This window comes from Miniopterus schreibersii (genome assembly GCF_964146895.1).
Source record: "Miniopterus schreibersii genome assembly, chromosome: 9".
In the NCBI taxonomy this organism is placed as follows: Eukaryota; Metazoa; Chordata; class Mammalia; order Chiroptera; family Miniopteridae; genus Miniopterus; species Miniopterus schreibersii.
In genome coordinates, this window is record NC_138118.1 from 26,792,694 (window position 1) to 27,081,051 (window position 288,358).

The 288,358-nt window shown below is 38.0% G+C and overlaps 1 protein-coding gene across 4 annotated transcripts; it reads right to left on the reverse strand.

The window, feature by feature from the left end:
- Positions 1-19,198: 19,198 nt before the first annotated feature.
- MET (MET proto-oncogene, receptor tyrosine kinase) lies at positions 19,199-168,214 on the reverse strand. Of its 4 annotated transcripts, none has more exons than XM_081148012.1 (21): positions 167,965-168,214; positions 124,697-125,913; positions 95,264-95,455; positions 70,675-70,809; positions 69,750-69,923; positions 64,222-64,367; positions 62,572-62,674; positions 62,322-62,458; positions 61,455-61,616; positions 57,779-57,878; positions 50,805-51,023; positions 44,085-44,231; positions 41,979-42,135; positions 41,642-41,782; positions 37,688-37,918; positions 35,582-35,662; positions 33,559-33,740; positions 29,692-29,801; positions 28,325-28,490; positions 21,486-21,622; positions 19,199-21,378 (listed from the first exon to the last, which is right to left on the reverse strand). In XM_081148012.1, the coding sequence occupies exons 2-21, from the start codon at positions 125,897-125,899 to the stop codon at positions 21,168-21,170; spliced, it is 4,134 nt and encodes a 1,377-aa protein (XP_081004138.1). In that variant the 5' UTR covers positions 125,900-125,913; positions 167,965-168,214; the 3' UTR covers positions 19,199-21,167. The 4 variants fall into 4 exon arrangements, 3 of the variants coding, with proteins under 3 accessions (XP_081004138.1, XP_081004139.1, XP_081004140.1); XM_081148013.1 differs by lacking the exon at positions 167,965-168,214 and adding an exon at positions 166,834-166,945; XM_081148014.1 differs by lacking the exon at positions 124,697-125,913 and having other exon boundaries at positions 167,965-168,048.
- Between the last annotated feature and the right edge of the window lie 120,144 nt (positions 168,215-288,358).

Genomic DNA, 288,358 nt, shown 5'->3' on the forward strand with positions numbered 1-288,358 from the left:
TCCTGCAATGCTGGTTTGGTAGTGATAAACTCCTTTAGCCTTTTTTTTTTGGTCTGGAAAGTTCTTTATTTCACCATCTATTTTCAATGACAGCCTTGCTGGATAAAGTAGTCTTGGTTTCAGATCCTTGTTTTGCATTACCTTGACTACTTCACTTCATTCCCTTCTGGCCTGTAGAGTTTCTGATGAGAAGTTACCTGACAGCCTTATGGGAGCTCCTTTGTAGGTAATAGATTGCTATTCTCTTGCTGCCTTTAAGATTCTCTCTGTCTTAAATTTTTGGCATTTTAATTATGATGTGGCTGGGCATAGGCCTCTATGGGTTCTTCTGGCTTGGGAGTCTCTGTGCCTCCTGAACTTTTGTGATTTTTTTCCTTCACCAAGTTAGGGAAGTTTTCTGCCATTATTTCTTTAAACAGGTTCTCTATCCCTTTCTCACTTTCTTCACCTAACAATATGTGAATATTATTATGTTTCATGTTGTCCCACAGCTCTCTTAAACTGTCCTTCTTTAAAATTGTTTTTTCTTTTTGGATCTCTGATTGAGTGATTTTTTTTCTACCCTGTTTTTTAATTCACTGATCTGATCCTTAGCTTCCTCTAATCTGCTGTTTATTGCTTCTAGTGTTTTTTAAAAAAATTTTAAATTTCTACTATGTCATTCTTAATTTCCTTCATAGTTTACATATCTGATAAATTGCTTATGTCCATTTCATTTAGTTCTTCTTCTGGAGACTTCTTTTGTTCTTTCATTTGGGGCTTGTTTTTTTTGGTCTCCCCATTTTGGCTGTCTGATTGGATTTGTTTCTGTGTATCAGGTAGATCTTCTAAAACTCTGTCTTTTGGATAGTCTCTGGTCCAGGCCAATGTCAGACACTACTTGATAATGTGGACTTGAGTACCCTGTTTGAAACTTTTCACACTCCACAGCTTGTGGTTCCCCCTGCTGGGGCTGGGTGCTTTTGGAATGGTCCAAGATGCCCACCAAGGTTTGCTTTTCCAAGCCTGGGTCTAGAAGGAAATCAAACAAAGACTCAGATCACCCAGAGGCTGATTGTTATTCAGTCTCTTAAGGAGCTTCAGGCTATAGAAACTCCACAGAGTGGAGCAAAAGCTCCTTGGGCAGTAAATGTCTGCCTAAGAAAGATGTCCTCTACCCTATGGGGGAATTACTCAGGACAGGAATCCAGATATCTGACCTCAGAGCTCTACCCCTTCAAGCCAACATCTTTGGATTCTCCTCACACAGCTGTAGTCCACTCTGCCCTCCCTCTGCCTGAACCCAAGGTGAGTGGTTGCACACAAAACGGTGTGTTGGCCCTTTAAGAGGGTGCCTTCATTTCCATCCATTTCTCATTGGCAGAGAGAAACCCTGTTGCTTTTCACAGCCATTTGTTATGTGGGCACCTTTCTTAGTTCTGGTGCTCTGAGATGGGGAGTCCAGCTTGGGGTTTAGGCCCCAGAGTTGTCAGTGGGAAACCCCCACAGCTGAGATATCCCTCCTGACCTTCAGCTGCTGCTTGTGGGAGCCCAGCCAGCCCTCTTGTGCTTTCACACTCCCTAACAGTCTCTACGTGGTCTTTGTTTTACATCCTTCATTATGAGGGTGCTCTCCAGCTAGTCTTCAGTTGGTTATTCAGGATGGTTTTTCCATATTTTAGTTGTATTTCAGTTTGGTCCTAGGAGAGCGTCAGTGTAGATTCCACTCAATCCACAGCTATCTTGAAATCACCCAGAAATCTTCTTTTTCAACTTCAGGCATTTAGCATGGCCTTAGAGTCTGCATCAATTATTTACTACTTTTTCTGTCTCTTTGGAACTCTATCTTAGAAGAATATATGACTAGTATATTTGATAATATGTATAAGGTGTTTTATTTTTTTGCAGCATTGTTTGTAATGCTAAACAAAACAAAAAATAAAAACCTGGAAACCACCCAAATGCTCATGAAGAAGGGAACAATTAAGGGACCTTTGAAACACCCATTCTACAGAATATTGAGCAATGAAGACTAAGTTGCAAAACTGGAGGAATGCCTGTGATATAGTGCCAAGTCAAAATAAATCCTTCTGCAGATCATGTACATAGAACTATTCCATTTTTGTTATAAAACCATAAAATTAACATATAGGTTTATCTTTTTATAATCACAGAAGGCATAAAATTATGGAGATGAGAAACTCTATTGGAATGGGGTAGTACTGGAAGGAATTATTAGAATCTGCAAGAAAGCTAGCTTTTAAAAAATTACATCTTGACATTATTTTACCCACAAGAAAGCATACATTATTTATGCAATAAAAGTCTATAAGAGCAGACAAAAATGGTTTTCTTTAGCAGTGGCTAATTTACACATTCACTGTCCTAAAGCCTATTGACTTGTTTTAAAAATTAAATTTATTGGGGTGACATTGTATACAATTCTACAATACATCATCTGTATATTGTATTGTGTGTTTACCACCCGAAGTCGACACTTTCCATCACCATTTACGACCCTCCTTTACCCTCTTCTACCGCCCCCGCCCCCCTTCAAAGCCCATGATATTGAGGGAATATATTGATAAGATGTTTTGGGGCACTAGACAATGAAGCTGTCTGTTTTCTTCAGGAATCAAACTTCTGACCTTGGTCTCAATAGTACAAACTCCAACTGAACTAGTATCTCCTGTTTACACAAATGCAGAATCAGATTGCAAATACAGAAATATACTATACAAGGTCATATACTTCTTGAATCAACAATAATTTATTTAATTATGTTAGCCTTTTTATTCATAAAAATTATAATACTTGAATTTCAGTGTAATGTGAAGCTAGAAAACCTCAACTTCACATACAATAAATGTAATTGCTTTTTTCCCCCACTGATTTACTGGTGTGCTTTAAAATGTGTGTTTAAGATCATTTAAGCCATATTTGCTATTGTCACAACCACCAATAGGTTTCAGATTAGTAAACTCTTTGAAATATGACTCTACTCCACAGAAAGGAATTTGCAGCACTTTGGTATAAAGATTATAATCTTTGGCCTTCCTGTGGCAAGATTTACAACTGTGACCTTAGACTCTATTTCATTTGGAGTGTAGTCACTTTAAGTTACCCGTGATGATTGCTTTGAGTTACTAGGTCAGTGTGAATTGCCTAATATAATGTCAGATTCGTGCTTCCCAAGGGCTGGGCAGTATTAGGGACACGAAACAAAGTGAATTTTAATGTTTGCAGAAGGCGGTGCTCTGATATATGAACCACCCCAGTAACAATGAATTTCCATGGCAGGAGATTTTAACACCAGTTCCTAACCTATTCCAAACTATCCATCCTTTAATTCATAAAATATTATCAGTTCATTTTTAATGAGGTGAAATAGTCTGAAACTACCTTAGGAACAACTTTTTCTTAGAATGATAAAAATGGTGAATTAATTGTATGAAGGATGATACAAAGTTGCAAACAATGCCCTTCAATTGTTAACTCCGCACTATCTAGAAGCTGAAAGCATCCTCCTGCTGCAATTCCAACTGAATGCTTTGTTTAAAATTTAGATTTATATCTGGATGATTAACAACAAAGGTAGTTTAAGAGTTAGTTTAACATTGCCTAGTTTTTTTGTTTTGTTTGTTTGTGTTTTTTTTTTCCATTGCCAAGTTTTTAAAAGGAGGAAGTGGCATACAGCAGCGTGTGAAACCCGACCTTTCTCTTACACATTGTATTTAAATGTTATCAACACTAGATGGCACTCTAGGGTTGCTTTTCTAGTATATTCCTCCAATTCCAAGGTCCTTCAACATTAATTCCCTCCTTTAAAAAGAGCAAACATTGTATTTAAACAAAGGTCCCTGTAGTTGCTCTGTAGTTCTGTTTTTATATTTCTAGTCATGTAATCAATATGTTGGAAGAGTAATTAATTTTTAACCTCAGTCCATGGGGAGATCAAATGTTAGTGGAGTTAATGGATGGAATAGGCTTCGTTATTCTAAAGTAACACTAATGATAAGAGAGTGAAGGGTTGTAAACAATTGTGCCATCAAACACACTCGTAAAGCAACAGTGCAATGTGATCATGGGATGCTGACCTATTGCCACTCTCCTGTACAGCCACAGTTTCTGCTTTAGTCAAGTAGAATAAATTGAAATACAGTTGACCCTTGAACAACGCAGGGGTTAGGACCACCCCCACCAGTAGAAAGTCTGCATATAACCTTTGATTCCCCCAAAACTTAACTATTAATAGCCTGCTATTGACTGGAAACATTACTAATAATATAAACAGTTAATTAACACATTTTTATGCTATATGTATTATATACAATGTTCTTAAAGTAAGCTAGAGAAAATATTAAGAAAATTATTAAGGAAGAGAAAATAGATTTAGAGTACTGTGTGTATTTACTGAAAAAAATCCACACGTAAGTGGACCTGTGCCATTCAAATCTGTGTTGTTCAAGGGTCAACTGTAATCTAAATGATTTTTAAAATACTTCCTCTTTCAATCAGTGCTGTCAGAGTTATTATTCCAAATGAAACTTCTCATATTGTTGACTCTCTGTTTTGAAAGCCTTGTGCCATTCCTCATTTCCTAACACCTTAGGGTGATATTAAAGGCCCTTCATGATTTGAGTCCTCTACTCCTGGGGCATATATGTATCCAAGCTTCAGGACTGCCATGCAATTCTTTATCCAGAACATTTTGGCAGTGCTGTATTTCTGAACGTGTGCTATGTTCTTCCAAGAAAGGTAACAACCCAGTGCAGCTCTGTATTGTATCGTATCCATTGCATCATACCTGGATGGGCTCATTCCCAGGACAAGAGTGGGGCGGCATGGCCAGAGCTGAGGGGCTGGCAGCCAAAAAGGACAAAGGACTCACCCTCTTTTATTCTATCGTCTCATCACCCAAAGCCATCCTTGAATTTCCAAACCTACTTTCCAACATCATGAGAAAATAAGAAAGATCATTATATTGTAGTCAGGGGAGGCTCACAGTCAATTGTACAGGAAGGTTCATTATCAATACACATATTACTCCCTCTTTCCCAAACATTATTATATCCAAATTAACTTCTCTTGTTTCTTAGCCATTCTTGCACTTTTCTGACTTCTTTGCTGAAGTAATTCTATGTGGAAGGTTCTTTTTCTATCTATTCATCTTGGCCCAACCGTTGTGCATCATTTTTTACAAAATCTTCAACTCTTTCTAACAGAATGAATTTCTTTATATGCTGAGCTTTCAGATTTCTTAATTTATATGCTTATTACAATAACCTGTCATTGAGAATTCTGTTCTTATTTTTCTTTTCTAATACAAGTGTAAATTATGTGAGGATTTGTAAATCTGTGTATCCCTTACATTGTCTAACCAAATGCCTTATGTAACACAGATGATCCATAAACATTGAATTTACTGAAAAGAGACAGGATAAAACTTGGTCAAAGTACCTAAGATGGATGGCTGTATCAGAAATAGCTAATTTTTTTGAATAATCATTAAGAGACAAAGATTCTTGGTTTTAAATAAATTTTTAAAAAATTACAGTTGACATACAATATTATGTTAATTTCAGGTGTAGAACATAGTGAATGGATTTAGGCCCCAGAGTTGTCAGTGGGAACCCCCCACAGCTGAGATATCCCTCCAGACATTTATATAACTTATAAAGTGATCACCTATCTGGTACTATACTGTTATTACATTATTATCAACTATTTCCCTATGCTATAATTTACATCCCTGTGACTATTATTATAGAGGGCAATTTGCACATTTTAATCCCTTCCCCTTTTCACCCATCCCCCAACCCACCTCCCTGCTGGCAACCATCAAAGTGTTCTCTGTATCTATGAGTTTGTTTCGGTTTTGTTTGTTCATTTATATTGTTTTTTTGTTGTTTTTTTAAAAATATATCTTTATTGATTTCAGAGAGAGGAAAGGAAAGGGAGAGAGAGAGATAGAAACATCAATGATGAGACAGTCACTGATTGAGCCCACAACCCGGGCATGTGCCCTGACCGGGAATAGAACTCCGATCACCTGGATCCTAGGCCGATGCTCAACCGCTGAGCCACGCCTGGCCGGGCTATCTTGTTTTTTAGATTCCACATGTAAGTGAAATCATATGTTATTAATCTTTCTCTATCTGACTTATTTTACTTAGACCATTTAGGTCCATCCCTGTTGCAGATGGCAATATTCCATTCTTTTTTTATGGCTGAGTATTATTCCATTTATATATATAGTATTTTTTTCTTTATCCATTCATCTTTCAATGGATACTTAGATCGCTTCTTTATCTTGGCTATTGTAAATAATGCAGCAATGAACACATATAACAAGAGACAAAGAAGGACCCTGAGGTTCCACTTCTGGGTATTTATCTGAAGAAACCCAAAACACTAATTCAAAAAGATTTGTGCAGGAGGTAACCAATCAATGTGTCTCTCTCGAATCAATGTTTTTCTCTCTCTCTTTCCCTTTCTCTCTTTCCTTTCTCCTCTCTCCCTTCCTTCTCCTCTCTCTAAAACGCAATGGAAAAAATATCCTCAGGGGAGAATTAACAGTAACAACAACAAAAGGACCCCTGGGCCCTGGCAGAGTGGCTTAGTTGGTTGGAGTGTTTTTCTAGTGTGCCATGGTTGCAGGTTCTATCTCCAGTTGTAGCACACACAGGAGTCAACCAGTGAATGCATGGATGTGTTAAGCAGTAGATGGATGTTTCAGCAGATTGATGTTTTTTTTTTTTCTCTCTCTCTCCCTCTCTCTCTCTCCCTCCCTCCCTTCTTCTTTCTCTGAGATCAAGAAATACTTTTCTTTTTTTAAAAAAAGAAACACCTGCTGGCATGGCTCAGAGGTTGAGCATTGACCTATGATCCAGGAGACTGCAGTTTGATTCCCGGTCAGGGAACATGCCTGGGTTGTGGACTCAATCCCTAATAGGGGGCATCCAGGAGGCAGCCGATCAATGACTCATCATTGATGTTTCTATCTCTGCCTCCCTCTTCCTTCCTCTCTGTGAAATAAATTAAAAAAAAATATATATAAAAAGGAACACCTGGGACTCCAGCAGCCCTATGTTTCACCCTGCCACAATCTCTGATGATTTTCACAGTCAGAAGTTATGAGAACTTCTCTTCCAGGCACTGGAACCCTGTTCCCCTCACTCCTTGGGGGACCTCTACAGCCAAAACATTTCTCCCAAGTCTTAACTGCTACATGTGAGTGTGGGACCAGCTGATTAGCCTCTGTGCCCCTCCTGCCTGTCTCAATGTGGCTTCTTCTTTATATTCTTAGTGATAAGAGGTCTGTTCAGCTAAACTTTAGGCTGTTCTCAATCATGGTTGTTCTATAGTTTAGTTGTAATTTTTATGTGGTAATCGGAGAAGGCAAGCGCAGCGTTTAACTACTACACCATTTTGACTGAAAGTTAAAAGTGGAAGATTCTTAAATGGTTTATTCCATAAAAAACACTGGTTGATATTGGTCTTGTATACACACTGTAAAAGAGACTATTAGTTGCCTATTGCCATCTATTTCTCTTTCTTTCTTAACAGAAGCCTGGCTTTTAGCTGGATATGTTGGGGCTAAAAATGAAGGACAATATATCCCAGTCACCCCTTGCATCTAGGTGTAGCTCTAAGATGACATTCTGGTCAAATATGGCACTGGAAGAGTTTTGCAGGCCTTTTAGGGAGCTGCTTACAAGGATGCGGACTTAGACTTGCCTCCTTTTTCCTGAAACTCAGGAAGCCATCTGGACCACAAAGGTGACCTTGAGGATAGAAGCCATGCACTAGAATGATGGAGCAGAAAATATGGGACCTGTGTCCCTGATGTCACCTTGCACCCTCTATACCAGCCTTTAACTATCTGTCTCCCTACTTCTTTTGTGTAAAAGAAGGGAACTTACCTCATTTAAGTCACAGTTGTTTTGGGGTTTTCTGAAAATCCTGATACACACACTCTAGATTAATTGTGGATCACTACTTTTTTGTTTTGATTTCAGGAACTTTCTCTAAGTATGATAATGATCATATAAATTTATCACCTAATTATAAGCAGGAGTTGAGGTGTTCAAAGTGAACAGGTCAATGCAGGATACAAAATTTTCCATTTTAAAGTGAAAGAAGACAAGCTTGGATATAATTTTGTGTTAATTTAGTAATGTAAACTTTAGAATAATTAAAATGAAACAGAATTCTTTAGGAGAGAGGAGACCTATCACTTGAGATTACTGGTTGTGATGTATTATGACTTGTTAGTGTATGGTCTTTGCTTGCTTATTACATTCAGGTGTGGCCTATATAAACTGAGCTAAAAGGTGTGGTGATTTTTTTATTCCTGAGTATATACAGTGGCTCACTTCTCTTTTTTAGAACAAGAGATTAATTATTTTGGATGGCAGGACTGGGTGAGCAGGGAGTTAAAAAAGATGGAAGATATTAGCTAACAATTGTTGAGTATCTTTAGTCAGCTAGTAGCAAACCATACATAATTTTATTTAATCTTTCCAGATGATAACCTTGCATTTTATGATGAGGTAAGTAACTCCTTCTCAATCTCACCTCCCTGACCTCTAAACAATGTAGTGCCCTGAGGTTTCATCCTTGGCCCTCTCTAGCTTCTGTCCCTAGGTGATCTCATCAGGTTCCATGGCTTTTACCACCAAATGCTGATGGTTTTGCTCTTCTAAGCTACAGAGTTACATATTCAAATGGCTACTTGGCATTTTCACTTTCGGGGTGAAAGGCATCTCAGGTTGACATGTCCAAAGTAGAGCTCTTAATCTGACCAATCCATCCAGTTGCTTAAGCCAAAAACCTAGGAGTCGTTTTTGATCATTCCCTTCTCCTCCTCACCCACAAACAAGTTGTGAGCACATTCCACTCATTTTATCTTCAAAATGCATCTCAAATCTGTCCACTTATCTCTACTTCCACTACCTCCATCTCACCTCAGGTCCACGCGGACCTCATGCCTGGAGTTATTCAACAGCCTCCCTTCTTCTTCTCTTACATTGCTACAATCTATTTTCACTCAGCAGCCAGACTGATCTATTAAAAATAAATCATGTCCTCTTGTTTAACACCCTTCAGTTGCTTCTCACTGCTGTTAGAATAGAAATCTAATTGCTTGTTGCTTGCATTTTTTTTTTTTAAATCTCATTTTTAAAAATCTATCTTTATTGGTTTCAGAGAAAGGATAGGAGAGGGAGATAGAGAGAGATAGAAACATCAATGATGAGAGTCATTGATCGGCTGCTTCCTGCACGCCTCCAACTGGGGATTGAGCCCGCAACCCGGGCATGTGCTCTGACCGGGAATCGAACCTCAATCACCTGGATCCTAGGTTGACGCTCAACCACTGAGCCACGCCTGGCCGGGCTACATTTCTAACTTTGCCTCATTCCACTCTTCCCCAGCTCAAAATGTTGCTGCCCTGCAGGTGTGATTCCTGGGCCTCCAACAGGCAAAGCCCTTTCTTGCCTCCAGCAGAAGTTTTTATACTTGGTGTTTTCCCTGCCTTGATTGCTCCACACTTCACACTCCTGGCTTATTCGCATCTTCAGGTTTTATTTTTCTTTCTTAGAGAGGCCTTTCCTGATCAACATTTAAATCTTTATCTTTTTTTTTTTTTTTTTTTTAATATATCTTTATTGATTTCAGAGAGAGGGAAGGAGAGGGAGAAAGAGAAACATCAATGATGAGAGAGTCATTGATTGGCTGCCTCCTGCACGCCCCTGACTGGGGATTGAGCCCGCAACCTGGGCATGTGCCCTGACCAGGAATCGAACCCCGATTGCCTGGATCCTAGGTCGACGCTCAACTGCTGAGCCACACCTGGCTGGGCTAAATCTTTATCTTATTACCTTTTTCATTCCTTTCATAGCACTTTTAACAATTTGAAAATAGCTTTTGTGTATTTATCACTTCTGTGTGTCTGTCTACACACCCATCCATTGTCCTCTATCATCTATCTATCACCTATCATCTAATCTATCATCTATTATCTAATCTATCTATCATCTATCACCTACCTCTATCATCTATCATCATCTATCATCTAATCTATCACCTACCATCTACCTATGTCATCTATCTATATCTATCATCTATCTATCATCTATCTATCATTATCTATCTAATATCATCATCATCTATCTATCATCAGCTATCGATTGTCTTTCTCTCAACTTTGGAATAAGTGCCCTGTGAGACAACAGTCTTGGCTAGTATATTGCCTGCTGTATCTTCCTTCCTTAGAACAGTGCTTGTCATGTAGAATACTCTCAATAACATTTTAAAATTGACAACCATATTTATCTACAGTCAAATGGTGAGTAGATGGCAGAGCTGGATGAAAACCTGGTCCTTTCTTATTTCCCACCCTTATTTTTACAAGAGCTTTCTATTGCCCTGGCCAGTTTGGCTCAGTGCTTAGAGCATCTGTCCGCAGACCAAAGGGTTATGGGTTTGATTCCTGGTCAAGGGCACAAACCTCAGTGGCAGGTTCAATTTCTGGCCCCAGTCAGGGTGCGTTCCGGAGGCAACCAATTGATGTTGTATCTCTCACATCAATGTTTCTCTCTCTCTCTCTCTCTCTCTCTCTCTCTCTCCTTCCTTCCACCCTCCCTTCCGCTGTATCTAAAAATCAATGGAAAAAATATCCTCTGGTGAGGATTAACACACACAAAAAAAATCCACACAAAAAACACACAAGGGCTTCCTCTCAGTCAACCAGGACTCAAGAGTTCTCTGCTATTAAAGCAAGGACTATTTTAGCTAAATATATTAAAGGATTGCAGTAATAATTTGGTTCATTTGTGTTTCCTCTAAATTATTTTACCTAAGCTCCACAGATGCTTCAGTTAGTCATACATTTTAAAATTTGAATTATTTAAATGATTATATCTCAACTCTCACTTTTTCTTTGCTATCATGTATTACTCTTTTTATGTATGAAGAACCATTTCCTTTTAAAAATAATGTTGTCCATACCCTTATGAACTAGTTAATTTTCTTTCCAACATTTTCTTTTGGCTGTGTAGATATGACCTAACAGTCACCATAAGAGTGCTGTTATTGAAAGGGTAGAGGCTTTTTTCTTATAAAAAATTGAATGTAAAAAAAACACCCCTCCTCATACAATGTGAGAATGCCTGTTTTTCTTGGTCATATTTCATTTCCTTAGCAAGAGTATTTTCTTCTGCTTTCCATTGTGAGCAGACAAAAAAAGATACAATTAAATCAAGGAAACCTGGCAGAGCTGATTTTGGAAAATAAAGTGAACTCAGTTTCTGATTTGAACAAAGAGCAATTTATTTTGTTGGAAAAACACTGCCCTGATGAGATTCAAACTCAACAAGTTTCAGGACACCACTTCAGATTTGCATTTGTGTTTATCTCTGAGAAAGGGCAGTAATTTCATCCCCAAACTTTGAACACCAAAGAGGACGTGGAGCTATTTAAGGGTCAGCCAGCAATGAGCACCCTATGGCTTTGAGGCTTTCTGTCCTGAGCTCATTGATTCTAAGTACAGATTTCTGTAAACAACTCCAGCAATTATGTTAGAGCAAATGGAGTGTTGGGGTTGGTTAGAGGGAATTTTATGAATCAGATCAGTTCTTAATATCAGGCTGAAGGATGAAGAAAACTAGAGTCTGCTTTCATGACTTACTTTCACATATTTCTGGATTGTGCCAAACTTTGGATCTTTTTTGGTGATAATTTTATTTTAGAGTCTTCCACATTGAATCTTTTTGGGGAGCAAGACAAGCTATAAATAATAGTAATAATAAAGAAAAAATCAATATCTCCAGAAATAATTACTGCCTCTTGTTGAGATTTTTGCATACATTATTTTATTAAATCCTTGCACAATCTCATGAGACAGCCACCATTTGTATTTCCATTTTACAGATGTGGAAACTGAGGCTAGATGAGGTAAAAACCAGTCCAAAATCACACTACTGAAAAGTGGTGGAAATGAGTCTAACTTAGAGTGTCTGATTCCAAAGTGTGTACTTAACCTCAATGTTATAGTACTTCCATCCAGAATGAGAGTAAGGGGTGGGCCTGCCAGATCACTGGGCACTGAATTATGACTGGGTTAAGTAAGTAATATGATGTCAGTGATTCAGGTTTCCACATGTGGCTCTTTATGTAATGAACAAAATTAGGTTGGGTGTGCTCCTGCCAAAAGGACAGCTGAAGGAAAGTAATTTGCTAAATAACCAACCCATCTCTGTGGTGCATGTTTGCCACACACAGGTACAGTTCATCAGTTAAAAGCCCTTAGCTGAAATTCTGAAATCATCCCTCATACAATGCTGCTTATCAGAAATTGGTAATTTATTTTTATTACCTAAGTTTGAAACCTTTATAACTTCTAAGCAGTCTGGTTTGGAATATTGCAAAGAGAGCTAGAATTTTAGAAAAGTATTATATTTTACTGATTTAGTTTTTAGTATATTGATTCTGCTTTGTTAAATGGAACTAAATAAGTAAATCTATTCTTTAATTTTTTTATTAAGAGAAAATTATATCAACTTCCTCTCTATTTAAACAGAAGTTACAAAAGTTGAGAAAATATTTAAAGATTATCAGTTTGAAAGGACACCAAGTTATAAGCCAACTTGGGTGGTGTGGTGGTAGTCCAAATAGCTTGGTCTAGCCTTATTTATACAGGTGTATGTGTGTGTGTGTGTGTGTGTGTGTGTGTAAAACCCTGTATGTACAAAAGGGGCTTATTTTTGGTGGAAGTTTAAAGAGTTAGAGAAGTGGCCACTTGATTGGAAAGATTATGTTGAGTAATAGTTTGGCCAATATGATGGAGGCTTTTGAAGGATGTCTTAAAGTGTCTGGTTTAGTTTAGAACTGATGCAAAGTGGAAGTTTCTGGAAGAATATACAAGAAAGTGTTAACATTGGTTATCCTTAGGAGGTGAGGATGGAGACCATGGATCCGAGGATATTTCCTATTCAGTTTAAATCTTTTTGTCTAATTAAAACTTTTTCCATCAGGATATATTTTATAATACAAATAAATAAAATAAAATAAGACATAATATAAAAAAACTTATTCAGGGAACATCCAGAAATGGGCATAGGTTTTCAAGCAGGAAAATGACATAATCAGATATATTATATAATTTTGCAGCTAGTTTTAGATTATAAGGAAAAGTCAATATGGAGAGAGCAGAATCAGGAGGTCAGTTGTTAGAATAAAGATGCTGTGTAATGACTTCTAAGCCAAGTATAATTTGGAGAATATATATATATATATATATATATATATATATATATATACTTTAATATGTCTTTATTGGTTTCAGAGAGAGGAAGGGAGAGGGAGAGAGAGATAGAAACATCAGTGATGAGAGTCATTGATTGGCTGCCTCCACTGATCCTCTGCTGGGGATCAAGCCTGCAACCCAGGCATGTGCCCTGACCGGGAATCGAACTGTGATCTCCTGGATCATAGGTTGATCCTCAAACACTGAGCCACACCAGCCGGGCTGTAGATAATATTCTAAAGCCCATGTGGAGGAGTCACATTTTCTTCACATCAGAGTATTTAAAATAATTCAAAGCAATCATAATTTAAATTTGATATGTCTGCACTAAAAGGAGGTACATTTTTATTAACAGCTTAAATCTGTCGATAAAACAATCCATAAGTAAACACTGTCAGAGTAAAAGTAGGAGACAGATGTACAAAAGAAAAAAATGAAGAATATATATTTTTTCTAAATTACTAATGAATAAAAAATGAGTAAGAGCAGCACATGACACATTTTTGCATTGGCCTTTTTTTCTCCCCTGTGAGTCAACCAGGTTTGGTGGCAGCCCTGATTTTTTGCTGTGATTTTAAGCATTTGTATACTAACAGCATTTCTGTAAGCAAAACTAATTCCTGAGAGCCCATTAGCTTCCAGACAGTCATTAATTCCTGTGACATGTCTTGGGATGAGATAATTATTATTATCACTATTATTTTTATCAATTAAGTTCATTTTCAGAAAAAAAATACCTATGTAGTTTTAACACTGCATATTTTCTTTCTGAAACATGTTTTTTAGTATCTTCATGATAGTGCTTTCTTGCTTTGCCCATATGTTTCTACAGACCCTTTGGCTACCACTGAAGCTAATTTAAATTCTCTAGGTTTAATTACTATTTTTAACAAAATAATAGAAACATCTTTGCAAAAGCATCCTGATAGGATAGTTTGGTTTCTCTGTAACTTATCTTTATTGGGACTTCTGAAATAATCTCTGAATATCATGGGACTGACTTCAGAAGTGTGGGGCAGGATTTCACAAAGGCTCAGAATTTGTGATTTCTTGTTTATGAGGATTGTTGCCACTGATGAATATGGTGGTTGGTTAGTCACAGTGCTACAGAAGGGAAGGGCCAGCTTGACTGTAATGGAAAGAGCAGATGTCAGCACAAAAATGTCAAAGTGAAGGCTTCGGCTGGCAGGGAGTGGTCGGATCTGTCCATTACCACTTTTCAACACTTTCAGAATTAGAGACAGAAAGAAAACTCACAAAATAACTGTGAAAGTTATAAACAAACAAGAAAGGTAAATGAAATATGGTGCTTAAAATTTCCAGGCTGCCAATTAGGAAAGGAACTGATATTACAGATCCCGTGGTCCATAAGGGGGAGCACAAATGATTTGGGAAGTCAGTGAAAACAGTTCAGACATGTTTAGATGCCAAAGATTTTAAAAGTTGATCTCTTTTGGCCTTGTAAGATTTTATGCATTTTTGTTGTTCCAGCCCAGAGGTCTAAGGATTAGTGGATGTTTCTGCCAGCTTGGAACTCATGTGGTGAAAAGAATGTACGCATGTGACAGTGAAAAAGTGAATGCACAAAGATCAAGGGCTTCTTCTTAACATTACCATTGTAATCTGGGTCCAGTGCTTCAAAATAATGCTAAATTAGTAGTTTCCTTAAACATTTCTGTTTATGCACTCTAAATATGGCCATTTTCATCTCAGGGTTGCTTTTTAAATGCTATGTGGTTTTCAGAATGCTTAACCAGGTAGGGTTTAACTGCCCAGGAGAATAGGACCTGACCCCTATTCTAAATTGATCTATATGGGGATCTAGCTGTTCGTTAAATAATAAAGAATTAGGAGCAATTTGGATGTTTGGATTTTAATTTTATATGGGACTAATTAACTAATTAATTCATATTGTTTTTTTTTAACCTACACATTTTATTGATGAGAGGGAAAACATTCATCTGAATAGCTCAGAAGCATGCAAAGGAGAAAAGGGAGAAGACAAAAGTTCCTTCTGTCTCCAGTATTTGTTAAGTATTTGCCTTGAAGCTAACACAGTCCTATTAATGATGGGTTTTTCATTACTACAGACATGCTTTTGCAATTTTCCTAGATATCTGCTCCAGGGTCACATGGTAAGTCAATAGTAGTTATAAACCTCTCAGCATTGTGATCAATACCTTTGGCTGACGTAATCCAGATCTCTGGTGTAATTTACAACAAAGGACAGTTTGGGCAAGCCTCTGTTTTATTACCTTCAATTCACCTACTGAAATATTTCACTGGTTTATGACTGAAGTTATTTCCAATTTTTGATAGATAGGGAATTGAAATAGTCCTGAAGAAAAATGTTAAGTATAAAAAGGAAAAACACTTTATGGAATTAAAAGCAATAAGCGTTTCTTCTTTTGGGGTATAATGTCAGCATACCTATCTTATGAAATTGTCTAAAGCACCACAAGAGTGAATTGTGCGCATGTCTAGTCATCCAGATGGCTTACAATACTAATGAAGTATTCCTTATCTTCCAAACACTAAACAATATAACTAAAACAATATTGTACTTAGTCTACTTTTTCCTGAATCTGAATAATTATTAACCATCCATTTGAGCAAAACAAGGAACAGTAATAATTGCAAGACATGAAGAGTGAGGATTGTGTCTCTTATCCTTGTGCCTTCATGCAACTTTCCAGAATTTAGACAGATTTTCCCCCATGTCTGTTGTATATTCTAGATCTGGAGGCTAAACAAGAAAAAAAAAGAAACAAGTTATTGGAGAGGCGATTAAAGAAATAGTATGGAATTTGAAAAAAGAAGGAGGCATTCTTCAGATATCTTGCACTAAGAGGAGTGCTGGCACGGTCCTGTCATTGTCTTGCCACTATTCTCATCCCCAACCTGCACTGCACATCAATACACAAGGATGAGGTAAAATCACAGCTCTTTCCATTTGTATAAAGCAGTTACGAGGTGAGGGATGGGGTAAAAATTTGGATTTAAACATCTATAAGGTCTCTTTCAGACTTAATTTCCCTTTCAATCAACTACCCGTTACCTTTACGTGGGTTTTTACTGCCTAAGACTGAAGATAAAAATAATATCTCAATTATTGAGCAACTATGGTGTTCCTTTACACACTAATTTTTAGCCCTCAAATAACCCTGTGAAGTAAATAGGATTAACCTATTTAACAGATGAAGAAACTTAGATTGAGAGAGGTTCAGTATTTTGCCCAAGGTAAGTCAGAGCTTGATCTATTTGCCTAAGAGGCTTCACTTTGGTGTGTTAAATTGTGATGCCCTCCCTGATTTTAAACTGTATTACAAAGCTTTAGTAATCAAAACAGTATGGTGTTGGTATAAAAACAGGCACTCAGATCAGTGGAACAGAATATAGAGCCCAGAAATAAACCCATACATATATGGTCAATCAATTTACAACGGAGCAAAAATATACAACAGGGAAAGGACAGTCTTTTCAATAAACTGGAAAACTGGACAGTTACATGCAAAAGAATGAAACTTGATCACTATCTTATGCCACACACAAAAATGAACTCAAAAGAGACTAAACACTTGAATGTAAGACCTGAAACCACAGAACTCCAAGAACAAAACATAAGCAGTAAGCTCCTTGATATAGGTCTTGGTAATGGTATTTTTTTGAGTCTGACTCCAAAAGCAAAGGCAATACAAGCAAAAATAAACAAGTAGGACTATATCAAACTAAAAAGATTCTGCAAAGCAAAGGAAACCATCAACAAAATGAAAAAGCAACCTACTGAATGGGAGAAAATATTTGCAAATCATATAATATCCAAAATATGTTTAAAAACCTAATAAAAAATAGCAAGAATTTTTAAAAAATCTGATTTTAAAATAGGCTTAAGACTGAACATTTTTTTTTTTTAAAAAGAAGATAAACAAATGGCCAATAGGTACCTGAAAAAAAACTCAGCATCACTAATCATCAGAGAAATGCAAATCAAAACCACAATGAGATATCACCTCACACCTGTTAGAATGTCTATTATCAAAAAGACAAGAGATAACAAATGTTGGTGAGAATGTGAGTAGGGAACCCTTGTGCACTCTTGGTGGGAATGTAAATTGGCGAAGCCACTATAGGAAACAGTAGGGAGGTTCCTCAAAAAATTAAAAATAGAACTTCCATATGATTCAGCAATTTCACTTCTGGGTATTTATCCAAGGAAAATAAAAACACTAATTCAAAAAGATATATGCATGTTCATTGCACTATTATATACAATAGTCAAGATATAGAAAGAACCTAAGTCCATTGATGTATGAATGGAACGAAAATGTGGTATGTATATACAATGGAATATTATTTGGCCATAAAAAGGAAATCTTGCCATTTGTGATAACATGGATGGACTAGGAGAATATTATGCTAAGTGAAATAAGTCAGGCAGAGAAACACAAATACTGTCATTTCACTTACATGTAAAACAAACAAACCCAAAACCAAGCTCATAGATACAGAGAGCAGATTGGTGGTAGCCAGAGACAGGGAATTGGGGTGGTGGTGGAAGAAAAGGGAGAAGGGGTCAAAGGTACAAACTTCCAGTTATAAATTGTGATGCTTCTTTAAGGTGTTTTACAGATCTAACAAATGTATAATTTTAATATTCACTAGTTGTGTAACTTTGTCTCTTCCATTAAATTCCTTGGGGTGGGAGGGATTGTTTATTCTTAAATCCTCATTACCCAGCATAGTACCTAACGTATGTAGATGCTCAATAAATATTAGTTGAATTAAATGAAATATTAATCAATTTCTTTTATATAATACTAACTTATTTCCTGAACTAAATTGGGTAGATTAATAATGGGAGATGTCAGCATTCAAACATTTGATGTGCTTGATGTTTTATCACTTCATATTTCTTTAGGAGTGCCTTCTGTTGTGTAGGTCAGAGAGAGCAAAAATATAATTGATGCCTACATTGTGAAGTAAAAAATCCTGTGGTAATTAATAATTTAGAGCATCAAATAAATTTTGCAAAGAGTTATCTTTTTATCCCTCTCTCTCTAGAAATGTACACCCCTCCCATGTCAGTGTTCACCAAACATCATGGAAGCTACATAGGTAATAACTGTATCTGTGGTGGTTTATTGATTGAGGATAAAAAAATCCTGTTTCAGTTCAGCAATTATTTGAGAATCTATTAAGTTCCAGATAGTAGGAATATAAATAAAGATGACAGATTCTTGTCCTCCAGGAGCATGGAGTCAGATTGACCTTCCTATGAAAACACATCTCTTTGCTGGGAGGGAGAGTGGCTGTGTTCAAGGGTTGACTTCTCTCTCAGTAAAGAATCAGCCTCCACTGTATTTTGCAGGCACAGGTTTAAACTTGGGCCTTTAAAGATTTTTTAAAAATCATATTGCTCCAAAGTGCTACATGATTCTTAGATGAGTGAAACATCACCTTTGACTTCCCTTACCATTACAAGAATATTCGCAGAGGTAGTTTTCTAGTAACCAGGGGCTCCTGAACGGTGGGTTCCCATGTAGTGGATAAGAAGGCCCTTCTCTCCCAACTAGCCAACTAGGTGTCTCTGTGTCAACTATGGGTTTGCAGCTCCATTGTCATATCTTCTGGTCCAAAAATGCACCCTGCTGGAGAAGAGCATCATGTTAAAGTGGGGCCAGGTGCTCTAGCAGTTCAAAACTTGTCAGAGAAATGTAGGTAATTTGGCAAAGCACCCTTAGAAAGAGACTTCCTGAGATTCAGAGATGCAAATTCTTTTTAGCTGTCCACACATTAACTTAAGGATCTCATATATGGAGGATCTTGATGCAGGCAGGTGAAATCACTTGTAGGCTTCCTGCCATAATGTAAATGATGGGTAATCAAGCATGACTAGCAATAACCAACTCTCAGTTTACAAGATGATACATCACTTTATTTTTAATTGTATGATTTATCAGAACAATAACTGTTAACATAAGAAGTACCATTCAGCTCAACTGCAGGTATAGGCAGTGACAAGTATTTAATTCTTAGAAGAATCACTTACTCTCACAATCTGTCCAGACACATTAACCTAAGGACACGTTTATAAATAGCAAACACGATTTTCACATTACATCTTTCTCAAGCATATAAGGTGTGCAGACTTGTTTGATGGGTTGTTTCCACAAGTTCTTTCTGTTTTTGATGCATTCATTCTCTTGACATTGGTAGAGATATTTCTTTCTACAAAGCAGATTCACAATACCCTGTGAATTAATATTACTCTTTACACTTCTAAAATAGTAATATTTGAAATGAAGTATCTTTGCACTACAATTCCTTGTGTTTTGTGGTAAGTTCCACAATTGTCAAAGAGCTTTTGGTTGTAATCACTCTCTTGCAACAACAGCCCAACTCTACTATTGGATTTCAGTGTAACACACCCTCTTTATAGCTTGCTGTAATGATGTAATGAGGGTGGGGTGTACTGGCAATCAGCACATTTCCTTATCATTGTTTACAGCCATTTTAAACCAAGCCATTATTAATCCAAGCCTGACATACCTTTTCTGAAATGTTCACAGTGCAGTATTTTTGTGGCCTAACGAAAGTTTTCTTATATCATTAAAAATAAACATTTTTATAAAAATAGAATATTTTAAATGTTTATACAGAGAAGTCCAGTTAAAGTATCCTGTGCCATATGCACTATACAGTAGTAAGCACAAAAATCTCACAAAACAAAAACATCACAAAAGTCCTACCAAGAGTAACTGTTCATCCAGGTGAAATATACAGAACTTTCAATTGCCTTTTTTTTTCCTAAAACATTTTTTGCTTAACACAGAACATGTCCTAATGCAAAAACTGGACTTCCCAAAAGTTTTATTTTCTCTATGTGTTTGTGAGATAGGAAGCTGCCACTTGAAAATGAGGCTAATATTTCCAGTCCATCGATCATTTCTTTGACCTACATATGAGCCAGATTGGAACCAATAAGTTTTTAGTCAGATGTATTTTGCTTTAAAAACATGCTAAGTTACCTTGAAAAACACTTATCATCACAAAGTACTTGTTTTATTTTCAGTCAGCATTTAAAAAAAATAGAGACAAAACATCTAAATGTCCACATTCATTAGATCAGAGCAGTATTATTTTCAAACAGTTGATTTTTAAATGACAAATATTTCATTATGACTAAACTATTTTATGAAAATTCTTAATGTCATCTATGTACAATATGTTTAAACACATTTTGTGTCCTATTAAACACATTTTGTGTCCTGCTGATTTGAAACGTTAACTGCATTGCCTATGGATATTTCTCCAATAAAAGGAATGTGTATGCAAAAATTTAGAAAGGAATGTTTGCCTAGTAGGCAAATGACAACATCAGTAATAAAATATGTTAATGACTATATAACACATGAAAGCTCTTTGAGACACTTCAATTCTAAATGAGTGGTCTGGTCCCAGGGCTGCCTGGACATTACCACTTCTGAATTTTCTGTGATCAAGGAGGCCTCAAAACTCATTGCCTTAGTTCCCCATATGAAATTGGGTAGGATGCTGATTTTTAAAATTTCAACCCAGAATTCAGGTTCTGGACCGAATGTGACAGGAGCGTCATCAAAGCTGCAGGGTTGCCACTGGTCATTGGCCTATGGGACCAAGTTTCTGGCTCTGATGCTTTGTCAGATGACAAATTCCTTAGAATCCAGTCATTTAAAATAACAATATAAGGTCCTATAATAGTGCAATTTTGGCAAAAGCAGGATATATCTGGTGGCCTTTCAATTGGCCAGGCAGTGAAAAAATATTGGTCATGATGTGGACTGTTGTTTGGATAGTTCTAAGATGTTTATCAGAAGGCGGCTGATGGCGTATCCATCCATCATGTGTCCCCCTCGCCATCAACTTTGTCTTGTGATGACAACAGAGAAGGGTATGGAGAAACACATTTGATATTCACATAAGTAGCATTCACATGGACATAGTGTTCCCCAATGAAAGTAGAGAATATTGCTGATATCTTGGAGACCAGTTCAGAAAAGGATGGGCGCAGTTCGGCTTTGGGATGCCAGCATTTTAGCATCACTTCATACCTGTTTCAGAAAGGAAGAAATGCTGTTGAGACACTTTGAAGACAAGCTTTTCTGTAAAGGTAAATATTATAAGAGCTGCAGAAGATTCTTTTGGAATTCCTACTTACAAGGGATCTGGGCAGTATTCAGGCTGTAAGAGCCTTCTGCCTTGCAACAAATAAACTGTTATATCAAAGGTGTTGACGTCAGGATAAGGTGGTGCTCCTCTTGTCATCAGTTCCCAGAGGAGCACGCCAAAGGACCACTAGTCAAACAATGGAAGGGAGAATCCAGGTGAGAAGTATGACTGCACAAATATAAGAGCGATCAGTAGGTCTTAATAACTAAACTTGGCTTAGCATATTTAATACACTTGCTGTTTGGGGCAAAAATTTCCTTAAAGGCAATTAGTAAGCTATATATTTTATGATTTGTTTAAACCAGAATTGGATAAAGTTTAGATTACAAGTAAACGTAAAGTTTTCAAAAAGAACATCTGAAGTCCACATGATTAAAATTTCATCTGTAGTTCACAGAGTAGGGTTTCTAATTCTCTCCTGCAGAGGCAAAGCATTAACAGGTTTCTATCCTTCTCTTTCAATAGCTTCACTACAATTTTAGATTATTAGTAAAAGAAGACAAGCCTTCCAAAATTTAAATTTGTGGGGTTTCCAAATGAATGTAAATAATCAAGATTGTAACCATATCTAAAAGTTAATGTTAAAAGAGAAGATCTAAGTCAGTATAAGTAAAAGTCCACATTAAAAGTCAGAATAAAACTGCTAGGCAACAAGGCTCTCTACTGAAAACTAATTTTAATAAAATATCTGTAACTTGAAATGTTAAAAGAGGAGGTTAATATAAAATAGCTGTATCAGTACTTTATAGGAAGATTGCAGGGACACGCATGGAGAGGTTAAGTGACTTGCTAAAATTCTCCAACAAGTCTTAATTCATGGTGGGATGAACATCTAAAAGTTCTTGGCTCTTGGATCTTGCTTGGTCTGCTGAATTTGACCAAATATACAATTTCTTCATTTAAAGCACTATACTTGGAATAATACGTCAGGTCATACATACATTTACCTTCTCCTGGACATGTGCCAAGGTGAGAATGACACAATGAGAGTAAGTCAGCATGTGCAGGTCACCTCTGAGCAGAAGACCTAGGAAATCAGTTGCTGCTTAGCAACACTTCCTGTGCACTCACAGACTAAGAGGCATATGTGGAGAGATGAGAAAAAAGGAATCTTGGAGGAGAAGGAGGATATAGACTGGACAGGTGGAGTAGGAGAACATAACACTGAGAAGCAAGTGTTCATAATATTCAGCAGGAAGGAGAATAGAGCATGTCTTTGAACACTGTGGCAAAAGGAAGAAACTAGGCAGATACTGTAACTGCTGACACAAATCTCCATTAATGGCTCTTTCCTTTTGCCCAAGAGCAAGAGCCCTTAAAGGCCACTGACAGCCTTGATCCAAACAGAGAAAATAAACTCCTTCTCAGGTGGGAACTAGATAACTTTGCTGTCTTCTGCAGCCTTTTAAAATCAAAGTTTTCAATGCCTGCAAATCTTATGAGTCATTTCTGACAACTTCATTGTTTTAACCTTCAAGTTCCAAAATTTGCATTAAAATCTGAATCAATTTAACACATATCTACTGACTCTTGATGGCGTACAAGTTACCGGATAAGCTCCAAAGCTGATTAAACAGGGTTAAGAATATTATGCAATTTAACTGTCATGTAGAACAATAAAATATAACAAAAGAGCAATAACAGAAAAGAGTTACAAATGTGGAAAGTTAGAGAGATAATAGTGGGTACTGAGAGACGCTTCAAGAAGAAAGTGACAGTAAAGTGGGTCTTAAAAACAAGGGAGAATTTGTTTTACAGGTACATGTAATGTGAGGGCAGAGATAGAAGGAGTGGGCCAAGAGGTGAGAGTACAGGTGTTTTTATTGAACTATAAGTACAATAGTCACTGCTCGGTGTGTGGACTAGGTGAAGGGATGAGGGACAGATAAGGTTGAAAGGGGACCATGCTGTGGGGTTTTTGAATGGTAAAAGTGAAATTGATGGTACATGACTGAAGTTGAGCTCCAGGAGATTTCATCTTCTAAACACTATGCTTTAGGCCCAGCCGGGCGTTGCTCAGCGGTTGAGCGTCGACCTGGGATCCAGGCGATCGGGGTTTGATTCCCGGTCAGGGCACATGCCTGGGTTGTGGGCTTGATCAATGACTCTCTCATCATTGATGTTTCTATCTCTTTCTCTCCCCCTCTCCTTTCCTCTCTCTGAAATCAATAAAGATATATTTAAAAAACAAATAACAAAAACAAAACAAAAACAAAAACACTATGCTTTAGACAAATAGGAGGAGCCGATTTATAAGTTCGAAACCAGTTAGGTGTTTTCTGAACAAGAAGAGGTGAGGGATTCTACTGCATACTGGAACATGGAAGCCTATGAACTTCCAAATTAGGGTAGTGAGAGATGGTATGTGTTATATAATAAGCTGGGCATGGGTATCATGTCCTTTAAAAAATGATTATCTTATCCTTGTAATAACCCTGTTATAAACCTGTAATGTAATGTTTTATAAATGCTTTTTTTTAGAAAAATGTTTTTATTATTGATTTTAGAGAGAGAGGAAAGAAGGAGAGGGAGAAACATCAATGTGACAGTAAAGCATTGATCTGTGGCCTCCTGCACATCCCCTACTGAGAATCGATCCCACAACTTGGGCATGTGCCCTGACTGGAAACCCACCCTGAGACCTCTTGGTTCATGGGATGACACTTAGCCACTGAGCCACACTGGCCAGGGTTATAGATGTTTAAGAAGGAGGAAACCAAAGTTCTGAGAGGCTTACTACTTGTCTGTGATAAAGTCTCCTTAATCAATAGCCTAAGCTATAGGTTTGTCTGGAGGCAAAATCATATAAAAGGAGGCAGAGCTGGGTAAATTTCTGAGCAATACTTTGGATTCAGAGGAAAGTTGGAGGACTTATGGGACGGGAGAAGTGAGAGGGCAGCAGTTTCCAGGAAAAGCCTTTCCCTTTAACAGCTTTGGACTGGCAGGACAATGGGGGGAGGGGCAGTGAAGAAGGAGCAGGATGCTGACCATGAGAGAAGAAGGGGGAGAGGGGAGACAGAGAGAGAGGGAGGTGAGAATGTGTGTGTATTAGGAATGATGGAAACAAGTCAGTTTCAGTTTCAAGACAGGAAAGCTCTACCATTCACACTTACTGTGTGAACAGTCAAGCCATTCCGAACATCTGAGCACCAGAAGTGAACTCATCTGAAGAATCTTTGCCCAACTTTATTAAAACGGTAAAAAAGCAGTTGTTAGATGTGAGATATTGTTCTAAACTACAAAAAATGATAGAAAGGGTCACTGCTGAGGTAAGCAAGGAATGATGACAGCCAAATTTGACCATTCAAGAGCAGGTAAATTGAGATGCAACACAATTTATTAAAAACCATGATTTAAAAAATGGGTAAATTGATAAATTTTCAATAAAATTATAAACTTCCATTCCAGTAAAATAATGAAAAGGAAAGCCACATGCGAGAAAAATACATACAGACCTCAATAATTCAACAATAAAAAATAACCCAGAAAATAAATTCTAAAACTTTAAAAAATGGGCAAAAGCTTTGAGTAGGCACTTCACTAATGGCGTTATAAAAATGGCAAACAAGCACAACATCATTAGTCATTAGGCAAACACAGTGAAAAAGAAAATGAGACACTACTACAACCTATTCGAATGGCTGAAACCCCCAAAACTGACAATGACAAGTGCTGGTAAGAATGTTGAACTGAAACTTATACATTACTGGTAGGAACATAAATGATACAGCCTGTATGGAAAAACAGGTGGCAGTTTCTCATAAAGCTAAATATAACACTTATCTTACAACCCAGTAAGATAAGTGTTACAATCCTACTTCTAGATATTTACCCAAAAGAAATAAAAATTATGTTCACACAAAAACCTTTAACAAATGTTAAGGCAGTTATAATTGTATATAATTGCCTAAAACTGGAAAGAACCCAACTGTCCTTCAGATGGTAAATATATAAACAAAATGTGGTACTTCTGTACAATGCAATACTACTCAGAAATAAAAAGGAGTGAATTACTCTATGAAAAACAGTACGAAGGGCCCTTAAAACATTAAAAATAGATCTACTATATGATCGAGCAATCCCATTTCTCGGTATATAACCAAAATAATTGAAAAGAATCTTGAAGAGATATTTGCACCCCCATATTCATAGCAACATTATTCCAATAGCCAACACTGACAGATGGACACATAAAATGTGGTACATTCATACACTGGAATATTATTTAGCCTTAAAAAGAAGAAAATCCTGTCATACGCTACAACATGGATGAACATTAAGGTAATACTAAGTGAAATAAGCCAATCACAAAAAGATAAATAATATATGATTCTACTTACATATGGTACCTAAAGTAGTCAAACTCAGAAACAGAAAGTAGAATGGTGGTTGCCAAGAGGCTGGGGGTAGGGGAAAATGGGAAGTTGTTCAGAGGATATAAAATTTCAGTTTTACAAGATGAAGTTCTAGAGATCTGTTGCACAACAATGTGCATATAGTTAACATTACTGTACCCTACACTTAAAGGTGGTCAATTTTATGTTGAGTTTTTTACTACAATAAAAAAATAAATGAACTACTGATACATTGATACTACTGACAAAATATGGATGACTCTTAAGTGCATTATGCGAAGTGAAAGGAGACAGACTCAAAGTTTTTTACTGTATGATTCCATTTAGATGACATACCTAGAAAAGGTAAAACTATAGAGACAGAAAACAGACCAATGGTTTCCAGGTACTAGGGGCTGACCACGAAGGGGCACACAGAATTTTTCTGGAATGACAAAACTTCTCTATATCTTGGTTGTGGTGCTGGTGGTAGCCATACAGTTGTATGGTCCAGACTCCCTAGCTTGCTTTCCAAGATAGTTTTCTTAATTTATTCTCATAATTCTACTTTGTGCCCTCCATTTTTTCCGGTCTTCCAATGCTTACTGTTTCCATAGAACTTTAAAGATGTGTATACTTTCCTGCCTCTTTGCCTCACCTGTATTGGCATTGCTTATTTCTTTGCCCATTACATAGCCTTTAAGGCCCATTTTGAAACCGAGGGTCCTTTATTTGATTAAATTTAGCTTTAAATCTTAGCTCTAGAAATATTTCTCTCTTTCTTTCCATACCCCTCATATACCTAGCCTTTCGCCTGGATAATCAGCAACCTCTGAGGCAGCAGAAGACAATAGCATGGACCTAACTAATGATCATAAGGTCTGGACCTCTGGCAGGCTGAAGATAACATCTTGACCTAAGTTATATTTCAGTTCCTAAGCCCTAAGATAGAATAATCCCCTGGCTACTTTCCCATGAAACCAGACAGAGGGACACTGGAACAGACTTCAGAACTGTCCTCAAGAGCTTAAAAAAATGATTTATTACTGTTACCTCACCTTTAACCAATCAGCTTCCAGCATGACTCTCAACACCTAACCCTCAGTGTCTTGTGATTTTTCCCTATGTAATCTGTAACCTACATGCCATCAGGGAATTCAGACTTTTGAGCATTAGCTTCCCATTCTCCTGGATGGCACCATTCATAATAAAGTTGCCAAGTATTTCTCCACTGCAATTCTCAGGGTTTAGTGTTTGGCTCTGGTAGTGCCAGGTGGATGAACTCTTTCTGTTCTGTAACAATTTCAAGCACTGTCCTTTCCTCCAGGTGGAAGGGCAGTGTGGCTCTCCAGGTGAGTGTCAGTACTCAGGTGCATGCCTTTTGAAGCTTGTTCTGTGACAGGAGGATGACCTTTGCAGATAAAAGAGAACATGTTTCTAGCTAGGTGCAGGGATAATGACTTCACTGCTAGACCTGCCTCAGTTATTGCTTCCAGATCTCTCAAGGTAGAATCTTGCTGCCATGAATTCTTGAGATATGAGTGGCCGGGCTAATCCGACTCTACTTTGTGTGAGTTTTTTATAGACATCCTTCTCTTTCCTGCTGAGCTTAAGCTCCCAGAGGACATGGTTCACACCTGGTTCAGCTCTGGGCTTCCTAAGGATCTAGCATGGTGCCCTTCCAATCAAAATGTTTTTGAATAAATGAATTTTTAAAAAACATACTGTTGATACCATTGTAATGAACCTGTTTATTAATTAACTGGAAAGGAACAAAGGGAAGCCCAAAGAGACGCATGCCCAATACAGTCTGGGTGACATAGGGAAGGTAATTTGCCTGTTAGTCATACCTGGGAACAGGCCTTTGGCCAAGTAGGCATGGCCACTGCAAGCATGGGAAGATCTGAGATACTTAAATTCCTAAACAAAGGAGTTCTCTCTCTTGTGTCTTGGTGTGTTGTGCTTGACTCCTCGCTTTCAGGGCTCTCACGCTCCTGCATCTGTCCACATGGCCATATGGACACCACACACAATGGACTAATGGACTACAACTAACCTGATGCTAAACTGGACCCAGTTCCACCACAGAAGGGAAACTCTGGGCACTGGCTTTGCTTTGAGTTCTCCTGAATTCCCAGTTGTACCTTTTCCAGGACTGGATTAAGGGAAATGGGAATTTGGAAACTGAGAGATATAATTCCACACAAATAAAAATCACTCAGACTCACATGTGAGTCTCAGAAAATTATTTTTCTTGAGATATCTTAAGTACCGATTGGGAGCACCCAGTGGGGAAGGGGATCTCCCACTTCCACCGATAACACTATGAGTACCTGTCAGATAATCAAGCACTTTTACTTATGAAAAAAACTGAAATTAATGATGTTGAAAACATCATTAATTTTTTAAAACTTAAGTAGCCATAAAACTACTAAAAAAATTTGAGTATGAAAGTAAAAGAGGAGAAGGTCAGGGGTGATCAATAATACGTTACCACATCTGACTTGGTGGTAAACTTCTGCGTCTGTAGACTTTCTAAAGCCATCCACTTCACTGGCAGTTTTGCACCTGTTTTGTTGTGTACACTGTAGTATTCTTTATCATACATGTCTCTGGCAAGACCAAAATCAGCAACCTTGACAGTGTATTTTTCATCCAGCCTACAGAAAGGGCAAATATTATTCATGGCTAAAACAGAAAAATTTACAGTGATGCTGAATATCTACAGAACAAGTGACTTCTGTATTTGAAATCCATAAATCCATAACTCTGCAGGAAGGCTTCTTCTATCCTCAATTGACTAACACTATATTACAATGGAATTCTTGAATAAAAATGCTTGACATTTACATTGCAAATTCAATAGACCAAGGAAAGAGATCATGAGTGATGTGACATAAGAAAATTCATTTTGTTTTGGATCTAAAGAAGTAGTAAAATTGAGCCCCCTTCCAGATTTCCTTGGTTGCTAAATCAAGTATGCCAACTGAGTAACCAAAGTAATCGCCAATAATCACTTGTCAACTTATTACCAATACTTAGTCTTATAGGAGAGACATGACAGGGCACTGTTATCTCACTTTTTCATTCTCAAATGGGCTAGGATAGTACATAAAATTTATATATTAAACCACTGAGGTAATAGAGGAACAGGACACATAGTATAGCATCTAAGAAAAACAGCAAGTTTCAACAAAATCAATTTCCGTTCTCTGAGGCTGTGTATCCCTTTGTTTAAGTGAGCTTTTATATTGTTACACTGACCAAAACCAAGGTAGGAAATTAATAGCACAGCTCTCTTATTCACTCATACTGTAAGTCATGAATCAGCGCTATGCAAGGCAAAGCACTGAATCAATTACAAACTGTTGACTGTTGTATTATACAGCCCAGGCAGTCAGACACAAATAAAGTTCTTTGTATATTCATTCCCAAATACCATTTTTGGTAGGGCTTCTGCAGGCTGACTTCAAATCCACTCTTGGGAAGTGACAATATGTTGATATTTGTGTTATCAGCCCTGTTCTTTTCACTGTAAAAGGCTGAAAATCAAATTCTACCTCCCAACACTAATGCAGTGTGAAACCACAACACTGAGGTCTACTTTTGGGAAGGAAAAAAAAGGCAAAAGCATAGAACAGCTGTTAAGACCCTCCAGAGCATCCCTATTAAATTCTCCATTTGATATAGACAGAAAGCCCCACCTACATCTCAAGTGCTTACATATGGATTTAAAACTGTAATGAAAATAAAAGACTTTTGCATAAGAAGATAAAGTTTCCTCACTATTCTTAAACAGTGGAAGTAGATACCTCCATATCACTTAATTTGGACTGTGGACACAGAGATTCTTATACTTACATACAGTTTCTTGCAGCCAAGTCTCTGTGGACAAACTTTTTGCTTGCAAGATACTTCATGCCTTTGGCTACTTGAAGACCAAAGCCAATAAGATCTTTTACAGTTGGGTTCTGCAACCAAAGAGAAATGGAAACTCATAAACTAAGCATCTACTGTTCTAGCTATGATCTCAGAATTCTGAAATGTTTATAAAAATCTTTTTTCAAATGATAACTTATGCCCTGTGTGTGTTTTTTTAATTTTTAAAATATGTTTTTATTGATTTTAGAGAGAGGGAGGGAGAGAGAAGAGACATCAATGAGAAAGAAACATTGATTGGCTGCCTCCTGCACATCTCCTACTGGAGATCAAGTCTGCCACCTGGGCATGTGGTCTGACCCCGAATCGAACTGGTGACCTCTTGGTTCATGGGTTGAAGATCAGCCACTGAGCAACACTGGCTGAGCATGCCCTCTTGATAACAGCAATCATTAATTAAGTATCTACTGTTTGCAAAGCACCAGGCTAGATGGTTTATAAATTTTGACTAATCCTCATACACTTCTGTAAGGCAGGTTGGTTATAGGAGCTCCATTTTTCAGATGTGGAACTGGAGGTGTTTTTTTTGTTTCTTTTTTTTAAAACAACCACCACCAATACAATTTTTATTTAAATTTTTTAAAAACTATATCTTTATTGATTTCAGAGAGAGGAAGGGAGAGGGAGAGAGACAGAAACATCAATGATGAGAGTAGTCATTGATCGGCTTCCTCCTGCAGGCCCCTGACTGGGGATAGAGCCCACAACCCCTGCATGTGCCCTGACTGGGAATCCAACTGCGATCTCCTGGATCCTAGGTCGACGCTCAACCACTGAGCCACACCCAGCTGGGCTGGAGATGTTTTAAAATGTAGGTTTTTATTATTATTCAGGTATGGTGAAGCCAACGGATGGGAGACAATCACCACTGAAAAGATAGTTTGTTATAATCCCCAAGAGGAGGGGGCATGCCCTGCCATGCAAATCCACACAGGAAAGCACTGGGATTGGTCAGGAGACAGTGAGGCTTTATTGTGGTTTCTGTGGGAAGAAATGGGCAAGGCAGGGTAGGGAGGTTTAGAATTGACTAGCTTGAATAATTTCTGCAGGCGGGTTTTTGTGTATAAATGCTGTCCCCAGTTGTGTGGTACCTGGCCTTTAGTTGATTAGGGCAGAGAGATAGTGACCTAGAGCAGTGAGAGCCCTTTAAAGGAGGTGGTTGGGGTTTGGGCTCTCTCTGAATTGGCTGGTTTGCATGCTCTTTGAAGGTGAATTGTTCACCATCTTTGGGAATTTGCTAGTCCTGAGTCCCTGCAGGGTCATCAAGGCCCCAGAAGTTAGAGCACCAGAAATACATGAAATAAATAAATCACCCCAAACCACTCAGATGGTAAGTGGTGGAATTAGGATTTTAAATTAAATCTTTTAGGCTCCAAAGCCCACATGTAGCAAAATCAATCACATCAGAACCCCTCCTACATGTGCTGAAGCACCAGCTCACAACTCCAGTGGCCTGGACCCACACAGAGAACATGAAATCTCATTCTCTTGGAACTCCATCCAGAAAACTGGATGGACAGTGGGAATCTCTTTATTAACTTTAGGAACTATAACTGAAATCACATAGATGTCACTGTGGCTTGCAGCCCTACTGGTGCCTGGCCATCAAGAACAGGGTATCTCTTTCTTAGCAGCTGCTGGGGAGTTTGGGAACCCAAGAGGCAGATGGTGGGGGCCTTGCAAGAAGGGTTGCAGCCCTACTTAATACACACAGCATGTAGAGAGGCCAGTTCCTTGAGTTTCTCTTTAAGACAAACCTTTGTTAGTAGTTGTCATTGGTATGGACTCCTTAGGTTATAAAAGGACATAGTACTATATAATAAGAAATCTCTATCATGCTTTAACCCTGGGGCATAATATGCTAGAGAAGATAGCATATCCAGCCAGATGACTTATCAGGATAATGACAAGAGTTAAAGTGGAAACGTGGGATCTGTCAGGGTAGCTTTGTGCTTTATAACGTAAAGTTACCCTATCTGCATACATTCATTGCCAGGAAGTATTTTATTCTTTTTGCAGAAAATAAAAAAATTACTTTATCATCCAACCTAGAGCATATTTCCTCTGAGAAACAGACCCCTATGTTTATGAAGTTAAAAAAAATTTTTTTTTATCAAGAGTAAAGCTACTCAATTAACTCCCAAAGGACCTTGGACACAGGAGCTAAGGAGGCAGATGCCATCTGTGTTTTCAGTTCTGGGGACTCCTTCCTCTCTCCTCTCTGGTTCTGATCTGGCCATTACTTGCTCACCCTTTAGGTTCTCTGTTTCTGATCTGGCCATCACTTGTTTACTCGTTAGTTTCTATCATAAATGTCACTAAGAGCCCTGGCTGGTGTGCCTCAGTGGTTAGAGTGTTGGTTGCGTACTGAAGGGTTGTGGGTTTGATTCCTGGCCAAGGGCACATACCTGGGTTGTGGGTTCACTCCCTGCCCCAGGTCAGGGAGTGTGTGGGAAGCAAGCAGTTGATGTGTCTCTATCACATTGATATTTCTCCCCCCACCCTACCTTCCACTGTCTCTGAAAAGCAATAGAAAAAAATAGCCTCAGGTGAGGATTAACAACAACAACAACAAAAAATGTCACTAAGGAGCCTAAGAACCTCTTTTGTAACTCTGAGCTCATTCATTCAACAAATGTTTACTGAGAGTCTACGGGCCAAACACCACTTTAGGTGTCAGAGCTACAGCAGAGAACATATACACAAAAATCCCCACCCTCATGAGTCTGCATTTTAATGGGATATGTGTATTTCTGTGTGTGTTTACACACATCCATATATATATACATATATAGCTGTTTATTAATTTATTGTCTAGCATAGCACAACAGAAATCTAATGCAAGTCAAAAATATAATTTAAAGTTTTCTAAAAGTCACATTAAAAAAGTAAAAAGAAACAGCTGAAATTAATTTTCACAATATATTTTTCAACCAACATATCCAAAATATTATTTCTACATGTAATTAACATAAATAATTATTAATATTTTACCTTTTTTATACTAAATATTTAAAACCTGGAATGTATTTATACCTGTAGCAAATCTCAATTCAGACTAGCCATATTTCACATGTGGCTCACGGTCACAGTATTAGACCACTCAGGCCTAGTGTGTAAGAAGACGATAAACATGATGGAGAAAAATAAAACAGGGGGGAGAGGAGATAGATTGACGGTGGGGGGAGGGGGTTGGGTGGGTCACTTGCAATTTTAGACAGGTCAGGAAAGCCTCATTTTGAAGGTGATATCAGGGCAAAAGGCTGAAGTTGAGATATGTGGATATTTTGGGGAAGGGGGTTCAGGCAGAGGAAACAGCAAGTGCTAAGGTCTAGAGGTAGGAGAGTAGTTGGCAAGTTTGAAGAATAACAAGGGACTCATTTGTAATTAATTCTTCAATGGCCTTCCTTCTAGAGCTAACACTCCATGTAGACTGAGGCTAATTATTTCTCTATGTCTCCTGTGCTGTGCTGTTTCTGGCTCATAGTAGGCCCTCAAAGATGACAAAATGTACCTATCAGGGGGATGGTAGAGCAAGGCTGTTTGCAGGGAAGTTAAGAATCATTGCACCAGGGGAAACCCTTCTAGGTATCACTATGTTCCCACCAGGATAGAGAATTTTCAGGTACCAGTGGATTGAAGCAGCTTTTGTACATTTGAATGGTGCTAACATTTTACATGTGCTTCTTTTGCTAAAAAGCTTCTTAAAAGGTTCAAAACAGGCACATTTTGGAAGGTTGGCTGGCTTACAGCTAGTTTACAGGTTAGTATGCTTGGTAATATACTTACATGAGTCTCATTTCTAATGAAATTTCGAAGATCTCCATGTTTCATGTATGGTAGGACCACCAGTGGAGACCCCTCACTTCGAAGGCAGATTCCCAAGAGTGAGAGAACATTGGGATGACTAAAGTCTTTCATGATGATCCCCTCAGTCAGAAATTGGGAAACTTCTCCTATGTCAGTGATTCCTGAGAAATCCAGTGGTGAAGACATTGATTTCATTACAGAACAATGAATACTTTGTCATGTTCAGATAAGAAGAGCAATGGCAAATAAAACCATAGGATTCCATCTTGTCCTGGTGCCTCATCCTCGGAGTCTTTTTTTACAATACATCTGAGTGAATGATGTCGCTTGCCCTGCACTGTGCCTTCAAGTCATCACCTACACTCATTTTTGTAAGTTAGAGTCTAGCTAGCAATCAGTTTGTCTCATACAGGAAAAGGAGAGGAAAGTAGGCCAGTTCATTTCTAAAGTGATTGTTTAGGGCTATGGTTGACAACTTTTTTGTAGAACCAGATAGTAAATATTTTTTGGCTTCGTGGGTCATATGGTTTAAAATATTCAACTCTGCCATTGTAGTGCAAAAGCAGCCATAGACAATAAGTATCTGAGTCTCAATAAACTTTATTTTGGAAAACAGGCGGCTAGCCATAGTTTTCTAATCCCTGGACTGAGAGGATTTGAAGACCAATCATTGCCATATATCTAAATAGACTTTTTTTGATTTTTAATCATTTCCAGATAGAGATCCTGAGGGCTTGACACTAGTCAGCATAATGAAGTTAACAACCTTTAACTTATTAATTTGACTAATATCAGTGAGAGTGATGATATTCTTTTACAAATGCAATGCATTCTGAAACCAGGAAGTCCAAGAGATCAGTGCACAACAGGAACAGGGAAAGATTTCTTGGTGTTAGGATTGTTCTTTGTACAATGGGCAGTAGTGCTGTTCTGTGAGGCAACAATGAAAATCATACTTAATCCATTACAGTGTATAGTTAGGTTTTACATAAAACCTTTAATTACCTTGTGATCAGACTTCCAACAAAATCAACCATATAGAACACTACTTAGCATGAAGATTTATGTGTAAAAAAGGCTGAAATAGTTCTGACAATAACGTATCTTGCAGAAAAACCTTTAACCTTGTGCATTTAAAACTTATTATTCCAACATAAATTTGTAATATAGCTGGTTAACATTTTTCAGGATGCTGAAAATTATGAGCACAAATTTGGAAATTTAGAAAAGGCAAGCACACGGACTTGACATTTGAGATCTGTCCGCAAAGATGGAGCCAGGCAAACACTAGTATGAGGAGTACACTGGGTTGTACAAGACAGTAATTTATGCCATAATTATGGTCATCAGTAAAGTCTTAGTTTATGTTTGAAAGCAGTGCTTGTTTTTCAAACACAGTCTGCATTCCATTTAAAAAAGAGTTTCTCCATAACTGCTAACATTTTAAAAAATGTTCTAGCATTAAAAGAGGGATAAATTTCACTTGTTTAGGAAATTCATTTATGTGGAATACCTCATTCCCCCAAAATGCGGATAAATGAGGTATTACCACATTTACATTTTTCAAATTTCTGCCAACATATTTTTCTCCTGTTTGTCTCATTTAATTTTTTAACTTTTTAATGGAAGTTGTGGTTAAAAAAATAATTATAGGAATGCTTCTGGGTAAAATGAATCATTACTCTTGTATGTGCCAACATGCTTCCAATAGTTTCCATGAATGTCACTTACAAAACAAATACTGTAAGTCAAACATAGTTAAATGATACTCAGCTCATCTAAGAACCTCATTTCTCCTACACTTTAACTTATGAGGGCCTTCAGGGATAATTTCTGAGGAAATATATCAATAAGAATTTAGACCAAATTTTCAGGAATAGATCCATAATTCCAGAAGTAGCTGACTTTTCCACAAGGGAAAGTGCAAATCAACATTTCATTATGAACTATTAATTTGCAAACCACAAAAGTGTACTCCACTGTTAAATAAAATGTAACTTACTATTCAAGGATTTCACAGCACAATGAATTTTCTTGTCATCATTGCCCAACAAAGTCCCATGATATACACACCCAAAATGACCTACATGAAAGAGGGTACTTAGTTAGTGCTGCATTACTTTTAATTATGTAACAATTACTTACTAGGCACTTCACAATCTTCATTTCCTTTTTCGTACATGACAAAAAAGTACATTGTTTCATCTACTTTTGATTAACAATATCACTTGTGTGTGTGTGTGTGTGTGTGTGCTTGTGAGTGTAAGCTGGGATAAAAGTAGATTTACAGTTGTTTGTATGGAAAATAATACAATAATTAATAATGTAAGAATAAACTCTGTGTTTTATGTTCTCACAACTGTAAACCTACTTTTGCCTCACTCCGTATATGTAGATGTAACACATTTTACCCAAAGATATAAGCAATGATTATTTACTACATGGTAAAAATTTAGATAATATAACTATTATTAAAAGGCTAATATAATATTCAATCATAGCGAAACTAGTGAAAACAGGAGTAACATGTATCTCATAAAAATTTTTATTATTTTTAAGGATCAAATAATACCTTTTAAATATAAAAATAAAGTTTTGCCTACATGAAAAAATAAAGTAAAATAAGCTCCCTATATTCCAATAAACTGGAATGAAATAAAAATGTTACCATTAGAAATAAGATTAGCATTATAGAATAAGGATTTCCCCCATTAGTCACCAGTTAATATGTAATCCAGGTTGGCTGAAACTGAATGAAAATTACCCAAATGAAACAAATTCACTCTGAGTCATTTCATCCAGTTCTCTCTGATTTTAGCCACGTCACCTTCCCAATAGTAGCCTTTTATCCAGTGTCAGTAATTTTCCTCAGAGGTGCCAAACGTCTGATAGCTGTGTAAGTCATTCAATTCCTTAATTCATCTAGCCAGCCAAGACTCCCTGAATACCTAGTATGTGAGTGTCAGGCATTAGTCTACCCTCTTAAAATGCAAAGATGAAAAAGATAAACCTTATGATCTCAAGGGTTCACATTCTACTGGGGAAAAACATATAAATAATAGTTAATATTTATAGAATCATTAATGATTATTACTATACAAAAGAAATAACTGCCACTTTGCACCTTTTATGATAAAAATAAAAAAATTCTAATTTTATAATGCATACAATTAGAACATAATGAGGCTACATACTCAAACTGGTGCAATTACTGGAATTTATAGGTTGGTAACAGCACTATAAATTACTCTGACGTAAAACATGTTTATTAACAGAAAAGCTGCTACTAGGAAGGGGGAGCAGGAAAAAATCTGGAGTATGTGATAGAGGAATGTGTGGGTGCTATCACAGGAAAATGGGAAGGCTCCGTGTTCATATAAGGCAAATGGTCCTGTCAGCTTCTTTTGCATCATGCTGGCAGATGCCTGTGCTACCTCTTGCAGCACATACAGAATAAAAGGGATCAGAGACCATTCAGTATTACAGGTAAAAGCTTTTTAGAAAAAAAAGGTAAGAGTCAGAGTTCATTTCCTAGCTTCTGCTTGCTTTCTTTTCCTGATAAATATTTCCTTCAATATCTTGTGCTAGCTATTATTGCTGCTCTCTCTGGCTTATTACAAATATTCATTCCTTTCTGTATAAAGAAGTTTCGGATCAGGAGAATGCTATAAATTCCCCGTCTTCTGATGCTGCCCAGCAGCATACAAACTGTTATAAATGAGGACTTCATAAGGTTAGCCACTGTTCTCAGAGTAAAGAAAGACTGGAAGGAGATATGAGTAAAAATATTGGAACATAAAAGAATGATGTTTTAGATGAAAGTGGCATCTTTCAAGAAATTATAGTTAAATTATGAAAAAGGTGGGGAAGGAATATGATTTATTTCTAGTATATTTGGGAGATTATTAATTGCCTCCAGGGATAGGGGCAAGTCCTCATGGATATTATTTGCAGACCTGTTTTTCTGCATAACAGAAATCAAGCGCACTTGTTATCACTGCCCTGTCAGTTGCTTTCACCATTGTCTAAATTCCTAATCTACAAAGGCAGAAGATAAAATGCTTATTGGAAAATCGCATTTAACAAAAAGCTGAGTGGAAATACTTACCTCTTCCTATGACTTCATTGAAGTGCACAATCAGGCTACTAGGCCCAATCACTACATGCTGGACTGCCTGAACCAGCTCTGGATTTAGAGCACTGAGGTCAATGTGGACTGTATTTTGCAGTAATGGACTGGATATATCAGAGTCCCCACCAGTTAGGATGGGGGATAGATCCATCAGAGGATACTGCACTTGTCTGCATGATCCGTTCTGAGATGAGTTAGGAAACTGGTCTGCAAGATAAAGTAAAATTATTAGAAAACAACAGCAAAACCTCACTTAGTGGGGACTGCAACAGGGGTAACAAGTTGAATTAATAATGAAGCCTGAATTTTGAAATTAAAGAAATGATACTTTTATCATTGAATGAGGCTGGGAATAGTCTTTACAAAGGAACTGGTTTAATACAAATGGTAAACTGGGAAAAGATGCTGGCTTGCACACACACAGGGGTGGGCAAAAGTAGGTTGACAGTGCCATTGTGACATTCTGAGTTAAAAAGCTATTGTAATAATCATAACCTGCATGCATGTTCTTTTATATATGAACAGCTGTAAACTTACTTTTGTCCACCTGTGTGTGTTTTAAAATTTTTAAATAAATTTTCTTTTAAGTAGACTAACCATTAACTTTGACATCTTGTTTATTCTCTTCATTTCCTTAGACATTTCTCTTTTTATATATAACAAAAAGCCCTGTTTGACGTTTATTTTTAATATACTATATTCTTAAAAATGGGGAGCTGCACAAATAGTATGCCTTTTGAGAGACTAGTGTTTATTGACAGAAATAATTAGAATTGTTTAAAACCTACATGGATTCTAGGCCAAGGAAAAAAAAATATAGTGAAATATTTTGCATATATATGTTTAAAAGTATATAATGGATATATTTTCAGAACTGAAGCTTTTTAATTAGTGGTAAATTCTCCATTTGTGATGATGGCAGCAGATTTAGTATCATCGCTATTTAGAGAAGGTTGATTAGAACTGGATTAGTGTGTCATTCCCATAGCTTAGCTGAGGGCACTTGGAATGGAATCAACATTCCTTATAATTTGATCTTTACAACCAAAGCCCTTAGAGACTCAGGCAAGGTATTCTATTTCAAGGTGAAGTTTTCCATTTCAGCAGTAAGGAATTGTGAGGTTGAGAATAAATTTCTTAAGCCAAATAGGGCAGAGAAGCCACCAGTTGCCTTCCCTTTTCCACTGGGAATTCATACATGTCAGGGAGAGGGCACTGCATCCACAGCAACATATCTGAAGATAACCTAAGCAGGGTATTGAACTGTATTAGTATATAACATAAGGAAAAAGAGAGGGTATTGTAAGGGGGGTTTCCATTGGTAACAAAAATATCATTTGTTTGCAAATGAGCAGGAAAATCAGAACTTGAGAGTAGGACATAAAAAGAAAGTACCCTGACAATTCCTAACCCCACTTAAGCATTTTTTAGTATTTTCCACATTGAACAGTTTGGTTAATAACAAAGCAATTTGACCAGAGCAGTAAATCTCAACAGTGGTTCCAGGAAAGCTTCGGAGCCACCTATAGTTTCAATAATCACTGTCTGGAAATGAGACAGATAATGATTACCTAAAGGACAAATTTAGAACATCAGGGGAGTACTGAAATGCTGGATGGGTGAGAGAAAAAGAGGGCCTAGCTGGCTGCCTGTTCCTTTGATCCCAGAGTCAAGTTCCCGAAACCCTCTATAAGAGAGAAGAATGCAAAGGAGCCTCTCCAAGCTCTCAGTTCCTTCACCTTCACTTCCCAAACCTTTGCACCTAGAGATCAGGGTTCTAAATTCTCAGGGTTGTGGAGATTGAGGGAAATCCTTGGTGAAACACAAGAAAAAAGTCCCCTAGCATGGAAACTCTATTGACCCTCCAGTTAAGTTCAAACATGTGAACAAACCATTTAAACCATTAATGTGTGATTCTGGTGTAACACCGCAGAGAATTCTAGCTCTGCATGAAAGACTGATGAAGAGGCTGTCCCTCTTCATATATATAGAGAAAAGCTTGAGAGCTGCCTCTTCATTAGTTGCCGGCTATGTATTTTCTTTTTCTCTCTACATGACCTTCTTTTGTCTATTTTACTTTTCCATGTTTCCAAGGAGTAGGTTCAATATAGGAAAGAAGATGGAACTCAAGCTTCTAAGCAATGATAATAGAGGTTTGGTGAGTAATGAAGTTGAAAGAAGATTAAGCAAGCTTTTTTTTTTTTTTAAAGTTACTTGTGAATTTTAATGATCTTAGATTAAAGCTATAAAAGCTCTAAATTTCAAAACTGTAAACTGGATTTGATTTGTCCATGTTGTTAAGTGCATGGATTAAAAAAATATTTTTTTTAATTTATTTTTACAGAGAGAGGGAGGGAGAGAGAGAGAAACACTGATGTGAGCGTGTAACATTGATCAGCTGCCTCCTGCATGTGCCCTGACTGGGAATTGAACTGGCAACAGCCAAGTGCATGGGAAGATGCCCAACCGAGCCACATTGGCCAGGGCAGGGCATGAATTTTTTAAAGGCAAATGGAGTCAGATGGGCAAAGACAATACTTCTGTGTATCTCTATAGAACTAATATAAACTTCAAAATAGACAGTGTTAAAAAAGTTAAAATGTTAACTGCCTCACTGCTCTTATACTTTGTTTGGAGGAGCAACTAGTAAGTTTTCCTGTATCCTCAGCTGTCTGTGACTCATTTTATTTGTCCAATGGTAAATATTCAACGAGGGAAATCCTTGTATTTTACTCACGACCTGTAACTTGTAAAGATAATGAAGCAGATACAATACAGACATTTTGCTTTTACCAGGAGATTTTAAATAAAACAATGTGAAATGTGCTGGTTAACCTAACCATTATTAAGCTCAATGTTTTGCAAAGCAAATGATGCTAACCCCTCCTTTTTAAACAGCATAAATGAAGGATTTTATTGGATAAGACTAAAAATATACTGAAGTCCTGGAATGCTGTGGGTAAAAGGCTGTGTACTAACAGTTCATTAAGAATCTTCAAAGGAGTACTAAAGGTGTAATTTAAATGTTTGAGGAGCAACATTTTGAGGTAAAAAAAGGTAGCAATGCCAACTTATATTTAAATAAATATAAAAAACAAATAAATATGAAATTTGTATCTTATCTTTTTCTGGGTTGTTAAAGAGCACTTCACAATTTCTTAACATTGCCCTGAGATGATAAGTAGCTTACCTTTGCTCAAATGATTTTAAAATTAATCTTTTTGTGGTAAAGGGATTAAGAAGTACAAATTGGAAGTTATAAAAACAGTCCCGGGATGCAGACTACAGCATAGGCGATATAGTCAATAATATTGTAGCCCGGCTGGGCATGGCTCAGCGGTTGAGCATCAACCTAGGATCCAGAAGATCGTGGTTCGATTCCCAGTCAGTGCACATGGCTGGGTTGCGGGCTCGATCCCCAGTTGGGGGCGTGCAGGAGGCAGCCGATCAATGACTCTCTCTCATCATTGATGTTTCTGTCTCACTCTCTCCCTCTCCCTTCCTCTCTCTGAAATCAATAAAGACATATTAAAAAAAAAATAATATTGTAATAACTATATGGAGTCAGGTGAGTATAAGATTTATTGGGAGGATCACTTCATAAATTATATAAATATCTAACCACTATGCTGTACACCTAAAACTAATAATAATACTGAATGTCAACTGTAATTGAAATATAAAGATTAACCTTTTTGTGAGAAAAGAACTTAAATACTCTAAAAATCTAATATAACGTATAAATGAGTTGATTTAAAAATAAGAGCCCAGTAATTCTGTGTCAAATTAAATACTTCCTTGGTGAAAGAAGAGGTGAATACTTCTTTTATATTTTTATAAAAATATAAAGGCAAAACAAAAAATAAACAACAATGCCACAAACCACTGAGGTATATGTATAGGTATTTCTCAATATAAACTGAAATATACCTTCTGGAAAAGTAGCTCGGTAGTCTACAGATTCATTTGAAACCATTTCTGTAGTTGGGCTTACACTTCGGGCACTTACAAGCCTATCCAAATGAGGAGTGTGTACTCTTGCGTCATAGCGAACTAATTCACTGCCCAGATCTTAAAACAGAGAGAGAGAGAGAAAGAGATTGTTAAAGACTTGACTATCATGCGTCCCAGCAGACCTTGATTGAGTGACAAGAATTCATGGGTTTTATAGATTGCATGTATAACAGTGCACATGAATTTACAATTTTAAACTGTAATGACTTCATTCTTAAGGTAACTCCTTAAAATAAATAATTAAAAAATGTACCTTTAATTTGCTTTCTCCTTTTCAGCCACAGATAAAGCCCGAGTAATAATAAGAGTATTATTGATATTGTAACAACACCAACAATCAATCCTGTGAAATTCTGATCTGGTTGAACTATCACTTTTCCAAGGACAGTTGAAGAAACTGCTTGCTTCCACTAAAAATGACAAAGGAAAGCCAGAATTTAGCTGGCTATTTTAGATAGGTATAAAATATACTACACAGGTTGAATCACAGTCTCTATGGGCCTGAGATACCACCTGGTTATTACTCTTCTATAAATGATATGATTGCCTATAGAGTAATAAGACATTTCTCAATTCTGCTTCAGTGTTTTAATAAGTAGGGGCTAATGATCTCTGAAGCACTTACATGATATTTAGCTGTTTGTACTTGTAACTATGTATTAGGGATAACAAATAAATAAAAAGAGTCTTTGATCTCGAGGAACTGAGGTATAAAAGGGAGATAAACACATAAATAGATGATTATAATACAATGTAATATGTCCCACATATGTATAAATAAACAGTAAGAAAAAGAGACAATAGGATATTAATTCTGTCCTACAGGATGGGGTAGAGGGCAAAGGAGACTTACCATAAGAAGTAAATAATCATTATTATGGCATAATAAAGTCATGTTTGATTAATCCTCAAGTGAGGATATTTTTTCCATTGCTTTATCAGAGAGAGTAAAAGGGAAGGCGGGAGGTGGGGAGAGAGAGAGAGATAAACATAGATGTGAGAGAGACACATCAACTGGTTGCCTCCCACGCCCGCCTGGACTAGGGGCAGGGAGAAGACCCACAACTGAGGTATGTGCCCTTGACCGGGAATTGAACCCTTGACCCTTTGGTGCCCAAGACAACGCTCTAACCACTGAGCTACATCAGCCAGGGCAGCCTTAAAATATTTTAATATCAGTTTTGATACATAGAGGAAATATTTGAGGTCCCTTCCATGGTATAATTTTCAGGATTTATGGTCCTTCTAAATTCTAAACTCTGATCTCATAATTCAGCCTTAATTTTCTAATTTATTTTGATTTCCATTTCATAACTTTTTAGAAGATTTCAGGAATCCTTTAAAAAGCACTCATTCTTGGATAAACAAAATATGATATATCTATACAATGGAATATTCAGCCTGGTATATCTATACCATGGAATATTCAGCCTTAAAAAGTAATGAAGTTCTGACACATACTATAATATGAATAAACCTTAAAAACATGCTAATAAAATAAGCCAGACACAAAAGGGCAAATATTGTATGATTTCACTTATATGAACTATGTAGAATAGGCAAATTCATACTAGGGGCTGCGGAAGAGGAGGGAATGTGATGGTACTGCTTATTGGTTCCAGAGTTCTGTTTGGGGTGATAAAAGAAGTTTTAGAATTAGATAGTGGTAATGGTTGCATGCACAATATTGTGCATGTAATTAATGCCACTAAATTGCACACTAAAAATGGTTAAAATGGCAAAAATTGTTATATATATTTTACCACAAGTTAAAAATATTAATAATGTAATATACCCCAAACCACTTTAAATGTGTGAACTGTATGGTATGTGAAGTTTCTTGGTGAGTTAACCTCAATAAAGCTCACCAAGAAAAAAAGGAATGCAAAAAAAAAATCACTCACTCTGGATCCAGGTTATTAATTTAGCTGTCTATATGAAGAAGTTACTGTAAAATAGTTTAATTTCTATTTTATTTTGTCCAGTGCATACATACATATTTTTTTGCTTATGAGGTCCATGCATTTGAGATCACTGTGGAAGGCTCCTAGGGTGGCCAGAGGTAGGAGAAGGGGCAATCTTGGATATGTCCTTATTTCTAGAGCAGATTTTGGCAAGAGTATGGCAATGCAGAGGTAGTGTGGCTGGGAAGGACTTTTGAGATCTACCCTCTCAAGCCTGGGAAGGTGACAGTGCAACAAAAACCTCACTATTTCTAAAATAACAACCAAGAATCAAGGCTGAGCTGATGAGCCAAAGCCAACACACAAACGAGTTTAATGATTTACTTTAAGCCTGCAAGTGACATAATTACACTAGCATCTTTATTTACATCATGAGAGGAATGCAAGAATCCCACCTCTATATTTAGCTCGCTGTTCAATTTCAGCAGGTCACTGGGGACCTTACATAAAACAGTTTCAGAATGTGAGTATATATTCTCACAGCTCTTATTTCCAACTTTTAACACTTCACCTTTAATTGCTTCAGGGTCAATGTCATTTCCCTGGAAGAAAAAAAAAAGGTTGTTAACACTTCACAGTTTTGCAGGAATACTAGCAATTGTAAAGGAATATAAATATACTGCAAACACAGGCCCTGTTGTTTGCCAAGGCACATGATACTCAGTTTATGATATTCATTTTCATGGGAATTTGGATGGCTGAAAGAAAGCATGACCATTTCAGGCACTAATTAGTCTGGAATCACAGCATATAGCTTTCTGTCAAATTGGATTTTAGAGAAAAAGGAAGAGAATTTTGGTTCACATCCTTACATTGAATGACCTCTTAGCCATAATCACCTTATTAATGCTTTCAGATGGTATTGATGGCTGGCAAAAAAAGAAGCAATTTAGAGATTTAATTGTGCTGCCTAACGCTGCCTAATGTAGTGAAACTCTGCTTTGGCTTCACTTTTAGAATCACAGTGATTGTTTTATAAAATACTGATGCATCTAGGGATTCTGATTTAATCATCTATGTTAATATATTCCTTTTGTACTTGATTTGGGCAGTTTCTTTTCATCCTTGAACAGTTAAATCCTATACATAAATGAATTTATTTTTAAAGAAATTCCTGTAAGATGTTATGTGATCCTCATTATGATTTGAGAGCATGGTTACATTATTTTGAACAATTATATGAGGATTTAAAAAATTACTCAATTTGATATAGTTAACTGAAGTTACCATTATGAAATATTAATGTTTTGTTGAAGAAACCAATCATTAGCATGCAAAAGAAGTGAAAACAGGGACAATCTCTCATATGACAATTAATGAGTACAGTTATTTATTAAAAAGCCATTATTTGGAGAAAAGATACATCAAAACATATTGAGATTTTTCTTATGGACAAAGAGCAGCCAGTCATAACTGCAGCACTGCTATTCTGTTTTGTATGATCTTTAATACTTAGCATACTGCTTTTACATACATTGTCTCATACGGATCTTAATAGATTGGTAGGTCAGATATTATTTTGGGAAAATAAGTTTGAAGAAAATACTTCTTTCTAACATGAATCTGGAGTTTCAGAAAAAAATAGAGATAAACAAACTATATCTTTATAATATTTCTAGGGGCAGTATGTGTACCCCATTGAACCAGGTCAGCCACACAGGGCAATTGAATATAAAAGCACATAAATGTAATAAGTCACTGTGGGGCTTCAAATGACAACTTGTTGGTTAGGCCTGAGGAGGGCGAAGGCACTCACATATTGGAGGGACTTCATGGAATGATAAAGAAAAAAGATTAAAGAGCTGGAGGCCTTGATTTTGAGAGAATGACTAAAATGTGTCTTGCTTGCTTAGATAATAACAAAAGCTGGGGGAAGGGAAACATACTGCATTTACATTTCTAATACTCCTTTTAGGCTCAGGATCTCCTTGGATGTTGCATAAAAGGCTTCTCTAAAACAAAAACAGATCACAAGTCATACAACTGAATCCCTTTTCATTTGTGCCTACTAAGGAACACATGATAAGCAGTGACTTACATTAAGAAATTACCCTTAGCTTTATATGTTCAGTAATTACCTTAAAAGTCTACAACCTAATATATCACAAAAGTGATACTGGCAGCCCACTACTATACAACAGAGGGGCCTGAGTCAGAAAAAATAGAAATAGATATAAACTACTTTTTTGTTATTGATTCTTACAGGAGGGTATTTTTCCATTGAAATTTTGAGAGAGAGGGAGGAAAAGAGGGAGAGAGAGAGAGAAACATCGACATGAGAGAGACATATTGATTGGTTGCCTCCCGCACGAGACTGGGGCTGGGAATGCAACCAAGGTATGAGGTACGTGCACTTGACTGGGAATCAAGCCTGAGATCCCTCAGTCTGTGGGTCAACGCTCTAACCACTGAACAAAACCATCAGGGCTAGGCTACTTTTTATCATTTAAAATAAACATAGCTTTATGGAGCTGTGGGGAAAAGGTATATGTTTAGAACTTTTATTATTTACTTTTTCATTATTTAATATTAAGTATTATTAAATAGAAGAACATATTTACAAAATTGGTTCAGTTTTTCAGTCACTGAAATGGCAATATATGAGTTTTTAAATAAAGCAATATAGAAGAAACTTTCTGGTCTTTAATCCCCTACACATATAGCAATTTAGAAGTATAATTATCTCATTTTATCCTGTAAAGACATCTTCCTGAGGTAGCTATTATTGTTATTCCTACTTTATACATTGAGAAATAAAGTTCAATAAAGGACTTGGTCATGAAGCAAATAAAATTCCATTTGATACAATATCTTCTTACCATCCATTGTGTGTTAGACACATTCTTTTTACTGAGACTATAAAGATGAGTAAGAGTTTCTTCCTCTTACTGTAATGTTAAAATGAATACCTTTCTAAAGTGAAAACCAATTACTCCCAATATGTAATATCAGGATGTTCCTTGTTCTCTTTCCTCTCCAACTCTGGTCAGGTGTGACATGTTTCTATCTAGAATTCAAGCCCGGGGACCCATGCCTGAACTGGTTACAGAATAGAACAGATGGGAGTGGAATTGGGTAGGATTTGAAAAATAGCATTATAACAGAAGGGGTCTTACAAGTTTTCATACATCATGGTAGCCACAAGATTGAGACTGGGAAAGTAAGCTAAGGCAGTGAGGTGCAGGTTGGTAGCCAGACTCAGCCAGGCAACAGTCCAGGGAAGTTGGCAGCAGAAAACTATTGAATTGGTGGTAGTGGTTGGAGGGGAGATTTATACTTTATCCAGAGGATATGCATCCCTCAGCTTAGGAATCAGGTCGAAGAACCCTCACAGAAAGCTTCAAAACTGAGTTCAAAGAATGTTAATAGGTATATGGGCAGAAAGTGCCCAGGTCATTTGAGAAAAGCTTGGTGAGCCAAAATTAAACTGGTTTCTTCACAGGTGCTGTGAGAGTGTATATGTGTGTGTATACAGAATGAATATTAATGTGTACAGTACAGAAAATACTAGTTTATGAGTACCATCAGTAAGAATAGTTCTTGATACTGGGACAGATGACCCCTAAGAAAAGAGCCCTTCATCACCATCCTGCCTGGAGCTAGAACTGGCATCACAGTGGTCATGGTTGGGATTGGGCCTATAGTTGCAGGTCAAATCATCAGGAGGAGAAAGAAGACAATCTTTGGCTGGCTCTGTAGGGCTGGTAGACTAGATTAGCTCAGACCTATGCCCCCTTCTAGATTCTTCTGATGCCCAGACACAAAGGCTTCTTCTTGACCCCCTAACCTTTGTTCTTGTGCTTGCAATATAGCCCAAGTTCCTGCTCCCTGACTTAGCTCATCTTCCTGCCTTCTTTTTCCTATTTTAGCTGACTTCAGATTGGACTTCTGAAGCATCTCTATAACCATATATACAATATACTCCCAAACAAGATAAACTCCCAGGACAGAGTCAGAAGTAATTACTGTACTTCTCTAGTTCCATAAAATATGCTCATACACAAAATGTGATATAATAAGATTTTATTTTTAGGTATTTGTAAGGAGTTTGGAGCTATTTCACTTAGAGAACTGTATAGATATCTACATATCATATGACAGAAAAGTCTATTATAAAAGGTATTTTGCTTTAAACCAAATAAAAGTTAATATGAAAAGCATTGTTATATAGTGGAAAGAAGACCAATTTTGGAGTATAAGCCCTAGTTCTGCTGTTTGCCCCTATAGGTGACCCAAGACAAATCACTGAATCTTTTAAAACCTCTCTTTACTTATCTGTAAATGGGGATAATCATCGCTGACTTCCCAGATGAAATAATATATGTTAAAGTACTGTGTTAATTAAAATGACATACAGAGGTGAGTTGCCTTTGACATAAACACTGTGCCCTAATGTGTCCTCCCAAAGAGACGTCTACTTGTAATGACCACTGTCCAGCATTGGTGCTGGTTGACTGAAGCCTTGCTCATAGACCTCCCATATTGAGGGGGTTTCTGATTTGTTTTACGGAATGACTGACCCTTGGCCTCTATTACATTCTCTGGATCCAAACTTGGTTGACCCTCTTCACCATGGTGTAGTCATTGGGCCAACTGCTGACTGAGGCAGTTCTCATAACTGGGCTGGAAAGTATCATAATCTCTTTTAGCCAAGGAATTCTTATATGCATGGCTGCTTAAGGACCATGAACACTTCCTGGCTATAAAAAGGAGTAAATCTCACTCTAAACACATGATTCTCCCCATAGTGCTTTCACTGATGGAATACAAACACACTTTACACTTATGTTTTGAATGGTAATTGAACAAGCACAACATTCAATAAAATGGTATCCTTTCTTTTGATAAAAACAATCCACTGCTTGTCCAGAAGAGGCCTTAAGAGAGGCAGAGATTTTAATATGATCAACTTTAGAGATTGATAAAGGGTTAAATTGCCATCACACAAATATTCTCTTATACCTTAGATTTCCTCTTATACGTAAGGAAAATGAAGTATGGGAAATACTCAATTATGATACCAAAACAGTCCCCCTAAACTGGTCCCTTTCCCCCCAGATTGCCACTTTGTGACATGACAGGGGCTATACACTTGTTAGAGAAAATAATCATTCTATATAGAAACAAAAGAAGGAAGTGGTCTGTGCCTGTTTCCAGAGACTGTTTGGGGCCATGTTAGGAATAACACTGAAAGGCTGAAAATGATGTCAAGTCATATTTTTCTTGGTCCAACAATTTTGTAGGACATTGAAAAATGGGTATTTAATTTACAGAAAAAGAAGTTTTCTCCATATAAGACTGTGCTTGGAAGGTAGATAAAGAACCATTTATTTCTAATCCTTCCATCATAGATACAGGAGTAGAAAAATAGAGTTTATCTGGGAATAAAAATATTTGCAAATAAACTTTTGTCTTCATCAAGAAAAACCAAATGGAATCTTTCAAATGACAAACACAGTAATTTTTGAAAGCAAAAGGCCACACTAGATTAGTTTTATTGAAAAAGAAAGAAGAGATAAAAGCTTTTTCTCCCTTTATAAAACTAATTAAAGAAGCAGGTGAAAGAACTTTGCTGTGGTAGACATGTCATTCATTGAAGCAGGCCTCCATTTAATTCCATTCTGGGCTTGCTTAATTATTGTACAAAACACAATGGCAAGGTTAGTAAACTTGTATGAGTATGTACATGTGCATGGGTTTGGCTGGAGAAAAAATCTTGTCAAAAAAGAAGAAAAATTTCAGTAGAAATGTATATTTACTTAGATGAAGATGATCTATGAGAACTTATATTACACCTAAACAGAGACTATCCTATTCTATTACTTTGTGTTTGTTCATATTTGCATCCAGGCTATCTTTTAGGGAAAATATTATGATTTGTCTAAAAACAACATGTTGAGCCTGGCTGATGTGGCTCAGTTGGGTGAGAGTCATCCTATGCACCAGGTCGCCAGTTCAATTCCCTGTCAGGGCACATGCCCGGCTTGTGGGCTTGTTCCCCAGTGGGGGACATGCAGGAGGCGGCCGATTGATGTTTCTCTCTCATAGATGTTTCTATCTCTCTCTCTCTCTCCCTCTCCTTTCCTCTCTCTGAAATCAATAAAAACATATTGAAATACATATATATATTGAAAAAACATGTTCAAAACAACATGTTGAAGGATAAATATTTTGTTGTTTCTAGTGAAAGGCTATAGGTAATTAAAGTATTGATCATTTTGCCTGTTTTATTACTATTTGAAGTAAAAACAAATGAAGTGACACAAGAGAGCTGTATTCTGGTCACTATTTCATCACTTGTCAAATCACTTGCCCTCTCTGGGCTTTAGTATTCTTTGTTTGCAACATGCTGGTTAGAAAAGATGATATGTTTTCTCCAATTAAATTATAGTTAGATCCCTGTCCAATTTGGCTCAGAGTCAGCTGGTGGACTGAAGGGTCTTGGGTCTGATTCTGGTCAAGGGCACATACCTCAGTTGCAGGTTCAATCCCCAGCCCTGGTTGGGGTGTGTGCGGGAGGCAACCAATCAATGTGTCTCTTTCTCTCTCTCCCTTCTACTCTCTCTGAAAAGCAATGGAAAAAATATCCTTGGGTGAGGATAAAAAACAAATAACAAAAAAAATTATAGTTAGAGGCTAGTATATTCCTAAGGTAGAGAAAACCCAGCTCCATTTATAATTCAGCTTAGAGATGGCTCTATCCAGACACAAATTTCCAAGTATTTCAAGGAAGTACAGAACTACAATTGATGCATTTACTTTCATGGCTCTTACCTTTTATCTTATAATGAGCTCATTTCGGTATCCAGGAAAATACATACATAACACTGACAGGATAATGCATCATAGGCAGCCTATTTAATGGATTTGTGTCCCACATTTGCTACTTTTAAATATATATACAAAAAAGAGTTGTTAAATGCTTCATTAAACAGCAGTCCAGGATTATACTTACCTTTTAGTCCTATGCCAAAAAAATGTGTTTTTCAGAGCTTAGATATTTGCTGATAATGATAAGATAATGTCCAAACAAATATAACAATTCTACTCATATAGCTATGAAGTCAATTAAGTGTTAATTGATGATTTAAGAGGGCATTTTAAGCATTTCTTACCTTAATTTCTAGTACATTTTCATCACCTATTGATATCATCACTGGCTTTTCAAAAGGCTTAAAGACAGGATTATGTACATAAACGAGATAGAAGTATTTGGAATGAATCCCATCTAACATGAAAAAGGCTTTAGTTTTCAGGGGGAGTTGCAGATTCAGGTGTTGTAGTGACGGAGTTGTACAGCAGATTATCTCTGAATTAGAACGATGTTGACATGCCTATAAGAAGACACAATTACCCACTGTGAGCAGACTATGGCTTGACAACATCAATAGCAACTTTCACATTTCACTGTTTCAGACAATCAATTGAAAGATATAATTTTTGGAGTGTCTGGTCAAGGTGGTGGTGTAGGTAAACGCAGCACTTGTCTCCTCCCACAAACACATCAAAACTACAACTAAACTATAGAATCATTATTCAGAATTGCCTGAAATATGGCTGAATGGAAGTTTTACAACTAGGGAATTAAGCCACATCAAGACTAGTAGGAGGGGTGGCGATGCAGAACAGGCTGGTCCTACACCTATGTGTGGCAGATAAAATTGGGAGGGATACCTCGGCTGCGGAGGACCCCCTGAGGAATGAGGGGTCCCATTCCAACACCAGCCCCCCCATCCCAGGGTTCCAGTGGCAGGAAGAGAAGTCCCATAAATTCTGGCTGTGAAAACCAGAAGAGTTGGTGGCTGAGGCAGACAGAAGGCTGCTGGAGTCCAGGCAGTTCTTCTTAAAGGGCCTGCATGGGGACTTACTCAGACTTACTTGTTTTGAGCTCCAATGCTGGGGCAGTAGTTCAAAAGGCATCAGGAACATATGGGGAGGAACTGAATTGTCAGGTATCAGGGTGAGAGCTGGGGGTGGGCAAGGGGTGCAGTTTTCTCCCAGACAGAAGTGCTGGCATAGGCCATTATTCTTTTGATGAGCCCTCCCTCAGAGAGCTGGCAGGGGGCACCATATCTAAGATTCCATCAACATGGCTCACACAGCTTGCCCTGCCCTGGTGATTCCATGAGGCCCTGCCCCACCCAATGTTCAGGCCCATGGAATCAGTTTCTAGTGGCTTTTCCATATGAATGGCCTGTCTTAGCTCATACTTCAGTTTTTCCTGAAATCTCTCAAACAAGCAACATTTGGCCTCAGCGTGCCCCATACCTCTCAATAAGTGGTCTTAGGCCTGGCACTAGCAGCAGTTGGCCTCGATTCACAGCTTAGACTTACCTGGGCACCTCCAAGCCCAGTACAAGTAGCAGCTGTTTGCAGATAGCTTTGTTGTTCATGCGGGGTGGCCCCTGGCAGATCACAGGTGGCAGCTGATTTTTGGCGGGTACCTCCAAGGAGTCCCCAGAGCAAGTGCACCTGGCGGACAGCTTCAGACCAGGTTGAAGCCTCACTACCCAACCACCTCCACAAGCAACACACTCAAGGAGCAGACTCAGTAGGCACCAGAGCCCTGCTGAAGTAAGTCCTACTCTGTGGGGTCAGCCCCTGCACAGCTGATCCTCCACCATGGTTGGAGGTCAGTGGTTGCAGCCTGTGGGTAAATCACTCCCATTGACATGCCAACAGCCATCAAGGCTCAACTACAAAAGGAGTGTGTACACAGACCACATGGGGGGTGCACCTTGAGTGCCCAGCTTGGGGGATTGGGGAAGCTGTACCACAGGACCCCATAGAACACCTGCTACATTAGGCCACTCTACCGAGCCTAGGAGATGTAGCAGCTCTACCTAATACATAGAAACAAAGACAGGAGGCTGCCAAAATAAGGAGACAAAGAAATACATCCCAAATGAAAGAACAGAACAAGAAGCCAGGAAAAGAAAAAACCTAAACAAAATGGAGACAAGCAATCTACTAGATGCAGAGTTCAAAACACTGGTTATAAGGATGCTCAATGAACTTAGTGAGAACCTCAACAGCATAAAAGAAGACCACTGAGAAGTGAAGCATATAATAACTGAAATGAAGAATGATTTACAGGGAATCAACAGTAGAGTATATGAAACTGAGAATCAAATCAGAGATTTAGAATATAAGGAAGCAAAAAACACCCAGTCAGAACAGCAAAAAGAAAAAAAGAATCCAAAATAATGAGGACAGTGTAAGGAGTCTCTGGGACAACTTTAAGCGTACCAACATCCGCATCATGGGGATGCCAGAAGAAGAGAGAGGGCAAGAAATTGAAAACCTATTTGAAAAAATAATGACAGAAAACATCCCTAACCTGGTGAGGGAAATATACACAAGCCCAGGAAGCACAGAGAGTCCCAAACAAGATAAACCCAAAGAGGCTCACACCAAAACACATCATAATTAAAATGCCAAAGGTTAAAGACAAAGATAGAATCTTTTTAAAAAAAATAAAAAAATATATTTTTATTGATTTCAGAGAGAGATGAAGGGAGAGGGAGAGAGAGATAGAAACATCAATGATGAGTCACTGATCAGCTGCCTGCTCTACACCCTCGCTGGGGATAGAGCCCAAAACCCAGGCATGTGTCCTGACCAGGAATCAAACCTGGATTTCCTGGATCATTGGCTCAACTGCTGAGCCATGTCAGCCAGGCCAAAGAGAGAATCTTAAAAGCAGTAATAGAAAAGAAGTTAGTAAACTACAAGGGAGCTCCCATAAGACTGTCAGCTGATTTCTTAAGAGAAACTTTGCAGGCCAGGAATTGGCAAGAAATATTCAAAGTGATTAAAAGCAAGGACCTACAACCACGATTGCTCTATCCAGCAAAGTTATCATTTAGACTCAAAGCATAGATAAAGAGCTTCCCAGACAAAAAAAGCTAAAGGAGTTCATTACCACCAAACCAGTATTATAGGAAATGTTAAAAGGTCTTTTTAAGAAGAAGGAAAAAAGATAAAAAATATGAACAATACATATATATCTATCAACAATTGAATCTAAAAACAAAATAAACAAACAAGCATAACAGAAACAGACTCAGATACAGAGAACATTTTGATGGTTGCCAGATGGGTGGGGGGTTGGAGGATGGGTAAAAAAGGTGAAGGGATTAGAAGAACAAATTGGTTGTTACAGAATAGTAATGGGGATGTAAAATACAGCATAGGGAAGATAGTCAATAATCTACTACTAAGTATGTATGGTGTCACATGGGTTTGAGATTATCAGATATTCACTTAGTAAGTTAGTAATCACTGGGATAGTACATCTTAAACTAATATACAGTAATAATGTATGTCAACTCTAATTGAAAAATAAAACAGTAATTAAAAAAAGAAAGATGTAATTTTTGAAAAAATCAGCATTTAACTTTGTAATGTTGAAGAACACATTTCTGGAAACACAATAGATGCAAAGTTATGTAAACAATGTAGTGTTCAAAGAAACAGAGCTTTACTTCCTCAGAATAAACCATGTTGATCTACCTGAAGCTGGCTCACCCTCCATCACTTTATTTTTCTTAAGAAGATAGTCTCCTGGAAGGACTGCTTTCTTGTTTATAAAACAGCTATGACAGAGTGGGAGTTGAACTTTGTGCAAATAGAAGTCCTTATTCATATCCTAGCTTTAAATCAAGCTGTGAGAATCAGGGCAAAATTCTTACTTGGAAACTCAGTTTCCTCAGTTAGGAAGTAAGATTAAAATGTCACTAACAATGTGCAGTACTACATGGTCAAGCACTTTGTCAACTGCCAAGCACCATATGGTTCACATTATAATTAACTATGGTAGTTAGATCATTTTACTAGTGTGTTAAAAGATATCAATTACTGAGTGCCAGGTTCTGCGTAATTCAAGGTTGGTCTCATTTAATTCTCACAATAATCCTATGAGGTAGGTGCTCTGATCACCCTCATTTTACTGATGAAGAAACAACTTTTTAAGCTTACATCATTAGACCAGGTCATGCAGTTTTGAGTGGCAGAGTAGGAATATAAATCCTAGGCCACTGGGCTCAAAAATTCACTGTCTTAACTTCCATGCTATCATACTGCTTCTTGCTCACTCTACAGTCTATGTTGGTAAATCTTTTCCTATGCTCTCTATTTCACACATGCTTTGCTAATATTATTCCATGCCCTTTCATCTCTCATTTCAAATTTTCTCCTTTGGAATTCTGATTTATAAAGGTTTGGAAAATGTAGTTTCCTCTTGATTGTGCTTAGACTAAATCAGTAACACAAAGTGGCACATTTAAGGTTAAATGGTTGTGGTCCTGGCCAGGTGGCTCACTTGGTTAGAGCACTGTCCAGATATGCCAGGGTTGTGGGTTCAGTCCTGGTCAGTGCACATACAGGAAGCAAGTGGTGAATGCGTAAATAAGTGGAACAACAAATCAATGTTTCTCTCTCTCTCTCTCCCCTCCCTTCTTCTCTCTCTCTCTAAAATCAATAAATAAATATTTTAAAAAGGTAAAATGGTTGTGTTTTCCCTCTGCCCTCAAGGAAAAGACAAACAAGCAATAACATCCCTTAGATTTCCTTTTCTTTGACAAGTAGAGTTGGAGATAAAACACTTACTTACACCTGCAATAGAAAAGGGACTCAGGATATACATAAAAAGCACAAACAAAATTGGGTTTTGATATTTTCTTTTAAAAATAATTTTAAAAAATTATCCTACACTTAAAGTGCATACTATAAGTAGATAAAGAAAACTGATACATAAATATAAATAAAACCATTTACTTTTATATCAAATTTGTATTATAATGCTGAAAGCAATTTATTCTTATCATCCTGAAAACAGAAATGAACAATTTTACTGCTATCACAATAATTCTCTATATAATGAGAAATTTGAAAACTATACAATAAACTGCTGGCTTTTGAGACATAATGTACATAAACAAATTCATACGCATTTTGTTGAGAAGGTGATTAGTATTTTTATTTTTAAAGATTTGAGTTTATTGAACTTAAAATTATTGTGGCTGGATCAATATATCTAAATCAGACCTAACCAAACATTTTTATTTGTTAAATAATGAGTGGGTTCAATCAATCACGGTCAGCTTCAAATTCTACAAGCAGCAGGGAACATGGAAGGAATATGTCTCTTTATGAAGTAGTTTTCATAAACAATAGTCAAATAGACTCACTGAATTTTTAATTCTTGTCCAATTCTAATGTATAGTTCTACTGTACTAGCAATATGTTTGTGGCTAAAACAATTGAAGTTCATATATCCAGAGATGTAAACAGATAGAATTTTTATCTTCTACCATTGTTTGAATCTTCATTAGGACATGTCACTCTTACATTGTACACCTAGGAGGTTTTTAATAAATATTTGGTTACAAATGAATGAAGAAAGCTAAGAGGAGTTTTACCTGTTATTATAATGCTGGTGAGAGAGAAGGAAGAAAATTTAGCCGTATTTTAATAATAGGCTCGGCATAAGTTAGATAAACTAATAATTTCTCAGATTTCTACTTTAAAAAGTCACATGCCAACACCAAAGAAGGTTACTGTTATTCTTATTTGGGTAATAATGTTATACTCGGTTGTGAAGAATTGGTGTCCTTTAAATTAATAGCAGCAGTATTTTAACTTTGTGGCTATGTGTGAGGATTGGTTTCAAAGCTCTCTACTTCATACGGTGACTCCCTGGAGCATAATCTCTCAGGAATATGATAAGAATCTAATAACACTCTTTAGAGGTGATGCCATGTGGCTGATTGAGAAGGTCAAGAAAATCTCATTTGAGGTGACCTTATTGTTTGGTGATTTGGCTTGACATTTTTAGTCCCAAATTGGATTTTGTAATTAAAGAACTGTGGCCTTAGTTTTCAAGAAATATTGGATGGGCAATCTAAAAGAACATGATATAATTCAATCTATCACCTGCCCAATCAAGATCCTGCTTGACAGGGGGCACTGAGAACTTTCATTCTAAGTGAGTACACAAATCCAACTACATTATGGTATTTTGTATTAGAGGGAAACAACAAAAATATGAAATCTCTGTAAATAACTCGAACTTCCCTAAGGCCTAAACTAAAATTACCATTTTAACATGACCTATATAAATTGTTAGAGCACAAAATAGGTCAATCACTTTTAAGGAGGCATTCAGTTAAATCTTGACTGACCTTACAAATAAAGAAGGAAAGGTGGAGAAATACCAAAGAACATACATACTCTAGGACATAATTACTCTAATGCTTTTTCTCATTACTTGATAACGTTCTAACAAAGGGACAAATATAATGGTAAGAAGTAAATGTAAGAAAACATTGTGTATCTGTCACTTAGAAAGAAATGGATGATACTGCAAGACTGAAGACTTTACTCATGGGTTTTATTAGAGCAAAAGGGCTGATGTTCTACGGTACATTAAAAAAAGGGGGACTTAGGGGAGTGCTGAATCTTTGTGTCCCCCTCCCCACAATTCATATGTTGAAACCCTAATTCCCAATGTGATAGTATTTGCAGCACCCTGGGTAGGTAATTGAGTCATGAGGGTGAAGTTCTCACTAGTGCCCTTATAAGAAAAGACACAAGGGAGCTTCCTTTCTCTTTGTCTCATGTGAGGTTACAACAAGAAGATGGCCTTCTGCAAATGAGGAAGAGTGTACTCAAAGACACGCAGATCTGCTGGCGCCTTGATCTTAAACTTCCCAGCCTCCAGAACTGTGAAATAAATGGTTGCTGTTTAGTCCACCCAGTCTATGGTAGTTTTGTTGTAGCACCCCAACTCACTAAGACAGGAAATGATGTAGTCTGTATTTGTACCGACTGTCTTTAACAACACTGCCTCAAGTTGGTAATTATAACTTGTGTCTAAACATTATGTCTGTGTGTGTGTATTTTTTTACAATATTAACCCAAAACAAGATAATCTGAGTTGCTAAATAAAAACTACTATTTGACCCACACTGCAAGGAAGGTACTTGCAAACACTGAAGGCAAATTGAAATGTCCTACGAACCATGAAAGCCAGTGGTAGAGGCAGAGATGAAGAACTTTAAGCACAGCTATCACTCAAAAGACTTACCACTGTAAAGTTCCTTCCTGATTCACGCACATTTATTACCATCCTCAGGACACTGACTGAATTCAGATTTTTCCCAACACCTGTTATTGTGCTCCCACCACTGGCAAAATAAAACAAAATAGCAATATTTAGAGTTTTGTTCCCTACCAAGTATTTAAAGAGAGAAGTTCAATTAAATCACATGTAGTGATTGCAAGTTGCAGCCACAGCCATAGTCAAATGGAAGTTCAGTGGTAATGGTTCTTTGGAAACAACTTATCTAACTTGAAAATATTTTTTAAATTCACATTTCACAAAATGAAGAAATGTATTTGTCTTTTTATTCACCAAATATGCAAAACAATTTTTTCTTTCTGGAAAAAAAAAAGAACAAACTTAACTATTTTTTTAAAATATATTTTTATTGATTTCAGAGAGAGGAAAGGAGAGGGAGAGAAAGAGACAGAAATATCAGTGATGAGAGAGTCATTGATTGGCTGTCTCCTCCAAGCCTCCGACTTGAGATCGAGTCAGCAACCCGGGCATGTGCCCTGACTGGGAATCGAGCCCCAATTGCCTGGATCCTGGGTCGACGCTCAACCGCTGAGCCACGCCCGGCTGGGCTAACTATTGTTGCTAGACTGACAAAATTAATGGAAACAAGGCAGACTGAAGTGGGTCCAATGAGATACTGACTTAAAGTGACTCTAGTATAGGGAAAAGCCCTATGTAAAGTAGGGAGGAGAAAAATATACTGAAGAATGAGGGAAATAAAGATGATTCTACTTTTGAGCACTAAGTTTAGTATAGAAGTGACATGTACATAATATAAGTGCACAAGTACTATGATGCTAATTAAATTTTTTTATTGAAATCCATTCAAAATGTAAGAGAATAGGATAAAATGTTTCTTGGCATGAACTAGCATTAATAAAGTCAAACTGCATTCTGGACAAGAACGTAGTTTTTACTCCTGAATTGGAAAGGCAGCCTTCAGACTAGCATCATCCTAAATCCAAAACCAGATAAAAACACTACAAAGAAAGAAAATTACAGGCCAATATTCCTGATGAACATGGATACTAAAATCCTCAACAAAATATAAGCAGCCAGATCCAGCAATACATTAAAAATATCATACACCACGACCAAGTGGGATTTAGTCCAGGGATTCAAGGCTGGTACAACATCCGCAAATCAATAAATGTGATATATCACATAAACAAAATGAAGGCCAAAAATTGTATGATCATATGAATAGACGCAGAAAAAGTATTCAACAAACTCCAGCACCCATTTCTGATAAAAACTCTCAGCAAAGTGGGAACAGAGGGATCATACCTCAACAGAATAAAGGCCATATATGGCAGACCTAGAGCCAACACCGTACTCTGGGCAAAAACTAAAATCATTTCCCTTAAAAACAGGAACAAGACAAGGATGTCCACTTTCACCACTCCTATTCAACATAGTACTAGAAGTCCTAGCCACAGCGATCAGACAGGAAGAAAACATCAAAGGCATCCAAATTGGAAAGGAGGAAGTAAAACTGTCATTATTTGCAGATGACATGATATTGTACATAGAAAATCCTAAAGAATCCATCAAAGTACTACTAGATATGATAAACAAATTTGGCAAGGTAGCTGGATACAAAATCAACATCCAGAAATCAATGGCATTCTTAGACACCAACAATGAACTTTCAGAGAGAGAAACTAAAAAAAAATACCATTTACCATTGCAACTAAAAAAAATAAGATACCTAGGAATAAACTTAACCAAGGATGTAAAAGACCTGTACTTGGAAAACGACAGGACACTGAAAAAAGAAACAGAGGAAGATATAAACAGGTGGAAGAATATACCATGCTCATGGATTGGAAGAATTAGTATCATTAAAATGTCCATACTATCCAAAGCAATTTATAAATTCTATGCAATTCCTATTAAAATACCAAGCATATTTCACAGACCTAGAACAAACATTTCAAATATTTATATGGAACCAAAAAAGACCCCGAATAGCTGCAGCCATCTTGAGAAAAATGAACAGAGTGGGAGGGATTACTGGACTTCAAACTGTACTACAGAGCCATTGTAATCAAAACGACCTAGTATTGGTACAACAACAGACATATAGATCAATGGAACAGAACAGAGACCCCAGAAAGAGGCCCATGCCATTATGGTCAGTTAATATTTGACAAAGGAGGCAAGAGCATCCAATGGAGTAAAGACAGTCTCTTCAATAAGTGGTGCTGGGAAAATTGGACAGATACATGCAAAAAAATGAAACTAGACCACCAACTTTCACCATACACAAAAATAAACCCAAAATGGATAAAAGACTTAAATGTAAGTCATGAAACAATAAAAATCCTGGAAGAAAACATAGGCAGTAAAGTCACAGACATCCCACATAGTGGAATTTTCACTGATACATCTCCTAGGGCAAAAGAAACAAAAGAAAATATAAACATATGGGACTACATCAAACTAAAAAGTTTCTGCACAGCAAAAGAAAATAGCCTCAAAATACAAAGGAACCCCATGGTCTGGGAAAACATATTTGCCAAGGATGTATCTGATAAGGGCATAATTTCCAAAGTGTACAAAGAACTCATACTACTCAGCAAGAGGAAGACAAATAACCCAATTAAGAAATGGGCAAAGGACCTGAATAGACACTTCTCCAAACAGGACATGCAGATGGCCAAGAGACACATGAGAAAATGCTCAATGTTGCTAATCATGAGAGACATGCAAATTAAAAACACAATGAGGTGTCACTTCACACCTGTAAGAATGGCTACCATCAACAAATCAACAAATGCCTTGTGCTGGTGAGGATGTGGAGAAAGGGGAACCCTGGTACACTGCTGGTGGGAATGCAGACTGGTACAGCCACTATGGAAAACAGTATGGAGGTTCCTCAAAAAATTAAAAATGAAGCTGCCTTTTGACCTAGTGATCCCACTCCTAGGAATGTATCCTAAGAATCCTGAAACACTAATCAGAAAGAATATATGCACCCCTATGTTCATAGCAGTGCGGTCTACAATAGCTAAGATCTGGGAACAGCCCAAGTGCCCATCAGTAGATGAATGGATAAAAAAGCTGTGGGATATTTACACCATGGAATATTACGTAGCTGTAAAAAAGAAGGATGGTGTACCCTTTGGGAAGTATGGATGGACCTGGAGAATATTATGCTAAGTGAAATAAGTCAGGCAGAGAAAGACAAACATCACATGATTTCCCTTATATGTGGAATCTAAAGAACTTAATAAAGTGATGAACAGAATAGATTCAATGACATGGAAGCATAGATGAGACTGATGAATGTCAGGGGGATGAAGGAGGGTGGGTGGGTGGAGGGGGAGAGAGTAACCAAAGAATTTATATGCATATATGCACAATGGATAATGGACACGGATAATGGTGGGGAGAGGGACTGGGGAGGGAGATGGGACAGGGTGGAATGGGTCATTGGGGAGAAAAAGGGACATCTGTAATATTTTAAACAAACAAACAAAAATAAATAAATGAATAAATAAATAAATAAAAGGCAGCCTTTAAAAGAAATGCAGCAGCATCAAAGCTAAAGATAAAACCACAATTCCTCTTGAGTATTCGACAGCCAAATCATCCTTATGTTCCTTACTTTTTACACTCATCAGAAATTTTTACTTACCTAATAAAAGATTTGGTTGGACGAATTTCATAGACAATGGGGTCTTCCTGGTAACTGAAGCTGTCAGTCTCTCTGTTGGCTAAGTCAATTTTCAATTTAATAGGAAACTCAGTTGGAGAGGTTTGGGCTGGAGTATAACATTCAAGAATACTATCTGATACACTGTATCAAAAAAACAAAAAAATTTTGAAGAAATTGGACTTTAGCTATTAAAGACACATATATTTGAAAATTATATCCATAAGTCAAAACGGTATCACTCAATGACTCCTAAATAGGAATTTCCTGATGTGGTCTAGATAAAAGATCTTTCTAATGTAGGCTGTTTACACTTGACTAGATCCCAAGTTTAGTCTTGTTTCAGCAAGCCATCCTTGACTTCAAAACATTTAGGATTTTAAGCAATTATTAAGATATCCTTTTGGTATTTGATTAAACTGAGCTGTTCCAATTCTAAGAAGTAAAAATATAACTTCTCTTCAATCCCAATCTCCCCCATGTTTCTCACCTCTGCAAAGTGATTTAGTCTAATCGTAAATCTTGATGGAAATGTTTATTTCATTTTATTGTCATTATTAGAATTTCACAACTCATAGTATAGTTAGGATACTAAGATAAAACAGGAGAGAAGATGAATGGAAAGATAAAACTTAAAGGTGGAATTAATAAACAACAAGGGAAAGGTAGACAAATGAGCAAAAGGGAGTAGATGGATTTGGGAAAGAAGAGGTTACATCAGCAGAAGAGTAAATGATAAATAACTTGGATTTTTTTTCCATTAAAAAAAAGGAATAATTTTTTCTTAATTTGTTAGATGTAGATATTAATTCTACATGACTGATGCAACAAAAAACAAATTTACAACACCTTTTTAAAGTACAGGTTTTTCCACCAATTGAGATGTGTCTAGAATTCCCACTGTTAAGGTACTTTCCAGTCAAAGTAAGTAAAGTGCCACCAGTCTTAGGACCATAACTAGGAGAAATACTTGTTATTATAGGATCCTGATGAGAGATAAAAACAAAAAAGCAAAGTAGCTTGTTAATTTTATAACTCTAAATAAATTAAGTAACAATTAAATATCCTACTTCATGAGAAAAGTAATGCTTAGACTTACCACATAAGAAAATGTACTGTTTTGCGCTGTCCCTTGACCACTTGAAATAATTATGGACAAATTGAAATGCTCATTCATTGCAGGACCAACTGTGCATTTTAACCTGAAAAACCCCCCCACAAAGTTTAATATGTTACAAATCCAAAGGAGGCATTTTTTAGTTTGGCTGTTTTACATGAAGGGACATTAACTCTAATGTGTGAGCTGACTACTTTGACTAGCAAGCAGAGATTTGCAGTAAACATTATGGCTGAAAAGTGTATAATTCTATTTCTATACTATTACACTATCTTTATATTGACTGTATTATATTATTTATACTGACAAAACAGGAAATGTTAAACCTCATCAATGCAGAATTCACCAATTGAAAAGTTCATAATAATCTAAGTCTAATCATATAAAATTGTAGGCATAATGTTTGGCATATTTAACAAATAGTATCTCAATAGCATAACAATGGCTAATGATAAATAAGCCAAATCCTTTTATTAAAGTATGTCCACAGGTGCAGTTCTGTGATTACACTTGTCACGTGTTTACTTAAATTACTTAAAAAATAATGAGATTGTGACAGGTTTTCCATAGAATTGTTTTTGAATAATCTTATAGTCCTAGAGATTATAAATATAATTTATTTTATTAAATAACTTTTAAAGAAGAGAATTAATTGTTCCACTTCTAAAGACTCTAATTTATAATGCAATCAGTAAGAATTTACAAGGTATATTTCAGAAATAATTTGTTAGACCATTAAGCTAAAAAAGTATGACATTAATGGATGTTTTGTTCTTAATAAAATGAATAGATTTAGACCTCTGTGTAATTCTGAAAGAAATTCTACTAGGTATAAAATAATCACTTGATAGACTAGCATGAACCATAAAATTTTAAATGTTTGGTTCTTGTTACTACATGATAACTAAATATTTTTGGATTCTTGTTCTTTATGGGATTCAGATCTTATAGAAGGTACACGCAGAATATAGTAGAACAAGCACAGGTCTTGGATCAGGAAAACTGAGCTTGAAGGTCTATTCACCTCACTCTCTGAATTACCTTTCTGATCTTCAGGAACCACTTTTAAAAAATAGGAATAATATTGCTATCTTCCAGGATTTGGGAATGGCTAACTGAGATACACTACTTATATTACAATGCCAATAAATATCAGCTGAATGTAAATTTAAACTCATCAAAAAATGAGTCTCAAAAATGTGATTCAGCTACTCTACTACATTTCTGAGGTTTAGAAAGTAAATTTAGGAGACAGGGTACATACTAAGCTATTTACTGACTTTTATAGAAAAAAACCATTGGATACTATATCTGAAGACTTTAAAGACAGAGTGACTCCAACCAACTAGTGCTTTCAAATCTACCCAGACAATTTCTGAAGAGTTGTTACAAAAATGACTGAAAACTCCCAAATGCGGGATTCTTTTTTTCATCTAGGTAATGTCAACTTTCTCCCTCTTTAATCCTGGGATTAAAGAAGACTAAAAAAACCAAAACAAAAAAAATCCAAAAGGGATGTGATAGACCATGACTTGTAAGGGATAAACTTTTAGGGCAATTTTTACAAGTATTCATTCAAACATAAAACTTGTTTTCCAATCACATCCCAGCAAAGTATTTTAAGATCCTTACATATTTGTTGTACTCTCACTGAAGGTCAAGGTGCAGCTCTCATTTCCAAGGAGAATTCTGGTTTTCTTTATATCACTGAATCCAAAGTCCCAGCCACATATGGTCAGCGTTGTCCCTCCTTCCAGAGGGGCACTAGTTGGGAACACCTACAAGGACAACATAGAACTTATAACCCCCAATATATTTTCTTTCATATGTGTGGAAAACAAAATACGTATGCTCAAATAGTCTGAAATTCTTTCATTCTCCCACTACCTAAAAAAAAATTAATTTTCACTAAAGAAATAATGGTGGCAAATTTCAGAGTATCTGGAACAAACATTAAAACTATATGACATGTTGCCCTGGCTGGTATGGCTCAGTTGGTTGAGTGTCATCCCATATACCAAAAAGATGGTGCTTTTGATTCCCTGTCAGGGCACATACCTGGGAGGCAACTGATCAATGTCTCTCCCTCACATGGATGTTTCTCTCTCTCTCTTTCTCAAATCAATGGAAACATGTCCTCAGGTGAGGATTTACCCCCCTCTCTCCCCAAACAAAAAAACTATCTGATGTGCTGATGAAACAAGTTGTTTTCAGGAGATCCAGAGAAAGGACAGAGAGCAGATTCAGCCTGGGTGGGAATGAAGGGCCTTCTTGGGCTACTCTGAAATGATTTCATCTTCTAGGAAACTCCCAGGCTAGAGAAGACATGCTTTGGACCCAGACTTTTATGCTTAGAACTCTGATTATAACTCCTTCATGGGCCTCTAGATGAAACTGCTCAAAACATCTTCATGAGCCCTAGAAACCAAGCTCCAACATATGCTTGTTCTGTGTGCTACACTCTTGTTGCTATGATAATCCCCATCCAGAGAAGAAAGTCACAATAAAAATACCTCTTTTGATATTCAACATTTTCAGTTGCATTTAGCAGCTTTCACAATATCAAACACATGGGTGGTATTCAAAACATATCTGCCATTTACTTATAAATCATCTACTATGTGCCAGGTAGCAACACATGAATAAGTGAATCTATTTCTTTTACTTGTTAATTCACATTTATTATTGATTTGCAATTTTTCTTTAAATATGGTCACTATTTGACATATACCAATTGGTCAGTTGATACATTCAGCCTTTAGAAAATGATGTAATATTTAATACATTCAGTATATTATTTATATTAGTAAGAGATAAAAACAAAACTGGAGAGAGCCCAAATATGATCTATGATACATAGAGCTATTATAGTAATGTTTCTAATAATCTCCCTTGGCATTATTTTACATCTCATTTCTAGGATTTTTCTTGCCCCATATTAAATAAATAATATGTTCATTTTATTCTTGCAGGTATGTGAAAAGTAAATTTTAAATTAATTAATAAATAAATTTACCATATGACCCAGAAACCCCTCTTCTGGGTAACTGCCCCCAAAACTCTAAAACATGTATTCACCCCTATGTTCACTGCAGCATTATTCACAGTGGCCAAGACATGGAGACAACCAAAGTATCCTTCAGTAGATGATTGGAAAAAGAAAATGTGGTACATATACAATGGAATACTACTCAGCCATAAGAAAAGATGAAATACTGCCATTTGTGACAACATGGATGGACCCTGAGAATACTATACTCAGTCAGAAATAAGTCAGTCAGAAAAAGCTAAGAACCATATGATTCCACTCATAGGTGGGATATAAAACTGAATCTCATAGACACACACACCAGTATGGTAGTTACCAGAGAGAAGGGGATAGGAGGTTATTAAAGGGTAAAGGGGGCCAAATATATGGTGACCGAAAATGATTTGACTTTGGGTGGTGGGAACACAACACAATATACAGATCATGTATCATAGAAATGTACACTTGAAACCTATATGATCTTATTAACTAATGTCACCCCAATAAATTTAATAATAAAAAAGAACCAGTAGTATAAATGACTAAGAGATTTTTTGATTTGTGTACCACCCCAAAAAAACAAACAAAAAAAAAACAAACTTTGATGACCGTAATATAAGATAGCATTAGGCCCTTAGGAAGTCTATAAGACATGGGTTCTTAGACTAAAACTAGTAAAACAAAACACATTTTTAAGTTAAAAATAAGCTTCTCCTCAGCAGTTTTGTGACAATTGAGAAAGGAAATGCTCTTTTGGGGGGACATATTGTAAATTGTGCTGTAAAGTACAATGGTGGGAAAACATAGCACCACTCAAAAAGGTATTTGTTTAAGGCCAGTTAGTGAAAATCTAAAAGTGATATTTTTCACAATTTACAAGGGTAGCAAAATTAAAATTTGCAAAGATTCCCATCCTTCCCAAATAATAATTGCAAACCAAAGTCTTAACTTACCCTTGTTTAACAAGCCCCTTTAAAGTTTTGGCTTAATGCTTTTATGATAGCTATTTTACCCATTAAATCCATTACACAGTTGTGCCTTTCTTGAAAACTTACTTGCCCATGTCTAGCCAAATGAGAACTGCTAGGAAAAAAATATTTGTTTATTATTATGCTAGAAATCTAGTAGGAGAGAATAAGACACCTAACCCTCCTGGACTTTCTTCAGCCTGAGATGGCCACACAGCTGCTGTTCCCTCTTAACAAAGCTTCCTCATAAAAAACAGCTGCCAAGGCCTGATCCCACTGCTAGGTCCCCCCTGTCTATGTAAAAACTGAAGTCTGTCACTCTACATACATCATGAATTTCTATATAAGGCAAAGGGGTTGTGTGATGATTTGAAAAAAGACACTGAGAGGTGTTCAAATGGTGCAATAGAAATGGTTATTATAAAAACTTGGCTAGACAATCAGGTTTTGAAAGACCAGCTCTACTTAGTTTTTCTCTCCAGGCTGAAATACTAGAGGTGGGCATCTAAGGATTTTCCCTAGCTTATGGGGTAATGTTCACTTTTCCAGGGGAAAGGAAGGAAGCAGTATTGACCACACACCCTTGGACAGAACCAACAATGGGCTGGCAAACTCTGAGTTATCCTGAAGGGCAGAGAAACTCTGTGGGAAGGAAATGAGTGTCCAGAGGCTGGGTCTCCCACCTGTCTACACAGGGGAAAAATAGCTAAAAAAGGAGCTAGTGTCCTTTCACAGGTGAAAATGATTCAAATGATCATGTTTTCAAAATCCACCAAGATAATACATGAGAAAGCTAGAAACAACAATAAAAAACCTTGGAAAATTAAAATTTGCAATGTACCAGTAATGTAAGATATTAACAATAAGGGAAACCAGGTGAAGAGTCTATAGAAAAACAACAAAGTTAAACTTTGTTCAGTAGGAAAAAAGTCACAAATATATTGCTGGCAGTGCATTGATTGCACAATCCTTGCCCCCATAAGATATTGCTATTGCTTCTTATCTGAGTCTTCTGATCAATTAATAAACTGTTTTATTGTCTCACTGGGATTGAATTCAATCCTACAAGATATTACAATTTTATCCTGATAAATTCAGAATACATTGGAAAGTGCTCTTCCTTTTCTAAAGCACTTCTCATTGCTCTTTGAGTACAAGATCAGATAATATGTTAGAAACAAAATAATGGGCTTGCAATTCTGAAATCTCTCATATGTGGAGCTGCAAAGAATTTCAGCCACTGAACATCATTTACCTTGAAAAGCAAGTTAATTTACATTTATCAGAAAGTGAAATCCTATACATTAGCTGGGTTTTGTGCCTACAGAATTTAAGACAGATAAGAAAAAGATGAATAATCTGTCTTATTTTTTGCAGTAAGAATGCTGAATGTCACGCTCTAGTGCAGCATGAAATCTTCCTAACAACTATGAATCGAAAGGGATTTATGGACTCAGCTGCACTACTTTCCTTCTAACCATACAGCTCAAGCCTCACTGACTCGTGCATGATATAAAATTGCCAACTAGAGTGTTGGAGTTAGGAAAGGTGAGAGAGGAGGTAAACTCGAACATTAGAAGAGATTTTCTGGTTTCAGAAAATTCTAAAATATTTACTCTGTTTTTAACTATTTTAACATGGCTTTCATGATGAATAAAAGAAAGCACAATGGTCAAAATTAAATGTTTCATTTGTATAGGTTCTCAACTGGCTTTTTATTTAAAACAGCAGCTTGGTTATTTCTGAAATAAAACTGTTGTGATTTAACTGCATGTGTGCACACACACACAGACACACACAGCCACAAACACACCACACTCCTTATATCTCTTTTATGGAATAGTTGAGTTCAGTTTTCTAGTGTCTCAAATTGCCAAGGCTGTGTGTTTAAAAAAAAGTATAAAATTGCATGTGGTTTTAAAAGTATATTAAAGAACAACAAAAAAGTGTACATAAACACTACAGTATAGATAGTTTCCTTACTATCTTCTTGTTTATTCCTTGGCCAATCAAGCTAGGTCTTAATAATTGTGCCACACCCAACAGAAAATAATTTGGTTTAAAACCTAGTCACCCCATACAAGTCTTGTCCCAAACCATAACTAACTGAAAATAGCCATGCACTTGGGGGCAGTTCCTGTTCTGACTTGTACACTTTGCTTACTTGGGCTTGAACCAGGCAACTAAGACCTTTAACTTGAATCTTTCACAAGGACCATTTACTAAAGTCCAACTGTTCTACATGCAGGCAGAGAAAATACACACTGAGTCCTCACCAGGGAAGTATTTTCAAGCAAAATGTGTTTGGATCAAGATATTTTTAAAAAATGCCAGGGAGATTTTCAAAGTGCCAAATATATACTTAAGAAACTAAGGCAACAGAGAGAGATGGTGGCTACAATGTCTGGGCTGAAGTCCACTGCTGGAAGCTAAGTTCTCTAATAGCAGGAGGCACTTTTGTCTTGTCTGAGACTGTATCTCCCCAGTGTCTAAAAGACTACCTACTGTGTAGTTTGCATTCAAATATTTTTGGAGTAAATTAAAGAATAAAATGACTCACACAGTATAGATTTTAGTATAGTCACACCGGCTGCACATTTATGGCTCTTCCAGGAACTTGGAGAGAAGGTGCACAGCCACTCATGGGTGTTGACCATTTACTTGGGAAGTAACCTCTAATCTCATCTGTGATGATACAAGGCCACCATCTCTGGAGTCAGACAGGAAGAAACCTGTCCTGTCTGCCTCAGAGTGACTATAATCTCTAGCTTGCACCATTTGGTATAGGATTGTGGTTATGCCATGAGCAGATCTGTATGTGTGGTAGAGGTTCACATCTAGGCACCTGGCAGATAAAGTAGGTGGTGAGGATTCAGAGAATGGGGGAGCCAGGAGGGAACAGGTCCTGATGTGAGGAAATAGGGAGCTTATTTACATAGTACTAAGGGAAAGCAATTGGCCAAGGAGAAAATCCACTCAGTGAGTGTGAAGCAGGTACAGGACTCTGGGGATTTGACCAAATGCCACCCTAAAAAAAACTTGGAGGGAGATAGTATTTTGGCTGATTTCTCATAGCTAAATGAGTAAACTGAATTTTAGATTTTTTTCAGTAGTGGGATTTGTGTTTACCAAAAAACATACTGATAGCTGCCAGAGATTCCTACCTTATAGATTGTAGGATGACAGATCTCTTGAGTCCATGTTCCGTTGGGGCATTCCTCCAATCGCACACATTTGTTGTGGCACCAGCCACACTGCACAAAGGGAGGGGCAGAGAGGCACTGACTGCAGGAGTGGAAATGGTCACAGCCCAAGCCATTCAATGGGATCTTGGTGATCTGTAAAGCAAAGTGATAGAAAGAGCTCCCAGAAATTTTGTTTGTTAAATGAAAACTAAATATACCAAGTATACATGTAAATATAATTTTACAGAGTCTATCAGAGATAACACCTACATGTGCAAATCATGTAATAATGATTAGGTGATTAAAGTAAAAAAATCAAATTCCTTTCTTCCCTCTACCGTAGTCATGTACATGATAGAAGTTACCATTACTGTCCAGTGAACACAAGTACTGTCATGCAATGCTAGAGGTCCTATTTAGTAGAGAAATTTTGCTTGAGACAATTGTAAAATAACAAGAGTATAATTTGAGCATCTGGAAAACATAAACCCTCAGGAAATTCTAAGTAAGTTTACATATCATTCTGGCATCAAGATGCACCTCCTTCTCTCAGAGAAAAGGGGTTATTGTGTGGTATCAAATTCCAATATGCATTTTAGGATCAATCTGCCTGTACTAGAGTTCTTACCTTAGGACTGTAATACTAATTCAGTATGCTTGTTTTTCTCATTGAGAAATACAGGAGAAAAGGAAAAGCACAGTACATATTATGAAGGGGACCTCCCTTAGCTCCTATCTTCCCTGAATAAAAATTTAACTTGATTTCAAAAGATCTCTGAAATACTCAAGAAAGAAAAGAACTTGATAGAGGAGAGGTGAATCCAAGACAAAGAAAGAAGTTAAAAAAGACCACATGACACTGGCAATAAATACCCACTCACCCCCTTGTGGGAACAGGGCTTACCTTCTTCCCTGTGACAACCAATGTGTAGCCACTTTGGTTTAATGGGTGCTCCACAATTGCTTCAGGAGACACGGGGTGGGAATCCAGGCGAAAATTCACATGTGGGGTTGATGATCCTGATCGAGAAACTACAACCTGAGAAACAAAAGCGAAAACACCTTTATTCCAACAAGCTCAGTTTAAATACAAGTGGAAAGTGTGGATGATAATGGTAATAATAGATTAGGAAAGTTCGTGGGTGTTTAAACTAAAGGGTCAATGGTTTATCTCATTGTAAATCAATATGACATCTTCTAATTTTCTGCCTTGAAGACAATTCATCTGAACCCCCAAGACAATCTTTTCCTATGATCTTTTAATGGTTTTTAGGGAAGTAGATCTCCCAGTCAATCAGCCAGGACATGCAGACAAATCTTCATGATTACGTCGGGAACTAGAGGAGCCAAAACTCTCCCCAGAACAGAAGACTTCACTTATGCTATGGGGATTCTGGATTATTTTTAAATCTATCCTTCTGATCCTCCTGATCAGTCAGCTTCCCCTGAGGTAATGGAAAGCATACTGGATGGGGATTCTGGAGACCTGGATCTAGTTCCACGCTCTGCTACTCTTAAGCCATATTTATAGACCTTTTGAGGTCAAAATAGGCCCTTAGCTACTTTGAAATGATGTGCTGTCATTTTTATTAACCATTGTTCCACCATATGTTATTACTTGGATTATAATAAAGTTCTGCTTCTCAGACTGGTTTAAAAAGGCCTGATGGTTTTAACAATGCCTTGGAAATGAGGTTTGATAACCGGTATCATTCCTGCTTTCAGGTACTTCTAATTTGGAATGCTTCGCAGCTATATACTTTCCATCTTCCCTGTTGCTAAAACCCAGTAATAATGAAGTCCAGGAGTAAAATCAGGGTGACTATCTGAGATGAACATTCAGACTTTAGGAGAGTTTAGTGGTGTTCAGAGAGACTTTCATTCTTAAATGAGGGTGCAAGCACAGCTCTGAGCTTGAAAGTGTGAAATTTCCCAACATTTCAAATACCCTTTTAGGTTGCATTGAAAGTGTATTTACTTGCTATAGGACTGAAATCACTGAACAAGTATGAATATTTGTGAGACTGGGATTAGTTAAATGACCACTCCTTCTACCTCTGCTTTCTTATCTTTAAAATGGGAATAAAAATTGCAGGAGTAAATAACTGCTTAGTACCTAACAAACATATACAACATATAAATATTTTGGGGAACTAGTAGTAAATTTTTCTCTTAAACACAATGAGGGAGTCAAGCAGCCTGAAACAATCTGGGAAGATCCCCAAAGTATCCAATTTGCTCCTAGAGAGTAAACTGTTGATAGAGAAACTAACCAAGCTCTCAGAGAGCCATAAAAGTTAAACATCATGACATTTTTCCCCCTAACATAAGTTCTATCCCAAACACTCAACACTTTTAAAACATCTCCATTAAGGAGGGTGGTGATATTTGTACAGAAGTTAAATGATGGATCAAAGGTCATTTGGTTAGGATGGGAGAGGATGGAAACTATTGTTATTTATTACTAAATTTAGAGCCAAGTAGGTATTTGTGACTTTTGCAGTTAAAGTAAAAAGAAGTTTAATTACCAATCCAACCTCCCTCTGGGTGCTGGTTATAAGCAGAGTATCTGGACATCAGACTTAGAAAGCTTCTATCCCAAATTATCCAGATTTCAGTTATCCAATTTTCCAAACCTAACTCACCACCTCGTATTTTTCCTACCCCTAATCCCCCTTTTAATAATTTCCTGATTGTTGCCAATTACTTCAAACTGAAAAGATTAAAAACAAACAAAAATCTCTCACATACAAGTCAAAAACAAAACAAAACACCAGCCTGTCTTAATACCCTGACTCTGTTTTCTGCCTCATTCTGTGCTTTCCACTTCACTGAAGATTAATCATCTCTATGAACCTTCCTATGAATATTTGCATTCTGTGTCTGTCTCTCTTGTATCTTCCATTCTATTCAGACCTGCCAAATAATCACCACCTCCTAGTACCCGTTTTTCTACTATCTTCTTGCTCTTTTAAAAATCACTTCCTGAATTTATAATAAGCAATCTCTTCTTAATTACTAGGCCATCATCTTTGACTTTATCAAATATCCAAAGCCCATTCAAATATTCATTCCTCAGAAAGGATTAACCTCTCCCTCTCTTTTCCTAAAGAAGCTCTTTGCACCTCTGGAACTTGTATAGATTGATTCAGTTAAGACTTTTTGTCTGGTGAGCACCATATATGTAGTACTCTTCTAACAGGTAACAGTCAGGCATTGGGTTAAGTGCCTTAAATGGCTATTTTGTTTACTCCTCACAATAATTTTACAAGGTAGGTATTATTACTTCCCTTAAAGAAAATACAACAGAGAATTTTAGCAGGGAAGTATGAGTCAGGTTTCCAAGGAGCTTTATTGAATGCTTGAATCTGTGTGCTCTGCTTCTCCTTAAACACTTAACTGCTACACTCTTGGAGCACCAGAGTAAATACCAATAAAAGGCTTCAACTCTGAGCTCCTAAAAGCCACTCATGAGTCAAAGCATTAAAACAAATTTCACAATATATGTGCCTTGCCAAATACTCCTTGTTTCAGTAACATTGGCTGCACAAGTAAGTGTGCCTAAGGAGAAAGATTCCACATCTAAAAAGCTTCTGATGGCACAGAGGAAACTGTACTAGCACAGCTGGCAAGCTCTACTTTTGATCATTAGCTAGGATAAGTGCGGCTTGATACAGAAAATGAGATGAACCTCAGAAGACAGGAAGGCTGTGTGGAAAAGTGAGACGACTGTTTGGAATTTTGAGCAGAGGTCACCTCACAGATGCAAATACCTTTTGAGTTGATCATTAGCCCTTTCTCTGCAGGGATACCTAAAGCGCCAAGAATGCTTTTCTATCATTCATTCCTCACTTTCATTCATTGCCCAAATTCTAAATAATTAACCACCTTAACTCTCAAAATACCCCTGAAGCTATGTTTGCAAATTAGGAGTTCCTTTTGGTTGTCACAGAGATATTTCTAGGGGCAAAACTAAATCTAGCATCTAGATTTAATCCTTATGATAAATCACTGGCAATCCTAGGACAATTAGTATGAAATAGAAGACTGGCAATTATCTTTTGAGTTTCTACAGTGTTGACAACTAATCTTTAGTGTTTAGGTCTCAAAATATTTTTCTCTAATGCTTTTGAAAATGTAAGACATACATTTGGGGTGGAGGAGTAGGGAGGAATATGAATTTGCTTAATTGTTGTGGGTGTGATCTCAAATTATCTGGGACAGGACATGGGAAAGAAATATATGTACAAGTTAAATAAATAAATCCTTTGTGGCAAGGTCCGAAAATTAATAAGCCTGAAGAAAATAATTTTATGTGATATATCTACAAATACATAAAGGCTGGATACTCTCATCCCACACAAAAACTTTTGTTTTTAATTAAACTGTTTTAGAATTTAATTTTCTTTAAGAATGATGAATAAAATTTAACATAAGACATTTATAAGTGGCTTTCTCTCTACTTTTCATTTTTTAAAAAAAGTGGACAATTAATTGCGTTTAGTATATTCATAGATTTGTGCAACCATTACCAAAACAGTTGTGCAACACTGTCATTACCTCAACCCACACCCCTTACCCATCATCCCATCTCCTCATATTCTCCAGTCTCTGATAACCACTAATCTGCTTTATATTTCTATAGATTTTCCTGTTCTGGATATTTCATACAGATGGAATTCTATAACATGTGGTTGTTATGCAAAGTGCAGAGGTCCCAGAAAACCTCGGTATATTGTTCTTGGGTTCCCAAAGAAATAACCTGGAGGACTGGCTGTGAAAAACATGGGCTTATTAGGCTTTACGTGCGCACCAGTGGTGGCTGACTGGTGAAGTTTACCACCACATTGGCTGCCACTGGTGAAGTTGAACTGCTAGGTCCCATCCAGCCTATGGACAAGCCACACTGAGGGCGGCCAGCCAGTGCTATTATTTCACTGCCACCCAGACTTTCCCAACACAAGGTTTTAGAGTACAGAAAACAGAGAAAAACAAGGCATGCAGGGGGAAGGGGGACTTGCAAAAGCTGTGTGAGATAAAAATGCTGTTTTCTTGACTGAGGAGCTGGCCAAGCTCCCAAGGTCTCATAGTCCACTTACTGATGGCCTTCACTATATTGCCCACAGAGTAGGAGGGGGAAGTGAAGCATGGAAAGGGGGCCATGTTCCTATTTACCATACAGTGGTCTTTTATTTTCTTTTGGATTAAAACAGTCATTTTTCCCCATAGATTTAATTAACTAATTAATTAATTTTTTGATCAGTAACGGCTTTCTTACTTCATCATGTCCTAACAGAGACTGGCAATATGGTTCCAAAAGAAAGTCACTACCTAGCCTTTAAAGAACTTCCCTGCTCCCGCAGATCTCTCAAGATTTGAAAGCATGCTTTCTAACTCTAAAGACCAAAATTTGGTGAACAAGTTCATACTCATCCTACCTGTTTGTTTCAGCAATTTTGCACCTCAATCCTGTATCTTATTTTGACTTTCTAGATAATAGTGTCCTGATTCTCTCAGTCCAGTCTCTTAAGATACTCAGCGATGGATGACTTTGATCATTTGTTGCCTTTTTCCAGATTTCAGTCTTCCTTTCATTGTTTTTGGAGCAATACTCAACATCCAGGCATAGATTTACTATAATTTTGTCAAAGTATAAGTTCTATTTTCTGTCTTGTTTCAGTAATTTGTGAGTATCACCCAGGGTGGGTAGATTTCAGGCTTTTTGGAGCTGCATTTCAGGCTGTTGTTTAATGCACTATATATAATAACTTTTCAATCTCTTTCCAGAATAGTGGTTATCGGCTCAGAGTAGAGTCCCTCATTGGACAAATTCTTATTGGTTAAAGAGAAAAATCATTAAAGCAATCACTCATGTGAAGGTGCTATTTTCTTATTTTACTTTTATTAAATTTATTGGGGTCTCATTGGTTAATAGGGTCATATAGGTTTCAAGTGTACATTACTATGATATATGACCTGTATGTTGCATTGTGAGCCCACCATCTAAAGTCAAATAATTCTTCTGTTACCATATATTTGGCCCCCTTTACCCTCTACCACCTCCCTACTACCTTCCCTCTGGTAACCACCAACTGTTGTCTGTCTGTGTCTCTGAGTTTCAGTTTTATATTCCACATGAGTGAAATCATATGGTTCTTAGTTTTTTCTGACTGACTTATTTCACTTAGCATAATATTCTCAAGGTCCATCCATGTTGTTACAGATGGCAGTATTTCATCTTTTCTTATGGCTGAGTAGTATTCCATAGTATATATGTACCACATATTCTTTATCCAATCATCTATTGAAGGACGCTTTGGTTTTTTCCATGTCTTGGCCACTGCAGTGAACATAGGGGTACAAATATCTTTGGGAATAAATGTTTTAGAGTTTTCAGACAGATGCCCAGGAAAGGGGTTGCTGGGGCATGTGGTAATTCTACTTTTAGTTTTTTGAGGAACTGCCCATATTGTTTTACACAGTGGCTCTACCAGTCTACATTCCCACCAGCAATGAATGAGGGTTCCTTTTCCTCCACAACCTTCCAACACTTGTTATTACCTGTCTTGTTGATAATAGCCACTCTAACAGATGTGAGGGGGTATCTCATTGTAGTTTTGATTTGCATTTCCCTAGAAGCTAGTGAAGTTGAACATCTTTTCATATATCTGATGGACATTTGTATGTCTTCTGGGGAGAGGTATCAGTCAGTTCAGGTCCTCTACCCAGTTTTTAATTGGATTGTGTGTTTGGTGTTGCGTTGTATAAGTTCTTTAAATATTTTGGATATTAACCCGTCTGAGCTGTTGTTTGCAAATAACATCTCCCATTTGGTCAGTTGCCTTTTTGTTTGGTTGTTGGTTTCTTTTGCTGTACAGAAGTTTTTTAGTTTGATATACCCATTCATTTATTTTTGCCTTTACTTCACTTGCCTTTGGGGTAAAATTCATAAAATATTCTCTACAATCAAGGTCCAGAACTTTAGTACCTATGTTTTCTTCTATGTACTATATTGTTTCAGATCTTATATTTAGGTCTTTGATTCATTTTGAATTAATTCTTATATGAGGGGCAAAACTATAATCTAGTTTCATTCTCTCTCATGTGGCTTTCCAATTTTCCATGCACCATTTATTTAAGAGGCATTCTTTTCTCCATAATGTGTTTTTGGCTCCTTTGTTAAAAGTTATTTGCCCATATACCTGTGGTTTTACTTCTGGGATCTCAATTCTGTTCCACTGGTCTGTTTGCCTGTTCTGCCAATACCATGCTGTATTAATTATCATAGCTCTGTAGTATAATTTGAAGTCAGATAATGTGATACTTCTGGCTTCATTCTTTTTTTCTCAGGATTGCTTTGGCTATTCAGGGTCTTTTGTGGTTCCATACAAATCTGGTGATTTTTGTTCTACTGCTTTGGAAAAAAAAACCACGGGATTTTGATGGGGATTGCATTAAATCTGTATATTGCTTTGGGTAACATGGCCATTTTAACTATGTTGATTCTTCCAATCCATGAACATGGAATATTTTTCCATTTTTTTGTGTCTTTTTCCATCTCTTTTAATAATGCTTTGTAGTTTTCAGTATATAGGTTTTCACATCCTTTGTTTTTTCCTAGGTATTTTATTTTCTCTGCAAAAAAGGGATTTTTAAAATTTCTTTTTCTGAAGTTTTGTTGTTAGAATATAAGAAAGTAGTGGATTTTTGTACACTGATATTGTATCCTGCAGTTGCTGTATTTTTTTATTGTTTCTAATAGTTTTTTGGTGGAGACTTTAGGGTTTCCTATAGACAAGAATCATGTCATCTGCAAAAAGTGATACTTTTACTTCTTCCTTCCCAATCTAGATACCTTTTATTCCTTCCTTTTGACTTATTTCTCTGGCTAGGACTTCCAGAACCATGTTGAATATGAGTGGTGAGAGTGGACATTCTTGTCTTGTTCCTGATTTTAGATGAAAAGATTTCAGTTTTTCACTATTGAGTATGATATTGGCTTAGGGTTTATCATATATGGCCTTTATTATGTTGAGGTACTTTCCTTCTAGATCCATTTTATTGAGTGTTTTGATCATAAATAGATGTTGTATTTATCACATGCTTTTTCTGCACCTATTGATAAGATCAAATGATTTTTATTCTTATTGTTTGTTTTGTTAATGTGGTGTATTACACTGATCATTGATCAACTGCATATGTTGAACCATCCTTGTCCCCTGGAATGAACCCCACTTGATCATGATTCATTATTTTTTTAATATATTGTATCCAATTTACTAGTATTTTGTTTAGGATTTTTTTCATCCATATTCATCAGAGATATTGGTCTGTAGTTTTCTTTTTTAGTATTATCGTTGCCAGGTTTTGGTATCAGAGATATGTTGGCCTCATAAATGTATTATGAAGTATTGCCTCTTCTTCAATATTTTGGAAGAGTTTGAGTAGTCTATTTAGGTTTTCCATTTCTTCATGATTCAGTCTAGGAAGGTTACATATTTCTAGGAACTTATCTATTTCTTCTAGGTTACTGAATTTGGTGGCATATAGTCTTTCATAATATGTCCATGGTAACTTCTTCTCCTTCATTTCTAATTTCATTTATATGAGTCTTTTCTCTTTTTTCTTCTTTTTTTAAAATATATTTTTATTGAGAGAGGAAAGTAGAGGGAGAGAGAGAGATAGAAACATCAATGATGAGAGAGTCATTTATCGGCCGCCTCCTGCATGCCCCCTACTGGGGATTGAGCCCGCAACCAGGTCATGTGCCCTGACCAGGAATCGAACCCCAATCACCTGGATCCTAGGTCGATGCTCAACCACTGAGCCACGCCTGGCTGGGCTCTTTTTTCTTTAGTGAGTCTAGCCAGGGGTTTGTCAATTTTATTAATCTTTTCAAAGAATCAGCTCTTTGTTGTATTAATTTTTTGTATAGTCTTTTTGTTCTCTATTTCATTCAATTCTGCTCTAATTTTTATTATTTCCTTTTTTTCTGCTGACTTTGGGTTACTTATATTCTTTTTCCAGTTCTTTAAAATAGCAGTGCTATTTACAATAGCTAAGATCTGGAAACAGCCCAAGTGTCCATAGTAGATGAGTGGATAAAAAATATGTGGTTCATTTACACAACGGAATACTATGTGGCTGTAAAAAAGAAGGATCTCTTACTCTTTGAGACAGCATGAAGGGCCCTGGAGAGTATTATGCTAAGCAAAATAAGCCAGTCAGAGAAAGACAAGTATCATATCTCACTTATATGTGCAATCTAATGAACAAAAGAAACTGACAAACAAAATAGGTCCAAAAGCATGGAAGCATGGCACAGACTGATTGATTTCAGAGGAAAGGTGGGAGGGAGGATGGGAAGAGATTAACCAAAGAACTTGTATGAATATGTGCATAGCCCTTGGACAGAGACAATAGTTTGGTGAATGCCTGGGGTGGGGCAGGAACCAGGTGGATGGGAGCAATGGGGGGAAAATGGGGGACATCTGCAATACTCTCAACAATAAAGATAAATTTAAGAAAGATGTAACTTAGGTTGTTAACGTGGAATTTCTCTTGTTTCTTGAGATAGGCCTACAATAATATAAACTTTCCTCTTATTGCTTTCCCTGAATCCCAGAAGTTTTGATATGTCGTTCTGATATTCTCATTAGTCTCTATGTATCTCATGATCTCATTTTTTATTTCTTCTATGACCCAGTCATTTTTTAGTAGTATGTTGTTTAATCTCCACATATTTGTGGGTTTCTTAACATCCTTTTTTAGTTGATTTCTAATTTCAAAGCATTGTGGTCAGAAAATATGCTTGGTATAATTTCAACCTTCTTGAATTTGTTGAGGTTAGTTTTGTGACCCAACATATGGTCTATCCTAGAGAATGTTCCATGTGCATCGTAGAAGAATGTATAATCTGATGTTCTGGGATGAAAAGCTCTGTAGATGTTAATTACTTCCATTTGGTCTAATGTATCATTTAATGCCAACATTTCTTTATTGATTTTATTGGTTCAAATGATCTGTCTAGAGATGTCAATGGAGTATTAAGGTCCCCAACTATGATAGTGTGTTGTTCTTTTTCTCCCTATAATTCTGTTAGTAGTTGCTTTATATATTTTGGTGCTCCCTGGTTGGGTACATATATATTAAGAAGTGTTATATCTTCTTGATATAGTGTTCCTTTTATCAAAATAAAATATCCATTTTTGTCTCTTGTTACCTTTATTGTCTTGAAATCTATTTTGTCAGATATAAGTAATGGCTACACCTGCTTTTCTTTGGATGTTATTTGCTTGGAGAATCATTTTTCACCCTTTCACTTTGAATCTACCTTTGTCTTTGCAGCTTAGATGTGTCTTCTGAAGGCAGCATATGATTGGGTTTTGTTTTTTGATGCAATCTGCTACTCTGTGCCTCTTTATTGGTGAATTCATTCCATTTACATTTAGGGTAATTATTGATGTATGAAGATATCCTATAGCCATTTTATCTTTTGTTTTCCTGTAGTTTTTGCCTACATTAGTTCTTTTCCTTTGTGTTTCTGTCTTTTGTTTTGGTTTGGTGGTATTCCATACTTCTTTTTTCTGTTTTCTCTTTTTCTATGCTATGTGCCTCAGTTTTCTTTTTTTTCTTTTTTTTTTCTGTGTGTGGTTACTACTAGATTTATGAAAAAGAAAGTTTCATATATGCAGTAGTCCTTTTTCATTTGAATGAATCTGGCCTCCATCCTCCTTTGCAAATTTAGACCTTTCCCTCCTTCCCCTTTTATGTTTTTGTTGTCACAGGTTATGCCTATTAATGCCATTTGTTGACGATCTTGTTCATAGATTTGTGACCTTTAGTTTGTTGGTTTTTTTTAGAGAGAAGAGGCGGGGGGGGGGAGAGAGAGAGAGACAGAGAGAGAGAGAGAGGCATCCATGTGAAAGAGATGCATCAACTGGTTGCCTCCTGCACGTGCCGTGACTGGGGTGGGGATCAAACATGCAAACTAGGTACATACCCTGATTGGGAATCAAAGCCATGATCCTTCAGTGCATGGGGTGACACTCTAAGCAGTGAGCCACATCAGCCAGGGCTGATCTTTTGTTCTTTGTTTCAGGTAAAGTCCTTGAGTATTTCCTGCAATGGAGGTCTTCTGGTGATGAGTGCCCTCAGTTTCTGTGTTTGTAAAAGTCTTTTTTGTTCTTCATATTTAAAGCATAACTTTGCTGGATATATTATTCTTCACTGGTAATTTCTTTCTTTCAGTAGTTTGAATATTTGGTACCGATCTCTTCTGGCTTGTAGAGTTTCTGCTGAGAAGTCTGATGATAATCTAACAGCTTTCCTTTATAAGTACTTTTTTCTTTTCCCTGGTTTCCTTGAGAATTCTTTCTTTCTCATTAATTTTTGACAGTTTTAATACAATATGCCTTGGAGAAGACCTCGTTGGATTGAGGTAACTAGGTGTTCTGTTTGCTTCTTATATTCAAGGATCTAGTTCTTTCCATAGGTTTGGGAAGTTCTCATCAACTGTTTGTTTGAATAGGCTCTCTGCTCCCTTATCCCTCTCTTTTTCTTTTGGTATGCCTATTATTCTCATATTACTCTTTATGATAGAATCAGATAGCTCTCATAGAGTTCTTTCATTTTTTTCTCTCTCAAGTCTCTTCTTCCCTCTGCATCATTTCTAGATTTCTATCTTTGATATTACTGATTTTTTCCTTCATTTGGTTTGCTTTATTTTCTATGCTCACTCTTTCATCCTTCATCTCTTAAATTGAATTTTTTATCTCTAGGATTTTTTTTTTAAGTTTCAATTTCTTTGGTGAAGTACTCATTTTGTTCATTTAGTTGTTTTCTGAGCTTGCTAAATTTCCTCTCTGTGCTTTCTCACACCTTGTTGAGTATTTTCAGAACTGCACTCTTGAATTCTCTGTCATTTATGTCACATACTTCCATGTCTAAGTTTGTTTTCTGGAGGTATTTCATTTTCTTCCTGAGCTGCCTCACTATCTTGTATATTCATAGTATTTGATAGATTCCTTTTCTGTCTAGGCATCAATATGTGAATAGGATTTCTCTGGCAGATTAACATGAAGAGGTCTTTCTATTCTTTCCCAGTATGTAGCACTGAACCACAAGTTGTTTTTTTTTTAGGTCTGTGAGATCCCAGTGCTCTCTCCATGGCCTCTGAGGTCCATGTAGCCACAATGCATCAGGGTGGGGGTGGGCTGGGGGACCCCTCCATGTTCCCTGTTGTTTTTCCCTCCTGGCAGTGGTGATCTCAGTCCTCTGTCTGGGTCCCCTTTGTATCCCAACCCTGGGGCTGGTCACAGAGTGTACCCTTTGTTCAGGGAGAAATGCGATTCTCTAGTATTAGTTCTTGGGCTCACAATTAATGTGCTCCACAACCCAACAGCAAAGGCAAAGAGAAGTAATCTCTGGAAGGTTAAGCGGAGGCAGCCAGGTTTTGTGGCTTTGTTTCTGTCTCAGTTGCTGACTGCTGACCACTGCAGCCACTCTCCTGTGCTATGTTCTTTTGCCCAGTTTTCTCAGTTCAGCTGCAGCTAGTGCTGTTCAATCCTGCAGGAGTGCCCACTGAGGCTCTCTCTCACTCCTGGCTGAAGGGAAGTGTCAACAACAACTGGATTCCTCCCCTCTCTAGGCTGAGCCCTGCTGTGAGTTCTCTGCTGTCAGGCTGCATCCCTGGCTTATAACAGCCCCGCTCCAAGTTTGCTTCCCCATTTTGTTCTACTTGCCCACCTTTAGATGTTTCAGTAAGTGGATATCTCAGGCAGATTTGTGCGTTGGGCACGGAATCTTTTGTTGAGATATGACTGTTCAAGTTGTTGAAACTTTAAGGGGAAAGACCAAGGGGATCTCTCATGCTGCCATTCCTCTGACATCACTCTATAAAATGTGGTCTCTTGTGTCTCACTTCTTTCAGTTAGTATAATGTTTTCAAGGCTCATCTGTGTTGGAGCATGTACCAGTTCTTCCTTTCTTTTCATTGCGAAATAATATTCCACTATGTAGATATACCATTTTTATTTATCCATTCACAAATTGATGGATAGTTGGGTTGTTTCCACTCTTTGGTTCTTGTAAACAATGCTCCTATGAACATTCACATACAAAATTTTGTGTGATTATATATTTTCATTTCTCTTTGGTATATTCCGAGGAGTGGAATTTTGGGGTCTTATGGTAACTCTATGTTTAAGTTATGAAGAACTGCTAGACCAATTTCCATATGGGCTGCATAATTCTAAATTTCCACCAGCAATGTATGAAGGTTCCAATTTCTCAACATCTTCACTGACAAATTTGTTATTTTCCATTTTCTAAATTATAGACATCATGGTGGGTATGAAGTGGTACTTCACTGTGGTTTTGGTTACTATTTCTATGACAAATGTTTTATTAAATTAAGTAAAGGTAAGTTTACTTCTGGAGGTTCTACAACCTTCCATCCATTCCTCCTCCAAGTCTGAGTACTTGGTTGGGCATCACCTGCTCATTCTTCCAGTGTTCAGAAGAGCATTCCTTCATGGTCAGATTGGACTTTTGTAAAACAGGGTTCTAAATAGGCTAGAGATGAGGGAAGGATAGAAAGAACAAAAACATGTTCTTACTAGGAAAATCAGTCAGAGTGGGAGATGCAGCACACTCCCCAAGTGTTACTGTTTTCTGAAAATTGAAGTGAATGTTCCTTTTGTAAGAAGAGAAAAAATACAATTCTATTTCTAGGCAAGTAGAACTGAATGGGCTCTTTGATATTATCTAAATTAATTTTAAATTTAAAAGAAAAACAGAGGATGTCAGTTAAGGAATAAGATATTAATAAAAAATAATGCAAATTATTATAGTTTGAGACCCAATTAGAAAAAAAAATGTGAGTTAAGAGGAAAAAAAGGTGAGTGAAGGTGATGACACCATTAAGAAACAGGCAAGGTTATACCAGTTTGTGAAATTAGAGACCCAGGAGTAGGTCTGCTTTCCCAGTTCCCAGTAAAGTCTGGCACGTAGCAGATCTCAAAGGCACACCTATTGCCTAAATACAGGGGGAGGCAAAAGAAGGTTTACAGTTGTGAGTACATGAAACACAGTTTACTCTTGTGTTATTATTTATTAATTCTTGTATTGCTTTCCATACAAACAACTGTAAACCTACTTTTGCCCCACCCTGTATATGAATAAGCAGCTCACTTAAACATTTAAAAACTTTTTAATTGAATTTATTGAGGTGACATTGGTTAATAAAATTTATAGGTTTCAGGTGCACAATTGTATAATATATCAGCTGTATATTGATTGTATTGTGTGTTTACCACTCCAAGTCAAGTCTCCTTCAATCACCATTTGTCCCCCTATACGCTCTTATACCTCCCCCAACCCCATTCCCCACCCCCTTTCCCTCTGGAAATCACTATACTGTTTTCTGTGTCTATGAGGTTTTTTTTTTGGCTTAATCCCTTCAATTTTTCACCCAGCCTCACAACTGCCCTCCCCTCTGACAGCTGTTAGACAGTTCTCTATGAGTCTGTTTCACTTTTGTTTGTTAATTTTGTTCCTTAGATTCCACATATGAATGAAATCATGTGGTATTTGTCTTTCTCCGATTGGCTTATTTCACTAAGAAAAATGCTTTCCGGGTCCATCAATGTTGTTGGAAAGGGTAAGACTTCCTTCTTGTTTTTTTTTTAAATGTTACCTAGGATATGCTCATTGATTTTAGAGAGACTGGAAGGGGGTGGGGGAGAGAAAGAGAGTAAAAGAGAGAGAGAAACATGTATGTGAGAGAGAACATCAATCAGTAGCTTTCCATACATGGCCCCATTGGGGATGAAACCTGACTCCAGGTATGTGCCCTGACCAGGAAGCAAACCAGAAACCATTCCATATACGGGGTGACACTCCAACAAACTGAGCTACACTGGCCAGGGCAGATTTCCTTCTTTTTTATGATCATGTAGTATTCCATTGTGTAAATGTATCACTCCTTTTTTATCCACTCATCTACTAATGGGCACTTTAGCAGCTTCCAAATCTTGGCTATTGTAAATAATGCTGCAATGAACATAGGGATGGATATATTCTTCTGAAATAGTGTTTGGGACTCTGTGCTTCCTGGACTTGTATATCTATTTCTTTCACCAGGTAGGAGAAGATTTCTGTCATTATTTTTTCAAATAGGTTTTCAATTTCTTGCTCCCTTTCTTTTCCTTCTGGTACCCCCATTATTTGAATGTTGGTACACTTGAAATTGTCCCAGAGGCTCCTTACGCTATCTTCATATTTTTGGATTATTTTTTCTTTTTGTTCTTCTGATAGGGTGTTTTTTGCTTTCACACATTCCAAAATTCTAATTTCATTCTCTGTGTCCTCTACTCTATTGTTAATTACCAGTAATTATTCATTTCAGTTAGTGTATTCTTCATTTCTAACTGGTTCTTTTTTATGTTGTTGATGGTTTCACTAATTTCCTTAAAATTCTCAAGTTCCTTGAGCATCCTTATAACTATTGTTTCTAATTCTCTGTCTAGTAGTTTGCTTGCTTCCATTTCATTTGGTTCTTTTTCTGAAGACTTTTTTCTGTTCTTGATTTTGTCACATGTTTCTTTGTCTCTGCATTTTGGCTGCTTCCCTGTGTTTGTTTCTATGTATTACATAGAACTTCTATGTCTCCTGGAAGGTAGGGTGGCCTTGTGTAGTAGGTGTCTTGTAAGGCCCAAAGGCTCAGCCTCCCCAGTCACCTGAGCTGGGCACTTTAATTGCTCTTCTGTGTGAGTTGTGTGCACTGTCCTATTGCAATTGAGCCTTGATTGCTGTTGGAATCACAGGGAGGAACTGACCCTCAGGCCAATCGGCTGTGAGGACTGGCTGCGACTACAGGAGGAGAGCTGCTCTGCAGGAGACACTGCTATGGAGCAGGATTTGCTTCAGTGGGGCTTTGGTGCTCACCGAGTGCGCCCCTTGAGTGTGTGACTCATGGATGTGGTAGGGTTGTAATCTAGCGTAGTCAAAACTGACCACTGGGTGCACTGTCTCTGGGGCCTCCTGGGAGATGCAAAGTTAGCCTCTGCCTGTGCACTGTGCAGGGTCATCAAGCATGAGCTACACAGCAGGGTCACCAAGCATGAGCTACTTGTGTTGGCTTGGAGGTGTCCAGGAGAGGCCAAGCTATGAACCAAGGTGGGCTGCTGCTAATGCTGGGCCTTGGGCCACATATTGAGAGGCATGGAGCATGCTGAGTCTAGCTTCTGCTTATTTGAGAGATTTAGGAAAGTCTGAAGCATGAGGCAAGAGAGGCCAGTTGTATGGAAAGCCCCTGGAATTGGCTTGGATGAGCCTGCAAGTAGCCAGGGGCGGGGTCTCATGGTATCACCAGGGGGAGGCAAAAAGTGTGAGCCAGGTTGATGGAAATATAGATCTGGTGCCTGTCTGCCAGCTCTGTTGGGGCAGGGCTCATCAAAGGAGCAATGGCCTCTGCCAGCTCTTCTGTCTGGGGGAAAGCTGCCCTTTCAGCTCTCCCGCAGATTCCAGGCAAGTCAGTTCCTCCCTGAATGTCCCAGGTTCATTTCAAGCTGCTGCTTCAGCGCTGGAGCTCAGAGGGAGTATACTGGAACCCTGGACTGGGGAGCCTGACGTGGGTCTGGTACCCTTCGATCCTCTGGGAAACCTCCACAGCTGAGTTATCCCTCCCTATTTTATTTTACTTTATTTATTATTATTTATTTATTTATTTATTTATTATTTATTTATTTATTTATTTATTATTATTTTAAAAATATATCTTTATTGATTTCAGAGAGAGGAAAGGAGAGGGAGAGAGAGAGAAGCATCAATGATGAGAGAGTCATTGATCGAGCCCGCAACCCGGGCATGTGCCCTGACCAGGAATCGAACCCCGATTGCCTGGATCCTAGGTCGACGCTCAACCCCTGAGCCACATCTGGCCGGGCATCCCTCCCAATTTTAAACTACAACATACGAGTGTGGGACCAGCTGGTTCCACAATTCTGCCTGGCGTCTCCATTATTCTGCCTGCTTCTCTGCTCCTCCTACTGGTCTCAATGTGCTTCTTCTCTAATTCCCTAGTTGTAGGACATCCATTCAGCTAGAGTTCAGGTGGTTCTGAATGATGGTTGTTCTGTATTTTAGTTGTAATTTTGATGTGGTTGTGGGAGGCAGCAAGTACCACGTTTACCCATGCCACCATCTTCTTCTCCCCTTGGGTCTTGTTTTTCTATCCATTCATCTACCCTATTAAACCCATTTACTTTTAAAGTGATTACTGATAGGTATGTATTTATTGCCATTTTATTCTTTAACTATGTTCCTCTTCCTTCTCCTCCTCATCCTCCAAGAGAGTGTTGTGACATTTCTTGTAATACTGGTTTGGTGGTAACAAACTCCTTTAGCTTTTTCTTCTCTGGAAAGCTCTTTATTTCTCCTTCAATTTTAAATGACACCCTTGCTGCGTAAAGTAGTCTTGGTTGTAGGTTCTTGCTTTTCATCACTTTGAATATTTCATGCCAATCTCTTCTGACCTGAAATGTTTCTGTTGAGAAATCAGCTCACTGTCTTATGAGAGCTTCCTTGTAGGTAACTGCAAGGAGGTGAGGTCTTTGGGAGGTGAAAAAGATTAGGGCATGAATATGATTAGGGACCTTATAAAGGGACCTGAGAGATTTCTCTGCCCTCAGCAAGAAGATGGCTATCTATGGACCAGGAAATAGGTCTTCACCAGATACCAGATCTACTGGTACTTTGATCTTGTGCTTTCCAGACTCTAGAACTAGAAAAATGTTTCCTTTCTCTTGCTGCTTTTAAGATTCTGTGTTTGTCTTTAACCTTTACCATTTTAATTATGATATGTCTTGGTGTGGGCCTCTTTGGGTTCACCTTGTTTGGGACTCTGTGCTTCCTGGACTGATGAGTCTTTTTTCACTTAAATTTTGATGAAGGGATGGGGTTTTAAAATACTTCTGATATTTAAATAGTCTTCATGAGATTAATCTGGATTTTCAAGGCATGGATTGTGATGCCTTTTGCTTCTGGCCTGCTGCTATGGACTAAATGTTTGTGTCCCTCCAAAATTTGTATGTTGAAATCCTAACCCCAATATGATGCTTTTTGGAGGTGAGGCCTTTGGGAGGTGAATAAGATTAGGGCATGAATATGATTAGGGACCTTATAAAGGGACCTGAGAGAGTTCTCTGCCTTCAGCAAGAAGATGGCTATCTATGGACCAGGAAATAGGTCTTCACCAGATACCAGATCTACTGGTACTTTGATCTTGTGCTTTCCAGGCTCTAGAACTAGAAAAATGTTTCCTGTTAAAGCCATCCAGTCTATCGTTGCTTGTTATTGTGGCCTGAATTGATCAAGATGCCTGCTTTAGGTTTACTATTTTCTTCAGTATGTGAGAGAAATTGGTATTTAGAAAAAAATTACTTATGAAGAACAGATTTGTTTCAATACAAAAAATGAAACAAGAAAAAGTAGAAATTGCTGATTGGTACTGATAGCTCCAAATTAAAAGCATAAGACAAAGTACCAAGTGGCAAAAGTTGAATGAAGTGAAGCTTCTTTATTCTGATCTTTCCTTCACTCTTTTTGGAACATGGGCTCAAGTATTCCCATACCAAGTTGATACTACAAAGGAAAGGTATATACAAAAAGCAAAACAATTTTCCGTAATATTAAAATACTGATGTGTGTGCATTTCAAAGTGAATTGAAATGAGTCAAAACCAGACTAAGCCCTTAGTAAAAAAACACAAACATCTAAAAACCAAATAAGCCAGTAAATTTGTAACAATTTTAAAGTACTTTCAAATCAATATTTGGAAAATATGATGATTGTGGAATTATCCAATCTATGCAGAGTATATTTGTTTCTGAATTTTAGAAGTGATAAAAAGTTCAAAACCTTACTGATATATATATTTCATGTCTTAAAATATCTCTCCACTCCTCTAAAAAGCATCCAAACAAGAAATCCAAGTTATTCAATGCTACCCAAAACAAACTCTGGCATTTTCCCATGGTTTCAAATATTTATGATGTTTTAAAAAGATGTATGTACTTTAAGAGTATGTATTCATTTTAGGAGACTATAGATGAATTGTACTTAATTTTTAGATATGGACATAATTCTGAAATTATTATTTATAATAGGTTCTTTTTTCACAAAAGAAATTTTAGAACTCATAAGTATATTTTCTTCTACAGAAATACATAAAAACTACTAGTCTTTAGGTATATAACAAAATCAATAATGTACACATGAAAAAAGATATTTTTATCTGAACATTTTATAAAGGAAATGCAAAAGTCAGCAATCCCTAGAGAAATGTTATTTAACTTCAGGCTTTATTTGGCTGTGTCTCTTGTCAGATGCTTACAGTGCTGACGAGTTGATGATCTGTGTCTATATACTCTAAAATAGCAGTAATACCAAACATAAAATATGCCACAGGCTTCCAACACAAAACATTGACATACCATGATGGTGGCACAGGAAATGAAGGAATTTGAAGACAGGAGGTCAATAGCTGAATTGATTCTTCTTATTGGAAATGAGTATTTATTCTCAAGTTCACTGATTACTAACATAATCATCTAAGTAATGGTCATATGTAATGATCACAAGCTAAGGGTGTCTCTTTTCTCCTTAAATTTATCCTTATTGTTCTAAGTATTACAAATGTCCCCTTTTCCCCCCACTGATCCCCTTTACTCTGTACCCCACCCCCCAGGCCTTCAGCACACTACTGTCTGTGTCCATGAGTTATGCATACACACATAAAAGTTCTTAGGTTAATCTCTGCCCACCCACCCAGTCCCCCACTCCCACCTTCCCTCTGAAATTCGTCGGTCTGTTCCATGCTTCTATGTCTCTGGATCTATTTTGCTCATTGGTTTATTTTGTTCATTAGATTCCACATATGAGTAAGACACTTGTCTTTCTTTGAGTGGCTTATATTGCTTAGCATACTACTCTCCAGGTCCCACCATGCTGTCTCATAGGGTAAGGGATCCTTCTTTTTTACAGTTATGTAGTATTCCATGGTGTAAATGTCCGAGAAGATGCTTGATATGATTTCAGTCTACTTGAACTTGCAGAGATTTGTTTTGTGTCCTAACATGTGATCTATTTTTGAGAATGTCCTATGTGCATTTGAGGAGAATGCATATTCTGCAGGTTTGGAGTGGAATGTTCCATAAATGTCCATTAAATCCATCTGATCTAGTGTGTCATTTAGAGTCACTGTTTCCTTGTTGAATTTCTGTCTGGAAGATCTATCCTGCAAAGTCAGTGGGGTGTTAAAGTTCCCTACTATGACTGAATTGCTGTTGATCTCTCCTTTAGAGTCTTCCAGAAATTTTTGTTTTTGTATTTTTTCCAGCCTGTGTGAGTATTTTGTTTGGAGGTGGGTCTTTTGTAGACAGCATATATTTGGGTCTTGTTTTCTTATCCATTCAGCTACCCTGTGTCTTTTGATTGGAACATTTAATCCATTTATATTTAAGGTTATTATTGATAGGTACTTATCTATTGCCATTTTATTTCTTTATGTCTATGTTTCTCATTCTCTCTATTTCAACTTCTTATTACAGCAGTCTCTTTAACATTTCTTGCAATGCTGCTTTGGTGGTGATAAATTCCTTTAGCACTATCTATTGTGAATGATAGCTTTGTTGGATAGAGTAGTGCTGGTTTCAGATCCTTGTTTTGCATTACCTTGAATACTTTTTGCCATTCCCTTCTGGACTATAGAGTTTCTGATGAGAAATCAGCTGTCAGCCTTATGGGAGCTCCTTTGTAGGTAACAGATTGCTTTTCTTTTGCTGCCTTTAAGGTTCTCCCTTTGTCTTCAGTTTATGGCATTTTAATTATGATGTGTCTGGTAGTGGGCCTCTTTGGGTTCTCCTTGCTTGGGACTCTCTGTGCCTCCTGAACTTGTGTGACTTTTTCCTTGACCAGGTCAGGGAAGTTTTCTGCCATTATTTCTTCAAACAGATTCTCTAATCCTTGCTTACTTTTGACCTCTTCTGGCACTCCTATGATGTAAATATTGTTACATTTCATATTGTCCCACAGCTCCCTTAAACTGTCCTCCTGTTTTTTAATTATTTTTTTCTTTTTGGTTCCCTGAGTTATTTTTTCTACCATCTTCTAATTCACTAATCTGATCCTCAGCTTCTTCTAATCTGCTGTTTATTGTTTCCAATGTGTGTGTGTTTTTAATTTCTACTATGTCATTCTTAATTTCCCTCATAGTTTCCATTTCTTTTCTAATGCTGTTGAGCATCCTTATGATCAGTATTCTGAACTCTATATCTGATAGATTGCTCATCTCCATTTCGTTTAGCTCTTCTTCTGGAGAACTCTTTTGTTCTTTCATCAAAAAAATGTTTTTTTTTGTCTCCCCATTTTGGTTGCCTGCTTGGATTTGTTTCCGTGTATCAGGTAGATTTGGTAGGACTCCCAGTCTTTTGTATGGTCTCTGGTGCAGGACAATGTCAGACACTGCTTGTGACTGGCCTTGAGTACCCTGTTTGAAGTTTTCCACACTCCATGGCTTGTGGTTCCCTCTGTTGGGGCTGGGTGTGTTTGGAACAGGACCAAGATGTGTACCATGGTTTGCTTTTCCAAGGCCTGGGTCCCAAAGCCAAACAGGCAAAGACTCAAAGTACCCAGAGGCTGTTATTCAGTCTCTTACGGAGCCTCATGGTGCAGAAACTCCATAGGGTGGGGTAAGAGGTTTTCCAATGGGTGGGGCAATGGCTACCTTCCCAGGCAAAAGCTGCAGTCTCTATGCTGTCTCTGCTTTTAGTCCTTGGTTATGTGGGTGCTCTCCAGCTAGTCTTCAGCTGGAGTTAATTATTCAGGATGGTTTTTTCTATATTTTAGTTGTGATTCCAGTTTGGTCCTGGAGAGTGTCAGTGCAGCTTCCACTCAATTTGCCTCCAATTTTGAAAATCACTAAGCATGTCTTTTTAGGTGATCCCTACCTCCAAGTTTCCTGCTTAAGATCCAACTAGTCCAGTTAAGAAGCATAAGAGAAAAGGGGTGATGTGTGCTAAGAGCATTAAAGAATTGGGGAGAGGAAAAAAGGGGATTGGAGATGAGCAAGAAGAAAGCCAAAGGGCCTCTTGACAGCTGTGATAGTGCTCAGGCAGTGGCAACTGTGTGGAGAAAAGGTAGCTGCCCTGTGATTGTTGGTGGAGTTGAACTTGAACCAAGTCTTGAAAGTGAATCCCTACCCACAACCCATTCCTGAGCCACTTACTCTCCCTGGCCTGAAAGTCATGCACAAATATTTTAATAGCAATGCCTTGCATCTAGAGATTAAAGGCCTTATACAAGTGCTGTAAAAAAAAAAAAGCAAAAAAAAAAAAAGCAAGCATTGTTTTGGGATGTGGATTAGATGAGGAGCTCAGAAGGGAGACGTGAGCAATCCCTGTGATTAGTCCTGTGATTTTCATGAGTATCCCTCTTTCCTCTCCCACAAAGTAGTGCACACTGTGCTAATGTTCCTGAGTCTTGTTCTTTTCTAAATCTCTTCCTCCTCCAAATTTTGTAGGAAGGCATGTACTCATTGTTTATTTTATACTATCTTGAATATTGCTTATATTATTTTACTTCATAGCATCCCAAGAGGGTAATTACACAAATAAAAACTGTTTTTGAAATCTATATCTATACTGACATGTAGATAGACTCAAATATATGTACACATCAGTATATTTAGACTTAGTTGCACCTGTATGAAATAAATTACATGTTTAAATGTTAGAAACATGTCAAAAATGTCTTCTCAATATTATATGCCAGACATATAATATTGTTAGCCAAACAGTATAATTCTTTCTAATTAAATAACCACTGTGAAATACCTGATTCACTTTGCACTCAACAGCTGGGGCTGTAGCTTGTATTCCCAGCCAGGGCTGAACATAAGCACAATAGGAAAGGCAGAAACAGCTGCAAACTCTTGGAAGAAAACATTTGTAAAGCAAGTTTGCCGTTAAGCTTTAGGGTAGGAAGGAAGTAAAATCATTTTTCTGTTCCTTTTTATGCATGGCAGCTGCTTTTGGAAAAAAAGTATGTCCATTCTGTTTTTTAACAGAGACTCCATAGATTATTAAAACACAAGCTATAGAAACTTAGGCCTGGCCACAGTTAGTATATTAGTGCAGTCAAAACATTTACAGAACTTGGTAGATAGTTACTGTTCAGCTAGATTAAGTTAGAGTGTTCTCTTGTCTTTGTTGCAGTACTGACTCCTATCCTAACATTTTGTTTATTTTCTGTAAACAAACTGGATTTCAGTGATACTGATTGATCCTTCTAACGTTTTAGGTTTATTTACATAAAATTTAATGAAATGAAATCCTCTTAGGCGAATGTTAGAGAAATAGATCCTCTGTGGGTGTCAATAGTTCTTTGTCTTACGGCTTTGTCTGTAGTCTTGGTATCAGGTACATGTTTTTAACTCCCCTATCAAAATTTTAGCTAGGGTTCAGTGCCACTGCTTTCTTTGCTTTGCTTATTTGGCTAGTAAAGCAAAATTAGTAAGTTCCTGATACATATTTATGTATTAAGAGCCATCTGTGTGTTTTTTAAATCAGTGATATCAGTACTTTTCATAAATAAGTTTTTACTTGTTTGCTTATTTTTATCTTCAATGTGTTTTGGTATGCATAGGTAATGGGCATAATATAGCCTCTTTTGTGAAAATGCTGGGAGATAAGAATAAAACATTTGCCACAGCATTTCTGTTATAATGATCCTGATGATGCATGACATATCACTTGGGTGGTGAAATCTGTCACACAGCAGAATTTACTCAGTTATTAAAGCAACCTATCTAAAAATGGGATTTTATTAGATCTTAAGAATCTGGAATTAGTCCAGGAACCTTTTGAGGTAAAAATGTGTCAGATCTAAAGTGTCTGTGGAAAGCTTGTTAATATGAAACTGGATTGGTGAGGAAATAGACAATTTAGAAAAACAGAAAGGAAAAATAAAAAGGGAAGCAAATGAACATAGTGAACACATTAGGAGTTCAGTAAATGTTAGCTTCTTTCACCCCCTTCCAAATGTCTTGGAATTCTATAGAATAACATCAATGTAAACTAAAAACAGACAAACAAACAACATAATACCACACATTTTACAAGGATAATCGATACGGCCATATTTCAAGTACCTTAGGGTGCTTATCTGTGTGGGATAGGACTGGGCATTCCTCCTTCAGATTTTGAGGAATTGAGGACAGAATTAAACGGTTTGAGGTGGGTAAATAAAAACACTAGGCAGGGAGAGAGGGAGGAGGGAAGGAACAGTGTAGTTAATTATGAAGCAATGGGAGGAGGGGAGACTAAGTGTGGGAATATTTAGATAACAGGATCTATATGATTCGCTTTGAGCTAGGAAGGGTTTATTTACATATTTTACGACTTTTAAAAATTCAATTGTGCCCACTAGTACAAGAAAAACATGATTTAAGATATGGCAATGACCAATATCCAGACTGTTATAAAGACAGTGGTAATTTCTAAAAATATGTTTTGTAAAAGAATACAGGATAGAGGATGTACAGATGGGCAAGTCATAGGAAACTCAATTGGTTTACTATACATCATTATCTGAGTAGGATCTTAATTATATCAGATGATTATGAAATAAGCATCTCTCTTTAAGAGAAACAGAAATTCAGCATTGCCATAGATGCCATAGATGCATTCATTAAGAATCTAATAAAGAACTCATATTGAAAGCACTATGCAAAAACTATTAAAGCAGTAAAACAGCACACACAAGAGCATTTTAATTTCTGCAAAGCACTATGATTCTTGTATCTAGGAAACACAACTTCTGAAATGTGTACTTTTATTGTATGGAAATACTGTTGCTATCCATTAAAAGTATTTCTTAAAAAAACCCAGGTTTTCCCCCCAGTATTTAAACTTCTTTGTGTTTGACCCCATCATTTTTCAGAAATTAGGAGAGTCAAAGTTACAATGGGATTTTGATGATAACATCCCTTCCTAACTGCTGCCAATATTTCTCAATGATGTGAATGTTTCTTCTCATGGAGACGCAGGGTACACATAATAGCTCTTCTTTGATCCATAGCTTCCTTTGAAAGAGGAAAACATAGCCTGGAAGTACTTTAATTGTTTCATTTTATTTTCCAATCATGTGACAGAAATCATGAATGGAAAATAAAAAAATATCCAAACCATTCTGGGCAAAGAAATTCAAAGCAACCACATTTAAACCGGAAGCGTCAACAATTTAACAAAAATAGGCCATACACTTCATAAAAAGTGGACTAGCCTTTATTGTTTTGTTGTCAGTCTGTGTCTCTAGTTTCCATTATGATATTCATTTAACAATATTTGCAACTATCTTACTTCAAAAACAAAAACAAATTAATTGCCTAATACCAGATAAAACAGACACAGTTACTCTCAGAAAGCATTTACCTGCATAAAGCGACCCTCTGAGGTCCCCAGGTTAGCAATGGTGAGGTCTCCTTTAATGAAGGTGGATATAGATGTTAAGAGGACTTGGTTGAATTGGCCCATGAATAAGTCAATGCGTTGTAAAGCTGTGGTAAACTCCGTTCGATATTCATCACTGTGCCCTTTACAGCCTGGTGAATTTCTCAGAAGTGTCTGGAATAAAATATGGTGATAGAATTAATGTGGGTCCAGATGCAAGTAAGCTGTTAAGAAACTTTTTAGTGTATCATTTCAGAGCTTGGAGGGTAATGGCAAAGAGAACTGTGCAAATAGGCCCAGAACAGGCAGAGATACTTCTAGTTACCTGAATGGCTCCAGTATGGTGAGGTGCTATGGTATATGTATAGACTCTGACCTGGGGGCAAACTTTACTATCATAGTTTGTACCATGGTTCAGTATGTGCATAAAGATGAAACTTGGCTGGTGTATTTAAAGAAAAATAAAACTGTAAATGGCTCAGTCCTTGACATAAAGGTAATGCTTCTAGCAGGCAATTCCAATGAGATGATTTCAACTGAAATAGTAATAAATGTTAGTCATACTTAGACATTATATTGAATTTAATTAATTTTTTTCTTTTAATTCTTACCTGAGGATATGTTTATTGATTTTAGAAAGAGAAAGACAGGGGTAGGGAAAGGTGGGACGGAGGGAAAGAGAAAAGAAGGGAGAGAAACTTTTATGTGAGAAACATTGATTGGTGGCCTCCTGTACAGAACAGGAATTGAACCTGCAGCCTTTTTGGTGTACAGGATGATGCCCTAACCAACTGAACCATCAGGCCAGAGCTGGACATTGTATTTTAAAATGGGTGTCTTTGTGCATCTGTGTGCAGCAAGGTGGCACAAAGTGGTGGTTGAAAGATAATTCATGGGGAAGCAGCACAGCATAGAACCAGACCCAAGTGCCTGCATCAAACCTGGTCCTTAATGCTTACTTACTTTATGTAGTCCCTATAATCTCTGATTCTGAAATTCATGTTATCTGTTTCAGTTCCCCCCAACTGTAAAACTGAGAGAATTATAGAAATGTGCCAACGTTAGAGAACTGTTGTAAAGATTAAATGAGCTAGTTTGTAAAAATCTTTTTCAGTAGAACCTAGCATGCAGAAAACACCACTTACATATTTGTCATCATTACAGTGAAAGGCTCAAAAAATGTAAATGTTGTACATCAAATGCCTCAGTAACCAGCTTACTAAAAGGCAATTACCACTCAATCAGGTATTTATCCTTTAGCTTAAACCTCAAATGGAGGATTTTAAAAAATATTGTTCAGTAATATAGGACAAATAAGCTCCCTTCTCTTTAACATTTCACTCTCTCAGTTTTCCTCCTACTTTTCAGGCTGCAATATTTATGCCTCCTTTGCAGGGTCCATGCCTGGCTATCAATGTTAGGGTTTCTCAAGGCTCCATCCTAGGGCTGCTTCTCCACTCACTTTTCATACTTTCCCCCAGGCAGTCTCAGCCTCTCCTGTGATATTACTATTTAGTTGATACCTGTGTACCTCCAGGTTACCCCTCTACTCTGAGCTGACTGTGCATATATCACACAGACTGAAATCTGCACTCAGATATCTCAAAGACATAAGCTAAACATGGCTAGTATAGAAAACACAATTTTTCCCATGCTTAATCTTATGATGCAATGCACCCCAGTGAATGGCTCCACCATTCCTCCAGGTACACAAGTCAGGAACCTAAGTGTCATTCCCAATTCTTCCCCATATACAGTTCATTACCAATTCCCATCATCTGCACTTTCTAAATATCTCCTGGATCCATCCAGTTTTCTCTATCTCCACCACAACCACCTTCATCCAAGCCATCCCTCCCTCACTTTCCTAGACTACTGCAATGGCTTCCTAACCAGACCCACAAGACCCAGCCTTATCCAATCTCTTTCCAGATCCAGTCTCTACACTGTAGCCAGATTTTCTTCTTAAAACATAAGTCTTATCATATAACTCTGTTTAAAACACTTAATATGTCTCCCCATTCCTCTTAAGATAAAGGACAAAATTTTTAACATGAACTTTTGGGCCCTGCATCATCTGAATCCTACTGAACTTCTCCAGATTTACCCTACAACGTGCTATCCTTTGCTCTCTCTGCTCCAGTGAGCTGGCCTTTCAGTTTTCCAAATATGCTATGTGTCCTCCTATTACAGGGTCTTTGCACATGCTGTTCCCTCTGCCAAAAGTGCTCCTTCCATCTCTATTCACTTTGTTAACTGCTATGCCTCCTTCAGATCTCAGCTTGTCATCATTTACTCAGGAGGCCTTCCCTGACCCCAATATAGGTCAAATTCTTCTATTTTGGTTATATGATTGATGTGAGACTTCTCTAGGTGGCTCTCTGGGATCACAGACCCTGTTTGTTTACCATTATAATTGCTTATAGTAGATGAACTATTACACATAGTAAATCTTTAGTAAATATTAATTGAGTGAACAAGTAACTGAGTCATTTATGGGTAGATGGGGAATGAGTATGGAGCTATGAACCAATATTATTAAAGCTATTTATTTTTTAGGAAAAAAAGGCAGTTAAGAGTTTATAAGGGACAAATAGAGTGTCTGGCTCCTAACCATCCTGACAAGATAATTTTGAATTGGTAAATCTGGGACAGATAACAGGGAGCAAGAGGCTGTATTAAGAAAAATGAAGGTTAACTTGGAAGAAAAAGAGAAAAAAAATTCATTCTTACACATCTTTGAATATAGTTACAAATCCTGGAAAATTCTATTATTATCCTGTTATATTTATAATAATCAGAAAATTGTCATAGTATATTTCAAACCAACTTAGTGTTTAAGAACAAATTGAAATAAAAAAATTTAGTTGTTTTTATATAAAATAACCTTACTCCTTAACTTGTCACATGGAATGTGGAATTCTTACATCCTGACTTTACTGTTTAAAAATCACCTACAATGCTGTTTTATATAAGCAACAACTATGTCTTCATCTTAAATGGTGATAAATTAGCAAACATAGAGTCTCTGAGATGCTAAACCTACTGACTCATAATTAATGAAGTGTTTTAGTTCTAGACATTTATTTTGATACATTAATGAATGCTATTTCACTATTTAATTAGAAGCTTTTCTTCACTAAAGTACTATAGATTACTCTAAGGAGCAGCAGACAACTGAGATGTACCAGCAATTCAATAGTAACCAATTAATTGGTAATTAAGTTTCCATTAGTGATCAATCATCCATTTTGCAGAGATAGCTAGAATTAAGGGAAACTGCTTTAAAGGAGCAAATACAAGTTTTAAACTAAAGGTCATTTCAAGTATTCCATTATAGAGGTGAGTTTTCTTCAGGGTCAGCTTCTGTGGTTATTTTGTTACTTCTCTTGCTTGATCTTACCCCTTTTTCCTATATATTTTTTCTATACCTGGAAACTTTAAAGCCTCAAAGTTCAGTGCTGGTAGAGTTATGGTGAATTCATTGGGATATAAACCAGTTCGCTGTGTATGGAGTAGAGTCTTTGACTATAAACTAGTAGCAGCCTTCTATCAACAAGAGGCCAGAAATTGTATTATTCATCTTTTATTCCCACTGTGTTTTGTGCCCAGCACACACTATGTATTAATAACAGTTTGTTGAAAAATTAATATATCTGTTAAGTAACCAGACATATAGCACATCTGCCTCCCCAGCTTGCTTTGTGGCCTGCCTTGCTGAACAGGGTGAGCAGGATGACAGACGTGAGCTGGATCTCAGAGTGTCTGTAAACCTGCAGGAACTTGCTAATCTTTTTTAAATGAAGGAAGAGTAATATGACCAGAACTTTAGCCTCTTGCTTCCTCATGTGTAAGGCATAAATGTACAACTCTGAATCAGAGTTGAGGTAACAATTACATTGTACAACTTCAAGGCTTCTCCTTCAGGAAGTAGTAAGGTCTCTCAATGTGCCTCCTCAAGGACTGATAAGATTAAGTTAGGTCTCTATTTCCCCCCAAAACAAATTCCTAAGTATAGAAACATTGCATAATTTTGGAATAGGGTTTATAGAACTCCTTGATTTTGAAAAACTGTGCAATTTGGAACCAAAAAACTAACATCATGTCAGGTTCAGGTGGCATTCAAATTCATAAGCCAGGAAAACCTGACCGTTTTTATTTTCATTTTCTCCATAATTGAGATCTGCAGGAGAGGGGTAGGGGTATTAGCTCCCAGGAAAAGGTAACATTCTAAGGTTAACTGTAGGAGAGGAGACTATTTCTTGACTCTTCCAACTGAGAATCCCGATAAACTCAATGACTGGGGTCAGGGTGGCAGGAACTGGCTTAGAGTTGCACGATGTCTTTGAGCTTGAATATAACTTTTTTTTAAAAAATATGTCTTTATTGATTTCAGAGAGAGGAAGGGAAAGGCAGAGAAAGAGAAAGAAACATCAATGATGAGAGTCACTGATTGGCTGCCTCTTGCACACCATCTGCTGGGGATCGAATCCACAACCCCTGCATGTGCCCTGACCGGGAATCGGACTGAGATCTCCTGGATCATAGGTTGATGCTCAACCATTGAGCCATGCTGGCCAGACTTGAACAGAACTTTAACTACTATAGAGCCTTGGTTTCAGCTCTCAGCATTGCAAAGATAAAGCACTGTGCAAATATGACTAAATCTCAGTCTGATTCATTATGCCCCTTAAAGATAATGAGTGGATGTGTTTGTTGCTTCTTTGTACAGGGAAGCTGGGGTGGCTTCTTACCACATTATACACAGTTAGCTCTTAGCTGTGGCATTTGGAGTGGCATTTGGATTGGGTCCAGCTGGAAAAGCAACTACAGACCTGCTACTAGAGGTCTCCTTGCCACTCATACTTCCCTCAAAGCCAGGAGGTCTTGAGCTTTGGGATTAAAACTAAGAAAGACTGGTAGAAAACAGTTCTCTGTTTAACAGCTGTTTTGGGTACCACAGAAAAGTTCATAGAAAAGGTTTCAATGCAGCACCAGTTGGGGAGTCAGACTAACATTCTCCCATTAATAACAAAGGGAGGAAGAAGGAAGGAAGGAAGGGAGGGAGGAAGTCTATCTTTTTCCTGCACCAACACTGTGCCAGGCACTGAATTGGGCATTTTCACATACAATCAGACTCACAGCAGCCCTGTGAGCTTTTACCACACTCAGTTTTCAGGAGGAGACTCAGGGAAAACCAAGGGTGTGGCCACAGTGCCCAGTTCACACTGGAATTGGCGTTAGAATTTAGTTCTCTCTGATTTTCAAGCTCATGAATTTCTTTTCCTACTGTGTACTATTCTGGGCAAAGTTCTAAGAACTGCATAATTACAAAAAAGGAAAGGGACTCAGGGACCATCTCACTCTAGCCCCTAATTTTATGTATGTGAAACAAAAAGACAGGGAATTTGTAACTGTCAAAGAGTTAGAATCATTGAACAAAAGTTTATCATTTTGTTTGTAGGTAAAAACCTACAAACTCTTGAAAGTAGGAAATGTAGATTCGCCCACCTCTGATTCCTTTTCTCAGATAAAGGCTGGAATTAGTCATTACTTTCTGGATAATGGCACAGGTGACCATTAGCATTTTGGGCTGTTCTAGTCAGCTTGGCTTTCAAATTTACCTCTCTTATTTTGGTTAATTTCTATGTTTCCATCCAGGTAACTTTGAAATTTCAGTCATCACCAATTCCTCTTTCTCTAGCATTTCCCACATTCAACCAGTTGTGAAATCCCATTAAATTCTGTTGGCAGGTCACACCAGCACCCCTAGGTGTTTTGTCACTGGCCTTCTGGTCTCCTATCTCATCTGTCTTGAAGCAGTTATGCATTGTCATTATCTTCTTCAAAGGCCTGCAGGAAAAGTCTAAGCTCCTTAATAGGGCATCCAAACTAGCCTTGATTTACATTTTTAGTGTTTTTTTTCCCCCATTAGGGTGAAAGGTCAGATGACCAAATGAATCTCAGAGGATACAAGACCCTTCCCATTCTTGGATTTCTGCATTTACTCTGACAGCCGATGTCCTACCTCCTGCTAGGTCATGGACACCAACCCTTTGCTCAGGTAAACCTAAAGTTTACTATCTTCCAAGTTCTCTTTACAAGGTCTTTTGAATAACAAAAGTAATGTATTTTAATAGGCGGAGAGGCGATATAGTGACAAAGAATGAGTGGATAGTATAAAGCTACAGGAAGATAATCATATCTGAGAGATATAAATCAAGGGGGGAAAGAAGAAAAAAAAAAATTTCATCCAATACAATATGTTGTTTAGGAAGAGACACATGTATAGTGCAACTAAAGGCAAGGGAAAGATGTACAACTGTTTATCCACTTTTCTGGGAGGGAGAGGGGTATGACTGGGGTGGGACACACAGGGGTCTTCAAAGGCCTTGGTAAATAGTCTCTTTTTTAAGCCCAGTGGCAGAGAAGTCAGTATTTGTTTTATTTTTCATACACACATAGCACACATACACATATATAGTAATGATTCCTTTGTATATATATATTATAATAAAAATAAAATTTAAAAGAAAACAATGAACAAATGGAAAGTGAGAAAGTAGAGAGTACCTATTAAGAACTCCCTCCAATTTCTTGACATCCTAAGCAGGTTTGCAGCATCCCTGGCTTATCTCAGTTCACAGGAGCTCACAATAATACAGTAAAATCTTGATAAAACAGACTAATTCGGGCAAGGGGGTGTCCATTAAAACCAAAAGTCCTTATATAATAAAGTCGGTTTTCTGAATGAATGTTAAAAAACTGACACATTAGTTAGTTTACCTGTTTTAACTTACATAGACTTGTTTGTGTAATTAAAATTAAGTATGTATGAAAAGTTTAATTTCACAGGAAAGTTTTCTATATGTATTATAGTAATTTTAAATTTATACTGAATGAGTGCATTCACCAGTCATCTTGAGTAAACAAATACACATGGCTGTGGTGCGGTTTAGTGCACATGACAACAGAACCAATTACTGCATGGTGGGGTGTGATAAAGTACTAATCAATCTCAAACACTGTTTACAAGCAGTGGCTCTTGGATTTAAATATGTAGTCTATATTTGTAGATATGTAGTATTTATTTATGTTGGCAAAATTATTACAGTGTTTTTTCCAACATATGGCCTAGTTGCTAATATTTGTTAAAAATGAGTTAATAATAAAAAAATAACCTGTTAATTTAATTATAAGCAAATCTTGGTTAAAAGCATTTTAAAATTAATAGGGTATTAACTTTTACATATGACATATGGACTGGAAATTTTGTCCATTAAATCCAAAATCCGTTAAATCTGGTCCGCAAAACTGAGGGTTTACCGTAATGCTAAATAACAACTGCATAGTGGATTATGGTTTTCAAAGTACATTATTTAATCTGATCCTCTGAAGTCTGAGCTGGGTTTGTTATGATCATCGTATTTCTACCGACAAAGAAACTGAGGTTCAAGGAGTTGTCAGTAGATATCACAAATTAAATCCTAGTTGTTGATTTCAAATCATAAATTCCTTATCATGCTACTTAGTTATAGGCTCCTACAGTATTTCTGAGACAAACCTACACTCTATGGCTGATATAAGGGCCTGGTAGAAAAGAATGAGCATATCTACAGGACAGGATTAGTTTTACCCCAGCTAGGATTTGATGAGTTGCATGATCTCAGGCAAATTACTTGATCTCTCTGGGTCTGAGTTTTATTTTATTATTATTTAACAAACATGTTCATAGTGTTTACAATATATCAGACACTCTTCTAAGTACTTTCCAAATATTAATTCCCTGAATTTCCATAATCATTGTAGGAGAAACCTGAAACACAGGGTGGTCACATGACCAGCAGTTGCAGGACAGGGAGTAAATAGGCCATCTGGCCCCAGGGTCTTCACCCCAGTACCAGATACAAGCTCCTTGTGAGTGAGCTGATCTCAAAGTTCTCTTTGGTTCTACTATGACAGTTTTCCAAAGCTTCCCTTGAGCTTGGAATCACCAAACTACCATTAGCCTGCTATCAGGACAAATGATCACTCAGATGTTCAGGATGCCGTAAACAAATAACCACTGCCCCGCCCGGCTGGGCGTGGCTCAGCGGTTGAGCGTTGACCTAGGATCCAGGCGATCAGGGTTCGATTCCCGGTCAGCGCACATGCCCGGGTTGCGGGTTCAATCAATGACTCTCTCATCATTGGTGTTTCTATCTCTCTCTCTCCCTCTCCTGTCCTCTCTCTGAAATCGATAAAGATATATTTTAAAAAACAACAACAAAAAAACACACAAAAAAAACAACCACTGCCCCTCACCACCAGGGGCTACTCCAAAACATAGATTCGGATACATATTCCTATTCTACAGGAAGTGCTGAAAGCATTTAATTTTTCAAGGTTTATCCTCTTCTAAAATAATTATATGATGTCAAGTCTGAGAACTAGTGGTTAAACACCCTTTTTAAAAAATTTAAAACTTGCTACAAATTGCTTCCTTAACTCAAGGCCTAAATATTGTTATAGGACCAAATAATAGGAATTACTTTAAAATTGAGCAGCTTTGAAATAATACTTTTAGTATTTCTTTACCTTTTATAAGTACTTGCCAGGTTTTTTTACATGACTCAGACATATACCTTTATTTTCTAAAAAGAAAACCGAAGTGCTATATACCTCAGTGTATTTGATTCAAAATGTTTCCCCTAATTAACATTATGATACATGCAGTGAATATGCAATTACATTTAAATTCAGTATAATTAAGAATGTGATATGTTTAAAATATTGATTCTTTTAATTAATCTATAGGACATATTTAGCACATCTACAGATGATTTAAATCAGTCTTACAGATAGATTTTTAAAGAAATGTACTGTCTTGTAAAATCTTGCTAGTTCACTCATATCAGCTCTCTTCCCTCCTTGCCCATGATTAAATTAAGAGAAGCAATTTAATCTAAACTTTATTCATAATTATACTTTGTATAGATTCTATGAACATGCAGTAACAGTTCTCAGGGGGATACCTATTTCAAAATAGAAAGTCCCTCTTTGCCCAGGGCTTTTCTATAGTTGGCTAAAAATTTAACTGCTTTAATTTCAGGAATTCCACTTAACATATTTTCCTAAATTTCATTCTTGTGCTCTTTTCTCTTTACTAAATGGGACTGGGAAAGGGGTGGCTTGGAATTGACCACAGGTAGAGGTATAGAGCTTTGAACTTCAATATCAGGTTGTTTCTTTCAGATGTATTTAAACTTCTCTCAGTCTATACTCAAATGTCTAAGATGTTAACACTGAAGCCTGATTCTTTGTCAAATGCAGGAGAGTCAGTACTCTTGGCCAGGCTCTTAGGGTGGTGTGGTCAAACCCTAAAAATCTGATTACATTGTTTGTGTTATGAAGAGGACTCAGCCTGATGATGTACTCAGTGCACAGTTTAAAAGATGCTTCCTCAATACTTCTGCTAACACAAACCCCCCTTGATGACAGACATAAGCCCACCTCACAGCTTCAAGCCATAGGGGTTCATGACAACCTGAGACCTCAACTGCAGTTCTAGCAGGGGAGCAAAGCTGGGGGACAATTAAAGAAGGGTTGCCCGGCTGGGCATGGCTCAGTGGTTAAGCGTCAACCTAGGATCCAGGCGATCAGGGTTCAATTCCCGGTCAGGGCACATGCCCGGGTTGTGGGCTGCAGCTGATCAATGACTCTCTCATCACTGATGTTTCTATCTCTCTCTCTCCCTCTCCCTTCTTCTCTCTGAAATCAATAAAGATATATTAAAAAAAAAGAAAAAAAAAAAAAGAAGGGTTGATTAGTCTCTAGGAAGGAAAAAAAGTCATCCTCTCTGGCTGTGTTCATACTCAGATGGCCATAAATGTAGCACAACTGAGCATCTGGCCAGCCAGCTGCTGACTCAACACTGCTGACTCATGAGATGGTAAATGCTGCCTCTCTGTGATGACCTAACATTACACATGCTGAGGCATTCTCTCTTCTGAGGACCAGTCCTGTCTCTGCAAATGCCTTCAGGCCAAATTTAAATATGCTATTGATGACATTCAAATTTTCATTCTTCTTTCTAAATTGACTCCCTCTTCTAGCTTTATATTTCTATATGGCATCAATAGCCACCCTCTTGCTAAGTGTGAGATCTTGGCCATCTTTGACACCTCCTTTTCTTTTATTGGTTATGTCCACCTATCAAGACTTAAAATTTTTTATAGAATTAAAGAAATCTCATCCTTGTCCTCCTACAATCTGACTTCCTTGATTCCAGATCCTCCTCTCTCAATTCCACTTCTATAAATATTTAGGGTAATGCTTCAAAACACCTTTTTAGTCAAGTCAGGTGGTAATTATCCTGGCCTAGTGGAGAAGAACATGGGCTCAGGGTGGCCCTGCCCTTATCTCTGTGCAAGCTTAGAGGACAGACACTTAAAATGGAAAAACACATACCTATCTAATAGAATTGTTTTGAGGTTAAAATGAAATGAATACAGTGCCAACAATATATTACAGGGTCACTTCCTTCATTCAGTCATTTAAAAATATTTGAGTACAGCTGAAACTAATACAAAATAGTATTGAATGTAAACTATAACTGAAAAACAAATTTATTGAGACCTGTAGTAGGTTAAATAGTGTTCTCCCCCAAAATTGATGTTCCCTTGGAACCTCAAAATATGATCTTATTTGGAACTAGGATCTTTGATATGTAATTCATTAAGGATCTTGAGATAAAATCATTCTGGACTTAGTGTGAGCCCTAAGTTCAATAACTGTTGTCTTTACAAGAAGTGAGGATGCATAGGCACACACAGGGAAGATGGCCAAGTGAAGGTGTACACAGAGAAAGGAGTTATGTTGCTGCAACCTAAGGAAAACCTGGGAGCACCAGAACTATAAGAAGTAAGGCAGGCTTCTTCTCTAGAGCCTTCAAAGGGAACATGAACTTGGCCACCACCTTGATTTCAAACTCTAGCCTCCAGACTGTGTGAGAATAAATTTCTGTAGTTGTACGCCACAGAGTTTGTGGTAATTTATTATGGCATCCAGAAGAAACTAATAAAAACCAAACCACGTGACAGATATTGTTCTGGGCGTTGGAAGGTTACAGCAGCAAACAAAAAGACCTAAGTCTCTGTCTCTGTGCTACTTAAATAGTTACTGTTATTGTTGTTGGTCTAGTGATTCCTCCTAATGTCTATAAAGTCAAAATTCTAATTATTTAGATTAACAAGCCTTGGGTTCTTCATCTGTAAAATGGAAACACTCATACCTAATAGAATTACTTACAGCTTAGTAAGGTTGAACCTGTAATCTGTCCAATATTGATTTTCATTATTCTCTAAAGCAGGGGTTGGAACCTTTCTTTTGTAAAGAGCTAGATAGCAAATGTTAGGCTTTGAGTACTGCAGGGTCTCTGTAATGTATATACACATATACATATATTTTTGTGTTATTTTCTAATCCTTTAAAAATTTAAAAACAATTTTTAATTTGCTGGACATACAAACACAGGCCAGTTTGTCCATCCTAGCAAATGCTTCTACCTATAGTGCAGCCTGGTCCCTCAGTGTCACTTGATGGCACCATGCACACAGGGAGACAAGAGACAGACACACAAAACAGGTAATTAGTAATGCAAAGTACAAAGAACACAGCTGACAGATATGTTCTGAAAACACTGGTACAGGTAGTAAATGCTGTAAGATGAGAAAAAGGGTAAGATCAGTGTGAGCTTCAACAGCTGGAGAAGGATCATGGCAGAGGCCAAAGTTGAGCCAGATCTTGACAGAAGTTGAATTACTGAAAAGGGAAAAGAGAAATATTTGGAGAATAATATATTTCATGTGTATATGTGTATGGGTTTATACACACATGTGTACAACTGCATTTTATATGTAAATGAAATATATCGTATATCATATATTTCCTCTCCAGGTATCCTTTAGATTTCAAAAATTCAGAATTCTACTACAAAGACAGGGCCTTTGGAAATCTAAGTGTTAAAACTTTTGCCTCTTTATCATCATTTCCTAAGGTGAATCAGATTGAAAACAGACCAAGTTCACATGGTTTTGGTTTGCAGCCTTCATCTTGCACTTCAATCAAAGCCAGGAGTGACAGAGTGATTCATCAAGAATGCTGTTCCAAGTGAAGTCAATTTTAATGCTTAATATGAGAGGTTTTCTGATTTTCTCTATTTAGTTAACAGAAAACAAATTTTAATGTACATACTCAAAGGGGTATAATAGATACTCAGAAGACAGGACACCAATTACCATGCACTAACCAATAACACAGAGCAGTTCTTTCTGTAGGAGATAAGAGCCATGTCTGTTTTTGTGTTTAACAGTGTCACACCCAATAGAAACAGGCCGATGAATGTCTTACTAGAGGGCCAGGAGAGGTGAAAGATGGATGAAACCTGAGTCCTTCAACTGTGTCCCAACATACTGTTTAAACCTGGGATTGTATTCTAGCCTGCCATCACTGTCATCACCTCTTATCCCTATTTTCCATGTTACCTTTGGGCAGTGAGACTCGACTCATCTTCTCCCCTTATTCCTGACCAGAACTGTTTATCAAAAACTTCAATCTGTGGGCCACCCTTCTCACTGGCTTCATTACTTAGTTGATAAACATGTATGTTATTGAAGCTATTGTGTTAGGTACTGGGAATATAGAGATAAAACTATAGTCCATATCTTCAGGGTGATAATGAAGGAACTAGTGAACATATTACCACAGTGTGGTAAGAGAATGGTAGAAATAATAAAAGGGTACTACTGAAGTACACACCCATGTGTAGCAGTTAAAAATCGGGAGGGATATCTCCACTGTGATCCCCTTAGGAGTGAGGGGTCTCAGCCCTATACCCGCCCACCCAGCCCAGGGTTCCAGCGCCAGGAAGAGAAGTCCCCATAACTTCTGGCTGTGAAAGCCAGAGGAAATTGTGGCTGGGTGAGACAGGAGCACTGCAGAAGTCCCAGGCATTTCTCTTAAAGCACCAATGCAGGGGCTTATTCAAACTTACTTGCTTTGAGCTCCAGCACGGGGGTAGCAGCTCAGAAGGCACCTTGGACATACAGGGAGGAACTGAATTGTCTGGCAACAGGTTGAAGGTTGGAGGGGCAGCTTTCTCCCACATGAAAATGCTGGCAGAAGCCATTTTTCTTTGGCTGCACCCTCCACGACAGATACCATATCTGAGTTTCCATTAACATGGCTAACTACTGATTTCCTGAGATTCCACCTATTCCACCCAACTTTTGGGCCCACCCAAAGCCCTTTCCAGTGACTTTTCCATACAAATGGCCTATCTTGGCTCATGCTGCCAACTTTCCTAAAATCTCTCAAACAAGCATCTGGCTTTGGCATGCCCTATACCCGTTGCTAAGTGGCCCCTAGCTCAGCACTAGTGGCAGCTGGCCTTGATTTGCAGCTTGGCCTCTTCTGGGCACATCCAAGTCTAACACTAGCAGCTGCCATTAGCAGACCACTTTGTAGCTCATGCCAGGTGTTCCTGTGCAGGGCACCGGTGGTGACTGACCTTGGCCTGCATTGCCGGGGAAGCCCCAGAGCCAGTGCACTCAGTGGACAGTTTCAGGCCACGCTGAAGCACCATCCAACCACCTCAAGACACACTCAAGGGGTGGACTTCGTGCATCCTGAGCCCCACGGAAGTGAGTTCTGCTCCGTGGAGTTGGCCCCTGCACAGCAGATCCTCAAGGGTTGTCTTGGCCAGTCCTTGAAGCCCATCAGCCTGGGGTTAAATGTCTCCATTGATGTGCTAACAGCATTCAAGGATCAGCTACAATAGAAGGAGACTGCACCTGGAGCATTCAGCTCAGGTGACTCAGGGAGTCTGTGCACTGGGTCCTATAGGACACATACTAAATAAGGCCACCCTACCAACACTGGGAGACATAGCAGCTTTACCTAATACATAGAAACAAACACAAGGAAGCTGCCAAAATGAGGAGAACAATGAAACATGTCTCGAATAAAAAAACAGAACTAAACTCCAGAAAAAGAACGGAACAAAATGGAGACAAGCAACCTACCAGATGCAGAGTTCAAAACACTGGTTATAAGGGTGCTCAGGAAATTTCGAAGAGTAGAAAAACTTAAGTGAGAACTTCAACAAAGAGATCGGAAATGTAAAAACAGAGATAGAAAACATAAAAAAGAACCAGTCAGAAATAAAGAATACACTAACAGGACTTTCAAGATGCTGGCGAAGTTGGACCAAGTTAGAATTACAACTAAATTAAAGAACAATCATCCTTAATAACCAAGTGAAGACTAGCTGAAGAGGAGTCTTATAACCAAGGATTTACAGAAGCTACATCAAGACTGGTAAGAAAGGTGAAGACACTAAAAGGGCTGGCTCTGCTCCCACGGCCAGAGGCTGAGGTTCTGGAGAAACATCTCAGCTTCGGGGGGGTGGGGGGGGCTCCCCTGAGAAGTGTGGGGCCTAAACCTCAGGCCAGGCTCCCTAGTCAAGAGCATCAGAGCTATGAAGAGGTGCCCACATGATATCTGGCTGTGAAAAGCAGAGGGGTTTCTGTCTGCCACGGAGAGACAGAATCTGCTAGAGATACAGGCACCCTTTAAAAGGGCCAAGGCACAAAATTTCATTTGCAGCCACTTACCCTGGGCTCTAGGTGAGGGAGGGTGGTCTAGAGTTGCCTGAGTAGAGTGGGGTTTGAGGCTCTGGGGGGACAGCCACCAGGATGCTTGTACTGAGTCATTCTCTTATACCACAATCATCTTTCTTGGGTGGAGCACTCTCCTCCAAGTGGTATCAGCCTAGGGGAAAGCCATCACTCCAGCCTCTGGGAATCCCTCTTGCCCCACCTTCACAGTTTAAGCACTGCTGAGGAGTCGCTGCATAGGCTGGGTGTAGAAGTCTGGGCAGACTCAGAGGGTACCAGTGACTGACTTTGGAGCAGGGCCATTCCCCTCACTTTCTCATGAACCTGAATGGTGTTTCCCCCTCATGGGAGAGCCTACAGAATCACCCTCCCAGCTGGCAACCTCTTGGCTCTGGAGGCACCACCCACATGGCAACTAGGGTTCATGGCAAAATCCAGGTCACACTCAGTCCTGTGGCTCTGGAGTAGGGACAATAGCCACCACTATCCCTGAAGCCTGAACTACATCTCCCCCTCATAGGAGATCTACTAGCCCCATCCTCCTGATTCCACTGAGGCTCTTTCAGTGAATGAGCCTAACAGGCAGTCGCAGGAAGAAGCAGGTGGAGGTGGATCCTAGGGTGCCTCAGGATTTTTGCTGACCTGCCCCAGGCATGGTGCTGGTAAAAGCCGGTCTTGGAGCACAGCTTGGTCCTTCCCATGCACAACAAGCCCAGCAAAGGCAGCTAAAAACTGTGGATTGTTTGTAGCTTCAAATAGGTTTCCAAGGGTCAGGGACAGATAGTGTCTGACATTGACCTGCACCAGAGTCCCTCCCAAGAGGCCCAGAACCAACACACCAAGTGCCCAGCTTAGACAACAACAGAACAGGATCCAATAAACTTCACATGTCCAAAGGGAGATCACAGCAGGCACTAAACTGTGTTGAGGTGAATTCCACTTTTTATTTTTAATGTCCTTTTTCTTGGTCAGCACCTGCAAAGGAGCTCACATGCTGTGGTTGGGTTTGAGTCTCAAAGTTAGGCAGCCTGAGGGTAGATCCCACGCAAAAAGAGGCCAATAGCAATCAAGACTCAATTATAACAGAAGGGTCCACATAATACACACAAAAGACATTACTAGAGCACCCAGCTCAGGAGATCAAGGAGACTACACCACTGAGTCCCATTGGACACCTACTACATAACATGCAGACTGGCATCATAGCAAATCTAATACATAGGAACAAACACAAAGAGACAGCCAAAATGGGGAGACAAACAGGACCCAAATAAAAGAACAGGAGAACTCTCCAGAAAAAGAACTAAATGGAATGAAGGCAAATGAAATGAAGAACTAAATGAAATGAAGGGTGTTTATCAGATATAGAAACGGGAACATTCCTTCCTAATTCTTATTCAGTGACTTTACCTTGGTATCTTGAATTTGGCTTGTTGGGGTATTTCTACCATGGAAATTTGCAAACACTACAAATCAGGGGCTTGTGCTCCCTCTTCCCCTGAGTTAAACACTGACCAGCATACCACTGGGTGTGAGGACCAGGGAGCAGCCAGGCCCAGGGTGAGAAACTCCTGGAATATCACACTGAAGAGTAAGGACTTTACTGTGAAACCATTGGGGTGTCCTCAAATTATGTTAAGGACTACAGTTCCACAAATTGGTTTGTTTCTGGAAAAGAGTACTTGCTCCAGCAGCAGTCTGGAAACAAGCAGACTGGCCGAGGATGAGGATGGAGCCAGGAAGGTCTGGTTGCATCTTATTAGCATCATTTCCAATACGCTGATAACACAACATCTGCCTGGAATGATAACATATGACTTTCTGTTTCTGCTTTGTGTATATATAGGAGAGAAGTAAAGATTTTTAAACTTTGTATTTACAATGAATAAGACCAGGTTTTATCCTGAAGAAGAAATAGAAGAAGCAGACTGAATTAGAAGGTTGAGACAGGCTGAAGGATTCTTTGGAAACATTAAGTCTCTTGATCAAATAGATGGTGTTAGTTAGTTGCACCGAAACCAGCAGCTGGATAAGGTGCTTAAGAAAGCCTGGAATAAGGCTGGTACACAGAATGTCAACATGGGTTAATGAATGAGAGAGGTTATGTAAACTATTACTTAATCCCAACTGAGGGTTTCCTGAGCCACTGGGGAACTGGGTTGAGATTGATAGACAAGAATAAAGTTAGGAGGAAACAAAGCATTAAACAAACAATAATTCAGTTTAACTTGTGATTTACCCAAAGTTTAGAGTATAAAATGAAACAGTGGCTAGTAGCAAAAAAGGTAAAATAAAGCTATGCCAATATTGTTGTTAAAATAATTGCCTAGTCATTCACTGGAATGAAAATTTTATTATATATTAGCAGAGAAAATAGAAAATTTGACAGTTTCTTAACTAGTTTTAGAATCCTCAGCATACAAAGTATTAAGTAAGACACTGGGAGTTTGTTATAATAGCTGGTTCGGAGGGCTCAGATAAATACAGTAAAGCTCACACAAGTACTGAATTACTATATACTTATAAAAATTTAGGTGTTTAATTTCCAAATATTTCATAATCCTTTTTTTCATGAGTTCGTGTGCATTCAATTGGATTGTTATCACCAGGCTCATACTGTTTACACCACGGCTACCCTAGATTCTGTAATAATTTGGAGGTTTTTTTGTTTGTTTTTAAATAAAGACCCTTCTTCTGTCAGATGCAGTCAAGTCCTGGTGTATATTTTTCTATGATTTAAACAGTGCCACAAATGGTGAACTTCCAATTTTCAATACTGAGGTAAAAATGTTTTCCTGTGCAGAATCTAGTAAAAGCCAATGGAGACAGGAAAGGAGGCATGGGGGTAATTAGTATGCCACCATACCACATACCCAGGATCATAAAAAGCACTGCTTGCCTAAAAATCTGAAATTATTGCTTATGTTTTCATAAGCATTTGATTCTAAAAAAGTATCTAGATAAAAAATATCAACCATTTTCACTATTTACCATAATGTGAACATTTTAAAAGGCAGGAACATATTTTAGCCCTCTGTACATATAGAAAACCTATATTTTGACCTTTCAATGCTAATTACAAGTCATACCTACCATGGCTAAACTACCATATATACACGTTACTCATCATTCTGCAAATACTGAATAATGTCCTAAGTACTGGGCCAGTAACAGAAGTGATCTTGTGCTTTGTCTGCCAATTCTATGTGAAATCAATACTTCTCTATAACTCTCCTGAAATGAGAGTGAGTTTAGTTGAGAATAAAAAACACTGCCCATTTCTTTCCATATCAGGTCTAAATAAGCCCAATGTAACTGGTGTTTTTCAAATTAGAAATATTTCTCTACTACTCTTACTAACACATTTACTGATTCCTGTTTACCATGATGTTGGAGCCACCAGTAAGTTTACATTTAGTGAATCATCAGAGATATTGTATTATAAATTCCTCTTCTTTACTCCATTTAACTCAGTTCCTTAAGAACCAGAATCACATAATTTGACTTCATATTCACCTTTATTATTGCACTTTAGACTATTTCCAGAGTCTTACACATTCTCATGATAGCAAATATATGAAAAAAAACCCTCACCTCCTTATTGTCTTTCTTAAAAGTTTTGTATAACTTTTACACACACTGTATTCCTATAAACAATCTCTTACCTTCAAGATTTTGGTCACATTACTGGAAAATAAGTAGTCCTCTGCCTGTAATTATAGCCTTCAGGAAGGGGCAAGCCAGTGACCTCTCTGACTTACAGGCATGGGAATAAGCCCTGAAGATTAAAAGCCTCCTTTTCCCTCCTCTTTTCCCTTGGCAAACTCCATTTCTTTCTTGGCCAAACAAAAATAAACAAAGTGAATACAGAAGTTAAATATTTCCTTTGATTCCTCATACATAGTTTTGTACCTACATTTTCAATCTCTGGTTTGTGACGATGACAAAAACAATGCCTTTTATGATCATCATAAAAATACATTTGTAGAGTTTATCAAGAACTTTTATTCAAACACTTTAGCAATTCAGATGGTCTCCGTTTACTGTGTAAATATATAGATTTCTTTTGGAAGACAAAATTTTTTGTCAAGTAAAATAAACACTATTGTCTATGGTCTTGCAAAGAATATGCATAGACTTAGGTACAAAGAAACATGACAAACTGCCTGCCCTCTAAGACTTTAAATTTAAATATTTGCATGATTAGATATATATATACACACACACATACACACACACACACACACATGATTAAATATATATACATAATTAAAATGAGAAAGGCAAAATGTGTCTGCAGCTAGAGATTTATTAGAACAACATAACCATCGCACCTGTAGATTCAGCAGGTGCTCAGAACATCCTCATGAGTCCCTGGAACACTCATCTCTCACTTGACCCTCTAGGCTACATGATTCACATGAGAAGGAAATCCTCTAAAATGGATTCAGTTGTGCAGAGGACAGTACACAGATGAAGAAAGAGAATATGACTGGGGCCCACCTCAGCATTACATTCCCTTGAATTCTATCAACTTTTACAATTTTGATAGTTTCAAAAGAGCTTATGTTGTGTGCTCTCAGGATTATATAATTCACTTTGTCATAGGACTTACTGACAGGTAACAGGATAATCCCTTCCACCCCCAAGAAACACAGGTTCTTCTGACAAATAGGGTCCCAAGTGTTAGCCACAGAAGAAAAGAAAGGGGGATAAGAAAGAAACAACTTGAACTGATACAGAAATATCTATTTTCAAAGAAGCTAATAAGGTGATAGGCTTTGAGAGGCAGTGAGAGCGAGCACTACCAAATTATTTCCTTAGCTTCAGAATCTACACATTATTTTCTTCATACTAAAAATCACTTAATTTAAAATAACTTCATTTAGAAATCAAAGAAAAGATAAACTTTGTACACAGTAAAACAGAAACTGTTAAAAAAGTTAAATTCTCCAGCATAGTTCTACTTGTGATATGTTTTTGCAAGTGTAAAGTAATATGCACTCATGGCTAGAACCCACTTTAAAAAGCTGGTTAAATGCAGCAGCATGTAGTTAAGATCTACAGCTTGTGAAATAGGTAAGAATTATTAGTTTATTAAACACTGGCTATGTACTTGCCCATATATTAAAGATACATTGTTTTTTCCTAAAATTTTGAGGTTCATATAAAAGTTATCTTTTAGCCGTATGTAAACTTAACTTTTACCTCTTCAGGGTTGCCTTTTGGGACTACCAAATTAACATATTCTTCCTCATTTGTATTTACAGGTGTTTATTTCCCTCACACTGTATTTCATAAATCATGATGTATTTGTTTATTGGTGTGACTGATCATTTATGGTCATCTCCTCCCCTAGTCTGTTTGCTTCATAAAGACAAGAACCATGCCTATCTTATTCACCACTGTAATACCAACAGGGTCAGGCACTCAAGAAATATTTGCTGAATTTCTTGTTGAATCTTGGGTACATGACTAAATCCTTTTCTCTGTCTCTTACTGAAAACAATGATTATACATTTTTGGTCATTTTATGCACTAAATAAAATTGTCAGGCTTCTAGCATTTGGTTTAAACTAACAAGATGAAAGAACAAGAATACAATGTAATTAGCTTAAAATAAATGGAACATATTGCACATTTTATTGTCAAGATAATTTTTAGAATTACTCGTTTATGCTATTGACTGCCACTGCATTAGTGCTTTTAATCTGCTTAGTGCATTAGCGCTAAATACTATTGATTCATTTGGCTAAATGACCAATTTATCTTTGCATTTTTTCCCATTTCCTGAACACCAATTCACCTATAGTTTACTTAGTAGACTGAATGCTAGATGCAAGTGTTAATAGGATTTAAAAAATCTGAGCAAGAATTATTTTATTTTTTATCATTATTGTTGAGAGTATTACAGATATTCCTCCTTTCTTCCCCCATTACTCCCTTCTACCTGGTTCCCACTCCACCCCAGGCTTTCACTTCACTATTGGCTGTGACCATGGGCAAGTGTAAATAGAATTTTAAATTTAAAATGTCATTAGAAAATTTAGTATTATACAGATTTATATTTTTCTGATACATGGACATAAATTCTAGCAAATTATAAATAATCCATGTATTTTGAAATAACTCAGCAAACTTAATTTTCATAAAATCAGTTCTAGAAAAGAATGCTTACAAATCAAAACTGGCCTTAATTCACCCCTTTTATCTAGAGCACAATTTGAAATATCACCTACCATTTTACTGTCCTCTGATTAATAAACATTTTGGTGATTTACCCAAATAATACAACTAAAGTCATACTTAAGTTTGAATTCACAATTTAAAATTTTTTTATATTTATACTATTCATAAACCGTTTCCCTCTATATATGAACATCACGAATGGTTAAAATAGCCTTTATTCTATGATAGCATGCATTTGTAATTCATTTTTATGTCCTCTTGTTGAAAAACTAGAGAATATTTTTGAAGTAGAGAAGGTGGACAAACTTTATCTGCTCCAATGTTAGCCATGGTCTACGGTGAAGTGTACTATGCTTCTTCCTCAAGCTTTTAGAATAGGAAGTCAACACTAGTATGTAACTCATATGCAAATGAACCTGCCTGGAATATTTTAGCTAGAAAAAATACATAATTAGCAGACTGGAATGTATCTAGCTGGGATCCTAGAATTACCATATTCACTATTAAAAAAAAAATCAGGGGAGTTTTACTTCAAGAATAGCTGAAACATTGGCTTTACTTCCCTGATAAATGACCCTTACAGCCCTCCCTGGCTGCTGGAGATGTATGTGAGTTGTAGAACATATCTGGGCACTGAGTCATTCTGAACTCCGGGTGCCCACTGATTCTGTATCTGTGCCGATCCATAAGTAAGCAATGGCAGAAATTCCTTTGGGTCTTCTATCCAAATTCTGACAGATCTTCATTTTTTAAATTAGAATGAAGAGATAAGAATGCAGAGTAGGATGGCCACTGATAGAGAATTCTGAAATATTCTGAGCCAAAAAATCCATTATTACTCAAGGAGGTTAATATTCTTATCAAAATGCAGGATCTCACATGCTTTCAGAAGACTTTAATCATGTGGTGGCAGGGCAATGAAAATATCATGTATAGAGCTGTGTCTTCAAAGTTTTATTAACACTTCAGTATTTCAAACATCAACTTTAAGATTTTTTTGCTTGAACTCATTGTTTACTACATTAATTTTAATAAATGAATCTCCATGTAGAAACCAACTACTTAAATAAAACACAGATCATACCTCCTACTTCAAATGACATTAAGAAGAATGAAGAATTAATTTTAGTATATGGCATAGTTAACTTTTAATTACCCGTACATGGGAAATGCTATCAATCATATCATGAGTCAATATAATACACAGGTAATATAAAGCCTACCTACATTTTTAGTGAGTTTCAGAATTAACTGCTTTTCCTTGCTGTTAGCTTACAAAAACATCACACCTTTGCTTTTTCATTCTTTCCTGGGGTAGACCTGTGAATAAGCTATGAAATGACTTAAAGACTGCTTAGGAGAAGAGGAAAAAATAAAAGACATTAATGGTTCACCCTGTAATGCACTGTCTAATACCCAGGGTGTGCCCAGTGACCTCAGAGAGTTACAAAATTCTGGAAAGAAAATAATTTTAAATTCCTTTTAATAAAATAATGCAATATGCCACTTTTCATGGGATGGGTAGCATGGAAAGCTCAAATAAGTAAGTTAGGGAGCAGTGACTCCTTAAGCTTGTCAGAGAATAAAGAAGAGTTTACAGAAGGAGAATATTCAAGTGTACAATTAATGAATTTCTACTTAGATTTTTTAAAAAGTATATTGAATCCTTATACCTCACAGATTTTCTTTCTTGCAAGATTTTGCTTTGGTAGCTACTGCATTTGGCATATGGCCAAGAGACTTAGTGTTTAGAATAAAGAATTCTGAATAACATTTTTCATATAGCATAACATTCTCTCATTTCAAAGCACAGGAAGTAAAAAAACACTGAAATTTGATTTCACATTTTTCATCCCTAATCAAAAAGCGTTCTTTTAAGAGGATAGATTGCCTACATAAGACATGCCAAACCAGTTTAATTACATGGGTATTATTTGCAACACTGACTCCACATTCCCTGTTCAAATGTTGGGGTGTGGGAGATTATAGACATACAGCCTATAAAGAGCTATACATCTTTGTTTATTTTATTAAATATTATGAGATATGTCCTGAGGATGACAGATCAATAATGGTCCTTGTGGTTTCCTGATGGAAGGCTGCAATTATTTTCTTCCATTACAATTTAAATGTAACCCAATTTTACTCATCTATCTTTTTATAACAGTAATAAAGAAATATCACTGTATGCTTATTTTTTTGCCTATTCGTATTATTCCTTGTTTGCATCTTGTTTTGATTTTGTTTTCATTCAAAATTGTCCTAATCACTTTGCTTTCTTCCTTTGATGGTTCTGAGTGGTTACCCTTTAGCCTTGGCACTCTTTGAGATGGAGGTGGAAAATTATTACTTTAAGTTTCCTTTATTTTGGGAAGCAGTTGGCTACTTTTTGCATTTGAGTATAAATGATAATTACAAACAAGAAAGCTTGATAAAAACAACCTGTGAGGTTAAGCTTTTCTAAAACTTCATTACCTGCAAGTTCTTTAATGCATAGTATAACTTAAATTACGTAAGCCATGGATAGTTGGAATTGAAAGCTGGGAAGCAAACAGCATACTTTATACCTTCTAGCTCGACTATAGTACATTTCTGACTCAACTGTCTTTGTCTCCACCCCCAAAACACTACCATTTCCTCTCCCTTTTTTCTTTTTTTTTGTTATAAGGACTTGCACAAATTAAGCATTATGGAGGCCACACTCATAACAGGTTGGGAGGGAAGAGAAAGACCCTCATGATCAATTAAACCAGAATGTGCCTCTTCTAGAAAACAATTCAATAATTTGAAATTGCCTTTATATAAGTATTTTTTACAATTATGGCTGTTATTTATTATGTGCCATGAACTAAGTTTAGGTCTTTTACAAACATTATTGCACTTGTCCACACAATAGTCCTGAATGGAAGAAAGCAGGTTCAGAGATTTTAAATAATACTCTTATGGCCAAACAGACATAAAATGGTGGGGTACAGATTTGAACTCAGATCCCTTTGACTTCAGTCTTGTTCCATTAGGCCATGCTGCCTCCAAAGAGCTAAATTATGGTCATCTTATTGTGCTAGGTACTTTATATACATTATCCCAGATTTTTACAAAACCCTATGAAGAATGTGTTGGATTTCTGTTATCTGTCTCCCTGAGTAGGGTGATTTGCAGAATCTTTCTTAACCTTGTCCATGGAGCACACAACAGTCCTTCAATAAAGATCTGATTGATAAGATAAGTTAATAACAAAACTACAATATATCTGTCTATTCACTAAACTTTATGCCAAAATAAAAACTCAGTTCCAGGAAATTGTTAGAAGGGTCACCTGATATCTTGCCAAGTAAATTTGCCAAGACAAAAATGGAGTCATTTTACTGCTTAGAGTCTCTCCAAACAGGTTTGACCTTGTAAGTCATTTTGGTTTTTTGTGTTAATAATGGCTTTAGGTGCCATCACTCTATGCTGATTGTATGCTGATTATTGGAACAATCTGAGTTTTTTTGTGGAATGAATGCATATATAAAACTGAGAATGTGAGTAGTCTCATTCTTGAAAGAATTTTGATCTTTAGAAACCAGAGAAGATAAACAGGCAAGTAAATAGAGGAAGTTTGAAGGTATTTGTCTTTATGAAATTTGGCCAGTGTAAGAGTTGGCTTCCCTTGTAAGAAGATTATGTTGGCAAGTTTTATCTCGTTTCCCACAAGAATTTCTGTGATGGGAATGATAATGGTTTCAGGTGTGGCTGGTGTATTTTGGCCACTTTTCCATGGCAATAAAACTGACCTGAATTTAATTCAATATTCCTGCCTTTTTGTTCCCTTTGGAACACTACAAAAATCAAAGGGATAGGACAAAGTTCAGATGTGTTTTGAGAAATTCTAGGATTGATAAATACTTTTACATCTAGGAGCTGATATGAACAAAATAAATAATAGGGTATCAATACACCCTCATAAGTTGTCTCTTTAATTTTTAAGAGAACAAGATTTAAATAGCTCATGTGCTCTAGAGACCCTGGAAGAATTCCTAATATACTCTTTCTAAACTTGAATCAATTTATTGGATGCAGGAAAAGTGTTTTCTCTGGAATGCTATTAATATTACACTTTTATTTCCTAATTCCAGGTTTCTGAAAGTCCTTTCGTTTCCTTTTGTTGTTGTTTTTATTTTCTAGTGAAGGAAAGGGGCAGCCTCATGAGGAATCCCATTGCTTCTTACGGAGTCTGCAGCATATATTAAACATATGCCTGAAGAAATGAGTCTTAGTTGGGAGATATATATATATATATATATATATACATTATGTATATTCATAGACAGTGGAAGGGGAAAGAGGACCGTTATGTCTGTAGTTCACCAAAAGATGAATTCCTTGTTTCAGAAGTTTCTAGCTTTATAAAAAAAATTACTTGGAGTTCCTATCTGGGAAAGTATCCCAGACATTTCAGCAAAAGTGAGCCAAATGTTTCTGAATTCATATGCAGTTGGTACTCCTCAGCAAATTACATACTTTCTTCCACGAAGGACATGTTTAATGTTCTTCCTGCTTGAAATTATAACCTTTATTACTTAGTCTGAAAACTGTTAGAGTAAAATGTACTTTTCTAACGTCAAATTGTCTTGAGAAAATCTTACTATTTGTTTTTCAATTATGATAACCAGTGGTTATTATGTTATGAGGCATAGCCAGGTCCACATATTCAAATCTGGGTACAAACCAAAAAAGCCTAAGGTCCTAATGGACTCCCAATCTGATGCTCTTTTTATGGCACCAAATGATCTGATGACTAGCAGGATAAATTCCCTGATATATCTGAATCAAAGTAACAATTTCCCTAACACTTCCTGTGAAAATATGATTTCATATAAGTACAAGCAATCATCTGTCAAAAATATTTATATTTATAAATATCAAATACCAACCAGATAAAACTAGAACCAGAACTTGGTAAACCAGTGTCTATTCAAGTAGGAATTCTATGACGGATGTCAAGATCTAAAGGAGGGACTTCCAGTCAAGATGATGGCATAGGTAAACGTGGTACTTGCCTCCTTCCACAACCACATCAAAATTACAACTAAACTACTTAACAGTCATCATTCAGAACTGCCTGAAACCCGACTGAATGAAAATGCTATAACTAGGGGATTAAGCCACATGGAGACTGGGAGGAGGGGCAGAGACGTAGAACAAGCTGGTCCCACACTCACATGTGGTGGACAAAAATCAGGAAGGATATCTCAGCTGCAGAGGTCCCCTTCTGAGGAGAGAGGGGTCACAGCTCCACACCAGGCCTCCCATCCCAGGGTACAGTGCCAGGAAGAGAAGCCCCCGTAACTTCTGGCTGTAAAATACCAGTGGGGATTGAGGCTGAGGGAGACAGAGGGCTGTAGGCAGTTCCTCTTAAAGGGCCTGTGCACAGGCTTACTAGGACTAACTCCCTCTGAGCTCCAGTGCTGGGGAAGAAGCTTGAAAGGCACTAGAGACAAATAGGGAGTCCAGCATCAGGGCAAGGGCTGGGGGGTGGGGGGGCAGTTTTTCCCAGACAGTAGTGCTGGCAGAGGCCACTGTTCCTTTGATGAGCCCTCCTCCTGCAGAGCCAGCAGACAGCCTCCATATCTGAGACTCCATCAACCTGGCTCATACTGTTTCTCCTGCCCTGGTGATTCCCTGAGACCCAGCCCCATCTAACTTTGGGGCCCACCTAAGCAGTTTCCCATGGCTTTTCCATATGATTGGCCTGTCTTGGCTCATGCTTCAGATTTTCCTAAAATCTCTCAAAGCAGCAGCATCTGGCCTCAGTGTGTCCTGTACCTCTCTCACTAAGTAGCCCCAGGCCTGGCACTAGCAGCAGCTGGACATGATTTTGAAGCTTGGCCTCACCTGGGCACCTCCAAGTCCAGCACAATTAGCAGCCACCTGCAGATCACATTGTAGCTCATGTCAGGTGGCCCCAGAAAGAAGACAGGTGTGACTGACCTTGGCCTGCACCTCCCTGGAGGCCCCAGGGAAAGTATACCCAGTGGACAGTTTCAGACCACATTAAAGCATCACCCAACCACCCCCACAAGTGATACACTCAAGGGATGGACCCAAATGGAACCAGAGCCCTGTTCTGTGGGGAAGGTTCCTGCACAGCTGATTCTCCATGGTAGTCATAAGTTGGTCATTGGCTACTGCAGCCAGTCCTTGCCGCTGACCGGCTTGGGGGTAAATCCCTCCCACTGACATGCCAATAGCAATCAAAGCTCAACTACAAGAGGGTATTCATAGCCCACACAGGGGGCACACCTTGAGTACCCAGCTTGGATGACAATGGAGGCTGTGCCACAGGGCCCTACCAACACCTACTACATTAGGCCACTCTAAAAGACTGTGGAGATGTGGCAGTTCCACTTAATACATAGAAACAAACATAGGGGGCCTGCCAAAATGAGAGACAAAGGAACATGTACCAAATGAAAGAACAAAACAAAACTACAGAAAAAGAATTAAACAAAATGGAGACAAACAATCTACTAAACGCAGAGTTCAAAACACTGGTTGTAAGGATGCTCAATGAACTTAGTGAGAACTTCAACAGCATAAAAGAGAACCAATCAGAAATGAAGGATATACTAACTGAAATGAAGAATAATTTACAGGGAATCAATAGTAGAGTAGATAAAGCCAAGACTCAAATCAGTGATTTGGAATATAAGGAAGCAAAAAACATCCAATCAGAACAGCCAAAAGAAAAAAGAATCCAAAAAAATGAGGATAGAATAAGAAGCCTCTGGGACAACTTCAAGCATACCAACATTTGCATAATGGGGATGCCAGAAGAGAGAGAGTGCAAGAAATTGAAAACCTATTTGAAAAAAAATGACAGAAAACTTCCCTAACTTGGTGAAGTCCACGAAATGCAGAGAGTCCCAAACAAAATGAACCCAAAGAGGCCCACACCAAGACACATCATAATCAAAATACCAAAAGTTAAAGACAAAGAGAGGATCTTAAAAGCAGAAAAAGAAAAGCAGTTCTCTAAAAGGGAGCTCCCCTACCATCAGCTGATTTCTCAACAGAAACTTTATAGGCCAGAAGGGAGTGGCAAGAAATATTCAAAGTGAGAAAAACGACCTACAACCAAGATTACTCTACCCACAAAGCTATCATTTAGAATCAAAGGACAAATAAAGAGCTTCCCAGATAAGAAAAAGCTGAAGGACTTCATCACCACCAAATCAGTACTACATGAAATGTTAAAGGGTCTTCTTTAAGAAGAAGAAGAAAAAAGATAAAAATATGGACAACAAAATGACAATAAATACATATGTATCAACAATTGAATCTGAAAAAAACAAAATAAATGAACAAGCAGAACAGAAACAGACTCATAGATACAGAGAAAATTTTGACGGTTGCCAGATGGGAGAGGGGTTAGGAGGATGGGTGAAAAAGGTAAAGGGATTAAGAAGTACAAATTGGTTGTTACAGAATAGTCATAGGGATGTAAAGTACAGCACTGGGAATATAGTCAATAATATTCTTAATAAGTATGTATGGGGTCCAATGGGTGTGAGATTTATTGGGATGATCACTTAGTAGGTTACGTAAAGTCTAATTACTGGGGTGTACACCAGAAAGCAATATAATAATATGTCAACTCTAATTGAAAAATAAATTAAAAAATTAAAGAAAAAAGAATGGAAATGGAAATTATCTATTCCAGGAGACCTAATCATGAACATTCTCAGGGCACTTTTGTGGGGGTAATATGATTCAATACTGATCCTAAACTCTTTTCTCAGAAGGACACATGCAAAAATGGCATCTCAGAAGCTTGTTTAAAAACATTAACAATAAAGGAAACTTACATTCATACTAGTGAAAGTAATGTTTAAAACAAATAAATGTGTTTGTTTATGTGTATTTAAAAAAACAAAGGAAGGATTCTGGGAGCAAAAATTTCCTCTCTAGCTTTCTAAGTTATTTAGAGAAGTCTATTAGCTCATTTAAAGATGTCTTATTTACCAGCATTTTGGAAGATATTTTTTTGTTGTTTTGTTTTTAGTTGTTTCTTTAAGTAATGCCAAAAATATAGACCATTCATTTGCATATTAGTGGGCAAATGGTGCATCATAAGGAAAAAGCCTTTAAAACCCACAAATTAACTTGAGTGTGGAATTTTCAATGTTGAGTGTGGAATTTTCAATGTTGTAAAGACTCTATTGGGATATTAATAATTGTGTTTTACAGAAATTGCTGTTGTGGTAAACTTTGTGTGAATCTGACCAGAACTACTAAAGCTTATGGGAGAAATAAGTTTAATAATCTGAAGTGTTGGCAAATGTGCAAATCCAAATTGTAAAAATATATTATTATTTTTTTAAGTTATCATATTAAGTTTTTCTCAAGCTGTGATTTTACTTTTAAGTGAAGATTCAATTTCTAAATTTTCTTGGGAAGAATATGCAAATATTTTAGATTAAGACCATTTACAAAGCACCAAAAAGCTGTTGGTGTTCTTTTCTCGACTGATACCTATTCTGATTTATACCTCATAATTTGTAAGTGGGGAATCTGTGTGACTTACCCTATTAAAACAGTGTTCATGATTGGGTCCATAAAAATGCTGGAGACATCTCACATTGTTTTTGTTGACGATCTTGTTGAAGAATTCATTGACATACTTGATAGGGAATGCACAGACGGCAGAGCGATTCATTGGTTCCGCAGAATCTGGCTTACTTTGTGCAAACACTCCAAAGAGAACGTCGTCATTCAGGTTGGCACCTATCTGCCTAGCGAGATGGGCCCCAGGCTTACTGACATAGGCAGCCTGGAGAATATTAAACACTTCCTCCCTTGGGGATCTCTTTCTTCTCTTTTCCGTTAGAATACACTCCAGGGGCATTTCCATGTAGGAATGCAATCCAGAGTCTTCGGAACAGAACCTGATTATTCTTGTGTGAAAAGACTGAGCACTGAGAGTCTCCCGCTGGACTGTCAAGAAGTAAATAAAATGGTTGCTTTCAAAGGCGTGGACATACTTAATGGGATAAGAATCTCGGAATTCAGGTAAAACATCAATATAGGACTGGTCTGTCAAAAACTTAAAACCATCTAGTGTTTCCTTTAACCTTCTCACAGATATTGAATGCAATGAATAATCTGGAAGGTAAGAAGAATTTATGGTATTGCCCACGAAGAAGTTGATGAACCGGTACTTTTCAGAAATCAGGACCTTGGTTCCCAGGGCACTCACCACACAGTCAGGACACTGACTGGGTTTTTCATCTGCCTGTGGGGAGTACATGCAATGTACCTCGGACTGTATGTCAGCAGTATTGTAGGGAGGGAGGACATGTCGCTGGCAGGTCCCTCTGCGAATACTGCCACAGCTAATGAGTTGATCATCATAGTACGTGTCAACAAGCAGAGCCATGTTGATGTTATCTTTCCAAATGCCACCAGAAAGATTGGCTTTTTGGCTGCAGTCTTGACATGGGAAACAATCTGGGTGTTCCAGCATGGGCCCAGTCTTGTACTCAGCAACCTTTTGAAGGTCTTTGTCATTTAAAACGTAAATGTAGTTAATGGCACCGACGTAAATATGATGCTTGTGTAGAACGACATTCTGGATGGGCGTTTCTGCAGTGAAGTTGGGAAGCTGATACTCCATGTTCACATTCATCTCAGACTTTACTTGTGCCTCCTTGCACTCCCCATCACTCTTCTGCACCAAGATAAACAGAAGCACAAGGATGCCAAGTGTAAGTACAGCAGGGGCCTTCATGGTGAGAAGTTTATCTGCCAAAACACGTTTCAGGCGAGAGCAATTTAGTTGTCATTAGAAAGAAAAAAGAAATGGAAATAACTATTAACAGTTAAACTATTAGAAACAAAGTTTCCTTGCTGAAAACTTTATATAGAGTGAAAACAAAAACTCTAGCTGGTTTCACATAAAGATGCATTGTGCTGTTGGACATGACTCCACATAGTTTAATTTTAGAACTCAAGCCAGAATGAGTAATTTTAGAGAACCATTACGAGATGCAAACAATGTTCTGTATTAAGGATGATAAAGGGACTAAGTTAGACTCATTCAGCAATGAAGTCAGAAACATAGCAAATTTCTTTCTTAACCCCTTGCTGGTTGTTTAATATGGTTTAATATCTGTGGTTAATGACTAGGTTGATATTCAAAATTTCTCAGTCAAGTAAAGGATTGTGGTTCAGATTCATTTATTCTAGAAATCACAGCAGGCATTGTTCTCTTGGGAGCATGTAGAATTACCAGGCTAAATTTAGCTTCCTTTTGGAAGAAAACAATAAAAATTCTAAAAGCAAATGATCACATGCTGTTTATAATAGGATTTTGTGTGCAGATGAAAGGTATGGTTATAATTTAGCTATAGTTGACCTATTGTTTTGGATAGACAAATGCTTAACTTAATGTAAGATCATGGGAACATAAAAACAGTAAGCTAAAAATGTGTAAAATAAAATTAATCTTTAGGACTAAAGTCCTAGAATTATTTCACATGGAAAAATAGCATACTGTATATTACCAAGTCAAAAGCTATTCAGTAAAAAGAACATTACTTTAACATTCAGTTTTATGCACATGAACAATATTTTCTAGAAAGCAGAGTGGATTTGTAATTCAGTTTTTAAAAACTTAATGTACACAAGTTATAAACATTGCAAATTCTACTTACAATAATTATCAGCAGGTAGTAGGCTGGAAGAATAGGCTTTAGAATGAGTAGAAACTAAAAAGCCATTATTTATTTCCTTTTTGAATGTATAATCTGACAGGACAATGGGAGCACCTAAAAACATACTAGGCATTAAAAGTATTCTGAAGTCTAACCCTGGGTCTACAAAACTCACAAGAGAATTCATTGAACAACTAGTATGTGCATAGCTCTGTGCTTGCACTATGGGAAATGGGAAATGGTTCCTATCCTTCAGTGAATCTACAGTGTGGTTGAGAGATAACACACATGTGCAAATAACTATAATACATGACATTATAATACCTTGCATAGCACAAATCAAATGCTAAAAGCATCAAGAGAGGGAGGCATGGCCTGTACTTAGGACTACTATGATTATAAGAAATAGGGACAAGTCTACAGTGTTGTAAGGTTCAGAAGAGTAAGGACAAGGTCTGTTTGGCTCATCACTATATCCCAAATACCTGGCAAAGAGTCTAGAACACAGTAGGTGTTAAATAAATACATGGTGAATAAATGAGTGAATAAAAATTAAGCAATAAGTTCAAAGTCACAGAATAACATTTACAAATATAATAGCCAGAACCTGAATCCAAATACTTTTGACTCAAAAACCAAAGATAATTATACTCAACTAAATCTGATAGAAATTGGGGCTTTATTTAAGAGGTAAAAGAAAGTCATTAAAGGGATTTGGGCTGGAGAGCCATATAAACCAAATTTTACTCTAGGAGGACTGATCTGGAGGCATGGTCGCTTACAGCAGGGAGAACCTGGCAATGGGAAGACCAGATGACACACTATGATTATAGCCCATAACCAGGTAACAAGGGCCAACCAAGATGGTGGCATTAAGAATAGAAAGGGATGAATGAGAGACATACTTGAATAAATAAGATTGACACCTAAATTGGTGGAATACAAAGGAGAAGGCAAAGATGATTAGTGGTCATCTTAGAAAAAGTGGAACAAGTTACAAAACTAGTGCAATCAGTACAAGGAAGTTGGGCTGAAGACCGAGGAATACAATAAGTTGGTTTTAAACATGCTGAGTTTGATGTGATTTTGAGATGAGTGAAAATATTCTACTATAGGGATGACTAATAGGTTTTACATTGTTCACCAGGAAGTAGGTGTCTAGAATAAGTGAAGAATGAAGATTCCAAGCAGACAGAGCATTTGTGTCAAACAACAGAGGGGATAAGGAAAGGATTCTGAGGAGAAGCCTGCCCTCACCGGAAAATAGGCACAATTCGTCTTGGGTGAGACAGTATCCATCTTGGGTGAGATGGTGCAAAGTGGAAGCATGAGTGCCAAGTATTTGCTATCTATGCACTAGAAAAAATGAATACTCAGGACTCGGTCTTGAGGGACTAACTGGAATTCAAGTTTGACTAGAAACAAACTTTGCATGTTATCTGCATAGAAGTGATAGTTAAAACCAAGCGTATGTTCACGGAGAGACAAGGTGAAAGAAGAGAAGACAAATGAACCAAATCTTGGGGAATACCTGCATTAGAAAAACTAGTGAAGAAGTTAATATAGGTAAGTTTAGTGAGGCATCAAGCAAACCTATTATTTCATAGTCACAGGAGCCAGGCCAGGTGAGGAGCTCAAGAACGAGGATGTGATCCACATGGAAACTTTGTTGACCTTCACGAGTAGTTTTCAGTAGATTCAATAGTGGTACTGGAGGCTAAATTGCAAGTGAATGTGTGGTGAGGAAGTAGAATATTTGTTAAAGGAAGGACAAGAGGAAGGAAATATCAGGGTAAAGAGGAGTTTATTCTTAAATTGTAGAAAAGACATATGCTTATTTGTAGATCTCCCCTTCTTCCACTAACATTTATTGGTGTCTACTAAGGGTCAAGCAGTGTGGTAGTGCTGTGAATACAGAGACATGGTGCCTCTCCCTAGGAAGCTCACAGTCACTTGGAGGTATGTGTTTATAGACAGTTATGGGGATATATAGGAAGGGCAGCAAGCTGGAAGTGATGCTAGAGCTGAGTCTTGGAAGGAGGCTGGACAATAGAATTCCTAGATGGCAGAGCGGTTTGTGCAAAGATATAGAGGCAGGAGAGCAGATGGCCTGGTCAGGAGAACTGAAAGTAGTTGAGCCTAGAGAGGTGGGGAAATCAAAGAGGGCAAATGAGGGAGACAAAACTGGTGGGGCAATATTCCAAAGGAACAAAAAGAGGCATTTCCAAGAGCCCTGGAACATAAGACAAGTCACTCTATCTGAGACAGAGGAGAGGATGAGAAATCATATGAAGTACAAGGACACTAAAGTGTTCAGGGCACATGATCTCAGTATTTTAAAAATAAATTACAGTATATGGCCATCTGCTGAAAGTGATGAATAAAGAGAGGGCTTAGGGACTTCAGGGTGAAAGAGGAGGAGGTTTAGATTACACTAGGACATGCAAACTCAGGTCAGAAAGAAAAGAAAGAAAATATTGCTTACTAGCTCTGAGTGCTCTTTTGAGATAAAATACAATGTATCATGACTTCCTGTTAACATTTATGGAAGATGTGGAAGAAACCCAAGGCAGAAGGTCAAGGACACAATGACTCCAGTGTCCAAATGAAGGCACTTGATTAGGGATATAGGCTTTGAAGGCTAGAAAACTATTTGGTCCAGAGGACAAAGCAAAACTTCATTAAGCTAAAAAAGCGGAAAGAAATCATATAATAATGAAAATAACATGTTGAGTGCTTACCATATGCCAGGCATTCTGCCTAAACCTTCTGAATTACTCTTTATAAACACCCGGTGAAGCAGGAAATATTATTCTCCTCTTCTAGATGAACAAACTTGCCAAAAGTTGCACAGTTAGAACCAGATTTAATCCCATGTCTGGCTGACAGGAATCTGTCCAGACTTAAATGCTTTACTAACACTGAAGTGGCTTCCCATGCTAAGGGGGACAGTGCACAGGAGCAGAGGATGGACAATCAAAGCTCTGGTTCTGGCCCTTTCTCTCTCTAGCTGTGTGCTTTCAGGCAATTCATCTACCTCTTAAATTCCAGGGTCTGATACTCTCACATGATTATTTTAAATAACAAAAAGAGATCTCATCTTTGAAAGTACTTTGTTATAGAGTGTATATGAATATACATATAAATAACATAAATAATATAAATAACAATATAAATCATATAAGTAACAATATAAATAACAATATAAATCATATAAATATAAATAATATAAATGTAAATGTAAATGTAAATAAATAAGTATAGAGGATGTTGTACTTGCTATTTTTATATATAATTCTCCCTGTTTTGAAATGAACTAGAAAATTTTTGGCTCTAATGGGAGGAATGACAAGGAGTAGAAGAAAAGGATTTGAGGCAAGCTGTCCTATTAGAAGACAAATACAAACTATAAACAAACTGAAAATATGTATCTAAACCTTCTAGACTATATTAGGCATAAAAATTAAATGCATTTCTCAATATGGTACTGGTATATCTTTAAAATTGGGAACATTAGACAAATACATTATCACCATATTTTCTCTAGGAAAGAATAATAAAGAAGGAAAATAAATGAACCATTACTGTCAAAAGAAAAAAAAAGCATAACAACTGATATGCATTTTAGTTGATGTCCATTAATGCAGTGCAGAGGGTAAATGACATTTTTTTCCTTCCAGGTTAGTTGAAGGAGCCTTCAAAATGATCTTTTTAAAAAAATCTGAGGTATTATATTGTTACATTTTAAAAATAAGGTGCATATCTTAAGATTGGTACATAAGTCATTCATGGTACTAAACCTCAATTAACTAGAATCCAAGAAAATGTACGAATGTAATAATGGGATTCACTTGAGGGCATGTTTATTGATATTTAGAGAAAACAGGAAGGAGGGAGGGAGGGAGGGAATTAGAGAGGGAAAGAGGGGGGAAAGAGAGAGAAACATCGATTGGTTGTTTTCCTGTAACACCCTGACTGGGGACTGAACACGCAACCTAGGTATGTGCCCTGACCAGGAATTGAAACTGCAACCTTTCCATTTACAGGACAACGCTCCAATCAACTGAGCCACACTAGCCCGGGGAGTAATAGGCTTTTTGTTATCTCACTTGATGACAAATCATAAGAAAACCAGTAGGGAAGGAGGATATTTTTTCTATTTAAAGAAAAATCCTTGCAGAATACCCCTGGAGTTAGTAACCCAGCGTCCTACACCTTCTTTACATTCTCTTGATAGCAAATGGTGATGCCATTTTCAGACTGAGAAATTAAAGAAAAGGTTAATTTTTTAATTGAAGCAAAAAAAATGAGACTCAGGACTATTGTCCACAACAGGACTTTCAATTAGAATATAGGTTTCTGTTTAATCTTCAGACAATGAGAAAACTGAACACCCCATTTCCTTGATCATTTCAACTTAGCAAAGGGGTGTGTTGGTCAGACTACATCTTCCCTGGGAAATGTTTGTGTCATTCATAAGGAATAAAGGGAGAACTTTCGAAAGTATTTGTTGCTGAACTGTGTACCTCAATGACACTGCCAGTAAGCTGAGTGACACCTGAATAGTCAAGTGCACAGGCTCTGGAGATAGACTGCAGGGGAATCTATTCACTATATGACCTTGGGCAAGTAACTTCTCTGAGCCTCTATTTTCTCATCTGAAATATGCAAGTGATTATAGTACCTATCTCACTTGTGATCACTACTCTGAGGATTCCATGAGTTAATGCGTTCAAGCACATGGTAGGCCAATAAATGTTCTCTGTTATTGTTGTTTGTTCATGGCCTCAATAAACACTTTCTGAGCATCTACTATGTTCTGGATATTGTGCAGAGTACAGATACACAAAAATGGGGGAAAAAAGTGTCAGTGAAATCTCAGACTAGTGGAGGCGGAAGGCAAACAGACCCCAGTTTAAACTCAATGTCAAAAAATCTATGGGGAACCCTAAAGGGGAATGCTTAACCAGGTTAGGGGAGGCATGTGGGCTTTACCAATCAATCAGTCATGATCCTGTCCTCATAATGCATTCACAATACTGAGGCGCGGCATGAGGAAGAACTTGAGTTTTAGTAGTGACAGTGCAACCAAACACTTGTATGAAACAACTCTTTTGGCCTCAGTTGCTTTCTTATTTGTAAAATTATAGTTAGTGTTGAACTAGTGTGCTGGAGCCCTCTGGCACTGGCACATGACAACCTATCCTGTGCATCTCTTCCCAACTCACATTCAGTGACCTCATCTTAGCAGCTTGAGATTGGGCATGGTGAGAGTCTTTACACCATAGAAATAGGTGAGCACTACAAATCAGGGCTTTTTTTTTTTCCCTCCTGGAGGGACGGTTATTAAATAATTTAAAAGCATACTCCTGAGTTGAACTTTTGAACTCCAAAGTATTTTTCAGCTCTAATAATTTTCAACTCTGAGATCGTTTTCTACAATTACATTTTACTCCATTGCCACTGAGTTGGCATATCTTGCTTTCTTTTCTCCATTTATATAATCTGTCAAATCAAGCTGTGTGAGCAGTTTTAGTATTTATATTGGTAGTGACTCCAGAAATACTTTTGCTTTTCATACACTATTATCTTGATACATTTATTCCTATGATGTGCTGGATAAGGCTTTCAATATAGAATGTCTTTTTACTGTTTGTTTTTTTCTTCTTTCTTTTTGAAATAGTGCTGGCCATTTAACCAATTATGAGTTCTTTACTACAAGGAACATGTAAAGATGAGTCAAACAGACTGACTAATTATTCTCTCAAAATGTGCACACAGCAGATGAAACAGAATCATATATAAATCATTTCTTTATTTCTTTTCAGTTGGTAGTTAAGACAATTTCATGGGCAAAACATTTCCTAGGAGTGATCATCTCGATGGCATCTGGTTATTAATCTACTGGTATTTAGGAGTATTTCAGCTCAACATAAACTGAAGATCAGCTACTCAACTCTGCCCGCCATCTATCTGCTTCTAGTTTTCTCATTAAACTAGCTTACTTTGGTCTTTTCATCCATTAGGAATCTAGCAATACATTTAATTTTTTAAGAATTTATTGAGTAGCTCTCTGTGCCTATCTTCACTACTACTGTCATCATCATTGTTCTCACCATTACCAACAAAAACCTATCACAAAGCATGTATGTGTGTTGTATCCAACTACTGATTCCTTAGGAAAAACCACAACAGGTGTCATGAAATACATTTTGTAAGAGATCTTCCAAACTTTCACATAGGTGACTTTGCTTTCTTTAGAAACTGATTTTCTTAGAAATCATATTTTATAAATACACAGATAGTACTTTCTAGTTTATAAAATACTGTCAATTACATCATCTCTTCTAATCTGCATGATTTCTTTGAAGGTAAGTATTATTCCCATGTTTTCAGAGAGCAAAGAAAACAGAATATTATCTAAAATGTGATAAACATGTAGTTTAGTTCTTCTGAATGTATTTCTAATTTTTTAAAAGTATGATGCTTATTTAAGTTGTTTTAAATTATTTGCATTTCTTGGAAAATATTTTTTTTTCAAAAGGCACATTTTAGTAAACATTTGTTTTTACCTACCTAGCTGCCACTGTCTCCACTATTGGCAACTCTTTTGAAAACTCTCCCTTCACTATCTAATAGGGCTATCAATTACATGGCCTACCTCCCTCACCACAAGGAGAACTTGCAAACCAGGCTGGCCTTTCAATGAATTCTATTCCTTTGACCAATAGCTTTGTCAGGGGTGAGCACATGACCAAAGCAAGGCCAATCAGAATCTTTTTTGGGATTCAGTACAGATACTGTGAGAGGACCTCTCTCCTTCAAAGATCATACACACTAAGGATGATGTTAACTTGGAGTGTCTTATAACCATCTTTGCCACTGTATGGAAAAAGCCTGCCTGTGCATGACAATAACTCAAGGAGCAGAAGATCCCAGATACGGAAAAAGCTCCTGATGTTATCCCTTGAGAATCTGTATCCCCCATGTCCTAAGCTAATGGGAAACAGTAACATTTTTTTCTTTCCTCTTTTATTTCTCTTTCTTTTTTCATCAATAGTTTCATTATGATTCTTTTATTCTATGCTCCTAAAAAAGTTATGACTAAACAAGGTCCACTCAAAGATACTACCAATCTGTGAATACAAATACAAAGTGCATAAGCACTTTAGGTAAAGTATTCTAGTAATTAGAAAACGATGGTTTCTTGATTTACTTTAAAAGATTACTTTAAGTATTTCACTTTGCATTTGGTAACATCTATTAGTTAAAATTTCTGAGGTGGTATACTAGTTTTTTCTGCTATGTAATTTCAAATTCTTCTACAATATTTACTTAACATAATCTCAAGGTAGAAATAATGTATCAAAGTGAAGTCAAGATATAAAAATTTGAAAACATTTCAATCCTGCTTTTAAGTGTATAAAAGGGATTTATGATGATGGAATAATGGCTGAGACCTCATATTAAGGAAATTATAGCCATAAAAACAGTCATGGCTAAATCTGCAGGACAATGTGCCAGAGTTAAATCCTAAGGCAAATTCTTAGCCCACTCTCTCTCTATATTATGTCCATTAACTTTAAAAGTAGGCCCATAAAAACAAAGCAAAGGAAAGAAGATTACAGTAGGATATTTCTGATGTAATTTAAAATACTGTATTTATAAATAATGCTTATGAAATAATATATCACACAATATTAATAAAATATTGTGAGGATCCATTGCATACTATGCCCTTGTCTGGATACTGAAAGTTTCTACCCTCAAAAAGTGTACAGTCTGTGGATTTGAGGATAGCCACGTAAATACTTAAGTCAAAATGTGTAACCTAAGTTGAAGAGTGCATGGATCTATTGATCTGTTGAAAAGGCAAATTTTAAAACCTGCTACGTAGAACATTTTATTCTTATACCTAAAGATTTAACAGTATTATGATAATCAAAATAGCCTAAACTGACTTTAGAAAGATAAAAAATATATACCATGTCAAAAATCTCTTCTAATATAGCTAGACATTACCATGAAAATAATTTTTAACAGTAGGGATGAAGAAATATTCAGGACTTTTTAGCCCATCCAACTGCTCTTTTACATGACTACATTTAAATGATCCAAAATACCCATGAGCCAATCTTATGTCTAATATGTACAGACTAGTTAGCTTGAACATATTCTTCCTAATAGCTCATAAATCCTTCTTGAACAAAGGTGGGGTGTAGCAGAGAATATATGGGCTCTGGTGTCAGATAGACATTGATGTGAACTGGGGATTTACCATTTACATCACTTCTAACTCTGTCAATTTCTTCATTTAAACACAGGCATAATGGTACATATCTTGTGGGTTGGTCATGAGGGTAAGGTACATTATGAGAAGTCCTGGCATTCAATTATGCTACATACACTGGCATTCAATAAATACAGCTACTATACTTATTATCCTAAGTTGTGTTTTAGCCAGTTTTTGCCTACCCTCATCAAAAATGAGGAACTTGGCACAGTCCGCTGGGTGAACCCACTCAAAATACTTGGTGATTGTTTCATCACCTTAGTCCTCTCATCTACAGATTAGTGTTATTTCTTATTTTTCCACCGTTTGACTATCTTGTGGTTTTCCTGAAACCCATTTCAAGTTCTTGAAGTCCCTCTTAAGTTGTCCTCCAAGAAAAACACCGTGGCAAGGGCCTTCTATACTTAGAAAGAACAAATAAGTGACCAATTACTTTGCTTCTTTAGAGAAGAGTAAACCCATACCCCCACTGAGGTTTAGCAAATAAAGATGCCATTAAATTTGAATTTCAGATAAATGACAAATAACTTTTCTTAGTATGAGTATGTCCCATGAGTGTATTTTATGTGACAATCCAATTTGTAAGCAAATGTAGAATAAAGGAACAAACACCCTTTTTACTAGCATAGCCTTGGTTGAAAAGATTTTGGCTGAACCTATTTATCTGCTGGGGCAGAATAGTATATATATATATATATTTTATATATCTTTATTGATTTCAGAGAGAGAAAGGGAGATGGAGAGAGAGAGATAGAAACATCAATGATGAAAGAGTCATTGATCAGCTGTCTCCTGCACCCCCCCCCCCCCCACTGGGGATCAAGCCCGCAACCTGGGCATGTGCCCTGACCGAGAATCAAATCGTGATCTCCTGGGTTGTAGGTTGATGCTCAATTGGTGAACCATGCTGGCCGGGCCAGAATAGTATTTTTAAGGATTTTGTAGCACATACATGTTGCAAAACTACATACAATTGTTTTTGTTATTTTGATGCTACGTATCTAAAACATGCAGTTTTTAAAGTGATTATCAGGGCAACCTGTTCCTAATTGGTGGTTTTGAAAGGGATTAAAGGCTCTTTTCATTTTTTAAAACTAAAAATCAAGAAAAATATTGTGTGCTTGCGGTACATGGTAGCTTATCACTAACACGAAATTTCTGAAACAGAAAAAAATATCCCTAGATGATTTGTATATTTATGTATAATAAACAAGCTTATTAAAACTCAAATATAGGTGGCTATAGGAGAAAACAAGTTAAACATGGTAAAAGAATAATTTTCATGTCTTATAATTAATGTTTCTAGGGCAGGAGTGGGGAACCTTTTTTCTGCCAAGGGCCATTTGGCTATTTATAACATCATTCTGGGAACATAAAAAATTACCAACTTAAAAATTAGCCTGCTTTATTTGGTCAAACACTTAATTAACTCACCCCTAATGTGATGGCTAGAATTGCTACTCTTTGGTGAGGCTGTGGCAGGGCCAGACCAAATGATTTCACCAGCTGTATATGGCCCTCAGGTTGGACGTTCCCCACCCCTGTCTGGGAGTTCCTGTAAATGATGATTCTTGATTATTACAAAAATGATTCTTTGAATAAGATGTAAATAGTACTTTTATTCAGATGCATATGCAATATTGCATACCTTCTTACAATGAACATTTTAAAAGTTGAAACTGATTGAATTATAGGACAAAATAAGCCAACTATATATTTTCTAGTTGTGACCTATGATTGAGATCATAGTCCCACTCTGATCTGGTAAGAGTAAAGATAAAAAAGAATTCTCAAGTTTATCCATCGTAATCTGTTAGTAAATATCTTTGTTCTTTTAAGAATAGCTGATAAGAGAGATGCAAATTAAAACCACAATGAGGTATCACTTCACACCTTTCAGAATGGCTACCATCAACAAATCAACAAATGACAAGTGTTGGCGAAGATGTGGAGAAAGGGAACCCCTGGTACACTGCTGGTGGGAATGCCGACTGGTGTAGCCACTATGGAAAACAGTATGGAGGTTCCTCGAAAAATTAAAAATAGAACTGCCTTTTGATCTAGTGGTCCCATTTCTAGGAATACACCCTAAGAATCCAGAAACACTAATCAGAAAGAATATATGAACCCTTATGTTCACAGCAGCACAGTTTACAATAGCTAAGATCTGGAAACAGCCGAAGTACCCATGTGTAGATGAGTGGATAAAAAAAGCTGTGGGACATTTACACCATGGAATACTACGCAGCTGTAAGGAAGAAGGATCTCATTCTCATACCCTTTGGGACAGTATGGATGGAACCGGAGAATATTATGCTAAAAGAAATAAGCCAGGCAGAGAAAGACAAATATCACATGATCCACTTATATGTGGAATCTAAAGAACATAATAAACTGATGAACAAAACAGATTCAGTGACATGGAAGCATCGATCAGACTGACGAATCTCAGAGGGAAGGTGGGGGTGAATGAGGAGAGATTAACCAAATAATTTATATGTATATATGCATAACCCATGGACACAGACAATAGTGTGGTGAAGGCCTAGGGAGGGAAGTGGGTGTGGAGTAGAAGGCATCAATGGGGAAAAAAGGGATATCTGTAATATTTTGAACAATTTAAAAAAAAACACCCAAAAAGAATGGCTGTAAATTCAACCTCTTGGAAAGAAGAACAAATGGACTTTTTTTTATCTTTTTTTTTTTTTTTTTTAATCAGTGTGCATATTGTAAAAAGTCCTATTCAGAAAATATATTGAAGTGTCAGAGTCCTGATTGATGGCTCAGGCTTTTGTCCCATTAATAAGTTGTAGGTCAGACAAGAATGTTTCATTGCCCTCAAACATGTGAAGGTTGAACTTTCAATATTAAGAAAATGCTGGAGGGGAAGATGGTGGCGCTGTGAGAAGCAGCAGAGTGCCCCCACTCCCAGCCACGGACTCTATTTACTCCTAAAGTCCTACAAAGCCAGTTTGGAAAAAAACAGAGAAACACACCTGAGTGGACAGAGTGCCAGTGGGGAGCACTGAAGAGACATCATAGAGTCCGGTAAGAGAGGGGGAGCGTAGAAAGGGGGAGTCTCCCGTGAAGTCTGTGCTGGGCTCTGAGTCCAGAGGCTTGGAGGCTGCAAAGCTCCCTCCCCTCGGGGGTGTGGACCGGCCTCCAAAGGCGGGGATCTCACATCCGGAGCAATGAGGGGAAGGAGCGCCCTGCGCACAGGGCAGAGGGACCCAGGGGAGCGGTGAGTCCCTGAGGAGAGGACAGCGCCTTCCTAGGAAACAAAGCTTCTAGTGGAGGCGGCAACCAGCATCTAGTGTTCGGGGTGCCGACCATAGGGGAGGCTGTCCCACAGTGTGTGGCACTTGAGTGGTAAGGGACCAGAGGAATGAGCTGAGCAGCTGCACAAGGGGACCCTCTGCCTCCCTATGGGGCATTGTGTTGAGCCCCAGAAAGCACTGAATCTGCGTGGCATGGGGGAGAGGAGAAGCCCTCCCCTCCCTGAGCTCCTGGTGCTGAGAGGCTGGGATCTGTGACCAGCCCTGTGGGTGGCCGTGGTGGCACCTGAAGCCGCCCCAGCTTTGCTGAGACCAGAAGTGAGGTGAGCTGCGTGGAGCTGACTTTGGGTCCCCTCCCGCTGGGTGCCTTGGCGCACGGGCAGCAGGACCTTGCAGGGCAGACTCTCTGCCTGTGTGCTGCTTTGTGCATTTGTGAGTTTGATCGTGGAACTGGCTGCCACCTTCCCTGCCTGCACTGTGCGGACAGACCAGCAGAGGCTGGGAGTGGGGTCTACACAGTAGACTGTCTGAGGGGCGGGCCTGGTGAGACCAGCCAACCAGAGCTGAGCAGGGAGGGGCGGAGCCCGCCTGCCTCTCCTGCAGCCAGGAGCACCGCCCCCAGCAGGAAAGGGGCAGGTCCAGCTCACTGAAGCCCCAGACACACCCATAGGGAACAGTCCTGAGGGGGAAGGGAGAGTAGCTCACAGGAGGACTTTACAAGAATAAGACTCTCAGGGACTGTTTGGGAACTGGAGGAAACGCTGAAAACCCCTGCTGGGGGCTGGGCAGGCAAAGGGCTCATCAGAATGTGTTTTTAATTGAACCCACTGAACCCAGGCAGCTGAAACTACCCATACAGAAAAGGCAACAGGCTGAAATCAATCTGAAATTACAGCAGGACAGAGCCCAGGGAACTAGAATCAGACGACAGGGTAGGGACTGAGGAGCTGGCTGTGGAGCAGAGACTAACTCCGGCAGAGTGAGCGCCTGACAGCGACACCTCTAGGGGGAGTGATACCCTGAGCTACACTAGCCACCCTGCACCCTAAAGACTCTACAGAAGACTCTGGAGTAAGACCAGGCAACTACAAGGTTGCAAAATAGTTGAAAAGAGGAGGTGGTACACGGAGAGCCTCAGATCAACCATCTACCTAAGGGCACCAGAGCCAAACCTAGAAGGCTCCTCACATTGGGTGATACACAAGCACCTCCGAGGAGAACTGAAATCAGCCTACAAAACAGTGACCCTCAGAGAATATAAGTTTCCCAGAAGAAACTCACCTTACTATTTTTCCCTTCTGTTTTGTTTTGTTTGTTTGTTTGTTTTTTGTTTTTCCTCTTTTTTCCATAGGAAGAAGAGAAAGGGGAGAAAATCTGTTTTTTCTTCTTTTTTAAATTTTATAAATTTTTTTGATTTTTTAAAAAACATTTTTTAACTAAGCTTTTTTCTTTTTTATAAAAGAATTTTGTCTTGCTTACCTTGTTTTTAGTTTTGTTTTATTTGCTTTTGTTTTATCCTTGCATCTATTATCAAGACTTTCTTGATATCCCTGCTTAACAACTGGGACTTTATCATTACAACCAAGTTTACTGCTTTCCTCTATAGTTTCCACCAAATCTCTTACCGGACTCCCTCCCTGCCTGGGCTATATCTCTCTCGATCCATTGGCATAATTTTATTTTCTTTTCCTTTTTTTTCTTCTTTTCTTTTGTTCTTTTGTTATTCTCCCTTTTGTTCGATTGTTAGTTTCTCTTATTCTCATTATTGTATTTTTCTTTTCTCATTTTCAACTATTATCCTATTGCTATTTTCTCCCTTCATTTTTTGCTGCCCTTCTCTCAGAATCTTTTCTCTGCTTCTGTTATCTCCCAATAGCTTCTCTATTTCTTACATTTTAATTTATTATTATTTTCTAAATTTTCATCAGTATTAACAACAATATACGTCTCTCTCTCTAAGCGTTACTTTTCTTTCTTTCTTTCTTTTTTTAACCTTTTGTGTGTGTGTGTGTGTGTGTGTTCTCCCTTCACTCTCAGTTCTATTTTCACTCGTGACTGTTAAGACATTTTGTAAGATATCTCTTGTTTCCTGGAAATTTAGTTACGTATTGTCCTGCCTTGCCAGCACCCATACAACAGCTTACACAACAAGGTTGGGGCTGAGACACAGTTAGCCAACCTGAGAGGAGGTCCCAAGGACTGGTCAATGACAATCTAGACCCAACCACTACAGGAGAACATAAAGAAACCACAAAAGGGGCACCCACAAGAGGGATACACCTAAAGCAAAGAGCTCAGAAGTATAAGGAAAACACACCTCTGGGCTCCACTGGACCCACAAGACAAAATCCCATCCCACAAGACTGGGAGACAGCAAATGTATCTAACATATAGTTACAAACACTAAGACCTACCAAAATGGGGAGACAAAGAAACAACCCCCAAATTAAAGGTAAAGTTGTCAGAAAAATACTTTGATGAGATGGAGTTAAGCAAGTTATCAGAAATGGAGTTCAGAGTATTGATTATGAAGATGTTCAAGGAACTTAAAAAGACACTCGATGATAAGATCGAGGACCTTAGTGAAAACATGAAAAAAGAGATACATACCATAAACAAAACTCAGACATAGATAAAGAATGCTGTATCTGATAAAGAATGCACTGGAAGGAATTAAAAGCAGGCTCAATGAAGCAGAGGAGAGAATAAGTGACTTAGAAGACAAGGTAGAAAAAATCAATCAGAGCAGCAAAAAGATACAACACTTAAAAAGCATGAGGACAATCTAAGGGAGCTTTGGGACAACATGAAGCAAAACAAAATCCGCACTACAGGAGTACCAGGGGGGGAGGAAAGAGAGCAAAGAATAGAGAACTTGGTAGAGAAAATAATGAGAGGAAACTTCCCTCGGCTGGCGAAGGAGAAAGCCACACAACTTCAGGAAGTACAGAGAGCTCCAAACAAGAAGGATCCAAAGAGACCCACTCCAAGACACATCATAATTAAAATGGAAAATGTCAAGGACAAAGAGAAAATATTAAGGGCTGCAAGAGAGAGACAAGCAGTGACCTACAAGGGGACCCCCTTAGGCAGACAGCTGATTTCTCAACAGAAACTCTTCAGGCCAGAAGGGAGTGGCATGAAGTTCTCCAAGTAATGAAAAGCAAGAACATACAACCAAGATTGTTTTATCCAGGAAGGCTATTATTTAAAATTGAAGGTGAAATAAAGAGCTTCCCAGACAAAAAAAAGGCTAAAGGAGCTCAGTACCACCAAACCAGCATTGCAAGAAATGCTAAAAGGACAGATTTAAGAAAAAGAAGGAATAGTGAGAGAAAGGTACATCAGCATAAAGGGGGAAAATGACATTAAATAAGTTGATATGAATAGTAACCTTAAATGTAAACAGAATGAATGGTCCACTCAAAAGACATAGGGAAGATGAATGGAAAAGAAAACAGGACCCAAATATATGCTGTCTACAAGAGACCCACCTGAGAGCAAAAGACTCACACAGGCTAAAAGTGAAGGGATGGAGTAAAATATTCCATGCAAATGGAAAGGAAAAGAAATCTGGAGTAGCAATTACTATTTCTGATAAAACAGACTTCAAAATAAAGACCATAACAAGAGACAAAGATGGTCACCACATAATGCTAAAGGAATCAATCCAACAGGAGGAAATAACCCTTATAAACATTTATGCACCCAATATAGGATCACCTAAATATATAAAAAATTGCTTGGGGGACTTTAAAGGGGAGATTGACAGCAACACAATCATAGTGGGGGACTTTAACACCCCACTGTCAGCATTGGACAGATCATCAAGACCAAAAATCAACAGGGAAATTCAGACCTTAAATGAATCACTAAACCTAATGGATTTAATTGACATTTACAGAACATTTCACCCCAAAGCAGCAGAATACACATTCTTCTCAAGTGCACATGGAACATTCTCAAAAATAGACCACATGTTAGGGGACAAGGCAAGTCTCTACAAATATAGGAAGATTGAAATCATATCAAGCATCTTCTCGGATCACAATGCCATGAAACTAGAAATCAAACACTATAAGAAAACTCAAAAATATTCAAACACATGAAGGCTAAATAGCATGTTATTAAACAATGAATGGGTTGCCAATGAGATCAAGGAAGAAATCAAACACTTCATGAAAGTGAGGAAAATAAACAAACAATAACCCAAAACCTATGGGGCACGGCGAAGCAGTCCTGAGAGGAAAATTCATAGCATTACAGGCCTATCTCAAGAAACAAGAAAAAGATCTAATGAACCATCTAACACAACAACTAAAAGAACTAGAACGAGAACAACAAGAAGAGCCCCGAGGAAGCAGAAGGAAGGAAATAATAAAAATCAGAGCAGAAATTAATGACATAGAGACTAAAAAAAAATACAAAAAATCAATGAAACCAAGAGCTGATTCTTTGAAAAGGTAAGATTGATGCACCTTTAGCCAGATTCACTAAGAAACAAAGAGAGAGGACCCAGATAAATAAAATCAGAAATAAAAGAGGTGATAAAACAACTGACTCAAGAGAAATACAAAGGATTGGAAGAAAATACTATGAGCAACTGTATGCCAAAAAATTGGACAACATGGGGGAAATGGACAAATTCCTAGAAGCATACAACCTTCCAAAGCTGAATCAAGAAGAGGCAGAAAACCTGAATAGACAAATAACAAGTAATGAAATTGAAACAGTAATCAAAAAATTCTGAGCAAACAACATTCCTGAACCAGATGGATTTACAGATGAGTTTTACCAAACATTAAAAGAAGAATTAACACCTATTCTATTCAAACTATTCCAGAAAATTCAAGAGGAGGAAAAACTCCCAAACTCTTTTTATGAGGCCAGCATCATCCTAACTCCAAAAACATATAAAGATACTACCAAAAAGAAAATTGCAGGCCAATATCCCTGCTGAACATAGATGCTAAAATCCTCACTAAAATACTAGCAAACCAGATCCAACAATACATTAAAAAGATCATACATCATGACCAAGTGGGATTTATTCCAGGGATGCAAGGCTGGTACAACATCCGCAAATCAATAAATGTGATACATCACATAAACAAAATGAAGGATAAAAATCATATGATCATATCAAAAGACGCAAAAAAAGCATTTGACAAAATCCAGCATCCATTTCTGATAAAAACTCTCAGCAAAGTGGGAATAGAGAAATCATACCTCAACATAATAAAAGCCATATATGGCAGACCTACAGCCAACATGATACTCAATGGGCAAAAACTAAAACCATTTCCATTAAAAACCAGAACAAGACAGGGATGTCCACTTTCACCACTCTTATTCAACATAGTACTGGAAGTCCTTGCCGATAGCCATCAGACAGGAAGAAAACATTAAAGGCATCCAAATTGGTAAGGAGGAAGTAAAACTGTCATTATTTGCAGATGACATGACATTGTACATAGAAAAACTAAAGACTCCATCGAAGTGCTACTACATTTGATAAACGAATTTGGCAAGGTAGCTGTATACAAAAACAACATCTGGAAATCAATGGCATTCTTATACACCAACAATGAACTTTCAAAGAGAGAAACTAAAAAAACAATACAATTTACCATTGCAACCATAAAAAATATGATATCTTAACCAAGAATGTAAAAGACCTGTACTCGGAAAACTACGTGACACTGAAAAAAGAAACAGAGGAAGATTTAAACAAGTGTAAGAATATACCATGCTCATGAATTGTAAGAATTAATATCATTAAAATGTCCATACTGCCCAAAGCAATTTAGAAATTCAATGCAATTCCTATTAAAATACCAACAACATATTTCACAGACCTAGAACAAACATTTCAAAAATTTATATGGAACCACAAAAGACCCCAAATAGCTGCAGCCATCTTGAGAAAAAAGAACAGAGTGGAAGGGATCACATTACCGTGTTTCAAACTGTATTACAAAGTCATTGTAATCAAAATGCCCTGGTATTGGTACAACAACAGGCATGTAGATCAATGGAAGAAAACAGAGACCCCAGAAATAAACCCACTCCATTATGGTCAGTTAATATTTGACAAAGGAGGCAAGAGCATCCAATGGAGTAAAGACAGTCTCTTCAATAAGTGGTGCTGGGAAAATTGGACAGATACATACAAAAAAATGAAACTAGATCACCAACTTTCACCATACACTGAAATAAACTCAAAATGGATAAAAGACTTAAATGTAAGTGACGAAACCATAAAAATCCTGGAAGAAAACATAGGCAGTAAAGTCACAGACATCCCACGTAGTGGAATTTTCACTGATACATCTCCTAGGGCAAGAGAAACAAAAGAAAAAATAAACATATGGGACTACATCAAACTAAAAAAGCTTTTGTACAGCAAAAGAAAACAGCCTCAAAATACAAAGGTACCCCACAGTCTTGGAAAACATATTTGCCAAGGATGTATCTGATAAGGGGATAATTTCCAAAGTGTACAAAGAACTCATACTACTCAGCAAGAGGAAGACAATTAAGAAATGGTCAAAGGACCTGAACAGACACTTCTCCAAAGAGGAAATACAGATGGCCAAGAGACACATGAGAAAATGCTTGACGTTGATGATAATTCCAAAGATGCAAATTAAAACCACAATGAGGTATCACTTCACAACTCTAAGAATGGCTACCATCAACAAGTGAACAAACGACACGTGCTGGCGAGGGTGTGGAGAAAGGGGAACCCTAGTACACTACTGGGGGGAATGCAGACTAGTGCAACCACTATGGAAAACAGTTTGGGGGTTCCTCAAAAAATTAAAAATGGAGCTGCCTTTTGATCCAGTGATCCCACTTCTAGGAATATATCCTAAGAATCCTGAAACATTCATCAGAAAGAATATATGTACCCCTATGTTCATAGCAGCAGTTTACAATAGCTAAGATCTGGAAACAGCCCAAGTGCCCATCAGTAGATGAGTGGATAAAAAAGCTGTGGGACATTTACACCATGGAATACTACGCAGCTGTAAAGAAGAAAGATCTCGTACCCTTTGAGACAGTAGGGATGGACTTATGCTAAGTGAAATAAGCCAGGCAGAGAAAGACAAACATCATATGATCTCACTTATACGTGGAATCTAAAGAACTTAATAAACTGATGAACAGAATAGATTCAATGACATGGAAGCATAGATCAGACTGACAAATGTCAGAGGGATGGAGGAGGGCGGGTGGGTGGAGGGGGAGAGAGTAACCAAAGAATTTGTATGCATATATGCACAACCCAAGGACACGGACAAGAGTGGGGAGAGGGACTGGGGAGGGGGATGGGATGGGGTGGAACGGGTCATTGGGGAGAAAAAGGGACATCTGTAATATCTTAAATAAAAATAAAATTAAAAATAATAGTAAAATAAAAGAAAGAAAAAAAATGCTAACATGCTTGAAGTCCTATAAAACTATTTAAAAATATTTTTCAACCTAATGGATGTAATTTTTAGTTCAGATTGTGCAGAAGTTCTACCAGATTTTGTTCCATTAGTTCAGGAACACTGAATAACATGAATCTGCAAATCACATTTGAGAAACCTCTTTCTAAGTATGTAAGTTAAAATAAGCCTAGCAACCTTTTCCAGTTGCATTCAAATGCAACTTACATACTTAGAAATGTGAAACAGTGAAGGGAGATACGTTGGAGAGGAAGCTGATACATTACTCATGAATGATTGAGACATTTCCCTCCCTCCATGTTTGAAAATGTCTTCAGCATAAGGTATGGTAAATTCCAAATGGGGGAAACTGTGTTCAAGATTGGGTTTACATAACTAATCAATCTCCTATGGTATTACCTGAAGCATAAATCGAATGGCTGCAGAGAAATGCTGCTGGTGAGTAAACCCCATTCTTGTCACAGTCACTGTCATGTAAAAAGAAATCAACATCCAGGGAAAGAAAGACAAAGGGCAGAGGCATGAGGGTGCCATAGGCCAGGCCCTGGCCCTGAAATACAGAGTGGTCAAATGAGGCAGGTGTTCCCCTGCAACACTGCTTTCACTTAGATCTTGGGGTATGTCTGAATTTTACTTGGCTCATATACCTGAGAAGTTTTCTTTTTTTTCTTTTTTAAAAAAATATATCTTTACTGATTTCAGAGAGAGGAAGGGAGAGGGGGAGAGAGAGATAGAAACATAAATGACTAGAATCATTGATCGGCTGCCTCCTGCATGCTCAATCCCGATTGTGGATTGAGCCCGTAACCTGGCATGTGCCCTGACCAGGAATCGAACCTTGATTGCCTGGATCCTAGGTAGATGCTCAACCACTGAGCCACGCCTGGCTGGGCTGGAACACTCTTGTTTTCACTTTCATGTGGTTAACTCTTATTCTCCATGTCTCATCTTAGGGAACACTTCTTTTAGGAAGCCTTCTCTGATGCCTCTCTTGCCCTCTGGTAAGAGATTAGAAACTCTTTCATGTGCTCATACATCAAACCTGCCTTCCCCTTATCTAGACATTATCACGTTGTATTGTAATTTACCTATCTGTACCTCACACTAGACTGTAAGCACAGTTTCAGCTCCTAGCATAGTGTCATCATATGAAACTTGGTAAGGATTTGTTAAAGAATGAATAATGAAATGAATTAATACATGAAATAATGATCCTGAACAAAGACTCTGGAGGTATGGATATGATAGAAAGGAAGGACCAGAGTAGAAAGACATTAAAGAGATAAAATTTATGTGATAATGATTCAATATAGATTTTGGTTATAGGGGTGACTGAGGAGTCAAGGGTGGCTAAAAGATGTCTAATTTGGGTGTCATAAATGGGAAGGAAAATAGGCAAAGAAAAGTTTTGGAGCAAAATGATAGGTCAGTTCGTAACTCTGAGGTATCTGTTGGTCGTTCAAGTGGAAATGTCTATAAGGTAGTTAATAACAACACTGGCATGGTGGTCTAGAGTAAAGAGGGAGTCAGAGACAGCAATCTGTGAACCACTGGTCCCCCGGTGTATTTGAAGTCACAGAGGTGAGTGAGATCACCTGTGGGTATGCTCAGTGCACACGAAGAAGGGATTCAGATGGAAGCCAGAATCTAACCTTTATATCCTAAAGGGAAAAAGTCTGAGTGGCATTTCAGAAACTTAAGAAGAAACTTCAATAAAGGAAGAGCACAACGTATAGTATCAAATTTCAGAGGGTGAAGTGGAATGAAAACAAAAGTATCAGTTATATTTGGCAATGAGGAGGTGATTACTGTGAGGATACTTTCTTGGGAGTGTGGAAGACTGAGCTGAATGAGTTAAGGAATGAATGAGAGTAGAGAGAATGAGAGAAATTTATTTTCAAGAATTCTTTATTAAAAGGATAAGGCAGGACTTCAAGATGGCAGGAGAGTAGGTGGAAGCTGTGTTCACCTCCCCCCAGGACCAAGCTGGAATTACAACTAAATTAAAGAACAATCCTCCTGAATAACCAACTGAAGACTAGCTGAAGAGGACTCTTATAACCAAGGATTTACAGAAACCACATTGAGACCGGTAGGAAGGGTGGAGACGTGAAAAGGGCTGGCCCAGCTTCCATGGGCGGTGGCGGGGGTTCTGGAGGGATATCTCAGCTGCGGGGGTCCCCTGAGAAGCATGCGGCCTGGACACCACACCAGGCTCCCCAGCCCAGAGCATCAAAGCTGGGAAGAGGTACCCTAACACCTGGCTGTGAAAAGCAGCAAGGTTGTATTCTGTCTGCCAGGGAGAGGTAGAATCCTCTGGACAAACGGGCACCCTCTTAAAGGGCCAGCACACAAAATTTCATTCTCAGCCACTTGCCCTGAGCTCTGGGGAGGAAGAGGAAAGCAGACTAGAGTTGCATGAGGGGAATCTGACGTTTGTGGCTCTGGGGAGAAAGCAGAAAGTACAGCAACCAGGGCCCCTGTGCCGAGTCACTGTCTCACACCACATACACCATCTTTCTTGGGTGGAATACTCCCCTCTGTGGCATCAGCCTGGAGAAAGCCACTGCCCCATCCTTGGAACTCCCTCTCACCTGACCCTAAGAAGCATAGGCCCTGCCGAGGAGCCCACTGCCTTGGCCAGGATGTAGAGGTGTAGGAAGACTGAGGGGGTTTCAGTGACTGGATTGAGTAGCCTGGCTTTAAGGCAAAGGCCATTTCCCCTACTTTTCTGTGAATCTGACTGGTGCTTCCCCCTCATGGGAGACCCAATTGAACTACCCTCCTGGCTTCTGGCAGACCCAACCTCTGGGCTCCGGAGGCCCCACCTGCCTGATGCCTGATGCCTGATGCCTGATCCTATGCCCTGTTGAGGTCCCAGTAAAATCTAGGATAGACTGAGTCTTCTGGCCCTGGGGAAGGGACCACCTTCCCTGGAACCTGACTGGCACCTCCCCTTGATAGCAGACCCATTGCCTAGATGTTCTTTCAGTGACTGAACCTAACAGGCAGCTGGCAGGTGGAGGCAGGCCAAGGCAGATCGAAGGGTGCCTTGGGGATTTTACCAAACTGCCCCCAGGCCTGGTGCTAGAAAAAGCTGGCATTGATGTGCAGCTTGGTCCTACTTATGAACCACAGCTAGGCAGAGGCAGCCACAAACTGTGGGATTCTTGTAGTTCCAAACAGGTTGCCAATGGCCAGGCATGGACAGCATCTGACATTGGCCTATACCAGGGTCCCTCCCAAGAAGCCCGAGACAAAGACACTCAGTGGCCAGCTTCAGACAACACCAGAACAGGATCCAATAAGCTGCACAACAACATATCCAAAGAAAGATCTCAGCAGGCACCAAACACTGCTGAGGTGAATTCTGCTTTGTAAGGTCAGCACCCACACAGCAGCCCGTGTGAAGTAGTAGGGGTTGAGACTCACAATCAGCGAGCCTGAGGATCGACCCCATGAACGAACTGGCCAATAATAATCATCAACTCAATTATAAGAGGAGGGCCCACATAATGCAAAAAAGGGATATTCCTAGAGCACATAGCTCAGGTGATCAAGGGGACTGTACCACATGGTCCTACAGAACACCTACTACATAAGGCCACCCCAGGAAAACTGAGAGTTAGAGAGATATATCTAATACATGGAAACAAACACAAAGAGGCAGCCAAAATGAGGAGACAAAGAAAAAGGCCCCAAATAAAAGGACAGGGGAATGCTCCAGAAAAAAGCTAAATGAAATGGAGGCAATCAATTGATCAGATACAGTTGAAAATAATGGTTATAAGGATGCTCAAAGAACTTAGTGAGAACTACAACAACATGGAAAAAGACATAAAAAACATAAAAAGGGCAATCAGAAATAAAGAATACAATATCTGACATCAAGAATATACTGAAAGGAATAAACAGTAGGTTGGATGAAGTAGAGGACTGAATCAGTGATATGGAAGATAAGGTTAAAAAAACCCCAGAGGATTAAAGATGGTGGCAGACTGAGTGGAGGCTACACTGACACTTTCCCAGGATCAAACTGGAATTACAACTAAAATATATAAAAACCATCCTGAATAGTCAACTGCAACTGAAGAGGAGCTAGAGGGGACCCTCATAACCAAGGAGGAAAAGTGGAGATGGCATAGAAACTGGTAGAAAGTGTGGAGGCATGAGAGGGCTGGCTGGGCTCCCACAGGCAGCAGCTAAAGGTCAGGAGGGGTATCTCAGCAGTGGGGGGGTTCCCACTGAGGACTCTGGGGCCTGAACCCCAGGCTGGGTTTCACAGCCAAGAGCACCAGAACTGAGAAAGGTGTCCACATAACATCTGGCTGTGAAAAGCAGCTGAGTTTAGGTCTGCTAGGAACAGATGGCTGGAAATGCAGGCACCCTTTTAAAGAGCCAACACACAAAATTTCGTACGCAGGCACTCACCTTGGGCTTCACGAGAGAGAGGGCACAGTGGACTGGAGCTGTGTGAGGAGAATCTAGGGCTGTGGGCTCTGGAAATAGAGCTCAGAAAGTACTCCTCAGGATTCCTGTGCCAAGTCATTCCACCATACAGCAGAGGACATCTTTCACAAGGAGACATTTACCTTCGAAGCAGCTTGTCCCTGAGAGGGAAGCAATTGTACTACCCTTCTGGAAAACCTCTCGCCCTACCCCATGGAGTTTCTACAGCCTGAGGCTCATTAAGAGACTGATAATGATTAGCCACCCCACCCTATAGAATTCTAAAGCCTGAGGCTTCTTAAGAGAATCAGATGAAACAGCCTGTAGGCAGAGGTAGACCTCAGAGTACTTTGAGTCTTTGCGCGATATGCTTCCGGACCCGGGTCTTGGAAAAGCAGACTTTGGTGTGCATCTTGGCCCTGTAAAAATGCACCCAGCCCTAACAAAGGGGACCTCAAACTGTTAATTGTTGATAGCTCCAAACAGGATACTCAAGGCCAGTCACAAACAGCCTCTGGGATTGGCGTGCACCAGAGGCTGTCCAAAAAGACTGAGTGTCCCAACAGGCCTACCTAATACATAGAAACAAACCTAAATAGGCAGCCAAAATGGGGAGACAGAAAACAAGCCCCAAATGAAAGAACAAGAGAAGTCTCCAGAAAAACAACTAAATGAAATGGAGATAAGCAATCTCTCAGATGGAGAGTTCAAAATGCTGATTGTAAGGATACTCAACAGCATGAAAAAAGATATGGAAACTATGAAAATGACCAGTCAGAAATGAAGAAGGACACAGCAGAAATAAAGAATACATTGGAAGGAATTAAACAGCAGGTTGAAGGAAGGTGAGGATCAGATCAGTGAACTAGAAGACAGGGTAGAAAAAATAACTTACTCAGGGATCCAAAAAGAAAAAACCATTAAAAAACAGGAGGACACTCTAAGGGACACCATGAAACATAACAATATTCACAGGAGTGCTAGGAGTGGTCGAAAGTAAGCGAGAGTAACACAACCTGTTTGAAGAAATGATGGCAGAAAACTTCCCTACCGTGGTCAAGGAAAAAGTCACACGTTCAGAAGGCACAGAGAGTCCCAAGCAAGAAGAACCCAAAGAGGCCCACGACCAAACACATCATAATTAAAATGCCAAAAATTCAAGACAAAGAGAGAATCTTAAAGGCATCAAGAGAAATGCAATCTGTTACCTACAAAGGAGTTCCCATAAGGCTGACAGCTGATTTCTCATAAAAAATTCTACAGGTCAGAAGACAACGGCATGAAGTATTCAAGGTAATGCAAAACAAGGGTCTGCAACCAGCACTACTCTATCCAGCAAGGTTATCATTCAAAATAGATGGTGAAATAAAGAGCTGTCCAGACCAAAAAAAGGCTAAAGGAGTTGATCACCACCAAACCAGCATTGTAGGAAATGTTAAAGGAACTGCTGTAATTAGAAGTAAAAATAGAGAGATAAACATATGCATAAAGAATTAAAATGGCAATAGATAAAAACCTATCAATAATAAAATTAAATATAACTGGATTAAATGCTCCAATAAAAGGAGGACGTAGGGTGGCTGAGTGGATATATAAACATAACCCAAATATATGCTGTCTAGACCCACAAAGGATGAGAGTGAAAGGATGGAAAAGTATTTTCTATGTAAATGGCAATAAAAAAAAGCTGAGGTATCAATACTCATATTGGACAAAATAGACTTCAAAATGAAGACCATAACCAGAGATAAGAAAGGTCATTACATAATACTAAGTGGATCAATCCAACAAGAGGATATAACCCCGATAAATATATATGCACTCAATATATATGAACCTAAATTAATAAAAAAAACTTCTAGAGGACTTTAAGGGAGAGATCAACAACAATACAGTCATACTAGGGGATTTTAACACCCCACTGACTTCACTGGATAGGTCTTCCAGATAAAAAATCAACAAGGAAACAGTGGCTCTAAATGACACACTAGATCACATGGATTTAATTGACATTTACAGAACATTCTACCCCAAAGCTGCAGAATATACATTCTCCTCAAGTGAACACGGGACACTCTCAAAGATAGACCACATGTTAGGACACAAAACAAGTTTCTACAAGTTCAAGAAGATTGAAATCATATCAAGCACCTTCTAGGACCACAATAGCATAAAATTAGAAATCAGCTACAATAAAAACCCTAAAATACATTGAAACACATGGAGGCTAAATACCATGTTATTAAACAATGAATTAGTTACCAAAGAGATAAGGAAGAAATCAAAAACTTCTGAGAAAAAAATGAAAATGAACTCAAAACAACTCAAAATCTATGGGACACAATGAAAGCAGTCCTGAGAGGGAAGTTCATAGCACTACAAGCCTACTTCAAAAAACAAGAAAAACTTCTAATAGATTATCTAACCATACAACATAAAGACTTAGAAAACAACAAGAAAAGCCTAGACTTAGTAGAAGGAAGGAAATAATAAAGATCAGAGAAGAAATAAATTACATAGAGACTAAAAAAAAACAATACAAAAGATCAATGAAATCAAGAGCTGGTTCTTTGAAAAGATAAACAAGATGGATGAATGCTTAGCCAGACTCATGAAGAAAAAAAGAGAGAGGACCCAAAATAAACAAAATCAGAAACAAAAGAGGTGAAATAACAACTGACTCAACAGAAATACAAAGGATTGTAAGAAAATACTATGAACAACCATATGCCACAAAACTGGACAACCTGGATGAAATGGATAAATTCCTAGAAAAATACAACCTGCCAAAATCAATCAGGAAGAGTTCGACAACCTGAAGAGACAAGTAACTGCTACTGAAGTTGAAGCAGTACTTAAAAACTCTCAGCACACAAAAGTCCTGGTGTGGATGGCTTCACAGGGGAATTTTACCAAACATTCAAAGAAGAATACTTATCCTCCTCAAACTATTCCAAAAATCCAAGAGAAAGTAACATTTCAAAGTTCTTTTGACAAGGCCAGCATTAGCCTAATTCCAAAGCCAGATAGAGACACTACAAGGAAAGAGAATTACAAACCAATATCCCAGCAATATATTAAAGAGATCATACATAATGACCAAGTGAGATTTAATCCAGGGATGCAAAGCTGGTACAATACTTGCAAATCAATAAACGTGATACATCACATAAACAAACTGAAAGACAAAAATCACATGTTCACATCAATAGATGCAGAAAAAGCATTTCATAAAATCCAACACCCATTTTTGATAAAAACTCTCAACAAAGTGGGAATAGAGGGATCACACCTCAACAGAATAAAAGCCATAAATGACAGACCTACAGCCAACATCATACTCAATGGGCAAAACTAAAACCATTTTTCCCTAAGAACAGGAACAAGACAGGGGTGTCCACTGTCACCATTCTTATTCAACATAGTACTGGAAGTCCTAGCCACAGTCATCAGACAAGAAGAAAACATAAAAAGCATCCAAATAGGAAAGGAGGAAACAAAACTGTCATTATTTGCAGATGACATGATATTGTACATAGAAAACCCTAAAGACTCCACCATAAAACTACTAGATTTAATAAATGAATTCAGCAAGGTAGCAGGACAGAAAATTAACAGCCAGAAATTGATGGCGTTTTTATACACCAATAATGAACTCTCAGAAAGAGAAACTAAAAAAAAAATCCCATTTACCATTGCAACTAAAAAAATAAGATACCTAAGAATAAACTTAATCAAAGATGTAAAAGAACTGTACTAGGAGAACTAAAGGACCCTGAAAAAAGACAGAGTAAGGTATAAACAAATGGGAAAATATCCCATGTTCATGGACCGGAAGAAGTAACATCATTAAAATGTCCCTACTACCAAAAGCAATCTGTAAATTCAATGCAATCCCTATTAAAATACCAACAGAATATTTTACAGATCTAGAACAAACACTTCGAAAATTTATATGGAACCAAAAAACACCCCAAATAGCCACGGCAATCTTGAAAAAGAAGAACAAAGTTGGAGGGATCACAATACCAGATATCAAGTTTTACTTCAAAGCCACTGTAATCAAAACAGCCTGGTACTGGCACAAGAACATATAGATCAGTGGAACAGAACAGAGAATCCAGAATTTGACCCATGCCATTATGGTCAATTAATATTTGACAAAGGAGGGAAAAACATACAATGGAGTAAAGACAGTCTCTTCAATGAATGGTGTTTGGAAAATTGGACAGGTACATGCAAAATAATGAAACTAGACCACCAACGTACACCATACACAAAAATTCAAAATGGATAAAAGACTTAAATGTAAGACATGAAACCATAAAAATCCTAGAGGAAAACATAGGCAGCAAAATCTCAGACATCTCTTGTAGCAATGTGTTTGCTGATACATCTCCTAGGGCAAGAGAAACAAAGGAGAAAATAAACAAATGGGACTGCATCAAAATCAAAAGCTTCTGCACAGCAAGAGAAACCATCAACAAAATGAAAAGGGAGCCAGCCCACTGTATGGGAGAACATATTTGCCAATGACACAATTGATAAAGGGTTAATATCCAAAATATATAAGGAACTCATACAACTTAACAAAAGGAAGACGATGCAATTTAAAAATGGGCAAAAGACCTAAGTAAACACATTTCCAAAGAGGACATACAGATTGCTAAGAGACATATGAAAAAATGCTCAAAGTCACTAATCATCAGAGATATACAAATTAAAACCACAATGAGGTATCACTTCACACCTGTCAGAATGGCTACCATCAAAAAATCAATGAACTACAAGTGCTGGTGAGGGTGTGGAGAAAAGGGAACCCTAGTACACTGCTGGTGGGAATGCAGACTGGTGCAGTCACTATAGAAAGCAGTGTGGAGTTTCCTGAAAAGAATAAAAATTGACCTGCCATTTGGCCCAGGGATCCCACTGCTAGGAATATATCCTAAGAAACCCAAAACACCAATCACAAAGAATTTATGCTCCCCTATGTTCACTGCAGCACAGTTTACAATAGCTAAGATCTGGAAACAGCCCAAGTGCTCATCAGTAGATGCATGGATTAAAAAGCTGTGGGACATTTACACCCTCGCATACTATGCAGCTGTAAAAAAGAAAGATATTTCATCCTTTGGCACAAAATGGAGGGAACTAGAAAGTATTATGCTAAGTGAAATAAGGCAGTTGGAGAAAGACAAGTACCACATGATCTCACTTATTTGTGGAATATAATAAACTAAATAAACTGATGAACAAAATGGATCCAGAGACATAGAAGCATGGAACAGACTGAGGGATCTCAGAGGGAAGGTGGAGAGGTGGTAGTGGGTGGGAAGAGATTAATCAAAAGACATATATTTATAAGCATAACTCATGGATACAGACACTGGTCTTGGGAAGACCTGGGGGTGGAATGGATGCAGGGTGGAGGGGATCAATGAGGGTAAAACAGGGACATCTGTAATATTTTCAACAATAAAGATAAAACAACAACAACAACAAACCCCAAAAACAAACAAAGGAAAAATCAAAAAAACAACTCTCAGCAAAGTGGGAATAGAAAGAACATATCTCAATCTATTAAAGGCCACATATGACAAACCCATAGCCAACATCATACTTAACGGGCAAAACCTAAAAGTGTTTCACTTAAGATCAGGCACAAGACAGGGATGTCTGCTTTCACCACTCTTATTCAACGCAGTACTGGAAGACTTAGCCACAGCAATCAGACAAGATTATACAAAAAGCATTGAAATTTGAAAGAAATAAGTAAAACTGTCATTATTTGCAGAAGACATGATATTGTGTATACAGAGCCCTGAAGATAGCACCAAAAACAACTAGAACTGGTAAATGAATTCAGTAAAGTAGCAGGATACAAAATAAATATCCAGAACTTAGTTGCATTTTCATACACCAATAATGAACTATTAGAAAGGGAAAGTAAGAAAACAATCCTATTTACAATCGCTTAAAAAAAAATACCTAGGAAAAAATTTAACCTAGGATATAAAAGACCTATCCTCAGAAAATTACAAGACACTGAAGAAAGACATTGAAGAAGACACAAATATGTGGAAGCATATACCATGTTCATGGTAAGGAAGAAATAACATCATTAATATGTCCATACTACCCAAAGAAATCTACAGATTCAACATAATTCCTATCATGATACCACTGGCATATTTCATAGAACTAAAACATATATTCAAAAATTTATATGGAACCAAAAGAGACCCCAAATAGCCTCAGCAATCTTGAGATATAAGAACAAAGCTGGAGGAGTCACACTGCCTGATATCAAACTATACTACAAGGGCATAGGAATTAAAACAGCATGGTACAGGCATAAAAACAGATATATAGATGAATGGAACAGAATAGAGAACCCAGAAATAAACCCATGCCTTTACAGTCAATTAATATTTGACAAAGGAGGCAAAAACATACAATGGAGTAGATTGTCTATTCAATAAATAGTGTTGTGAAAATAGAACAGATATGTGCAAAAAAATCAAACTAGACCACCTCTTACACCATACACAAGAATAAATTCAAAATGGATTAAAGACTTAAATGTTAGACTGGAAACCATAAAAATCTTACAAGAAAATATAGGTAGAAAAATATCAGAAATTTCTCATAGCAATATCTTGTCTGATATATTGCCTTGGGCAAGGGAAACAAAAGGAGTTACCTCAAAAAATTAAAAGTGCAAGTGCCTCATGACCCAGTGATTCCACTTCTAGAAATATATCCAAAAAAAACCCTAAACACTCATTCAAAAGAATATATGCACCCTGTTCATTGCAGCATTATTTACAATAGCCAAGATTTGAAAGCAGCCCAAGAGCCCATCAGTAAATGAGTGTATAGAAAAGGTGTGGTACATTTACACAATACTCAGCAGTAAAAAAGAAGGAAACCTTACATTTTGCAAGAGCACGGATAGACCTGGAGAGTATTATGTTAAGTGAAATAAGTCAGTCAGAGAAAGACAAGTCCACATATAAATGTGGAATGTAATGAACATAATAAACTAACGAAGTGGAGATGGACTCATGAATACAGAGAATAGACGACAGCTGTCAGAAGGTGGAGATTTGGGGCTGGGTGAGAAGGGTAAAGGGATTAAGCAAAGAAAAAAGAGAGACTCATGAACACAAACAACAGTATGGTGATTTCCAGAGGGAAGGGGGTTGGGAGGAGGTAGAAGAGGGTAAAGGGAGGATATATGGTGATGGAAGGAGACTTGACTCAGGCTGGTAAACACACAATACAATATAGAGATGATGTATTGTAGAACTGTATACCTGAAACCTATATAATTTTATTAACCAATATCATCCCCATAAATCCAAATAAATAAACAAAAAACAACAAACAAACAAAAGGAAAACGCAGAATTAGGAGTGAATACTTAAGATGTATTAAGAATCCTATCAGGATATTGGACATCTGTGTTTTCTCTCTTTCTACAATAAGTTGAGTAAAGGCTGAATGAACAAAGGTAAATGAGATTTTAAAAGATGGGAAGTGTTTGGGAGGAAAGCGTGCTAGATCAAGCAAAGTGCCTGAAGATGTGGGCAAGAGTAGGATCAAGACCATTGGTTGACAAAACCATTTCATCATTTGAGACACAAGCAGGGACGTAATAATGGGTAACATGGAAACCACTTGGACTGTTTATTCTCTAAACCATAAAGAAAGATATTATACTGAAAATAAGAGGAGCCAAAGAGCTTTAAGAGCTTGAGAGAATGGTGAAAGTTTGCAATTATTGTAATGGAAGAGATAAAATGGAAAATGACCAAAACAAGAACACAAGTTTGAATGAGGTAAAACTCATTCTAATGCCCATTCTCATTGAGTGTCTAAGCAGTTGGCAAGGCAGATTTAAAAATTAAATGGATCCATAATCAGTACCTGTGGTAAATTCCTTGTATTATTTACATAATTCAACAGATCAATAAAACTTTATTAACAGAAAATGTCAGCATTTATTATTTCAAAACCAGTTTTATTGAAATCTGCAAGGAATAATTTCAGGGAAAAGATAAACATACTGAAACAGATACCCTGTTCTCTTTTTAATAAAACCAACAGTCTAAACATGCTAAACAAATGAATCAGACATATTTGATCGTCCAGCTTTGAAAATTAAAATCCATTTAGGAATTGTGAGAGAGTCTTGATCCTAAATACCAGTCTAGTTATTCACTCAGAATCTTTAGTAACATTTGGAAAGTAATTAATCAACTTATGACACAGATTCAAGGGCTGTTACCTTTCATTGTTGTTAATGAAACTGCCTGGGGTTTTATGTGGTCATTGAAACAACAATTTTTTTGTAACCTCTTTGAAGGCCCAAAGAATGTTAAAAATTATTGGACCTTGATGTACAGATTTCACTGAACAAGTATGTATTAGTGGGACTGAAAGAGAATTTAGAAATATCTTAATTAGGACATGACAGAAAGTGAATTTTTGAAAAGTCCAAAATGCACATTCATTTCTGCTAGGAAGTTTTTTTTCTGTCAACAAACTTTGCTTTGGCTGCAGTTTTTATTATAATTCAGTAGAATTTAAAATACTTATTGCACTATTTTACACGCAATTAAAAAGACAGCTAGGGATTGCCGTGGCTGGTATAGCTCCGTTGGTTGAGCACTGTCCCGTGCACCAAAGGGTCACTGGTTTGATTCCTAGTCAGGGCACATGCCCAGGTTGCAGGTTCAGTCCCAGTCGGGGTATGTGTGGGAGGCAGCCAATCAACTTTTCTCTCTCACATCAATGTTTTTTTTTCCTCTCTCTCCCTCTTCTTTCCTCTCTCTCTAAAATCAATAAAAACATATTTTTAAAAAACCCAGCTAGGGTAATATTTGAAGCCCAAAGGTTCATGTAGGCCCTAAATGATTCTATTTGTCTGCTCTCTTTGTCTTAACTAGATAGTAGTTGGACCACGAGCTCACTTTGGACAGTATAACCATTAATAGGAGCCAAAGGAATTCTGCCTGAATGTGAGGCCAGAGACAGATGACAGCTGCTCACCTAAGACTCTCAGAGGAGCAAAAAGACAGGATATGAAGGCAGGCCCTGATATGAGCTTTCCTCAAATCTTTAGACCACTGTCTTAGTTCATGTTTGGAACATGACAAATGCAATTCCTACACACACACTCCAGCATGAACTCTGTATAATCAAGGCCAAAAGAAACGGCCTCAAGATAATATTCACAAGAAAAGCTAATATACATCCACAGCAGATGAAAACCCAACAGAAAATAATTGTGGATATAGTTTTTAGGGACATAGCTTTTGATCCCAACAGTAATAGATACATCATAATCACTGATACACTAGATAATTTTAGTCATGAAAATGGTGTAAAACATTTATAAGTTTGTTTGCTTTTTCTTTGAATACAATGATTTCCTCTCAGAACATGGAATTTAATTTAGAGTGTGTGTGAGTAACAGAGGAATTAGGACACACCTGTGATGCTCAAACTGAAAGTCATTCCTGCTTTGTCTAAATATTCTTGCTATTCTTATTGGTAGCTGAAAGTAAGGTAAACTAAGAGGACTGATTTATCACTGGATAGATGAGAGTCTATCTTCTCCCAGAATCAAACCACCTTCGACAGAGTTGGAGGAAGTTTAGACTTTGCTTACTGTGTGCCCTATTTTCCTGTGAGCTTCCCTTGATTCCCCACTCAGTTTTGACCAGTCTTTTTCCTATTTGTAAGGCAGCAGCCTGATTCCTAATGGGACACTCTATTCATGACTTGCAATGCACCCACCCAAGCCCATGACCCTACAGAGTATCCACCTACTTCTCCCCTCCTTTAACCTAACAATCCAATACCCCATAAAAACCTACAGGTCTTTTCCTTCATTATTTATTTTCTATATCTGTGGCATGAGAGTTATCACAAAAATTTTCTTAAATTGAACTACATCTTCCCAAATGTATAAATATAGAGCATTTTACTGCTAATTTATCAAATTATGAGACCTTTAAATGAAGTTAAAAATTATTTAATTATAAATGTGTACACACATTAATATATAATTATTATTGATTCTCTGGTTAACCATTGAAAAAAATTAAGCATGTCAAAACTATATAAATAAGTTACTCCTTATACTGTGCTATCTATAATTAAATTTCAAAACAAGCTTTAATGATGATATATATTTGGCAACCTTCAGGTTCACCTAAGAGAATCTCCATTTCAAGACCGTAATAACACAATTTTCCTTTATTTCCCCACCAAGTTATAAGAAATTCAAATTCTGGAACCCCAATGTCACACAGGTATAAGACACTTTTGATTAGGGAAAGTTTTCTGGGGACCAAATGTGATGAACTGTTAGAAATTCACAGCATAATAAAAAGATCTCACTGTCCATGTTTCAGTACTACGCCTTCTAAATTCTACTTTCTTTGAGACTGAAGGAGTTGCTGTTTCCATAGCTTTAATACTCTAGTCACATGTATTTCAACTGTACTTAAAGTTACATATTTGGGCTGAGCCCATATGGGAAGTCTAGTTACCAGAAAGCACAGACTCACAAACAGGAAATATAACTTGAGTAAAAAGGTGTTCTCTACACAATAGTGTTCAAAGATGTGTCATCCATGTAATTTGGAGCAAACCCCAACAACACTATTATTGTTGAGTGTCCCTTATGACAACTTATGATTAAAGCGTTATGTTTTCTAAGCCTGTTTGAACTTGCTGCTCTTGCTTAGAGATAAAAACAGCCTGCCCTTTTCTCTGCATAGTTTTCAATCAGTAAGCATGTCAAGTTGAGAAGAAGGATAATAGGAATTGTAAAAGGGGGAAAAAATCAATTTTCAGAAAGCATATGATAAAGCTGAATACTTAATCAAATTAGCCTAGAATTCCTTCCTATTTTCAGCACTCTTTGCAAAGGCAGTTGCTTCATGGTACAGACTGGATTTCAATAAATGTCATACATTTAGTTAGATTGCTTATTAAAAAATTTTTTTGAACCAGGTCACTGGCTCAGAATAGATCTCATTCCAAGACATGGCAGATGGATATTGATATTGGCTGGAAGGGTCTGGGCAGAAGAAAATGTCATTCATTTAACATTCAACAACATACTTACTGAATACCTACTGTGTGCCAGTATAAACTTATAATAAATATTTGGACTTTATTTTATATTACAATAGAAAGATAATGTCCTTAGGTTAGTAAGGATTATAACAAAATAGCACTGGTCTTTAAAAATACTTATATTTTTTACATTGCATCAGGAAAATGCATTAGTACTCATTCAAACATCCATGCTGTCATGGTTGCAGAATTTTAGATTTCAGATTTTTGAAAGACCCTGTTTACTGACCCTTAGTAAAAAATAAACTTCCTGTTTTTCTGGAACAAAGGGGACCTTACATGGTTTCAAAGATTTCTTAGACATCAAAGAGCTTAGAGAGACATACAGTTTATAGGTAATGATTTAGGATTTAGTGAATCAAAAACACATGGATTAAATTTCCTTTAAAAGACCCCCAGATTTACTTTTAAAGAACTAAAATGTTGGTCTAAATCCATGCTAGTCTTGAGCAAAGCCAAAATTTACTTTTAAAGGTAGAGTTGTCTTATGGACCCAAAACTTGGCTGGGTTTTCCTTTCACACATGATTAGGCCTCAAAAGGAGGCAACCTGCCTTCTGCTAACCAAATTTACTCCACCTCTCTCTCTGACTTGTCAAAACTACATTATTTCAAAGGTGTCCAGCTTCAAATGCTCTTCTTGATATTAAATAAAATATTAAATACCAAAACCATCCATGGTCTTACCAAACATTGGAGTACTTTTTAATTCCTCCAAGTCAGTTATTTTCTGTTTTTTTAACATACAACTTTAAAATTAGAAGTGAGATTCTAGGTGTTATCTCAGATTTCCAAATATCCGAGAATAAAAAAAGATAATTTCAAAATAGGAAAAGGCCACTGATCTTAATATGTGCACTGTTTCATGACATATTATTATATTTGCATTAAAATAGTAGGAAGAAACACAGTACATAATCTTCCATTCTAACACAGCGGTCTTCTGGAAGGCCACTAGCCTGGGTATTTCACTGAGTTCTTAGGACCAAAGGGAACAAGTTAGGGTAAACCTGTGAGATTTTATTCCTTTGGAAAAATAGATTGCAACACTAATCTGATGGCTTTTAAAGGCTCTCAAAACCAACACAGTGTGCATTTTGAATTTCAATGGTAGAGGAATAACCACTGGTGAAGTTCAGGCAGATCTAAACAAAACAAAGCAAAACAAGAAAGTGTCAGTATTCCAAAGAGAGGGTTTATTCTTAATGAGTACTTGGAAATGAAATATGAAATGTACATATAGTTATGATGAATTTAGATTTCAGAAAATTGCTTTAGCTAAAGAATGAAATAACTAGATTACCCTCTAGTTTAGAAATATATATAGCTTGATAGAAAGTGTGTGGGCTGATGAGTTTAGAAAAATAACTATGTGCCAATATACAAATTATAAAATATCTTTTTCTTCTTTAAATTGCTAAACTAATATTCCAGAGAGGGGAAAAATCTGAGAACTCCAGAAAATAAAATACTCTGCAAAAGTGGTCCTGGGGCTCTTTGGCCAAGTATGCTGTTAAAGGTCACACAGCACCTTAAGGTTACACAGAGGATCACTTGGCAGGTATAGTCGTGGCCAAGACTGAAAACAGGATCACCAGAAGCCAAAGCTGGCCCACAGACATTTTGTCTCTCTAGATGCAGTTTTAAAAATGCTCAGTTAGCCTTTAAATATTGAGAGATTTCTAGCTTCTCCTAAAAATTTGAAAGACAGCACTACATGGATGTACGTTACACAATGGGCCTCATGGCAACTCTGATGATGCCAAACAATGGCTGCCCCTCTTAGACAGGGTTTTTTTCTGAGCCAGTTGTTGGTCCCCAATGAAAGGGTTCGTTTTACTCATTAGGTTAGCTGTTTGCAAATCTTGATACAGGATATAGACAGGGCATAAGAAGCAAGAAAAGATGATAAAAATGGTTTAACATTGGAAAGGGGTAAGGAAGGCAAGAGAAAAAGGGAAAGAAAGGAGTGCACAGCAGACAGAAGCTGTATACCATAAAAAATTGCCTCCCTTGCTATCTTCAGGTTTATACTATGGAAGGGATCCATGACAAAGACTATGAGGTTTTGCTCTCAACAAATCCCTTTGGGCCATGCTCACAGTGTAGAAAATAAGAAGGAAAATTGTCCAAATGGAGCAATATCTCTGATCAAGGATGGGTACAAGGATAGGACCAGAAGAATGGAGGAAAATACCATGGGTTCTCTTCTTCCATACCCCATAAACTAAGGAATGTGGGCCATAACTTCATCTTCATTTTTGAGACTGTAGTGAACTATGGCAGGCACTGTCCAGGTACTTCTCATAAAAAACAGAGGTTCCATGTACAGCTCTGCAGGCTGTGCACTGCATAATTCCAGAGAAAACAAAATGAGAATGGCACTCCTGAGGAATGCAAAGTAGATATCCAGATATCCACATGGGTCATTTTCTCATCTCCTTTGGGTTCTAGCTCAAGGGCCACCTGTGAAGTGAGGCCTTCTCTGACCCCACTCCTGAATTTTTCAGTCACCATCTGATCTCCTCTTATCCAGGACAGTACCTACTCCCCTTCACCATTTTATGCTTCCTTACAGTTCTTATCACCATCTCATATACAACACATTTTATTTATGTATTTTATTTATTGTTTGCCTTCCTAAATATAGAACAGAGCATCATGAGGTCAGAGACATTTTTCTATTTTATTTTTTGCTGCATTGCCAGAATATAGTTATGCATAGTAGGTGCACAACAAATTATCCAGAATGACTATATCCTCAATCACATTCGTAGAGTACAGGAATTAGCTTTCACTTGAACCTGTGATTCTCTGACTACATTTCATAATTGCTCTGACCATATTTCATAATAATCCTTTGTTATATTTAGAGAAATACGTTTTCAAATCCTATGGAACATTATATAATTTATATGGCTCATAAACTCTTATGTAATTTCTATGGGTCCTATAGCTACTACAGAAATTGAACACAACAGGAGTATCCTCCATAAACATATTTGTAGAAATTCACACAATCACAGAAGAAATATGTACGCCTGCGTATGTGATTAGCCAGCTGTTTTGTTTGTGTGTGTGTTTTAATTGCACTGTGTTTAAACCTCCTGCTACAAATGCCAGATGTATGATTTTTCTCTCAATTATGTTTTACAGCTTATAAAAATACTTTTTCATTTTGTCCCTTGAAAAGCAAAGTAGTCAGATTTTACTGAATGTTTTTATTGAAACAAATCCCAAGGGAAATACACTAACTGTTAAATACAGCTGAAGAGATATCTGAGAATGGGCTTTCTAATAGAAGGGTTGATTACAAAATTATTCATAACTCTTAAATCTGATATGAACAGGAGAATGCCTCACATACATGAACAAAGATTTTCTTGGTATGCTTTACTACAAAAAGAGAAAGCAAGAAAAAGAACCGGAGAAAGAGAAGGTGAGAAAAACCCTAGAGGCCAGAAATATATATTCATCATTTATCACTAACCTAAGGATCCCAACATATTTCTCAGTGGAAATGCTTCAAACAGTTAACGTCATTGATGACTGGGCAGAAGCTGTATGGTGCTGTTGAGACAGCATGGGAGCTAGGCTCTTGCAGGCAGTTTTGTTGTCTAACGATGGGGAGGCTAAGATATTGCCTATATTGTAGGGTTGTTGTACTATCAGAAAGGTGATATCCTCAGAAGAAGCAGCTTGAAAATTTTAAGAGGTCTTTAAGTTCCAATCTTTTGATTGAAAAATAAAATAATATTTAATAGCAAATGGGACGGTTTCTAACAATGTCATTCTTGTGTGATATTCCCTTCATAATTACAGATCTTGGTTCCATTTTATATGTGTGTCATTTATCTGTATACCTAGATTGTAAACTCTTTCAGGGCAGATATTTAATTTCTTTCTTTTTAGAAAATGTTCCCATAGTACCAAACACATATAATGCTCTAGATACAGTTCTTAACTATTTTTGGTGAGGGAAATGTGAACCTGGCAGCTACTGTGTCTGCTAAATCAAAGTGATGGTATATTAACATTAGTCAGTATATTTTCCATTTATTACTAAGAGGTGACTATTTATTTTGCACTGAGTAAAGCCCATGAAGAAATTATGTCCTGAGGGCTAGAGTCAAAGACAACAGTTTCATCATATACACCAGTGAGGTGAACACCCTGGCACTTGAGTTTCCTCCCCTTAAGGGGGCACAATTAGGAAATTTGGTATCCCATGAACAAACACAGCAGCCCAAGGAAAATATTAGGGATGATGGGAAAAAGAAAATAGATGATTCTGGTGAGAAGCATTAAACCTAATGACAGTGATGAAGAAACCATGAAAACGGAGAAATGGCACACACAAGGGCTTGGAAGCCACTCTGACCGAACTAAGGGAAAGGGGTGAGGAGGAAAGGGGCGGAGAGACAGGAGGTGCTCTGAATGTGCAGGGAGCTATAGACTCACATAGGTGCATCACCACAGGCACTGGTGCAGCCACCCAGAGGAAGGCGTGTGTCCTGAGAGGATGTTAGCCTTTTTGAGTTATTTACACTATCCTGAGATGACCACATATAAAAAAAAAGTTTATTTGAGGTTATTGTATAGATTTGTAAAAGGAAAATTAGACTAATGCTATTTTGGACTTTTTTTTTTAACTAACAGCCAAGGAAATTGATTTCTAAAATGTATTTCTTAGTTTAATCCTCATTAAAACAAATTTAAAAAATTTAAGATTATAGTGGAACATGCTTATAAAGTTTTAAAATGAATTTGTAAGATGGGTATTTTTCTTGCTTAGAAAAGTGTCATTTTTCTTTTATTGTAGGTTTAAAAGTCATGAAAATACCAGTTATGAGTTTTCATACTGACTGGCTGTGACTAATCTTGTACATCTTTATCATTCAGATAAACTTCATCCACTAATTCTGAAGGCACAGAGCGCACATCTAATGTTAACCCCTATTTGTGATGCATTAAGAACAAAGCAATCTTTGAAAAGCAGTAGTCAGCAGACCATCTTCTATATGCCATAAATTCCATTAGGTTAAAATTAAAATATTTTTAGGTTAATAACTATAGGCTTATGCACTGTTAAGTGTGAAACCTGAGAAGAATTTTAAAAACAACAGTATATTTTATAGGCACTCAGACACATTTTTGGTACTACAGAAATTTCTTATGAATGATGTAAATTTTACCTGTGTTATCCAGCAGTTCAAAAAGAGTGAACACTGAATACACCACAGCCTTGTAGTCTATGATTGGAACCAAACCACCTCACTTCTGTTCCATTGTGGAAGTTTACATGTTAAAACAAAGCCCGATATGCTTAGAGCTAGAAAGGAAAGCTATGTACCTGTAAATAATCCAAACAACACTTACAGTTTACATAAAAGCACAATTTATGTCCCAGTTGCACAGAGAAACATGATGTAGATTACTTTCAGATCATCTTCATGCAGAAAAAAGTCATTAATCAGCTATAACAGTTTAGCTGTAAAGAAAAATAATGTTTTTCTGAATCCATTTGCATGTGTCTGGCTAATGGAAACAGCAGAAAAACCTCCACCCAACTCTACAAAATGTGAAATCTTCTTAAAATTCAAGAGAGAGTCCAGATAGTCTATACTCTCTCCAATGTCAGTTTTTACAATCCTATCATATTCATCGACCATCTTAATTTGGCAACTAAAATATCCTGATTATTTTGCCTAGGAGAGTCGACAATATTTCATTCTACCTAGTGCTTCTTTGAACACAAAAGTGTGATAAGGTAAAATACACTGAGCAAATATTCATGCATGAGCCACTGGAACCCTCAATTGCCAAATTTGCAAATGGCTCTTTTGAAATAGAAAAAATATGAAATGGGAAACAGTACTTTGTTGTAAATTCTGCACTGGCAATAATCAGTGAAAATACTTTCATCTGTGCTTTAATTACTGGGTTAGTACTAGCCACACTATCCGACCTCTAGTTATAATCAGGTTTGCCTAATAAGATAAATGTCCGCCACAGTGCCCAAGCAAAGAGCGAAGGTACAATTGAAAATGATGGAGCACAAGTCCTGTGAATTTGCCAAAAATGAAGAATTCAGCCCTTCACAGAAACATCTGCCCCTCGGAAGGACCCTCACGTAATACAGATAGAGCAGGGTGAGGAACAAGGAAGTCTCTGGGTTCGAACCTTGTCAGCTGCATCACCGTGGACTGGGTGACCGGATCCCTTTTGTAAGGGCTGAGTCAGACCACAGCCTTGAAACATGCCTGGCCATAAACAGACATACAGTACTGCCTACCCCAGCGTCTCTCTCTCCCCTGAGTCATACAGGTGGCCGTTTGAAGCGAATCCTTAAAACGAAAAGCCCCATTCTAGTTTGGACCCCCCCCCCCCCCCACACACACACACACACGTCCCTTGAGTTTCCAGCAGTCAGGTCCCTTAGGGAACAAAGAAACAGAAGCACTGGGGCGAGGGGTGGGGTGCGGGATATGAAAGGGGTTGTAGTTTTACCTTGTGGTGCCCAGGAACCCGCGACAGAGAAGTCAGTCGCGCAGGGACCACCAGCGCGCTCCGCGCCTCCTCGAAGCAAGTCAGCTGTCGTCCCACATTTGGCTGACGCCCTCCGCGGGGCTACGCATCTGGTCACAAAGCACTGGGGAGGGCCTCAGGTCACCTGCGGCCGGGCCCAGCGAGCGTCCGGCCTGCGGGCGGCGGCGCTCTCTCCGCCCCTTCCCACCGCTCGCTGACCAGCCGGTGACTCAGCCGGGTCTCGGCGCGCGCGCCCCGGGCGGCCCGGGCGGGCCCAGGCGGGAGGCACAGCCCCGCGACCCGACCCAGGCGCTCCGCCCCCGGCCCGCTCCAGCACGTGTTCGTCTGTGTGGGGTGCTGTCCGTCTGCCGCGGGAGCCAAGAGGTGCTCACTGGCACCGCTCAGAGGGGGAAATCGGCGCCCGCCCTTCCTGCCTCCAGCGCACCGTGCCTGGCCCCGCGTGGGTCGCGTTTCCTCCCACCCTTCCCCCCGCCCACAACAAGGTGAAACTTTTTTAGGTGGAGTTTTCTCGCCCTGGCTGTGAGCTCTCTCCTCCCCCAGCTGGGGCAGTTTGAAGTTAGCACAGCGGCAGACGCGGGACTGAGTCTCCCCCTTCTGGCGCCCGCGCGGCGCCCGTCCTCCGGCGACGCGGAGCTCGCGGCTCGCAGGCTCTGGGCGCCCGGCGCGCGCGGAGCGCCGCTGGCGGGAGAGCTCGAGGCTCTGCCTCTCCCAGGTCTCGGGTGGGCACCAGGCACTGACCCGGGTAGAGAAAGATTTGGGCACCACGTAAACAAGTTCATTGTCAGAGTCAGAGGTAGGAGTGCATAGACAGATTGTTCAGTGATTTCATTATGCAGCTACAATCCCCTACTATAACTCGGGTTTCTGGAAGGAAGAACAACAGAGGAGTTTAACTCCGAGGAAACCTCAGTTTCCTTAACGTTTCCCCCCACCGAAGCAGGAAACAGGCTGATTAAATAACTAGGCAAACGTTAATGAACCAGCAAAAGAGAACAGAAGTTTCTTATATGTTGAAATCTTACGATTTTTAAAAAAAGGGGGGTTGAGGGCTTTAGTCGTATTAGGACTAATTGTGTTAGGATAACTTTATATCCCACATGTCTGAGTATAAAAATTGACATTAACTATTATGAGAAAATAAACACAGATGATGGGATCTGAGTAACAGTATTGCCTGTTAGGACTTAGCATTCTCCTTTCCAACTCTCCTAAGGCCTTGTTCATATAGTAGTATCTGTTAGATATTGACAGCTATGGAACAATTTAATATGCAGGTTCGGAAATTATTTACTATAGATTGAAAAATAGAAAAATATAGTAAGAATAGTTAGCGTTTTCCTGAGAGCTTACTATGTGCCAGACACTTTACCAGGGATTCTACACAGAGCATTTTCAGTCCTCAAAAATGATTACCTCATGATTCCTCAATTTTATGGAATAGGAAAGTTCCCTACCTAATAGTAGAGCCCTGCGTTGAAGCATTTTGCAAATGAGGAAACTGAGAGCCTAAGAGTCCTGAGAGGGTCATACAGCTGTTAGTAAGATCACAGAGGTTAGGACCCAGCTTTCAAATCCCAGTCAGGTGTTTTAAACACCAGGCCAAGAGGAAGCAGCCTGGCAAGGCTGAATGAACAATGCACTCCTACCAAACGTTTCTTGATATCACATGCCATAATTAAACAATGACTATGGTTCATATTAAAATGCTAATTTAGTGGCCAGAGGGTACTGGGCCTATTTATAGACAGATCAATTATAGATTTTGGGTTCATTACCAACTTTCAATAAATGAATTCTACACCTCCTCCCCAAACACACACAATTAGCCATAATTGTCCGAAGGAATAACTAGAGTACTGTTTCTGTTTCCTAGTTTCCATAGCAATATCTTAACTGGATTTTTAGATTGCATTATGTAGTTGCCTTAACAGTTTTCTGAGTTTGTGTGCTATGATAACAATATAAAAGAAAAATATTTCAATTAAAGTGGTGGAAAGACCCAAAAAGCCAATGCAAAGTGGAAAAAAAAGAGTATAAATTCAAGTAATATGTTATATATTTTCAATACAGAAGTTTCCTAGTTTCCATTTATTGACAAATTCCAATCCAATTTTAAAACAATTAAATACTATCATTTTGATTTATTAATCATAAATTAGATAACATTTAATAAAAATAACATGACTAAGAACAGCATAGCTAAAAGTATCTGTGTGTGTGAAAAACAAATAATTAGTTTTTAAACACCACCTAGATAGGTTTGATCAGGAAGAGGAGTACAAGTAATTTCACATATTTGAAAATAGAAGCAGATACTTTAAAAAGGCAATAGGAGTTCTGTGATTCAGTTTTGGTTTTGTGGCAAAGTTCAATATTTGCTGTTTAACTTTCCTTGGGTCCATGGCATGGATGACACACTGTATGATGAAGTTCTGTTGGTATTTTCCTAACCAAAACAAACCCCTGTGGTTGGCTAAGCCAACACCTGTTACCAAATATTTTCTTGCCTGTTTCCGCTCTTGGGGCTGTAAAGGAGAAATGCTGGCTTTCCCAGACTCCTTTACAGCCAAACATGACTATGTGGTGTAATCCTGGCAATGACGTTAAGCTGAAGGTTGTTGGTGGAGACTTCTGTGAAACAGTTTAGTTTCCTGATTAAAAGGATCTAAGAAACTGGTGCCACCCCTTCCCACTTCTTGATTTCATATATCATGCTGAGCAGAGAGCTAGCCATATTGCGACTATGAAACAAAATTGGCTCTGACATTGCTGAGCTACAGCACCAATGTCAGTAGACACCTGCTTCCAGATTTGTTTTGTGGAAAAACACTTGCTCTAGACACTGTTAGCCAGCTTTTCTTTTCTTGCGGCCAAAAACATTTAAAACTGATATACCCCTCAAATGGGGAGCAAGACATCTCTAAGACTGAGTTTAGCATGGTAGTTAAGAGTGTGGGTTTTAGAGCCAGATAGGCTGGATTTCAATCTCAGTTCTGCTGCTTGCTAGCTATATGACTATAGGCCAGTGGCTTAAAGTCTCTGTAGCTTATCTGGAAAATGAGGCTAATAATAGGATTATTGTGAGAATGAAATGAGGAACTAGCTATAAGTAAAGCACATGGAAGAGGTCTAGTAAAATATAAGTGCTTGAAAGGCATGAACTATCCCTATCCACATACTTGTGGATAACATAGTGCTAAACTATAAACGGGATCTCTTTTCTTAATCCTAAAATGGGCCCAATGGTAGCCATGGTGAAGGGAAAGAGGAATAGCAGTGTCCTGACACATCCTTTTTGCTTTCCCTTCAACACCTTAAAATTTGGATCTTATAAGGTACTCTTTAAGTTCATTCACATGGTGCTGTTTTTGAAACAAAAATGAAAGCATTCTTCTTAGAACAGGGGCTTTATGCTAGCAGCCTGTGGAAGGTAGGGCCCACAGACGTGCACAGGCCCACAGAATGTTTTTTTAAAGTTTGAGCTTCAGTAGACAGAACATATGTTCTGCAGTTTGCCATTATTGTACCATCCTCTGTTGCAATCCATCCAGCCTACCTCTGATGTTGATGTCATTCTGTCCTGTAGACATTAGGATTTGTAATTCCTGTCTTAGAATGTTTTTTTCTTGGATTCCTGCTCTCCCCAACTCTCTGATCCTGTTGCCCCTATTATTGTGTTTATGGAAAATATATCTCTCAAAGGATAAGAAGAAGAAACATTATTTAATAACTTCTCAAATAATTTCTGTGGGAAATACATTTCGGGGATGTAGGAATCCTCTTTTCTTTTAGAGATTATATCCACATTATAATATTGAAGATTCTGAAATTCACATGGAAAAACAAAACAGACAAAAAAACCCCAAACATGCTTTTTACCCTATTAAAAGCCTCAGTAGCAATTTTCTGTAAAATTAGCTTAATAGGTAGTAGCATACTTTGGGAAATCTCGCCTTAAAGAGTAGAAATGCCAGCTACAAAGAGTTAGAACAGAGCAATTTCAATATGAACTGCTTTTATGTCAATTTGTATTGGTCATTTGCTTGTGGCTAGGATCTCTAAAAATAAAATGTGCAATGCTAAGTTATCTAAAAATATTACTAAGTTTATTCAATATTGAGGACAAGTACAAGATAGCTATGCTCTTTTCTTTTTTATAACACTTTATTAAATTTATTGGGGTGACAGTGGTTAATATGAATATATAGGTTTCAGGTGTGGGTTTCTATATTACAAGATCTGTATATTGCTCTGTGTGCCTACCACCCAAAGTCATATCTTCTCCCATCACCATATATTAAGACTCCCTTCACCCCTACCACCACACACCCTTCCTTCTGGCAACCACCACTCTGCTGTTTGTGTCCATGAGTTTCAGTTTTGTATCCTACATATCAGTGAAACCATACTATTCTTAGCTTTTTCTGACTGACTTACTTCACTTAGCATAATATTCTCAAGGTCCATCCATGTTATGAATGGCAGTATTTCATCCTTTCTCATGGCTGAATAGTATTCCATTGCGTACATGTACCACATCTTCTTTATCGAGTCCTCTATCACAGGACACTTTAGTTGTTTCTGTGTCTTGGCTACTGCAAATAATGCTGCAATGAACATAGGGGTGCATGTATCTTTGTGAGTACATGTTTTCGCAAAGGGATTGCTGGGTCGTATGGTATAGCTCTATTCTTAATTATTTGAGGAATTGCCAGACTGCTTTTTATAGTGGTTGTACCAGTCTACATTCCCACCAGCAGTGAATGAGGGTTCCGTTTCCTCCACAACCTCTCCAACACTTGTTATTGCTTGTCATGTTGATAATGACAGCTATGCTCTTGAAGCTACAAGTATGATTTGAATCAGAAGACCTGAGAGACTGGAGGCAGGAAAATTTAAAAATAAATTACCATTTCCAACAGGTTATAGTAATCTTGTTAGTGATTTGGTCCATTTTCACATCCAGCTTATAAAACATACAAAGGTATAAGGTATTTAGCTCACATTTATTAAATCTCTACTATATATCAGTCATGCATTTGAGTTCTACTTATGTCCTCATAACAAAACTCTAGGACAGCTATCATCCTCTAGATTATTTTCAGGGACACAAGGCTCAGAGATATCATGGAATTTATCCAAGGTCACACAACTGGCCTAAGTCTCTTTCCAGAACTGCATTTCCCATTGCAATATTTATTAACTGTTCCTGTGATGAATGATGCAGTCATTTAATATAGAGCAGCAGAACTTAAGACTTCCTCCCATTTTTTCTTTCTTCTCTGCAATTTATGGCGTGGCCACCATTTGTTTGACCCTTGGGGACTGGATGTTGCAGTGCAGAATAATGGTGCTGGCACCACCTACGCTGGTCATAGGTTGGAGCAAGGGTCCCGAGCAGTCAGGGGGCCTAGGTGATGGGCTATAAGTGCAAGTGAGCAATACCTTCCTGATGTGAAAAGGAACTGGAATGCTCTTTCCCCAGTGTCTCTGTTTTTACAACCCCTGAACTCTCCTTTGGGTACTTAGGGAATGGGATAGAGAAAGGGAAGCCCAGATGACAGAGAGTCCAGAGTCCTAAGAGAGGATCTTTTGGAGAGTCTCTGTCTTCTCAGAAGATGAAAAATAAAGGGAATGACTTGTAGAAAGCTGCCCTCCCAATTATCCTATCAATAATTCCCTCCCTGAAGTCACGTTAATTTCTTTTTCTTCTCTGTTTTTTTAAATTGATCTTTATTGTTGAAAGTATTACAGATATCCCCCCTTTCTTTCCCTATTGACCTCTTCCACCCCATGGGTTATGCATATATGCATATAAGTTCTTTGATTAATCTCTCCCCACCCACTCCCCCACCCCCGCCTTCCCACTGAGATTCATCAGTCTTTTCCATACTTCTATGTCCCTAGATCTATTTTGTTCCTCAGTCTATTTTGTTTATTGGATTCCACATATGAGTGAGATCATGGAAAACTGAATCAAGAAGAATCAGAAAACCTGAATAGGTTAATAACAACTGATGAAATCAAAGCAGTAATAAAAAAACTCCCAGCAAACAAAAGCTGTGGTCCAGGTGGCTTCACAGGGGAGCTTTCTAATTCTTTAAGTTGTAGGGTTATATAGTTTATTAAAAATTTTCTTGCTTTTTGAGATAAACCTGCAGTGCTATGAACTTCCCTCTTAGGACTGCTTTTGCTGTGTCCCATAGATTTTGGGTTGTGGTGTGTTCATTTTCATTTGTTTCCAGGAAGTTTTTTATTTTTTTCTTGATGTTATTAGTAACCCATTCATTGTTTAATAATATGCTATTTAGCAACCATGTGTTTGAATGTTTTTGAGTGTTTACTGTAGTTGATTTCTAATTTCATACCCTTGTGATGTGAGATGCTTGATCTAATTTCAATCTTCTTGAACTTGTAAAGAATGGTTTTGTGTCCTAACATGTGGTCTATCTTTGAGCATGACCCATGTACACTTGAGAGGAATGTATATTCTGCAGCTTTGGGGTGAAATGTTCTGTAAATATCAATGAAATCCATCTGATCTAGTGTGCCATTTAGAGTCACTGTTTCTGTGAAGACATTTTGTCTGGAAGATCTATCCAGTGAAGTCAGTGGGATATTAAAGTCCATGATTATGACTATATTGCTGTTGATCACTTCTCTAAAGTCCTTAAAGTTATTATTGATAGGTTTTTATTTATTGCCGTTTTAATTCTTTATGCCTATGTTTCTCTCTCTATTTCTTCTTATTATTACAGCAGTCCCTTTAACATTTCTTGCAATGCTGGTTTGGTGGTGATAAACTCCTTTAGCCTTTTTTCTTGGTCTGGGAAGCTTTTTAGTTCACCATCTATTTTGAATGATAACCTTGCTGGATAGAGTCATCTTGGTTTCAGATCCTTGATTTGCCTTACCTTGACTACTTCATGCCATTCCCTTCTGGCCTGTAGAGTCTGATGAGAAGTCAGCTGACAGCCTTATGGGAGCTCCTTTGTAGATAACAGATTGCTTTTCTCTTGCTGCCTTTAATATTCTCTCTTTGTTTTGAATTTTTGGCAATTTAATTATGATGTGTCTGGGCATGGGCCTCTTTGGATTCTTCTTGGTTGGAACTCTTTGTGCCTCCTGAACTTGTGTGACATTTTCCTTGACCAGGTTAGGGAAGTTTTCTACCATTATTTCATCAAACATGTTGTCTAACCCTTGTTTACTTTTGACCTCCTCTGGCACTCCTATGATGCAAATATTGTTACATTTCATGTTGTCCCACAGCTCCCTTAGACTCTTCTGTTTTTTAATTGTTTTTTTTTTCTTTTTAGATCTCTGATTGAGTGCTTTTTTCTATGCTGTCTTTTAATTCACTGATCCAATCCTCAGCTTCCTCTAATCTGCTATTTATTCCTTTCATTATATTCTTTAGTTTTGCTATGTCATTCTTAATTTCCTTCATAGTTTCCATATCTTTTTTCATGCTGTTGAGTATCTTTACAATCAGTATTCTAAACTCTATATCTGATAGACTGCTTATCTCCATTTCATTTAACTCTTTTTCTGAAGACTTCTCTTGTTCTTTCATTTGGAGCTTGTTTTTCGGTCTCCCCATTGTGGCTGCCTATTTGGATTTGCTTCTGTGTATTAGGTAGGCCTGCTTGGACTTTCAGTCTTTTTGAATGGTCTCTGGTGCAGGCCAATCCCAGAGGCTGTTTGTGACTGGCCTTGAGTACCCTGTTTGGAGCTATCAATAACTGTACACTTGAGGTCCCCTCTGCTAGGGTTGGACAGGACCAAGATGCACAACGAAGTCTGGTTTTCCAAGGCCCGGGTACAAAAGCAGATCAGGCAAAGACTCAAAGTACTCTGAGGTCTGCCTCTGCCTTCAGGCTGATTAATCTGATTCTCTTAATGAGCCTCAGGCTGTAGAAACTCCATGGGGTAGGGCGAGAGGTTTTTCAGCAGGGTGGAGCAAATGCTTCTCCCTCAGGGACAAGCTGCTTCGAAGGTGAATGTCTGCCTGTGAAAGGTGTCCTCTGCAGTATGGGGGAATGGCTCAGCACAGGAATCCAGAGGGGTGCCCTCTGAACTCTATCTCCAGAGCCCACAACCCTAAATTCTCCTCACACAGCTTCAGTCCACTCTGCCCTCCCTCGCTGAAGCCCCAGGTGAGTGGCTGTGTACAAATTTTGTGTGTTTGCTCTTTAAGAGGGTGCCTGCATTTCCAGCCATCTGTTCCTGGCAGACCTAAACTCAGCTGCTTTTCACAGCCAGATGTTATGTGGGCACCTTTCTCAGATCTGGTGCTCCTGGCTGGAAAGCCCAGCCTGGGGTTTAGTACCCAGAGTCCTCAGTGGGAACCCCCCCCCCCCACTGTTGAAATACCCCTCCTGACCTTTAGCTGCTGCCTGTGGGAGCCCAGCCAGCCCTCTCATGCCTCCATACTTCCTACCAGTCTCTATGCCATCTCCACTTTTCCTCCTTAGTTATGATGGTACTCTCTAGCTCCTCTTCAGTTGCAGTTGACTATTCAGGATGTTTTTCTATATTTTAGTTGTAATTCCAGTTTGGTCCTAGGAGAGTGTCAATGTAGCTTCCACTCAGTCTTCTGCCATCTTTAATCTCCTTTTCCTTCTCTTTTCCATTCTCATTTTTGCTTTTCTTTTCTGTCTTTTACCTTGTGGTAAGTTTAAAACTATTTTGGGGGGGGAAATGTGAAAAATCTTTCATTTTTACAAAACATAGTATAGCATTATTTCCCAATTAGCATAACCATTCCATCTGTTAATTTAAACTGTTTGGAAGTAATACAAATGGATTAGACTATCTTGGGGGAAAATGCACTAACAATAATAAATGTGTTTCTTTCATTGATCACCATTTCTTTATGGTTATACCTTTAGAACTTTGTATGTAAGTGTGTGTGTGTGCTTGTGTAATTACTACAATTCTAACTTTTACCACTGACTTGATGAGTGCTTTGGCACTTAACCCCTGTGGATCAGTTATTTCATCTGTAAAAACCATTCCAAAATCTGATGAAAATGATATTAAAAAATTAATTATCAACTAAAATTTTACTGAAACAAGTTCTTTTGAAGCAAATACATCAAACAATTTGCTAATTGTATATACGGGGACATTGTATTAGAAAGAAAGTACTCCAGAGTGTGGTTCTTATTACTATTGCTTTGTCCAAATATGATAAAATTCTTTTTTCTAGTCTAATGATTGATTTAATAATCAACTTAGGTATAGTATATTTGGTGAGTCCAAAAGTAAATTAGGCAATTTAGAAATGGCTATGGTATTTAACAGTTCAAGAGGTAATATATAGGTCTCAGTGGCATTGAAAAAATGATGGAATGTTTGAAAGGTTTGATTGGAATCACGGTAACACATAGCTAATATATACTGAAGTGTAATAAAGATGATTCCAGTACTTTTGCACTGGCCAAATTTCGACCATTTGTTTAACAACCTTAGAGTCTAAACATAATTACTATTAATGTGAGTTCAAAACACACAGAACAAATGGCAATAACTCTGGATTAACCTTGGTTGAAGAATTTAAACATAACATATTAAAAAACAGCACAGACAAATTGTGACCAGCCAAGGGCCATGCTCACAAAGGCAGTGGTGATGCAAACTGCTTCGGATTTCCAGTTCACTGATCTATTATAAACATTTCTGCCTTTATTTACTTTGATAAAAAAAAATTCAACCAAACTGCCCCCAAGAGGCAATTGCAAACTATCCTCCAGACAGAACTGTCAGAGCCAATAAAATCATCTGCAAGCTTTTATGCTTATGTTGAAGAAATTTTCAGGGAATATATAACCTGAATTAGAAAAGACATCTTTTTAAAGCTTTTCCTGAAGTGTCTGGGCCATCTGTTTTGGCGCAAACTCCCATGTTAGAACTTTTATCAAGTACTGTTGACTCTCCCATTGCTACTGTTAACAAATGGATTTGTCACCCCAAAGTTAAGAAAAACCAGATGTTTCCTTTGTTGTTCTGTACTGCAATGGCAGGTCAAGAGCCTGTTTAAACAGCACCAGTGAAATTGAGACTTAGAAATAATCTTAGTAATCTGATCAATGGGGTCATATGATTTAGGGCCATTTCAAGATTTTGAGTGAATTTCAATATTTGGCCATCTACATTTATTGGATTACCCTCAAATTAATCTGTTGTTTTTGTAAATAGAAACCTATATTTTATGGGAATCATAATTTGAATGGAAGCAGTTATAAATATGGAATAAAATATTTAAACATGTCAGGTCTTATAATCCATCAATTAATTTCTTAACCAAATGTTTATTGAGCCCTTACCATGTGCCAGGAAAGTGTTAGTGTCTGGGGCTACAAAGATGGATGAGATGCTTTCCTTAACATTGAGGGGCTCATAGTCTAGCATGGAGAGCTCACATGTAAATCAGCAGACCCATACAATGTGGCAAGTGCTAATCACTGTTGGGACAGTGTCATGGACTATCTGTGGCAATTGGGGGGATATGAGGGAACATGGAAGACACTGCAAGGGAGGCCACGTTTGAGCCATATCTGAAAGGATGAACAGGAGTTTGCCAAGTGACTCTATTTTCAGGGGGATGCAGGTGAGGAAATGAATTCTTAACATAAGGACTATGCACACAGGCTTGAAATAATTATATATTCAGTGTTCTGTAAGTAGTTAAGAACAGCTGGGGACACAGTGTTTGGGGGTAGGGCAGGAAATATGGCTAAAAAAGTAAGTGAGAATCAGAATATGAGAGGTCTTATATACCACACCAAGAAAGAAAATTTGTATGGTAGGTAATAAGGAGTCACTAACATATTTTAAGTAAAAATAATTGGAATTTTACATTTTAGGAAGATCACTCTAGTTTAATGGAAGTTTTGGAGCAGGGTGAGATTGCAGGAAGGGTGGCAACAGGGAAGGCTATTTCTTTAATGCAGGGGAGCAATGATGAAAGCTTGATGTAAGGCAGGGACTGCTGGGATGCAGTCCAGGGAGGAAAGTTTGATAGATGCCAATGGTGTGGAACATACAGGACCACTTAGTGGTAATAGAAATTGAGCCATACTCTGAAAGGTTGCTTTTGGTTTGTTTTATTTATTTTTTGTTGTTTAATGAAAGTCTGGGGCACAATGATGAGTTTACATTGGACTTGTAAAGCTTGAGGTGGAGTATTTATGTGCCTTTGCACAATGAGTTGTGACAGGTCTGGTAGTTACATCAAAATACCAATGTGCTGATTATTCTATTGCCTACTTAGTTATGTTGGGAACCAGGTTTTTTAGATTTTCCTTCTCCATGTAATTCCAGATTGAAGTTGACCCAAAGGGAAGCTGTGTGAGTTCTGGAAGGCAGAAGAGATGCAGCTGTCATTATGTTCTGAAGGTTAGCATTGGATCCAGGGGTACTGCTGGGTTTCAGTTTGTTCTTGCTCTTCCCTCCTTCCTGATGCTGGCCTTGGCCACCAAAAGTGACCCCAGGCTTCCACTGGATGCTTTGCTGACAACTCACAGAGGTGGCAACCATGGCCAACAACCTTCCATATATTTTGTTGTCCAACCCCAGTAGCAGTACGTGTTAGCTTCCACGGCTCCCTGCAAGTTCTGACTCATTCATGGCTTTTCTGCTCCTTCAATTACATTTTGCAGATATTTATCTTCCCAGCTCTTTCTACAATTGAGTGAGTACTCACTCCTATCATAAATTCCTTCTCCCATAATACTCATAGTAGTTCTGCTTTCCTGATTGAATCTGTTTAAAGCTACAATCGAAGTGTATTTTCAAATAGAACCCCTTAAAAACACTACATTTTCCACTCAAAACATTTTATCACTTGAAATTGTTTTGATTTTGAGGGTCTGTTTTTTCCCCAGACTTCCTGATAGTGATCACTAATGATGATCTTAATGTGTCCAAATAGGAGAAATTGTCAGGATAGCTATGAGGAATTTCAAGAAAATTCAACATTTGGCTATTATGCTGTTGAAAGTCATTATTATTATTACTTTTTGTATGTGAACATTTTAATATAATTGAGTGCTCTAGAACTTTCTGGACCATAGAGAGCCAGATATGAAAGGTATTAGGTGTCTTGGAGACAGAGAGGGAGGACCATGGCAGATTGTGGCAGGAAAAGAGGAGTTCCTCCTGCTGGCTGGTGGAACCATTCTTGGGGTAAAGTGTGATAAAGCCTCTTGTTGAAAGAGCAGCCATGGAACAGAGATCCTGATGCTACTGGCTCAATGAAGATCCCCTCATGAGCAGGTTATGATCAGGAGTGAGTGAGGGGTACGGTCTGGAACTCCAAAATAAGCTTTTGAGTTGCTCGCCATCCACTCCTGCCCTGAGGAGACGGTAGAGTTTAAGTCCGAGGATTATAAGAAAAGATATTGACTTTGTTGCCAGTATTGGGAAATCAGACTTGACCTAGAAAGGTGTGTACCCTGGGGAGTACTTTCTTGTGTTTCTTCTGCTTTTTGCCTTTCTTTCAAAGCTAGCAAAGGAGAACATAGGTATCTCCTACTCCAAGAAGAGAACCTCAAAGGAGACGGTGTTGGCAGCCTAGCCGACAAAGACAACAGTATTAGCATTGTTTATTCCTTTGGTGGGAATGGCCTTCCTTCGTATATTTGTATGGCAAACTCTTAATCATTTCATAAGGTCCAAACCTAATGGTGGAAGGCTTCCATGACTGGTCAACCCTTTCTCACCCTGCCCTGTCCCACACCCTGGGCAGGCTGACAAGTTGCTTCCCCTGTTTCCCAGTGACACTTCATACTCCTAATTTAGTGTATCGCACACTGTACTACAATTAGCTTTTTTGTTGACCACATGACCTAATGATATATTAATTTTGTGTTTTTTTCCCTGTCTTCTTTTTTGTGGATCAGAAAGCATTAAGTCAAGTAAAATGAGAAAAGCTGTCACTGGGGCAGAGGATGGTAGGAAATCTTACCTCTCTTAGAGTGTTGTGCATTCAGAAGGGACTGCCTTACTGCAAATACAGGATAACCCAGCTTTACATTAGCTTGGTTAGGCAAGGCTTAAGAAATAGTACACTTTCAATTTGTTTGCCTAAAAACCTTGACATCTATGTATTTATAAAGTTTTAAAAATTCATAATAAGCAAGTGTAGAAATTAGGCTATGTCCTCCATAGAGTGCTCTGCAGGCATAGTAGGAGTTGGAGATCATGTTCTAGGGGCAGAGCCTTCATATACAACCTGCTTTATGGGCCTGATGACCCCTGACTCATGCCATATAATTAATAATCTTTCCCTCTTCCTGGGAAACAAGTGGGATTAACTGTGACAGTGTCTATTATTCTTAAGGAAGTCACACTGAGATGGTGTCTCCTCCCCAAAGGACATATTACACATACCGCAGAAACAAAGTCATGCAATGTGTACAAAATTCTTGTGACAACTTTCTCTTTGTCCAGATAATGTGCTCACTAGCTATTTCTATTAGATAGTTTAAAGGCATCCACTACTTAGTGCCTCACATGAGGCAAAAACATTGGGATTAGATGTTTCTATTAAACCTTCACAAATGAGGTAAAACATGTGATTGAAGGGTACCAGTAAACCCATCTCAAGAGCCTGGGGTAAGAGAGTGCTGTCTGGATGTCACCCAGGACTGACAGTACACCTATTCCTATGAAAGCACTTAATGATCATGCCCATGGCCATTGGCTATAGGGTGGGGAGAAGACCTCTTGCGTCTCTAAGACCAAATGAACCATGTCTGCCAGGGCTCCAGTTCTGCTTAGGCACATAAGACTGCATATCAGCTTGTGTTTATCTCTTGGGGTCCTGAAATTGCTTTCTTATTATAATTAACGGGAATGAATGAAACCTGACCTAGGAAGGGTCCCCAATTTTGGCAGTTTTCTAAAACATGCAGCAAGGGCTTGGTTTTTGAAGGACACCATAATCCTTCTGGAAGGGTGCTAATGCACAATTGCTGTAAAGTATTTCATGGTCATCTGAGTTAAATCCCATGGGCCTTAACTGGGACTTGGTCACTGGGAAAAAGTAACTCCAACAGAAACCTGCCTACTGTGCTTGGGTGCAGCATAGGTCTCACAAGCCAGGACAGCTCAAATGAAATATTTATTTATTTACCTGTGGTAGCCATGGGAACATAGCCAGGTTATCTGAATTAAGGGTGAGAATGGGAAGACAAAGTTGAAAATCAAGAAGCAGCACTTTGTGTCAGGACTGCGGGATGAGGCAGGGCCACATCTAAGATGTGATTCAAGAGGTCAGAAGCAGGATGATTGGCATTTCTGTCTCCTCTCACCTGTTTCCCAGGTATCCTGTCTTTTTCTTGGTTTACTCTTTTGCTATTGGCAGAACAATGCTTCCTCCCATAGCTTCCTTAAAAAAGGGTGCATGTGATGAGAATTTTTTTAAGATCTTGTAAGTCTAAATGTGTTTTTATTTTATCCTTATTACTTCATTGATAGTTTGGATGGATATAGAATTCTAGGTTGAAAGACAAAGATTCTTTAACTTCTAGCCTCACTCTTGTTCTTGAAAAGTTTGATGTTATTTTAAATCCTGATTTTCAAAGATGGTGGTGTAGGTAGCAGTTGTACCCACTGCCTCCCGTAACCACATAAAATTACAACCATAATACAGAACAACCATCACTCAGAACCTCCTGAAATCTGGCTGAACAGAAGCCCTACAACCAGAGAACAGAAGAAGCATCGAGACCCCCTAGGAGGGGCCGAGATGCAGGTGGATCGGGGCTGAATCGCAGAGACTGTGCCACGGGCCCACACCTGGTGCCGCGGTTTAAACCTGGGAGGGATATCTCCATGGCGGAGGTTTCCCAGAGTAGTGAGGGGTCCCAGTCCCACTTAGGGCCCCCATCCCAGGGCTCCAGGGCCTGGAAGAGAAGTCCCCGCACCTTCGAGCTGTGAAAACCAGCGAGGACTGTCACTGAGGGATGTGGAGGCTGTGGGAGTCTCAGGCAGCTCCTTTTAAAGGGCTCGCATATGGACTCACTCAGATGTGCTCCCTCTAAGCCCCAGTGCTGGGCAGCAGCTTGAAAGGAACCTGGGATATTTGAGGAGGAACTAACCTGCCTGAAATTGGGGCGAGAGCTGGGAGGAAAGCTTTCTCCCAAGCAGAAGAGCTGGCAGAGACCATTGCTCCTTTGGCCAGTCCTTCCCCACAGACCTGACAGGCAGGCACCATATTTGAATCGCCAGTACCTGACTCACACCTTTGGCCCCGCCCCATGATTCCCAGAGACCCAGCCCCTTCCTACCTGCAAGCTCATCCAGGCCATTTCCAGTGGCTTTTCTGTGCAGGTGGCCTCTCAAGCCTTATGCTTAGGACTTTTCTAAAATCTCTCAAACAAGCAGTAGCATGCCTCATACAGCTTGATAAGGGGCCCCCAGGCCTGGCACTAGTGGCAGCCTGCATTGGCTCATAGCTTGGCCTCTCCTGGACAGCATCCTCTACTCTAATGTTGATTCTCTGTAAATTATTCTTCATTTCAGTTCCTATAGCTTTCATTTCAAATTGGTACTTTATTATGTCATCGATTTTCTCAGTTATTTTCGTAATGCTCTTATGAATATGGTTGAGCATTCTTAGAACCATAATTCTGAACTCTGTATCTGTTAGCTTGCTTAGATCTATTTCATTTAGTTCCTCTTCTAGAGATTTCTTCTGTTCTTTCCTTTATGACATGATTTCAAGGCTCAAGTAGCAGCCCAGCACAAGTAGCAGCCAACTATGGTTTGCTGAGTAGCTCATGCTGGGTGGCCCTGGGCAAGTCACTGGCAAAGGCTGACTTTGCACATCCTGGGAAGCCCCAGAGACAGTGCACCTTGTGGTCAGACTCGACCACGCTGGATTACAACCCTACCATAGCCACGAGTGACACACTCAAGGGGAGCACTTAGTAAACACCAAAGCTCCACTGAAGTAAATCCTGCTCCACAGGGGTGTCTCTAGCACAGCAGCTCTTTGGCTGTAATTGCAGCTGGTCCTCATAGCCAATTGGCCGGGGGGTCAATTTCTGCCAGTGATGCCAACAGCAACCAAGGCTCAACTACAACAGGACAGTGCACACAGCCCACACAGGGGAGCACCTAGAAGACAGGGCTCAGGTTACTATGGAGGCTGAGCCACTGGACCCTACAGGACACCTACTACAGACACAAAGCTACTCTACAAATTCCAGGAGACATAGCAGCTCTACTTAATACATAGAAACAAACACCAGGAAGCAGCCAAAATGGGAAGGCAAAAAACACGTCACAAAGGAAAGAACAGAAGAAATGTCTAGAAGAGGAACTAAATGAAATAGATCCAAGCAAGCTAACAGATACAAAGTTCAGAATTTTGTTAATAAGGATGCTCAACTATATTACTAAGAGTGTGATGAAAGTAACTGAGAAAATCAATAACATAATAAAGTACCAATTTGAAATGAAGGCTACAAGAACTGAAATGAAGAATAATTTACAGGGAATCAACAGTAGAGTAGAGGACTCTGAGAATCAAATCAGCAATTTGGAACATGAGGAAACAAAAAACACCCAACCAGAAGAGCAAAAAGAAAAAAGAATCCAGAAACATGAAGATAGTATAAGGAGCCTCTGGGACAGCTTCAAGAGACCCAACATTCATATTATTGGGGTACCAGAAGGACATGAAAGAGAGCAAAAAATTGAAAACCTATTTGAAAAAATAATGACAGAAAACTTCCCCTACCTGGGGAAAGAAATAGACTTACAAGTTCAGGAAGCACAGAGGGTTCCAAACAAGAGGAACCCAAAGAGGCCCACACCAAGACACATCATAATTAAATTGCCAAAGGTTAAAGACAAAGAGAGAATCTTAAAAGCAGCTAGAGAAAAGCAGTTAGTTACCTACAAGGGAGCACCCATATGACTATCAGCTGATTTCTCAACAGAAACTTCGCGGGCCAGAAGGGAGTGGGAAGAAATATTCAAAGTGATGAAAAACATGGAACTACAACCAAGATTGCTCTACCCAGCAAAGCTATCATTTAGAACTGAAGGTCAGATAAAGAGCTTCACAAATAAGAAAAAGCTAAAGGAGTGCATCACCACCAGACCAGCACTACAGGAAATGTTGAAGGGTCTTCTTTAAGAAGAAGCTAATGAACAAAACAATCTGACAAACTAAATAGATCCAGAGACATTGATGCATGCAACAGATGATTATATTTCAGAGGAAAGAGGGAAGGGGGGTGGAGGGTGGGAAGAGATTAACCAAAAAGTTATATGCATATATGCATAACCCATGGACACAGAAAATAACAGGGTGAAGGCCTGGGGAGGGGGTGGGAGCGAGGGGGAGGGGGCCAATTGGGGGGGGAATGGGATACCTGTAATACTTTCAACAATAAAGATAAAAAAAGAAATCCTGATTTTCCCACCTTGTATTCATTTTCTCTGCTATTTCTTCTGGGACTCCAGAATTGAGACGTTAAACCTGCAGGAATTGTTTTTGATTTTTTCATATGTATATGAAATATATATGTATACATGAAATAGATACCATGCCAGTCATCTTGGCATCTTTGAGGATAAACCAAGAGGCCAGTGTGGACAAGGAAAGTGAGAAAGACAGTCTAAAATGTATTTGTTCTAATTATCTTTAATTTAGTAAATAATCTTTGACAATAGAAGTAGAAAGAAAGAAAAACCTTTTTGGTATATTTTGTGAATTTTCTCCCTTTCTCTGAATGTTATCTGTTTCATCTTCTGCTCTGAAAATTTGCTAGGGTAACTTACTGGATAACTTTGGTTGAGTCACTTAACCTATGGATTTTTATTTCCTGTATGTAAATGAGAAATTGGGTACATGTAATCTTTCATATCATATTTGGCTCTAAAAGCTTATCTTGCATTGGTTTATCTCAATACTAATTAGTACTTCTATTAGAAGGCCTGGGACATGGAGAGGAAGTGAAAATTAAATCAGTTAATACTGGTACTCATTGAGCATCTCTAGAAGGGTTGTTTAGAAAAGACCCATACCTCTAAGGTCCACTTATAGATTCTAAAGTTCTTCTGTTTATTATATTCAAAGAGAACAAAAATCACAGATGCTACCTACCTAATGTGGTTCTCATTTGATGAATATAAGTGAGGTTTTAATATAGCTATGATCATTTCAAGTGCACGATTAATACAACTTTTGGAGCATTTAATGTACAATTATATGGCATAGCTTACTATCACAAGCATTGAATGAGTACTCTTAGTAATAAAGACTGTATGAAACAAGTCCTTAAAATTTATTCCAACACTTTTATTGCACACATTGCAAACTGAAACAAAGAACAGCCTTTACCATGACCTATCTTCCCAACATTACATTCAATTACCTGCCTTTCTACATCCTGCTTTATACTACTCAGTATGTTTTAGACTTTTATGTGTCCTATGTCTTTTGTTTTTGTTACCTGGAATCCTTCCACCACTACTGCCCTTTCTCCCACATGTCACCAGACTCCAGTTGCCCAAATCTTACCCAGCCATCAAAGCCCATATTAAATATTTATTTGCTCAAGCAGGCTTTCCAGGCTTTCCCAAGAAAATCAACCCATTTCTCCTTTAAACTTCATAACATATTATTTGTACCTTTCTAACAATACTTATTTTATTCTCCTTGGAAATATACCTCCCTGTCTTCCTTTTACATTATAAACTTTTTGAGAACAGGAATCATGTCTTATTCATCTCCATATCTCCTACTATATTTAGTAGAAGACTTTTAATAACTGTTGTTAAAATGAACTCTGCATAACACATATGCAGGCAAAAGTCTATAGTCTTATTAAAAAATAAACAAAACCCCAACAAAACCATTCTAATATATATAGGAAAACATGTATGTGATCTTCCCTTCTGTGTGTGTGTGAAAGAATTTAATGATTTTATTTAGTTTTAATGCCATCATTGCTCCAGTTGGAGGCTGTACACTTCTGATGCTCTTTTATATCTGATATTTGGTCTTTTGGGGGAAAGTTTGTTTTAGAATTTTATATTTAGCTATTTTAAGCTAGATAGATATTCACTATGTTTTTAGCAACACACTTTTTTTAGCCAGTATGTCTACAGTAATACCAATGCAGGGGATTGATACCAAAACAATTTATAGGTTAGTAACTACCCCAGATAAAGAATGAGATGATTTGTTAATAGCTGTTTCAAAAATCCAAATTAAAGATGTTTTGCTTTGGGGAGAATGTTAGTGTGATCTTTCTATAAGCTAACATTCACCTATGACCAAGGAGAACTATCACCCAAATATAATCAGATATTTTCTCTTTCTAAGAGACTAGGCAGTTTAGACAGATTCCTTTTTATTTATTTAGAACCCTTTTTTTTTTTTGCACATGAAACCTATATAATTTTATTAACCAATGATCCTTTCCTCCCCACACCCACCCCATCCCCAGGCCTTCCCCAGACCAGTGTCTGTGTCCATGAGTTATTCTTATAAACATATAAGTTATTTGATTAATCTCTCCCCATCCACTAACCCCTCCCCACCTTCCCGCTGAGATCCCTCAGTCTGTTCCATGCTTTTTTGTCTCTGAATTCATTTTGTTCATCAGTTTATTTAGTTTATTATATTTCACATATAAGTGAGATCATGTGGTACTTGTCTTTCTCTGACTGCCTTATTTCACTTAGCATAATACTTTCTAGTTCCCTCCATGCTGTGCCAAATGATAAAAGATCCTTCTTTTTAAAAACTGCATAGTATTCCATGGTGTAAATGTGCCAAAGCTTTTTTATTCATTCATCTACTGATAGGCACTTGGGCTGTTCCAAGATCTTAGCAATTATAAATTGTGCTGCTATGAACATAGGGGAGCATAAATTCTTTGTGATTGGTGTTTTGGGTTTCTTAGGATATATTCCTAGCAGTGGGATCACTGGTCAAGTGGCAGGTCAATTTTTAATCTTTTGAGGAAACTCCATACTGCTTTCCATAGTGGCTGCACCAGTCTGCATTCCCACCAGCAGTGTACTAGGATTCCCTTTTTTCTACACCCTTGCCAGCACTTATGTTCCTTAATTTGTTGATGGTAGCCATTCTTACAGGTGCGAGTGTACCTCATTGTGGTAATTTGCATCTCTCTGATGATTAGTGACTTTGAGCATTTTTTCATATGTCTCTTGGCCATCTGTATGTCCTCTTTGGAGATGTGTTTATTTAGGTCTTTTGCTCATTTTTAAATTGGATTGTCTTCCTTTTGTTAAGTTGTATGAGTTCCTTATATATTTTGGATATTAACCCTTTATCAATTGTGTCATTGGCAAATATGTTCTCCCATACAGTGGGCTGGCTCCCTTTTCATTTTGTTGATGGTTTCTCTTGCTGTGCAGAAGCTTTTGATTTTGATGCAGTCCCATTTGTTTATTTTCTCCTTTGTTTCTCTTGCCCTCGGAGATGTATAAGCAAACATATTGCTACAAGAGATGTCTGAGATTTTGCTGCCTATGTTTTCCTCTAGGATTTTTATGGTTTCATGTCTTACATTTCTTTTATTCATTTTAATTTACTCTTGTGTACAGTGTAAGTTGGTGGTCTAGTTTCATTATTTTGCATGTACCTGTCCAATTTTCCAAACACCATTCATTGAAGAGACTGTCTTTACTCCATTGTATGTTCTTGCATCTGTTGTCAAGTATTAATTGACCATAATGAAATGGGTCAATTTCTGGGTTCTCTGTTCTGTTCCACTGATCTATATGTCTATTCTTCTGCCAGTACCAGGCTGTTTCGATTACAGTGGCTTTGTAGTATAACTTGATATCTGGTATTGTGAGCCCTCCAACTTTGTTCTTCTTTCTCAAGATTGCCATGGCTATTTGGGGTGTTTTTTGGTTCCATATAAATTTTCAGTGTTTGTACTAGATCTGTGAAATAGGTTGTTGGTAATATATTAAGGACTGCATTGAATTTACAGATTTTTTGGGGGCAGTATGGACATTTTAATGATGTTACTTCTTCCAGTCCATGAACATGGTATATTTTCCCATTTGTTTATATCTTCTGTTTCTTTTTCAGTATGCTGTAGTTTTCTGAGTGCAGGTCTTTTACATCTTTGGTTAAGTTTATTCCTATGTATCTTATTTTTAAAGTTGCAATGGTAAATGGGATTATTGTCTAGTTTCTCTTTCTGAGAGTTCATTACTGGTGTACAAAAATGCCATTGATTTCTGGCTGTTAATTTTCTGTCCTGCTACCTTGCTGAATTCATTTATTAAATCTAGTAGTTTTTTTGGTGGAGTCCTTAGGGTTTTCTATGTACAACATCATGTCATCTGACAACAGTGACACTTTTACTTCCTCCTTTCCAATTTGGACGCCTTTTATGTTTTCTTCTTGTCTGATTGCTATGGCTAGGAATTCCAGTGCTATGTTGATTAAGAGCAGTGAAAGTGGACACCCCTGTCTTGTTCCTGTTCTTAGGGGAAATGCTTTTAGTTTTTGTCCATATAGTATGATGTTGGCTGTAGGTTTGTCATATACAGCTTTTATTATGCTGAGGTATGATCCCTCTATTCCCACTTTGCTGAGAGTTTTTATCAAAAATGGGTGTTGGATTTTATTGAAAACTTTTTCTGCATCTACTGATATGATCATATGATGTTTGTCTTTCAGTTTGTTTATATGATGTATCACGTTTATTGATTTGTGAATATTGTACCAGCTTTGCATCTCTGGAATAAATCCCACTTGTTGATGGTGTATGATCTTTTTAATATACTGCTGGATCTGATTTGCTATTATTTTATTGAGGATTTTACATCTATGTTCATCAGGGATATTGGCCTGTAATTTTCTGTCTTTTAGTGTTTTTATCTGGTTTTGAAATTAAGCTAATGTGGCCCTGTAAAAAAAGTTTAGGAGTGTTTCTTCCTCTTGGATTTGTGAAATAGTTTGAGGAGGATAGGTGTTAATTTTTCTTTGAATATTTGGTAAAACTCCCCTGTGAAGGCATTTGGGCCAGGGCTAGAAGCCCTTTCATTACTACTTCAACTTCATCAGCAGTTATCAGCCTATTTAGGCTTTCTAACTATTCCTGGTTGAGTTTTGGATGGTTGTATTTTTTAGGAATTTATCCATTTTATCCAGGTTGTCCAGCTTGGTGGCATATAGTTGTTCATAGCATTTTTCTTACAATCCTTTGTATTTCTGTTGAGTCAGTTGTTATTGCACCTCTTTTGTTTCAGATTTTATTTATTTGGGTCCTCTCTCTTTGTTTCTTGATGAGTCTAGCTAAAGGTTCATCAATCTTGTTTATCTTTTCAAAGAACCAGCTCTTGGTTTCATTCATCTTTTGTATTGTTGTTTAGTCTATGTCATTTATTTCTGCTCTGTTTTTTATTATTTTATTCTTTCTACTTACTGTTGGCTTTTCTTGTTATTTTCATTCTAAGTTTTTAAGTTGTAGTGTTATAGAGTCTATTAGAAGTTTTTCTTGTTTTTTGAGGTAGGCTTGTAGTGCTATGAACTCCCTTTCAGGACTGCTTTCATTGTGTCCCATAGATTTGGAGTCGTGTGTTCATTTTCACTTTTTTTCAGGAAGTTTTTTTTATTTCTTTCTTGATCTCTTTGTTAACCCATTCATTGTTTAAAAACATGCTATTTAGCCTCCATGTGTTTTAATGTTTTAGTGTTTTTATTGTAGTTGACTTCTAATTTCATGCCAGTGTGGTCTGAGAAGATGCTTGATATGATTCCAATCTTCTTGAACTTGTAGACACTTGTTTTGTGTCCTAACATGTGGTCTATTTTTGGAAATATCCCGTGTGCACTACAGAAGAGTGTGTATTCTGCAGCTTTGGGGTAGAATGATCTGTAAATGTCAATTAAATCCATCTGATCTAGTTTGTCATTTGCAGTCACTTTTTCCTTGTTGATTTTTAGTTTGGAAGGCCTATCCAGTGAAGTCAGTGGGGTGTTAATGTCCCTTAGTATGACTGTATCGCTGTTGATCTCTTCTTTAAAGTCCTCTAGACTTTTTTTTTAATAAATTCAGGTTCTCCTATATTGGGTGCATATATGTTTTTAGGATTATATTCTTGTTGAAATGATCCCTTTAATATTATGTAATGACCTTTCTTGTCTGTCATTATGGTCTTCATTTTGAGGTCTATTTTGTTTGATGTGAGTTTAGCTACCCCAGCTTTTTGTTCATTTCCATTTGCATGGAAAAATTTTTTCCATTTTTTCACTCTCATCCTGTGTACATCTTTTGTTCTGATTTGGTGCTCTCGTAGATAGCATATACTTGAGTCATGTCTTATTATCCATTCAGCCACCTCATATCTTTTTATTGGGGCATTTAATCCATTTACATTTAAGGTTATTATTGAAAGATACTTATCTAGTGCCATTTTATTATCTTTATGCCTTTGTTTCTCATTCTCTCTATTTCTACATCTAATTATAGCAGTTTCTTTAACATTTCTGGTAATTTCTGGTTTTGTAGTGATAAAGTCCTTTAGCCTTTTTGTCTGGGAAGCTCTTTATTTCACCATCTATTTTGAATGAGAGCCTTGCTGGATAGGGTAGTCTTGGTTTCTGATCCTTGTTTTACATTACCTTGAATATTTTATTCCATTCCCTTCTGGTATTTAGAGTTTCTGATGAGAAGTCAGATGACAGCCTTACGAGTACTCCTTTAGAAGTAACAGATTTCTTTTCTCTTGCTGCCTTTAAGATTCTCTCTTTATCTTGAATTCTTGGCATTTTAATTATGATGTGTCTGGGCATTGGGCCTCTTTGAATTCTTCCTGCTTGGGACTCTCTGTGCCTCTTGAACTTTTGTAACTTTTTCCATGACCAGGTTATGGAAGTTTTCTGCCATTATTTCATCAAACATGTTCTCTAACCCTTGCTTACTTTTGACCTCCTCTGGCACTCCAATAATGTGAATATTTTTATGTTTCATGTTGTCCTACAGCTTCCTTAAACTGTTCTCCTGTTTTTTAATTGTTTTTTCTTTTTTCCTCTAAGTGATTTTTTTCTACCCTGTCTTCTAATTCACTGATCTAATCCTCAGCTTCCTCTAATCTGCTGCTTATTCCTTCCAATGTATTTTTTATTTCTGCTATGTCATTCTTCATTTCCTCCATAGTTTCTATATCTTTTTTCATACTGTTGAGTATCAGTATTCTGAACTCTATATCTGAGAGATTGCTTATCTCCATTTCATTTAGTTCTTTTTCTGGAGACTTCTCTTGTTCTTTCACTTGAGGCTTGTTTTTTGGTCTCCTCATTCTGGCTATCTTTTTGGGTTTGTTTCTATGTATCAGGTAGATCTGCTAAGACTCTTAGTCTTTCTGGAGTGTCTCTGGTACAGGCCAATGTCAGACGCAGTTTGTGACTGACCCTGAGTACCCTGTTTGGAACTACCAATCAACAACCCTAGGCTTGAGGTCTCCTCTGGTGGGGTTGAGTGCATTTGGACATAACCAAGATGCTCACCAAATTCTGCTTTACCAAGGCCTGGGTCCAGATGTGGCTCAGGCAAAGACTCAACGCACTCTGAGATCTGCCTTTGCCTTCTGGCTGATTAACCTGATTCTCTTAAAGAGCCTTAAGCTGTAGAAGCTCCACAGGGTGGGGAAGCTGGTTGTTATTAGTCTCTTAACCAGCCTCAGGGTTTAGAAACTCCTCTCCACAGGGCAAGAGGCTTTCCAGCAGGGTGGGACAATTACTTCCTCCCTCACTAAAAAGCTGAAAATTTTCTGTCCAAGAAAGATGTTCCCTCCAGTCTGAGGGAATGACTCAGGACAGGAATCTAGATGGGCATCCCCTGATCTCACTCTCCAGATCCCACAACCCCAGGCTCTGCCCACCCAGCTCCAGTCCACTCCACTCCCCCTCCACTAGAGCCCAAGGTGAGTGGCTGCATATGAAACTTTGTGTGTTGGCTCTTTAAGTGGGTGCCTGCAGTTTCAACTGCCTCTCCCTGGCAGACAGAAACCCTGCTGCTTTTCACATCTAGTTGTTGTTTGGGCACCTTTCTCAGTTCTGGTGCTCTGGTCTGGGAAGCCCAGACTGGGGTTTAGGCCCCAGAGTCTCCAGTGGGAACCTCTCACAGCTGAGATATCCCTCTGGACCTTCAGCTGATGCCTGTGGGAGCCCAGCCAGCTCTCTCACTCCTCTGCACTTCCTATGGGTCTCTGTAGGCTCTCTATTTTTCCTTCTTGGTTATGAGGGTGCTCTCCAGCTAGTCTTCAGTTGGTTTTTCAGGATGATTTTTCTATGTTTTAGTTGTAAATCCAGATTGGTTCTGGAGAATGTCAGTGTAGCTTCCACTCAGTCCACTGCCATATTGGATCTCTATGTGATCTGTCTTAAAAAGAGTTATATCCCTGGGTAAAGCTGTTTCCCATTTTATCAATAATGACTACCATCTTTTCTATTCCACCTTTATTATCAGCAGAGACTGCATGTTTATCAGGTTTTGATGATCAGGATTCTTTTTTGGGGGGTAAGTTATTAAAGTTAAATTTTATATTCCTTTGGAAAAGTACCCTCCCATGCCCTTACAACCAACCAAAATAACCCATAAGGTTAAGCTGTTAGCTTTGAAATAACTTTCTCAGTTAGCTGGCTTATAACTCTAATGTTTTGAGTGTCAGTTCATCAAAAAAGGTGAACCAGGTGGAATGGAAGCCAAGTTTCCCCTCTTTATTAACCTAGCCTGGATAAATTTCCCAGGAAAAAATTTTTCAAAAATTTTTAAAGTTTTTTGTGATTTGGAAAATCAGCTACTTCAAAACAGTTTTCAGAATATTGTCCTCTACCTAAATTTTAGATTGCCCGTAATGAAGAATTTTAAAAAGTCTATTTAAGGAACTTTTTGGAAAGATATTTGATGTAAGTCTGAGGTAAAAGTCATTGGTTCATATTTCATTAGTCATGCTATTTGTCACCAGTAAATCTTTCACTGGACACTTGCCCATTCCTATGAAAATAACACTCTTGCCTTTATTTCCATATTTTAGCCCCCATTAAACTAAGGCTTACAACTTATTTTTCTTCAGGTATAGGATAAGATTACCAGAAATAACTGTAATGTTGAAACTTTTATTTAGTGACTAAATAAGATTTTGGTCTCTATAAGGTACCATGGTTATATCTTCTTGTGTATTTGCAAAATTCCTTTGAATATGTGTAGTGTATGTAATGAATTTCTGCAATGAATGACAATAATGTGAAAATCCTTGGGATTTTAAATATTGTAAAGATGTTTTATGCCATACCAAAGAAGTTAGTTCTTTGGTAGCCCATGCACAGCAATCACATATTTAACATCATTTATATTCTTTATTCATGACAATACCTCTAGGATAGGTTCAGAAAATATATATAATGTACATTTGTACACAATTTGATTATTTCATTCAATAGAATCTGATATGTGCTATCTTTTCCTGACATATGAATTGAATAACTTTTCAGCAAATTTTTAAATTTTGTTTTGTTTTTTAAATTTAATATGGAAAAAAATTACATTAAGCTTGGTGCTAAAAGTTGATCTGATGAGCACCTTTCCAATTTTCTTTTTATATTTAGATTTATAGATAGAAGATTACACATCAGTCACATTTAAATTGAAGTAGCATTTCAAAGTAATGGTTTTCTTTCTATGTTTGTTTTAGTAATGTGGCTTTCTTATTTTGAATATAGGATAATAATCGTTTGCTAGGCTAGAATTGGTTAAATACCTAATTTTTAGATTAACATTAAATTTCTAGTATTGCCTGTTTGATGTCCTTACATGGCTGTAACCAAGTAAGCTCCATATTGCTTGATTGTAATGTTCATCTGGCTTCTTGCCATATAAATACATGCATCAATAGTTCTTGAGACTCATGAAGTTCAGTTAATTAATGTTTATAAAAGCTTCATGAGATTGCTGAAAGATATTACATGAGGTAAAATTATATAAAAAGTAAAAATGTAGAGCACTCTAGAAATAGTTGCTTAGCATTCAGGTTTAAAGAATACAACTCAATAAAACATCTTCTGCATACTGCTCCATATGCCCAAAGTGAAGTCTCTTTCTGTCCCCACTTATGTCCCCTTTGCCCACTTCTACCTCCCCCACCCCAATTTCCCTCTGGCTATCACCACACTGTTGTCTGTGTCTATGTGTTATATATATATATATATATATATATATATATATATATATATATATATATATATAGTGTCCCCCCAAAATGTATACACACTTTGAGTGATTAAAAGTCAGTGTTAACTAACATACAGTTCATTTTCAAAGTTTAAAAGAATCTACAAAAATGAATAAGTTATTTTGTCAACACCTGTTTTCAAACTGATGACTGTTCTGGTCCAGGCACTGCTGATGACTCAAAGCAAAGGAATCACAGACATCAAGAATCATTTTGTTCGGTATTTGTGTTCTCTCAATTCATCAATTGTTGCCGGTTTTGTACCATAAACTTTAGCTTTTATGTATCCCCATAAAAAAGTCTAGTGGATAAATTTTCTTTGTTCAAAGCTTAATCTGGCTTCACCTATTATTTTACATCAGTTAAACCTGAAAAGGAGTGAAAATTGAGTTATCCGCTGTAAAAGTGTATATACAAAAAATGTATATACACTTTGAATAATTATAAAGGCAGTGTTGGTACTTCAACTATTTTCAAACTTCCAATAGCATTTTAGGATGTACTTCCTTTGTTCAAAGCTTAGTCTGGCTGAAAAGAAAGAAACATCAATTAGCTATCAGATATTAAAGTGTGTATACATGTTTTTAGGACACCATATATATACATATACATACATATATATATTCATATATATATATTATATATGCATATGTTTATTTGTTTCTCTTGCCTGAGGAGATATATCAGCAACAATATTGCTACAAGAGAGGTATAAGATTTTACTGCCTATGTTTTCTTCTAAGATTTTTATGGTTTTTAAGACTAACGTTTAAGTCTTTTATCAATTTTGAGTTTTTTCTTGTGTACGGGGTAAATTGGTGGTTTAGTTTCATTTTTTTGCATGTACCTATCCAATTTCTCAATACCATTTATCGAAGAGACTGTCTTTACTCTATTCTATGTTCTTACTTCCTTTTTCAAATATTAATTGACCATAAGTTGTGGGTTTATTTCTGGGCTCTTTGTTCTGTTCCATTGATCTATATGGTTGTTCAAATGCCAGTACCAGGCTGTTTTGATTACACTGGCCTGTAGTATAGTTTTATATTAGGTATTGTGATACCACCAACTTTGTTCTTCTTTCTCAAGATTGCTATGGCCATTCAGGGTCTTTTTTGGTTCCATATAAATTTTTGGAATATTTTTTATAGATCTGTGAAATATGTGATTGGTATTTTAATAGGAATTGTGTGTTGAATCTATAGATTGCTTTGAGTAGTATGGGCATTTTAATAATGTTAATTTTTCCTATCCATGAACATGGTACATGCTTCCACCTATTTATATCTTCCTCAATTTCTTTCTTCAGGATCCTATAATTTTCCGAGTACAGGTTTTTCATCTCCCCAGTTACATTTATTCCTAGGTACCATTTTTTTTTGTTGTTGTTTTTTCAATGGTAAATAGGATTATTTACTTTGTTTCTATTTTTTATAGTTTATTATTGGTATATAAAAATGCCATCAATTTATAAATATTAATTTTCTATCCTGCAACTTTGCCGAATTCATTTATTAGGTCTAGTAGTTTTTTGGAGGAATCTTTAGGGTTTTCTATATAAATATGTCATTTGTGAATAATGACACTTTTACTTTCTCATTTTCAATTTGGATGCCTTTTGTTTCTTCTTGTCTGATTGCTGTGGCTAGAAGTTCTAGGGCTGTGTTCCATAAAAATGGTGAAAGCAGATATCCCTGTCTTATTCCTGATCTTAAAGGAAATGTTTCAGTTTTTACCCATTGCTTATGATGTTGGCTATGGATTTGTCATATATGGCCTTTATTATATTGAGGTTTGATCCCTCTATTCCCACTTTACAGAAAGTTTTTACCTTAAATGGGTGCTGGATTTTATCAAATGCTTTTCCTGCATTTACTAATAAAATTATGTGATTTTAATTTTTCATTTTGCTTATGTGATGTATCACATTTATTGATTTGTGAACATTGTTACCAACCTTGCATCCCCAGAATAAATCCCAGTTGATCATGGTGGATAAAAATTCTAATGTATTGTTGGATCTGGTTTACTACTATTTTGCTGAGGATTTTATCATCTATGTTCTGCTGGAATATTGGCCTATAATGTGCTTTCTTTGCAGTGTCTTTATCTGGTTTTGGAATTAGGATAATGCTTACCTCTTAAAATGAGCTTGGAGGCCTTTCCTCCTTTTGGAAATTTTGGAATAGTTTGAAAAGGATCCATGTTACTTCTTTGAATGTTTGGTAAAATTCACCTGTGAAGTTATTTGGTCCAACACTATTTTTTGCTGGGAGTATTTTGATTACTGCTTCAATTTCATTACTTGTTATTGGTTTATTCAGGTTTTCTAATTCTTCCTGATTCAGTTTTGGAAGATTTTATGTTTCTAGAAGTTTATCTATTTTGTCCAAGTTGTCCAATTTGTTGGCATATAGTTGTTCATAATATTTTCTGACATCATTTTTATTTCTTTGGTGTCAGTTGTTACTTCTATTTCATTTCTGAATTTATTTGGGTCCTCTCTCTTTTTTTTTTGATGAGTCTGGTTAAAGGTTTGTCAATTTTGTTTTTCCTTTCAAAGAATCAGCTCTTGGTTTCCTTAATGTATTTTAATGTATTTCGGTGTCTATGTCATTTATTTGTCCTCTGATCTTTATTATTTTCTTCCTTCTACTTACTCCAGGCCTGTTTTTTTTTTTTTTTTTTTTTTTCTTGTTTTGTTTTGTTTTTCTCTTTTCTAGTTTAGTTGTTGGGTTAGATGGTTTATTTGAGATTTTTCTTTTTTTTAAAAATTTTATTTTTGTTTAAAATATTACAGATGTCCCTTTTCCCCCCCCAATGACCTGTTCCTTTCCGTCCCATCCCCCTCGCCAGTCCTCTCCCCACCATTGTCCGTGTCTGTGGGTTGCGCATATATGCATATAAATTCTTTGGTTACTCTCTCCCCCTCCACCTGCCCGCCCTCCTCCATCCCTCTGACATTTGTCAGTCTGATCTATGCTTCCATGTCAATAGAATCTATACTGTTCATCAGTTCATAAAGTTCTTTAGATTCCACGTATAAGAGAGATCATGTGATGTTAGTCTTTCACTGCCTGGCTTGTTTCACTTAGCATAATTTTCTCCAGGTACATCCATACTCTCCTAAAGAGTAAGAGATTTTTTCATTTTTACAGCTGCGTAGTATTCCATGGTGTAAATGTCCCACAGCTTTTTTATCCACTCATCTACTGATAGGCACTTGGGCTGTTTTCATATCTTAGCTATTATAAAATGTGCTGCTATGAACATCGAGGTACATATATTTTTTCTGAATAATGTTTCAGGATTCTTAGGATACATTCCTAGGAGTGGAATCACTGGATCAAATTTCAAATTTTTTGAGGAACCTCCATACTGTTTTCCATAGTGGCTGCACCAGTCTGCATTCCCCCCAGCAGTGTACTAGGGTTCCCCTTTCTCCACATCCTAACCAGCACATGTCATTTGCTGATTTATGGATAGTAGCCATTCTGACAGGTGTGAAGTGATACCTCACTGTGGTTTTAATTTGTATCTATCTGATGATTAGCGACGTTGAGCATTTTCTCGTGTGTCTCTTGGCCATCCATATGTCCTCTCTGAAGAAGTGTCTATTCAAGTCCTTTGCCCATTTCTTAATTGGGTAGTTTGTCTTCCTCTTGCTGAGTAATATGAGTTCTTTGTACACTTTGGAAATTAGCCCCTTATCAGATACATCCTTGGCAAATATGTTTTCCCAGACTGTGGGGTACCTTTGTATTTTGAGGCTGTTTTCTTTTGCTGTGCAGAAGCTTTTTAGTTTGATGTAGTCCCATATGTTTATTTTTTCTTTTGTTTTTCTTGCCCTAGGAGATGTATAAGTGAAAAGTCCAGTACATGGGATGACTGTGACTTTACTGCCTATGTTTTCTTTCAGGATTTTTATGTTTTTGTGGCTTATATTTAAGTCTTTTATCCATTTTTAGTTTATTTTAGTGTATGGTGAAAGTTGGTGGTCTAGTTTCATTTTGTTTTTTGCATGTATCTGTCCAATTTTCCCAGCACCACTTATTGAAGAGACTGTCTTTACTCCATTGGATGCTCTTGCCTCCTTTGTCAAATATTAACTGACCATAATGGCGTGGATCTATTTCTGGGGTCTCTGTTCTGTTCCATTGATCTATATGCCTGTTGTACCAATACCAGGCCGTTTTGATTACAATGGCTTTGTAATACATTTTGAAGTTTAGTAATGTGATCCCTCCCACTCTGTTCTTTTTTCTCAAGATGGCTGCAGCTATTCGGGGTCTTTTGTGGTTCCATATAAATTTTTGAAATGTTTGTTCTAGGTCTGTGAAATATGCTGTTGGTATTTTAATGGGAATTGCATTAAATTTATAAATTGCTTTGGGCAGTATGGGCATTTTAATGATATTAATTCTTCCAATCCATAAGCATGGTATATTCTTCCACTTGTTTATATTTTCCTCTTTTTCTTTTTTTGTGTCCTGTAGTTTTCCAAGTACAGGTGTTTTCATCCTTGGTTAAGTTTATTCCTAGGTATCTTATTTTTTTTAGTTGCAATGGTAAATGGTATTTTTTTTTTAGTTTCTCTCTCTGAAAGTTCATTGTTGGTGTATAACAATGCCATTGATTTCCAGATGTTGATTTTGTATCCAGCTATGTTGCCAAATTTGTTTATCAAATATAGTAGTACTTTGATGGAGTCTTTAGGGTTTTCTATTTTTCATAACAGAATTTTGTCTTGCTTAGCTTGTTTTTAGTTTTGTTTGGTTATTTGCTTTGTTTTGTTTTATTCTTGCTTCTAATATCAAGACTTCTTGATATCCCTTCTTAACGACTGGGACTTTATCATTATAACCAAGCTTACTGCTTTCCTTTATAGCTTCCCCCAAATCTCTTACCAGACTCCCTGCCTGCTTGGGCATTATCTCTCCCTCTCTCTTCTCAATCCATTGCCATAACTTTTTTCTTCTTTTTCTACTTTTCTTTCATTCTTTCATTATACTCCTTTCTGTCTTCCTGTCCGATTGTTAGTTTCTCTTATTCTCTTTATTGTATTTTTGTTTTCTCATTTTCAACTATTATCCTATTCCTATTCTCTCCCTTAATTTTTTGCTGGCCCTTCATTCAGAATAATTTCTCGGCTTCTATTATCTCCCAGTACCTTCTCTATTTTTTACATTTTAGTTTATTATTATTTTCTAAATTTTCACCAGTATTAACAACAATATACATCTCTCTATCTCTAAGTGTTACTTTTCTTTCTCTCTTTCTTTTGTTTTAAGCATTCTTTTGTGTATGTGTGGGTGTGTTCTCCCTTCACTCTCCTGGTTCTATTTGCACGTGGGTTGTTTTCATTGTGACTGTCAAGATATTTTGTAAGATACCTCTTGTTTCCGGGAATTTTAGTTGTGTATTTTCCTCCCTTGCAAGCACCCGTACAACAGCTTACATGTTGAGGGTGGGGCTGAGACACAGTTAGCCAACCTGAGATGAGGGTCCTTCCAAGGACTGATCAACAACAATCTAGATCCAACCACAAAAGGAGAACACAAAGAAACCACAAAAGGGGAACCCACAAGAGGGACACGCCTAGAGCAAAGAGCTCAGAAGTGTAAGGAAAACACACCTCTAGGCTCCACTGGACCCACAAGACAAAATCCCTTCCCACAAGACTGGGGGACAGCATATATATCTAATATATAGATACAAACACTAAGACCTACCAAAATGGGGAGACAAAGAAACACCCAAATTAAAGAAAAGGAAACATCGCCAGAAAAAGACTGATGAGACGGAGTTAAGCAAGTTATCAGAAATGGAGTTCAGAGTATGGATAATGAAGATGTTCAAGGAACTTAAGAGGACTCTAGATGATAAGTTCCAGAACCTTAGTCAAAAGAGGAAAAAAGAGATACATACCATAAATAAAACTCAGAGATAAAGAATGCTGTATCTGATACCAAGAAAGCAGTGGAGGGAATTAAAAGCAGGCTCAATGAAGCAGAGGATAGAATAAGTGACTTAGAAGACAAGGTAGAAAAAAATCTCACAATCAGAGCAGCAAAAAGAAAAAACACTTAAAAAGCATGAGGACAGTCTAAGGGAGCTTTGGGACAACATGAAGCAAAACAACATTCACATTATAGGAGTGCCAGAGGGGGAGGAAAGAGAGCAAGGGATAGAGAACTTTGTGGAGAAAATAATGAGAGAAAACTTCCCTAGGCTGGCAAAGGAGAAAGCCACACAAGTTCAGGAAGCACTGAGGGTTCCAAACAAGAGGGACCCAAGGAGACCTACTCCAAGACACATCATAATTAAAATGGCAAATGTCAAGGACAAAGAGAAAATATTAAGGGCTGCAAGAGAGAGACAAGCAGTGACCTACAAGGGAACCCCCATAAGGCTGACAGCTTCTTCAGGCCAGAAGGGAGTGGCATGAAGTTCTCCAAGTAATGAAAAGAAAGAACATGCAACCAAGATTGCTTTATCCAGCAAGGCTATCATTTAGATTTGAAGGTGAAATAAAAAGGTTCCCAGACAAAAAAAAGGCTAAAGGAGTTCAGTACCACCAAACCAGCATTGCAAGAAATGCTAAAAGGACTGCTGTAAGAAAAAGAAGGAATAGTGAGAGAAAGGTACACCAGCATAAAGGGGGAAAATGGCATTAAATAAGTTGATATGAATAGTAACCTTAAATGTAAATGGAATAAATGGGCCAATCAAAAGACAAAGGGTAGGTGAATGGATAAGAAAACAGGACCCAAATATATGCTGTCTACAAGAGACCCACCCGAGAGCAAAAGACTCACACCGGCTAAAAGTGAATGGATGGAGTAAAATGTTCCATGCAAATGGAAAAAAAAAGAAAGCTGGAGTAGCAATGCTTATCTCTGACAAAACAGACTTCAAAATAAAGACCATAACAAGAGACAAAGATGGTCATTACATATTACTAAAGAGATCAATCCAACAGGAGGAAATAACCCTTATAAACATTTATGCACCCAATATAGGAGTACCTAAGTATATAAAAAATTTCTTGGGGGACTTTAAAGGGAAGATTGACAGCTACACCATCATAGTGGGGGACTTTAACACCCCACTGTCACCATTGGACAGATCATCAAGACCAAAAATCAACAGGGAAATGCAGACCTTAAATGAATCACTAAACCTAATGGATTTAATTGACATTTACAGAACATTTTACCCCAAAGCAGCAGAATACACATTATTCTCAAGTGCACATGGACGATTTTCAAAATTACACCACATGTTAGGGCACAAGGCAAGTCTCTACAAATATAAGAAGATTGAAATCATATCAACCATCTTCTCGGATCACAGTGCCAAGAAACTAGAAATCAAACACTATAAGAAAACTCAAAAATATTCAAACACATGGAGGCTAAATAGCATGTTATTAAACAATGAATGGGTTGCCGATGAGATCAAGGAAGAAATCAAAAACTTCATGGAAAGTAACAAAAATGAACAGACAACAACCCAAAACATATGGGGCATGGTGAAAGCAGTCCTGAGAGGAAAATTCATAGCATTACAGGCCTATCTCAAGAAACAAGAAAAAGATCTAATGAACCATCTAACATAACAACTAAAAGAACTAGAACGAGAACAACAAGAAAAGCCCCGAGGAAGTAGAAGGAAGAAATAATAAAAATCAGAGCAGAAATTAATGACATGGAGACTAAAAAACAATACAAAAAATCAATGAAACCAAGAGCTGCTTCTTTGAAAAGGTAAATAAGATTGATGCACCTTTAGCCAGATTCACTAAGAAACAAAGAGAAAGGACCCAAATAAATAAAATCAGAAATGAAAGAGGTGATATAACAACTGACCCAACAGAAATACAAAGGATTTTAAGAAAATATTATGAGCATCTACATGCCAAAAAATTGGACAACATGGGGGAAATGGACAAATTCCTAGGAGCATACAACCTCCCAAAGCTGAATCAAGAAGAGACAGAAAACCTGAATAGGCCAATAACAACTAATGAAATTGAAGCAGTAATGAAATAAATCCCAGTGAACAAAAGTCCTGGACCAGATGGATTTACAGGTGAGTTTTACCCAACATTCAAAGAAGAATTACAACCTACTCTAATCAAAGTATTCCAGAAAATTCGAGAGGATGAAAAACTCACAAACTCTTTTTATGAGGCCACCATGGTCCTATTTTAAAACCAGATAAAGACACTACAAAAAAAGAAAATTACAGTCCAATATCCTTAAATGAACATAAATACTAAAATCCTCACAAAAATACTAGAAAACCGGATCCGGCAAAATATTAAAAAGATCATACACCATGAGCAAGTGGAATTTATTCTGGGAATGCAAGGCTGATACAACATGTGTAAATCAATAAATGTGATACATCACATAAACAAAATGAAGGACAAAAATCATATTATCATATCAATATATGCAGAAAAAGCATTCAACAAAATACAGCACCCATCAAACTAAAAAGCTTCTGCACAGCAAAAGAAAACAGCCTCAAAATAAAAAGGAACCCCACGGTCTGGGAAAACATATTTGTCAAGGATGAATCTGATAAGGGGGTAATTTCCAAAGCATACAAAGAACTCATAGCACTCAGCAAGAGAAAGATAAACAACCCAATTAAGAAATGGGCAAAGGACTTAAATAGACACTTCTCCAAAGAGGACATATGGATGGCCAAGAGACACATGAGAAAATGCTTAATGTCACTGATCATCACAGAGATGCAAATTAAAACCACAATGAGGTATCACTTCACACCTGCCAGAATGGCTGCCATCAACAAATCAACAAACAACATGTGCTGGCGAGGGTGTGGAGAAAGGGGAACCCTAGTACACTGCTGGGGGGAATGCAGACTGGTACAACCACTGTGGAAAGCCGTATGGAGGTTACTCAAAAAATTTGAAATGGAGCTGCCTTTAGATCCAGTGATTCCACTCCTAGGAATGTATCCTAAGAATCCTGAAACATTATTCAGAAAGAATATATGTACCTCGATGTTCATAGCAGCAGTTTACAATAGCTAAGACCTGCAAACAGCCCAAGTACCCATTAGTAGATGAGTCTATAAACAAGCTATGGGACATTTACACCGCAGAGTACTACACAGTTGTAAAGATGACATATCTAGTACCCTTTAGGACAGTATGGATGGACCTGGAGAAAATTATGCTAAGTGAAATAAGCCAGGGAGCTAAAGACAAATATCACATGATCTCGCTTATACGTGGAATCTAAAGAACTTAATAAAGTGATGAAAAGAATAGATTCAATGACATGGAAGCATACATGATTCTGACGAATGTCAGTGGGATGGAGGAGGGTGGGTGGGTGGAGGGGGAGAGAGTAACCAAAGAATTTATATGCATATATGCACAACCCAAGGACACGGACATTGGTGGGGAGAGGGATTGGGGAGTGGGAAGGGATGGGGTGGAAAGGGTCATTGGGAAGAAAAAGGGACATCTGTAATATTTTTAACAAAAATAAAATTTAAAAAAAAAAAAAGAAAGAAATGGGTGCTGGATTTTGTCGAATGCTTTTTCTGCATCTATTGATATGACCATCTTTGTCTCTTATTATGGTCTTTATTTTGAAGTCTCTTTTGTCAGAAAAAAGAATTGCTACTCCAGCTTTCTTTTCTTTTCCATTTGCATGGAATATTTTACCCATCCCTTCACTTTTACCCTGTGTGCGTCTTTTGCTCTCGGGTGGGTCTCTTGTAGACAGCATATATTTGGGTCTTGTTTTCTTATCCATTCAGCTACCCTTTGTCTTTTGATTGGACGATTTATTCTATTTACATTTAAGGTTACTATTGATATCAACTTATTTAATGACATTTTCCCCCTTTATGCTGATGTACCTTTCTCTCACTGTTCCTTCTTTTTCTTAAAGCAGTCGTTATAGCATTTTTTGCAATGCTGGTACTAAACTCCTTTAGTGTTTTTTTGTCTGGGAAGCTCTTTATTTCACCTTCAATTTTAAATGATAGCCTGCTGGATAAAGCAATCTTGGCTGCATGTTCTTGCTTTTCATTACTTGGAGAACTTCATGCCACTTCCTTCTGGCCTGAAGCATCTCTGTTGAGAAATCAGCTGTCATCTTTATGGGGGTTCCTTTTTAGGTCACTGCTTGTCTCTCTGTTGCAGCCCTTAATATTTTCTGTTTGTCCTTGAGATTTGACATTTTAATTTTGATGTGTCTTGGAGTGGTTCTCTTTGGATCCCTCTTGTTTGGAACCCTCAGTGCTTCCTGAACTTGTGTGGGTTTCTCCTTCGCCAGCCTAGGGAAGTTTTCTCTCATTATTTTCTGCACGAAGTTCTCTATCCCTTGCGATCTTTACTCCCCCTCTGGGACTCTTGTTTCTCTTCAATGTTGTCTCAAAGTTGCCTTAGACTGTTCTCATGCTTTTTAAGTGTTTTTTCTTTTTGATGCTCTGACTTAGTGATTTTTTCTACCTTGTCTTCTAAGTCACTTATTCTATCCTCTGTTTCATTGAGCCTGTTTTTGATTTCCTGCAGTGCATTCTTGATACCAGATACAGCATTCTTTATCTCTGTCTGAGTTTTATTTATGGTATGTATCTCTTTTTTCATGTTTTCACTAAGGTCCTCGATCTTATCATCTAGTGTCTTCTTAAGTTTCTTGAACATCTTCATCATCCATACTCTGAACTTCATTTGTGATAACTTGCTTAACTCCATCTCATCAAAGTATTTTTCTGGCGATGTTTTCTTTTCTTTAATTTGGGTGTTATTTGTCTCCCTACTTTAGTAGTTCTGTTTGTATCTATGTATTAGATATATTTCCTGTCTTCCAGTCTTGTGGGTCCAGTGGAGCCCAGAGTTGTGTTTTCCTTATACTTCTGAGCTCTTTGCTTTAGGAGTATCCCTCTTGTGGGTGTCCCTTTTGTGGTTTCTTTATGTTCTCCTGTTGTGGTTGGGTCTAGTTTGTCATTCACCAGTCCTTGGGAGGACCCTCCTCTCAGGGTGGCTAACTGTGTCTCAGCCCCAACCTTATTGTGTAAGCTGTTGTACAGGTGCTGGCCAAGGCAGGGCAATACACAACTGAAATTCCATGAAACAAAAGGTATCTTACAAAATGAAAGTGGTATCAGTCACAATGAAAACAACCCATGTGAAAGTAGAACTGGGAGAGTGAAGGGAGAACACATAGACACACAAAAAAAATGCTTACAAAAAAGAGAGAAAGAAAAGTAACGCTTAGAGAGAGAGAGAGAGATTGTTGTTAATACTGGTGAAAATTTAGAGAATAATAATAAACTAAAATGTAAGAAATAGAGAAGCTACTGGGAGATAACAGAAGCAGAGCAAAGATTCTGAAACAAGGGCCAGCAAAGAATTAATGGAGAGAATCGGAATAGGATAAGAGTTGAAAATGAAAAAGGAAAAATACAATAAAGAGAATAAGAGAAACTAACAATCGAACAAAAAGACAGGAAGACAGAAGAGAGTATAATGAAAGAATGAAAGAAAAGTAGAAAAAGAAAAAGAAAAAAAATTTATTCTAATAGATCAAGTGGAGAGAGAGAGTTATAGTCCAGACAGGGAGATAGTCCGGTAAAAGATTTGGTGGAAACTATAGAGGAAAGCTGTAAACTTGGTTATAATGATAAAGTTCCAGTTGTTTAGCAGGGATATCAAGAAATTCTTGATAGTTGAAGCAAGGATAAAACAAAACAAAGCAAATAACCAAAGAAAACCAAAAACAAGCTAAGCAAGATGAAATTCTTTTATAAAATAGAGAAAAAAAATTTAGTTAAAAAATGTTTTAAAAAAAATTATTATAAAATTTAAAAAAGAATAAAAAACAAATGTTCTCCTCTTCTCTTCTTTCTAAAGAAAAAAGAGAAAAAATAAAGAAACCCACAAACAGAAAACAAACAAAAAAATACAAAAACCAAAAAAACCAAAACCAAACAAAACAAAAAAAACAGAAGAAAAAATATAGTCTATCAGGTGAGTTTCTTCTGGGCAACTTATGTTGTCTGAGGTTCACTGTTTTGTATGCTCATTTCAGTTCTCCTGGGAGGTTCTTGTGTATCAGCCAATGTGAGGAGCCATCTAGTTTTGGATCTAGTGTCCTTAGGTAGATGGTTGATCTGAGGCTCTCTGTGGACCACCTCCTCTTTTCAGATATTTTGCCACTTTGTTGTTGCTTGATCTTGCTCTACAGTCTTCTGTAGAGTCTTTAGCGTGCAGGATGGCTAGTGTAGCTCAGGGTATCACTCCCCTTACTTAAAGGTTTCACTCTCAGGCCCTCACTGTGAGGGAGTTAGTCTCTGCTCCACAGCCAGCTCCTTAGTCCCTCTCTATCCTCTGATTCTAATTTGCAATGCACTGGCCTGCTGCAGTTTCAGAGTGATTTCAGTCTGCTGCTTTTTCTATAAGGGCTGTTTCAGCAGCCTGAGCTCAGTGGGTTCAATTAAAGAACATTCCATTGGGCACTTTGCCTGCCCTGCCCCCAGTAGGGGTGTTTAGCATTTCCTCCAGTTCCCAAACAACAGTACTTGTGAGTCTTGTTCTTATAATGTCCTCCTGTGAACTTCTCTCCCTTCCCCCTCAGGACTGTGTCCTGCAGGGCTTTCTGGGGCTTCAGCGGGCTGGATCCACCCCTTTCCTGTTGGGGGCGGTGCTCCTGGCTGCAGGAGAGGCAGGCGGGCTCCGCCCCTCACTGCTCAGCTCTGGTTGGCTAATCTCACCTGACCCACCCCTCAGGCTGTCTACTGTGCAGACCCCAATCCCAGCCTCCATTGGTCTGTCTGTGCAGTGCAGGCAGGGAAGGTGGGAGGCAGTTTTGCTATCAGACTCACAAATGCACAAAGGAACACACAGGCAGAGAGCCCGCCCTGCAAGGTCCAGCTGCCTGTGCACCAAGGCACCCAGCGGGAGGGGACCCAAAGTGAGCTCCATGCAGCTCCCCACACAGCTGGTCTCAGAAAAGCTGGGGCGGCTTCACACGCCACCACAGCTCCCCTCAGGTTGGTCACAGGTCCCAGCCTCTCCACACCGGTAGCTCTCTGCGCTGAGGACTCTTCCCCTCCCTCATGCCACGCAGATTCAGTGCTTTCTGGGCCTCAACACAATGCCCCACAGGGAGGCAGCGGGTCCCTGTGTGCGGCTGCTCAGCACAGTCCTCTGGTCCCTTACCACTTGGTTGCCATAGACCTTGGGACAGCCTTCCCTATGGTCGATTCCTCGGGCACTAGAATCTGGTAGCAGCGGGCACTAGAAGCTTTGTTTCCTAGGAAGGCACCATCCGCCATTAGAGGCTTTGTGTCCTAGGAAGGCTCCAATCCCTCCGGGACTCACCGTTTCCCTGGGTCCCTCTGCCCTGTGTGTGGGGCGCTCCTTCCCCTCTCGTTGCTCTGGGTGTGAGATCCCCACTTTTAGAGGCTGGTCTGCGCTTCCGAGGGGAGGGAGCTTTGCAGCCTCCAAGCCTCTGGGCTTGGAGCCCAGCACAGGCTTCAGGGGGGGACTCCCCCTTCCTACGGCCCCCATCTATTACCGGACTTCATGGTGTTTCTGAGATTTTTCTTGTTTCTTGGAGTATATTTTTATTTTATAATTATGCTGCTCTTTGCCCAAGCCATACCTGCTTCTTAGGTGGTGGAAAATAGACACACACACACACACACACACACACACATTGTGTGGAATTTGATTTAAACTTATCTGGTTTCTGATTTAAATAATTTATGCAATAATTTTAGATATTGTACATGCCTCATTTGAATTAAACTATTTCAGTCTCCCAGCTCTTCCTTGCTCTTCTCCTTACAATGGATTCCTGGTTAAGCATCTTCATGGAAGCAGACTGGTTGTGATCTTTGTAGTTGGAGCCTACTTCCTTCTGTGATATCCAGGGCAACACCCTGTAAGGCAATAGCACTTGGTTTTAGAGAGTTGTCATTGTCTGTGTCTATCTGTTTAAATGTTTCAGTGGTCCTTCTGTCACAGCATGAAGTTGCATCAGGTGGGATCTTGCCTTCTGAGTCCACACGGAAGTAGTTGGTGTTTAATACTGTACATGTTCAAAGTAAAATGGCTGAGATATGGCAGTTCCTTAAGAATAGATTGTTTTCATGTGCCTGGCTTGTCTCAGATGGCCCAAGACCAATAGAACTCCATATCCAGCCACCCCATTTTTCTTGTTCCTTGAGGCAGGCCTATAATCCTATGAATTTTCCTTTCAGGGCTTGTTTTGCTGTGTCCCATAAATTTTAAGTTGTTTGTTCATTTTCATTTGTCTCCGAGTAGCTTTTGATTGCTTCCTTGATCTCATTGTTAACCCATTAATTGTTTAATATCATGTTACTTAGGCTCCATGTGTTTCACTCTTTTCAGTGTGTTTTTTGTGGGTTTTTTTTTGGAATTGATTTCTGGTTTCATACCATGTGGTCAGAGAAGATGTTTGATATAATTTTAATTTTCTTGATATATTTAGACTTATCTTGTGTCCTAACATGTGGTCTAGCTTAGAGAATGTTCCATGTTCATTTGAAGTGAATGTATGTTCTGCTCATTTAGGATGAAATGTTCTGTAAACGTTAAGTCCATCCAGTCCAGTGTTTCATTTAAAGCCACTGTTGCTTTGTTGATTTTTTGCCTGAAATATCTATCCATTGATGTCAATGTGGTGTCAAGATGTCTTACTATGACTGTATTGCTGTCAATCTCTCCCTTTATGTCCACCAAGATTTTCTTTATATATTTAGGTGATCTTATGTTGGGTGTATATATGTTTACCAGGGTTATCATCTTGTGGGATTGATCCCTTTAGTATTATGTCATAATCTTTGTCTCTTTTATGACCTTTGTTGTGAAGTCTATTTTGTCAGATATAAGTAATGCCATTTCAGCTTTTGTTTTGTTTTGTTTTCATTTGCATGAAATATTTTTTCCAACCCATTACTTTCATTTGGTGTAAGTCTTTGTTCTGAGGGGGCGTATTTTAGACAACATATATATGGAGGATGTTTTCTTGTCCATCCAGCTACCCTCTGTCTTTTGATTGGAGCATTTAATCCATTTATATTTAGTTATTATTGTCACCTGAGGATATGTTTTATGGGTTTTTTTTTTTTTAGAGACAGGAAGGGAGAAAGAGAGAGAGAGAGAGAAAAACATCAATGTGCGATATAAAAATCTATTGGCTACCTCCCATACACACCCTGACCAGGAATGAAACCTGCAACTTTTTGGTGCATGGGACAGTACTCCAACCAACCAAGTCACACAACCTGGGCACCATATTATTTTTATACCTGTCTCTATATATTTATTTTCTTCTTAAAGCAGGCCTTTTAACATTTCTTGTAATACTTATTTGGTGGTAATGAACTCCTTAAGCTGTTTTTTGTTTTTTTCTGGGAAGCTATTTCGCTTTTCATTTTATTTTATTTATTTATTTATTTTTTTAAATATATCTTTATTGATTTCAGAGAGAGGAAAGGAGAGGGAGAGAGAGAGATAGAAACATCAATGATGAGAGAGTTCATTGATTGAGCCCGCAACCCGGGCATGTGCCCTGACCGGGAATCAAACCCCGATCGCCTGGATCCTAGGTCAATGCTCAACTGCTGAGCCACGCCCGGCCGGGCTCACTTTTCATTTTAAATAATAGTCTTACTCGGTAGAGTAGTCTTGGTTGTAGGTCCTTGCTTTTCATCACTTCAAATAATTCATACTAATCCCTTCTTACCTGAAGTGTTTCTGTTGAGAAATCAGCTGATAGCATTATGGGAGCTCCATTGTAGTTAAGTAACTTTCTCTTGCTTTTAAGATTCTCTCTTTGTCTTAATCTTTGGCATTTTAATTATGATGTGTCTTGGTGTGGGCCTCTTAGGGTTCATCTTGATTGGGGCTCTTTGAGCTTCCTGAACTTGTATGGCATTTTCCTTCAGCAGATTAGATAAGTTTTCAGCCATTATTTCTTCAAACAGGTTCTCAATCCCTTACTCACTCTCTTCTCCTTCTGGTACCACTATGATGCAGAAGTTGTTATACTTGATGTTGTTCCAGACTTGATGTTGAAGACTTTCTTCATTTTTTTTATTATCTTTCTTTATTGCTCTGCTTGGGTGGTTACTGTTGTCTTGTCCTCTAAATTGCTGATTTGATCCTCTACTTCATCTAACCTGCTGTTGATCCCTTCTAGTGTATTCTTCATTTCAGATATTGTATTCTTTATTTCTGACCTTTTTTTTCATATGGTTTCCATGTCCTTTTTAATATTTACTATCTCTTTGTTAAGTTCTCACTGAGAACATCCATTCTCCCCCTAATGTCCTTGCATACTTTATAACCATTGTTTTAAGCACTGCGCCTGGTATTTTGGTTGCTTTCATTTCATTTAATTCTTTTTGGGGAAATTTCTCTTGTTCTTTCATTTGGGGCACATTTCTTTGTCTCCCCATTTTGTCTGCCTTTTTATGTTTTTCTCTGTACATTAGGTAGATCTGCTGTGACTCCCAAACTTGTTATGAAGGCTTTATGATGTACCTGCCTTTTGAGTCTCAGTAGTACAGTCTTCTAGATCACATAAACTAGGTGCTCCAGAAATGTTTCTTATGTGGGTTATGTGCTCCCTACTGTTGTAGTTGAGTCTTGAATGCTGTTGGCCCATTCTTGTGTAGAGTTAACCCTCTGGCTATCTTACTATAAAGATAGATTTTGTTCACCATGATTGAGTCACTGCTCAGGGGCTGCTTCCTGATGCAGAGTTATTCCCAAGAGAGTCTGGTTCCTGACAGAATCCCCCTTTGGATGTGCCATTTATGTGGCTAGTTAGGTCAAGCTCTGGTGTGGTTTTAAGCCTACCACTGGTTGTGTTGTTTCTAGACCCACTTGGCCAGGATTCTGGCTATGGTAAGGGAATGGGCTGCACTCCCCCTTATAGTTCAGTTGCACCATCAGAGACTGACAGGAGGCCCTGAGGGAAAAATGCTCTGAAGGTCCCAGTTCTAAGACACGTTCCCTTCCCACCATGGAACTGAGCTGAGCAGTTCAGGGCCAGTGAGACTTGGGAAAACAGATCAAGGCAGCCTTCTGTTGTGGTTGCTTTGGCCTGCAGGAGAGGGGCAAGCTACATGTCTCCCTTAGCTCCACATTCATGCCATCAGAGACCTGGACAGGAGGCTCTGAGGGAGACACGCTCCAAAGTTCCAAGCTCTGAGTGGCATTTACTTCCTCCTGCAGAACTAAGGTCAGCAGAACAGGGCCACTGGGACTTGGGAAACATCTCAAGGGAGTCTTCTGTTTGAGGTGGCACCTGTTGAATCTGTAGAAGGGGGAAAGGTCTGCTCCCATTCCAAAGCTACACAGTTCAATGACCATCTGAGAGTCTGCCTATAGTTTATTCAGAAAAAGAGTACACCGCAGGTCCCTGCTGGGTTCATCTAACAGTCCTTTCTGCTGGATTTGAGCTTGGCAAGGTGATGTGAGAGAATTTCGAGGACGCAGTTAGTGTACTCCTTGGCTGGTGCTATAAGGAGTGCCTCACCCTGGGAGATGGCACCTGAGGGTGGTGTGGGATGTTTAATCAAGACCACTGACCTCCAGATCTCTCTCCAGGGCCATGCCACCCAGATCTTCTCTTTATGACTCCTGTATGCCTGAGTCATCTTCCCTCTACTGGAGCCCCAGGTGAATGCCTGAGAGCAAGTTTCTGTGCATTCGCCCTTTAGGAGAGCACCTGGGATTCTAGCAGACTTCCTCCTTTTCCCCACAGACAGAGCCTCCACTGATTTTCACTGTCAAATGCTATGTAGGCTCCTCTTCCTGGCCCTGGTGTTCTGGGTTGGGGGTCCTGGTATGGGGATGAGGCCCCATGCTCCTCAGGAGGGACTGTTGCAGCCAAGATATCCCTCCAACTTCTCAGCTGCCATACATGGGTGCAGGGACCAGCCCTCTCTGTCTTTCTGTCCTTCTTACCAGTCTCTATGTAACTTCTTCTATAAATCCGTGGTTATAATACCTCCTGTTTAGCTCTCCTCCAGTTGGTCACTAAGGTTGATTACCCTATAATTTAGCTGTAAATCTGGTTTGGAATTGGGAGGAGGTGTGTGTTTCTACCTACTCTGCAGCCATCTTGGATCCCCTAGTGAAGAATTCTTTATGAAATTTTGTTCAGAGAAGTTTAGGTAAAGCATTTGTCTGGTGCTCATTAGGGCAGAACATTCAAATCAAAGATCCATAAACAGTAAAATGTAAGCCAGAAGATTCATTCTTGTTCCTGACTAAGTGTACCTGGTGGTAGGCATTCTAGTTCCAGTGAATGGGATGTGTGCAGTGAATGGGATGAATTGATCTGTGAAACTCTAGATTGCATACTTAAAGGGAGGGTGTGCCCTTTTTTCATCTTATTGATTGGAATGTAGATGTGATGATAAGCCACCTTGGACTTGTGGGTGAAGAAAAAAACCTAAAGATGGAGGAGCAGTAAGAAAAAAGGAGGTGGATTCCTGAACATCTCACTGAACAGAGCTGCCACACCAGCCTTATAATGCCTACTTGTGAATGTATTTAAGACATGATTAGTTTGAGTCTTGGTTATAAACCACCAATTTATGGCTGTCTTTACATACAGCAAAAGTTAAAAAAAAAAGATTTTATTTTCAGATCTTATACCAAATTGCCCACTCATGGATCAGGTCTCATTAAAAAATCAACTATGGCTGGTTACAAGATGGCGGCGGATTGAGTAGAAGCTACAATGACACTCTCCCAGGACGAAAGTGGAATTACAACTAAAATAGAGAAAAGCCATCCTGAACAATCAATGGAAGACTAGCTGGAGAGCACCCTCATAACCAAGGACCTAAAGTGGAGATCCCATGGAGACTGGTAGGAAGTGCAGAGGTGTGAGAGGGCTGACAGGGCTCCCACAGGCAGCAGCTGAAGGTCAGGATGTATATCTCAGCTGTGGGGGGTTCCCACTGAGAACTCTGGGGCTTCCCAACTCAGAGCACCAGAAATAAGAAAGGTGTCCACATAACATCTGGCTGCAAAAAGCAGCAGAGTTTCTGTCTGCCAGGGAGAGACAGCTAGAAATGCAAGCACCCTCTTAAAGGGCCAGCACACAAAGTTCTGTGTGCAGCCACTCACCTTGGGCTCTGGTGAAGGAAGGGTGGAGTGGACTAGAGCTGTGTGAAAGAATCTGGGGTTTCAGGCTCTGGAGCTGGAGCTCAGAGGGCAGCCATCTAGATTCCAGTGTTGAGTCATTCCCCCATACTGTAGAGGACATCTTTCTGAGGCAGACCTTTGCCAGTCAAGCAGCTTCGGCCTGTGGGGAAAACAATTGCCCTACCCACTGGAAACCTCTTGCCCCACCCTGTGGAGTTTACTCCTTGCTATGGTCTACATCCTGAGGTTCATTAAGAGTCTAAGATCAATCAATCTGTAGGCAGAGACAGACCTCTATGAGCTTTGACTCTGCCTGATCTGCTTCTCATCCGGGGCCCTGGACAAGCAGACTTTGTGGTGCATTTCAGTCCTGTCCAAACACATCCAGCCCAGCAGAGGAAACCACAAGCCATGGGTTGTTGATAGCTCTGACCAGGGTACTCAAGGCCAGTCACAAATAGTGTCTGACAGTGGCCTGCACCAGAGACCATCCAAAAAGAATGAGAGTCCTAGAAGATCCACCTAATATATAGCAACAACACAAATAGGCAGCCAAAATGGGGAGACAGAAAACAAGCCCCAAATGATAAAACAAGAGAATTCTCCAGAAAAAGAGCTAAATGAAATAGAGATAAGCAATCTATCAGGCATAAAGTTCAGAATACTGATTGTAAGGATGCTCAATAGCATGAAAAGGGATACAGAAACTATGAAAAATGACCAGTCAGAACTGAAGAATGACATAGCAGAAATAAAGAATACATTGGAAAGAATAAACAGCAGATTAGAGGAATTGAGGATCAGATCAGGGAATTAGGAGACAGGGTAGAAAAAATAACTCAATCAGTAATCCAAAAAGAAAAGCCAATTGAAAAACAGGACAGTTAAGGGAGCTGTGGGGCAACATGAAACATAACAATATTCATATCATAGGAGTGCCAGAAGGGAAAGAGTATAAACAAAGGATAGAGAATTTGTTTGAAGAAATAAAGGCAGAAAACTTCCCTAACCTGGTCAAGGAAAAAGTCACACAAGTTCAAGAGGCACAGAGAGTCCCAAGCAAGAAGAAACCAAAGAGACCCACTCCCAGACACATCGTAATTAAAATGCCAAAAATTTAAGACAAAAAGAGAATCTTAAAGGCAGCAAGAGAAAAGCAATCTGTTACATACAAACCAGCTCCCATAAGGCTGTCAACTGATTTATCATCAGAAACTCTACAGGCCAGAAGGGAATGGCATCAAGTAGTTAAGCTAATGCAAAACAAGGATCTGAAACCAAGACTATTCTATCCAGCAAGTCTCTCATTCAAAATAGATGGTGAAATAAAAAGCTTCCCAAACAAAAAAGGCTAATGAAGTTTATCACCACCAAACCAGCATTGCAAGAAATGTTAAAGGGACTGCTATAATAATAAGAAAAAATAGAGAGATAAACATAGGCATAAAGAATTAAAAGGGCAATAAATAAAAACCTATCAATAATAACTTTAAAGACTTTAGAGAAGTGATCAACAGCAATATAGTCATAATCATGGACTTTAATATTCCACTGACTTCACTGGATAGATCTTCCCAGACAAAATGTCAACACAGAAACAGTGACTATAAATGGCACACTAGATCAGATGGATTTCATTGATATTTACAGAACATTTCACCACAGAGTTGCAGAATATACATTCCTCTCAAGTACACATGGGTCATGCTCAAAGATATTTTACATGGTAGGAAACAAAATAAGTCTCTAAATGTTCAAGAAGATTGAAATCATATCAAGCATCTCAGATCACAAGGACATGAAATTAGAAATTAACTGCAGTAAAACCACTCAAAAACATTCAAACACATGGAGGCTAAATAGGTTGTTATTAAACAATGAATGGGTTACCAATAAGATCAAGAAAAAAATAAAAACTTCCTAGAAACAAATGAAAATGAACACACAACCCAAAATCTATAGAACACAGTGAAAGCAATCCTGAGAGGGAAGTTCATAGCACTGCAGGCCAACCTCAAAAAGCAAGAAAAATTTTTAATAAACCATCTAACCCTACAACTTAAAGAATTAGAAAGCTTACTGTGAAGCTGTCCAGGCCAGGGCTTTTGTTTGCTGGGATTATTTTTTTATTGTTGCTTCAATATCATCAGTTGTTATTGCCTTGTTCAGTTTTCTGATTCCTCCTGATTCAGTTTTCCATGATCTCACTCATGTGGAATCTAATAAACAAAATAGACTGAGGAACAAAATAGATCCAGAGACATAGAAGCATGGAACAGACTGATGGATCTCAGTGGGAAGGCAGGGGTCAGAGAATGGGTGGGGAGAGATTAATCAAAGAACTTCATACATGCATAACCTATGGACACATACAATAAATAGTGTGGTGAAGGCCTGGGGGTGGGGGCAGAGGCAGGGTGTAGGGGATCAATGGAGGAAAAAAATGGGATATCTGTGTTACATTCAACAATAAAGATTTTAAAAAAATAGGTATACCCACTGCTAAAAAAATCAATTATAATTTTTATGTGCTGAATAAATTTAAAAAGTTTTATTTTGGGGATGTTACTCATCATCCTAAAATGGATAAATAAAATTTCTTTAGTTGCACCTTCAAATAAGATAGGGATTTCTGCTTTGAAATGACTTCATCCTCTAAAAGCCCTAAGCTTTTGAAAAGAAAATATTTTCATTAAAATAATACAATTCTAATTTATTAGACAGATAAACCATATTGATGGGCCATTGCATTCTGTCCTACTCTATCTCTTTCTTATGTTTATCAGCTGAGTGGCTTAGTGGCAGTAACTAATTTCTCTGAATAGTAAAAACTCAACAGAGCTATCTGCACATTGTTTAAAAATGATCTCTATTTTAAATTCCTTTTGAGTTCACAATTTATTCAGGACTCATGAAAGTGATAGTACTGTATCACATGCTTTCCAGGTATAGTTTTCATTTGCTTCATAAAAACTTTTTCCTTTCATGTAAATGGAGAATACACTCTCTCCAAGTTTTTCATAAAATATTTGTAATAGCTCTGTACATATAACTAACTAAACTACAAAGTCAAATATTAATGATAAATCCATTTATGGCTTATTGTACTAAATAAAAATAAGTGCCATGTTCATGATGATATTTATATTCTTTACAATTTTTGACCATTAGACATTCATCTATATTTACATTTAATTAGGCATCTAAAGTAATTATTGCTATTTAGCAAGCTAGCTTAAAACCATAGCAATTATTTATTTTGCTCACAGATCTGAAATTTGGTCAGTGTTCAAGGAGACAGCTCATTTCTGCTCCATGAGTCATCAACTAGGACCGTGCAGCTGAAGCTGGAGAATCTACTTCTAAAATGTCTTACTAAAAAGGTAGGCAAGTTGGTGCCTGTTTTGAGCTGGGAGGTCAGCCAAGGCTATGTTAGTAGCTTTGATTCATTTCCCAGTTGACCTCTCCATGATGTTGCTTGAACTTACTCCCAACATGGTTACTAGTTTCTAACAGTATGTATTTGAGAAGGCAGGAAGAGGAACCTGGCAGTCTCTTAAAGCCCAGGCCTGAAAACTGGCACAGCACCATTTCTGCCATGTCACAGAGCCCACTTATATTCAAGAAAAGGGGACATAAGCCTCACCTCTTGATTGGATGAATGTCAAAAAAATTGTGACCATCTTTACTCCAGTATTAAACATTTAAAATAACAGAAAGAAAAAGAGTTAAGATAATGAGCAGTAGCAGTCATTCTTCTTATAAAAAAGTGACAGAATATGCTGAAAAGAAGTAACAGAATGGATTGATGAATATTATAGAAATGTTTGGAATCTTGTATTCCAGTGCTTCTAATCTTTTTGAGCTCCTGATATCTGGTCAAGTAGAAAAATTGTAATAGTATGTGGAAGATACAGATGGTTGCCTACCCAGTATCCACTTTCTCCTTTTTATAAATACAACTCTGAATTTGTTAGCAGTGTGCCCAGATAAAAATTCTCACTTCTCTAGACTACTTTGCATCAAAGATTACCATGGGCCACAGTTCTAATTCATTTTAAATACAAGTTATTAGGTATTAATTGTAAGAAAACACTTTCAGAGGACAAATGGCTTTTTCTTTTGTTCTTCAGTTCCCTCCTATCTTCCTTCCTGGATTGTGGATGTGATGTCTATAGTTCAACAGTCTTGTGATTTAACAGAGAGGATCATAAGGAAGAAAGCAGCATGTTAAGGATGGATTAGAAGAAAGGTGGACGGGTAGGTCCTTGATGGCCTTGTAGAATCACCATAGCCATTTTATACTGTCTACTCTAGATTTCTTGAAACATGATATAAATAATACTGTGTGTGGTCAAACTACAGCAATTGGGTTTCTGTTGCATAAAGTCAAATCCAGTTTCTAAATGAATTATTGCTCTAAAAAGCCAGCAATACTTATAATACAATTACTGCTAGAGATGAATAATATATCACAGGATCTGTAAAACCATCTACAGATTCTCTGTTCACTGTGTTTCTGTATGAATAGAGCTGTTTCTTCTCTGACTGCCCCCTCTATTATACTCATTAAGGAAAGTTTTGGCATGTTCAAAAAGTGTAGACTTTTTTTGGCCAGCATGACAATATGGCATGCTTATTACCTCTTATTTACAGCATGTTGAACCCTGCTCCATAACGGGCTATGTGGTCTGCTCAGCAAAATACTCCATCTAATAGACAGCATTGCATTTGGTTATAGCAAAAATAAATCAGTGAAGTGCTTGCAATATGAGGTGCACTTTTTTGGTTGAGTGTGGAAGATATTTTATATTACATAATTTTAAGGGCTTCAAAGAGTAGAGTATTATCAACAGAGGAATGTATATTTTAAGTAAAGGATTTGGCTACTTTACCAGAGACCAAATAACAGTGGCTTAAATATTATAGTTTATTTTTCTCTCATGTAGAAGTCTGAGTTGGTAGGTCAGGGAAGGGATAATAGGCAGCTCTAGTTCACCAGGAAATCTAAGAATTTCAGTCTAGGCCGTCTCCTAAACTAGTGTTGTTAACCATATGGTCAAAGTTTGCTCCCTACCACCATGTTTGTATTCTAGACTTTGGGAATGGGGAAATTAGAAGCAATGGGCAAGTAGCATCCTATGAGAATCTGATCTAGAAATTGCCCACATCCTTTCTGCGTACATCTCATTGACCACTTGTTAACAAGCCACAACCAGCTGAATGGTCTGTTAGGAAATGGCTCTAGTTGGCACCCCATGTGTCCAGCCAAAAGGGGGAGGTTTTATAACTAAAAAGAAGGGGGATATGGATGGTGGAGGACAGTTACCTGTCTCTTTTGCAACGAGTATCTCTTTGCCTTCAAATTGGGCTTTTATAGGGGGATGTCAAAGTGAACACTTGTTCATCTGGTATTGAAAGCCTTGTGGACTTGCCCTCAACTTGCATTATATTTTGATTTCTACTTATTAAAACCAGATGGCTTACAATCTCCTGCTTTCCTCTTTTTCTTGGCTTCTGGATTCTTCACATTCTGTTATGTCTCTCCCCATGGCCATCTTTTTTCCCCCCCAATTAATTTTATTGTTGAGAATATTACAGATGTCCTCCATGGCCATCTTGACCAAAACTTAGTGTTTCTTTGCTTTCAATACAGATGTTGAAATACCCAAAGCAATCACTAGTTTAGCAAACTTTACTATAGCCTGGGGAGTGGGGATAGGTGATGAGGGATCACTGGTTCACAGAGCCTTCCACCTTTTCAGTGGCTTTTGCTCTCCCTCATTTTCCTTCCCACCTCAGTTTTTCACCTATTCATTTCCAAATTGCCCCATAGGCCTTCAAATTCCTTTCCCTCTATTACGCAGAACTATTTTCCTGTTCCTCTCAAGTCTTCACAGTTCACACCAGATGCTGGAACCAGAAGAGGGTTCTACTTCTGCCCAAATATTATTCCCATCAAAAGTTGTGTTCTCTCTTAAAGGAATATTAGTGTCTGTTATTGAAATAATAAATTTCCCTACCTCATTATAAAATAAAATTAACTTTTGCATTTGCTGTAAAAATGTTGTTGAGGCCGTTGTTCATTACATCACTCAATTTTCCCAAAGCTCCACATCAGAAAGTTCTTTTAGATTTCAGTATTGGAAAAAACTTTGCTTCTTCATGCTTCCTCCTTTCTTATAACAAGAACTATATAACTTATCATTCTCTCTGAACCATATAACTCTGAGCCAAATTTTCAGCTCTACCACTGCAATCATGTTAAACATACAATTAGCATATTTATAGATCCTTTATTTGTTTGGGCCATTTTATATATCTGTCATATTGGATTGCCCCCCTCCCCCCATTTTTTTTTTTAATATGTCTTTATTGATTTCAGAGAGAGGAAGAGGAAGAGATTGAGATAGAAACATCAGTGATGAATCATTGATCGGCCGCCTCCTGTACACCCCCTACTGGGGATTGAGCCTGTAACCTGGGCATGTGCCCTGACTGGGAATTGAACCAAAATCTCCTGTATCATAGATTGATGCTCAGCCGCTGAGCCATACCAGCTGGGCAGCCTGCCTTTTGTTATAGCCATTTTAAATCCTTTAAAAAAGGCTTAAGATAAAAATAAGTTGGTTGTTAATATGGTAACTAAATAAGCTGTTTAGAAGTTTTCTAAGGCAATAGTATGCAATGTTTTTGACACCCCTCTCCCCCCACAACTACTTAGATAAGGCAAAAGGCCCTGTGGATTATCTAACATACTTACTTACACTTTCCAAGTGAAAAATAACTCAGTGAACATACTTCTTTTAGATTAAGAATGAAAAATTAAAAAATTTAACACTAACTCACTTTCTGGAAGTACCAGACATTTCTGTACTATTTTAGATCCTTTCCATGTCACTTGTCTGTAACAGTCTTTGGTCTCTTATTCCATGTCAGTTGCCACTATAGTGACCATCTCCATAAAGGTTTCAACTGATTTCAAGAGAGTACAGCTCAACAGCAACTTTCCTTATGCCTACCCATGCACTACTCACCTTCCTAGGGCTTCCTTGTTGATGGTGAGGAAGATGACACTATGGAATTTGCTCAGTATCCATGCATGTGCAACCTAGGAATGAGGAGGCGCTAACATCCTATGGTTACTTCTGGGCCACTCATTAGGCAAGAATAGCAGACCATCCAAAGTGCTAGCCAGGAACGAGGGAATCTAGAATGGATGATGGCACAGAGAGGAAATGATGATGAATATTAATTATGACCCTGGTTATTATGGGACCAACAATAGACACAGGAACTGAAGGTGGCTTTGTTGCTGGTAGAAATGGGGTCCTTCCACAGAGTCACAAAAAAAATATTTTGGGGACCCACATATGGAAAGATGAGACGTAGTGGTAAGAATTATTGGAATAGAAATGAAGTACTGCCCCCAGGTTCCCAGTGTGTCATCTCTATCTGTTCTGCTATGTAGTAAATCCAGTCTTGTCTTCATCAAGCGCAGAAAAAGGGCCAGGTTCGAGAAATTCTGTGCAAGTCCAGTTCAGTCTCTGGCTCCATCTGATTATTTTAGCCTCTATTCCTGGCTTCACTCTGGCTGGCACTACATTGCATACCCAAGCTCATGCTTGGAGCCACACTTGGAGCCTGTGTGACTGCCAGGTCCTCACCTGGGGCCCACACTTGGGGTCTGCACCACTGTTGGGTGGGTGGGAGAGTTTGCCTTTTTTAGGGTCTGATTATATTATCTCGGGCTTGGGAAGGAACAGGCACTCTTTCAAATTAACCAATCAATTTCTCAACCCTTTACAGGCTTGTGCTGGGCCCTCCCCCCACCCAAGCCATTTTCTGGACCTTCCGGGGGTTCTGTGTCCTTGATCCAACCTGATCCTTTTCCCAGGCTAGGCACTTCCCCTTTATGGTCACCATCTTGGCTGCTACTGCGTATGCCTTAGCAGAGGAATTTCCCCTTTGTTTTATCTCTCCCTCAGTAATCATGGCTAGTGACTGGTAATGGTACTTTCTGCCTACTTTGGGGATTAGGTTCTGAGGGTGGAAGATGCAGTGGTTCCCTGGGGAGCCTATGAATGCTGCAACTTCCTAGTGAAGCTGGCTTATTGTCTGATTCAGCTCCCTAGTTTATCTTGTTTAATGTCTGATTCCCTTTGCTCCCTTTTATTAATATTAACTAACTACCTATGCTAACAGTTTCACTAATTTTCTTGCCATAAGTCTCCTGCTTTGCTGGATTGCACTCTGTAATAGAGTAGTTGCACATATGCTTTTCCTCTATCTCTGCTTTCCGGGAAACCTGGCTAAGATAGCAGGTTTTCAAAACTGGCCCTTGGTCATATATACAAAAGAAAATCTATGGAGACTCACATCAGTTTTTGTAAGAGACTAAGGAAAGACTTTTGTCCTTTCTTGGCCAATGAGGAAAATCCAGTGGGCCACACACTGTTCTCTGAGAGTCACTGATCCCATAGGATTTTACCAAAGATTTTCTTATAGAGCTTGGGGGCTTCTAGAGCTAGAAGTCTTTGGACAATTTATATAACTTAGTTTTCTAACAACATTGATTTATGACATAGGTATTTGATAAGTACTGCTGAAGTATCTAAAATTCTCTGTAGAAATTCTGAGAAGGCAGGCAGCTCTGGGGCAGCATTTTTATTACTGTTTTTGTTGGGTCTAGTGATCACATTTGAGCTGGGAATGACAGTAGTTTGGAATGGTAAGGTTGGAAGCTTGGATTGGGTTAGTTTAAAGCAAGACTGTGAGGAAAGTTTAAGGGAATTATCAGAATTTAGAAATCACAGGTAGTGAAGGATTCCAAGATGGCTGCAGAATAGCTAGAAGCTCCATCTGCTTTCTTCCAACACTGGATTGGATTTATGGCTAAATTGCAGACAAATTGGCTTGAAAAACCAGTTGAAGTGTAGCTGATCTGAAATATTGAGAGCAGGAAACACAGAGAAAGGAGATGCAGAGAGGGTGAGCCAACAGGTGCAGGTATGTGGCTGGGAAGCCAGAGGGATATTGCAGCAGTGGAGACCCCTCCCCCTGGGAGCGTGAGATCTCAGCCCCACACAGGGATCCCAATCAAGAGCAACAGAAAAGGGAAGAGGAGTACTCATACCATTGGGTAGTGGGAATCAGTGGGGATTCAGTACACCTGGGAGACTCAGACCACACCATCAGCCAGTTCTATACAACACTAGGCTGGGAAGTTCGCTCAGATCTGTCGCTGTGGGAGGGGCTATGGGGCAAAGCTCAGGGTTGGCTGAGGGGTCTGATCAGTATATCCAGCAGTGACTTTGAGGGCCTCTCCCTTCTCTGGAAGAACTTTGGCCAGAGAGCTGGGCAGGGGATGGACAGTGTGGCTTGGGAGGCACCCACAGTCCTCCAACTTTTGTAGCTGCTAGGTCTGCCCAGTCCTTCTGTGACCTGAGGCAAAGGGGATTGGTACTGGCCTGGAAATCTGCCTGTGCCTCTCAGTTTTTATGGTTTTGTAACTTACATTTAAGTCTTTTATCCATTTTTAGTTTATTCTTGTGTATGATTTAAGTTGGTGGTCTTGTTTCATTTTTTTTTTTTTTTTACCTTGTACCTGTCCAATTTTCCCAGCACTGTTTATTGAAGACACTGTCTTTACTCCATTGTATGCTCCTGCCTCCTTTGTCAAACATTAATTGACCATAAAGGTGTGAGTTGATTTGTGGGCTCTCTGTTCTGTTCCATTGGTCCATATGCCTGTTCTTGTGCCAGTACCAGGTGTTTTGATTATGATGGCTTTGTAGTATAGTTTGTATCTGGTATTGTGATTGCTCCAACTTTCTTTTTCTTTCTCAAGATTGCTGTGGCTGTTCAGGGTCTTTTTTGGTTCCATATAAATTTTTGGAGTATTTTTTCTAGATCTGTGAAATAGGCCATTGGTATTTTAATGGGGATTGCATTTAATTTATAGATTTCTTTGGGTAGAATGGACATTTTAATAATGTTAATTCTTTCAGTCCATGAACATGGTATATGCTTCCACTTATGTGTATCTTCCTTATTTTCTCTTTTCAATGTCCTACAGTTTCCCCATTAAGGTCTTTTACTTCCTTGGTTAAATTTATTCCTAGTTGCCTTATTTGTTTGTTGCAATAGTAAGTGGGGTTGTTTTCTTAGTTTCTCTTTCTGATAGTTTATTATTAGTGTATAAAAATGCAATTGACTTCAGGATATTGATTTTGTATTCTGCAACTTTGCTGAATTCATTTACCAGATCTAGTAGTTTTTTGGTGGAGTCTTTAGAGTTTTCTACATACAATATCATGTCATATTTGAATAATGACAGTTTTACTTCCACTTTTCCAATTTCAAGGCCTTTTATTTCTTCTTCTTGTTTGATCACTGTGGCTAGAATATCCAGTTCTATGTTAAATAAGAGTGGTGAAAGTGGACATCCTGTCTTGTTCTTGATCTTAAGGAAAAAGCTTTTAGTTTTTATCCATTGAGTATGATGTTGGCTGTAGGTTTTTCATATATGGCCTTTGTTATATTGAGGTATGATCCCTCTATTCCCACCTTGCTGAGAGTTGTTATCATAAAAGGGTGCTAGGTTCTTGTATATTCTTATATCTTTTAATTGTAAGTGTTGCTAATTATTGTGCCCAGATGATAGATGAGGAAAGTGGAGCTCAGAGAGTTAAGCAACATGTAGAGTTAGTAAATATGGATTTGAAGCCAGAGCTGTCAGGCTCCAAAGCCTGAGCTTTGTCCCTTTATTAAATGCCTTCTGCTTATGTTTATAGGCTGTCCACTCACAAATGACAAGAGAATCTTTATGGAGTTCTCCTTTTGAAAATCCCACTCTTTATTCATTACTCAAATTAATGTGCATTTGATTTAGAAATTAAAATGAATCTTATTAGTGAAATTCTTTAAGATTATTTAGTACCGTTTATTCAAAAATTGATTGAATTTACAGAAGAAAAAATATAAAAGCTCCTTAAAAACAAATTTGGTTTTAACAGAGAGTCACATTATAAAGTGCAATGTCTAGCAAAGGAAATGTCTTTTTATATAATGAGAACATTCATTAAAATAGGAAAAAGAATGAGGATATATATTCTCAGTTTAAAGGAAGAATTTTGAAATCTTGGGTACCAGATGTCTGAAAGGTATGAAGGACTCTACTGTTTCAGTAAGTAACTTAAATTCTTTGAAATTTAATTATTAACAAGCAGTACCATTAATGGAAACTACTACAATAAACTGACCTAGGAAAGGGAAGACCTAACCAACTTCTAGAGCTTTCTAAGCAAATCCAGTCCTATGTTGTTCTTTTAAATGTCCCAGTTTAAAACTAAGCATATCTAAATACTTTTTATGGCATTCTTTGTGATCCATAAATATCAATGGTCTGAAAATATATTAGTTTGGTCTCTTCTACAATAGAATGAATTAAATAGATGCTTTCTAATTCCAAGAGATTGGGCATCAAAATAGTTAGGCAGCTAAATTTTAAAGAAGTTATAATAGGTACCTCATTAATTACCTATATTAGAAAATATTATTCTTTCCATATCCTACAGAGTAACATAGACCTCTATTTTCAAAATAGAGCTCATTTCATGGTTTAGTTATATCATGTATGAAATATCTTTAGCCACATTGTACTGTATAGATATTTAATATTTAATATATTATAATTAGATATTTAATACAGTATTAAATATTAATATTTAATATTACACAGATCAGCTGTAAGAAATATAGAAGGACTTATGTTTACTACTAAAAATATTTTTCTCCTAGACAATGTTGCTAAAAATTTTGTGGAATACGTTTTTTCAAAACTAATCAAATAGAAAACATGGCATAGGATACACAAAGAGATTGTTTATTAGAAAGTAATTTAGGGTGTTTCTAAATAAAAAAATTCCCAGAAAAGAGCTGAAATGACTTGTAGAACACATGGGTAAGCAAAACTTTCTAAGAAGTTTTAGGAAAGTGAGCTAAGGGGAAGGTTATTCATGTGCCTTAATTATTATGTAGGTAAGTTTCCTTTTTCAAAATTAATAATACTTAAGAAGGATTTTATTAGGATTTACTTATTTCATTTTTACAATTCCCAAAGATTTTTCAGTAGTACATATCCTGATGTAGGTCACAAGATTCTTAAAAAGTCAACTTCAAAATGGCACTGATTTTTTGAATCTTGTCAAAAGATAATATTTTCTGCAAGTTTTCATAAGGTGAATTAAATCTATAATCTAATTTAAAACATGTATAGGAAACAATTTCAGGAAACTGAAACATTTTATTAAATGGTACTGTATTTTAATAGAAATATTATAGAGAAATACCTCAATTGATGAAAATATTTGGGTGATACGCTGTTTTGTTAAATTACTTTTTAATTTTTAATTTAAAATTGAATGCTTTATTTTCAGTTCTTACTGAAAATCTTTAAAAAATGAATTCATAGTACGTAAGTGGGGTACTTGCATCCTTCCACAACTACATCAAAATTACAACTAAACTACAGAACAACCATCATTCAGAATCACCTAAAATATGGCTGAATGGAAGTCCTACAACTAGGGAATAAAGAAGCAGCTACATTGAGACTGGTAAGAGGGTTTGAAACACATGTGGCAGATAAAATTTGGGAGGGCTATCTCAGCTGCAGAGGTTCCCTGAGGAGTGAGAGGTCCTAATTCCATTTCAGGCCCCTAGCCCATGGTTACAGGGCCAGAAAGAGAAATCCCTACTACTTCTGGCTGAAAAAAACAGGGGGGATTGAGGCTGACAAATGCAGAGTGCTTCTGGTCCCAGGCAGTTCCTCTTAAAGGGCCCTCTCACAAACTTAATCAGACCCACTCTCTCTGAGCTCCAGTACTAGGGTAGCAGCTTGAAAGGAACCAGAGATATATGTGGAGAAACTGAATTGTCTAGCATCAGGGCAAGAGCTGAAGAGCAGCTTAATCTCAGACAGAAGTGCTAGCAGAGGCCATTGTTCTTTTGCTGAGTCCTCCCTCCACAGAGCCAGCAGGTGGGAGTCGTACCTGAGACTCTATCAACCTGGTTCACACTGTTCCCCTGCCCTGATGATTCCCTGAGGGCCTACCCTGCCCAAATTTCAGGTCTTCCTAAGCTGTCTCCAGTGGCTCATGCTTCAGGTTTTCCTAAATTCTCTCAAACAAGCAGCATCTGGCCTGAGCATGCCCTGTACATCTTGCTAAGTGACCTCAGGCCCAGTACTAGCAGCAGCCAGCCTTGGTTCATAGCTTGGCCTCACCTGGGCACCTCCAAGCCCATCACAAATAGCAGCCATCTGCACATTGCTTGTAGCTCATGTTAAGTGGTTCAAGGGATAAAACAGGCAGCAGCTTACCTTGGCCTGCACCTTCTGGGAGGCCCCAAAGCCAGTGCACCCAGTGGACAGCTTCAGACCACATTAAGGCATCACCAACCAACCAGCTTCACAAGCAACATACTCAAGTGGCATACTCAGCAGGCACTAGAACCCTGCTGAAGGAAGCCCTGCTCTTTGGGGTGGGCCCCTGCACAGCTGATTCTCCATGGTGGTTGGAAGTTGGTTGTTGGTGGTCACAGCCAGTCCTTATAACTGATTTGCCTGGAGGGTAAATCTCTCCAACTGTTATGCCAACAGCAATAAAGGCTCAACTACAAGAGGAAGGTGCACACAGCACACACAGGAGAACACCTCAAGTGCCCAGCTTGGGTGATTAGTTGGGCTGTACCACTGGAGCCCACAGAACACCTATTACATTAGGCCACTCTACTAATCAGCTACAGCAGCTCTACCTAAAGCCTAGAAACAAACACAAGGAGGCTGCCAAAATTAGGAGACGAAGAAACATGTCCCAAACGAAAGAAGAAAACATCAGAAAAAGAACTAAACATAATGTAGGCAAGCAACCTACAAGATGCAAAGTTCAGAACATTGGTTATAAGGATGCTTAGTGAGAACCTCAACAGCATAAAAAAGGACCATTCAGAAATGAAGGATACACTAATGAAATGAAGAATAATTTACAGGTTATCAGCAGTAGAGTAGATGAAGCCAAGACTCAAATCAGTGATTTGGAATATAAGGAAGCAAGAAACACCCAATCAGAAGAACAGCAAAAAGAAAAAAGAATCCAAAAAAATGAGGTTAGAGTAAGAAGCCTCTGGGACAATTTCAAGCATGCCAACATCACATAATGGGTGTGCTGGAAGGAGAAGAGAGAGAGCAAGACATTGAAAACCTATTTGAAAAAATAATGATGAAAAACTTCCCTAACCTGGTGAGGGAAATAGACTTACAAGTCCAGGAAGTGCAGAGAGTCCCAAACAAAATGAACCTAGAGAGGCTCACACCAAGACACATCATAATTAAAATGCCAAAGGTTAAAGACAATGAGAGAATCTTAAAAGCAGCAAGAGAAAAGCAGTTAGTTCTCTAAAGAACTCTCATAATACTGTCAGCTGATTTCTCAACAGAAACTTTGCAGGCCAGAAGGGAGTGGCAAGAAATATTCAAAGTGATGAAAAGCAAGGACCTACAACCAAGATTACCCACAAAGCTAAAATTTAGAATCAAAGGACAGATAAAGAGCTTCCCAGACAAGAAAAAGCTAAAGGGATTTATCACCCCCAAACCAGTATTACATAAAATGTTAAAGGGTCTTCTTTAAGAAGAAGAAGAAAAATAAAATGATCAAAAATTTGAACGATAAATGGGAATAAATACATATCTATCAACAATTGAATTTAAAAAACAAAGTAAATGAACAAGGAGAACAGAAACAGACTCATAGGTACAGAGAACATTTTGATGGTTGCCAGAGGGGAGGGGATTTAGGGGGTTGAGTGAAAAAGGTGAAGGAATTAAGAAGTACAAATTGATTGGTACAGAACAGTCATGTGGATGTAAAGTACAGCATTGAGAATATAGTCAATAGTATTCTAATAAGTATGTATGGTGTCAGATGAATATGAGATTTATTGGGACAATCACTTAGTAAGTTATGTAATGTCTGGTCACTGGAGTGTACACCTGAAACAAATGTATGTCAACTGTAATTGACAAATAAAAATGATTTTCCTGGCTGGTGTGGCTTAGTGATGGAACATCAACCCATGAACCAGGAGATCACAGTTCAATACCCAGTCAGGGCACATACCTGGTTTTCGGGCTGGATCCCTGGAGGGGAGGGTGCACAAAGGACACAGCTGATCAATGTCTCTCATCATTGATGTTTCTATCTCTCCCTCTCCCTTCTTCTCTCTAAAATCAATTTAAAAAATGATTTAAAAATGAAAAAGAAAGAATTCATAATCTTATAGCCACAGGAAATACAAAAGTGTATTAATCTTTCTTTGGCCACTGTGAATTTCCATTGTCTGATACTGCTTTCTGAATGTCAATAATCATTGTTCCATCAGCGATTGGGATGAATGTATATAACTTCAGCACATACCCAGGAAATTCAATACTTGAATAAATCAATGATATAAACTTTCTTTCTCAAGATGTGCTTCTTTATTCTTCACCTCAAAACCGACTTCTAACAATGGTTTGGGATTGGAAATATTTAAGGCACTCTCATTAGGTGTTTGTTACTATAAGATTTTAGTGTATTCCTGATGGGGTTTTGGTGAGTACAGGAGGTAGACTGCTGAGGCCTCATCCTTCAGCTGTCAGTGATTCACTCAACAAGGTGTAGTTTGTGGTTGGGGATAGGAGGAAGTATTCTGGATGTGGAGATGGGCCTTGAATGATGGTAGTCTATTTAGCATCCAAGCACTGTAACCTCTGGCTTGACTTTGGGCATTGGAGTACAAATATGGTGGGGCTGCTACAGGCAGGAAATCTGATCAGATGGACAGTGGTTGATTGGTTCTGGAAGACTTTTATATAGTGGTGCTTGTGAGTGGAGTATTCAACCTGGGATCCTAGAGGGAGACATTAGGGCCCATAGGTACTAGCTGGTTTTAGAATGGAGACTTGGACACTCAATAAGATCACCAGATGTAAACTATACATTTGAAAATTAATGCACAGACTTTTTATCAACATGGTGAAAGGAGATAATAGTGAAAGTCTGCTCCTAGTTATAGGAATACTGGATAATATATACATTTTTAAAAGTAAATAACCAAACTTGAAAGAAAGAAGAAAAGAAAGAAAGAAAGAAAGAAAGAAAGAAAGAAAGAAAGAAAGAAAGAAGAAAGAAAGAGAAAGAAAGAAAGACAAAGAAGAAGAAAGAAAAAGAAGAAAGAAAGAAAGAAAGACAAAGAAGAAAGAAAGAAAGAAAGAAAGAAAGAAAGAAAGAAAGAAAGAAAGAAGAGAAAGAAGAAAGAAAGAAAGAAAGAAAGACAAAGAAGAAAGAAAGAAAGAAAGAAAGAAAGAAAGAAAGAGAAAGAAGAAAGAAGGAAAGAAAGAAAGACAAAGAAGAAAGAAAGAAAGAAAGAAAGAAGAAAGAAAGAAAGAAAGAAAGAAAGAAAGAAAGAAAGAAAGAAAGAAAGAAAGAAAGAAAAAGAAGAAGAAAGAAAGAAGAAAGAAAGAAAGAAAGAAAGAAAGAAAGAAAGAAAGAAAGAAAGAAAGAAAGAAAGAAAGAAAGAAAGAGAGAGTGAGAGAAGTCAATCAAACAATCAATCAATCCCAGGTAACAGGAAGGAGGAAGGCATAGAATGTCAGATCTATGAGGAGAGGATGAAGCCATGGGCCTCACAGAGGTTTCTCAGTCAGACTGAGAGTTGGGACCAGAGTCCAGTTCAGAGACATGAGATGAGGTCCCAGACTTGTGTGAGACAGACACTGGGAGAGTTCCCTCCATCAATGGGAGCCTTGATGGGCTGCTCCTTGGATGAAATGGGAGTACAGAAGCTCTGTCCTTTGGGGAGTGCCTGAGGAGCATTGAGTAAAAAAAGCTGCAAGGAACTGGAAACTTCAGTTGCACACATAGGTGTGAGTCTGGAATTTACACCACTCCTGAGGTGCAGGAATTCCCAATTGAGAAATTAACCCCAATATTAGCATTAGAATTCCTGAATCCTCCAGGCCCCTGGAAGAAACAGGAGTCAAACAGCTTTCAAAGAATCATCCCACAAAACAGAGCATATTTGAATTAAAAAATAAAAAATTAGAAAACAGAACTTCATGAGAGAGAAAAATAGCTGCAATAACCAGAATTTATACTAAGAACTGGAGATTATAGAACAATCTGAAACATAATAGGCACATTAAAAAGCTTAAAGAGATAAAAAGAAAGACTAAAAGTATAATAAAAAAATGAAAGAGTAGTGTGGAAAAAGAAAAGGCATAGTTATAAAGCACATGTAGTAGGTGAAATGAAAACTCAACAAACATTAAATTACAGAATAGGCCAGTTAAAGAGATGATGAGTGATTTGGGAGCTAGTCTGAAAAAAATAAATGAGAATATAGCACAAGATAATCCAGGATAATCTCCCCATCCCCAGAACCTTAATTTACTCATATCTACAAAGTCCCTTTGGCTATATTATATAATGTGACATTCACAGGTTCTAGGAATTAAGATGTGGTCATCTTGAGGAAGGGGCATTATTCAGCAGGCCACAATTGTTATATAGGGATCTATTTATTTATTTTTTAACAGGGAGACATTTTTAGTGAATTAAAGTCCAAGAGACTTACTAAGCAGAGATCAATACTAAAAGAAATACTAAAGGATGGATTAAGCACAGATATAGTGTGGTCAAGTATGTGGATTTTTTAGGCAGACTGCTTTGGTTCAAATACAACGTCTACCACTTTTTACCTACACAACCTTGAGCAAGTTACTTACCTTTCTGTGGCCTGTTTCTTCATCTGAGTCTGGGCTCTCCCTTATAAGATTTCCACTTGATTCTCCGCTCCCTTAAGGTAGAGGCAGTGTCACCCATCATTGACTCCCCAGCCATGTGCCCAAGTTCAGGAGCATCTCTTTCCACTAGAGACCAGCAGATATATCTGTAGCAAGAGTTCTTTGTGAATCAAAATCCCCAAATGATTTCTGCGTAACTGAGTCCTCTAAAATGTTTTGTGAAGAGGGGTTTTATAGTCAAATATTTTAGGAAAACTGTATGCCTTATTCCCTTTTAAAATATTCATCAGGTGAAAGTTATCAAGATGAATTATAGAAAATAAACCCATAAAGAAACTTACATCTCCCCAAATTGTTTGACACTAAAATGAATGTTTTCAGGGGCTGTTATTTATAATAGCCATTTCTTGTTTTGTGGAATTCATTTTGGTCCTCCAGATTATTTAATTTTTTAAAAAAATATACATTCATTCCAGTGTTTCTATTTAATTGTTTAAACATCAAATTGTGCTTCAAATATTAACCTGAGGTTTAGTAAAGTTATTTTGTTTGACTTTGTAGGAAGAATTAATACCAAGAAATTTTCTGCAAGTTATTTTAACTCTTCAAAATAATAGTAAGGCAGAGCAATTATAATGGGCATATAGATGACTGTACTTTTTGTAATTTGATTTTATTATTACCTCCTTTAAATGTCTAGTATAAAGCTCAGTCTTCAGTCTTTTGAACAAATATATCAATAGCCTTAAATCAAACTACCATGTTAAAATATATTACTGTGTCACAACCATTTGCAGCTATCCACTTAATTGCATCCTATAAAATGAACCAGGAGGTATAAACTTACAAACACAATATCTGAGGTGGTGGTAAGATTACTGCTAAATAGCACGTAGTTTAAATTCTCAATATAAAGTCATGAAAGGTTGTAATTGTAATATACAGCTGACAAGGGGCATTTGAAGATTAATGTGCATTCCCAATAAATATTTTCAGTATTAGAGAACATAATACAGTTTCAGTTTTATACATAATACTCACACACATGTAGTTTTTGCATCTTTTGCTGGAGTGTGGGAATATTCAACTAGTTTATTGTCTAACCTTAAGGAACATAATAAAAACATTATTCTCCACAAGATTATTCTTGGCACAAAATGCTTTCTCTGTGACTATTGTGTGGTTGAAGTTTCTTTTGTTTGATTAATCTAACCCTCTCCTCCCAGAAATTACAACAGAATTAATTAAATACAGGATACGAAACAATTTCCATTTGATGAAATGTTATTTATTTTTTTCATTTGTACAATTACATATTGTTAGTAAGTCTCTAAAGTTTCTCAACTTATTGAAAATCTCTCTTGTATGTGTGTGACCTTGAGTCTGACACTTATGAGCTGGGTGGCTTTGGACAGTTATCTAACTTTTTACTGTCTCTGTTTACTTGTGGTAAAACAGGATGCCAATAGAATTCTTGTGACTACTAAAAGTTAATTTATTATGTGCTTAGAATACATGAAAGTGTATAGAATATATGAAAGTGTGTGGCACATAGAAATATACCATAGGTATTAGCTATTATTATTATATTATTATCTTGCATATGCACTGAAGAGACTATAAATTATTAGCAATATACTATTTCTTCCAACAAAATTTACAATCATACTTAAGCATGATTAGATCTATTAACCTAACTCATAAAAACATAGTCTAGGTTATATCTTATTCACAGTTGCTTATTTAGTTCTTTTTTATTGAAAAATTTATATAAAGAAATTGGGAAAGTGTTTTAAGTTTGGAGGGGAGTGGAAGGCTATTGTTGGATAGGGAACACAGATTCTGAAAATTCTCCTGCTCTTTGGCAGGCTTTGAAGTCTGTACTTTACTTTTTAATTGGAATCAAGAGTATGTTGTGTTTTTTAAAAAGGTTTAGGTTTGTTTCCATCTCTTCTTAACAGCCTTTCCCTGATTCTCCTTTACCCCCATTGGCAGGTAGACCAGTAGGAAAAATCAGCAAACATTGGCAGGAGTGTGTGTGTGGGGGGGTTGTTTAGGCGATGGCTGTTAAAATGGTATGTTATAGCTGAGAGTGGAGACACAAGAAAAAGATTGACTTTTTTTCATCTTCCCATTTAAATTTCTTGACTTATCAAAATGTTTCTTCATATATTTTATAATTATCATAAGTATACATAATTATGTTTGTATTTTCAAGGCCATACTCTTAGAAGAAAAGGCAGAGATGTTATACAGAAACTTTGCTCACTAAACTTTAAATGAAATTAATAAAATGAGACTATTGCTCAAAAAAATAGAGCAATGAGTAGAAATAGTGAAGGCTATTTTTAAAAAGTTTAGAAAAAGTTAGGAAATGAGTTGCAGTGCAAAAATTTTAAAAAGAATCATAAAAATATTTCATATATATTAGGGAACATATTCCTTAACTAAACAGAAAAAGACAAGAAAAACTACAAGTAGATTATTACAATAATACGTATTTGGATATCCCATGCATTAAATTGTATCTCTACAGTTATAAATACATACTAAAATATACTAATATATTAACTTCAAGCCACTATTCAAAATAAAATAAGTGTAGGGCAGAGCTTGGGATGAGAATTAAAAGTTTGAAAAGATAAAATGTCCTAATTCTTATACTTTCCAACTTCCATTCTAAACCTAGAGAGGCAAGAGGAGGACAGGAAGTATATACATATTAGAAGTGAAAAATCAAGCTAGGATTTGGAGGACCTGGCACTAAACTATTAAATAAATAAAATATATTAAGATATTTAGTCTCTAACATTTTAATCAATAAACTAAGTAATTATAGTGATATGAGTTACCAGTTTTGAGGACAGAGGATGGAGAGGTTACTGAATGTGTGTGTGTGTGTACATGCATATAAATACACAATATTAGAGACATATTTTTCAGACAAGGGGTAAAATATGCATTAGCAAGAATATGTCATGGGAAAATACACGACAACAATTTTAAGTGTTATGCTGTTAGCACTAACAACACTGACCTAGATTCTTATTATATTATTATAACTTTGCAGCTGACATGAGTACAAAGCCCCATTCAAGGTCATTGGAAACTTTGAACTTGGATTGGCTCCAGGAAGACATTGGATAACACAGTAATTGTTCCTCCAAGTGCCAGAAATTTAGTAAGATTCAAAACTGGTAATATTTTTATAGAAACTCAGCTATTGTTTCCTATCATTGAGCTATTCCAAAATTTATTTTTTATAAGTTAAAACAGTGACTACAAAAAAGACATGGCTCAGAGGCCATAAGTATGAGTTTGCTTTTTAAAACCCTTGAGAAGCTAATTTCCATGCTGAAGATAATGTTTCAAAGAGATTTCTTTTCAATGTGTTTTCTTAGGAGGGCAAGATTTCAAAGAGAAAAATTAGCAAAGCAAGGTAACTGTGATACTGCCATCTGGAGTTTTCAACAAGCATTTCTGACTAATACTTTGGCAAAATTACTCACAAATATTTCCAGAGTTAAAAAATAATCTTGTGGCACTTTCTGTGCTTATTTTAAGAACATTAAGGCATGTAAAATAATGCAAAGAGGTTTGCAAAATCCAGGTGAAGGGTGTTGGAGTGTTCTAGTTTTATTATAATGCCTAGTTACTTCATGTTGCTTATATGTAAGGGAATGGTAAGGGAAATGATTGGCCCGAAATTTTTGTAATTCATTGCCTAAAGGATTATTATATTATTATTGGATATTAATTTTTTTTAAATGAAGTCCGTTGTCATAAGCAAAATGTAAAACTTTAGAAGCACAGATTTGGAACTGGAAAAGGGAAGTTAGAGATCATTTCCAATCACCTCATTTTACAAGAGTGAAATCTGAGGACCAGGGAAATGAAGTGACTTTCCTGGGGTCACATCAAAAGTCAACAGCAGAGCTGTGATGGCACTCAGATCTCCAAACTGCCTGGCTATGCTCATTCACCGAGAGTGCTTCAAGGAGTGTTTACAGCATTTAGTCACAATTTATCTTTTGGTTAATTCCACATTTACTCCTATATTTGTGGCTGTAAAAATAGCCCAGAGTGATATAATTTGCTCCAGATCAAACAGATATTGAGAAAAAAGACAAAGTTTTCACTAGTTATACTTGTGTAGTTCCTTGTCATGTGTGTGTGCCTGTGTGTATGTTGTGACTATGTGTGAACAATCCCTTATCCGCTGTTCCCCAAGCCAAGTGCTCTGAAAATGGAAAGTTTTTTCATATTTGTGAGAAACTTCATTGTTGGTAAAACCAAATGTGAACGATAAGAGGCTATTTATAGACTTCATATATACCAACCAGTGTGACTCAGACATTTCATTTCAGTCATAGTCATATGTTTGGTTATAGAGTGCTGCCCCAGACTCTGGAAATGGGGCACAGCCTCATTAACACAGCCTCCATAATACTCCACTTTTAAATCCTGAATAATTCTGAAATCTGGCCCCAGTGGTTTTGGGTAAGTGGTTGTAGATCTTCAATTTGTCAGTAATATAATTTTATTACATTAGTTCAGACAGTTTTGGCTTACAACCAGGCAACTCAAAAAACCCTTTATATATATAATTCCCTTGGTTCAAAATATATGAAACAAAGATAATTAAATGAGATAAACAGACTGCTATATGTGTGGGAGTAAATACATAAAAATAAGGAGCTTAGTTTTGCCACTATTATTTGTGGTCAGGAAGACCAGGATAAATTCGGTGTTCAGCTGAGGCAACAGCTTCATTCCAAGTTTCTGATAAAATTACCTGTGTCTTTTTCTTTTCCTACTCTTTTTTGTAACCTTTATTTTTAGCCATTTTTATTTTTATTTATTTATTTATTTATTTATTTATTTATTTATTTATTTATTTATTTAAATATATCATTATTAATTTTAGAGAGAGGAAAGGAGAGGGAGAGAGAGAGAGAAACATCAATGATGAGAGTCACTGATCAGTTGCCTCCTGCACGCCCCCAACTGGGGATGGAGCCCGCAACCTGGGCATGTGCCCTGACCAGGAATCAAACCCCGATCGCCTGGATCCTAGGTCGATGCTCAACCACTGAGCCATGCCTGGCCAGGCTTTAGCCATTTTTAAATGTATTTTTAAATTCTTTTCTGCAATGAATGTTGTTAACATATGTGGGGAATGAATGAAAGTTTTTCTACCCCAAGTCTCATAGTAACTCTGTGTTCTATCATCTATTCAGTAGTGAAATAGGAGACTCAGTAGTCAGCTAATGTTTGTAGTTTAGAATGTGTAGTTTAGAATATGCTGAGTAGGTTAGAGTTTAAATGGATTTGACCACATCTGACATGATATATTCTTCCTTTATATTATAACCCTCATATTTAACCAAAGTCTAGATAAGTTCAGTGTCCTGATAATTTGTGCTCAGCCTAAACAAGATCAACTGCAGAGCCCAAGGCACTGGATTTCATCCCAACTGGAGTTGCAGCTTGACCAACAGCAAATGGAAAGGAAGGGGCAGTCATTAGGGCAAAGGAAGGGCCAGCCCTTTCCTGTTTGCAGGAAACTTCATCAATTAAAAATTTTGACCTGTCATACACTGTCAGGATAAACATACACACACGCATTCACCCCATGTGGGTAAGAATTAACAGCATCTTAGATTTTTCTATGTCCCTATTCGGGATCCTAAAAGTAAAGTTTACAGATAAAAGTCAGATTTTCTGGTGAGCATTGCTCCCATCATAATTTCAAATGTGTTTCTAGAGACAAATTCAATTTCTAGATAACCAAGTTAGATGTAAAACAATTGCCTGTTTTAATGTAGGTAGATCTTAATGAAGGAGGGTATTCCCTCTTTTTGTGAACAGTCCCTATAATGTTGTAGTTGCTTACATTGTATTATTTAAACAAACATGTGTGACATAATCCAGCACTTTCTCTCCACCCCTGTGTCAAACAGGAACAGAATAGTAGGATCCAATGGAAAAACACCGGACTGGGAATCAAGTCCCTCCCAGCTGCACCGTGATATGGCTGTGTGACCTCAGACAAGCGATCATCCTCTCTGGGCCCCAGTTTACTCTTCTCTGAAATGGAAGAACTATGCTGTGATCAGCTTTAACATGTTAACAATTTTAAGAGAAATGACCATCAATAAGTTCATAGTCTATTTTGGATCTTCATACAGATAGCAAATTTCTTCAAAGTATGGGGCAATTTTTCTTTGCATGATGAGAAATTTTTAAGCATGGGACTCTGCAATGGCTGGAGGAGAAGGAAGAGGCTTGATGATGAGCCCAGTTTACATATTCCCTTCCTGATTGCAGATTGGTGCAACCAGTATGGAAAACAATATGGAGGTTCTCAAAAAATTAAAAATGGAACTGCCTTAGGACTCAGCAATTCCACTTCTGGGTTATATTAAAAGGATATATGTGCCCCTATGTTCATTGCAGCATTATTTACAATAGACAAGTTATGGAAGCAACCCAAGTGCCCATTAATAGATGAGCAGGTAAAGAAGAAGTGGTACATACATACAATGGAATATTGGTCATAAAAAAATGAAATCTTACCATTTGTGACAACATGGATGGACTTAGAGAGTATTATACTAAGTGAAATAAATCAGACAGAGAAAGACAAATACCAAATGATTTCACTTATATGTGGAATATAAAGAACAAAATAAACAAAATAGAAGCAGATTCATAGGGAAAACAGACTGATGGTTGCCAGAGGGAAGGATGGTTGGGGGGCTAGATAAAAAAGGTGAAGGTAATAAGAAATACATATTGGTAGTTACAGGATAGCCATGAGCTGTACAGCAGGGAATATAGTCAATAATATTGTAATAACTATATATGGTACCAGGTGGATACTTGAAATATTGGGGGAGATAATTTCATAATGTATATGATTATCTAACAACTGAAACTAATACAAAATAATATTGAATGTAAACTGTAATTAAAAATAAAATAAAATAATTTTCTTCTCTAAGAGTACACATTGTAGTCCTGTGACTAATGAATGACCCAGGGGGAGAAGCATGACACAGCATATGACTCTGCTTAGCTGACTGATCTGCTGGCTGACTGGATTCTGTATCTTGGAAGAGCACATGAAAGTGGCTATGCTGAGCTTGAGGGATACACAGGAACAGGCAGAGTGGGCACTGCCTCCTTTGTGGTAGAGCCAGCTCTGGTCTAGGAGAGGTGGGAATGGGGAGGTGGTAAGAGAGGAACCAGGTTAAAGAGGACCTTATGAAGAAACAGAACAATAAGTTTTGTTTAAACCAGCAATTTTCAACCTTATCCATCTCATGGCGCACATAAACTAATTACTAAAATTGTGCAGCACACCAAAAAATATATTTTTTGCCAATCTGACAAAAAAATAGGCATAATTTTGATTCATTCATACCAAATGGCTATTATGTTGGCTGTTGTTATATTTTTATTTGACAATCTAATGAAAAAGAGGTCAGTGCCCCTGACTAAATAGTCAGGTATTGCATGTTTTAAAATTTTTTGTGGCACACTGGTAGAAAATCACGGGTTTAAACTATAGGTGGAGCCCGGCCAGGCGTAGCTCAGCGGTTGAGCATCGACCTAGGATCCAGGCAATCAGGATTTGATTCCTGGTCAGGGCACATGCCCGGGTTGTGGGCTCGATCCCCAGTCAGGGGTGTGCTGGAGGCGGCCGATCAATGACTCTCTCATCATTGATGTTTCTAACTCTCTCTCCCTCTCCCTTCCTCTCTCTGAAATCAATAAAGATATATTTAAAAAATAAATAAATAAATAAACTATAGGTGGAATAATCACCTGTTAACAATTAAAAAACAGTGTAAATCCCTTTAAGGAAGAGCCCATTTTATAGATTTCATAATCTGTAATGATATTCATTCTGTAATGAGTAGAGAATGACTGATTTATTTACCTACTATAATAATATCACTTAACGTTTACCGAATACTATTGGGAGACACTGGAAAAGTGCTTTATATCCATTAGGTCTTCTAATCATTATAACCATAAGAAGTAGGAACTGTTATTTTGATCTTACAGATAAAGAGACTGAGGTTTAGAGGACTCAAATAATGCCCAATGTCACACTAATAAATTGAAAAGTCTGAGCTTTGAACCTAGATAATGTACTTCTGCTATACTGCTTTCTTCTTTCTTGTTTTCAGAGTCTTGTTCATGGTGATAGACTGCAGCTGTACCTCTTGTCTTTTTTTTTAATTTTAATATATCTTTATTGATTTCAGAGAGAGGAAAGGAGAGGGAGAGAGAGGGAGTTGAAATATCAATGATGAGAGAGTCATCATTGATCGGCTGCCTCCTGCACACCCCTGACTGGGGATCAAGCCTGTAACCGGGTCATGTGCCCCAACCGGGAGTTGAACTGCGACCTCCTGGATCCCAGGTCAATGCTCAACCACTGAGCCACACCTGGCTGGGCTGTACCTTTTGTCTTTATTACTACTGGTACTGGTTCTTGTCTTCCCTGGGGTATTGTGATTCTTCAAGGTGCTTTGGGAAAATTCCCACCTTCCTCTGTTTCCTCTACTTTTCTTTCATCCCTAAGTCCCTCAGATTCAATTTCAGAGCTACTGCTTTGTGGCACAAGCCTGACCCAGGAGGGCAGAGCTGGGCATAATGGCTTTAGTTCCGTCACAAACCAGAACCATCATTCCCATTTGACTCCTTGATTCAGCACTAGGCCAGCTCATTGGGCCAGGCTTTATTCTGCCTCCAATGCTAACTTATTTCAGGGATCTGTTGCCTTTCCCTGTCTTTGGGACTTGGTTGAAGCCATGTTAGTCTGTCATAGTCTATTTTAATAATTTTGAATGTTAGGAGAATGAATTGAGCATTGAACATTTCTTCCCAGAATGCCCTGCTCTCAGGTTGCTATTCTTCTACTGTCCCTCTCAGTATCCTAACTTCTTTCATAGGGATGGAAGACGTTTCTGGGTCCCAGAGCATGCACAGGTAGGAACCAAGTCCCATACTTCATACAAATCTCTCTCTACATGTTCCTCTACTAACACTTCTAAGTCAGGTTGGATATGGCTCTAAGTCAATGCCAGGACTCTTCTCTAGGCTGGTAGCCTCTCCAGGCTGCACCAAGTAAGTAGCCCACTTGCTGCAATTTCCCATGTTGTTCCATTTCTATGTAGGCATTGTTACAGCAAAGCCTTCCTACCAAGATCTTAGGATAGAGAAGTTATTGCAAGGAATATGGATTAGCTCACTTAGCTTTCAATCTCAGCCACCTCTTGTCTTGCGTTCCTGTGCTATGGGTGTTAGAAAATTAAATAATCAGTCTTGACCCTGGCCAGATAGCTCACTTGGTTAGAGATTCGTCCAGATATACAAAGGTTGCTGTGGGTTCGATCTGTGGTCAGGGCACATGCAAGAAGCAACCCAGTCTTCCTAGTTATTTAGTCAGAGCTGGCCATGGGACACAGTTTTGGCAAAAAGATGTAACAGAAGCTGGAAAGGATTTCCTTTCTTAAATGAAAAAACAAACAAACAACTCCACCCTCTAAAAAAACACACGCAAAAATCAAAACCATAACTGAGGAGTTTTTTGACTTCACCTTCAACTCTGTCTGAAATATGGGCATACTGCTGGGGGTGGGGGGAGAGAAGGAAGGAGAGAGAGAGGGAGAGAGAGAGAGAGAGAGAGAGAGAGAGAGAGAGAGACCGGTCCGAGGATAGGAAAGCAAAAAGATAAAGGGATTCTAGATACTTGCTGACATAGGCAGCAACATCACCCTCGGCTTTCTACTTTAATGCTTATTATAAGGAAAAAACCCTGTTTAAACCACTATAGTGGGTATTTTTTTTGTTACACTGGACCAAATGCTTTCCTGATCAATACAATGGGGATGTCATAACAAGTATGTCTGCTTGTTTCATTCACTTTCCCTCTCATCTCCCTTTCTATACATCACAGGGCTCTAAGCTCAGGGTTTTCTTTCTCTCCTATGGTGATAGTTTGAATTACTGTGCAACAAATTTTATTCTCTTCTTATTCCATTGGGGGTAGAGTATATTTCCCTTAATCATTGATATAGGGCTTGACTATGAGATATGCTTTGGACATGAATATTATTGGACATGACATGGGAAGAAGCTTTAAATATGTTTGTGCAATGTGGTTGGCCCCTTAACATGCTCATGATCCACTACAAGAAGAACGTGCCATGGCTATGGGCCACAGAATGAGCAGACCTGAGTAAACCTGAATGAACCTATAACCTGGAGAACAGCCCAGTTGGACCTCAGCCTGAATCACAGTCATTCAGCTGAGTCCATGCTAGGGCATCTCAGCCACAGTTGCCCTAAGACTCCTAGAAGTTGAGGGTAAATTCTTATTATTGTAAGCTTTTGAGATTAAAGATAATTTGTTATTCGGCATTAATGTGGCCATAGTTGACTAAGACATGTAATAGGGACTTCCCTTAAAACATAACATTAACTCTCTTCCTTTGGTTTAGTGAAACTGAAGGTACTTGTCAAACCTGGCTCTTTATGTGTAAATAGGAACTTAAGTAATTAAAAAATTTCACTTTCTGCTATGCTTGCCTTCAATATTCTGGCCTTATTTGGAATTGAAAATTTTTATTTTGGTAGTCAGTAGCTAAAAATTGATTCTTTCTCTCTTTTTTTAAAAATATATCTTTATTGATTTCAGAGAGAGGAAGGAAGAGGGAGAGAGAGAGAAAGAAACATCAGTGATGAGAGAGTCATTGATCGGCTGCAGCCTGCAACACAGGCATGTGCCCTGACCGGGAATCAAACCCTGATCGCCTGGATCCTAGGTCGTTGCTTAACCACTGAGCCACGCCCGGCCGGGCCTTTCTCCTTTTTTTCATGTCTGCTAAATAATTCTAATCTGCCCCCAAGGCAAATGAATGCCTTTGGTTTGTCAATGAAAAGGTTAAGTAAAATGAAATGTGAAATAAAGAAACACATGAATATATTTCAGAAAAAATGTAAATTACAATTTCTATTGTTACTGGTCTTTGCTTTTGTTTTTTAACTCTACCATGGCACCTGTAAGAAGTCTTATAGTCAGCTATGGTTTGCAGGCCAAATCTGGCCATATGATTTTGTATGGTCTATGAACTAATGATGGGTCTTACAGATGAATATTTACAATTGATTTGATGATAGGGAATTCTAACTTTTATCCTCCAATTAAGTGAATTATTCCCTTAAAAGAGATTTTTACTCTTCTCATTAGTATACCTGTATTCCAAAATAGTTGTACTCAATTATTATTATTTCTATATTTTGAATTTACCAATAAAAATTTGTGGAAATATGTTTTCTTTCTTGTTACATAAACATTGACATGCTATTTTTAATTTTGTTTCTTGTCTCACAAAGGCTAAAATATTAGCTATCTGGCTCTTTCCAGGAACAGTTTATTGACCCCTGTTCTATAAGGTATAAGGCTCCCAAATTGCTATGCTAAGAGATATCTCTGTTCTGTGTGTCCTGAAAAGGCAAACGCTAAGGTGAGAAGAGGATAACTCCCCTCCTCTTTCTGTCATTGACAAAGGACAGACTTTGTTCCCACAGAAATTTTAGAGAAAGTCAATGCCAAACAATTTTCATCTCTGTGCTTTTTACTATTCTTATAAAAGCTTTCTTCTGTAAAACCTAAAGAGGCATTTATTGGGCTGGTGCTCACAATGCTGTGCTAAGGATGTTAATGTGTGCCTAGCTAAATCATGGTTAGAAAGACACTTTGACTGCTGAGGAAGTCATGGTTCATATTACTTAAGTAGGAATAGTTTAAAGAGTACCTAAACTAATTTACAATTGGACTTAAAGTCTTTTACTTATATTTGTAATCATCCCCACATATAACTTCAGGTAATATATTTTATGGCTGTGGTGGTTTTTTCCTAATCACTGTTCATATTTTATCACTATAGTTAGCTGTGGTAATTACTAGATGCGCTCTTCTTCAATTTTTCCTTACCCATATTTTCTTTTATACTCCAAACAGTGAAATGCATTTTGTTTCCACTTTTTACATCATACATGGATCCATTTAAATTTAGATTGGTTTTTATAGCGACTAAAGTAAAATTTTTTGTTTATATTTTTTAAACATCATTATAGTTATTTTATAGTTTATATTGTGCAGATTGGTTGTATTGATTTGGTGCATGCATAATTATGAAATTACTTCATATTTAAGGTTTTAATGAGGATTTTTAAAAATTCTATTTTTCAATTAAAGTTGACATTGAATACTATTTTATATTCGTTTTCAGGTGTGCAGCATAATGGTTAGACAATTATATAATTTACAAAGTGACCCCCCCTGGCACCCATCTGGCACCATACATAGTTATTACAATACTGTTGACTATATTTTCTATGCTGAATTTTACATCCCTGTGGCCATTTTGTAATTACCAATTTGTACTTAATCCCTTCACCTTTTTCACCCAGTCTCTCAAACCCCTCCCTTCTGGCAACCATCTCTGTACCTATAAGTCTTTCTGTTTTCCCTCAGGCTGGCTGGCTGTGAAGATTGGTCATGACCACAGTGTAAGATGCTGTGTAGAGGCTAACCCCATGAAGTGGCATTTGTCCCAGCAGGTTTTGGTGCCTGCCAAGACCTCCTTTTGGGTGTGCCACTTGTGAAGCTCATTGCGTCATGCTCTGTTGTGGTCTGATGCCATCCCCCTAGGGATGTTGGTTCTTGCACCTCTTAGGAGGGACTGTGGTGCAGGTCAATGTCAGAAGCTGCCTGTGAGAAACCCTGAACTACCTGTTAGGTCCATGGTTGGTAGCTTCCTCTGCTGGGCCTGGGTACACGTGGGAGGGTCCAAGCTGCAAACTGAGGCCAGCTGCCACCAGTACCTGGCCTGGGGCAGGTCAGCAAAAAATCCAAGGCACCCTGAGACCCACCTCTGGCTGCTGGCTTTCTGTTAGGCTCAGCCACTGAAAGAGCTTCTGGTGGTATGCATGTTATGTGAGACAGGTTCTCAGGGAGTCACCAGGTGGGGTGAGTGGTGTTCAGCAGGTGAATACAGTTTCAAACCTGGCACCAATGCTGGGTCTGAGGCCACTCAGCAAAAGTCTCAGTGTACACCAAGGCCAGATGCCACCCGCCTATAGCCTTTTCAGTGGGGTGTGGTCTCATGTTGTCAGGGTGGAACTAGTAGAGTTCACCAGGCTAAAGCAGATTAAGTTTTGGGCTTGTGGTGAGATGGTACCTATAGACTGTGAAAAAGAAGACCTTCACTCTGAGGCCACACAATTCAGTTTCTCCCTGTGTGTCTCCCCCATCCCCATCCCCCCCTCCTGAGCCTGACTGGAATTCTTTGAGATTTTTTTAAGAAAGACTATACCATGGGCCCAGACTGAATGCTAATGACACAGCCTCCAGCTATGCTCAATTTGGTTAAGGTGAGGCCTCAGGGAATTGTTGGGGTAGAGCTAGTATAGCTCACCAGGCTAATGCCACAATGGGGGGCAGGGAGTAGGGAGGGCTCAACATGGAAAGATGGTGCCTGTGGGACATTTGGTAGGAGGACTCAACCTAGGAGCATTGGAGGCTGTCCCTCCAGCCCTCATTCCGATGCCACATAACTCAGTCTCTCCCTGTATGACTCTGACAACCTTAGAACTGTCATCCCTCTGCTGGAGGCCAGGGTGAGTGCCTGGGAGTGAGTTTATACACTGTCCCTTTAAGAGTGTGCCTGAGTTTTTAGCAGCCTACCATTTCACCTGGGTGGATGAATCCCCACTGGTATTCTGTGGGCACCTCTTCCCTGCACTGGTGCCCTGCGCTGGAGAGCCTGGTGTGGGGCTGAGACCCTTTTTATTCTTGGGGGACCTCTGCAGTTGAGATACCCCTCAGCTGCTGCATATAGGAGTGGGGCCAGCTGTTTTGTGTTTCTGTCCCTCCTACTAGTCTCTACTGGCTGCTTCTATAGATCCTTGGTTACATGAATTCTGTTCAGCTAGCCTTCAGTTGGTTATCCAGGTTCATTATTCTATAATTTAGTTGTAATTTTGCTCAAAAGCATGCTGTGAAATTTACCAAAGATGCAGAGAAATCTGTTAGAAGAGAGTCTGGGAGTAGAGTTGATAAGCCTGCCCTGACATTTCCTAAGAGCTCCTCAAGAGTTCTGTGCTGTCAATAGCTTTGATCTGAAGGAAAGAATTGATTTAACTCCTACATTTACATTTTTACCATTGTGTCTTTTAAAAAATATGTTTTTATTGATTTGAGAGAGAGGGGAAAGGGGGAAGAAAGAGAGAAACATGGATCAGGAATAGAACTGGTGACCTGTCAGTGCATGGAACAACGCTCAATCCACTAAGCAACATAGGTGAGGCCATGATTGTGTCTTTAAAGCTTATTATCTTAATAATACCTCACATATGCCCCACTGTTTTTCAAAGCCAGCACTCCATGCTTATATTTTGTAATCAGATTTTCTTTTAGATGCCTGTCCTTCATGGGCTTCTGAAGCTTTCTATATTAGGGAAAGATTATGCCTGTCAAGAGCTAAGTACAGAGCCAGGCACCTAATAAGTGCTCAATAAATGGTAGTTGTTATAATTTGATTTTGTTTGGCTTAACATCCCTATGCATTTTCACAAAAATTCATTGAGATTATTTTTACATTGAAATTTAAAAGTCTGGTTATAAACCTGAAGAGCTATAGTTGGTAAAATTCCATATTTCTCAAGACACCTAACTGGGGAATAAACTAATATCACTCTAAATATTTGAGAGAATTGTTCTGATCACTGTTTTATAAATTCTTTATAGAAATATTCTTGCCTCGATCTGTTCTAGAATAAAAATGGGTTATTTTTAAAAAGCTCCTTGGTTAGAATACCTATTCCTTGGTTCCAGCAGATAGCTGAAGTGTTTCTGTGTATTTATACTGCTTGGATAAGCATTAATTTTAGAGGATCTCGGTGGTGTCCCAGAAGCTGCATGGAAAGTCCCAGAAAGAGGCTCATGTTTTTCTGCATGAGAGAAACTGTTCCCTAATATTTGCCTACTATTGTGAAACTAGCACCAGAATCCTGGAAACCCTAGATGTCAGCTTACTTCTGTAATCACAAGTTCAAATGACCTTTCATCAGTGCCCTGGACTATAATTATAAATTAAAAAGTCACAATTAAAGGTGTATCCTAATTAATAAAACTATGGTAGGCAGTTAGACAGACATGAGCAGAGCAAGGATGATGGGCCAGCTACAGAAGGCCACCAGGGTGGAAAGTCCCAGGTGCTTAGCAATGGACAATTGTAGGGTGGAACCTCGTCCCTAGGGTGACCTTTTCTCCCCTAGCACTTGGCTGGTCATATGGGTTGGACCCCTGACCTTTACTTCCTAGAGATAACATCTAGGCCTCAGTTGTATTTCAGCTCCAGGTCCAGGAAAGCAGCAAAACCAGACAAGTGACATTATGGCTGACCTCAGGACCAGCTGCATTGGATTATGATCCCCTGCCCTGGTTCTGGCCAATCAATCATTGGAGACCTAGACCCTGAAAGGACACATCTGGAAAACTGCTGAATATTCTATTGAAATCTTTCCCTGGGACCACCCCTAAAATCTCCACCCTGAAAGTCCTTCAGACAGAGGACCCAGCACTCTCTCCCTCCTGGGAGCACACCTGGCCCTTTCCCTTCCCCCTCCCACTCTCCAGGTGCATTACATTTACCTTCCTCACTTCTAAGCTCCAAGGATCCTTTCTTTGCCTCTATAATCTGTTTCCTAAGCCCATTTCTTCTACAAATTACTTCTACCTCTGTGATTTTTCTAAATAAATGTTCTCCTATAGTTTGAGCCTTGGCTCTGAATTCCTTTTTAGCCAGTACTCAAGTACTGAGGTTGCTGAACCCAGGTCCAGTCTGGTTGAACATCTGGTGCCATTCCCACCACTGCCAACAAAACTATTTCACTAATTAAGCTACAAGATCAAATAATTAATTAGTTTCAAGGAATATAAAGAATTTGTGACCTAATTATTATTATTTTTCTTTTTCTTCTTTGTGGTATCAAAACAAGTGAACTGTAGGAGCTCCAACCCTGGGAGTGCTAAGCTGTTCTTTGGTAGTCTGAAAAAAAACACACAGGGAACCAGAGGGGAAAGATATAGCTTTTATTACTTACACCTGGGAAAGATCCAATGGCAGCCAGTTGGGTGAGTTTCTGTGCCTGGCCAGGATTGTACAAGGGATTATCTAACTGTAGCAGCTAGCAGAGGGAAGGATAAGGGGGCCATGCTGGGCATAGCCTGCCTGAAGACCAAGGACAAATAGTATGGTGAGGCTTGTTAGCTGTCAAGGACGTGGGAAACAGTCAGGTATGAGCTGCTCTGCTTCTTGTGGCTGCTGGCCAGGACACCTTTCCACTGACTGGGAGGGGGAATTGGGCTATATCCTCACTTGACCCTGTACTCCACCTTGATATCGTCCATTCCTCCTCACAGTCTACGCACCAGTCTTTTGGTAGGGGACCTGTATGGTTACGGCAATTAGCACATTGCATCTAAATCCCACAAATGCAGTCTAGGCTACAAGCACAGAGTAATAGTAGAAGGAGGAGACCAACAACCGCTAAAAGGGTATAGCACCTCCCTGTCCAATCATAGGGGAGATATGGCCAGCCATACTTCCCACAGACCCAGAGGGTCCCTCAAGGGATAGGGAATGTGCCCACCTGTCAGATATTGTCCTGTTTTCCCTAGAGGCAGGGCACTGTCATTCCACAGATGCAGGTGGCTTCATTTTGTCAGGTTGACTGGATTTGTTTTCCAAGGCAGCCCAGCAGTAGCAGAGAGGGACATCTCTGAACACACCCAAGAGTCTGAAACATTGGACTGAAGATCCACTTCATCAGCCAATCCCCCAAACTGTTAGCCTGCACTGAACTAAGGAGAATAAGACATATGTTTAGTAGGCACCAAAAGAGGCAAATCAGGAAGAATACAAATCTGCCAAATGGAATAGCAGTTGGCCACTTACCAATTATGATAGGTTGTATGAGCAAACGCTGGGCAAGAACACCCCCCCCCCGCATAGGACGAAGAGAGCACACCAGCAGGTACCAGTTTGAGTTTCCCAGGGTTAGGTTAATGCTGTAGCTCTAGGGTATATGTTCTGGTGTGCTGGCAACAACAGGTTATTCTCTGCTCCCCAACAAGGTATCTTAGTATCCAGTGTATAAACTTTCACTCTCAGTGGGGATGCCCATGTCTGCTGCTGCATGTGGAATACTGCAGATTGATCTGGTCAGGGCTTTTCTTTCATGGTTAGTAGTGCATCAAAGTCTTGTGGTCTATCCTTGTAACGACTCTCCCTCAGTTTTCAGGGCATTTTCAACAGTCTGTTGTAACTGTCTGTCAGCCCAGGTCCTGTTGGATTGTAAGGGAGGTGCTTTCGTTATTCAATGTTGTGGCTCTCAGCCTAGTCTGCACACAATGTCCTGTCATTGCTGGCAAGGGATGTGGATGCCGCTCTGCACATACAGAACACCACTGACAAATTGTAATAATGTCAGCCATTTTCAGTGTGAGGCCCCAGGCTTTAGCTGCTGCTCACAGGGTTTTCTGCCCTATGAGTTTCATTCTCCTGTGTAGCCATGTAGCCAGGTCTTCTTCTGGGGCCTCTTCTAGCCATGGAATGTGAGCATGTTCATCCACTTCATCATTCCCTGAACATTGTAATGGTTGATGTCCTGTGACATGCTATAGCGTCACCCCCTTAGTCTGTACAACCATCCATATGTCAGCCACATGGTTTGTCCCCACAGGGGTCTGTTGTTGACAGTCCAGTCCTGGGCATGCTATTTAGGGGGCTGCCCTTTGCATGGACCATCAGTAGACTATGCTTTGGGTGGTACTGGAACTGTGCCTGCTTTCACTGGTGAAGGGCCAATAGGCTCTTCCTCTAGTGTCTTTTCAGCAACTCCTTCTGACATGAAGATGACTGGCCCTAACAATATCTGCAGTTCCTGGCTAAGAGGGGATGTTGAATGGACATGTCCCTGCTGCAGGAAACACTCCATCTCATTATAGCTTGTGTTTGTGCTGCACCAGATTTCAGGGTATGAGACATGTGCAGCCACCCTGTGGTAGGCTAGGTGGTCCGCACTGTTACAGCAGAGCTTCCAGTTGTAGGCTCTGTTGCCTGTGGGCATGGTAGGTGGCATAAAGCCATTTCTCTATTAGGCTGTATCGTTCTTCAGCTCCTTTCAATACATGGGACCAAAATCTTTTTGGGATGCGGAGTCTCCCCTGTAGCTGCCAGAGACGCCCCATGACATTCCCTCCTGGGTTACATGTACAGCGGTACCTCTGTTTTCTAATGTAATCCATTCTGGAAGACCGTTCGAGTTCTGAAATGTTAAAAAACCGAGGGATCAACAGCTGACAGCTAGGTCTCAGGATCTTGCCCTCAGTGGAAGCCGTGTGGCATATTCGACTTCTGAGGCGTGTTCGAAAACCGAAGCATTTACTTCCACGTTTATGGCATTTGTAAACCGAAATGTTCATCAGCAGAGACATTAAAAAACCGAGGTACCACTGTACATCCAGTTCCCCAGGTTGGGCTGGATCGTAGATATCAAGTCCATGTACTTATTTAATTGCTCTTTTGCCTCCTCAAAAGCCCACTGCTGCTTCTCCTGCCAATCTGTTGTCCTTTCCTTATAAGAGGACAAAGGTTTTAGGTGTACAATTCGATAATACATCATCTGTATATTGTATTTTGTGTTCACCACCCCAAGTCAAGTCTCCTTCTATTACCATTCATTCCCCTATACCCTCTGGTCATTACCACACTGCTATTGGTGAGTTTTTCCTTTATAATAGTCAAGATTTGGAATCAGTCATAGTCCAGTTTTCAATTGTGTCCTATTGTAAAGAGAACAAACTCTTATTGAATTCATGAAAAAAACTGTATTGCCATGAAAATTAAATAACACTCATTAAAGAGTTTCCAAACTATAGGGGGATCAAGTAGGGAGAAAAATATAAATGCTTTAACATTGCTTATCAAGGTACAAGTTACCAAACTGCTTTCCATGGAAGTTTCCTTCTGTCTGGAGAACAAAAATTAAAAATCAGCAATACTTTCAACAACAAAAAATTACAAAAACTATAATTACTTTCAGTTCAGTCAGTCCTATAATCAAATTCTGTTTCTCCTGATTTTTCTTTCCAGTATTTCTATAAATCCAGAGAATCTTTGCTTTCTCAGTAGATACAGGAAAACCCCTTTTTTCCCTTTTCTATTCCTTTCTTGAGTATTTTTACTCCAATATCCTTTCTTCCCGTTATATCCCTTTTTTATCCTTTCTCACCTTTTTTACTTCCTCAACTCTCATTTTGCTTCTTCCTTCTACATAATTCTTCTTTAACTTGCACAGACTCTCTGCAACTTACACAAACCTTCTGCCACTTACACAGACCCTCTGTAAGTTTCCTAGTCTCTTTCAGTTAGTTTCTTCTTAACTCATTCAGAAATAACCAACTTTAGAACAACTTACTTTCTCCTCTAAATTACTAAAACCATATACTTTTCCCCAACTTAATTAGAATTCTTAATTCTTAGGAAACTTAATTTCTAGTGACAACTAAAGGCAAGCAATTAGCATTCTTTAGATGGGCAAATTTATGAACACATGAAACAGGCTTATTTTTTCCATTGGAAAATATACTTACATTCTTAAGAAGCATAACAGAGATAACATAATCTTGACAGCTCTTAGGAGGCTGAAGAAATGAGGTAGTAGGTCCTGTGGCTTGTTCCCAAGACTGCAACAACTCCCAAGCCTCCAGTTGCTTTAGTGTAAAAGTACCATTTCTTTTCCTTTACAAGGGGAGTGCCCCCTCCTCCTACTTCCAGTTCTGGGAAACAAAACATATTCAGCAGTACTTTGAACAAAGTCACAAAAACAACACCCATCTCCAACTCACCCAGGCCCACATGATTAATTCTTCTCCATCCAGACCATCCGCCAGCACCTCCGAAAATCCAGTCTGAAGGCATGATCTGAAAATTTATTCTCAGGAAACTCTATTTTAGAATAAGTCATAGTCCTTTCCATGAATCTTTAAGATGCAATCTCTTTGCAAGTACATCAGAGTAAAACTGACTGTGAATGACAAAACTTAAAATGACATGGCTATAGATCTGATTATAATGCACTTGACAAAGAACTTTGTCTTTCTGCAAGATGTAACATTCCAAAAGAACAATTAGAATGTAAAAGTGCCAGTTATTTGTCCTCACAAGCCCCTCCCCCCACAGCCTGCATGGGCAGGGGAGCAGCACAGATTGGGTCTGTGTAGGCTCCTTGTCTGAGTCATCACTTTCAGCAGAAGGGTCCCACTTACTAGGGTGCTTATCGTCTTCCCCCTCAGTCAAGCAAACCCAACCACTAAATCCTATAGCTGAGTTCCCCAACTTGCTCTAGCTGCCATCCTAAAGCTTCCTATGATCTGCCTGCCTCAGACGCACACCTCACTTCAACTGTACTTCCTCCGCCAACCTATCTAACTTTTGCTTCAGCAGATAACTTTTCACTGTGGAGTCCTGCACTGCCTGTAATAGAAGCCATGCCACTGCAGCAGCCACGCCCTGGCAATCCTTTCCCTTCCCTGCTTGTTCTTTGCCCACAATCCCCAGGACCTTGAGCAAACCCACTGCGGTGCAGGGGGCGTACCCTTATGAATTGAGCAAGCTTGCTATGGCAAACTACATGGAGCCCGTGGTTCACCCTGGGATTGCCCCCAGTGGATCTGGAATTGCCCTGGCAGACTTCTGGATTTTCCTCCCAACACTTCACCGTCAGGCATGCCCATGCCATTGGTCTTGGACCCAAGGTTTTTGGGACCATCCTGTCAATTACACCAATTGTATTGTAGGAGCTCCAACCCTGGAGCACTACGCTGTTCTTTGCTAGTCCAAAAAAAGTGCCTAGGGGACCAGAAGGGAAAGACATAGCCTTTATTACTTATATCTGGAGAAACCCCGATGGTGGCCAGTTGGGTGAGTTTCTGCATCTGGCCAGGGTCGTGCAAGGGATTATCTAGTACAGGGGTGGGGAACTGTTTTTATGCCAAAGGCCATTTGGATATTTATAATATCATTCTCAGGCCATACAAAATTATCAACTTTAAAATTAGCTATGAAAAAAGCTCCTAGATGTATTGAATTTCGAGTCTCACCTGCAGTTGCTTTGGAAGGGCCAGACCAAGTGATTTCATGGGCCCTGCCATATATGGCCCGTCCCATAGGTCAGATGTTTCCCATCCCTGATCTAGCAGCTAGCACAGGGGAGAGGGAGGGAGCCATGCTGGGCATAGCCTACATGCAGGCCAAGGACAAATGAGAGTCTGGTGAGGCTTATTAGCCATCAAGGATGCGGGTAACAGGTATGAGCTGCTCTGCTTCTTGTGGCTGCTGGCCAGGAGGACACCTTTTCACTGACTGGGAGAGGGAAATGGGTTATATCCTCGCTTGACTCTACAACAAGTCAGTAAATCAAACCCCAAAAATACTTGCTAAATTCACTTATTTTGGTAAATAGTTGACTTTTCTTCATACCTTACAAGTGAGGTGTGGTTGGGTTTGAGTCCAGGGGATACCTAGTGTGCAGCCAGGGTAGTCTTCAGCAAGACCATTTCTAACAGGATCAGCTTTGTCTTAGTCTATAAGAAAGTGATTTCTTTACCAATCAGAACATTTACATGAAAATAAAAACAACAACAAATGGCCATAAACCCTATCAGGAAAGTGTTATTGGAAACCCCCTTTGAGATAAAATTCTCATTACCCTAGCTGGCTTCACACTCACTTTTGCCACATTACTGAATACAAATTAGCTCAATTCCCATGGGTTTTATGAATTTCTCAACTTCTGTTGCCTTTGGGAAGCCAATTTGTCCACTGAGGCAAGCATAGGTTTATTCATTTAACAAGTAATTATTTGCAATTTACTATATGTCATGCACTGTATTAGAGTTTAGGGATGTAGCAGTAAATTAGTGAGACAAAAATCCCTGCTCTCAAGGAGCTTATAGTCTAACTGCTATGATTGGGGAGGTGCGGGATAGCATACCATCACATTTGTAATGTAAAAGATGGATCTTCTCTGGCTGATGACCAGATTCATGTGTTGACTGGCTAAAGAATGAGCCAGCTAACTCACATGGCCATTACTTTTTTTCCGAATTATGATTCTGAGTGTGGATGGAGACAAAATACCGAAGACTTTGTAGAAAAGGGGGAAATGACTGGAGGTTGGTAGATGATAGGAACCAGGAGAGGTACCAAAATGCCAAGAGCTTCAAAGGAGTAGGAAGATTTCTAAGGACACTGACCGTACCTTCCAACTCTGCTTGAGAGGGTATAGAAAAGTGTTATTCTCTCTGGCAATCTGGGAAGAGGAAGAAATGTTTAGTGAGGAGGCTGGTGACTTGTTAACCATTGAAAAGAGTTCTAGGGGTTCCTGTAGAAGACATGGGAAGGAGAAGAGCAGTGGAAAGTTGAGTCAGTTGAGAGAGGAAGTGAAGAGTATTTGAGGGATAAGTGTCCTGGGGCAGACAAATTGATACTGTTGTAATTAGCTAGTTATTAATAATAATAAAGGCACAAAGATGAGATGTTATAGGCATGTCATTTGGGCAGCTTCACCAGAAAGCTGAAACTTTGCACTCCCCAGGGGAATCACCAGCCTATTCCCTGCAAAACACTGGGGGAAGGAATCCAACAAAGGGAAAATAGACTCATGCAGAGTAAAGTTGGGTGACTAGGGAAGGTGCCTGTCATTCAAATCTGGGGACAGAGATGATTGGCCAGAATGGGTGCAGCCACTGCAAGCTCCTGCAAACGTGAGAATACGTAATTTCCTAAACAAAGGTATTCTCTCTTGTTACACTTGACTCTTGGCTTGTGGGGCTCTTGAATTTGCCCCTATGGCCCACAGCCATGTGACATCCACACACAATGGAATAATGGCCTGCAGCAGGAAAACACAAGCTAAATTAGCATGATGCTGGATTGGACCTGGCTCCAACATGGAAGGGAAAGTCTGAACACTGGCTCTGATTTTAGCTCTACTGAAGCCCCAGCTACACTTCTTCTATGACTGAACTAAGGGAAACGGGACTTTGGAAACCCAGGGGTATAATTCCATGAAATGAAGCTTTCTACCATATCTCATCCTCCCATGGAGGCTCAGGAAGTGCTTATACCAGCAGTAACCCAAGAAACCCATTTCTACTAGCAACTGGGGGAGATAAGCCCCTCTTCTATCCTGTAATAAAATGCTTGTATCTTTGAGGGTGGCTAAGATTTGCAAGAATGTGAGGTACAAGGACACCTTTGAAATCATAGTCAGTTGAATTGTGTTTTTGAGGGACACATTGTCTCATTTCAGAGATTCCCACTACTTTAAAGTGTCATCCAAGGTCTGAATGGATTTTGTAGGCAGTGACTGGTTAGTGGACTCATCCCTCTGCCCTCATGTGACAAGAAGCTTGGAGGCAGTGGGAACCTACCATGATAAGTGTGCAGGGTGAGATGAGACCCCCCCCCACACACACACATCATGTCTAAATCTTGTTGATGAGACAAAGTTCAATCTGAAAAAAAAACACTATTGCTTATGCTTTCCTTACTTGTGCCTTTCTTCAAAAAGATTTAGAAAAATTTTACAAAATCATTTAAATAAGTTTCTCCAAATTATGATCTACTAAATAATTAAGGGTATAGGGGAAATTTGGTAAAGCAAACACTGGGGAAGAAGCGACAGATAAAAGTTGTGAAGAGAAAGACAAAATACTGGCAAAAGCAACATAAAGCTAAGATAGTAAGCAAGCTGCGGCCTACCTGTAGTAGTCATTTTCGGTGAAAAAGTACTTTATTGATATTCAAATTGGTACAAAGCTCTAGAAGAAATGGAGGACTAGGGCAGATCTGTTTATTCCCAAAGCCTCCACACCCTTCCCTAAAAGCTTCCTTTCAGATCTATGTACCACTGCATGTCCTTCACACTGGACAAGCGGCACAGGAGCAAGAAGAGAGAAAAGAAAACTGGAGCCGGGAAGAGAAGCCCCTTTCTTCTGCTGTGTCCCTCCAGTTTCCTCCTCCAGTAAATCTTAACTTTGGGCCAGCTGGCAAGGGAGAGATGTTCACAGAGACCAGCTTCAATATCACAGTCAAGACAATGGAGGGTGGGTTTGGAACTCGGAGGCAAGAAATTGATAGCAGGCATGAGGTTGGGGAAACCTCTAAGAACTTATAGGTTTTTGGCTTGAGTGATTGATTTTACGTTGATGCTTTTCAATAAAGAAGGAGGTTGGGATGAAAATCTTGATGGACTCAGGCCAAATTTTGTGAGTCAAGAAGAGTGCATGTGAACTGAAAAGAGACCATGACTGATAAATGAAACATGAGAATTTTAGGGATAGGTGAGGGAGAGATCCCTATGAAAGAAACTGAGAAGGAAGGTTATATTAGGAAGGAGGTAAAATTAGGAGGAGGTGGTGTTATGGAAGCCAACAGATGAGAGATTTAAAGAAAGAAAGGAATGGTGAATACTAGTGCCAAATGCCACAGAGAAGCCAAGTTAAAATAAAAACTGAAATGTGTGTATAGCATTTAGTAACTAGGAAATCCTGTGTAGAACCTTATCATATACAGCGGAAGTGTTAAAAGTGGATAAAGGAGGAAGGAAATTGGACCATGCAGGTTAAAAAAAAATCTTTGCTCTGGAATTTTGTAAGATGGAGAGATATATAAGATGCTAAGACTATTTTTAGGGAGTTTACTTTAGAAATGGAGGAAATAAGTCTAATACAAGGTGTACTGCAGTGAACATTGTATGAAATTATAAATGAAGTGTAATTGGAATCCGAGGGAGGGAGAGATTGTTTCATGCCGAGAATGTGATAAAAAGGCTTGATTTGAAGGAGGATGCATTTAAGTTGGTTTTTGCAGAATAAGTAGAGTTTCAGGAGGTAGAGAATGGAACAAGTGAAGACACTGAGCTACAAGAAAAGTACAGAACAAGCAGAAAGATTGTGAAGTTTGATCTCTGTGTGATATGTCTAATGGAAAATATGATGGGTTCTATTGGAAATGGAGGCACAAAGAGAGGAATTTTTATATGGTTATTGACCATTTAATGAGTACTCTGCAGAAAATGGGATGCCAATGAAAGCTAGGTGAGGATTTAATCAGCGCTGTGCTTAGTAAGATTGGTGGGAGAAGTTTCATGGATCTGTTGGATGAATGATAAATTGGAAAGAAATATACCAAATCAGGGGACTGTTGAGATAGGCAAGGGACTAGGTCAGCTCAGAAAACAAGACTTTTAACTGGGAAGTAGCTGAGAAGATGGCACAGAACACAAACAAAAGGGATTTTGAGAAAGAAGTGACAAGAAGTAGTGTTGAAGTGTTGGAATCTAGTGATGGAAGAAGTAAAAAAGATTCTAGAGTTTACAGAGATAGTTTGATGAATGTTGACACCATTAGTAGAAATGGAGAATAAAAAAATGGGTAGTTTGGTTTGGGAGGAGCTTTAGTTCTGGAAAAGTGAGCAATCTTAGACGATTACAAAATTTGGATTCTCAACCTTCCTATTTTAACTTAGTAGCCACGACTTACTGTGTGCTTAGTATATGCTATGAGCCATGCTGAAGGCTTTAAGGATGGGCTTTCATCTAGTTTTCAGGACTGCCTGTCATAGTATTCTGTTTTACATGTAGGGAAGTGGAGACTTAGAGAACCTGTTATGTGACAAATGTCCTACAGCCTGTTAGTAGCAGAGCCAGGTTTCAAGGTCACTTTTCTCTGTCTCCAGAACCAGGCTCTTAACTGTTACATAAGACTCTACTTGTGTATGTCTTCTACCCTTAATCAACTAATCTGTGATTCCTGGTGACCAGGAGCCACATCTTCCACTTCTTGATATATTGCTCTCAGATTGCTAAGGACAAGACTTGCTCAATTTGAGTATTCAATTAGTATCTGTTGAATGAAATAATGCTTAAGTTTACTTAATGGTCCCCGAAGGACTTTTAAGAAGTTAAACCCCCCATGTTTACCAAATAAATATGTGCTTGGACTTAAGAAAATACATCTGGTTTACTCAGTTGATTTGACCATGATACTAATGAAGCCAAGGTCATAGGTTTTAAGTCCCTTGTGGGCCAGTTCACTTTGCACTACTTTGAAGCTCTCAATCTTAAACAGACTTTCTACAAAATGCAATGCATACACATGGTCCCAAGGGAACCAGCAAAAGAAAGGAGAAAGAATGACTCAGTGCAAATCCATCACCACTGTTGAAAAAACACCGTGAATAATAAAACCTACTATGGCTGGTCACTGGTGTCATTTATGCTTATGTGCCCTGCTGGAATTTGTTATACTTCAAATTAGGACATTACCTTAAATTAAAGAGTTTAATAATTTAAACAAATATTATTAAAATGGTTTGCCAAAAAATTAATAAAAGGAGAAAACACATTGAATTCACTTAAAAATTAATTTAATTTATACATAAGAATACCTTTACTAAATTAAGTGGTATATTCCTGAATAGTTTCCTAGATTATGATATAAGAAATTTGCTTTTGGATAAAAAGAGAAAAGGAAGAAAGAGAACTTTAGGTAATGATATATTGTGTGGAGAGGTTATGATAGCTGTCCAGGGCACAAATTTCTGGGTTTGAATGTTGAATTTACAACTTACTATCTGTGTAATCTGAACAACTTGCTCTCTCTGAGTCTCAAATTTTCACCTGTCAGATAATACTATGGGCCCTACAGGGTTGTCCTCAGGAACTAGTAAAATGGTATATGTAAAGCACCTTGCATACAGGTGAGACTTAAAAAAAAATATTTCCTTAGCTCTGTATTTCTCAAAATACCTTGAGTTTACTCCTCTGAATTGTAAATGGTGTAAAGAGAGAAATTATTGTAAATAAAATGGTAGAATTTAAGAATATCCTGTGTTACCATATTCAAATATATATTTTAAAGGGTTGAATAATTTTCCAAGAAATTTTTATTTTAGCTGATTTGTGTTCTCCATATGCAAATATTTGTTTTAGGAATAAGAAGTATAACTTCCTTAATAATTTTGCCTTTTCTTTGGCAAAGGTGAATTTTACTCCTCTCTGATTCAGAACTGCAACTAAAATGGTAGTTCCTTTGAGGAACAATAACTCAAGGTTTTCATGCATTATCTACTGGAAGAATCATTGTGAGTCATCCTACAGTGTAGAGTTTAGTTTATTTCCTATCTATAAAGACTAGACTGCAGGGTCAGGCATGATATGTTCACTGCAGTCATCCACCCTCTTTATAGCATAAATATTATTCTCTGCAACAAAAAGGCAAATTGGTATTTTTGTAAAATTAGATTAGTCACAAACTCCAAACTAAAACATGTTGATTAATTTAAGACCCAGTATTACCAAATAAATATTTGGAAACATTCATATAAAGGAAGGGAACAACTCATATCCACCTCTGGGTACCAGTCTCTCTAGGTTTCTAACATGCTTCCATTCCTCAGGACAGAACACCCATTGTACTGAGCTCCTAGGCTTTAAGTGGTATCTATTTATCTCTGTTACTCATATTCTCATTTTTCTGACTGATGTTGCTCTTGTCTAAGGAAATTTAGCAGAAGAAAGAATAAAAATGTAGTCTGTTGGGGGAGGGATGGGGTCAAATATATGAAATAGATGGAAGAATCAGAAAAAAAATCAAAGTGGAAGCATTAAGATGAAGAATTTATAGAGAACAATTTGTATTGACCAATAAATAAAATGAGAAGTTTGTGGATTAATATTTTAAACTCATACCCTAAATTAGAATCCAGCAAATGAATGCAAGGAACAAGCAAATGTATTTAGCAATTAGCAGGAGGGGGGAAAAAGTGAGCTAGTTAATCAGCTTTGGAATCTACCATGGCTCAATTTTGCATTCTGATTAAACAGTTTCAGGGTAGTTGTCATTTACTTTGAAAGTGCTGGTACAAGGAATTTGCTATAAATAGCAATACTAATTGCACAGACTTGAGCCAAACATACACACGGCACACTGTGGGTATTTGTCTTTTGTTATGTGGCTCTGCCAATGAACCTGCTCCTGCTGTTCCTGCTTTTCCTTTTTTGGGCACAGCACATCAGTTTACTAAGTGCATATGTAGGTGTGAATGTGTGAGTGTGTGTGTGTATGCATGCATGCATGTGTGTAGTATGTGTGTGTATATAAATGAATGATAGCACAAGCATTAAAAGCAATTCCTTTTTATTTCTTCCTAGGCCTTCAAATCCCATTTTCCAAAATGTGAAAAACCACTCAGCTAGCCTCATGAGCCACTTTCGTCCTGGTATCACTTTCATTCTTTTGTAGGTGACTTTCTTTTCTCTTCAGCTTCATTATTTTCCCTAAAAGTATAAAAGGATTAGCCATTGCATTGCTGTGCATTCCCACCTCAAGCTGCTGCTTGTCACAGAATCACTGAGCTATAATTGAGAGAATACTGTATGCTAACTGGATGGAATTGCTGATAATTGGGGGACTAGTATGTCAGGCTTCAGGTTGGGGCAAGGCTGAAACTTGTGCTGAAACTGAAAAAGGCATAATCATCTAAAATCTAACTACGTCTCTACTTCCAGGAAATTCTTGGAATGTGAATTTGGTAAGTTAGGAAAATAATTGTAAAGAAATGGTTTACACACATCATATACCAATTTGCAAGAGAGGATAGTGCATTCTTTTCTTAAATCTAGTTTACTAAAAGTATTTTCTTTATGTGGACTAATTGCAGTCCATCAAAGATGAACATGCACATGGGTGAATTAATACCAAACCTTGTTTTGACTATTGATAAGGAAGGCACTCCTGCCCTCATTCCCACCAGGGAAAAGTTTAAACTTAGAAGCAAATGCATCAAAAGTACTTTATTTTATTATGGTATGCAGTATTCATCACCTAGACAACCAGCTCCTTGTGAAGGCTGTGCCAATAAAAGAAAGTCAAGATAAACCTCAGAAGTCAATACTGAGAGCACAGCATTCAAATCAAATTAAAGAGCACCACTGAGGTTGCCAACCATTTGACCTGTCTATTGTGTAGGCAGGATTCAGACACCAGGGAAAATGATATCACAGATATACACATGCATTCTCCTTAAATGAATTGTGTACTTATTGTATCCAGAATTGAGTTCTCCCTGATTGTTAATAAACTTAAATTTTTGGCACTACCTTTATCATTTAAATACACTTTTTAAAAAATTGTTTAAAATATTACGGATGTCCTTTTTACTCCCCAATGACCCATTCCATCCAGTCCCATCCCCCTCCCCAGTCCCTCTCCACACCATTGTCCGTGTCCTTGGGTTGTGCATCTATGCATATATATTCTTTGGTTACTCTCTTCCCCTCCACCCACCCACCCCCGTCCATCCCTCTGGCATTCATCAGTCTGATCCATGTTTCCATGTCATTGAATCTATTCTGTTCATCAGTTTATTGAGTTCTTTAGATTCCACATATAAGTGAGATCATGTGATGTTTGTCTTTCTCTGCCTGGCTTATTTCACTTGGCATAATATTCTTCAGGTCCATCCATACCCAAAGGGTAAGAGATCCTTCTTCTTTATAGCTGCATAGTATTCCATGGTATATATGTCCCACAGCTTTTTTATCCACTCATCTATTGATGGGCACTTGGGCAGTTTGCAGATGTTAGCGATCGTAAATTGTGCTACTATGAACATAGGGTTGCATATATTCTTTCTGATTCATGTTTCAGGATTCTTAGGATATATTCCTAGAAGTGGGATCACTGGGTCAAAAGGCAGTTCCATTTTTAATTTTTTGAGGAACCTCCATACTGTTTGTCATTTAAATGCACTTTTAAAATCCTCACCCAAAGATATGTTTATTGATTTTTTAGAGAGAGAGAGAGAGAGATGTGAGAGAGAAACATAGTTTGCCTCCTGTACATGCCCTGACTGGGGATTGAACCTGCAACATTTTGGCATATGGGACGACACTCCAACCAACTGAACTACCCTGCCAGGCATTTAAATGTATTTTTTCCCTTATTCTACTCTGTGATAATAGAGGAGATGCCTAAAAATGATTCTGTGTGGGCATCCTGTGTGGGCACAAAGGAAACACTGGGCTCACAAAGGACACATGCTTTCTGCGCCTGGTTGGCATTAGTGAGCAGCCTATGAACCTGTAACCTCACCTGGGAGAAGAAGCATAGCCTTTCGCAGTTTGTTTGTTACTAATTGGCAGTGAAGGATTCACCTGAGCAATCTGATATTCTAAGCCATTTATGAAATATGGCCTTATATAATTTTCTTACTTATTGGGACTGTTATGTAATCCTTTTTCATATTCCTATCTCTAGTCTAAGGATTATCTGGGAGAATCACAAGCACAAGGAAAGGGAAACCAGGACTGAAAATTTTACTCTCCCATTCATATTTTACATACAATTTGAACATGAACTCAGGCACTGAAAATGGAACATTAAGATGACATCTGTCCCATCAGACATATCATCATTTATCAAGGGTATTTTTGTTTATGTATTTAGTTGCATTTGAGATGCTAGTACTATGAAAAATTGGGAACTGCAAAGGAGAAGGGCAGGTTTTTGTTTGTTTGCTTGTTTTAAAACAGTTACTTAGGGGAAAGCTGTGTTTTGTGACTCTAAAGTCAGTTATAGGGAAATAAAAAATACTTTCCCCTTGGCCATTTACATTTGTGATTAAAGTGTGCACTTTTATCAGGAATATCATATCTTAACATGAAAGTTCTCTACACAGGCACACATTCAGGGTAGCATCTCAGTTTCTCTTCATTTTGTAGAGCTGGTTTTATATTGATGTTTTTAAATGTGCAAGCCCAGACTATATATAATTGAATGAATTAATAACCTATCCTTATAAAAGGTTAAAGCGCTTAATTTTACTCCTTTTTACTCTTTCTTTCAAAGATTATAACTAATATTTTTCTAAAGTATCTAGTACATTTAAATAATTCATTTTTTTGAGTTGAATTCCTGTAGGTATTTTTTAAAATTATTATTATTGTTCAAAATATTACAGATCTCCTCTTTTTTCCCCATTGACCCCTTCCAACCCACCCCTACTCCCTGCCCCAGGCTTCCACCATACTATTGTTTGTGTCCATGGGTTATGTATATATGTATATAAGTTCTTTGGTTAATCTCTCCCCACCCACCCACCCCCACCTTCCCTGTGAGATTCGTCAGTCTGTTCCATGCTTCTATATCACTGAATCTATTTTGTTCATCAGTTTATTATGTTGTTTAGATACCACATACAAGTGATTTTTGTCTTTCTCTCCCTGGCTTATTTTGCTTAGCATAATTTTCTCCAGGTCCATCCATACTGTCTCACAGGGTAAAATATCCTTCTTTTTTACAGCTGCATAGTATTACATGGTGTAAATGTCCCAGTTTTTTTATCCACTCATCTACTGATGGGCACTTGGGCTGTTTCCAGATCTTAGCTATTACAAATTGTGCAGCTATGAACATAGGAGTGCATATATTCTTTCTAATTAGTGTTTCAGGATTCTTAGGATATATTCCTAGAATTGGGATCACTGGTACAAAAGGCAGTTCCATTTTTAATTTTTTGAGGAAGCTCCATACTGTTTTCCATAGTAGCTGCACCAGTCTGTATTCCCACCAGCAGTCTACCAGGGTTCCCCTTTCTCCACATCCTCGCCAGCATGTGTCATTTGTTGATTTGTTGATGGTAGCCATTCTGATAGGTGTGAAGTGATGCCTTATTGTCGTTTTAATTTGCATCTCTCTGATGAATAGTGACATTGAGCATTTTCTCATATGTCTCTCAGCCATCTGTATGTCCTCTTTGTAGAAGTGTCTACTCAGAGCCTTTGCCCATTTTTTTAAATTGGATTGTTTGTCTTCCTCTTGTTGAATTGTATGAGTTCTTTGTACACTTTGGAAACTAGCCCCTTATCAGATGCATCTTTGGTAAACATGTTCTCCCATGCCATGAGGTTTCTTAGTATTTTGAAGATGATTTCTTTTTCTGTGCAGAAGCTTTTTAATTTGATGTAGTCCCATTTATTTATTTTTTTCTTTAGTTTTTCTTGCCATAGGAGATGTATCAGTGAAAATTCCACTACATGAGATGTCTTTGGCTTTACTGCCTATGTTTTCTTCAGGGATTTTTATGATTTTGCAACTTACATTTATACCTTTTATCCATTTTGAATTTATTCTTGTGTATGGAATAAGTTGGTGATCTAGTTCTAGTTTTTTGCATGTACCTGTCCAGTTTTCCCAAAAACGTTTATTGAAGAGACTGTCTTTACTCCACTGTATGCTATCACCCCTATGTCAAATATTAATTGACCATAATGGTGTTGGTCTATTTCTAGGGTCTCTGTTCTGTTCCATTGGTCAATATGTCTGTTGTTGTACAAATACCAGTCTGTTTTGATTACAATGGCCTTGTAATACAGTTTGATATTTGGTAAAGTGATCCCTCCAACTTTGTTCTTCTTTCTCAGTCTTTTTCAGTTCCAAATAAATTTTTGGAATATTTGTTCTAGCTCTGTGAAATATTCTGTTTAATAGGAATTGCATTGAATTTATAGATTGCTTTGGGTAATATGGACATTTTAATGATATTAATTCTTTCAATTCATAAACATGGTATATTCTTCCACTTCTTTATAACTTCCTCTATTTTTTTTTTTTTCCCAGTGTCCTATAGTTTTCCAAGTACAGGTCTTTTACATCCTTGGTTAAGTTTATTCCTAGGTATCTTATCTTTTAGTTCCAATGGTAAATGGTATTGCTCTTTTAGTTTCTCTTTGTGAGAGTTCATTGTTGGTGTATAAAAATGCTGTAGAGTTTCGGATGTTAATTTTGTATCCTGCTACCTTGCCAAATTCATTTATCAAATCTAGTAGTACTTTGGTGGAGTCTTTAGGGTTTTCTATGTACAATATCATGTCATCTGCAAATAATCAAAGTTTTACTTTCTCCTTTCTAATTTGGATACCTTTTTTGTTTTCTTCCTGTTTGATGGCTGTGGCTACGACTTCCAGTACTATGTTGAATGAGAGTGGTGAAAGCAGACAACGCTGTCTTGTTCCTGTTTTTAAGGGAAATGGTTTTAGTTTTTGGCCATTGAATATGATGTTGGCTGTAGGTTTGTCAGATATGGCCTGTATTATGTTGAGGTATGTTTCCTCTATTCCCACTTTACTGAGAGTTTTTATCAAAAATGGATGCTGGATTTTTTTGCAATGCTTTTTCTTCATCTATTCATATGATCATATGATTTTTGTCCATTTTGTTTATGCAATATATCACATTTATTGATTTGTGAATATTATAACAGCCTTGCATCCCTGGAATTAATCCCACTTTGTTGTGGTGTATAATCTTTTTAATGCATTGCTGGATCTGGTTTGCTAGTATTTTGTTGAGGATTTTAACATCTATGTTCATCAGGGATATTGGCCTATAATTTTTTTTCTTTGGAGTGTCTTTATCTAGTTTTGGGATTAAGATGATGCTTGCTTCATAAAAAGAGCTTGGGAGATTTCCCTCCTCTTGAATTTTCTGGAATAGTTTGAAGAGGATAGGTGTTAACTCTTCTTTGAATGTTTGGTAAAACTCACTTGTAAATCCATCTGGTCCAGGACTTTTGTTTGCTGGGAGTTTTTTGATTACTGCTTAAATTGCTTTAGTTGTTATTGGCCTAGTCAGGTTTTCTAGTTCTTTCTGATTCAGCTTTGGAAGAATATATGTTTCTAAGAATTTGTCAATTTCACCCAGGTTGTCATTTATTGGCATATAGTTGCTCATAGTAATTTTTTTTACAGTCTCTTGTACTTCTATTGGGTCAGTTATATTGCCTCTCTCATTTTGGATTTTATTTATTTGGGTCCTCTCTCTTTGTTTCTTGGTGAGTCTGTCTAAAGGCTCATCAATCTTATTTATCTTTTCAAAGAACCAGCTCTTGGTTTCATTGATTTTTTGTATTGTTTTTTAGTCCCTATGTCATTAATTTATGCTCTGTTCTTTATTATTTCCTTCCTTCTACTTCCTTGGGGCTTTTCTTGCTGTTCTCTTTCTAATACCTTTGGTTGTTGTGTTAGATGTTTTATTAGAGCTTTTTCTTGTTTCTTGAGGTATGCATGTACTGCTCTGAACTTTCCTCTCAGGACTCCTTTCACTGTGTCCCATAGATTTGGGGTTGTTGTCTGTTCATTTTTGTTTTATTCCAGGAAGTGCTTGATTTCACCCTTGATCTCATGGATAACCCATTCATTGTTTAGCAACATGCTATTTAGCCTCCATGTGTTTGAATATTTTTGAGTTTTTTAATAGTGGTTGATTTCTTGTTTCATGCCATTGTGATCTGAGAAGATGCTTGATATGATTTCAATCTTCTTGAGCTTGTAGAGGCTTGTTTTGTGCCCTAACATGTGGTCTATTTTTGAGAATGTTCTACATGCACTTGAGAAGAATGTGTATCCTGCTGCATTGGGATGAAATGTTCTGTAAATGTCAATTAAATAGGTTAGAGCTAGTGTGTCATTTAAGGTATCTGTTACCCTGTTGATTTTTTGTCTTGATGATCTTTCCAATGATGACAGTGGGGTGTTAAAATCCCCCACTATGATTGTGTTGCTGTCAATCTGCCCCTTAAAGCCCACCAAGAAATTTTTTATATTCCTGTATTTAGGTGCTCATATATTGGATGCGTATATATTTATAAGGGTTATTTCCTCCTGTTGGATTGATCCTTTTAGTATTGTGTAGTGACCTTCTTTGTCTCTTGTTATGGTCTTTATTTTGAAGTCTGTTTTGTCAGAAATAAATATTGCTGCTCCAGCTTTTTTTTCATTTCCAGTTGCATGGAATATTTTTTCATCCCTTCACTCCCAGCCTGTGTGAATCTTTTTCTCTTAGGTGGGTCTCTTGTAAACAGCATATATATGGGCCATGTTTTCTTATCCATTCAGGTACCCTATGTCTTTTCTTTTTTGAAGATTTAATCCATTTATATTTAAGGTTATTATTGATATATACTTTTTTAATGCCATTTTCCCCCTTTATGCTGATGTACCTTTCTCTCAATATTTTTCTTCTTCTTAAAGCAGTCCTTTTAGCATTTCTTGCAATGCTGGTTTGGTGGTGCTGAATTCCTTTAGCCTTTTTTTTTTTTTGTCTGGGAAGCCCTTTATTTCACCTTCAAGTTTAAATTATAGCTTTGCTGGAAAAAGCAGTCTTGGTTGCAGGTTCTTACTTTTAATTACTTTGAGAACTTCATACCAATCCTTTCTGGCCTGAAGTGTTTCTGTTGAGAAATCTGCTCTTAGCCTTATGGGGGCTCCCTTGTAGGTAACTGCTTGTCTCTCTCTTATAGCCTGTAATATTCTCTCCTTGTCCTTAACATTTGCCATTTTAATTGTGATGTGTCTTGGAGTGGGTCTCTTTGGATTCCTCTTGTTTGGAACCCCCTGTGATTCCTGAACTTGTGTGGCTTTCTCTTTCACCAGTTAGGGAAGTTTTCTGTCACTATTTCTTTCACCATGTTCTCTAAATCTTGATGACTTTCTTCCCCTTCTGGAGCCCCTATGAGGTGAATGTTGTTTCACTTTATGTTGTCCCAAATTTTCCTTAAACTATCCTCATGCTTTTTAAATGTTTTTTTGGTTACTCTGATTGTTTTTTTCTACTTTATCTTCTAATTTACTTATTATAGCCTCTGCTTCATTTAGCCTGATTTAAATTCATTCCAGTGTATTCTTTTTTTTTATTTTATTTAACTTTATTGTTTAAAGTATTACAGATATCCATCCTTTTCTTTCCACTGATCCCCTACAGTCCACATCCTCCCCTCTCCAGGTCACTTTCAGCACACTATTGTCTGTGTCCATAGGTTATGCATATATGCATATAAGTTCTTTGATTAATCTCTCCCCACACACTCCCCCACCCCTACCTTCCCATTGAGATTCTTCATTCTGTTCCATGCTTCTGTGTCTCTAGATCTATTTTGTTCCTCAGTCTATTGTGTTTATTACATTCCACATATGAGTGAGATCATGGAAAACTAAATCAAGAAGAATCAGAAAAGCTGAATAGGCTAATAACAACTGATGAAATCAAAGCAGCAGTAAAAAAACTCCCAGCAAACAAAAGCCCTGGTCCAGATGGCTTCATATGTGAGTTTCTAATTCTTTAGGTGGTAAGGTTAGATAGTTACTAAAATTTATTCTTGCTTTCTGAAGCTGGCTGGTGGTGCCATGAACTTCCCCTCTTAGGACTGCTTTCACTGGGTCCCACAGATTTTGGGTTGTTCTGTGTTCATTTTCATTTTTTTTCAGGAAGCTTTTCATTTCTTTATTGATCTTCCTGGTAACTCATTCATTGTTTAATAACATGCTATATAGCCCCCATATGTTTGAATGTTCTTGAGTGCTTTTACTGTAGTTGATTTCTAATTTCATGCCATTGTGATTTGAGATGCTTGATATGATTTTAATCTTCTTGAACTTGTAGAGACTTGTTTTGTGTCCTAACATGTAGTCTATTTTGAGAATAACCCATGTGCATTTGAGAGGAGTGTATATTCTGCAGCTTTGGGGGGAAATGTTCTTTAAAGTCAATTAAACCCACCAGATCTAGTGTGCCACTTAGAGTCACTGTTTCTATGTTGACTTTTTGTCTGGAAGATCTATCCAGTGAAGACTGTATGGTGTTAAAGGGCCTGACTATGACTGTATTGCTGTTGATCTGTCCCTTAAAGTCCTTAAGGTTGTTATCGATAGGTCCTTATTTATTGACATTTTAACTCTTTATTCCTATGTTTCTCTTTCTATTATTTCTTATTATTAGAGCAGACCCTTTAACATTTCTTGCAATGCTTCTATTTCTACTTCTGATTACAGCAGTTCCTTTAACAACTCCTGCAATGCTGGTTTGATGGTGATAAACTCCTTTAGCCTTTTTTGGTCTGTGAAGCTCTACTTCACCATCTATTTTGAATGATAGCCTTGCTGGATAGAGTACTCTTGGTTTCAGATCCTTGTTTTGCATTACCTTGAATACTTCATGCCGTTGTCTTCTGACCTGTAGAGTTTCTGATGAGAAATCAGCTGACAGCCTTATGGGAGATTCTTTGTAGGTAACCGATTGCTTTTCTTTTGCTGCCTTTAAGATTCTCTCTTTGTCATGAATTTTTGGCACTTTAATTATGATGTGTCTGGGCATAGACCTCTTTGGGTTTTTCTTGCTTGGGACTTTCTGTGCCTCCTGAACTTGTGTGACTTTTCCTTTACCAGGTTAGGAAAGTTTTCTGCCATTATTTCTTCAAAGACTTTTTCTAACCCTTGCTTACTTTGACTTCTTCTGGCACTCCTATGATGTGAATACTGTTATGTTTCATTTTGTCCCACAGTGCTCATAGACTGTCCTCTTTTTCTTTAAATTGTTTTTTCTTTTTTTAAATCTGTGATTGAGTGATTTTTTTCTACCTTGTCTTCTAATTCGCTGATCCAATCCTCAGCTTCCTCTAATCTGCTGTGTATTTTTCCTGATGTATTCTTTATTTCTGCTATGTCATTATTTATTTCTGACTGGTCTTTTTTCATAGTTTCCATATCTTTTTTCATGCTGTTGAGTATCCTTAAAATCAGTATTCTGAACTCTACATCTGATAGATTTCTTATCTCAATTTCATTTAGCTCTTTTTCTGGAGACTTCACTTGTTCTTTCATTTGGGGCTTGTTTTTTGGTCTCCCCATTTTTGCTGCCCTTTTGAGTTTGTTTCTATGTATTAGGTAGACCTGCTTATACTCAGTCTTTTTGGATGGTTTCTATTGCAGGCCAATTTCAGAGGTCGTTTGTGACTGGCCTGAGTACACTGTTTCGAGCTATCAACAACTGTCTTCTTGAGGTCCTCTCTGTTGGGGCTGGGTGCATTTGTACAGGACCAAGATGCAAACCAAAGTCTGCTTTTCCTAGGCCCAGGCCCAAAAGCAAATCAGTCAGAGGCTCAAAGCACTCTGAGGTCTGCCTTTGCCTGCAGGCTGATAAATCTGATTTTCTTAATGAGCCTCAGGCTGTAGAAACTCCATGGGGTAGGGTGAGAGGTTTTTCAGCAGGGTGGGGCAAGTATTTTTTCCTCAGGCATAAGCTGCTTGGAAGGTTAACGTCTCCTGTGAAAGATGTCTTCTGCTGTATGGGGGAATGACTTGGCACAGAAATCCAGAAGGGTGCCCTCTGAGCTCTATCTCCAGAGCCCAAATCCCTAGATTCTCCTCACACAGCTCCAGTCCACTCGGCCCTCCCTCTGCTGGAGCCCAATATGAGTGGCAGCACACAAAACTTTGTGCTTTGGCCCTTTAAGAGGGTGTATGCATTTCCAAATTTTCTCCCTGACAGAAATCTGGATGCTTTTCACAGCCAGAAGTTATGTGAGTACTTTTCTCAGCTCTGGTGCTCTCAGCTGGGAAGTCCAATCTGGGGTTTAGGCCCTAGAACCCTAAGTGGGGACTCCCCACAGATGAGACATCCCCCCAGACCTAACGCTTCTGCCTGTGGGAGCCCAGTGGGGCCCAGAGATGTGTTTTCCTTATCCTTCTGAGCTATATGCTCTAAACACGTCCCTTTTGTGAGTTCTTTGGGCTCTCCTGTTGTGATTGACCCATAGGTTATTATTGACCCATTCATGGGAGGACCCTCCTCTCAGGTTGGCTAACTTTGAGACTCAGCCACAACCAAGTTGTGTGAGCTGATGTACAGGTGCTACCAAGGTGAAACAAAACACAACCTAACTTCCAGGAAACAAATAGTAACTTACAAATTATCTTGACAATCACAATGAAAACATCCCAAGAGAAAGTATAATTGGGAGAGTGAAGTGAGAACACAAATGCTAAAGCAAAAAAAAAAAAAAAAAAGAAAGAGAGAGAGAGAGAGAAAGAGATTAGTATATTATTGCTAATAGTAAATAAATTATAATAATAAAATAAAATAAAAAGTAAGAAATAGAGAAGCTACTGGGTGATAAAAAGAGCAGGGAAATGATTTTGAAAGTAAACAAGGGCAAGCAAAAAATTAAGGGTACAGAGTAAGAATCAGAAAATGGATGAAAAATAAAAAATTAAAATTAAATAGTGAGACAAACACAAACAAACAAAAAGACAGGAAGACAGAGAATAGAAAGGAAGAAAAAGAAAAAACCAAGAAAGTTATGCCAATGGAATATGGACAGAGAAAGAGGTAAAGCAAGGACAGGGAAGGAGTCCAATAAGAGATATTGGGGAAACAACAGAGAAAAGCAATAAACTTATTGGTTATAATGATAATATCCCAGCAATAAAGCAGAGAATATCAAGAAGATCTTGATAATAGAACAACAACAAAAAAAAACAAAACAAAAAAGAAGCAAAGCATGACAAAACAAATTTTCAAAAAATTAATTACAAAATTAAAAATTAAAAACAATTAAAAAATTTAAAGAGAAAATTTTTTCTTTTCCTTCTTTTTTCTAAAAAAAAAAAAGATAAATCAGGTGAGTTTCATCTGGGCAACTTATATTGTCTGAGGCTCACTGTTTTGTATGCTGATTTTGGGTCTCCTGGGAGATACTTGTGTGTCAGCCAATGTGAGGAGCTGTGTAGATTTGGCTCTGGTGTCCTTAGGTAGTTGGCTGGTCTGAGGCTCTCTGTGTACCACCTCCATTTGTCAGCTATTTTGCCTCCCCCCTGTGATTGCCATCTTACTCCAGTAGATCTTCCTAGATCTTCTAAAGAGTGTTTAGGGTGCAGACTGGCTAGTGTAACTCGGGATATTGCTCCCCTTACTTAGAGGTTTCACTGTCACACACTCACTATGGGGACATTAATCTCTGCTTCAAAGCCAACTCTTCAGTCCCCACCATATCCTCCAATTCTAGTTCCCCACACAGTGGCCTGCTACAGGTTCAGATTGAATTCAGTCTGTTGCCTTTTCTGTATGGGCAGTTTCAGCAGCCTGGGCTCAGTGCATCTGATTAAAAAAGGTTCTGATGAGCACATTGCCTCCCTAGCTTCCAGAAGGGGTTTTAAGCTTTACTTCCAGTTCCCAAACAATTGTCCCTGAGTGCCTTGTTCTTATATTGTCATCCAATGAGCTGTTCTCCCTTCCCCCTCAAGATTGTGCCCTTCGGGGGATATTTGGGGCTTCAGTGAGCTGAACTAACCCCTTTCCTGTTGGGGGTGGTGCTCTTAGCCTACAGGAAAGGTAAGTGTGCTTTTTTCCTTCTTTCCTAGATCTGTTTGGCTGATCTCACAGGGTGTGCAGTTCAAACTCTCTGCAGTGCAGACACAAATCCCAGCTTTTGCTGATCTGTCTCCCCAATGTAAGCCTTGTAGTTAGATGCCTGTTCAGCAATCAAAAAGTCAAAAACATACAAAGCAACAAACAGGCAGACAAACCACTCTGCAAGGTCCCAGCACCCCTGCACCTCAGAACCAAGCAAGAGGGGTCACAAAGTAGGCCCCACACAGGTCCTCTGCACAGCAGATCTCAATAAAGCTGGGGCAGCTCCTTGCATGCTATCCTGGCTCTCCTCAGAGCAGGTCAAAAATCTTCAGTTCATCCCACCAGAAACTCTGGCAGCTGGAGACACAGTCTGCCTTGATGGTGGCTCCAGTCCTCTCCCTGGTGGCTGGAAGGCTCTCTTCCCCTTCCCCTTGCCACACAGTTCAAATGCTTTCTGGGGTTCTACGCAATGCATTACAGGAAAGCAGAGGCTTCCTGTAGGTGGTTGCTGAGTGCAGCCCTTTGGCCCCTTTCTATTTGGAAGCCACACACTGTGGGACAGCCTTTCTTGTGTTCAATACCAGGGGTGAAAGTCTTGCATCCTGGCTGCTACCATTAGAAGCATTGTTTCACTGGGAAGGGGCAGTCCCCCCATTGCAGGCACATTGTTGCCCTGGCTCCTTCTGCCTGCTATGTATGGGTTCTCCTTCCCTTCTCCTCTGCTCCGGGTTTGCAATCCCAGCTTTTGGATTCCAGTCCACACTCTCAAGGTGGAGAGTGTTGCAGTGTCTAACCTTTGAGCCTCACAGCCGAGCTCTGGCTTCAGGGCGGACTCCTCTTTTCGAATCTCCCCTCTCTTACCAGACACTTTTAGGTTTCTTCAGTGCTCCTTACTCAAAATATTTTCACTTGGGTATATTTCTCTTGTTTTTCCAAGATGGTTATGCAGCATTTTAGTGGCAAATCCAGTCCGTGACTTTGAGCAAGGTCGCTCTGCTTCTTGTCAGAGCATCACCATCTTCCTTCCCCCAATAATTCACATTTGACATCTTCATTCAGAAGCAGTTCATCCATTGCTGTCCATTAGCTTTTTATTTTATTTATTGATGAGAGAGAGAGAGAAACATTAATTTCCTCCACTTATTTATGCATTCATTAGATTGGTTGCTTCTTGTATGTGCCCTGACTGGACATGGAATCTGCAACTTTGGTGTATAGGGAGGACACACTAACTAACTGAGCTACTCAGCTAAGGCTATCCATTAGCTTTTTATGTATAGTGTATCTTTTAGTCATCACAATGTACTTACATATAGAAAATAGTTCAAATCTCTTCTCTTTGCTCAGGTCCTACTGCCTTGGTAGTATTTGATACAATGGACACACACCCTCTGCTAACTTAACCACTACATTCTTCATCATGTGGCCATGACACCCTTGGCTCTTTCCTTATTCTCTCTTTGTAAAATTATCTTGGGCTTCTGTGGTGCTTCTTTACTTGACCTGGAAGTCCACAGTGGAGATGGGCAGTGGGATGGAAAACACTGGATGGCCACAGAGCCTTACCAAATCCTTACCATGGTGGAGTGATGATTGCCCAGAGGCATGTCGGAAGAGAAATCTGATACCAGCTTCCATATTGACTTAGCAAACCTTATCCCTATGGAAAATTTTACCAGAAACTGATGCCTATAATCATGGTTAAATTAAAGTGCAGTGAGATAATAAAGAGCCCCAGGAATGAATATCCTATCTTCTGGTTAATGTGTTCTCTTTTTAAGGCAAAGTATGAGGAAGCCAGGTTACCATCAGCAGGAAGCATAGTCAGCCTTGGACAGGAAACTGAATAGCAGATTCTGTAATTGATCTTCAAACTAGCAATGTATCATTTTGGTCTGGATTTGGAAAGTTTGAGTTTTGGGGCCAGTGTTCCTTCTCCCCATGGTTAATGCTTGCTAACTTAGATGAATATTGCCACTAACTGTCTCTATGCTTCTCTTTCATGTCTGCTTCATTAACTGATTCTCATCACACTACACCCCACTTTATGCTCACCCCACACCTGTGCCTATCCCCCCACCCACAGTGTTCCCTATTATTGGTTTTTCTTTAGGGTACAGTCATATCTTAACAGATATGAGAATTCTTCTATCAGCTGAATTATTAAAAACAGATCATATAAAGGATAATTAATTCAATTTATATTACTGTCATCTGCAATCTTATTTCCAGGATTTCCAAAAGAAATAATGATTGTCATAGGTGCCTATTTTCTTCTTTCTTTGTGCTATCTCTTATACAATGTTATCATGTCATTAAAGGAGCATTGATTTTGTAGTCACAGAATTTCAGATTTAGACAGATCTGCCTCTGCTTAACTATGAGATTTTGAGTAAGTTATGTATACAAACTGAGCTTCAGTTTTTTTCATTAGTAAAATTGATTATAATAACAATACCTACCTTTTAATGACTTTAGCATTGGGGCTAATTTCCAAGTTCTCATCTCTAGCCCCCATCTTGCTCCTGAGGTCCAGAACACTATTACCAATTGCTTACTAGAAAATTCTACCTGGTTGTCTCACTAGCAACGTAAACATTTCAAATGTCCTGGAGAGGAATCTTTCCCTCCAACCACTGCTGCATCTCTGTAACAGGATGGTATTAGGTGTTAAGTGGGGCTTATTTCAAAACTGTGATTAAAGCCCAAAGCTGGAAACAAAAGATTTTAAGTAGTCCACACTCTAAGAGCAGAGAGCATACTATTGTACAAGTAAGGCACTTTCACTCAGGGCTTGATGAATGGTTTTAGCTGAATCTGATGTATGCCAAGCCCTCTCCAGCCCCTCATCCTTTTACCTGCTCATCCTTTCATCCATTTTCTCCAACCTCTTTCTCTATCCTTGTCCTAAGAGAAAGGAAATTGTAAAATTTGGTGTGGAGCCATCAAGTAAGGAGACTTCTGCTTCCTCTGTCCCTCCTCCCCACCCTATGACTGAGAGGGAAACATGGGGAATGGGGGTGAAGGATGTGTGAGAAAGAGGCCATTGACCCAACCTGCCAGAGCTTCAGGTGATTGTGGAAAAGGGATGTCAAGAAGAGCTATAAATCCATGTGATATTGGGGTTTTTACCAAGACTGAATTTATAGAATTAGAATGATATTGTTCTAATAATAAAAAGTGTTGGGGGAAAAAGTCAGATACCAACTGTTGTAGAGAATATGAAGCAACCATATCTCTAATATTTTGCTAGAGGGAGTTAAATGCATAAACTGCTTTGGGATTATCTTATGGTGTTGAAGATATGCACAACTGATATTTGCTCATGTGGGGAATGGAACTTAATATATAGTCTTGGATTTCTATTTATTTTTAATACAAGAATGTTTATAGCAGCATTATTTATAATAGCCAAAACCCCAGATATCTATCAATAAGAGACTGTATAAACATACTCTGATATATTTATACAAATAAATGCAAAACTGAACAACTGACACACATAAAATATGAATGAATCTCAAAAACATTATGCTGAATGAAAGAAGTCAGACACAAAAGAGTACATGCTCTCTAATTCCATATTTATGAATTTCTTAAACAAGTGAAACTAATCTATGGAGGAAAAGAAATCATACCAGTTGTTTCTTCTGGTAAGGTGACACAAGGATTGACTTGGAAGAAACATAGGGGAACTCTAGAATAATGTAAATATACTATTGATAAAGTTTGGGTCATGCCTTTGGATGCATTTGTTAAAGCCAATTTAATAGAAGACAAAACTATGGAGACAGTAAAAAGATCAGTGGTTGTCATGGGTTGGGGAGTGGGGAGGTATGAAAATGTGGAACACAGATGATTCTTTAAGGCAGTGAAAATACTGTGTGATACCATAATTATGAATACATGTCAGTATACATTTGTCCAAACACATCAGTTGTAACAAAACTATTGTGGGGGAGGTTGGTAAGGAGGGAGGCTTATGCATGTGTGAAGGCAGGGAGCACATAGGAAATATCTGTACATTCTCCATTTTGCTATAAAATGAAAACTTCTCTAAAAACAGTCTATAAAAACAACAAAAAACACAAAAGTAAGAACAGAAAGACCTCATTGAATGATATACTTAGATTTGGGCATTTCATTATATGAAAATTTCCTTTAAAAGCTATAAAGAAATATTCAGTTCTAATTAATGATGTACATACTGAAGCACTTAGGGGGAAGGGTATTGATGTCTGCAACTTACTTTGAAATGCATCAAAAATAAGATGGCTTGATGGATAAGTAGAGGGATACATGGATGGAGAGATAACAGATAAAGTAAGTGTAAAAATGTTAATGATAGAATCTAGATTTTACACGTGTTTAGTATAAAAATTTTTGTTTTCTGTAGTTTAAAAAATGTTATAATGAGATAATGAGAGGGAAGAAATAAAGTAGAAAAGTCTAAAGTCCCTTGTGGTTTAAAGTTGCTCATTAGTAATGGATTTTTCTTTATGATATGTTTTCCTTTGTGATGCCAAGGAAGATTGGAGGGTGCAATGTAAGGAAAGTTTTTTTGTTTTTGTTTTTTTTTAAGAGAGGGGGCACAAGCAAAGAGGCAGATGGCAAGACTGTTGGGAATTGTATCAGTCAAGTTCCAAACAGAGAAATAGAATCAGAGAAATAGAATCAGTAGGATATATATATATATATATGCATATATATATATGTATATACATATATGTATATGTGTATATATATATATGTGCGTGTGTGTGTGTGTGTGTATGTATATATAAAGGTTTACCACAAGGAATGGATCTAACACAATTGTGGGGGCTGGCTGGGCAAATCCCAAATCAGTAAAGCAGGCCATCATGAAGGGCAGGCTGGAAACCCAGGCAGGAGCTGATGCAGTCTGCAGTCATAATTTGTTCTTCTTTGTTCTCAGAGTTTTTAATGGTCCAAAATTTGAGTTACTTAATTATTAAGGCAGTGGGAAATCTTTTTTTCTTCATATATCTTTATTGATTTCAGAGAGAAAGGGAGAGAGAGAAAGATAGAAACATCAATGGTGAGAGAGTTGTCATTGATCAGCTGCCTCCTGCATGCCTCGTGACTGGTGATCGAGCCCACAGCCCAGGCATATGTCCTGACCTGGAATTGAATCCCAATCTCCTGGATCCTAGGTTGATGCTCAACTGCTGAGCCATGCCCAGCCAGGCAAGTGGGAAATCTTTAAATGAATTTACCCAGTAATAAATTCTAAAATTTGCTTTTTATACAATTATATTAAGTGACTTGAATGCAAATATTATTTGACTTTCCCAACTATTGATAATTTACAGTATATATGGCAACGGTTATTTAAAATTATAATAACCCAAAAAAGTTTCATAGTGGATGTTGTATTTACATAGGTAAAATAAAGTACATAACTAAGACAAAAAATACAGAAAAATGCAAGTGTTATAATATTTTAGGTGAAATGGCATTTGTGTTGATTAATGTGTTTCTTTATATGAGCTTTCCTCATATCTTTTGACCACTGTATGAGTTCATATTTGGTACATAACAAATGCAATTCCTACACACACTCCAGCATGAATTCTGTAGAATCAAGGCCCCAAGAAATGGTCTCAAGGTAATACCCACAGAATTTGTTCCTGGGATTGAAGAAACTGAGATTGGATTCCAAGATGATGGCAGATTAGATGGAAGCTGCACTGACACTCTCCTGGGACAAAACTGGAATTACAACTAAAATATAGAAAAATCACCCTGAATAATCAACTGAAGACTAACTGTAGAGCACCCTCATAACCAAGGACCTAAAGTGGAGATTGCATATTAACTGATAGGGAGTGTGGAGGCATGAGAGTGGTGGCTGTGCTCCCACAGGCAGCAGCTGAAGTTTCAGAGGGATATATCAGCTGTGGGGGGGTTCCCACTGAGAACCCTTAGATCTAAACCTCAAGCTAGGCTTCCCAGCCAAGAGCACCAGAACTGAGAAAGAAGCCCACATAATATCTGACTATGAAAAGCAATGGGGTTTCTGTCTGTTAGGCAGAGATGATTGGAAGTGCAGATACCCTCTTAAAGGGCCAATGCACAAAGTTTTGTGTGCATCCACTCACATTGGGCTCTGGTTGAGAGAAGGGACAGTGCACTAGAGTAGTGAGAGCAGAATCCAGGGTTTTGGGCTCTGGAGGTACAGCTCAGAGGGCACCCATCTAGATTCCTGTGCTGAGTCATTCCCTCACACTATGGAGGACATCTTTCTCAGGCAGACCTTTCCAAGCCTTGCAACGTTTGGGAGGGATGGGGTAATTGCACCACCCTGTTGGAAAACCTTTTACCCCACCCTATGGAGTTTACTCCTTGCAGTGTTCTACAGCCTGAGGCTCACTAAGGTAATTCAAATAACGATCAGCCTCTGGGTGTTTTGAGTCTTTGATAGATCTGCTTCTGGTCCCAGTGCTTGGAAAAGCCAATGTTGGAGCTCATTTTGGTCTTTTCCAAATGCACCCAGCCCCAGCAGAGGGAACCAAAAGCTATGGATTGCTAAAAACTTCAAATATGGTACTCAAGGCAAATGACAAACAGCATCTGACATTGGCCTGCACCAGAGACCCTCCCAAAAGACTGAGAGTCCTAGTATATCTACCTAATACATAGAAACAATCTCAAACAGACAGCCAAAATGAGGAGACAAAAAACAAGCCCCAAATGAAAGAACAAAAGAATTCTCTAGGAGAAAAGCTAAATGAAATGGAAATAAGCAATCTATCAGATATAGAGTTTAGAAAACTAATCATAAGAATGCTCAACAGCATGAGAAAATATATAGAAATTATGAAGAAAATTAAGAATGATATAGTAGAAATTAAAAATACATTGGAAGGAATAAACAGTGGATTAGGAGAAGCTGAGGGTCAGAACAGTGAATTAGAAGACAGGCTAAAAAAAAATTACTCAATCAGAGATCCAAAAATAAAAAATTAAAAAAACAGAACAGTTTAAGGGAGTTGTTGGACAACATGAAACATAAAAATATTCACATCATAGGAGTACAAAAGGTGAATAAAGTAAGAAAGGGATAAATAATTTGTTTGAAGAAATAATGGCAGAAAACTTCCCTAACCTGGTTAAAGAAAAAGTCACACAAGTTCAGGAGGCACAGAGAATCCCAAGCAAGGAGAACCCAAAGAAGCCCACACCCAGGCACATGATAATTAAAATGCCAAAAATTCAAGACAAAGAGAGAATATTAAAGGCAGCAAGAGAAAAACAATCTGTTACCTACAAAGGAGCTGTCAGCTGACTTCTCATCAGAAAAACTCTACAGGCCAGAAGAGAATGGCATGAAGTAGTTAAGGTAATTCAAAACAATGATCTGAAACCAATGCTACTCTACCCAGCAAGGCTATCATTCAAAATAGATGGTGAAATAAAGAGCTTGCCAGACAAAAAAGGCTAATGGAGTCTATCACCACCAAACCAGCATTGCTAGAAATATTAAAGGAACTGCTGTAATAAGAAGTAGAAATAGAGAGAAATATAGGCATAGAGAATTAAATGGCAATAGATAAGTACCAATCAATAATAACCTTAAATGTAAATGGATTAAATGCTCCAATCAAAAGACATAGGGTAGCTGAATGGATAAGAAAACATAACACAAATATATGTTGTCTACAAGATACCCACCTCAAAACAAAATACTCACACAGCCTGAGAGTGAAGGGATGGAAATAAACTTTCCATGCAAATGAAAATAAAAAAGCAAGCAAACCTGAGGTAGCAATACTCATACCTGACACAACAGACTTCAAAATGAAGGCCATAACAAGAGAGAAAAAAGGTCAATACATAATACTAAAGGGATCAATTGAACAATAGGATACAATATTGGTAAATATATATGCACCTAATATAAGAGCATGTAAATATAAAAAAAAAAACAACAACTAAAAAAACCCAAAAAAACTTCAGGATGACTTTATGAGAGATCAACAGCAGTACAGCCATAGTAGGGGACTTTAACACTCCACTGCCTTTACTGAATAGATTTTCCAGACAAAATATCAACAAGGAAACAGTGTCCCTAAATGACACACTAGATCAGATGGATTTAATTGATATTTACAGAATATTTCACTTCAAAGCTGCAGAATATATGTTCTCCTCAAGTAAACATGGGACATTATCAAAGATACACCTCATCTTAAGACACAAAACTTGTCTCTACAAGTTCTAGAAGATTGAAATCATATCAAGCATCTTCTTGGACATTTACACTATGGAATACTATGTAGCTGTAAAAAAGAAGCATCTTTTACCCTTGGAGATAGCATGGTGGGACCTGGAGAGTACTATACTAAGCAAAATAAGCCAGTTAGAGAAAGACAAATATCACATGATCTTACTCATATGTGGAATCTAATGAACAAAATAAACCTAAGAACAAAATGGATCCAGACAATAGAAGCATGGAAGAGACTGAGGAATCTCAGAGGAAACGTAGGGGTTGGTGGGTGGCTGGGGACAGATTAACCTAAGAATTTATGTGCAGATATGCGTAACCCATAGCCACAGACAATAATAGTGTGGCGAAGGCCTGGAGGGGGGCGGTGCAGGGTGGAGGGGATTAATGGAAGAAAAAAATGATCATCTGTAATACTTTCAAGTATAAAGAGAAATTTAAAAAAAGAGAGACAAAATAAAGAACCACTTGAAGAAGAAAAAATAATTAAGATTTTTCCATTGTAAAATTAATACAAATGACTCCAACTTTTTTTCTCTTAACAAACAGTAACAGAAGAACAATAAAATAATATAAAATAAATACAGGAATTCTGAAAACCCATGGTAATCTATGGTTTAGATTTTCCCATCAAGTAACCAAGTAATTAAACCAAGTAGGATAATTTGAGCTAGATCTCCTCTTGCAGTCCTTACCCAAATACAGTTGTTGCAAGTTAAAGTTAAAATGTCCAAAATGCAGCCAAGGAAAAAGGATTCCAGAAAACAAGGTACTTAAAAAAATTTATGATTTCAATTATTAATTACTAAATCATCAAAAATTTCTGGATTTGTCTTTGCTGTTGTGGCTCAGCTGTTAAGAATTGACCTATGATCCAGGAGATTTTCGTTTGATTCCCAGTCAAGGCACATACCCAGGCTGTGGGCTCAATCCCTAGAGGGGGCATTCAGGAGGCAGCTGATCAATGACTCTCTCATAATTGATGCTTCTATCTCTCTTTATCCCTCTCCTTTCTCTCTGAAAGATAAAGATAAATTTTTTATCTCTCTCAATACAGATAACTTTTTAAAAAAATAATTTCTGGATTTAAATAATGCTTAAATTCATGTACTTAAGTGAGCTTCAAAAGAACTGTGTAGTTTGTTTTTCTAAGTCATTTTTAATTTTGTTAAATAAGAGTTTGCAATTTCAAAGGTTTCTTAAAATTTTGGTTTACATAAGGATTTTTCTGAATGGTTTCGAGGCACCAGGTTTTTCAATTAGATAAGAAATTATTTAGCCATCATGTCTTCCTTTTGTCTTTTGAAAAAAAGGAAATGCTATTGAAAGGCCTCTGGCAGGTATTTTTACACAGACATTAAATTTTTTTTTCCAATTCTTTATTATAGGCCAGCTATAAGTCAAGCTATTCAGTTAATGAAATTTACTTTGATCATAGGAAGCCAATCATCCTTCAAAGCATTGTTGTGTTTTGAAATGCAAGCACATAGTTAATAAATTGAGGGTGCTGCAGCAGCAACAGATCAAAATAGAGGATGATGTTTCATTAGATCACATTAATACCTGACAAAAAGAATGACTATAAATCAATGGGAAGACTTCTACTATGTGGGTCAGTGTAGGGGGAAGGCTGACTTTCTCTTCCCTCTCCTTCCTTGCCTCCCTCCCACCTCTCCTCTGTCTCTTTCTTCTCTCTTCTCTGTCAATTTCCTTCTTTGGCCAAAATATTTTAGACTGCAGAAGTAGTGACTTAAGCCAAGTATTCTTTATCTTTCACTATACACTTACAGTGCTAAATATTCAATGGGCTAAAAGACTATAAGTTGGTAGACAACGCATTTTTTTTTTGGTTAATCATCACCTGAGTATATTTTTTCCATTAACTTTTAGAGAGAGTAGAGGGGAAGGAGAGAGGGAAAAAGGGAGAGAGACACACACACATCAATGTGAGAAAGACACATCGATTGGTTTTCTTCCACAGGTGCCCCAATCTGTGCAGGGGATGGAACCCAAGACCCTTTGTTGAATGTGTTGACACTCTAACCACTGGGCTGCATGGGCCAGGGTGACAGAATATTTTTTTTTTAATATTTATATAATACATTTTTCTCATTACATAAAATTCTTTATAACCCTGCTCCAATATATATATCTATATTGAACCTTTAAATAAACTTTTTCAAAAGATAAAGATTCCTCATGAAAAATTTCAGATATGGTTTTTATAGTAAATTATATATCTTCTCACTCAAAGTAAGGCCAGATGACCTCAGCAAGCAATATTGGGGGAATTCCTGTATTATGCCATAAGTAAGAATTTTCTTTATGTCTTTTTTTCTAGTGTCTAGAAATACAGGTTACCACACAAGTCACATAGCAAATTTTACCACTTCATTTTAGAGTTATCTGTCTCATCCCCTGAGCTTGATTTAACCAGTTATTAGCCATTGGGAATATTCTTTGATGTTTTCCAACAACAACAAATCCTCCAATTCTCTAACATCAACTGGATGTCCTAGAATTTAATTCAATTTTGATACTAACTACCAGGAGTTAGTACAGACCCCACAAGTTAAGGGCTCAGTCTTACAAGACTGCCCTCACTTTAGATGCCAGCTGCAAATTGGGCCTTAAGGCAGGCAATCCACAATTCTGCCTGGTCAACTGCAAACTCAGAGATTCCCACGATTCCCCCTAAGGTTCAGTAATTTGCTAGAACTACTCATGGAACTCAGGAAAGTGCTGTACTTAGAATTACAGTTTTATTCTCAAAGATACAATGCAGGAATGGTCAAAGGAAGAGACGCATAGGGCAAGGTATAGGGGTGGGTGGTGCACAGCTTCTCTACCCTCTCCAGGCACATTACCCGCTCAGTACCTCAGTGTGTTCACCAACCAGGAAATTTCTGGAGTATCATTTAAGAGTTTTTATTAAAGTTTCATTGTGTAAATATGATTGATTAAATCATTGGCCATTGGTGGTTTAATTCAATCTCCGGGCCCTGGTTTCTTCTCCAGAGGATCATATGCTTGGACTTTCAGGTGAGCAGCTCTCATACCAAAGCTACCTAAGGGCCCCACTATGAGTCACTTCATTATCAACTCAAGAGCTGGCTATAAATAGCAAAAGACACTCATCACTCAGGAAATTCCAAGGGTTGTAGGAGCTCTGTGCTGGAAGCCAGGACAAAGACCAACTTATATCTTCTTTATTATACCATAAACATACAGGATAGGCAAAAGTAGGTTTACAGTTGTGAATATGTGAGACAGAGTTTATTCTTGCATTATTATTTATTCTTGTATTATGTATTTTTCCATAAGAACAACTGTAAACCTCCTTTTGCTCTCCTCTCTATATTCTGCTTGTAGGGTCCCAGTGCAATTGATACTGTTGTAATTAGCTAGTTATTAATAATAGAAAAGGAGCAAAGGGAGAAGGCCAGATGTTTTAGGCCTGTCATATGGGCTGCTCACCAGGAAACTGCAATTTTGCACTCCCCAGGGATCTGACAAAGGGAAGATAGACACATGTCCAATAAAGTTGGAGTGACTAGAAAATGTCCCTGACAATCACACCTGGGGACAGAGATCATTGGCCAGAATGGGCCTGGCCACTGCAAGAGCACAAAGATTTGGGAATACATAATTCCCTAGGCAGAGGAATTCACTCTTTTTGTTCATGTGACCTTTGGCTTTTAGCTTTCTTGCATTTGCCTGTATGGCCCATGGCTATGCAGACCACATACACAATGGACTAGTGGACTGCAGTGGGGAAACACAAGCTAAGCTAGCCTGATGCTGGACTGTACCCGGCTCCATCATGGAAAAGAAACTTTGTACACTGGCTCTGATTTTAGTTCTACTGAAGCCCCAGCTACTCTTCTATAACTGGACTAAGGGAAATGGGACTTTGGAAACCCAGGGGTGTAATTCCATAAAAATAAAGCTTTCTATAATATCTCATCCTCCGGTGGGGGGCTCTGGAAATGCTTATTCCAGCTTTACCTCTAAAACTCCAATTCTATGAGCAACCAGGGGAGATGAGCCCCTTTCCTATCCTGTAACACTATTTTATATCTTACATATTAGGGCATATTTTCTTGCTGGCACAATTTGAGATCAACTGCATGCATTTGTGAGAGGTGAAGTTAAGATGGCTTGAGACCTGAGGCCACTTGTGTGTAGGGAAGTTGATACCAGGACCTATCTCAGGGTTGTTCTGAGTATTAATGTGTTATACATGTGAATTGCTCAGCACAGTGCCTGGAGGATAGTAACTGCTATATAAGTGTTTGATATTTTTATTATCTTTTTTTTGTTATTATTATCATCACCTTCGTTTTCCTTTTGCACATGAAAGCACTGAAGCTCAAGAGGTAAAGTGACTTGTACAAAGCCTGTTATTCTCTCACACCTGAAGCTGAGGTATAAACTGGTGGAAGTGGTACTTTTAAGAGCTGGATTTCATATAGGATCTTATTTTGGTTATGTTCTAAGCAAACACAGAAACTCACATTGTATAGCTAGCACTAAGGCATCACATGCAGAATGCTATGATGGGGTTTTATGGTTGCTCTTTGTGTGTATAATGCATTGAAGTGGTGTAATCACCATGTCTGGAGCTCTGTAGAAAAAGAATTTTCCTGCATTGCATATTAGAGTCTATTAGTACAAGCCAATAACTTGGACTGTGATGAAAATGAATCTGTGATAGTAATTTAATGGCAAAGTTAAACTGGGAGCTATCAAATTTTTCTTTCAGCTACCTTAAATTTTATGTTTATTGTCTCATTGCCTTTTGCATCTGAGTTTGAAGTTAATGGTCTCTGTAATAAATTCAAAGAAGAGAGTTTAAAACAATGAAGGCTAAATTTTCCATTTTTGTGTCTACATAAGGCCATCATGCTATTATTACTTAGGTTCTGCTCTAGTAACTTTTACCAACTTGATCCTTTTATCTTTCTGGCTGTATAATTAATAATTTATTAATTAAAATTGGGATTAGATGAAAATAGCAGATGGAAATTTACACTTAAGAATTTGAAGTGTCCTAGCTTGGTTTCCTATTTTGTTGCTTCTTCCCTTTACCAACTTCTAAAACTTCAAAAAATACAAATTCAAGTAAGAGAAACTCACACTTGTAACCTCTGATTTTCTATTAAACTTAACTTCAAAGTCATGGAAAGTATTGAAAATGGAAGCAGACTTGGAAATATTTTTGCCTGGTTAGGAATGCTTTAAAACTACCACTGTGTTTAGGAGGAATCTAAGAAGAGATCTTTCATATTAATGTGCTAAATATCACACCTTAGCTGTGTTCAGCCTAGAAAACTTTAGCTCATGCTTCAGTCCTTTTCCTGATTTCTTTATGCACAGCAATACATGGAATTGGAGGGTAAAAGATGATGAATCCAGTCTCCTTCTGACTGCTTTGATTCTCTCTCTCCTGATCTTTTGAACAGAAATGAATAGCTTTGAATGCCCACCCCCACCCTTTCCATAGTTGTTTCCCCTCTAACCTTTCCTTTACCCTGTCAGTCAGGGATATGTGGGCAGACATTCCAGTTTCCTCTCTTGATATTCACCTCAAGTATTGACAAATGATAGTACCAATTAAAGAAAAAAGCTATATATCGACCACACAGAATAAAAAAAAAGAACTTACTGAAAATAAGTATAGCCTTTTTATCAAATTACTTCTAAGTGCTCTGTTCATGGGGGAAAAATTACTGTAATGCTTTGTCTTTATTTGGCTTCTGTTTGTAATTGATAAAAAATCTTGCATGTATAAAATAATGTGCTGAGATGTTTAGAATTTATTAGGAGAAAGATGCTCTTATAAATCTTATAAATCAAATAAGTCATTGTTATCAAAGGTAACAGTGTTAATTCTCAAACTGAAAGTTGTTTCTTCATTGAGGCATTGCACTTCAACCACCCCAAGAGACCATAACCAAGTAACTATCACAGGCAGGGTCCTGAAGGGTCACCATGGATAGCATGAAGAAGTAAGTGTAAAGCATAACATCTGCTCTGAAGGACCTAGTTATGGAGACAAGGAAACCTTTACTCATAAAATATAAATCAAACAAGAATTAATGTGACGATTTGAAAAATGTCCTGAGTAAAATATGATGTACTGGAGGCAAGAGCAGACTGGGAAAAACTTTAGGGGATAAAAATCAAAAGATACGATGCAAAAGATATCAGAGAGGCCATCAATTTCAAAAGCTACAAGTTTCTTTTATCAGCCAAGGTGTATGGTTGCAGGCTTCTTTGTCCACCATGAGCAAATTTCACTGGATTGATATATGAATTTGGAAGGGTGAATGTTGTAAAATTTAAGTTGTGTTTTATTCTTAATTTTATTTTTTAATTACAGTTGGCATTCAATATCATTTTATATTAGTTCCACATGTACAGCATAGTGGTTATAAAACCATATAATTTACAAAGTGATACCTCAATAATTCAAGTTCCCACCTGGCACCATACATAGTAATTACAATATTATTGACTATATTCCCTGATGTACATCCCCAAGACTATTTTGTAAATACCAATTTGTACTTCCCATATTCTCTATATCTGAATCTGTTTCTACTTTGTTTGTTTATTTTGTTCATTAGATTCTGCATATAAGTGAAAACATATGGCATTTGCTTTCTATGCCTGACTTATTTCACTTAGCATAATATCCTCTAGGTCAATCCAGGTTGTTGTAAATGGTAAGGTTTCATTCTTTTTTATGGCTGAGTAATATTCCATTGTATATATGTACCATTTATCCTTTACCCATTTATTTATTAGTGGACACTTGAATTGCTTCCATACATTGGCTATTGTAAATGCTGCAATTAACATAAGTGTGTGTACATATGTTTTTGAATTAGTGTTTTGGGTTTCTTTGGATATATACCCAGAAGTGGAATTGCTGAGTCATAAGGCAGTTCCTTTTTTTAAAATTTTTGCTTCCATTTTTTACTTTTCAATTCAAGTTGACATACATTATACTAGTTTCAGCTATATGTCCCAGTGATTAGACATTATATAACTTACTAGGTGATCATCCTGGAAAATCTTGTACCCATCTGACAACATGCATAGTTATTAGAATATTATTGACTATGTAGTCCTATTCTGTATTTTACATCCCCATGACTATTCTGTAACAACCATTTTGTACTTCTTCATTCCTTCACCTTTTTCACTCATTCCCCCAACCCCCTCCCATTTGGAAAATATAAAAATGTTCCCTGTATCTATGAGTCTGTTTCTGTTCTGCTTATTCTATTATTTTGTTTTTTAGATTCAATTATTTATAGATATGTATTTATTGCCATTTTATTGTTCATATTTTAAACCTTTCTTCTTAAAGAAGATCCTTTAACATTTCATGTAATA

Bases quoted from the DNA above. Each gene is read 5' to 3' on its own strand.
- MET (XM_081148012.1), bottom strand. From the start codon at position 125,899: ATGAAGGCCCCTGCTGTACTTACACTTGGCATCCTTGTGCTTCTGTTT. The intron at 64,368-69,749 runs GTAGGAATCTCT...TTGTCCTTGTAG, and splicing joins GTCATCCTACAATCTATAAG to GTGTTCCCAACTAGTGCCCC. The intron at 37,919-41,641 runs GTATATTTCAGT...TTTATCTTGCAG, and splicing joins CCGAGCTACTTTTCCAGAAG to ACCAGTTTCCTAACTCATCT.